The 252,441-nt window shown below is 40.5% G+C and overlaps 4 protein-coding genes, 1 non-coding gene and 2 pseudogenes across 14 annotated transcripts; 4 read left to right on the forward strand and 3 right to left on the reverse strand.

Moving 5' to 3' along the window:
- Window positions 1-43,242: 43,242 nt before the first annotated feature.
- On the forward strand, window positions 43,243-52,391 carry TRO (trophinin). Its single transcript, XM_038586509.1, is given in 11 exon segments — window positions 43,243-43,287; window positions 46,012-46,116; window positions 46,232-46,265; window positions 46,268-46,291; window positions 46,548-46,627; window positions 47,521-47,612; window positions 48,316-48,395; window positions 48,489-48,531; window positions 48,942-49,004; window positions 49,564-49,675; window positions 50,451-52,391. Coding segments are annotated over 11 exon segments (2,514 nt in total). The 3' UTR covers window positions 52,287-52,391.
- Window positions 49,205-49,333, forward strand: LOC119868669. The gene has a single exon (XR_005386644.1). It is a non-coding gene; the product is annotated as a small nucleolar RNA SNORA11 (small nucleolar RNA).
- A 1,718-nt stretch (window positions 52,392-54,109) lies between the features above and the next one.
- Window positions 54,110-127,962, reverse strand: PFKFB1 (6-phosphofructo-2-kinase/fructose-2,6-biphosphatase 1). 7 transcript variants are annotated; one of them, XM_038587528.1, is made up of 15 exons: window positions 127,593-127,962; window positions 126,283-126,358; window positions 98,376-98,501; window positions 94,836-94,929; window positions 93,933-93,999; window positions 92,588-92,662; window positions 92,029-92,085; window positions 89,516-89,637; window positions 84,850-85,057; window positions 81,948-82,094; window positions 78,307-78,411; window positions 58,809-58,938; window positions 56,086-56,148; window positions 54,763-54,827; window positions 54,110-54,407 (listed from the first exon to the last, which is right to left on the reverse strand). In XM_038587528.1, exons 3-15 carry the CDS (start codon window positions 98,467-98,469, stop codon window positions 54,348-54,350), a joined length of 1,287 nt encoding a protein of 428 aa, XP_038443456.1. In that variant the 5' UTR covers window positions 98,470-98,501; window positions 126,283-126,358; window positions 127,593-127,962; the 3' UTR covers window positions 54,110-54,347. The 7 variants fall into 7 exon arrangements, with proteins under 7 accessions (XP_038443456.1, XP_038443457.1, XP_038443455.1 ...); XM_038587529.1 differs by lacking the exon at window positions 126,283-126,358 and having other exon boundaries at window positions 127,674-127,962; XM_038587527.1 differs by lacking the exon at window positions 126,283-126,358.
- Window positions 127,963-129,184: 1,222 nt separating this feature from the next.
- Window positions 129,185-140,075, forward strand: APEX2 (apurinic/apyrimidinic endodeoxyribonuclease 2). 3 transcript variants are annotated; one of them, XM_038587535.1, is made up of 7 exons: window positions 129,185-129,338; window positions 129,555-129,929; window positions 130,907-130,990; window positions 133,845-134,025; window positions 134,575-134,721; window positions 135,462-135,531; window positions 138,053-138,961. In XM_038587535.1, exons 2-7 carry the CDS (start codon window positions 129,773-129,775, stop codon window positions 138,959-138,961), a joined length of 1,548 nt encoding a protein of 515 aa, XP_038443463.1. In that variant the 5' UTR covers window positions 129,185-129,338; window positions 129,555-129,772. The 3 variants fall into 3 exon arrangements, with proteins under 3 accessions (XP_038443463.1, XP_038443464.1, XP_038443465.1); XM_038587536.1 differs by having other exon boundaries at window positions 129,196-129,343; XM_038587537.1 differs by lacking the exon at window positions 129,185-129,338 and having other exon boundaries at window positions 129,773-129,929; window positions 138,053-140,075.
- Window positions 131,362-131,538, reverse strand: LOC119868445 (annotated as a pseudogene).
- A 170-nt stretch (window positions 140,076-140,245) lies between the features above and the next one.
- On the reverse strand, window positions 140,246-166,419 carry ALAS2 (5'-aminolevulinate synthase 2). 2 transcript variants are annotated; one of them, XM_038587534.1, is made up of 12 exons: window positions 166,260-166,299; window positions 163,848-163,911; window positions 160,920-161,115; window positions 160,143-160,265; window positions 159,200-159,310; window positions 156,212-156,434; window positions 155,476-155,660; window positions 149,822-150,001; window positions 146,746-146,910; window positions 145,931-146,199; window positions 144,321-144,483; window positions 140,246-140,531 (listed from the first exon to the last, which is right to left on the reverse strand). In XM_038587534.1, exons 3-12 carry the CDS (start codon window positions 161,098-161,100, stop codon window positions 140,368-140,370), a joined length of 1,764 nt encoding a protein of 587 aa, XP_038443462.1. In that variant the 5' UTR covers window positions 161,101-161,115; window positions 163,848-163,911; window positions 166,260-166,299; the 3' UTR covers window positions 140,246-140,367. The 2 variants fall into 2 exon arrangements, with proteins under 2 accessions (XP_038443462.1, XP_038443461.1); XM_038587533.1 differs by lacking the exon at window positions 163,848-163,911 and having other exon boundaries at window positions 166,260-166,419.
- A 75,541-nt stretch (window positions 166,420-241,960) lies between these two features.
- Window positions 241,961-252,441, forward strand: part of LOC119878110 — a 13,728-nt pseudogene continuing 3,247 nt past the window's right edge.

Here is a 252,441-nt window from a genome sequence, read left to right on the forward strand (position 1 = left end):
TCTTGATCTCAGTTGAGTTCAAGGCCCACATTGGGCTCCATGCTAGGCGGAGAGCCTACTTTAAAAAAAGAAAGAAAAAGAAAAAGAGAGACAGACAAGACAGACTGGAAGGCCTCCAGAGGAAGTACAACTTGGTCTGGACCTTCAAAGATAGATAGACTTCAAAGTGGGAAAGAAGAGAAAAAGAGCATTACATCTAGTCTCTACTCTTAATCCCCTTCTTCTTTTTCACCTGGTCCTTACCTGGTCACTGGCTGTCTGAGTATCTATTCACATGCCTAAAAGATGGTTGAACATCACCATTGCCTCCGGATTTCCAGGGCTAGAGCTAAATGCCACTCTGGAGCCAGCAGCGAACAGACACATGGTCCAAATGGCTGGATGGTAGAGACCAACCGAGGTCCAGCAATGGTCTCCATTGTCACCCAGTAGGGTGGGTGATCACGCACACCATTTCCTTCTTTCCTTTCACATGACCTCAAGTTGGTGATTCTTTCCATCGAAATCTCAGTAAAATTGACAGAATCGGTCATATTTTGCAGGGTATGAGGTTGAGATAAAAAATATGTATGCATGTATATATGTAAGTATGTATTCACATGCATATATATACACTTTAAAGTACCCAGCTCAAGGCCTAACACATAAATGGTACTTGATATTATTATTCCTCATAGAAAGTCAGAGGTAAAAGGAACTTCAAAAATTACCCACTCCAACACTCATTTCTCAGAGTAGCTAAGGCCTAAAGGGAATAAACATTGCCTGGGATCACACAGGTTAGTGCCAGAGAAAGAATTGTTTTTTTTGTTTTGTTTTGTTTTGTTTTGTATATTTTTTTATTGGAGTTTGATTTGCCAACATGTATAACACCCAGTGCTCATCCCGTCAAGTGCCCCCCTCAGTGCCCGTCACCCAGTCACCCCGCCCCCCCCGCCCACCTCCCCTCCTCCACTACCCCTTGTTTGTTTCCCAGAGTTAGGAGTCTCTCATGTTCTGTCACCCTCTCTGATATTTCCCACTCATTTTCTCAGAGAAAGAATTGTAAACCTTTCTTCCCGAAACCTTCTCCAAGAATTTTTTTTAAACCTTGTCTAGCTGAGTCATGTTGATTACAATTCACACTGTGGGGGTAAAGTAAATGGGTCGCCCCTCCAATGGGTGTTGGCCTGTCTTCAAACAGTTGGAGGATTTATTCACCTAAGAATTACAGAAAATTTATCTATGCCAGGTTATTGCTAGATAAGGTAAGAGACTAGAGAGGACTCAGATCTGATCCCTGCCCCTAAGATATTCCAAGACCTGAGAGAAGATGGTTATAAACAGACAACTGCAAACAAACAAACCAAAAAACCAACCAAAGAAAAACTAGAGATTTGTGTGTGTCAGGTAGTGAAGGGACTAAAGGGTGACTTTAAGCGATATTAGCCTTCCCCCCTATAAAATCCATCAACCAGTCCACATCCATCACAAATAACTTAAATGGCAAGGATGTTCTTTCTGTAGATGACTGCAGCTCTTAATCTTTTGTAAAGTATGACTAAAATAATCCTGAGAGACTTCCAGCTATGGCTGAATGAGAATATCAACAAATGCCCCCCTCAAAAGAAACCATAAAGTAGATAAGTTGATTTTAAAAAATAAAACCAGTTGTATTGGAGCCCAAAGGAACACAACAATCTAAGAAGTGTTTATACTTTTGTGTGTGTGTGTGTGTGTGTGTTTCTGTTTCCCCTCCCCTGGTTTATTGAGAAATAATTGGCAAACATCAGTGTATAAGGCATACGGCATGATTGTTTGTATGTATTTTGAAATGATTATCACAATAAGTTCAGCTAATATCCATCTTCCCAGATAGATACAATAAAAAGAAAAGAAAGCAGAAAGAAATAGAGGGGAAAAAAAAAAACTTCTCCTTGTGGTGAGAAGTCTTAAGATTTACTCTCTTGGATTAAGGACCTAAATGTGAGACCTGAAACCATAAAAACAGTAGAAGAGAACACAGGCAATAATTTCTCCAACTTCAGCCATAGCAACATTTTTTATTTTAGATATGTCTCCTGAGGCAAGTGAAACAAAAGCAAAAATAAACTATTCGGACCATATCAAAACAAAAAGCTTCTGCACAGCAAAGGAAACCATCAACAAAACTAAAAGAAAGCAACCTACTGAATGGGAGAAGATATTCGCAAATGACATGCCAATAAAGGGTTAGTATCCAAAATATATAAAGAACTTATATGGCTCAAGACCAAGTAAACAAATAATTCAATAAATATATGAATATATAAAAAGTAAAAATAAATGAAAATAAAATTTAAAAACATGGGCAGAACACATGAACAGGCATTTCTCCAAAGAAAGCATACCAGTGACCAATAGACACATGAAAAGATGCAAAACATCGCTCATCATCAGGTAAATGAAAATCAAAGCTACAATGAGCTATCATGTCACACTTGTCAGAATGGCTAAAATAAAAAAACTCAAGAAACAACAAGTGTTGGCAAGGATGCAGAGAAATGGGAACCCTCGTGCATTGTTGGTGGGAATGCAAACTGGCACAGCCACTGTGGGAAACAGTACAGAGGTTCCTCAAAAAATAAAAATAGAAGTACCATATGATTCAGTCAATGCACTACTGTACATTTCCACGAAGGATACGAAAATGCTAATTTGAAAAGATATAAGCACCCCTGTGTTTACTGCAGCACTATTTACAATAGCCAAATCATGGAAGCAGCCCAAGTGTCCATCGACAGATGAGTGGATAAAGAAGTGATATATAATGGAATATTATTCAGCCATTAAATGATTGAAATCTTGCCATTTGCAATGACATGGATGGAGCTAAAGAGTATGATGTTAAGTGAATTAAGCCCATCAGAGAAAGGCAAATACCATACGGTTTTACTCATATGTGGATTTGAAGAAACAAAACAAATGAAGTATAAAAAGAAAGAGACAAGCCAAAAAACAGACTCTTAACTATAGAGAAGAAACTGGTAGTTGTGAGAGGGGACATGGGTGGGGGGATGGGTGAAATAGAAGGCAGGGATTAAAGAGTACATTTATCACGATGAGCACTGGGCGATATACGGACGTGTTGAATCCCTATATTGTATGCCTGAAGCTAGTATAACACTGTATGCTAACTACACTGGCATTAAATTTTTTAAAAAAAGTTTTCCTCTCTTAACAACTTTCCCACATATCACACAGCACTGTTAGCTATAGTTATCATATATTATATGTTATATATTATATATGCATATATATATATGTATATATATGTATATATGTGTGTGTATATATGTATAATATATGTATATATAGTACTTCTTCATCATAACTGGAAGTTTGCACCTTTTGACCACCTTCCTCCATCCTCCAATTCCCCTTCACTGCATCCTCTGCCTCTGGTAACCACAAGTCTGATCTCCTTTTTTATGAGGTTTTTATTTTTGTAGATCCCACATATAAGTGCAATCACACAGTATCTGTGTTTCTCTGTCTGAATTAGTTCACTTTAAAAATAAAATATTTATTTTTTATGAGAGAACGAGAAAACACAAGCGAGGGGGGCAGAGGGAGAGAGAAGCAGACTCCCCGCTGAGCAGGAAGGCCAAGTGGGGCTCTATCCCAGGACCTTGAGATCACAGGGATCCCAGGACCCTTGGATTATGACCCCAGCTGAAGGCAGAAGCTTAACCAACTGAGCCAGGCAGGTGCCCCTGAGTTATTTCACTTTGCAAAGTCTTTTCAAGATCCATCCATGTTGTCACAATGGTAAGACTTTTTTCTTTTGTATGTCTAAATAATATTCATATATATATATAATATATAATTATATAATATTATATGTCTAAATAATATTCATATTATATAATATATAATGTGTTATACATAATGTGGTATATATATAAATATGTGATATATACATATGTATAATGTACATATGTGCGTATATGTGTGTGTGTGTGTGTGTGTATCACAACTCTTTGTTCATCCATCATGGACACTTTCCATGTCTTTATCTATATAAATAATGCTGTTATGAACATGGGGGTGCAGATATTTCTCAAGTTAATGTTTTTATTACCTTTGGATTTATTCTCAGAAATAAATATCCATGAACTTGTTGGGACCCATATGGTAGTTGATTTTTAATTTTTTTTGAAAATTGTCCATAATGTTTCTCTACAGTGGCTGCACTAATTTACAAACCTACCAACAGTGAACAAGGGTTTTCTCCACATCCATGCCACTTTGTACTATCTCTTGTCTTTTTGATGGTGGCCCTTCTAACAGGTGTGAGGTGGTATCTCATTGTGGTTTCAACTTGCACTTCCCTCATGACTGGTGATGCTAGGCATCTTTTAATGTACCTGTCGGCTTTTCATGTATTTTCTTTGGAGAAATGCCTAATTCAGATACTTTGATCATTTTTTAATTGGGTTATTGGTATTTTGCTATTGAGTTAGTTGTAGAGTTCTTCATATGTTTTGGATATTAACCCATCATTAGATATATGGTTTGCAAATGTTTTTCCCACTCTGCAGATTGTCTTTTCACTTTTTGAAGGCTTCTTTCACTGTGCAGAAGATTTTTGGCTTGATGTATTCTGACTTGTTTATTCTTTGTTTGTTGCTTCTGCCTAGGTGTCCTACCCAAAAAAGTCATTACGAAGACCCATGTCAAGGAGATTTGTTCCCGTTTTCTTCTAGAGGTTTCATGGCTTCAGGTCTAAACATTTGAGGCTTTAATATATTTTGAGTTGATTTTTGTAAGTGGTGTAAGATATGCGTCCAGTTTCATTCTTTACATGTGAATATCCAATTATCCCAGCACCAGTTAGAGACTGTCTTTTTCTTCACTGAGTATCCTTGGCTCTCTTGTCAAATATTAGTTAACTGAGTGTGCTTAGGTTTATTTCTGGGCTCTTGATTCTGCTCCATCGGTCCTATTTCTCCATTGTCGTACCAGTACCAAGCCGTTTTGATGATGACAGATTTAAGTATAACTTGAAATCAGGAAGTGTGATACCTGCTGCTTTGTTCTGCTTTCTCAAGATATTTTTTGGGGGGTGGGGGTGATGCCACGTGGGGTCTTTTGTGGTTCTACATAAACTTTAGAAGGCCTTCTTCTACTTCTGTAAAATGTGTCATTGAAATCTTGATAGGGACTGCATCAAATCTATAGATGATTTATGGGTAGTATTGACATTTTTAACAATATTAACTTTTCCAATCTATGAACACAAGATACCTTTTTTACATTTATTTGGGTCTTCTCCAATCACTTTTATCAATTTCTTCTAGTTTCAGTATGGAGATGTTTCCCCTCCTTAGTTTAATTTATTTCTAAGTATTTCATTGTTTTTGATGTAATTGTCAATGGGAACAATTTATTTTTCCTATGATTAGATGCATATTTTATTTAAAATAGGTTTGGAATTGAGAGAATCATGAAAATCATGAATATAAATATTTATCGCACCGTTATGGTAAATACATGTATTATACATGCATATATATATATACATATACATTGTTTTTACTGTCATCATCTCATTTTGCTTTATGTCATCAATGAAGTTGGTCATTGTATGCCTGTTTTTATAGGATACTTGGCAATGTAATGTAAACTGATCTAAGCATATGCAATTAATAAACCGCTAGAGTCATAAATTTAACCCAGGCGCTTTTGCCTCCACAACTATGCTTTATATTTTATTTTATTTTTTATTTTATTTTATTTTATTATTTCTATTTTATCATTGAGGTATTGACATACAATGTTATATAACCTTCAGGTGAACAACATAATGATCTAACAATTAGCTACATTACTCAGTGCTCACTAAGATAAGTATAGTCACCATTAGTCATTCTACAACATTATTATAATATTGTTGGCTATATTTTCTATGCTGCAGCATTTATCTCCATGACTTATTTGTTTATACCTGGAAGTTTATTGCCTCTTAATCCCCTTTCTATGGTATTTGTGTTTGTCTGACTGGCTTATTTCATTAGCACTATACTTTCTAGCTCCATCCATGTTGCTGTGAATGGCAAGAATTCATTCCTTTTTATGGCTGAATAATAGTCTGTTGTATATGTAATGATACCACTTCATCTTTGTCCATTCACCTATCAATGGATAGTTAGGCTGCTGCCATAATTTTGTTTGTTGTAAATAATGTTGCAATAAACATTAGGGTGCATGTATCCCCTCAACTTAGTGTTTTTGTGTTTTGGAGATAAATACTCAGTAGAGCAATTACTGGATCATAGGTAGTTCTATTTTTAATTTCGTGAGGAACATCCATTTACTGTCTTTCACAGTAGCAGTGAAACTTTCACCAGTTTGCATTCCCAACAAGAGTGCATGAGGGTTCCTATTTCTATGCATCCTTGCCAACGATTGTTTGTTGAGTTTTGACGTTAGCCATTCTGACAGGTGTGAGGTAGTATCTCATTGTGATTTTACTTTGCATGTCCCTGATGATGAGTGATGTTGAGCATCTTTTCATGTGTCTGTCTGTTGGCCATCTGTATGTCTTCTTTGGATAAATGTCTGTTCATGTCTTCTGCCCATTTTTTAACTTGGGTCTTTTTGTGTTGAGTTCTATAAGTTCTTAGATATTGGATACCTACTCTATTGGATATATCATTTGCAAATCTCCTCTCACTCAGTAGGATGCTTTTAATTCTGCTGGTTGTTTCCTTTGCTGTGCAGAAACTTTTCACCATGATGTAGTCCTAATAGTTTACTTTTGGTGGTGTTTCCCTGTGGAAACAGGTTGTATAACAACAGAATTGTTCTCTATAGTAAAGAGTCTGTTGTTGGTTTGCATCTCTCTGTTTTCTTCCCTTTGCTCCTTCGTTTTGTTTCGTAAATTAAATGTGAGAGTGAAGTCATTACGGCATATCTTTCTCTAACTTAGTTCACACAACACAATACTCTTTAGCTCCATCCGTGTCACTGCAAATGGCAAGATTTCATTCTTTTTGAGGGCTGAGTAATATCCCATGTTTTTATATATATCCCACTTCCTTTATCCATTCACCAGTCAATGAACCCTTGTCTCCTTGCATAATTTGGCTATTGTAGATAACACAGCTATAAACATTGGGGTGCACGTATACCTATGAATTAATATTTTCGTATTCTTCAGGTACATACCCAGTAGTGCCAATCGCTGGATCAGAGGGTAGTCCTATTTCTAACCCTTTGAGGAACCTCCATACTGCTTTCCAGAGTGGCTGCACCAGTTTGCATTCCCACCAACAGTTGCAAGAGGGTCCCCCTTTCTCTGCATCTTCACCAACACCTGTTGTTTTCTTGTGTTGTTGATTTTAGCCATTCTGACAGATGTGAGGTGATATCTCATTGTAGTTTTAATTTGCATTTCCCTGATAATCACTGATATTGAAGATCTTCTCATGTGTCTGTTAGCCATCTGGAGGTCTTTTTTGGAAAAACGTCTATTCACGTTTTCTGTCTCTTTCTTAATTGGATTATTTGGTTTCTGGGTGTTGAGGTTTACAAGTTCTGCACATACTGTGGATACTAACCCTTAACTGGGTGTGTCATTTCCAAATATCTTTTCCCATTCTGTAGGTCGCCTTTAGTTTTTGTTGATTGTTTCCTTCACTGGGCAAAAGTTTTGTTTGATGGAGTCTCAATAGTTTATATTTTACTTTTGTTTCCCTCGCTCCAGGAGACAATCTAGTTGCTATGGTTAATGTGAGAGGTTACTGCTTGTGTTCTCCTCGAGGATCTTGATGGTTTCCTGTCTCACCTTTAGGTCTTTATCCATTTTGAATTTATTTTGTGTATGGTATAAGAAAGTGGTCCAGTTTCATTCTTTTGCATGTCGCTGTCGTTTTCCCAACACCATTTGTTGAAGAGACTGTCTTTTTCCCATTGGACATTCTTTTTGCTTTGTCAAAGATTGATTGGCCATACAGTTGTGGGAATGGGTTCTCTATTCTGTTGCATCGATCTATGTGTTTGTTTTTGTGCCAGTACCATACTGTCTTGATCCCTGTAGCTTTGTAATATAACCTCTACTCTGGAATTGTAATGCCTCCAGCTCTGCTTTTCTTCTTTAAGGTTTTTGTGGCTATTTGGGGTCTTCTGTGATTCCATACAAATTTTAAGATTCTTTATTGTAACTCTGAAAATGCTTTCGGTATTTTGATAGGAGTTGCATTAAATGTGTAGTTTGCTTTTGGTAGTGTAGACATTTTAACCAATACTGGAAGACATTTAATAATGTCTTCCAATCCGTGAGCATGGAATGTCTTTTCATTTCATTTTGTCATTTTCAATTTGTTCATTGATGTTTTATCCTTTTGAGAGCAAAGGTCTTTCATCTCTTTGGTTAGGTTTATTGTCGGATATCTTATTTGATTTTGGTGCAATTGTAAATGGTATTTCTTAATTTCCCTTTCTACTCCTTTACTATTATTGTATAGAAATACAACAGGTTTCTGTACATTGACCTTGTGTCCCGCGACTTTACTGAATTTGTTTATCAGTTCTAGCAATTTGTTGGTGGAATCCTTAGGTTTTTTTTTTTATATAGAGTATCATGTCATCAGCAAATAACAAAAGTTTTCCTTCCTCCTTGTTCATTTTGATGTCTTTTATTTGTTTTTGTTGTCTGATTGCTGTGACTGGGACTTCCAGCACTTTGTTAAGCAGAAGTGGTAAGAGTGGACATCTTTGTCTTGTTTCCTGGCATAGAGAAAAGCTCTGTTTTGCCCTTGAGGATGATATTAGCTGTGGGTTTTTCATATATGGCTTTTATTGTGTTGAGTTATGTTCCCTCTACCCTGCTTTGTTGAGGTATTTTTTCCTAAGGAAGACTTTTTATTATGCACCAAAACAGAGATTAGCAGAAGGATATGGCCACTGTACTCGTAGTGCTAAAACGGTGTATAAAGAAATAATTCAGAAGTGAGAATGTTGAGCCCTGAATTTTAGTCATAAGTAATGCTCTTTGTTATTCTACTGAGTTGGTTTTGTGTTCATCTGATCTTTGAAAGTCCACTAATGATTTGTAAAATATACATTGTATATTGTTCTATAGTGTCCAAGGAAAGATCATAATATTATATAGTTGGCAACATTATTAACAAGAACCACGGAGGGTTTTTATAATTAATGGATATCCTACATTGTCAAATGCTTTTCCTGCATCTATTGAAATGATCATTTTAAATTTAAATTTAATTAATTAAAATATAATATATTATTAGTTTCAGAGGTAGAGTTTAGTGAGTCATCAGTTGCATATAATACCCAGTGCTCATTAAATCAAGTGGCCTGCTTAATGCCTATCACCCTATTAGCCCATCCCTCCACCCACCTCCCTTCCCATGATTCTTATCCCTTTTTTCAGTGTGGTGTATCATGTTGATGATCATGTTGCAGATATTGAACCACTCTTGCAGGCCCAGGAGTAAATCCCTCCTGATTGTGGTGAGTGACTCTTTCATTATACTGTTGGGTTGGGTTTGGTAGTATTTTACTGAGTATTTTTGCATCTATATTCATCAGGGATACTGGTAGTATTTTACTGAGTATTTTTTAAAAGATTTTATTTATTTATTCATGAGACACACAAAGAGAGAGAGAGACAGCCAGAGACACAGGCAGAGGGAGAAGCAGGCTCCACGCAGGGAGCCTGACGTGGGACTCAATCCCGGGTCTCCAGGATCACACCATGGGCTGAAAGCGGCGCTACCGCTGAGCTACCCAGGCTGCCCTTAATTAGTATTTTTGCATCTATATTCATTATACTGTTGGGTTGGGTTTGGTAGCATTTTACTGAGATATTTTGCATCTATATTCATCAGGGATACTGGTGGTCTTTTTTCAGTGGTGTTTTTATCTGCTTTTGGTATCAAGGTTGTGCTGGCTCATAGAATGAATTTGGAAGATTTCCTTCCTCTTGTATTTTTTGGAATAGTTAGAGAAGAATAGGTATTAACTCTCTTTTCACGTTTGGTAGAAATCCCCTGTGAAGCCACTGGCCCCGGACTTTTGTTTGTTGGGATTTTTTTGATTGCTGATTCTATTTCTTTGCTGGTTATCAGCCTGCTCAAGTTTTCCATTTCTTTCTGTTTCAGTTTTTGGTCATTTATATGTTTCTATGAATGTATCCATTTGTTCAGGTTGTCCGATTTGCTGGCATAAAGTTTTTCATAATATTCTCTTATAACTGTATTTCCATGATGTCGATTATTATTTCTTCACTCTCATGTGTGACCTTATTCATTTGGGTCCATTCTCTCTTGTTGTTAATAAGTCTGGAGGTTTATGAATTTTATTAATTTTTTCAAAGAACCAGCTCCTGATTTCATTGATCTGCTCTATTGGTTTTTAAGGCCTATATCATCTTTTTTCTGCTCTGATCTTTCTTTTTTTTCCTTCCTTCTGCTGGCTGTAGGCTTTGCTTGTTATTTTTCTAGCTCTTTTAGGTGTAAGGTTAGGTTGTTTTATATTTTTGTATATTTTTTTATTGGAGTTTGATTTGCCAACACATAGTATAACACCCAGTGCTCATCCCGTCAAGTGCCCCCCCTCAGTGCCCCGTCACCCAGTCACCCCATCCCCCCCACCCGCACCCCCCTTCCACTACCCCTTGTTCATTCCCCAGAGTTAGGAGTCTTTCATGTTCTGTCACCCTCTCCGATTTTTTCCCACTCATTTTCTCTCCTTTCCCCTATAACCCCATTCACTATTTTGGTTAGGTTGTTTATTGAGATTTTTTCTTGCTTTTTGAGGTAAGCCTGTATTGCTAACTACTTTCCCAATAGGACCACTTTTGCTTCTTCCCAAAGGTTTTGGACCACTGTGTTTTTACTTTCATCTGATTCATGTATTTTTTAAATCTCTTCTTTGATTTCCTGGTTGGCCCGTTCATTGTTTAGTAGCATGTTGTTTTACCTCCATGTATTTGTGGCCTTCCCGAGGTTTCTTGTGACTGACTTCTAGTTTTATGGCGTTGTTTGTCAGAAAGGTGCATGATGTGAAGTCAAATTTTTTATATTTGCTGAGGCCTGATTTGTAACCTAATATGTGATCTATTTTGTAGAATGTCCCATGTGCACTTGAAAAGAATGTATATTCTGCTGTTTTAGGATGGAATGTTCAGAACATATCTGTTAAATCCATCTGGTCCAGGGTGTCATTTAAAGCCATTGTTTCCTTGTTGATTTTCTGTCTAGATAATCAGTCCACTGATGAAAGTGGGGTGCTAAAGTTTCCTGCTCTTATTGTCCTATTATTAATGGGTTCCTTTATGTTTGATATTTATTCTTTTATATATTTGCGTACTTGCATATTAAGTGCATAAATATTACCATTGTTATATTTCTTGTTGGACTGTCATCTTTATTAAGATATAGTTACCATTTTTGTCTCTTGTTACAATCTTTATTTTAATGTGGAGTTTGTCTGATACAAGTGTTACTACTCCAACTTTCTTTTGACATCAATTTGGATGGTCAATGTTCCTCCGTTCCGCTTACTTTCAATCTGCGGGTGTCTTTAAGTCCAAAATGAGTCTCTTGTAGGCATATAGATGGGTCTTGTTTTTTATACATTCTGACACCCTGTGTCTTTTGTTTGGAGCATTTAGTCCATTTACACTCAGAATAATTACTGATACGTATATATTTTGTGCCCTTTTATTACTGGTTCTTTTTGCTGTTTGTGGAGATTTTCTCTCTTCCTTTCTTTGTTACCTTTGGTCTCTTCTTCCCACTCAAAGAGTCCCCTTTAATATTTCTTCCAGGTCTGGTTTAGTGATCATGAACTCCTTTAGATTTTGTTTGTCTGGGAAACTCTTTATCTCTCCTTCGTTTTTTGTTTTTGTTTTTGTTTTTTTTTTTGTATATTTTTCATTGGAGTTCGATTTGCCAACATATAGCATAACACCCAGTGCTCATCCCGTCAAGTGCCCCCGTCAGTGCCCGTCACCCAGTCACCCCCTTCCCCCCGCCCACCTCCCTTTCCACTACTCTTTGTTCGTTTCCCAGTGTTAGGAGTATTATGCTGAGTGACGTAAGTCAATTGGAGAAAGACAAACATATGGTCTCATTCATTTGGGGAATATAAAGAATAGTGAAAGGGAATAAAGGGGAAAGGAGAGAAAATGAGTGGGAAATATCAGTGAGGGTGACAGAACATGAGAGACTCCTGTCTCTCCTTCTATTTTGAATGATAGCCTTGTTGGATAGAGTATTCCTGGCTGCAGATCTTTTCCATTCAGCCTGTTGAATATATCATGCCATTCTTTTCTGGACTGCATGATTTCTGTTGAGAAATCTCCAGCTTGCCTTATTGGCCTTCCCTTGTAAGTTAAGGGCCTATCTTTTTATGCTGCCTTTAAGATTTTTCTTTCCCTTTTCACTATATTTGCAAATTTAACCATAATATGTCTTGGTATTGGCCTGCTTTTGTTGATTTTGATGGGAGTTCTCTGTGCCTTCTGCATCTGGATGTCTGTTTCCTTCCCCCAGATTAGGGAAGTGTTCAGCTATTATTTCTTCAATTAAATTTTCTGCCCCTGTTTCTGTGTTTTCTTCTGGGACACCTATAATACAAATGTTATTGTATTTGATGGAGTCACTGAGTCCCCTAAATGAATTCTCAAGGTACATAAATCTTCTTTCTCTCTTCTGTTCAGCTTCATTATTTTCCATTGTTTTTGTCTTCTAGGTCACTGATTGGTTCCCTCTGCTTCTTACAGCCTTTTGTTTATTGCATCAAGCCTGTTTCCAATCTTCCTTATTCCATCTTTCATCTCTGATTGATTCTTTTTTAACAATTTCATCTCTAAGGAAAGGATCTCACTGATGTCTTGTAATATTTTCTCAAGCCCAGTGATTATCCTCATGATTGTTGCCTCCATCAGGGCCAGCCTGGGTGGCTCAGTGGCTTAGCGCCACCTTCAGCCCAGTGCCTGATCCTGGAGGCCGAGGATCCAGGCTGGTGTCGGTGTTGGGTCCTCTGCATGGAGCCTGCTTCTACCTCCGCCTGTGTCTCTGCCTCTCTCTCTCTCTGTGTGTGTGTGTGTGTCATGAATAAATAAATGAAATATTTTTTTTTAATTTTAAAAATAAATACTCCATCAGATGTGTTACTTATATCTTTTTTGCTTTAGATTTCTGGCCATGGCCTTACCTTTGTCTTTCATATGGGATCATTTTCTCTATCTTGGCATTTTGTCTAAGTCTGGATCTTCCCTGTATTGTGAAAGCCAGTTTTATATCTTGTTCTCAAAAGAAATGGCTTTTTAAAGAATAGTTCATGTAGTGCCCTGGGACAAAAAGAAGCAAATCTTTTTGTCCTGTTGAAGTCTCAATAGTTCATTTTTCCTTTTGTTTCCTTTGCCTCTAGAGACCTCTCTATCAAAAAGTTGCTGCTGCCAAGGTCAAATAGGTTGCTACCCCCTATTCTCCTCTAGGATTTTGATGGATTCCTGTCTCTAGTTTAGGTATTTCATCCATTTGAGTTCTTTGTGTGTGTGGTGTAAGACAGTGTTTCAGTTTCATTCTTATCTATGTGGCTATCCAATTTTCCCAACATGATTTGTTGAAGATACTTCTTTCCTATGTATATTCTTTCCTGATTTGTCAAAGAGTAGCTGACATATTTTTGAGTATCTATTTCTGTATTTTCTATTCTGTTCCATTGATCTATGCATCTGTTTTTGTGCCAGCACCATAATGCCTTGATGATTACAGCTTTTAATACTGCTTGAATTCTGGAATGGGATGCCTCCACCTTATTTTCTTTTTCAATTTTGCTTGGCTATTCAGAATCTTTTCTATTTCTATATAAATTTTGGGATTAAGTGTTCCAGATCTGTGAAAAATGTCAACGAATTTTGATAGGGATTGCATTGAATGTGTAGATTACCCTGGATAGGGTAGACATTTTGCAATATTTGTTCTTCCAATCCATGCACATGAAGTGTTTTTTTTCTTTGTGTCTTCCTCAATTTCGTTCAGAAGTGTTGTATACTTTTCGGAGCACGGACCATCACCTCATTGGTTAGTTTTATTTTGGGTGTTGGTTCGATTATAATGGGATTGATTCAATGATTTCTCTTTCTTCTGCCTCATTGTTAATGTATAGAAATGCAACTGAGTTCCGTGCTTTGATTTTATATCCTGTGAGTTTGCTGAATTCCTATACCTGTTCTAGCAGTTTTGGGGTCAAATGTTTTGGGTTTTCCACATCGAGTATCATGTTGTCTATGAAGAGTGGAAGTTTGGCTTCTTGCTGATTTGGATGCCTTTTATTTCTTTTCATTGTCTAATTGCTGAAGCTAGGACTTCCAGTACTATGTTGAACAACAGTGGTGAGAATGAACATCTCTGTCATATTTTTGACCTTAGGGGCTGAGCTCTCATTTTTTCCCATTGAGGGTTATTCCTGAGTATTTTTCTCATATGGCTTTTATGATATTGAGGTATATTGCTTCTATCCTTACATTGTGGAGAATTATCAAGAAAGCATGCTGCGTTTTATCAAATGCTTTTTCTACATCCTTGAGGGCATCATATGTTTTTTGTCTTTTCTTTCATTACTGTGGTGTATTAAATTGATTGCTTTGCAGATGTTGAAAGCTTCACCCTTGAAGCCCAGGGATACATAGCATTTGATCGTGGTGAATAAATCTTTTAATATATGGTTGGATGGCATTGGGCAGTATCTTGATGAGAAATTTTGAGTCCATTTTCATCAGGGATACTGTTCTGTATTTCTCCTTTTTGGTTGGGGTCTTTTTCTGGTTTTGAGAACAAGGGAATGCTGGCAATATCTACAAATGAGTTTGGAAGTTTTCCTTCCATTTCTATTTTTTGAAACAGCTTCAGAAGAATAAGTATTAATTCTTCTTTAAATGTCCCATAGAATTCTGCTGGGAGGCCATCTGGCAGTGGACTCTTGTTTTTTGGGAGATTTTGGATTACTTCTTCAATTTCCTTCCTGTTTGTGGGTCTGTTTAGGTTTTCCATTTCTTCCTGGTTCAGTTTTGGTAGCTTATATGTTTCTAGGAATGCATCCATTTCTTCCAGATTGTTTAATTTGTTGCCATTTGGTTGCTCATAATGTTCTTTTATAATTGTTTGTATTTCTTTGATATTGGTTGTGATCTCTCCTTTTTCATTCATGATTTTATTTACTTAGATCCTTTCTCTTTTCTTTTTGATAAGTCTGCCTATGAACTTTTCAATCTTATTCATTCTTTCATTGAACCAGCTCTTAGTTTCTTTGATCTCTTCTACTGGTTTTTAAATTTTTATATAATTGATTTCTTCTCTATCATTTCTCTTCTCCTGCTGTATTTAATGTTTATTTCCTGTTCTTTCTCCAGCCCTTTAGGTGTAAATTTATATTCTGTATTTGAGAGTTTTGTGTTGCTTGAGAAAGACTCATATTTCTATATAATTCCCTCTTAAGACTGTCTTTGCTGTATCGCCAAGGTTTTGAAGTGGTGTGTTTTCATTTCTATTTGCTTCCATGTATTTTTAAAATTCCTCTTTAATTTCTTGGTTGATTCATTTATTCCTTAGTAAGATGCTCTTTAGCCTCCATTTATTTTGTGTTTCTTCTAAATTTTTTCTTGGGATTGACTTCACGTTTCAAAGCATTGTAGTCAGAAAATATGCGCAGTATAATCACAATCTTTTTGTACCAGTTGAGACTGAATTGTGACTTAGTATCTGGCCTTTTCTGGATAATGTTTCATATGTACTGAAGAAGAATGTGTATTCTATTTCTTTATGATGAAATGCTCAGGATATATCAGGGGAAGTTCATAGGGTTCAATATGTCATTGAAAGCCCCGGTTTCCTCGTTCATCTGCTTAGATGATTTGTCCATTGTTTGATTGGGATCTTAAAGTCCCTAGTATTATTGTATTATTTTCAATGAGTTTCTTTAAAATTCTTGTTTTATGTATTTGGCTACTCCCAAGTTAGGGGCATATATACTTATAGTTGTTACATCTCTTTGTTGGACATCCCCCTTTATTATTTTTTTTAAATAAAATAATTTTTTATTGGTGTTCAATTTACCAACATACAGAATAACACCCAGTGCTCATCCGGTCAAGTGTCCCCCTCAGTGCCCGTCACACAACTCACCCCCCCCCCCCCTCCTCCCCTTCCATCACCCCTAGTTCGTTTCCTAGAATTAGGAGTCTTTATGTTCTGTCTCCCTTTCTGATATTTCCCGCACATTTCTTCTCCCTTCCCTTGTATTCCCTTTAACTATTATTTATATTCCCCAAATGAATGAGAACATACACTGTTTGTCCTTCTCCGATTGACTTACTTCACTCAGCATAATACCCTCCAGTTCCATCCACGTTGAAGCAAATGGTGGGTATTTGTCGTTTCTAATGGCTGAGTAATATTCCATTGTATACATGAACCACATCTTCTTTATCCATTCAGCTTTCGATGGACACCGAGGCTCCTTCCACAGTTTGGCTATTGTGGACATTGCTGGTATAAACATCGGGATGCAGGTGTCCCGGCATTTCATTGCATCTGAATCTTTGGGGTAAATCCCCAACAGTGCAATTGCTGGGTCGTAGGGCAGGTCTATTTTTAACTCTTTGAGGAACCTCCACACACTTTTCCTGAGTGACTGCACCAGTTCACATTCCCACCAACACTGTAAGAGGCTTCCCTTTTCTCCACATCCTCTCCAACATTTGTTGTTTCCTGCCTTGTTAATTTTCCCCATTCTCACTGGCATGAGGTGGTATCAAATCGTGGTTTTGATTTGTATTTCCCTGATGGCAAGTGATGCAGAGCATTTTCCCATGTGCATGTTGGCCATGTCTATGTCTTCCTCTGTGAGATTTCTCTTCATGTCTTTTGCCCATTTCATGATTGGATTGTTTGTTTCTTTGGTGTTGAGTTTAAGAAGTACTTTATAGATCTTGGAAACTAGCCCTTTATCTGATACGTCATTTGCAAATATCTTTTCCCATTCTGTAGGTTGTCTTTTAGTTTTGTTGACTGTATCCTTTGCTGTGCAAAAGCTTCTTATCTTGATGAAGTCCCAATAGTTCATTTTTGCTTTTGTTTCTTTTGCCTTCGTGGATGTATCTTGCAAGAAGTTACTGTGGCCAAGTTCAAAAAGGGTGTTGCCTGTGTTCTCCTCTGGGATTTTGATGGAATCTTGTCTCACATTGATCTTTCATCCATTTTCAGTTTATCTTTGTGTATGGTGTAAGAGAATGATCTAGTTTCATTCTTCTGCATGTGGATGTCCAATTTTCCCAGCACCATTTATTGAAGAGACTGTCTTTCTTCCAGTGGATAGTCTTTCCTCCTTTATCGAACATTAGTTGACCATAAAGTTCAGGGTTCACTTCTGGGTTCTCTATTCTGTTCCATTGATCTATGTGTCTGTTTTTGTGCCAGTACCACAATGTCTTGATGACCACAGCTTTGTAGTACAACCTGAAATCTGGCATTGTGATGCCCCCAGAAATGCTTTTCTTTTTTAAAATTCCCCTGGCTATTCGGGGTCTTTTCTGATTCCACACAAATCTTAAAATAATTTGTTCTAACTCTGAAGAAAGTCAGAGTGTTTTGATAGGGATTGCATTAAACGTGAAAATTGCCCTGGGAAACATTGACATTTTCACAATATTAATTCTGCCAATCCATGAGCATGGAATATTTCTCCATCTCTTTGTGTCTTCCTCAATTTCTTTCAGAAGTGTTCTATAGTTTTTAGGGTATAGATCCTTTACCTCTTTGGTTAGGTTTATTCCTAGGTATCTTATGCTTTTGGGTGCAATTGGAAATGGGATTGACTCCTTAATTTCTCTTTCTTCAGTCTCATTGTTAGTGTAGAGAAATGCCACTGACTTCTGGGCATTGATTTTGTATCCTGCCATGCTACCAAATTGCTGTATGAGTTCTAGCAATCTTGGGTGGAGACTTTTTGGTTTTCTATGTAGAGTATCATGTCATCGGTGAAGAGGGAGAGTTTGACTCCTTCTTTGCCAATTTGAATGCCTTTAATGTCTTCTTGTTGTCTGATTGCTGAGGCTAGGACTTCCAGTACTATGTTGAACAGCAGTGGTGAGAGTGGACATCCCTGTCTTGTTCCTGATCTTAGGGGAAAGGCTCCCAGTGCTTCCCCATTGAGAATGATATTTGCTGTGGGCTTTTCGTAGATGGCTCTTAAGATGTCGAGGAAAGTTCCCTCTATCCCTACACTCTGAAGAGTTTTGATCAAGAATGGATGCTGTATTTTGTCAAATGCTTTCTCTGCATCTAATGAGAGGATCATATGGTTCTTGGTTTTTCTCTTGCTGATATGATGAATCACATTGATTGTTTTACGAGTGTTGAACCAGCCTTGTGTCCCGGGATAAATCCTACTTGGTCATGGTGAATAATTTTCTTAATGTACTGTTGGATCCTATTGGCCAGTATCTTGTTGTTTGAATTTTTGCATTCATGTTCATCAGGAATATCGGTCTGTAATTCTCCTTTTTGGTGGGGTCTTTGTCTGGTTTTGGAATTAAGGTGATGCTGGCCTCATAGAACAAGTTTGGAAGTACTCCATCTCTTTCTATCTTTCCAAACAGCTTTAGTAGTATACATATGATTTCTTCTTTAAACGTTTGATAGAATTCCCCTGGGAAGCCCTCTGGCCCTGGACTCTTGTGTCTTGGGAGGTTTTTGATGACTGCTTCAATTTCCTCCCTGGTTATTGGCCTGTTCAGGTTTTCTATTTCTTCCTGTTCCAGTTTTGGTAGTTTCTGGCTTTCCAGGAATGCGTCCATTTCTTCTAGATTGCCTAATTTATTGGCGTATAGCTGTTCATAATATGTTTTTAAAATCGTTTGTATTTCCTTGGTGTTGGTAGTGATCTCTCCTTTCTCATTCATGATTTTATTAATTTGAGTCTTCTCTCTCTTCGTTTTAATAAGGTTGGCTAATGGTTTATCTATCTTATTAATTCTTTCAAAGAACCAACTTCTGGTTCTGTTGATCTGTTCCACAATTATTGTGGACTCGATTTCGTTGAGTTCTGCTCGAATTTTAATTAACTCTCTTCTTCTGCTGGGCGTGGGGTCCATCTGCTGTTTTTTCTCTAGCTCCTTTATGTGTAAGGTTAGCTTTTGTATTTGAGTTCTTTCCAGTTTTTGAATGGATGCTTGTATTGCGATGTATTTCCCCCTTAGGACTGCTTTTGCTGCATCCCAAAGATTTTGAACGGTTGTATCTTCATTCTCATTAGTTTCCATGAATTTTTAATTCTTCCTTAATTTCCTGGTTGACCCTTTCATCTTTTAGCAGGATGGTCCTTAACCTCCACGTGTTTGAGGTCCTTCCAAACTTCTTGTTGTGATTTAGTTCTAATTTCAAGGCATTATGGTCTGAGAATATGCAGGGGACGATCCCAATCTTTTGGTATCGGTTCAGACCCGATTTGTGACCCAGTATGTGGTCTATTCTGGAGAAAGTTCCATGTGCACTTGAGAAGAATGTGTATTCAGTTGAGTTTGGATGTAAAGTTCTGTAGATATCTGTGAAATCCATCTGGTCCAGTGTATCATTTAAAGCTCTCGTTTCTTTGGAGATGTTGTGCTTAGAAGACCTATCGGAGAAAGAGCTAGATTGAAGTCACCAAGATAAGTGTATTATTATCTAAGTATTTCTTCACTTTGGTTATTAATTGTTTAAATATTGGCAGCTCCCACATTCGGGGCATATATATTGAGGATTGTTAAGTCCTCTTGTTGGATAGATCCTTTAAGTATGAGATAGTGTCCCTCTTCATCTCTCACTACAGTCTTCGGGGTAAATTTTAGTTTATCTGATATAAGGATGGCTACCCCTGCTTTCTTTTGAGGACCATTCGAATGGTAAATGGTTCTCCAACCTTTTATTTTCAGGCTGTAGGTGTCCTTCTGTCTAAAATGAGTCTCTTGTAGACAGCAAATAGATGGGTCCTGCTTTTTTATCCAGTCTGAAACCCTGCGCCTTTTGATGGGGTCATTAAGCCCGTTCACATTCAGAGTTACTATTGAAGATATGAGTTTAGTGTCATCATGATATCTATTCAGTCCTTGTTTTTGTGGATTGTTCCACTGAACTTCTTCTTAAAGGGGAATTTTAAGAGTCCCCCTTAAAATTTCTTGCAGAGTGGTTTGGAGGTCACATATTCTTTCAGTTGCTGCCTGTCTTGGAAGCTCTTTATCTCTCCTTCCATTTTGAATGAGAGCCTTGCTGGATAAAGTATTCTTGGTTGCATGTTCTTCTCATTTAGGACCCTGAATATATCCTGCCAGCCCTTTCTGGCCTGCCAGGTCTCTGTGGAGAGGTTCTGTTACCCTAATACTCCTCCCCATAAAAGTCAGGGATTTCTTGTCTCTTGCTGCTTTAAGGATTTCTTTATCTTTGGAATTTGCAAGCTTCACTATTAATGTCGAGGTGTTGAACGGTTTTTATTGATTTTAGGGGGGATCTCTCTATTTCCTGGATCTGAATGCCTGTTTCCCTTCCCAGATTAGGAAAGTTTTCAGCTAGATTTGTTCAAATACATATTCTGGCCCTCTGCCCTTTCGGGCCCTCGGGAACCCCAATTAAACGTAGGTTTTTCTTCCTCAGGCTGTCATTTCCCTTAATCTCTTCATGGTCTTTTAATTGTTGTCTCTTTTTCCTCAGTTTCCCTTTGCCATCAACTTGTCTTCTATGTCACTCACTCGTTCTTCCACTCGTTAACCCTCGTCGTTAGGACTTCTAGTTTGGATTGCATCTCATTCAATTGATTTTTAATTTCTGCCTGATTGGATCTAAATTCTGCAGTCATGAAGTCTCTTGAGTCCTTTATGCTTTTTTCTAGAGCCACCAGTAGCTGTATAATAGTGCTTCTGAATTGGCTTTCTGACATTGAATTGTAATCCAGTTTTGTAACTCTGTGGGAGAGAGGACTGTTTCTGATTCTTTCTTTTGAGGTGAGGTTTTCCTTCTAGTCATTTTGCTCAGTGCAGAGTGGCCAAAACAAGTTGTATTGGGAAAGGAGGAAAAGAGAGAGAGAAAGAGGAAAGAAAAGAGAAAAAGAAAAAGAAAAAAAAAGAAAAAAGAAGAAAAAAAAAAAGAAGAGAAAAGAGAAGAAAAGAGAAAGAAAAAGAAAGAAAGTGAAAAAAAGGGGGGGAAGCAATCAGAAATCAAAAAAAAAAAAAAAGAACACGGGGAGTATCTTCTGATTCTGTATACTTTAAGTCCCTTGACTTCCCCTGGAACTTGTCCGTCTAGTTGGTCTTCTGGGGGGGGGCCTGTTGTGCTGATTTTCAGGTGTTCGCACTTGGGGGAGCTGCTCTGCCCCCTGCCTGGTGCAGGGCTCAGTGGGGGTTGTTTACCCCGTGAGGCCCTAGGAGGAACAACGGCAGTGTCGGCTGCAGCTCTGGAAACCTGGATTCAGCTCCCGCAGGAACTACTCCGTCTGCAGGGCCTGGAGGCTCCGGGGCGGGCCGCTGATCTGCTCAGCTCCGGGCAGGAGTGTCCTTGCGGTCCTGAGCCCTCCCGGCCTCTGCCTGTCCCGGGGGGAGGCCGGATCCTGGGCTGTGTCCCAGCGCCCTGTGTTCCCGGCCTGCGCTGTTGGATTCGTGCTCCTTCCCCGCAGCCCCCTCCGCGGAGCGGCCGCCCGAGCCCCTCCAAGGGGCTCCGGGTCCCGCCATGCGCGCTGCAGCCCTTAGGGAGCTCGCGCACTCTCCCCGGGGCGCAGGTGTCTGTTAGTGTCCCAGGGAGCCCAAGGGCATCCCCGCCCTCCTGGGGTCCTGCTCTAACTCCCTGCGGGCACCTTTCCGCCCGGGAAAGTTGGTGCAGCTCCTGCTTCTCCCCGACGTGGCTCTCCTGTCCTGGGGACACTCGCCCTGGCCTCAGCCCAGCTCCTCGCGGGGCCCCTCCCCCTTGGATGCCTTTTGTTTCTTTATTTCTTTTTCCCCGTCTTCCTCCCTTGATAGAAGCACAAACTGTTCTCATTGTAGCGTGTCAGCTGTTCTCTCTTTAAATCTCAGGCCGAATTCGTAGATTTTCAGGATGATTTGAAGGTTATCTAGGTAATTTGGTGGGGACAGGTTTTTGGGGACCCTACTCTTCTGCCATCTTGCCTCTCCTTCCCCCCTTTATTATGATGTAGTGTCCTTCTTCACCTCTTAATACAGTCTTTGGTTTAAAGTCTAGTTTGTGTGATATGGCCACTTCAGCTTCCTTTTGGTGTCCATTAGCATGATAAATTGATCTCCATCTGTTGACTTTAATCTGAAGGTGTCTTTGGGTTAAAATGAGTCTTCTGTACTCAGCATATTGATTGTTTTTTTTTATCCATTAGATATCCTATGTCTTTTGATTGGAGCTTTTAATCTTTTTATCTTCAAAGTAATTATTGAAAGACATGAATTATTGCCATTGTATTACCTTTACAGTCATTGTTTCTGTAGAATATAGTTGTTCCTTTCTGGCCTTTATTACTTTTGAGCTCTCTCTTTGTGTAGAGGATCCCCTTTAATAGGTCATGCCAGGCTGGTTTAGTGATCACAAATTCTTTTAGTTTCTGTTTGTCCTCAAAGCTCTATATCTCTTTCTCTTCTGAATGATAGCTTTGCTGGATAAGGTATTCTAGGCTGCATATTGTTCTCATCTAGCACCTTGATGTACCATACCAGGCCTTTCTAGCCTGCCAGGTGTTTATGATTAGGTCTGCTGCCAGCCTATGTGTCTACCCTTATAGATTAAGGACCTCCTATCCTGAGGTGCATCCAGGATGTTTTCTTTGTCTCCAGGATTTGCAAATTTCACTATTATATGTTGGGGTGTTGATCTATTTTTATTGATTTTGAGGGGGGTTCTCTGTGCATCCTGGACTTGAATGCCTGTTTCTTTCCACATTCTTGTTATGTCTTCAGCTATAATTTATTCAAGTATACCTTTTGCCCCTCTCTCCCTCTCTTGATCTTCTGGGACACCTATTATCTGGATATTAACTTGCTTTGTAGATTCAATGAGTTTTCAAATTCTCCCTTCATTATCTAGCAGTTGCCTAGTTGTCTTCTTTTCAGGTTGCCTATTTTGCATCATTTTATCTCTATGTCACTGACTGTCTCTCCTGCCTCATTTATCCTCGTTGTTAGAGCCTCCACTTGGAACTCTATCTCAGTAATAGCATTTTTAATTTTGACCTGATTAGATTTTTAGTTCTTTTATTTCTACAGTAGGGGATTCTCTAGGGTCTTCTATGCTTTTTTTCATGCCCAGCTACTATCGTTATAATGATTGTTTTCAACTTTAGTTCAGACATCTTACTTATATCTATATTATTTAATCCATGGCAGTGAGTACTACCTCTGTTCTTACTTTGGTGGTGAATTTCTCCATCTCATCTTTTTCCCCAGAAATTAATACAATAAAAGAGAGAAAAGACAAAACACAACAACAGAGACAACGCAAGATAAACCAGAAAAAAATAACAAAACAAAGTAAGAATAAAAATAAAGCAAGAAAAAAAACAGCAAAAACAAAAAGTAGATCCTGGTGTATTTTGGTTTGTTAAAAGAAACTAGATGCCAAAACAGGAAAGAAAGAAAAAAATTTATACACACACAAATAAATAAAACACAATGAAAGGAAACAAAAAATGAGATGCCTGGGTGGCTGAGCAGTTGGGCTCCTGCCTTCATCTCAGGTCGTGATCCTGGGATCTGGGATTGAGTCCCACATCAGGCTCCCTGCGAGGAGCCTGCTTCTCCCTCTGCCTGTGTCTTTGTCTCTCTCTCTCAGTCTGTGTCGCTCATTTATAAATAAATAAATAAACAAATCCTTTTTTTTTTCTTAAAGAAAGGAAACACAAAATAAAATGCATGTATATATAACATAAAGAGATTAGGCGGGGCATGATGGCAGAAGAGTAGGATCCCCAAGTCACCTGTCCCCACCAACTTACCTAGATAACTTTCAAATCATCCTGAAAACCTACGAATTCGGCCAGAGATTTAAAGAGAGAACAGCTGGAATGCTACAGTGAGAAGAGTTTGCGCTTCTATCAAGGTAGGAAGACAGAAAAAAATAAAAATAAAAAAGCATCCAAGGGGGAGGTGCTGCCACAAGGAGCCCAAAGGCCAGGCGGATAGAGCCTCCGGGACAGGAAAGCCCAGTCCCAGAAAAGCAGGAACTTTACCAATCTTCCCAGAGGGAAAGGTGTTTGCAGGAATCCCGGGCAGGATCCTAGGAAGGGCAGTGGAGCACCCAGGTTCCCAGGTCACTAACAGAGGAAGTGCGCCCAGGGGAGAGTGCGCCACAAACCACTGGCCGGGCTCCCTAATGGTCTGGAGCTCGAGCCTGGTAGGGCCTCAGGAGCAGCTCAGGCAGCTCCTAGGGAGGCGACTCCGGTCGGAGGGGGCTGCGCGGTCCCGGGAGCATGATTTCAGTGGCGCAGGCCCCGGAGCACAAGGTGCCAGGGGACACAGCCCGGGATCCAGTGCTCCCCTTGGGACAGGCGGAGTCCAGGAGGACACAGGACAGCGAGGTCAGGCCCTGAAGTATGCAGATCAGCGGTCCCCTCCCCCGGAGCATCCAGGCCCCTGTGGACTGGGAGACTGTGGTAGTTACTGCTGGAGCTGACTCCAGGACTGGACAGCTTGCCACTGTCACTGTTGTTCCTCCTGGTGTCACCTTGTGCCTGGGACTGAGCGGAGCTGCCAGGGACCAGGGGCCTCACAGGATAAATAGCTCCCACTGAAACGTGCACCTGGCAGGGCACAGCGCAGCTCCCCCAAGTGCACACACCTGAGAATCAGCACAGCAGGCCCTTCCCCCAGAAGACAAGCTGGAAGGACAGGGGAGGAGCAAGTTCTTAACCAAGCAGTGCTGGAAAGCTCCAGGGGAGGCGAGGGACTTACAGTATATAGAATTAGGGGATACCCCTCCTTGTTTTTTGTTTTCTGTTCGTTCTGTGCCCCACTTTTTTCCTTCCCTTTTTCTTCCTTTTTCCAGTACAAGTTGTTTTTAGCCACTCTGCCTGAGCAAAATGACTAGAAGGAAGAACTCACCACAAAAGAAATAATCAGAAACAGTACTCTCTCCCAAAGAATTACAGAATTTGTATTACAATGCGATGTCAGAAAGCCAATTCCATAGCACAATTATAAAGCTAGTGGTGGCACTGGAAAAAAAGCATAAAGCAATCAGGAGACTTTATGACTGCAGAATTAAGATTTAATCAGGCTGAAATTAAAAATCAATTAAGTGAGATGCAATCAAAACTGGAGGTCCTAACGATGAGGGTTCATGAGGCAGAAAAAAGAGTGAGTGTCATAGAAGGCAAGATGATGGCAAGGAGGAAGGAAGGAGAAAAAAGAGAAAAACAATTAAAAGATCATGAGGAAAGGTAAAGGGAAATAAATGACAGCCTCATAAGGAACAATCTACGTTTAATTGGGGTTCCAGAGGGCGCCGAAAGGGACAGAGGACCAGAAAGTGTATTTGAACAAAGCATACCTGAGAACTTCCCTCACTTGGGAAGGGAAACAGGCATTCAGATCCAGGAAATAGAGAGAACCCCTCCTAAAATCATAAAAACCATTCAACACCCCGACATTTAATAGTAAAAATTACAAATTCCAAAGATAGAAGATCCTTAAAGCAGCAAGAGATAAGAGAACCCTAAACTTTATGGGGAGAAGTATTAGGTTAACAGAAGAACTTTCCACAGAGACCTAGCAGGCCAGACAGGGCTGGCAGGATATATTCAGGGTCCAAATGAGAAGAACCTGCAGCCAAGTATACTTTATCCAGCAAGGCTCCATTCAGAATAGAAGGAGAGATAAAGAGCTTCCAGCATAGGCAGAAACTGAAAGAATATGTGGCCACCAAACCAGCTCTTCAAGAAATTATTTTTCTGTAAAAAATTATTAAGGGTGACTCTGTAAAACAAAGAGGAAGTCCAAGGAAAACAATCCTCAAAAACAGGGACTGAATAGGGTATCATGATGACACTAAATTCCTATCTTTCAATAGTAACTCTGAACGTGAATGGGCTTAATGATCCATCAAAAGGCGCAGGGTTCAGACTGGATAAAAAAGCAATACCCATCGATTTTCTGTCTACCAGAGACTCATTGTAGACATAAGGACACCTACAGCCTGAAAAAGAAAGATTGGAGAACCACGAACCATTCAAAAAGTCCTAAAAGAAAGCAGGGGTAAGCCATCCTCATATCAGATAAAGTTTATCTGTTTAAAACTTAAAGATTAAGACTGTAATAAGAGATGAAGAGGGGGACACTATATCATACTTAAGGATCTACCAACAAGAGGACCTAAAATCATGAATATTTATTTCCCTAATGTGGGATCTGCCAAGTATATCAATCAATTACTAACAAATGTTAAGACATACTTAGATGATAATACACTTATACTTGGTGACTTCAATCTAGTGCTTTCTACACTCGACACATCTTCTAAACACAACATCTCCAAAGAAAACAAGAGCTTTAAATGATACACTGGACCAGATGGATTTCACAGATATCTACAGAACTTTACATCCAAACTCAACTGAATACACATTCTTCTCAAGGGCACATGGAACTTTCTCCAGAATAGACCACCTACTGGGTCACAAATCAGGTATGAACCGATACCAAAATATTGGGATTGTCCCTTGAGTATTCTCAGACCATATGCCTTGAAATTAGAACTAAATCACACAAGAAGTTTGGAAGGACGTCAAATACGTGGAGGTTAAGGACCATCCTGCTAAAAGATGAAAGGGTCAACCAGGAAATTAAGGAGGAATTGAAAAGATTAATGGAAACTAATGAGAATGAAGATACAACCATTCAAAATCTTTGGGATGCAGCAAAAGCAGTCCTGAGAGGGAAATACATCGCAATACAAGCATCCATTCAAAAACTGGAAAGGACTCAAATACAAAAGCTCATCTTACACCCAAAGGAGCTAGAGAAAAAACAGCAAATAGATCCTACATCCAGCAGAAGAAGAGAGTTAATAGATTCAAGCAGAACTCAACGAAATCGAGACCAGAAGAACTGTGGAACAGATCAACAAAATCAGGAGTTGGTTCTTTGAAAGAATTAATAAGATAGATAAACCATTAGCCAGCCTTATTAAAAAGAAGAGAGAGAAGACTCAAATTAATAAAATCATGAATGAGAAAGGAGAGATCGCTACCAACACCAAGGAAATACAAACGATTTTAAAAACATATTATGAACAGCTATACGCCAATAAATTAGGCAATCTAGAAGAAATGGACGCATTCCTGGAAAGCCAGAAACTACCAAAACTGGAACAGGAAGAAATAGAAAACCTGAAACAGGCCAATAACCAGGGAGGAAATTGAAGCAGTCCTCAAAAACCTCCCAAGACACAAAAGTCCAGGGCCAGATGGCTTCCCAGGGGAATTCTATCAAACGTTTAAAGAAGAAAACCCTACCTATTCTACTAAAGCTGTTTGGAAAGATAGAAAGAGATGGAGTACTTCCAGATTCGTTCTATGAGGCCAGCCATCACCTTAATTCCAAAACCAGACAAAGACCCCACCAAAAAAGTACAGACCAATATTCCTGATGAACATGGATGCAAAAATTCTCAACAAGATACTGAGCCAATAGGATCCTACAGTACATTTTTTAAAATAAATTTATTTTTTATTGGTGTTCAATTGGCGAACATTCAGAATAACACCCAGTGCTCATCCCCTTCAAGTTCCCCCTTTAATGCCCGTCATCCCATGCACCCCCACCCCCCCGCCCTCCTCCCCTTCCACCAACCCTAGTCGTTTCCCAGAGTTAGGAGTCGTTATGTTCTGTCTCCCTTTCTGATATTTCCCACACATTTCTTCTCCCTTCCCTTATATTCCCTTTCACTATTATTTATATTCCCCAAATGAATGAGAACACATAATGTTTGTCCTTCTCCAATTGACTCATTTCACTCAGCATAATACCCTCCAGTTCCATCCACGTCGAAGAAAATGGTGGGTATTTGTTGTTTATAATGGCTGAGTAATATTCCATTGTATGCATAAACCACATCTTTTTTATCCATTCATCTTTTGATGGACACCGAGGCTCCTTCCACAGTTTGGCTATTGTGGACATTGCTGCTAGAAACATTGGGAAGCAGGTGTCCCGGCATTTCATTGCATCTGTATCTTTGGGGTAAATCCCCAACAGTGCAATTGCTGGGTCATAGGGCAGGTCTATTTTTAACTCTTTGAGGAACCTCCACACAGTTTTCCAGAGTGGCTGCACCAGTTCACATTCCCACCAACAGTGTAAGAGTGTTCCCTTTTCTCCACATCCTCTCCAACATTTATTGTTTCCTGCCTTGTTAATTTTCCCCATTCTCACTGGTGTGAGGTGGTATCTCATTGTGGTTTTGATTTGTATTTCCTTCATGGCAAGTGATGCAGAGCATTGTCTCATGTGCATGTTGGCCATGGCTATGTCTTCCTCTGTGAGATTTCTGTTCATGTCTTTTGCCCATTTCATGATTGGATTGTTGTTTCTTTGCTGTTGAGTTTAATAAGTTCTTTATAGATCTTGGAAACTAACCCTTTATCTGATAGGTAATTTGCAATATCTTCTCCCATTCTGTAGGTTGTCTTTTAGTTTTGTTGACTGTATCCTTTGCTGTGTAAAAGCTTCTTATCTTGATGAAGTCCCAATAGTTCATTTTTGCTTTTGTTTCTTTTGCCTTCGTGGATGTATCTTGCAAGAAGTTATAGGGGGCCGGAATTTAAAAAAGGGTGTTGCCTCTGATCTCCTCTAGGATTTTGATGGAACCTTGTCTCACATTTAGAACTTTCATCCATGTTGAGTTTATCTTTGTGTATGGTGAAAGAGAGTGGTCTAGTTTCATTCTTCTGCATGTGGATGTCCAATTTTCCCCGCACCATTTATTGAAGAGGAAGAGAGGGGAACATTCCTCAACATCTAAAAGCCATCTACAAAAAGCCCACAGGAAATATAATTTTCAGTGTGGAAGCACTGGGAGCCTTTCCCCTAAGATCAGGAACAAGACAGGGATTTCCACTCTCACCACTGGTATTCAACAGAGTACTGGAAGTCCTAGCCTCAGCAATCAGACAACAAAAAGACATTTAAGGCATTCGAATTGGCAAAGAAGAAGTCAAACTCTCCCTTTTCGCTGATGACATATACTCTTCATCGAAAACCTAAAAGCCTCCACCCCAAGATATCTGGAACTCATACAGCAATTTGGCAGTGTGGCAGGATACGAAATCAATGCCCAGAAATCAGTGACATTTCTATGCACTAACAATGAGACTGAAGAAAGAGAAATGAAGGAGTCAATCCCATTTACAATTGCACCCAAAAGCATAAGATACCTAGCAATAAACCTAACCAAAGACGTAAAGGATGTATACGCTAAAAACTATAGAACACTTCTGAAAGAAATTGAGGAAGACACAAAGAGATGGAAAAATATTCCATGCTCATGGATTGGCACAATTAATATTGTGAAAATGTCAATGTTACTCAGGGCAATTTACGCGTTTAATGCAATCCCTATCAAAATACCATGGGCTTTCCTCAGAGAGTTAGAACAAATTATTTTAAGATTGGTGTGGAATCAGAAAAGACCCTGAATAGCCAGGGGGATTTTAAAATAGAAAAGCATAGCTGGGGGCATCACAATGCTAGATTTCAGGTTGTACTACAAAGCTGTGGTCATCAAGACAGTGTGGTACTGGCACAAAAACAGACACATAGATCAATGGAACAGAATAGAGAATCCAGAAGTGGACCCTCAACTTTATGGTCAACTAATATTCGACAAAGGAGGAAAGACTATCCATTGGAAGAAAGACAGTCTCTTCAATAAATGGTGCTGGGAAAATTGGTCAGCCATGTGCAGAAGAATGAAACTAGACCATTCTCTAACACCATACACAAAGATAAACTCAAAATGGATGAAGATCTAAATGTGAGAAAATAATCCATCAAAATCCTTATAGGAGAACACATGCAACAACCTTTTTGAACTTGGCCACAGTAACTTCTTGCAAGGTGCATCTATATGAAGGCAAAGGAAACAGAAGTTAAAATATACTATTGAGACTTAATCAGGATAAGAAACTTCTGCACAGCAAAAGAATCCAGTAACAAAACTAAAAGACAACCTACAGAATGGGAGAAGACCTTTGCAAATGACATATCAGTTAAAGGGCTAGTATCCAAGGTCTATAAAGAACTTATTAAACTCAACACCCAAGCATCAAGCAATCCAATCATGAAATGGGCAACGGAGATGAACAGAAATTTCAGTCAAGGAGACATACACATGGCCAAGAAGCACATGAGAAAATGCTCCACATTACTTGCCATCAGGGAAATGCAGATCAAAACCACTATGAGATACGACTTCACACCAGTGAGAATGGCAAAAATTTACAAGACAGGAAACAACAAATTTTGGAGAGGATGTGGTGAAAGGGGAACCCTCTTGCACTCTAAGTGGTAATGTGAAGTGGTTACAACCACTATGGAAAACAGTGTCGAGGTTCCTCAAAGAGTTAAAAATAGAGCACCCTATGACCTAGCAACTACAATACTGGGTGTTTACCAAAAACATACAGATGCAGTGAAACTCCGGGACACCTGTTCCCCGATGTTTATGGCAGCAATGTCCATAATAGCCAAACTGTGGAAGGAGCCACGATGTTCTTTGACAGATGAATGGATAAAGAAAATTTTATATATACAATATCTATCTATCTATCTATCTATCTATCTATCTATCTATCTATCTATCATCTATCTATCAGCCATTAGAAAGGATGAATACCCACCTTTTGCTTCAACGTGTATGGAACTGGAGGGTATTATGCTGAGTGAATTAAGTCAATCAGAGAAGGACAATGATCATATCATTTCACTCATACAAAGAGCCTAAGAAATAGTGAAAGGGATTATAGGGGGAAAGGGGAGAATCAAGCAGGAAAATTGGAGAGGGTGACAAACATGAGAGACTCCTAACTCTGGGAAACTAACAAAGGGAAGTGGAAGGGGAGGTAGGTGGGGGGATTGGGTAACCAGGTGTCGTGCACTTAGGAGGGCACTTGATGGGAGGAGCACTGGGTGTGATAGTATATGTTTGCAAATTGAATTTCAATTTAAAAAAATAAATAGAATATATAGGAAAGAAGACAGGCAGTAACTACTTTGTCATTGGCCATGGAGACTCCTTACTAGATATATCTCCAGAGGTGAGGGGAAACAAAAGCAAAAATAAACTATTGGGACTACATCAAAATAAGTGGCTTCTACGTAGTAAAGGAAACAATCAACAAAACTAAAAGGCATCCTACAGAATGGGAGAAGATATTTGCAAATGACATCCAATAAAGGGTTAGTATCCAAAACATACAAGGAATGTATCTTTCAGCATTCTGAAAAACCCATCAAATAATCAAATTTTAAAAGTGAGCAGAAAACAGAAATAGACATTTCTCCAAATATGACATATAGATGGCCAACAGACTAAAAAGATGCATATCATCCCATATCATCAATAAATGCAAATCAAAATACAATGAGATATCACATCACATCTGTTAGAAAGGCTAAAACCTACAACAAAGGAACAACAGGTGTTGGTGAGGATGTGGAGAAAAAGGAACACTAGTGCTGGTAGGGGTACAAACTGGTGCAGCCACTCTGGAAAATAGAATAGAGGTTCTTCAAAGAGTTAAACATAGAATTACCTTATGATCCTGCAATTATACTAATGAGCATTTACCCAAAAAACCACAAAAGCACTAATTCAAAGGGATACATGCATCCCTATATATATAGCAGCAATAGTACCAATAGGGAAGATATGGAAGCAGCCTAAGTATCAATGGATTGATGAATGGAAAAAGAAGATGTGGTAGACACATACAATAGAATATGATTCAGCCATAAAAAATGAAATGTCATTTGCAATGACATGGATGGATCTAGAGAATATAATGTTAACCAAAATAAGTCAGAGAAACACAAACCATATGTTTTCAGTCACGTGTGGTATTCAAGAAACAAAAAAAAAAAGGAGAAAAAAGAGGGGGAGAGAGAGAAAGAGGGAGAGAGAGAGAAATCAAGACACAGAATCTTAATGATAGAGAACAAACTTATGATTACCTTAGGGTAGATTGGTGGGGGGATGGGTTGTTTTTTCGTAGTGTAGATTTTTTTTTACTTGAGTTCAATTTGCCAACATATAGCCCAACACCCAGTGATCATCCTATCAAGTGCCCCACTAAGGGCCTGTCAACGAGTCACCCCCACCCCAGGCCCACCTCCCTTTCCACTACCCCTTGTTCCTTTCCCAGAGTTAAGAGTCTCTCATGTTCTGTCTCCCTCTCTGATATTTCACGCTCATTTTTTCTCCTTTCCCATTCATTCCCTTTCACTATTTTTTATATTCCCCAAATGAATGAGACCATATAATGTTTGTCCTTCTCCGATTGACTTATTTCACTCAGCATAATACCCTCCAGTTCCATCCTCGTCGAAGAAAATGTTGGGTATTTGTCATTTCTAATGGCTGAGTAATATTCCATTGTATACATAAACCACATCTTTATCCATTCATCTTTCGATGGACACCGAGGCTCCTTCCACAGTTTGGCTATTGTGGACATTGCTGCTAGAAACATCAGGGTGCAGGTGTCTCGGCATTTCATTGCATCTGAATCTTTGGGGTAAATCCCCAACAGTGCAATTGCTGGGTCGTAGGGAAGGTCTATTTTTAACTCTTTGAGGAACCTCCACACAGTTTTCCAGAGTGGCTGCACCAGTTCACATTCCCACCAACAGTGTAAGAGGGTTCCCATTTCTCCGCATCCTCGCCAATATTTGTTGTTTCCTGCCTTGTTCATTTTCCCCATTCTCACTGGTGTGAAGTGGTATCTCATTGTGGTTTTGATTTGTATTTCCCTGATGGCAAGAGATGCCGACCATTTTCTCATGTGCTTGTTGGCCATGTCTATGTCTTCCTCTGTGAGATTTCTCTTCATGTCTTTTGCCCATTTCATGATTGGATTGTTTGTTTCTTTGCTGTAGAGTTTAATAAGTTCTTTATAGATCTTGGAAACTAGCCCTTTATCTGATACGTCATTTGCAAATACCTTCTCCCATTCTGTAGGTTGTCTTGTAGTTTTGTTGACTGTTTCTTTTGCTGTGCAAAAGCTTCTTATCTTGATGGAAGTCCCAATAGTTCATTTTTGCTTTTGTTTCTCTTGCCTTCATGGATGTATCTTGCAAGAAGTTACTGTGGCCAAGTTCAAAAAGGGTGTTGCCTGTGTTCTCCTCCAGGATTTTGATGGAATCTTGTCTCATATTTAGATCGTTCATCCATTTTGAGTTTATCTTTGTGTATGGTGAAAGAGAATCTTCCAGTTTTATTCTTCTGCATGTGGATGTCCAATTTTCCCAGCACCATTTATTGAAGAGACTGTCTTTCTTCCAGTGGATAGTCTTTCCTCCTTTGTCAAATATTAGTTGACCATAAAATTGAGGGTCCACCTCTGGATTCTCTATTCTGTTCCATTGATTTATGTGTCTGTTTTTGTGCCAGTACCACATTGTCTTGATGACCACAACTTTGTAATACAACTAATATCTGGTATTGTGGGGATCCCTGGGTGGCTCAGTGGTTTGGCGCCTGCCTTTGGCCCAGGGCACGATCCTGGAGACCTGGGATCGAGTCTGCATTGGGGTCCCGGCATGGAGCCTGCTTCTCCCTCTGCCTGTGTCTCTGCCTCTCTCTATCTCTCTCTCTGTGTGTGACTATAATGAATAAATAAATACAATCTTTCAAAAAAATAATAAGGGCAGCGAGGGTGGCTCAGTGGTTTAGCGCCGCCTTCAGTCCAGGGCCTGATCCTGGAGACCCGGGTTCGAGTCCCACGTCAGGCTCCTTGCATGGAGCATGCTTCTCCCTCTGCCTGTGTCTCTGGTTCTCTCTCTCTCTCTCTCTCTCTGCTCTGTGTGTCTCTCATGAATAAATAAAATAAAATCTTAAAAAAAAAGAAATCTGGCATTGTGATGCCCCAAGCTATGGTTTTCTTTTTTAACATTCCCTGCACTATTCAGGGTCCTTTCTGATTCCACACAAATTTTAAGATGATTTGTTCCAACTCTGAAGAAAGTCCATGGTATTTTGATAGGAATTCATTGAAGTTTGTAAATTGCCCTGGGTAGCATGGACATTTTCACAATATTAAGTCTTCCAATCCATAGGCATGGAATAATTTTCCATCTCTTTGCGTCTTCCTCAATTTCTTTCAGAAGTGTTCTATAGTTTTTAGGGTATAGATCCTTTACCTCTTTGGTTAGGTTTATTCCTAGGTATCTTATGCTTTTGGGTGCAATTGTAAATGGGATTGACTCCTTCATTTCTCTTTCTTCAGTCTCATTGTTAGTGTAGAGAAATGCCACTGACTTCTGGGCATTGATTTTGTATCCTGTCACAGTACCAAATTGCTATATGAGTTCTAGCAACCTTGGGGTGGAGTCTTCTGTGTTTTCAATGTACAGTATCATGTCATCTGCGAAAAGGGAGAGTTTGACTTCTTCCTTGCCAATTTGAATGCCTTTTATTTCATTTTGTTGCCTGATTGCTGAGGTTAGGACTTCTAGTACTATGTTGAATAGCAGTGGTGAGAGTGGACATCCCTGTCTTGTTCCTGATCTTAGGGGTAAGGCTCCCAGTGTTTCCCCATTGACTATGATATTTGTTGTGGGCTTTTTGTAGATGGCTTTTAAGAAGCTGAGGAAGGTCCCCTCTATCCCTACACTCTGAAGAGTTTTGATCAGGAATGGATGCTGTATTTTGTCAAATGCTTTCTCTGCATGTATTGAAAGGATCATATGGTTCTTGTTTTTTCTCTTGCTGATATGAGGAATCATATTGATTGCTTTACGAGTGTTGAACCAGCTTTGCATCCCAGGGACAAATCCTACTTGGTCATGGTGAATAATCTTTTAATGTATTGTTAAATCGAATTGGCTACTATCTTGTTGAGAGTTTTTGCATCCATGTTCATCAGGGATATTGGTCTATAATTCTCCTTTTTGCTGGGGTGTTGTCTGGTTTTGGAATTAAGGTGATGCTGGCCTCATAGAACAAGTTTGGAAGTACTCCATCTTTTTCTATCTTTCTGAACAGCTTTGGTAGAATAGGTATGGTTTCCTCTTTAAACATTTGATAGAATTCCCCCTGGAAAGCCATCTGGCCCTGAACTTTTGTGTCTCGGGAGGTTTTTGATGACTGCTTCAATTTCCTCCCTGGTTATTGGCCTGTTCAGGCTTTCTATTTCTTTCAGTTCCAGTTTTGGCAGTTTGTGGTTTTCCAGAAATGCATCCATTTTTTCTAGATTGCCTAATTTATTGGCATATAGCTGCTCATAATAAGTTTTTAAAATCGTTTGTATTTCATTGGTGTTGTTGGTGATCTATCCTTTCTCATTCATGATTTTATTAATTGGAGTCTTTTCTCTCTTCTTCTTAATAAGGCTGGCTAATGGTTTATCTATCTTATTAATTATTTCAAAGAACCAACTCCTGATTTTGTTGATCTGTTCCACAGTTATTTTGGTCTCAATTTCGTTTTATTCTGCTCAAATCTATTAACTCTCTTCTTCTGCTGGGTGTAGAATCTATTTGCTGTTTTTTTTTCTCCAGCACCTTTAGGTGCAAGGTTAGCTTTTGTATTTGAGTTCTTTCTAGTTTTTGGATCGATGTTTGTATTGCGATGTATTTCCACCTCAGGACTGCTTTTGCTGTATCCCAAAGATTTTGAACAGTTGTGTCTTCATCCTCATTAGTTTCCATGAATCTTTTTAATTCTTCCTTAATTTCCTGGTTGACCCTTTCATCTTTTTGCACGATGGTCCTTATCCTCCATGTGTTTGATATCCTTCCAAACTTCTTCTTGTGTTTTAGTTCTAATTTCAAAGCATTATGGTCTGAAAATATGCAGGGAACGATCCCAAACTTTGGTATCAGTTCAGACTAGATTTGTGACCCAGTATGTGGTCTATTCTGGAGAAAGTTCCATGTGCACTTGAGAAAAATGTGTATTGAGTTGCGTTTGCATGTAAAGTTCTGTAGATATCTGTGAAATCCATCTGGTCCAGTGTACCAATTAAAGCTCTTGTTTCTCTGGAGATGTTGTGCTTAGAAGACATGTCAATTGTAGAAAGCGCTACATTCAAGTCACCCAATATAAGTGTATTACTATCTAAGTATGTCTTAACTTTGGTTAGTAATTGATTGATATACTTGGCAGCTCCCACATTCGGGGCTTAAATATTCATGGTTGTTAGGTCCTCTTGTTGGATAGATCCTTTCAGTATGATATAGTATGATATAGTGTCCCTCTTCATCCCTTACTACAGTCTTTGCGATAAACTTTAGTTTATCTGATTTAAGGATGGCTACCCCTGCTTTCTTTTGGGGACCATTTGAATGGTAAATGGTTCTCCAACCTTTCAGTTTCAGGCTGTAGGTGTCCTCATATCTAAAACGAGTCTCTTATAGACAGCAAATAGATGGGTCTTGCTTTTTTATCCAGTCTGAAACCCTGCGCCTTTTGATGGGGTCATTAAGCCCATTCCCGTTCAGAGTTACTATTAAAAGATAGGAATTTAGGGTCATCATGATACCTATTCAGTCCCTGTTTTTGTGGATTGTTCCCTTGGACTTCCTCTATTAAAGAATCCCCCTTAGTATTTCTTGCAGAGCTGGCTTCGTGGTCACATACTCTTTCAGTTTCTGCCTATCTTGGAAGCTCTTTATCTCTCCTTCTATTTTGAATGAGAGCCTTGCTGCATAAAGTATTCTTGGTTGCATGTTCTTCTCATTTAGGACCCTGAATATATCCTGCCAGCCCTTTCTGGCCTGCCAGGTGTCTGTGGAGGTCTGCTGTTAATCTAATATTTCTCCCCATAAAAGTTAGAGATTTCTTGTCTCTTTCTGCTCTAAGGATCTTCTCTTTGTCTTTAGAATTTGCAAGTTTCACTATTAAATGTCGAGGTGTTGAGCGGTTTTTATTGATTTTTTTTGGGGGGGGTGGAAATCTCTCTATTTCCTGGATCTGAATGCCTGTTTCCTTTCCCAGGTTAGGAAAGTTCTCAGCTATGATTTGTTCAAATTCGTATTCCGGACCTCTGTCCCTTTCGGCGCCCTCTGGAACCCCAATTCAACGTAGATTTTTCCTTCTGAGGCTATCATTTATTTCCCTTAACCTATCCTCATGATCTTTTAATTGTTTTTCTCTTTTTTCCTCAGTTTCCCTCCTTGCCATCAACTTGTCTTCTATGTCACTCACTCGTTCTTCTACCTCATTAACCCTCATGTTAGGACCTCTAGTTTGGATTGCTTCTCTTTTAATTGATTTTTAATTTCTGCCTGATTAGATCTAAATTCTGCAGTCATAGGTCTCTTGAATCCTTTATGATTTTTTCTAGAGCCACCAGTAGCTTTGTAATTGTGCTTCTGAATTGGCTTTTGACATTGAATTGTAATCCAGATTTTGTAACTCTGTGGGAGAGAGGACTGTTTCTGATTCTTTCTTTTGAGGTGATTTTTTCCTTCTAGTCATTTTGCTCAGTGCAGAGCATCTAAATCAATTTATACTGCAGAAAGGAGAAAAAGAGAGAAGAGAAAAAAGAAGAAAAAAAAGAAGAAAAGAGAAAAAGGGCGGGGACACAAATAGAAAACAAACAACAAGGGGGAGTATCCTTTGATTCTATATACTGTAAATCCTTCCACTTCCCCTGGAACTTTCCAGTGCTGCTTGGTCAATAACTTGCTTTTCCCCTGTCAATCTAGCTGATCTTCTTGGGGAGGGGCCTGCTGTGCTGATTCTCAGGTGTGAGCACCTGGGGGAGCTGCTCAGCCCCCTGCCTGGTGCACGGCTCAGTGGGAGTTGTTTATCCCGTTTATCCTGTGAGGCCACTGTGAGGCTCAGTGAAGGTTATTTATCCTGTGAGGCGGCCAGCTCTCCAATCCTAGAGTCAGCTCCTGCAGTAACTACCACAGCTCTCAGTCCGCAGGGGCCTGGATGCTCTGAGGGTGGGGGCCGCTGATCTGCACAGCTCGGGGCCACCCAGCGGTAGGAGCGTCCTCGCTGTCCTGTGTCTTCCCAGCCACTGCCTGTCCCGGGGGGGAGATAAGGATCTTGGGCTGTGTCCCCCAGTGCTCTGGGCTCTGGGGATGCACCCATGGAATCACGCTCCCGCAGGAATTGCGCTCCTGGGGCACACAGCCCCCTCCGCTCGGAGCCTCGCCTCTGCCCAAGCCGCCGCCTGCTCCCGGCCCCCGGGCGTGCTGCAGCCCTTTAGGGAGCCCTGCTGCAGTGTGTTGCGGTCTCCCCCTGGGCGCAGTTCCTCTGTTAATGCTCCTGGGAGCCTGAGGGCATCCCCGCCCCTCCAGGGATCCTCCTCAAACTCCCTGCCAGCGCCATTCAGTCCGGGAAGATTGGTGAAGCTCCTGCTTCTCTGGGCCAGGGCTTTCCTGTCCTGGGGGCACTCCCGCATGGTCTTAGCCCGGCTCCTCGTGGGGCCCCTCCCCCTTGGATGCTTTTTTATTTCTTTATTTTTTTTCCATCTTCCTACCTTGATAGAAGTGCGAACTCTTCTCACTGTAGCATTCCAGCTATTCTCTCTTTAAATCTCAGACCGAATTTGTAGGTTTTCAGAATGATTTGAAAGTTATCTAGGTAAGTTTTGGGGGATGGGTGACTTGAGGACCCTACTCTTCCTCCATCTTGCCCCCTCCTGAGTGCACCTGTTGTGATGAGCACAGGGTGATGTATGGATGTGTTGAATCACATATTATATGCCTGAAGCTAACATCACACTGTATGTTAAGTAACTGGAATTAAAATAAAATCTTAAAAAATAACTTATTTTAAACTACATTTAAAAAAGAATATAAAAAAAAGAATATATTTGAGTTCCTTAAGTACAGGTATCCTATCCTACTTGTGTTTGCCCACATCCAGTGAGCACTTTGACACAGCTGTGTGCTTAATGTATAATTAAGGATTGAGTACAATAAATAAATGTCCAAGGAGAACTATTTGCTGCACTGGGGAGCTGTGATCGATTTCCCGAGAGTCTGAGTACTTGCTTAGCACACCAGTAATGGTGGAATGTCGCCCCAATAAAATTTTTCAGATAAGTTGATATTCATTGAAAGCATCAATATAGTCATCAGAGATAAGAAAAAAAACACATTGGTAGACTTTCTTATCTTTACTGTTTTAATTCTGAATGGCATATGGTGTGGGAGCACCCTATCTCTTCCTGTTTAGAGCCTCTAAATGTCTTAATCTGGTCATACTTGAGAGAGGGAAAGGATTATGACATGGTCCTCAGAACAGCTCCTGGGGAGAGAGACCTCATACACAGGACAACACACTCTAATTAGTGTTGGTAGAGGGGCTGCAGGAAGGGATTTGGGAGCTCAGAGAAGCACAGTCCTCTTAGGGTGAATAGAGGAATCAAATAGGAATGGGGGTACAGGGTGGGTGATAGATAAATCAAATGGGGAGCTGCAGAGAGCAATTCCTGAATAAGAGGTAGTAACCAGAAAAGAGACCACACAAAGAAGAGAACGCTGAAAGTGGAGAGTGAAGGAGGAGGTTGACAGGCAGGGAAGGAGGCCCATCTGGAGGTGGAAAAAGGCAGGACCACTTCCGGCTGGGGAGGGAAAGCCAACAAGCTCAAAACTAAGGAGAGGTTTGGAGAGAGCAGATGCCTTCTGGATTCCAGAGGACAGGTGAGCTATGGTGCCCAGCTTCAGTGAAGACCCTGTGGGATCCTCTGGGCAATGGCTTCAATGTGCTTGACTCCACACACCCTAAGTTGAAGAAAACCTGCTACATGTTCAGGAGCTAACTGCATTAATGTGATCGGGTTTAGAGGTGCTTGGACCCTGTTCGTATGGGAGATAGAGGGGGCAGAATCCCCTTTGGGCCTTATAATGGAGAGATCTGGTCTCTGTTCTGGCCGCAGAAAGGAGAGACACAGACCCAGTTTGGACTCTGGGAAGATAAAGCAATAGTTCAGGCAGTAAAAGAAAGGAGCAGGACCCAATTTGGGAGGGAGATAAACTATGGCAGGAATCTGGTAGACTGGTAAAAGGGGACAGGGTCCGCACTGGGTCACAGAAAGTAGGGATCAGGACCTAGAAATGAGCAGCAGAATCCCTTTGAATAGTGAAAGTGACCAGGCTCAGCCAGAAGGAAAGAGGAGCTAGGTGTTAGTTTGAAAAGGGAAGGGAAAGAACCTGGTACTATTTGGGAACAAGGAATACACAAAAGCGTAATACCACTGGGTTTGTGGGTAGGGTATTGTCGCAGAAAGGGCGAGAGCAGTCACTTGCAAACATGAAGTGGGGGAGAGGTTTGGGGAATGGACAGTGCAGGACTGCACAGGAGAGAGGAGGGAACAGGCATCTTAGGGAAAGGGAGGGGCTGAGAAGTACTGCAGAAGGGGGCAGGGTTATTCAACATAGTACTAGAAGTCCTAGCCTCAGCAATCAGACAACAAAAAGACATTAAAGGCAATTAATTTGGCAAAAGAAGAAGTCAAACTCTCCCTCTTCGCCAATGACATGATACTCTATATAGAAAACCCAAAAAACTCCACCCCAAGATTGCTAGAACTCATACAGCAAATTGGCAGTGTGGCAAGATACAAAATCAATGCCCAGAAGTCAGTGGCATTTCTATACACTAACAATGAGACTGAAGAAAGAGAAATTAAGGAGTCAATCCCATTTACAATTGCACCCAAAAGCATAAGATACCTAGGAATAAACCTAACCAAAGACATAAAGGATCTATACCCTAAAAAGTACAGAACACTTCTGAAAGGAATTGAGGAAGACACAAAGAGATGGAAAAATATTCCATGCTCATGGATTGGCAGAATTAATATTGTGAAAATGTCAATGTTACCCAGGGCAATTTTCACATTTAATGCAATCCGTACCAAAATACCAAAGACTTTCTTCAGAGAGTTGGAACAAATTATTTTAAGATTTCTGTGGAATCAGAAAAGACCCCGAATAGCCAGGGGAATTTTAAAAAAGAAAAGCATATCTGGGGGCATCACAATGCCAGATTTGAGGTTGTACTACAAAGCTGTGGTCATCAAGACAGTGTGGTACTGGCACAAAAACAGACACATAGATCAATGGAACAGAATAGAGAATCCAGAAGTGGACCCTCAACTTTATGGTCAACTAATATTCGACAAAGGAGGAAAGACTATCCATTGGAAGAAAGACAGTCTCTTCAATAAATGGTGCTGGGAAAATTGGACATCCACATGCAGAAGAATGAAACTAGACCACTCTCTTTCACCATACACAAAGATAAACTCAAAATGGATGAAAGATCTAAATGTGAGACAAGATTCCATCAAAATCCTAGAGGAGTACAAAGGCAACACCCTTTTTGAACTTGGCCACAGTAACTTCTTGCAAGATATATCCATGAAGGCAAAAGAAACAAAAGCAAAAATGAACTATTGGGACTTCCATCAAGATAAGAAGCTTTTGCACAGCAAAAGAAACAGTCAACAAAACTACAAGACAACCTACAGAGTGGGAGAAGATATTTGCAAATGACCTATCAGATAAAGGGTTAGTTTCCAAGATCTATAAAGAACTTATTCAACTTAACAGCAAAGAAACAAACAATCCAATCATGAAATGGGCAAAAGACATAAACAGAAATCTCACAGAGGAAGACATAGACATGGCCAACAAGCACATGAGAAAATGGTCGGCATCACTTGCCATCAGGGAAATACAAATCAAAACCACAATGAAATACCACCTCACACCAGTGAGAATGGGGAAAATTAACAAGGCAGGAAACCACAAATGTTAGAGGGGATGTGGAGAAAGGGGAACTGGTGGAGCCACTCTGGAAAACTGTGTGGAGGTTCCTCAAAGAGTGAAAAATCGATCTGCCCTATGACCCAGCAATTGCACTGCTGGGGATTTACCTCAAAGATACAGATGCAATGAAACACCGGGACACCTGCACCCCGATGTTTCTAGCAGCAATGTCCACAATAGCCAAACTGTGGAAGGAGCCTCGGTGTCCACCGAAAGATAAATGGATAAAGAAGATGTGGTTTATGTATACGATGGAATATTACTCAGCCATTAGAAACGACAAATATCACCATTTTCTTCGACGTGGATCGAACTGGAGGGTATTATGCTGAGTGAAATAAGTCAATCGGAGAAGGACAAACATTATATGGTCTCATTCATTTGGGGAATATAAAAAATAGTGAAAGGGAATAAAGGGTAAAGGAGAAAAATGAGTGGGAAATATCAGAAAGGGAGACAGAACATGAGAGACTCCTAACTCTTGGAAACGATCTAGGGGTGGTGGAAGGGGAGGTGGGCAGGGGGTGGAGGTGACTGGGCGACAGGCACTGTGGGGTCACTTGATGGGATGAGCACTGGGTGTTATGCTATATGTTGGCAAATTGAACACCAATAAAAAATAAATTTATATAAAAAAATTAAAAGGGGAAAAAAAGAAGGGGGCAGAAGGTCCTATCGGGAAGGGGTGGTGCGTGTCAGTGTGGAAGAGTAGAGATGGGCGGTTTTAGGGAAGGGGCAGTGCAAAGCAGTACTGCAGTGGGAGCCAGCTGGTGTTGGGGGAAGGGCTGGATCGAAATACGTTGCAGTTAGGAAGAGTGGGTCAAGGGCTTGTCCGAGCTGTTCTGCTGCTCTGAGAGCAGAGGCGTCTGTGGGATTGAGATTATCAGCCTTTCCGGACCACCAAAACTCATTCACTCCAGCTGGCACGCATGCGCACTATTAAGCTGCAGTAGGGAGCGTGTCTAAAATGAAGGGGTGAGGTTGTAGAACTGCCTTGTGGTATCTCAGAGGCAAAGGAGCTAGGGTTTGGATAGGTGGTCTGGGTTTCTAGGTATGAGAACCCAACAGTTGAAGCGTTTGGGGGCCAAAGCTGGATAAACTCCCTCTTCCCTCAGGATAAGCGAGAGGTCTGGTGAATCTCCCTCTCCTCATTCTCCCCTAACTCAGGCCCCTTCGCCTCAGGCTTAGCTGTTACTCGGCCTTTCAGAAAAATGGATAGGAGAAATGACCGCAATTATAGGATTCTCCCATTCCAAGTGAGGCATCTCTATTCTCACCAGGCCATCTGCCCAGTCCTGAGTTCATTTACTGGTCTTGAGCCCCTTACTACTCTGTAGTTGAAGAATTTCCTAGCTTATCCTGTATCAGTCTTTCCCTGCAAGATGAAGGAGGAGAGAAAAACCTATCTGACTTTATCTTCTGCTCCCTCCCTTTTTCTTTATCCCCCCCTTCAATCACTGCTCAGAGGAAGAGGAGGCCTTTGTGGAAAGGGTGCACTGTAGGGAGGCCAGATGGTTCAGCAGATCATAATTCTAAGTGTGTAGGGCCCCCTTCTTTCCCCCTGGGAGCCTGGGGCTTCACTTCCCTCCAGATATACAGATTGAGACCACAGAAGAGGACAGTGTCTTGCTGATGCAATACCCTCTTGGCGGCAACCAAGGACTCTCTGGCCATGGACCTACCAGTTGCTGACCCGCCTAAGAAAAGCAAGATCAAGAATGCTCCCGTTAAGGCTGTTACAAAGACCATACGTGTTGCCCATACAGTCTCATCTGCCAATGTGATTGCCACTAACAAGCCTAAAGTAACTTTGCAGTCTTTATTTATTATTTTTTTAGTTTCTTTTTTTTATAAATTTATTTTTTATTGGTGTTCAATTTGCCAACATAGAGAATAACACCCAGTGCTCATCCCGTCAGGTGTCCACCTCAGTGCCCGTCACCCAGTCACCCCCACCTCCCGCCCACCTCCCCTTCCACCACCCCTAGTTCGTTTCCCAGAGTTAGGAGTCTCTCATGTTCTGTCTCCCTTTCTGATATTTCCCACTTATTTTCTCTCCTTTCCCCTTTATTCCCTTTCATTATTATTTATATTCCCCAAATGAATGAGACAATATAATGTTTGTCCTCCGATTGACTTATTTCACTCAGCATAATACCTTCCAGTTCCATTCACGTCGAAGTAAATGGTGGGTGTCTGTCGTTTCTAATGGCTGAGTAATATTCCATTGTATACATAAACCAATGAAACGCCGGGACACCTGCACCCCGATGTTTATAGCAGCAATGTCCACAATAGCCAAACTGTGGAAGGAGCCTCAGTGTCCACTGAAAGATGAATGGATAAACTTTGCAGTCTTTAAATCTGCCTATCATCCCCCAGATCAACCAGGCTTCAGCTACCACTGAAGCAGCCAATACTCAGGCTTCTGTAGTCACTGCTCAGCCTAAGAAAGCCAGTAAGACAAAGAGAATTACTGCTAAGACAACCCAAAGCTCCCAATCTCCAACTGGTAAGTAGAGTGTCACTACACAGATCAAGGCACTCTTGCAGGCTCTATACCAGACATCCTGCAGGCTATCCAGGTTTCAGTTAGCAGTGGGTCAGCCAACTCCCAGGTCTTGACAGCCTTCACTAAGCCTACGGAAGTTTCCAAAGCTAAGAAGGCTGCTGATAAGGCCATAACTAGTACTATTGATATCTCATTGGCTCCAACCACCACCCACTCAGCTACCACCCAAGGCCAACTTACTAATGAGGCAGCCACTACCCATGCCACAGCAGCTGGCATCAGATCTAATAAAACCTCCAAAGCGAAGAAGGCAACTGTTAAATACTGACACTGAACTCCTAAAGGCCCCGAATACTGACACTGAACTCCTAGAGGGCCCAAAATACTGACACTGAACTCCTAGAGGCCCCAAATACCAAGACAGCTACCAGGCAGACTGAGGCCTCAGCAGCAGCTATCTGGCCCCCAAAATTCAGGGGCAAGAAGGCTGCCAATAGAAGCCCAAATTCTGCCTATGAGGTCTCTCAGGCTCCATCTGCTGCTCAAATGGTCACAAACCAAGCCCTAGCAGCCACCTTTCAGGTCAAGAGAGGGTCCAGGGCTCATATGTCTGCCACTAAAGCACAGACAGCCGAAAGTCAGACTAAAATTGTTGACCAACGGGCCCAGGCCAAGATGGCCACTTTTAAGACTAACATAAGTGCTCTTGAGACTCAGGTTGCTGCTGCTGTCCAGGCCCTGGCAGATGACTACCTGGCCCAGTTGAGTCTCCACAACCAGGACCCAGGGCAAGAGGAACCAAAAGGTGAGATCTCTGACATCACCATTCTTAACTCTTCACTTCTTTTCCATTCCTATGCTCCTGGTTTGTTCATTTGTTCTATAAAAGTTTATTGAGACTTTTTGCTTTGAGCCAGTCCCTCTGTTTGGATAGGCTATGAGAGATGCTGAGAAGAACATGATACAGTTCCTGCTCCCTGACAATCCATGGATTGGTGGGGAAATAATACATCCATACACTTAGCTACAACCTGGTTATAATTCAACTTGTATTTACATAATAGTTACCATGTGCTATGTTTTCTCTTACAGGTTGTGTCCTTATTTTTTGAAAGTAACTCCTACTATCTAGGGACCATAGATCCCAGTTTTATAGATGAAAAAACTGAGTCCCAGAGAGATGAAGTGATTTGTCCAAGGTATACAGCTAGCAAAATCAGTGGTGACCAAAATAAGAGGAGGAACCCCGGGTCCTGCCCTTGGGTTGCTTTTGTCCTGAAAGGGAAATGAAACTCCTGGCTAGAAGATAGTGAAGACAAATCTAGGACTTCTGACCGTCCAATCTGGCCAATTGGATGGTCAGAACCCACTATAGGAAGGGTTTGGGAGATTTTCAGGAGACGGTAGGGTAGGGAGACAGAGCCTTTCATCTGGTGACTCTAGACCTTCCTTCTTTTTGATGATGTAGTCAAAGCATCTGAATGGAGATGAGAGAGGTGGTAGTAATTACAGGTTGATCCCATGGGGCTGGAGGCCTCTGCCAGCCTGAAACGTGGCCATTTTGCAAGAAAGGGTAAGAATCCAATTCTGCCCAGTCTCTTTTCTTCTTTACCTTCCCTCTTTTCTGTCATTCTTCCAAGTTTTCTAAAAACATATTGAGTTCTCCCCATGTATTCCTCTTCTCCCAGGCAAATAAGTTGGTGAAATACCTGTTGGTTAAGGACCAAAGATCCCCATCAAGTGCTCAGGTAGAGTCATACCAACTCTCCTCCCTGAAATCTCCTCTCCACTCCCCTCCCTCCTCTGCTCTGGGGTAACCATTTACTTTTATAGCCTTTTTGTTCTCTCATATATCCTCCCTTACTCTTCACATTCTGATATGGCTGGCATCTCCCATTAGCACAGTTCAGGACTCAGACTGCACTGACCCCACAAGCTGGCAAAAGGGCTGCAGTTCTGTGGCCCCCGCACAGCCTGGCTGCTCCCACCTCTCCCTTCCTACAGACATGCTGAAGGATGTCATCCAAGAATATGATGAATATTTCCCAGAGATCATTGAATGAGCAAGCTACGCTCTGGAGAAAGTGAAGGGGCAGCCCTGGGGGATGGGCACAATGGGGAAGCCTTGACTCAACAAAGACATACATGACCCTTCTGGGATAGATCAAAGAGACTTTCTATTTTTTTAATAAATTTATTTTTTTATTGGTGTTCAATTTGTCAACATACAGAATAACACCCAGTGCTCATCCCGTCAAGTGCCCACCTCAGTGCCTGCCATCCAGTCACCCCCACCCCCCCACCCACCTCCCCTTCCACCACCCCTAGTTCGTTTCCCAGAGTTAGGAGTCTTTCATGTTCTGTCTCCCTTTCTGATATTTCCCACTTATTTTTTCTCTTTTCTCCTTTATTCCCTTTCACTATTTTTTCTCCTTTCTCCTTTATTCCCTTTCACTATTTTTTATATTCCCCAAATGAATGAGACTATATAATTTTCAAAGGGACTTTCTATCCCCATTACTATGCAGTTGGGCAAACGGTGGCATAAGTAGGAACATAGACTAGCCCAGGGTCACACTGAAAGCCAGTGGTAAAACACAGCTAGGGCTCAAACCTCCTTTTTTTTTTTTTTTTTTTTTTTTTTTGGGCTCAAACCTCCTAAGTTAGTTCTGTCTGATGCTGTCTGATGCTGGATGTGTCCTGTAATGCATTTTAGATGGTCACCTCTCCATTTCACTCTCCATTCTCTATCTCCCTAGATTCCCACTAATTACAAAGGTGATGCTGATAATAGTACATTTCTTACCTGTTTTCTGTAGTGGTGACCACTTAGCTAAGTGCTTTACCTGCATTATCTCACTGATTTCTCACATACACTCAAAACTCTAGCTACACAGGGAACTGTGGGATGCTCAGGAAGCTCACTGGTGCCTAGGTTGAATTTTGTGATCTCACAGGCTATATTTTTACTTGGCAGATGTTTTGAGTCAATCTGAAAGAAATTGATAAGCAAAGTAACTTGCATATTCTCATCAGCATTCAGGAATTCTCTGCAGGCATACTGGGAATGTAAGTTGGGAAAGGGCTGGGGTGGGAGGGAGGCTTTGCTTCTGTCTATGGCACTACCCCATCCCTGTCATCTCTCCCCATATCTCCTTGGAGAGGCAGAAAGTCAGGGCCTAAAAAGCCCCTGTTTAAGCTTCATCACATAGTTGGAACCCTGCAGATGGTAGTGGTACTTGATTATGATTGACTAAAGAGTATAGAAGCCTGGAGAAGTGCATTCCTACTGTCTTGTTTTCTGTTTATACAGAAGCTTTCAGGAAAAGCAGACCTGTTGTTGCCTGTCTCTTCCTACTGGCTTTGGTAGAGTGGTTCTTCCTGGTATGGGTGAATCATGATGCTTGAAGGATAGGAGCATCTCTGGGGCTGTACCTAGAATTCTCTTGGAGCAGGGGGGTCAGTTTGGGAGAGAAAGAAAGGACTCACATTAGCTGGGTGCCTAGGTTGTTTCAGGTTGATAGGCATTCTTCTATCCTTTTGGCAACCTGGGGCAGAGGAGCATTGGATTTTGCCATTCTACTTAACAGGAGACTGAGACTCAAGAGTCTAAGTGCCTTGCTCAGCGTCACATAGACCTTGAAGTATAGACTGGGAAGAATTCTGTCATGTGTGAGGAATCTGGGAGAGGGCAGCCTAGTGAGCTGGCTGATATGTTTTTTGCAGATGGCTGCTGGACATAAATCTTCTCTCTACCTTGTTATTTCCCTAGGGTTAAGGATTCGCCAAAGCTAGGTCTCCTCATGGTGCTCCTTAGCATCATCTTTATGAATGGAAATTGGTCCAGTGAGGGCGAGTGACTGGGCATGTAGCTGAATGGGTGGCCACAGTTGGAATTCCACATGTTCATTTTCTGTCCCTGTCTCCTCTTGCCTCCCTTTGCAGCTGTCATCTGGGAGGTGCTGCGCAAGCTGGGGCTGCGCCCTGGGTATGATTGGGCTCTCTCAGTGCTTGCTGTCCGTGTTGTTGTTTGGCAAGAGAGGATGGTCCCAGGATTGCATCAGCTTGGTGGTCTGGTGGTGTGGGAATGGGATGCTGGACTGGGTAGAGGGTCCAGGGTTCTGACCTGGGTGGACGGGTAAATGGTCCTGAACTCTCTGCACTTTCCCACCCCTATGTCATTCCAAACTGAGATAAAAGATAGAACTTTAGGGGCATTCCTGACAAAGAACCATCTGGCTTCAACTTACTGTTTCTAGTGACTGTGTGTTCACTACTTTTCTGGCTTCACTGGGACTGCTATATGTGCTAGAGAGGTCTCTTCCATGTTGAGAAACGCCTCTTCCCTCATATGGGAAGTTTTCTTCTCTGTTTATGGGTTATTTTTCCCATCGTCAGGGTGAGGCACTCTCTCTTTGGGGAAATAAGGAAGCTCATCCCAGACGAATTTGTGAAGCAGAAGTAAGTGGCATTTGGAGGCTTTGTCTGGCCCTGAAGTGTTCTGAGTGTGCTGCTCTGGTTCAGAAAGTGCTCAATCAGCTCTTTTATTACACTAGCTTTAGATGCAGTATGGGCATCCTATGCCCTAGAACTGAGTCTTGTCCACAATTCCCATGAGTGGACAGTTCCAGGATTGGGCTAGACTAAAGGCCAATTGCTTTGGGGTGTGCTCAGAGCAGGGTACCTGAAGAATGGCTCCTCTGTTTACAACACACCCAACAGGAACTTGGGCTTACTCCTCACAGGTTTCAAGGTACTTTGGCCTTCCTGTGACATCATGCCCTATACGTGCCTTCTATGAAGCATCAAGTGACAGCCTTGCACAAGTCCAAAAGGAAATGACTCAATATTGGAGACCAATGCCACAAACTGTGTTTGGGAGTGAGTGTAGGGAAGGAGGGTCTTAGAAATCCTTGTTGTAGGAGCTGAGTTTAGTATTTGAAGGGGCTTGCCACCTGGTACCATTGGTTGCACAATAGATTTGTTTGGTTAGAAGCAAGTTTCATTTCCATTCTCCAAGGTACCTGGAGTACAAGAGGGTCCCTAACAGCAGATCACCTGAATATGAATTCTGGGGCTTGCACTCTTACCATGAGACTAGCAAGATGAAAGTCCTCAAGTTTTCATGCAAGGTAATAGGAGAGCTTCCCTGACTTGTAATATTAAGGATACTGGATGTCCCTTGCTGGGGAAGACTATGTGCAAGGGTGGTCAGGTACAGGGCAGCCTGCAGTTAGTATATAAACATATGGAACTTCACTGATGTCTGAGAATGCTGCTGAACATAAAGTTTACATTGTTTCATTCTTTTTTCATACTTTGTGTTAGTCTTCTTGCATTGTCATAACAAAATACTACAGACTGGGTGACTTAAACAACAGAAATTTATTTTCTCACAGTTATGGAGGCTGAAAGCCCCAGATTAAGGTCCAGCAGGATCGGTTTCTGAAGAAACCTCTCCCTCTGGCTTGCAGATGAATATTTTCCTGCTGTGTTCTCACACAGTAGAGAAAGGGCCTTTTATAAAAACACTAATCTTATTTGACCAGGGCCTCACCATTATGACCTCATTTAACTCTACTTCCATTAAGGCCCAATCTCCAAATATAGTCACATTGGGAGCTGGTGCATTAACATATGAACTTGGGGGACACAAACATTCAATCCATAACATACTCTTTTATCATTTCCCATCTTCTCAGTGAGGTTAAGTAACTTGTCCAAAGTCACACAACACCTTAGTTATCAGAGCTGAAACTAGATCTCAGGACTGACCCATGATAGAGCCTCAGAAAACTAAGAATTAAAAAAAAATACTGCTGCTATTGGTTTTATACAAAGCCCATAGTATGTAATTAATACATAGTTACAAATGTTATTGTCCTTATATTATCATTCCCATTTCAGATGCAGAAGAAAGACATCAAAGACTGGGCTGCTTAGTACCAGGCGGTAGAGATGGAAGTGCAAGCTGCAGCTGTGGCTGTGGCTGAGGCTGAGGCAAGGGCTGAGGCAAGGGCTGAGGCAAGATCCCAGATGAGGATTGGAGAAGAAGCTGTGGCTGGGCCCTGGAATTGGGATGACATGGCTATCGACTGCCTAACAAAGGAAGAGTTAGGTGATAATGCTCAGTCCTGGAACAGATTTTAATTTGAAATTGAGACCAGAGCCCAAGAAAATGCCGAAGCCAGCACCAACATCGACTTCAACAGAGGAGCTAGTACCAGGGTTACCTTCAGTGATAATGCTAGCATTAGCTTCAGTGCTACGCCCAGACCCAGTGGTGGCTTTGGTGGCAGAGCTGGCATTAGCTTTGGTGGCACACCCAGGACCAGTTCCAGCTTCAGCAGTACAGCCAGCATTTGCATTAGTGGTATACCCAGCACTAGCACTAGTTTTGGTGGTGCAGCCAGTACCAGCTCTAGTTTCAACAGTGAAGCCTGCATTAGCTTTAGTGGCATACTTTGTACCAGTGCCATCTTTGGTGGTGGGGTCAGCTCTAGTTTCAGTGTCTCACTTAGCACCAGTCCCAGTTTCAGTGGTGGAGCCAGCTCTGGCTTTGGAGGCACACTCAGCACCACCACTGGCTTCAATGGTGCATTTACTACCAGTAGCAGATTTAGCAGTATGCCCAGAACCAGTTCAGTCTTTAGTGGTGCACTTAGCATCAGGACTGGATTTGGTGGCACATTGAGCACTAGTGTCTGCTTTGGTTTCTCTCCCAGCTCTGGTGCCAGCTTTGGTGGCACACTTAATACCAGTTTCTGCTTTGGTGGCTCTCCTAGCACCACCACTGGTTTTGATGGAGTACTCAGCACCAGTGTCCCCTTTGGTGGCTCTTCCAGCACCAGCACTGACTTTGGTGGTACACTAAGCACCAGCATCTGCTTTGGTGGCTCTTCCAGCACTGGTGCCAGCTTTGGTGGTTCATTCAGCACCAGTGCTGGTTTTAGCAGTGCTGTCAGCACTAGTGCTAGCTTTAGCAGTGCACCCAGCACCATCTCTGGCTTTGGCAGTATGTTCAGCACCAATGCTGACTTCAGTGGGGCGCTTAGCACCACTACTGACTCTGGCATTGCTCCCAGTACCAGCATTGGCTTTGGTGGAATTCCCAGCACCAGCCTCTGCTTTGGCAGTATGTCTAACACCAACCTATGCTTTGGTGGCCCTCCTAGCACTAGCACCTGCTTTAGTGGTGCTACCAGTGCTAGTTTTGGTGATGGATCCAGTACCGCTGCTGGTTTCATCTTTGGCAATGGGTTAAGCACCAATGCTGGATTTCGTGGTGGGCTGAGCACCAGTGCTGGCTTTCGTAGTGGACTAGGCACCAGTGCTATCTTCAGTAGTGAACTGAACACCAGTGCTGGCTTTGGTGGTGGACTGATCTCAAATGATGGCTTTGGTGATGGACTGGGCACCAACGCTGGTTTTAGCAGCACACTTGGCACAAGTGCTGGCTTTAGTGGTGGCCTCAGCATCAGTGATGGTTTTGGTGCTGGCCCTAATAACAGCTTCAACAGAGGACCAAGTACCATCATTGGCTTTGGCAGTGGTTCCAACACCAGCACTGGCTTTATTGGCGAACCCTGCACCAGCACCAGCTTCAATTGTGGACCCAGTTCTATCACTGGCTTCAGCAGTGGACCAAGCAGTAGTGCTGGCTTTGGCGGTGGACTGAGAAATGGTGCTGGCTTTAGTGGTGGAGCCACCAGACTTGGTGCCTGTAGCTTCTCTTATGGCTAGTGAGGTTTCAGGTAATTACAACATTTGCTCAGCCATGGCCCATGGGGATGGGCATAAGAACTGGGAAATGTTATAAGAAACCCCAAAGGGGGAGGTTTGGGTAGGGAGATGAGGACAATGAAGGAAGTATGAGGAAACAGTATATTTGGTGCTAAAATGTGTTCCTGTTTGGTGTTGTTTTTAGCTTTATTTCCCAGGTTTGCAGATACAGCTAATGAATTCCAGCAGTTCTTCCCAAGTAGCCAAGGTACATCCTTGGGATCTTTGTCCACACAGCAGTATAAACAGACATTATCAATCAGCTGAGGATGACACACTATGAAAAATCTGTTTGCAGATCCTGCTTTATTGTTTGCTTATTGTGTGTTATCATATTTTGGTATCAGAGTTACATTAAATTTGCAAAATGAATTGGAGTTTTTTATGTTTTTTAATGTGCTTGTTGTGAGTTATATTTCAGGTTCCTAGAAGAACTAGAGATCAGTGTAGCTCTTCAGAGAAGGGGGGGCTGCAGCTTTAGGCTAAAATAAAAATATTATTTCAATGGGATAGAGACCTGGAGAAAGTATAGCAGACAAGGGGATTATAGCTTGAATGAAGATATAGAGGGAAAGCCTGGAATAGAAGGCAGAGGGAGAGGGTTTTGGACAGTAAATATTGATCCATTTTGAGACATTTGTATAAGAATAGAGAGATAGGCTGTATAAGAATAGAGGTAGACACAAGAACAAGGGAGGGTTTTCTTGAGATAGGAAAGAGAGATCTGAACATGTTGCAGAGTGTAGGGGCAAAAGCCAATAAAGGAGATAGATATTCTATAATAGTCAAGAATGGACTGAAGTAGCCCATGCCTGACAAGGTGGGATGGGATAGAGTGCCAGGGAATAGAGGGTGACCCTGACTTTGAATAGGATTTAAGGGTGGCTGTGGAAGCAGATAAATGTAGGTTTGTTTCAAACAGTAGATCTTCCCAAAAAAGGTGATATGAAAAAGGTGATACAAGGTTTGGGGCTTGCTGGTGGCTATGATGGAAGAACAAAGGAATCAAGGCAGTGAGTACATGAGTCTGTCTCTTTATCCCTGCGTTGCTGATACCTCGGTGCATGAAGAGTGGCTAAAGAAATGGAACATAGGATTCAAGCTGTCTAAGGATGGAGGAACAATGAGGAGGAAAAGATGATAGATTGGAAGACAATTGAGGAATCAAAGGATTATACTCTTGATGCAGTACAAGAACAAATCTTGTTCATTCAGGAAATACTATACACATGCCTACTATGTGGGAGGCATGTTTCTAGGGATCCTGCAGATGACACAGAGAGTTGTAAGGACTGGGGGCCAGTGGTCAGATAGTGAGATCCTTGTATTAAAGAAGTCATACTGGGTGTGGGGTGTCTAGATGGTCTATAGAGTAGATGGCTAAGGGGAAAATGATCATTGTTTTGAGGGGTCAGGGGACTTGGAGGGCAGATTATTATTTGGATCATTTGTATGGACAGTGAAATCATTCAGGATGGCAGCAGGAGTTGGAGAAGAGAGGAACACTGTGGTCTAGTTACAAATTCTTCTGAGTGTAGGAATGAAGGTGTCAGGTCCTCAGCTATGCTGCCCACCAAGAAATGAGGCCATAGGTCCTCACAGAGACATATCTCCTCCCTCACTTTTAGAGTTGCTACCCCAGAACCCTTCCCTCCAGTAAGCCCTCATCCATTCCACACCCCACAACACCAGAGGCACTTCACAAGGTTGGGATCTTAAGAAGATCTTGTGGGGGAAACCTCACAATGCCTTCCTCTCCCCTTTTGTAAGCAGCAAGAGAAGTCTTTATTATTAATAAGGATTTATTAACTTAGAAAAAGTTTCATTCAGAGCTAGACACCTCCTTGGTTGTAGCTAGAAATCAAGATGTGTTTCGAAGCTGCTGAGGGCTTCTTCACTGGAAGCAAGGCTCTTTCAGTGAGGCCAAGTCCAGGGTCTTAAGGTAAAGGAAGTACAAGGACAGCAGCTCTTAAAAGGTGTGAGACAATGAGAGCAAAGGCAGTTTCACTTCTTGGAAAGGGCTCAATAGTGGGCAGGGACAGTGTCCAGGGCTTCTTCAGGTTCTCGGGTGATGTCCACATTCTGAGAGGAGAGAGCCCAGGATTAATAGGAAGGAGCCAGCACTGTAGAGCCCCAGCCCCTTCCCCGCCTCTTGTTCTCACTGCCAGGCTCTCCTCCTTCAGCCAGGCCTTGATCGTTACATTTTTCTCAGGCAAGCCTCTGGGGAATCTCAACTTGAGGACTTTCGGGTAGGCATTGCTGTAGCCCTGCATCTCAATGGCACTTCAGGCCTGGGCCACAGTTCCTGCATTTTTTGGTGCTGGTTATTCTACCTGTTGGTACGAGACACTCAAGCTCTGTGGGATTGGGCCAGCCTTTCTGTGCAGGTGGGTGCTTTCACCATGTGCCAACTTAGGCCACAGAGCCCCTCACCTACCTCAGGTTTCTCCCGGTGCGTGTTTACGGCTTCCACGTTCAGGTAGATGGACTCCACTTTGCAGCCTCAGAAAAGAACAGCCAGTCCATCCATAAGCCCCCAAGGTAAGCACAAATCTTCCCCAAGGTGTCATTCACTCCCTCACTTATCACTACCTATACCCCCAGCCCCACACCATGTAGATTGTGACTGCTCTGCAGGACAGGGAATGTAGATCTGCTGAGTGATGTATGGGGAAGACACCAGATCTAAGAGAAGCCAATGAGGTATCTTCTCAGCTGCCCCTAATAGTCTCAGAGTTCTCTGAGCCTCAGTTGCTCAAATGGGAATAGGAAGGAGATGAGAATAGATGATCTCTAAGGATTCCCCCCAAGTCTTGTGCTCTGTGAGACAGCAATCTAATGTATATAATAGTGGTAGAGCCCTATAGATCTTCTAAGCTGTGTTAAGTGCTGAAGTGGTGGAAAAGCCTTAGAGCTACTGCCTTGGGACAATGAGTCCCAGGTAAAATTTATTTAGAGGACAGGGATGCCTGGGTGGCTCAGTGGTTGAGCCTTTGCCTTCGTCTCAGGGCATGATCCTGGGTCTGGGGATGGAGTCCAGCATTGGGCTTCCTGCAAGGAGCCGCCTGCTTCTTCCTCTGACTGTGTCTCTGCCTCTCTCTCTGTCTCTCATGAATAAATAAATAAAATCTTAAAAAAAACTTATTTAGAGGACAAAAATGGTTATGGCATCAACAGAGGTCTGGAAGTTCACAAGGGAGTTCTGGGAGCCTGAAGATAAAGGAGAGTGGTATCACTGGGGCCTGGGGCTGGCAGAGGAAGCCCAATGCCTATGGAAGTCCCTCTTAGCTCCAGCCCTGTGGACCACAACTTACTCTGGGCTTCAGCACACTGTCTTTCATATTCATACCTTAGAAGATATTTGAGTCTGTCTCTTCCCTGCTTATGAATATTTCATAGCAAACTAATGTCTCAAGAAAGAGTCTAAATTGACCAGACCAATCTTTGAGCTCTTTCTTTGATCTGGCCCTGACTTACACTAATTCCTCTGTCCCCTTCATGCACCTTCTCTTTTACAGCTTAGTGTTCCATGCTTGGTGCTTTGATAGAGCCAAAGAGAGTTGAGGGCAGCTTTTGGATTTAGAGGCCATCCTAGTTCTTCCCTGTTTTCATCCTATTATTGCCAATTCTTATTTCACCAGGACTTACAATTATCCACCCCAGAAACTACCCCCATTACTCTCTTGGGCAAATGGTATACACTGGAAGCATGCTCATGCCTTCTATGTGTCTTTCCACAGATGAGGGTGGAGGCACTCACCATAAGCCACAGGTGTGAGTTTAAGCACTGTGTGCAAAGGACACTTGAGATATGGCAGCTCATCTGGAAAGGAGGATAAAGTAGCCATCAGAGAAAGGGTACTGGGGAGGGTACCATTCCTCAGGCCTCCTCTGCCATACCCCTTTCCTTATGGTCAGCTTCATTAGGGTTACACTCCCCCACTCTGTAAGCAGTGCTGAGAGCAGGGTGGGTAGTAAGGAAGAATGCAGAAGGGTGTCCTCTAGAGCAGAAAGGAAGGAGGACCTTGGGGAACGTGGAAAGACTGTGAGTTCCCCAGGAAGGACAGGATGGTCATCTGGGATGTGGCCTATCTCTTCTTCACTCACAGGGCAAACATGAAACCAAGGCAGACCTTCCTCCTGCCCTCCGCCTCAGGCCTTCCACAGGCTCTTTTAGTATGAAGGCCCACAACTTTGTCTTGGCAAGTATTTTCTGAGACCTTGCTATGTACCAGGGCCCTTGAATAGGTGTACATGTACTTTGGCAGCTCCCACAATTTTCTCTCCAGCCCAGGCCTGCATTCTCTGACTCTTCTCACACTTGTCAATAGGCATTTCTCTATTCACTTGTTTCCAGTTGTTGACTGTTTATTATTCATAAAGTTGTTTTGAATATTCACATACCATTTATTAAATGAGCCTAGGTTTTCATTTATTAGACATCTCTGAGAGGAGGAAATGATCAGGCCCATTCCATGGATGAAGAACTAAGGCTCTGAGAGGACACTTGTCCCATGTCACAGTCAGGAAGCAGCAGCACTGGGACTTGAACCTAAGACCCTCTGAGGCTAAATGCATGCTATGCCCCCTGCAGCCAGCTGCCACTGCCTTGGAGGGGCTCATAGGGTTGTGGGAGTGACACTCCCAGCTCTCACTACTCTCCAACATCAGCCCTCTCACCCACCCAGAGTGCCCTTACCACTTCCCATCTTCCTTCAATGAGCCAGAACCAAACCTCACATGGCTTCCCTGCCCTCAAGGTTCATCCTGGGCTTTTAAGGCTGCCACTACATTCCTGGCTTCCTGAGACATCAGGTTTGGCGATATCCTGGGCATCCATCCTGCTCCTCCTCATCATCTTTGTCATCATAATTGTCAGGCCCTGGGGGCCCAGTGCTTTGGGTACAAGATCTCATTCTATCTTTGCCAATACTCTACAGGGGTTACTGATCCACATGGCACACATAACAAAATGGACTCAGAGAAGGCAAGTGACTTGCCTGAGGTCTCTGACTTAGCTCTGCCACCACCTGGACAAGTAACCTTGGCCCAGCCTTTTCTTTCTCTGGCCCTCAGAGTTCCTACCTCTCCCAGCACAAAATTGGGTTAGATGTACTCTGAGGGTGCCCCAGCTCTGAGGTCCTATGGGTCTGCTTTCCCTGTCACATCATCTCTCTGGGATCCAAGTGTTTCCTCACTGACTAATAGGGGTAAAAACATGTACCCAGCACTGCCTGGGCCAGCTCTCAGGGCAACTGGGAGCAGCTGGTGTCACCTGTGCATGAATAATCAGGAAGTGTTTAAAGCGGTGTGAGAATAGCAGGTACATGTGCTCTTCCTTCAATCTACGCATATCTGTGAGGGAAGTCCTCTGGAAAGTACATGAGATTGACACCCCTCCCTTATTCTCTGAGCCCTGTAACCTTGGGCAAGTTCCTTCATCTCTCAGAGCCTCCATTTCCTCATCTGCACAGTCGGGGTTACAGTGCTTGCCTCACAGTCTCAAAGATAGTACTGAGCAATAGAGATGGGAAGTTATCAGAAATTTAGTAGCACAAGAACCCTCACCCCAAACCCATCACCTTTTCCAGTGAGGAGATTGAGGACCAGGCAGAAGAAATAACTTGTCCAATGTCAAGTTCTCAAGTTCCCTGGGTTTCATTTTGGATGACTCCATATCCAAATACTCTTTATTTGGAAACTAGCATAGTACAGAAGATTCAAGTCTGCAGGACATTGCACAATATAACTTTGAAATATAAATTTGCAAGGTCCATACATACCCTCACAGTATCCTGGAGGTGCCAATACTTCAGCATCCACATCAGAAATGAACTATCATGCCAAAGAGTGACATAACAGTCCTTTGCCAGGTTCCCTGCCCTAGGTTGCAGTTCAGTATATGTTGTCAGCCTATAGATACTTTGTAAACTACAATATCTAGATATCTTTTAAGAAAGAAATCATCATTTAAAAAATAAAATTAAAATATCACTATCTTGGGAGAAATCATCCCCACGGCAAAGGCAGAAGCCTATAATCAGGGTCAGGAGGCAACAAAAAGTCCCATTACCACCTGATGACAGCATGTTTCAGAAAAGTACCCTCAGCCTTTTCAGGTTGATACATACTGTTAAGGCTGGCTTTGAAAACATTAACTCAGAATAATACTAATATTAGTAACAGCAACTAACACCTATATAGCCCATACTGTGTGTCATGCACTGTCCTAAGCTCTTTACATATGTTAATTTATTTAAACATCATTATTGTTCTCCCCATTTTACAGATGAGGAAATTGAGGCCAGAGAGGCTTAAGTAATTTGCCAAAGCTAGTATGTGACAGAGCAAGAATTTGAACTCAAGAATTTTTGTTCTAGATGCTGTGCTCTTAGCTACTAAGATATAAACTACAGACAGCTGGTGTCAGGATCCCAAATCTTATCCAGCTTCCTGTGCCAGGAACAGAGAGGAGTGCGGTACCTGAGCTCTTATCCAGGAAGTAGGCAAGGAGGCATCGCATGACAGCCTGGTGGCAGATCACCAGTACATTTTCCTGCCGTTCTAGCTCCATTATAACTGGCTCCAGACGCTGAACCAGATCTTCATAGGACTAAGAATAACAGAAATTTTGGGTAAAAAAAGGTAGATGAGGAGATTTGCTCAGAAAACAACTCAGGACTAGGAATCAGGAAAAGTTGGTTCTGGCACAGCTCAGTTTTTGACCCAGTAGTATAATGTTAAGTCATGCAATTCATTTTTAGTGTCTTAGTTTTTCATCTACTAAATGGGAGCATTCAATACAGTGGACTAAATAACAACAATAATAAAACTTCTCAATATAAAATTCCTGGAAAAGCTAGATAAAATAAATGTTTGGCCTGCCGTACTCTCAAAAAAATAAAAGAAACATGAATGTAGGGTTCCAAAATGGAGAAAAACTTGGAAAAAAATAAAGATAGAGAGAGGTAAGTGGATGTTGCCTTGGGGGGCATTTATCAATTACAGTAAATGAGAGGCTTGAGATTTTAAAACCTTATAGAGACAGAAGGCAATACCTTAGATGTTTGCAAGGTGGAGAATTGGGACTGAACTTTTCACACAAATCTGAGACCCTCAAAGGGCTACATCCTTAGAAGTGTAAACTAGAAGAAATATATATCCACAGGCAAAAGGAAACAATGACATTTATCTGCCTCTGCTTACTCAGTGGAAAAATAGGAAAATCTTCCTATAATAATACATTAACCACAAGCCTACCATCAGGTGGGTTTGTGGTTCAGATTTACAATATTCATGTGTTTTAGAAAATGCTAAGATGAGGGTTTAATAAAAAGCAATTTTAATCATTAGTTACCAGAAGTGTCTGGAAGAAGCAAAGGGAAATTATCTCTGGATCCTCTCAACTTATTCTGTGCAGAATTCTTATATACAAAATTTACCAAACTGTAAATCACATAACATGCAAGGGAAATAAGCTATCACAAGTGAAAATAAACAGAAACAATGAGAGGAGAACCTTAAAAACTTAAGATAAAGGATCCACAATATAAAATAAATATGTTTGAAATTTATAAAGAAATAAAAGATGGAATAATAATCTGAGGAAGAAGTACAATGCTATTAAATATATGATGTAGATTTGAAATAAACATAATAGAATTTGTATAAATGAAAAATACATTTATTAAAATTGAAAACTAAATGGATTGAGTAAACAAAAGTTTAGATACAACTTAGGAAATAGTGATTTGGAAGATAGAGCTGAAGAAATTACTCAGAAGGCAGCAAAGACATAAAAAATAAGAAGTTAGGAAACATGAAAAAAGGATAAAGACAGAATGTCTGAGGGTTTCTAGAATTGAGGAAGAATCCCAATTCTCAAATTTAGGAAGTCTAACTAATCATAAGCAAAATAAATGAAAAAAATGTTCAGATATATCTGAGTGGAACATAAAAGCAATGAAGATAAAAGATCTTAATAGCAGTCTTAGGGAAGGTAAACAACAATTAGATTGACTATAGACTTCTTAGTCACATTAGAAGCCAGACGGCAATGATGGTGGGGGAGGAGTTAAGATGGTGGTGAAGTACAGGGACCATGGGCTTTCCTCATTCCTTGAACACAGATTTATGGAGGTCAGATCCCTTGGGACACCCAAGGAACTGATTTGAGTATTGGAAGAAAGATTTCTACAGTTGGAGGGAGATAGTATGACAGGTTTATTTCAACAAAAACAACAACAACAAAAATCAAAGCATACCTAAAGGTTCAAATGTTCCCCACTGCAAACAAGGAGGAACTCTGCAGAGGACTGACCAGCAGTAAAGGACAGCCAAAACATCAGAGTGCACACAGCATATATCAGAAACACTTTCTGAAGTGCCAAGCCCTGGACATTGTATGACCGCTTTTTAAATATAGCATTACTCTCAGGTGCAGGAAACAAAACAAGCTTTCATAACACACGAAAGACAGAAATGTAACCAAAATGACAAGATGGAGGAGCTCTCCTCAAAACAAAGTTCAAGAAGAAATTACAGCCAGGGACTTACTAAAAACAGATGTAGGCAATATATCTGAACAAGAATTTAGAACGCTCATGCTCATAATATTACTAGCTGGGCTTGAAAAAAAAGCATAGAAGACACAAGAGAAATCCTTGCTACAGAGACAAAGGACCTAAAAACTAGTCAAGCTGAAATGAAAAATGCTATAACTGAGATGCAAAACAGACTGGATATAATCACAAAGAGGATTGAAGAAGCAGAGGAAAGAATAGGTGATATAAAAGATACAATTATGGAAAATAATGAAGCTAAAAAAAAAGGCAAAGAAAACTAGTAGATCATAAAGCTGTGGCTGGGCCCTGGAATTGGGATGACATGGCTATCGACTGCCTAACAAGGGAAGAGTTAGGTGATAATGCTCAGTCCTGGAACAGATTTTCATCATAAAGGTAGACTTAGGGAACTCAGCATTTCCAAATAGCACAAGAATATTTGTATTATAGGAGTCACAGAAGAAGAGTGGGAAAAGGGTGCAAAAGGTTAATTTGAACAAATTATAGCTGAGAACTTCCCTAATCTGGGGAAGGAAACAAGCACTTGAGCACAAGAGGCACAGAGAACTCCCCTCAAAATCAACAAAAACAGGTTGACACCATGACATATTATAGTGAAACTTACAAAATACAAAGACAGATAATTCTGAAAGCAGTAAGGGGCTGAGTTAATAACAAAATTTTAAAAAACCTCATTGATAATAATACAATAATAGTAGGGGATTTTAACACCCCACTCTCAACAATGGAAAGATCATCTGAACAGAGATCAGCAAGGAAACAAGGGATTTGAATGGCACAGTGGACCAGATGGACTTCACAGATACATTGATAGTATTTAACTCTAAAACAGCAGAATACATATTCCGTTCAAGTGCACGTGGAACATTCTTGAGAATAGACCTCATACTGGGAAACAAATCAGGCCTCAACTGGTACAAAAATTTTGAGATAATACCATGTATATTTTCAGACCACAATGCTATGAAGCCTAAAGTCAATAACACAAAAAAAACTTGAAAGGGCCACAAACACAGGGAGGCTAAGAATATCCTACTATAGAATGAACGAGTTACCAGGAAAGTAAAGAGGAATTAAAAAAAATACATGTATACAATGGAATATTACTCAGCCATTAGAAATGACAAATACCCACCATTTGTTTCAACGTGGATGGAACTGGAGGGTATTATGCTGAGTGAAATAAGTCAATAGGAGAAGGACAAACATTATATGGTCTCATTCATTTTGGGAATATAAATAATAGTGAAAGGGAATAGAAGGGAAGAGAGAAGAAATGGGTAGGAAATATCAGAAAGGGAGACAGAACATGAAGACTCCTAACTCTGGGAAACGAACTAGGGGTGGTGGAAAAGGAGGAGGGCGGGGGTGGGGGTGAATGGGTGACAGGCACTGAGGGGGGCACTTGACGGGATGAGCACTGGGTGTTATTCTGTATGTTGGCAAATTGAACACCAATAAAAAATAAATTTATAAAAAATAAAAAATAAAAATAAATAAAAACAAAAAAAATACATGTAAGCAAAAGAAAATGAAAACACCAGGGGAATTCTACCAAACATTTAAAGAAGAAATAATAACAATTCTACTGAAGCTGTTTCAAAGGATAGAATTGAACAAAAACTTCTAAACTCCTTCAATGAGGCCAGTATTACCTTGACCCTAAAACAAGACAAAGACCTGATCAAAAAGAATTACAGATCAATATTCCTGATGAACATGGATATCAAAATACTCACTAAGAATATTTACTACGACCAAGTGGGATGTATTCCTGGGATGCAAGTGTGGCTCAACACTGACAAATCAATCATTGTGATAGATCACATTAAAGAAAGAAAAGACAAGAAACATGTGATCCTCTCAATTGATGCAGGAAAAGTATTTGACAAAATACCGCATCTTTTCTTCATTAAAACTCTTCAAAATGTAGGGATAGAGAAAACATACCTCAATATCATAAAAGCCATCTACAAAAAGCCCATAGCAAAAATAATTCTCAATGGGGAAAAACTGAGAGATTTTTCCCTAAGGTCAGGAACACGACAGGGATGCCCACTCTCACTACTGTCGTCCAACATAGTACTAGAAGTCCTACCGCCAGCAATCAGACAAAAAAAGATATAAAAGGCATTCAAATTGGCAAAGAAGAAGTCAAACTCTCACTCTTTGTAGATGACATGATATTGTATGTGGATAACCCAAAAGACATACCCCAAAGTTGGTAGAACTCAAACAGCAACTCAGCAACATGGCAGGATACAAAATTAATACACAGAAATCAGTGGCATTTCTATACACTAACAATGAGACTGAAGAAAGAGAAATTAAGGAATCAATCCAATTTACAATTGCACCAAAAATCATAAGATACCTTGCAATAAACCTAACCAAAGAGGTAAAGGATCTGTTCTCTAAAAACTACAGAGCACTAATGAAAGACATTGAGGAAGATGCAAAGAGATGGAAAAAACATTTCAAGTTCATGGATTGGAAGAATAAATATTGTTAAAATGTCTATACTCTCCAGAGAAATCCACATTCAATGCAATCTCTATCAAAATATCATGGACTTTTTTTTTTTGCAGAGTTGGAACAAGTAATCTGAAGATTTACATGGAACCAGAAAAGACCCTGAATAGTCACAGCAATGTTGAAAAAGAAAACTGAAACTGGGGGGGTATCACAAAGCTACATTATAAAGCTGTGATCATCATAACCTTTGAGTTGCAGCAAAGACAGTCCTAAGAGAGAAGTATGTAGTTATACAGGCTTTCTCAAGAATCAAGAAAAATCTCAAATACAGAACCTAACCTTACACCTGAAAGAGCTGGAAAAGAACAGCAGATAAAGTCTAAGTCCAGCAGGAAAAGGGAAATAATAAATATGAGCATAAATCAATGATAGAGAAATAAAAACAGTAGAACAGATAAACAAAACTAGGAGCTGGTTCTTTGAAGGAATTTATAAGATTCATAATTGAAAGGACCCAAATAAATAACACAACCAATACTGGAGAAATACAAACAGTTATAAGAGAATATTATGAGCAAATATATGCCAATGAATTAGGCAATCTGGAAGAAATGAATGCATTACAAGAAACATATAAACTACCAAAACTAAACCAGGAAGAAATAGAAAACCTGAACAGACTCATGCATAGCCAGGAAAGAAATCGGAGCAATAATCAGAAATATCCCAAAGCACCAGGGTTCAGGGTTGGATGGCTTCCCAGAGGAATTCTACCAAACTTGAAGAAGAATTAATACCTATTTTTCTGAAGCTGTTTCAAACATAAAAAAAGGAAGGAAAACTTCCAAACTTATTCTATGAGGCCAGCATTACCTTGATCCCCAAACCAGATAAAGGCCCCACCAAAAAGGAGAATTACAGACCAATATCCATGATGAACATGGATGCAAAAATTCTCACCAAGATACTACTCAATAGGATCCAACAGTACATTAAAAGGTTTGTTCATCATGACCAAGTGGATTTATTCCTGGGATGGAAGGGTGGTTCAACATCTGCAAATCAATCAACGTGATACACCACATTGACAAAAGAAAGGACAAGCACCATATGATCCTTTTAATAGATGCAGAAAAAGCATTTGACAAAATGCAACATATTTCTTGTTAAAAATTCTCCACAGTGTAGGGATAGAAGAAATATACTTCAATATCATAAAAGCCTTATAAGAAATACACATAGAGAATATCAACTTCAATGGGGAAAAACAGAGCATTTCCCCTAAGCTCAGGAACCTGACAGGGATGTCCACTCCCACCAGTGTTGTTCAACATAATACTGGAAGTCCTAGCCTTCCAAAAGAAAGAAAAGGCACCCAAAAAGAAAGAAAAGGCATCCAAATTGGCAAAGAAGAAACCAAATATACACTCTTCGCAGATGACATGATACTCTATCTAGATAACCCAAAATACTCCCCTCCCCCCAAATTGCTAGAACTGATACAGGATTTCAGTAAAGTGACAGGATATAAAATCAAAGCACAGAAGTCAGTTGCATTTCTTTACACTAACAATGAATTTATAGAAAAGGGAATCAAAGGAATCAATCTCAATTATAATCACAGCAAAAATATAAGACACCTAGAATAAACCTAACCAAAGAGGTAAAAGATCTGTACTCTGAAAACAATAGAACATTTATGAAAGAAATTGAGTAAGACAAAGAAATGGAAAAACTCCATACTCATTGATTGGAAGAACAAATACTGTTAAAATGTCTATGCTATGCAAAGTCATCTACATGTTCAATGCAATCTCTATCAGAATACCATCAGCATTTTTTACAGAACTGGAACAAACCTGAAATTTTTATGGAATCATAAAAGATCCCAAATAACCAGCGGAATGTTGAAAAAGAAAACCAAAGCTGGTGGTATCACAATCTGGACTTCAAGCTGTATTACAAAGCTGTAATCATCAGGACAGTATGGTACTGGTACAAAAACAGACACATAGATCAATGGAACAGAATAGAGAACCCAGAATTGGTCACCCAACTCTGTGTTCAACTAATCTTTGACAAAGCAGGAAAGAATATCCAATGGAAAAAAGATGGTCTGTTCAACAAATGGTGTTGGGAAAACTGGACAGCAACATGCAGAGGAATGAAACTGGATCACTTTCTTACACCATACACAAAGATAAACTCAAAATGGATGAAAGATCTATATGTGAGACAGGAATCCATCAAAATCCTAGAGGAGAACACAGACAGCATGCTCTTTGATCTTGGCTGTAGCAATTTCTTGCTAGACATGTCTCTAAAGGCAAGGGTAAAAAAAGCAAAAGGGAACTATCAGGACTTCATCAGGATAAAATTCTTTTGCACAGTAAAAGAAACAGTCAACAAAACTAAAAGAAATCTATGGAATGGGAGAGGATAGTCACAAATATTTTATCAGATAAAGGGTTAGTATCCAAAATCTACAAAGAACTTATCAAATTCAACCCTCAAAAACATACAAACAAAAAAATCCAGTCAGGAAATGGGCAGAAGACATGAACAGAAATTTCTCCAAAGATGACATACAAATGACTAACACACACATACGAACAAATGTTCAATGTCTCTTGGCATCTGGGAAATACAAATCAAAATCACAGTGAGATACCACCTCACACCTGTCAGAATAGCTGAAATTAACAACTAAGGAAACAATAGATGTTGGTGAGGATGTGGAGAAAGAGGAACCCTCTTAGGCTTCTGGTGGGAATGCAAACTGATGTAGCCATTCTGGAAAACAATACAGAGTTTCCTCAAAATGTTAAAAAAAAAAAGAGTCATCCTATGACCCAGCAATTGCACTCCTAGGTATTTTATCCAAAGGATACAAAGATAGTGATTTGAAGGGGCTCATGCACCCCAATGTTTATAGCAGCAATGCCCACAATTGCCAGCCTATGGAAAGAGTTCAGACATCCATTGACAGGTAAATGGATAAAGAAGATATATATATATATATATATATATATATATATATATATATATATATCAGCAAATGAAATGAAAATCTTGCCATTTACAATGACATTAATGGAACTAGAGGGTATCTGAGTGAAATAAGTCAGTCAAAAAAGACCAATACCATATGATTTCATTCATAGGTGAAATTTAAGAAAAAAAACAGATGAACATAGGGAAAGGGAAGGAAAAATAAAATACCAGGAAACTGAGATGGAGGCAAACCATAAGAAACTTTTTACTATAGGGAATAAACTGAGGGTTGCTGGAGGGGAGGTGGGTGGGGGATGGAGTAGCTGGGTGATAAGCATTAAGAGGGCACTGGCAATAATGAGCACCAGGTGCTATATGCAACTCATGAATCCCTGAATTCTACCTCTCAAAATAATAATGCAGTATATATTAATTAAAATGTATTTAAATAAAATTTTTTTAAAAGAATGAAACAGATTATATAACTTAAACAAACAAGTAAAATATCAGGATCAGGGAGCAAGATGGTGGAGAGTAGGAGTTCTCAACTCACCTGGTCCCACCAACTTACCTAGATAACTTTTTTTTTGATATTTTTTTAAATTTATTTTTATTGGTGTTCAATTTACTAACATACAGAATAAGCCCCAGTGCCCGTCACCCATTCACTCCCACCCCCTGCCCTCCTCCCCTTCTACCACCCCTAGTTCATTTCCCAGAGTTAGCAGTCTTTACGTTCTGTCTCCCTTTCTGATATTTCCCACACATTTCTTCTCCCTTCCCTTATATTCCCTTTCACTATTATTTATATTCCCCAAATGAATGAGAACATATAATGTTTGTCCTTCTCCGACTGACTTACTTCACTCAGCATAATACCCTCCAGTTCCATCCACGTTGAAGCAAATGGTGGGTATTTGTCATTTCTAATAGCTGAGTAATATTCCATTGTATACATAAACCACATCTTCTTTATCCATTCATCTTTCGTTGGACACCGAGGCTCCTTCCACAATTTGGCTATCGTGGCCATTGCTGCTATAAACATCGGGGTGCAGGTGTCCCAGCGTTTCATTGCATTTGTATCTTTGGGGTAAATCCCCAACAGTGCAATTGCTGGGTCGTAGGGCAGGTCTATTTTTAACTCTTTGAGGAACCTCCACACAGTTTTCCAGAGTGGCTGCACCAGTTCACATTCCCACCAACAATGTAAGAGGGTTCCCTTTTCTCTGCATCCTCTCCAACATTTGTTGTTTCCTGCCTTGTTAATTTGCCCCATTCTCACTGGTGTGAGGTGGTATCTCATTGTGGTTTTGATTTGTATTTCCCTGATGGCAAGTGATGCGGAGCATTTTCTCATATGCATGTTGGCCATGTCTATGTCTTCCTCTGTGAGATTTCTCTTCATGTCTTTTGCCCATTTCATGATTGGATTGTTTGTTTCTTTGGTGTTGAGTTTAATAAGTTCTTGAGGAAGACACAAAGAGATGGAAAAATATTCCATGCTCATGGATTGGCAGAATTAATATTGTGAAAATGTCAATGTTACCCAGGGCAATATACACGTTTAATGCAATCCCTATCAAAATACCACGGACTTTCTTCAGAGAGTTAGAACAAATTATTTTAAGATTTGTGTGGAATCAGAAAAGACCCCGAATAGCCAGGGGAATTTTAAAAAAGAAAACCATATCTGGGGGCATCACAATGCCAGATTTCAGGTTGTACTACAAAGCTGTGGTCATCAAGACAGTGTGGTACTGGCACAAAAACAGACACATAGATCAATGGAACAGAATAGAGAACCCAGAAGTGGACCCTGAACTTTATGGTCAACTAATATTCGATAAAGGAGGAAAGACTATCCATTGGAAGAAAGACAGTCTCTTCAATAAATGGTGCTGGGAAAATTGGACATCCACATGCAGAAGAATGAAACTAGACCACTCTCTTTCACCATACACAAAGATAAACTCAAAATGGATGAAAGATCTAAATGTGAGACAAGATTCCATCAAAATCCTAGAGAAGAACACAGGCAACACCCTTTTTGAACTCGGCCACAGTAACTTCTTGCAAGATACATCCACAAAGGCAAAAGAAACAAAAGCAAAAATGAACTATTGGGACTTCATCAAGATAAGAAGCTTTTGCACAGCAAAGGATACAGTCAACAAAAGTCAAAGACAACCTACAGAATGGGAGAAGATATTTGCAAATGACGTATCAGATAAAGGGCTAGTTTCCAAGATTTACCTAGATAACTTTCAAAACATCCTGAACACCTACAAATTCGACCTCAGATTTAAAGGGAGAACATTTGGAATGCTACAGAGAGAAAAGTTTTCGCTTTTAGCAAGGTAGGAAGGTGGAAATAAATAAATAAATAAATAAATAAATAAATAAATAAATAAACAAACAAACAAATAAACAAACAAATAAATAAAGAATAAAAGAATAAAGTTGGGGAGGGGAATTGCAAGGAGTCAGGCTAAAGTGGAGTAGCAAAAGCCTCCGGGACAGGAAAGCCCAGCCCTGGAGAAGCGGGAACTTTAAAAATCCATGCCATATTATTCCCGAACAGAAAAGTGCTTAGTAGGGAAATCAGGCTGAATCTCAGGAGGGGCAGTGAAGCCTCCAGATTCCCAGAGTCACTATTACAGGAAGTGCGCCCTGGGCAAAGCCCCACCGCAAACTGCAGACAGATTTTTGTAAAGGGCTGGAGCGTGCAGTCCTTGGAGCATTTGGGAGAAGCCAGTGGGTTAGGCAGGCCAGCTCCAGTGGCTGTGTCCCAATGCCTTCGGGAGCCGAGGCCCCTGGGATCACAGTTTCAGCAGCACAGGGCCGAGGATCCCAGGACACCCAGGCAGACAAAGCCAAGAATCCTGCATTCCCCCTGGGACAGGCAGAAGAGGGGAGGGCACAGGACAGCAAGAACTCTCCTGCCGCTGGGCGCCCTGCAAGCTTTGGAGATCAGTATACCCGTGCTGGCCCCAGGAGCATATAGGCCAGTGAGGACTGGGAGACTGAATTAGTTACTTGTGGGGAGCTGACTCCAGAGCTGGAAACCTGGCAGCCGCCATTGTTATTTTTCCTCCTTGTTTCACCTTGTGCCTGGGAAGGGTGGGGCTGGCCCAGAATAAAGGTCTTACAGGAAAAACAGCTCCCACTGTGCCCAGCACCGCGCAGGGGTGGCGCATCTCTGCCCAGGCACAAACACCTGATAATCAGCACAGCCAAACCCTCCCCCAGAAGACCAGCTGGAAGAACAGGGGAAGAGCAAGTTCTTGATCAAGCAGCACTGGAAAGCTCCAGGGCCAAGGGAATATTGAAGGAATATAGTATATAGAACTAGAGGGACCCCCCCACCTCTGTTTTTTTAACTGTTTTTTTTTCCTTTTTCCATTACAACTGATTTTTATACCAGACTAAAATTTTCCAATATTTTTTCTCTTTTCACACCTTAACTACAATATTTTACCAGGTCTTCATTTTTAAGTTTCTCCCTTTTTTACTTTCATATTTCTATAATTACATGTCTTATACATATTTTTCATTTCTGGATTCCCTTCAACATACTCAAATTAATTTTGGGAGATACATGAGATATGAGGTTTTGTTTTGTGTTTTTTGTTTTCTCTGCCTCATTTTGTTCTACAATGGCGGAAGTTAATACCTTCTAAAATATGACCAGCATGCACCCAGAACCAAGTGGAATACCATGCTGGTTCATTCTGTGAGACTATAATCTCTCTTCATTCCCATTCTGCCCACCTCTTTTATCTTGTTTATGTTTTGGTGGTCAATGGTGGGGCTTTCTACAAGTGTTGCTGGTTTATATAAATTTGGATTTGGCATTCTTCTAACATACAGAACTCAATACACTCAGAACCAAGAGGACTATCTTCTAGGACCCCTCAGGTAGACTATATTCTCCCTCCTATACAGCTTCTTCACCACCATCTCCCAGTGCCCCCACCCATTTTTTTTTCTTTTTCCTCTTTTTTATCTTTTTCTTTTTTTTTTCTTCTTTGGGATTTTTAACCTTTTAGTTTTTACTACTTTGTTTTAAAATTTATTTTTTCACTTTAAAGGTCCTTTTGTTTTATTTTGTTCTGATCTTCATTTTCATTTTCTGGTCTCTGACCTTGTCAAAAACATCAAGGGTGGAATTTACTTAGGTCGTGGTTGATATTTTTGACTCAGCCTACTCATGCAGCCACACTGCACGGACAAAATACTAGAAGGAAGAATTCAACACAAAAGAAAGAACTGGAAACAGTACTCTCGGCCACAGAGTTACAGAATTTGGATTTCAATGCGATGTCCGAAAGCCAATTCAGAAGCACAATTATAGCGCTATTGGTGGCTCTGGAATAAAACATAAAGGACTCTAGAGACTTCATTATTGCAGAATTTAGATCTAATCAGGCAAAAATTAAAAGTAAATTAAATGCGATGCAATCCAAACTGGAGGTCCTAACGACAAGGGTTAATGAGGTGGAAGAAAGAGTGAGTGACATAGAAGACAAGTTGATGGTAAGGAAGGAAGCTGAGGGAAAAAGAGAAAAACAAGAGACCATGAGAAAAGGCTAAGGCAAATAAATGATAGCCTGACAAGGAAGATTCTATGTATAATTGAGGTTCCATAAGATGTCGAGAGGGACAGAGTGCCACAAAGTATATTGGAACAAATAATAGCTGAGAACTTCCCTCATTTGGGGAAGGAAACAGGCATTCAGATCCAGGAGATAGAGAGGTCCTCCCCCAAAATCAATAAAACTGTTCATCACCTCGACATTTAATAGTGAAACTTGCAAATTCCAAAGATAAAAAGAAAATCCTTAAAGCAGCAAGAGGCAAGAGATTCTTAACTTATATGGGGAGAAAGATTAGATTAACAGCACACCTCTCCACAGAGACCTGGCAGACTAGAAAGGGCTGGCAGGATATATTCAGGGTACTAAATGAGAATAACATGCAGCCAAGAATACTTTATCCAGCAAGGCTCTCATTCAGAATAGAAGGAGAGATAAAGAGCTTCCAAGATAGGAAGAAACTGAAAGAATATGTGACCACCAAACCAGCTCTGTGAGAAACATTAAGGGGGACCCTGTAAAACAAAGATGAAGCCCAAAGAAATAATCCACAAAAAAAGGGACTGAATAGGTATTATGATGACACTAAATTCATGTCTTTCAATAGTTACTCTGAATGTGAATGGGCTAAATGATCCCATCAAAAGAGAAGGGTATTGGACTGGATAAAAGAGCAAGACCCATCTATTTGCTGTCTACAAGAGACTCATTTTAGACCTAAGGACACCTACAGCCTGAAAATGAAAGGGTGGAGAACCATTTACCATTCAAATGGCTCTCAAAAGAAAGTTGGGGTAGCAATCCTTATATCAGATAAATTATAATTTATCCCAAGGACTAGTAAGAGATGAAGAGGGACACTATATCATACTTAAAGGGTCTAACCAACAAGAGGACCTAACAATCATGAATATTTATGGCCCTAATGTGAGAGCTGGCAAGTATATTAATCTATTAATAACTAAGGTAAAGACATACTTAGATAATAACACGCTAATAGTAGAGACTTCCACATGGCACTTTCTACAAATGACAGTTCTTCTAAGCACAACATCTCCAAAGAAACAAGGGCCTTAAATGATACACTGGACCAGTTGGATTTCACAGATATATACTGAACTTTCAATCTGAACACAACTGAATACACATTCTTCTCAAGTGCACATGGAACTTTCTCCAGAATAGACCACATACTGGGTCACAATTCAGGTCTCAACTGATGCCAAAAGATTGGGATTGTCCCATGCATATTTTTGGACAACAATGCTTTGAAACTAGAACTCAATCACATGAAGAAATTTGGAAGAAACTCAAACAGGTGGAGGTTAAAGAGCATCACATTAAAAGACAAATGGGTCAACCAGGAAATCAGAGAAGAATGAAAAAGATTCATGGAAACTAATGAAAATGAAGATACAACCATTCAAATCTTTAGGATACAGCAGAAGCAGTCCTGAGGGGGAAATACATAACAAAACAAGCATTCCTCAGAAAATTGGAAAAAACTCAAATACACAAGCTAACCTTGCACCTAAAGGAATTGGAGAAAGAAGAGCAAGTAAAACCTACACCAGGCAGAAGACGGGGGCGAATAAAGATTTGAGCAGAACGCAATGAAATAGAGACCAGAAGAACTGTAGAAGAGATGAACAAAACCAGGAGTTGGTTATTTGAAAGAATGAATGAGAGAGATAAACCACTAGCTAGCCTTATTAAAAATAAAAAAGACTTAAATTAACAAAATCATGAATGAAAGAGGAGAGATCACAACTAGTACCAAGGAAATACAAATGATTGTAAAAATGTATTATGAGCAGATATATGCCAACAAATTAGGCAATCTGGAAGAAATGGACCTATTTCTGGAATACCACAAATTACCAAAACTGGAACAGGAAGAAATAGAAAACCAGAACAGGCCAATAACCAGCGAGGAAATTGAAGCAGCCATCAAAAACTTCCCAAGACACAAAAGTCCAGGACTAGATGGTTTTCCAGGGCAATTCTACCAAACGTTTAAGAAGAAATAATACCTATTGTACTAAAGCTGTTCCAAAGGATGGAAAGGGATGGAGTACTTCCAGACTTGTTTTATGAGGCCAGCATCACCTTCCCTCCAAAGCCAGACAAAGACCCCACCAAAAAGGAGAATTATAGACCAATATCCCTGATGAACACGGATGCAAAAATTTTCAACAAGATACTAGCCAATAGGATCCAAACGGTACATTAAGAAGATTATTCAGTACGACCAAGTGGGAATTATCCCCAGGATGCAAGGTTGGTTCAACACTCGTAAAATAATCAACATGATAGAGCAAATCAACAAGAGAAAAAACAAGAACCATATGATCCTCTCAATAGATGCAGAGAAAGCATTTGACAAAATAAAAAATCCATTCCTGATCACAACTCCTCAGAGTGTAGGGATTAGGGATAGGGGAAACATTCCTCAGTATCTTAAAAGCCATCTATGAAAAGCCCACAGCAAATATCATTCTCAATGGGGAAACACTGGGAGCCTTTCCCCTAAGAACAGGAACACGACAGGGATGTCCACTCTCACCAATGCTATTCAACATAGTACTAGAAAGCCTAGCCTCAGCAATCAGGCAACAAAAAGAAATTAAAGGCATTCAAATTGGCAAAGAAAAGGTCAAACTCTCCAGCTTCACAGATGACATGATGCTGTACATAGAAAACCCAAAAGACTCCACCCCAAGATTGCTGGAACTCATACAGCAATTCAGCAATATGACAGGATACAAAATCAATGCCCAGAAGTCAGTGGCATTTCTCTACACTAACAATGAGACTGAAGAAAGAGAAATTAAGGCATCAATCTCATTTAAAATTGTGTCCAAAATCATAGGGTACCTAGGAATAAACCTAACCAAAGACGTAAAGGATCTATACCCTAAAAACTATAAAACACTTCAAAATAAATTGAGGAAGACACAAAGAGATGGAAAAATATTCCATGACCATGGATTGTAAGAATTCATATTATCAAAATGTCTATGCTACTCAAGGCAATTTACACATTCAATAAAATCCCTATCAAAATACCATGAACTTCCTTCACAGAGTTGGAAGAAATAATCTTAAGAATTTTGTGGAATCACCATCAAAATCCTAGAGGAGAACACAGGCAACACCCTTTTTGAACTCAGCCACAGTAACTTCTTGCAAGATACATCCACGAAGGCAAAAGAAACAAAAGCAAAAATGAACTATTGAGAGTTCATCAAGATAAGAAGCTTTTGCACAGCAAAGGATACAGTCAACAAAACTAAAAGACAACCTACAGAATGGGAGAAGATATTTGCAAATGACATGTCAGATAAAGGGCTACTTTCCAGGATCTATAAAAAACTTAAACTCAACAGCCAAGAAACAAACAATCCAATCATGAAATGGGCAAAGACATGAACAGAAATCTCACAGAGGAAGACATAGACATGGCCAACATGCACATGAGAAAATGCTCCGCATCATTTGCCATCCGGGAAATACAAATCAAAACCACAATGAGATACCACCTCACACCAGTGAGAATGGGGAAAATGAACAAGGCAGGAAACAACAAATGTTGGAGAGGATGCGGAGAAAAGGGAACCCTCTTACACTGTTGGTGCGAATGTGAACTGGTGCAGCCACTCTGGAAAACTGTGTGGAGGTTCCTCAAAGAGTTAAAAATAGATCAGCTCTATGACCCAGCAATTGCACTGTTGGGGATTTACCCCAAAGATACAGATGCAATGAAACACCGGGACACCTGCACCCCGATGTTTCTAGCAGCAATGTCCACAATAGCCAAACTGTGGAAGGAGCCTCGGTGTCCATCGAAAGATGAATGGATAAAGAAGCTGTGGTTTATGTATACAATGGAATATTACTCAGCCATTACAAACGACAAATACCAACGATTTTCTTCGATGTGGATGGAACTGGAGGGTATTATGCTGAGTGAAATGAGTCAATCGGAGAAGGACAAACATTATATGGTCTCATTCATCTGGGGAATATAAATAATAGTGAAAGGGAATAAAGGGGAAAGGAGAGAAAATAAGTGGAAAATATCAGAAAGGGAGACAGAACATGGAAGCCTCCTAACTCTGGGAAACGAACTAGGGGTGGTGGAAGGAGAGGAGAGCGGGGGGTGGGGGTGACTGGGTGGCGGGCACTGAGGGGGGCACTTGACGGGATGAGCACTGGGTGTTATGCTATATGTTGGTAATTGAACACCAATAAAAAATAAATTTATTATTAAAAAACAATTTTTGTGGAATCAAAAAAGGCCCTGAATAGCCAGGGGAATATTCAAAAAGAAAACCAGAGCCTGGGGCATCTCAATGCCAGTTTTCAAGCTGTACTACAAAACTGTGATCATCAAGACAGTTTGGTACTGGCACAAAAACAGATACATAGATGAATAGAACAGAATAGAGAATCCAGAAATGGGCCCTCAACTCTATGGTCAACTCATATTCGACAAAGCAGGGAAGACTATCCACTGGAAAACGGACAGTATCCTTGATAAATGGTGCTGGGAATATTGGTCAGCCCCGTGCAGAAGAATGAAACTAGATCATTCTCTTACACCATACACAAACATAAATTCAAAACGGATGAAAGATCTAAATGTGAGACAAGAATCCATCAAAATCCTAGAGGAAAACAGAGGCAACACCCTTTTTGACTTGGCTATAGCAACTTCCTGCAAGATACATCTATGAATGCAAGGGAAACAAAAGCAAAAATGAACTATTGGGACTTCATCAAGATAAAAAGCTTCTGCACAGCGAAAGTCACAATCAATGAAACTAAAAGACAACCTACAGAATGGGAGAAGATATTTGCAAATGACATATCAGATAAAGGGCTAGTATCCAAGATCTATAAAGAGCTTATTAAACTCAACACCCAAGACACAAATAATCCAATCATGAAATGGGCAAAAGACATGAACAGAAATTTCACCAGAGAAGACATAGATATGGGCAGCAAGCACATGAGAAAATGCTCCGTATCACTTGCCATCAGGGAAATACAAATCAAAACCACAATGAGATACTACCTCACACCAGTGAGAATGGTGAAAACTAATGAGACAGGAAACAAGTGTTGGTGAGGATGTGGAGAAAGGGGAACTCTCTTGCACTCTTGGTGGGAATGTGAAGTGATACAGCCACTCTGGACAATTGTGCGGAGGTTCCTCAAAGAGTTAAAAACAGAGCTACCCTACCACCCTGCAATTGCAGTGCTGGGGATTTACCTCAAAGATGCAGATGCAGTGAAACCCCAGAACAACTGTGCCCCAATGTTTATAGCAGCAATGTCCAGAATATCCAAACTTGGAAGGAGCCAAGATGTCCTCCGGCAGATGAATTGATAAAGAAAATGTGATATTATATATATCAGCCATTAGAAAGGGTGAATGCCCACCATTTTTTGAGATGTGGATAGAACTGGGGGGTATTATGGTGAGAGATGTAAGTCATTCAGAGGAGGACCATCATTATATAGCTTCACTCATAAGGTGAGTATCAGAATTAGTGACAGAGATTATAGGGGAAGGGGGGCAAAGTGATTGGGAAAAATTAGAGAGAGTGAGAAAACATGACAGACTTCTAACTATGGGAAATGAACAAGGGGAATTGGGAAGGAGGTGGGCGGGGGGATGGGGTGACTGGGTGGCAGGCACTGAGGAGGGCACTCGACGAGATGAGCACTGGGTGTTCTATATATATATAAATTCAGGACCTGAATTATAAAGAAGGGAGAAAAATAGAAGTAAAAACTAACCATAAAGATCTCAAAATAAAAGATATAAGCTCAATTCAATCAATAAAAGTAAATGTATCAGAATTACCATTCAAAAGACATGTATTTTCAGGTTGTATTAAAAACAACACAAGCAAAACAACATGAACTGCAACAACAACAACAGCTGAGGTGCCTGGGTGGTTTTTTCGGTTTGGCTTATGACTCTTGATTTTGGCTCAGGTCATGGTCTCTGGTTCATGGGATAGAGCCCCATGTTGGTCTCCATGCTCAGTGAGGAGTCTTCTCTCCCTATCTCTTTCTGCCCCTCCCCCTGATCATGCTCTCTATACCTCTAAAATAAAGTAAATAAAGCTTTTTAAAAAGGGACTACATGCTGTTTACATGGGATATAAAGCAAAAATACACAAGGAAGTGGAAAGTAAATGAATAAATAAAAATGAACTAGGTTGGGGGATCCTTGGGTAGCTCAGTGGTTTGGCCCTTGCCTTTGGCCCAGGGCGCAATCCTGGAGTCCAGGGATCAAGTCCCGCGTCGGGCTCCCGGCAGGGAGCCTGCTTCTCCCTCTGCCTGTGTCTCTGCCTCTCTCTCTCTCTCTATCATAAATAAATAAATAAATCTTAAAAAAATGAACTAGGGAAATACTTACTAGAAAAAATATATAGCTATATTAATATTAGGTAAAATACATTTTCAGGCAAAAAACATTATTAGGGGGAAATATTATTATTCATAATAAAATATGCAATTCCCTAATAAGATATAACTTCTTTAAACTTGTGTGCCTCAAAATATATAAGGGAAAATAAAGTCAAACTCTGACTTTATAATGTCATTTCTGAGAATGAGGATAAAAATGTGAAATTGCTTTGTAACACAGGATATCTATTGTTTTACCTTCCCTCTTGTCCTTTTCTGATAATTATACCCAGGAATTTATATTGGAAATGGAGTATGAATGGGATGAGCACTGGGTGTTATTCTATATGTTGGCAAATTGAACACCAATGAAAAATAAATTTATAAAAAAAAAAGGAAATGGAGTATGACTAATAAATGCTTTAAGATGTGGAGCTGGCTAAATGGAGGCTGGATTAAAACAATGAGGATCCACCTGATATGGGAATAGGAAATTGACGGTCTGGTTCATGTGGTGGCAAATAATTTGGTTAGAATATTAGGCATTGTCCCTTGGGACTCCAACCTACTGTCCAGAGAGACTGGATCTTTAGGCAACTTGTCAATAAAATTACAGGAGTATGTTGAGTGAAAGGATACCAGAGACAAAATCTAGGATAAAGCCCTCCTGAAAGCAGATGGGAAATAAGCAGCAATTATTTAGCTTTAATAAAAGAGGAATCTGTTGCCTATTGCCATGAAACAGAGACAGCCAAGAGCCAGGTTATCATGTACCTTATGGGACGGCAACAAAATAAACTTTAGTCCTTTTCTAAAGCTGTCCAAGGAACTATGGAATTCTGGGTATTGGAATGAAGATACTGGGAGAAGTTCTAGGTATCAGGCAATCCCTCCAAACCTTACCTCTCCCTTGGGATAGCGGTACCGATATTTATCTTGGTCCCGTAGCGCAAATTCTTCAGGATAGTGTTCCTGGATTTCTTCATAGGTCATCTCCTCACAGACACCCTGAGAAAAATCATTTGGGGACAAAAGTATTGCCAAAGTGAAATCCACACAGCCTTTACCATAGTTCTGAGGCCAATGATTGTGGAAAAGCAGAACACAAGCACCTGATTTTCTGTGAACAAAGCTCTATGTTTGTGCCTGTTGTCTGAGTATATGTGTGTGTGTGTGCACGCGTGCATGCATGTGCATGAGATGTGTGGATGTGTGAATGTGTTCAGTTTGAGTATATAGTATATGGTGGGTACCTGTGTGTGGTGTTTCTCTATGATTGTCCCTATGATTTGTAGATATACGTTGTACATTTAAGTATGTATTTTATAAATATATGGGCTTAAGGATTTGAGACTGTGTGTGTATGTGTAGCACGCTGGTACATTTAAGGACATATGCCATATATTTATGTATTTGTCTCAGTATTTGTAGTGTGTTTATTTGAGTGTGTGTGTACAGGGTGTCTGAGCATCAGGGATATGCCCACATGAATGTCTCTGCAGTCTTTCTCTCAGTGTGTCTGCGGCATGCATTTCTGTGAATGTTTCTGATTACGTCTCTGGTAATCTGTGTGAGTATCTGTGTGCCTACTATGCCTGAGGTTATGTGAAATTCATGGTACCATTTCTATCATGCCATGGTATGCCTCTCTGTGTCCATGTGATGTAGCTATGTACAAAGACTGCATGTGTGTCTATGGTGAGTGTGTCCATATATATATCTCAAAGTGTGTCTCTGTGAGGTGTATGTATGTGCATGCATGATACAGGTTTAGATTGGTAGAAGTGTCTGAGAAGGATCCTATGTCAGACTAGCAGCAGGTATCTGTGAAGTGCATGTCTGTGAATATAGGCATATTTGTGATGGATACCTATGACTGTGTATGCAAGCACACACTTGTGTGCACATACATAGCAGTGCTCTTCTATTTTATAGCATTTTCCATCCCCTCTGTTCCTACCTCTGCTCCAGGACCTCTGGCAGATAAAGAAACACATATCCACAGACATCTCAGAAGACAAGAGTTAATAAATTCCTAACAGTTTCAGAGTGGGCAAGATAGAGTCTCTTCACCCAAAGAAGGAATCTAGAGCTGGGGAGCTCCTTAGGAGCACATAAGAGATAGAGTCTCCTCACCCAAAGAAGGAATCTAGAGCTCAAGAGTGAGCTCCTTAGGAGCACATAAGAGCTTCCCAAGTTCACTGAAAATTCCCAGAAATGAGGTGGGGGTGGGAAGCAATATTGGGTTTATAAGGTTTCCTTTTGATTGTGTGGATTCCAATTAGACTTTTCTGTAAGGGAGCAACAGTCTCTGGTTATTGTCTTTTGAATCATCTATTAACCTTTCTTTAGGGGTGAAGTTCACCCCTGCCATAGCCCACAATCAGCTCTGCAGTGTCAAATTTCTCTACTGATACTGTCCATGGGAGAAAGTGCACTCTATTGCATACACAAGGTCCTTCCAGATTGACATTGATTTTCTATTTTGAGGCATGCTAGAAGCCTGTTGCCTGTGGAAATGACCATTGACTTCTTACTGACTTAAGGCAAATTACCCAACCTCTTCCAATTTTATTTTTCTCATCTGAAAAATGAGGATTACAACTACCTCACAAAAATGCTTTGAATATTAGAGATGATATATGTAAAAGAGACTAGTACAGAATGTACAAGGCTTTCAAGACTCAATCAGTGGAATTTATTATTAACATATTATTGATCATGGAAAATAAACCAGAAACTTAGGCATCATTCTAAATTATTACTTCTTCCTTATCCTTCCCTTATAACAAATTTCTGTGATCCTATCTGCTAAATTTCTCAGAAAATCTATTCTTTTTTCTTCCCAGTCTTTACTGCTACCATCATAGCAGTTCTACACACACACACACACACACACACACACACACACACACACACAATCTATCTTCTTTGTTTATGCTACTCTCTACCTGACATACCATTCCTGATCCTCTCTACCTGGCTCACTGTTAATTAACTCTCAACTCAGCATCACTTCCTCCTGGCAGATCCTGGCTGAGTTTGATGTCCAGCCCTGACATCTGTGCATCCATGGTCTAACCTACCAGAGCCTATATCACAATGCTGTTTTGTATTTTGCTGTTTTTATTCACCATCTACTCTGTTTTGACTGAAAATTCAGTGAAGACAAGAATCTCTTTGTCTCCACCATCCCAAAGCCTAAAACAAAGTAGCTATCCAATAAATGCTTATACCACATATAGGCCAGAAGCAAGCAGTGAATGATCTCTTATGATGAAGGGCTTATATATTTGCTTGAATGTATTTTATAGCAAATATATGTGACATGTAGAACAATACTGTATATTCCTTTTCTATATATATGTATCTCTGTACATCTATAGCTGAGTACATGTGTATGTATGTAGAAATACACATATTTCTCTGTATTTATAGAAGTATATCTACAGGCAAGCAAGTTAACCTACCTACATGCAAGTTATTTATACTTGTGATAAGGCTTTTACTTTTAGGTCTAACAATCATAACCTGTGGACTGCAACCTGATGTCAGTATACCTATAGTTCAAGTGAGACAATGTGGAGGAAAAAATGCTTTTGCAAAGAGCACATGGGAATACTTGACTCTGAAGTGAGATTGCCCTGTCATGAGGGTCGGACAGTATTTCTTCTTCATTCCATCTCCAATGCCACTACTCTGGTCCATCGTTACCTCTTGCCTGGACTAATGCAGCCGTCCCCATACTGATCTGCATGCTCATCCTGGCCTTCTTCCCACATAGTTTCCATGCATGACCAGAATGATCTTCCATTTTTTAATTAATTAATTAATTAATTATTTTATTTACTTATTTATATCAAGTATAGTTAACATACAGCACCATATTAGTTTCAGGTGTATGATATAGTGATTTAATAATTCTATACATTTCTTAGGGCTCATCAAGATAAGTGTACTCTTAATAAACTGTGTCTATTTCACTCATCCCCTGCCTACCTCCCCTCTGGCAACCACCAGTTTGTTTATTTAAGAGTCTGTCTTTTGTTTATCTCTTCTTTTTCCTTTGTTCATTTGTTTTTTTTTTATTACATTCTACATATGAGTGAAATAATATGGTATTATTTTCTTTTTAAGAATGTGAGACACATTCAGGCCACTTCTCCTTGACTTAGACTACATCATTGGCTTCCCACTTTTAGGGCAGCATCTAAACACCTCAACATGAATTATAAAACTCCATGAACTGCCTTCCTTTCCAACCTCATCTCCCTTATGCTTCTCTTCTTACAACCTTTTGTCATAGGAGATGCAGTCTTATTTATGGCCTGCCTTTGGGCTCCATGAGGACAGGGAACATGTCTGTTCTGGCCTTCACTGGATCCCCAAAACACAGAACAGTATATGGTACATGGCTGGTTGTTGAGAAATATTTATTGAATTAATTTGGTTCTTCATAGGCACCAAAGCAGAGGCAATCCAGAGGATAACCCCAGAGTCAAGTCCCATCAATCACCAAAAAAATCCATCCCCCTCCATCTCACCGCATCAATTTCATTTAGGGCCTTCCACTGCTCATAGGGAACACCGAGGGCCTCCGCTGTTTGGATAGTCCTCTTCATGTGGCTGGTCCACACCTTCAGGGAGTTGATGCCCTGGGACTGAATGAAGTTAGCCAGGGCATAGGCATACTGGGTGGTGGGGTTGCAGGTGATGAGAAGACAGGAGAAAGAGAGAGATGAAAGAAGATAGAGTAGCTGTGAGATCTGCCACAAATGGTGAAATCGTGATGAACAAGAAAGAATAGAGTTTAAATGTTCCCAGTTTATAAACAAGGACATGACAAGGATCAGGGGAATAGAAAAGGATACGTGTGTTTATGTGTGTATATGTGTGTGTGTGTGTGTGTGTGTGTGTGTGTGTTCATTGATGCTTGCTTATTAAACCCCTTAGTTATTCATTTAAATTGCCCACCTCTGGCATTTGTGGAGCCTGGGAGTACAAATGGAGGCATTCTACCCAGTTGACCTCCCTTCTCTTCCCATTTCTGCCTCCATCCTGCACTTATAGGTGCCTTGAGTACATGTTTATAGATAACCCAGTCACATGACCAAGTTCTGTCCACACCCTATTTCCACTGATTCCCATGATCCACAAACAGCGACCCCTTGGCCACTCCTTTGCCTAAGGGTAAACATCACTGTAATGTGGCCTGCTCTCAGGTTGACAGACTCTTGGATAGGCCCACACAGTCATGGAAAGCAGATGCCAGGGCAGAAGGGAAAGGGATTCTGGGTTCTGGGTACTCAGAATATGGTCTAGAAGTAGAGGGTGTGGGATTTGGGAGACATTTCTTTTTGCCCTTGGGGATTCTCATTGCTTGAGTGGGGGTCTTTGGTACCCAGCTTCTAAGGGCATTCAAACATACTGAGTGTGTGGTCATGTGCTGGGTACCAGGGTGTCCTGTTCTCAAGACACAGCCAGTGCAGTAAGGGAAACAATGACAGCACTGAGAGGAAACATGAAGAGCTTTCAGAGCCCAAATGAGCAAGTCATTTGTTCTTCTTTGGCAAAGAGTCATGTTATTAGCCACAGATGGTATGTGAGGAACATTGACACAAATACATAGATGTGTTTATATGAACATATGCATATATACAAATATAAGCATTGTATATATCTATTCTAATTATGGATTATGATTCAGTAGTCCATGTGCTCTGGTGGAAGGAGCCCTTGACTGGGAAATAGGCAATTGGAGTTAAACTTTCCCAGCTTCCTCACATGGTCCCTGTGCTCTGGGACACATCCCTGTTTCTCTCTGGCCTCATATCTTCTGCCTGTAAGATGTGAACAGCATTAATTCAGCCTTTTCTTGTGAGCATCACATTTGATAGTGGACAAGAAGCATTCAGAGTGCTCCCTGACACACAGTAGGTGACAGCCTCTGTGATTATGGGTGATAGTTGATGGGAAAATGCTTTGTAAACTGCATGGTACACTGAGCCCATAAGCATAAATGTTGGTCCCAGGCATTTACATGTATATGCACACATTTGTGTGCAAGGGTAGTATGCGTTGTGGAGTTGGCATGTGTCCAAACTGGGCATTGAGCTGTGTGGGTAGGGCCATAGCTGGGCCCAAGCAAGAGATCCCTGGCTGCAGGTAGTGCCATGGGGCAAAAGCTGATGCCACCAGTACCTTCTATTCTTCTCTGAGGAGTAAAACAGGTGGGAGTCAAAGGTCTGGTTCACCCCAAGGGGAGTCTGTCAGTCTGAAGGTAACAGAAATGGAGCCACGAGGACCGGGCCTTCCAGCGCAGTGCCTTGCCTAGGGACACCACTACCTCTGCAGAGGGGGATGCTGAGGGGTAGGCAGGAAAGCTTGGTTTTCAATTCTGGCTCTCTTTTTTTTACTGGCTGCATGACCTGGGCTGTTTTTTCTCATCTCTGGGCCTCAGCTTCTTCAGGTTTCATAAATTACTAATGATAATGCCCACCCCACAGAACTGTTGTGAAGATTGAATGAGGCCACACACGTAGAAGCAGATGGTGCTGTGACTGTGCACAGGTGCCCAATAAAAGAGAGTGCTCCCTCCCTCATGAACCTCACTTTCCATTTGTTCTGCCCAAGCCATTGTTCCAGCAAGAACACTACCTGTATTAACAAGCTCAGAAACAGAGCCAAACACTAGGGAAAATGTGTGTCTTTAATTTATACTCATAATGTATAAGTTACTATATGCTTGGCTGGAGAGAAGAGACTCATGCCACAGAGTCAGAGATGGGCCAGAACTGAGAGTGTTGGAGCCTAGGGCATGGTGACTTGCCTGGGAGGGCAGAAAAGGTCAGGGGAGAGCTTCTTGGACCAAACCATGGAACAGGAGCTGGGCCCTGGAAGGGAGTCAGGAAGAGAGGGCAGGAAAAGGGCAGTAACTTGTGGGGACAAGTGCTGACAGTGGGATGACCTGAAGGAGGGGTGAGGGACTGTGGCATCAGCCCTGAGTAAGGGAGAAAATAGATTCAAGGATGGGGTACATCAGAGTAGCTTTCAGGGCATGTGATGATGCTCACCAGCTGACAGAGGAAGGCAGCCTAGGTGGAAGAAACTGCACAAGCAAATGCACAGAGTTGTGTGAGAGAAGAGAGGACCAGTCATGCAGGGGTGAAGGGTGCTCACTATAGTGGGGGTAGGAGAGCAGCCAGATCTGGGCAGGCCTGAAGTGCCAAGACCAAGCTGCAGATGCTATTAGTGCATGGGAACCATTCAAGGATGGGTTAAGGCTGAGCGGCTGATTGGGTGGAAGAGCGAGTGTGACCAGAACCTACTTTTACCCTGTCACTGAATTCTCCCATCATCAGGACCCAGGCAGTGGCTGTACCACCCACCCACAGCCCACCTGGGCCAGTTAATCCAATGCCTGGGGGTGTGGGGGATCCTTCCTACCTGCTTGCCTCGAGCTGAGAGGCCAGAGTCACCTCCGATGCGGCCTCTGAGGTTGAGTTCACTCTCACCATGCCGGCATAGGTAGATGGAGCGGGGTGTGACGTGGATGTTCATGAGATAGTAGACTGTGCGGCTCTGGATGTGGTCCTGTACTCGGTTCACCATGTAGCGTGTGCCCACATCGAAGATCTTGATGTAGGATAGGTGGCTGGGCCGGCCCAAGCAGGAGCAAGGGCAGCTCAGGGGATGATGGTGGAGAGGCTGATCCCAAGACAAAGCCCCAACCACATACCCTGCCTTCAAGTCTCTTGTACAGTGCACCCTTCACCCATCTTTCCTCTAACAAAATGCCATGCCTTGCCCTATTCTGGGTACCTGTTCTAGAGACTTCGCTCCTGTCCACCCCGAAGAGCTCACTGCCTGCTACCATATCCCCCTGTCTCCTTTCTTCAGTTTCAGTTTGATCCAGGCTATCTTTTCACATCTACTTTTTACACTCCAGTCATCTGGGCTCTCTTCTTTGTGGTTCACACTCCTGAAAAACTCAGAGAAAAGCTGTAATCCCATGTCCCTGGCTGCCTTCCACATCCTACTGGCAGCTCCTGAATTGCCTACTCATGCTTTTAAATCTCAAGCTGAGCTCTGTACCTCTATTCTTTAAGTCTCTGCTATGATATATTGTATTTGACAGTCTATAGGCAGCTACCAGATTGGGTCTGTATGCACTTGTGTCTGTGTGTGTATGTCTCTCTCCTCACTCAGAACGGGAAAAGTGTTGGTTTTTTTCCCTGTAATGCAGTTAACAAACACACCCTCTTCTGTTTTAAGCCTTGTGCTTGAGGTGGGGACTCAGCATCTGCCCTTTGGGAACTCTTAGGCCAGTCAAGAACATGGAAACACATGGCCAATGCTAAACACCCCTTCCATAAACAGTCATTCACTCTTTGTGAATGTGTGCCAAGTATTGGGATATGGGAATACAGAAGTGGTACACAACATGGAAATCTTGTGGTCCTTGTTTCAAGCCCCCCTTTTATCTCTCTTAATTCTGTGCTTTAGTCATGAACTAATAACTAAACACAGGGTGATAATCAAACTATTCAATAACCTGTCTGAAGAGGAGCTGGGAATGGGCAGCACTGACTAGTCAAAAGATTAGAATAATGATCTTATGAGGCCCCTGCTGTGCCAAGCATGAATCTTTTAGTTGTTGGACTATAAGGGAGTTCAAGGAAATCCCTGGGAAGAGGTAGGGAAGGCTGCAACAATGGGGTGACAGACAGCAACCCTGGGTGCACAGTAGCAAAACAAAGTAAATAGAAATAGCTATACTAACCCAAGTCATGTAAGTCAGTGGCTGATGGGTTTGGCCTCAGAAAGCCTCTCTTCTGATCTTCCTAGAGAAGCCTTTTTTATCTCTGAAGTTTTATTTTTATTTATTTATTTATTTATTTATTATTTATTTATTTATTTATTTTTTATTGGAGTTCAATTTGCCAACATATAGCATAACACCCAGTGCTCATCCCACCAAGTGCCCCCCTCAGTGCCCATCACCCAGTCACCCCAGGCCCCTGCCCACTTTATCTGTACCATACTTAATCATGCCCATCCCTGTCATCTGTGTCAATGGTTCCCACAGGACACTTGCTGAGCACTTTTTTGCGTATGTATATCTGTCAAGGAGTGAGGACTTCAAAATACATAAATCCTCATAATCATCCTAGGAATAAGGGATTATTAGCTTTGTTTTATAGAAGAGGAAAATAAAACACAGAGAAAGGAAATGATTTGTGTAAGGTCAATCTCTCCAACTATCTTATCCAGAACTCTCAGAACCAAGGGGTAGAAAATATCTGATGTAGGCTTGTTGCCTAATGACTGTCTGTTCTTGATGCTAGGTCCTGGATAGCTCTAAGAGAACTTCTGAATTCCTCAGTTAGTCGGACATTCTAGGTGCCTTCACACACTGGCCTTGCTTGGCCTCACTTCATGGTCCCGCACCCACACCTATGCCCACAATTTCTCTGTTTCAATCTAGCCTTCGTTCTTTTGCTAGAATATTCTCTAAACTCCTGTACTCTTATTCAGATTTAACTACACCATTCCAAAATGCTGTTCTATTTCCTTGAAAAGATATTCCTTGCCTGCTTTCCAAAGCTGAGTTGCTATGCATCCATTCCTCAAGAACCAGCACATTCAATCTCTCTAGGAAGTCTTCTTTGAGCCTTGGATCATGTGGAGTCATTTATAGGTGCTTCCCACCAAAAATATTATATTAGCTAGTGCCCACCTCTTACCATGTGTAATATAAAACAAAAGTTATAAGCTATATTACAATATGAAGAGGTCCTATGAATTTTTTTTCATTTTGACCACATTGATGCTGGTTTTGAAGTTAAAATAGCAAAAGCTTTCCAGATTGTTTTATTTTTATTTTTGGTAGCCTAAACCTTTCTGGTATCCCAAATACATATCTAGTCTACCTGGACTTGGTGAACCTGGTCTTCCAGATCTCTTTTTCCCATCTGGGGTAAGTTTTCTCTTTTGTGTTCCTTTAGCCCCCTTGGTTTAACATTTCCACAATTCTGATCAACTGCACATTCATTGTCTTCTCTGACCAAGTGGGCATTCTATCACAGCAGGAACAGCCCTTCCCTCTTTGGATTCCTAGGGCACAGCTTTGGCTGAGCCCTGATACATAGACTGTAAATGTCTGTTGATGTAAAATGATTAAATTAAGCCAACCCTCAGAATATGTCATATTCAGTCTCAAACACTAACTGAGCACCTGTAGAAGTCTAGGCTGAAGGCTAGGGGCTTTCTCAATGTCATTTTTCCACTTTAGCTCCCCTTCTTCAAGCTTCTTTCACTATAAGCTGCTAGCCTATATGGTGGTTTTGTGGAAATATGAAAAAGTTATACTTTCCTGAGGGCAGAAACATCTCCATTCCAGCACACATGTCTCGGTGAGAAAAACAAGTGTGCCCTTGACCTGGTTGTCCTTGCACAATGAACAATCTTTACAATTGTACATAAAGGTCCTGCTCCTTAAGTATCTAAGCCACATGTGACACTTCTTTATGATTTAGGCACGTGGGAGGGGGATAACCAGGCTGGAAGGATGAGATAACAGTTTGAATAAATATTTTACTGACTCATTATGTGGCCTCAGGTAAGCCCTTGCTCTGTTCTGTATCTCAGTTTCTCCATCTAAGGAGCAATGCAGTAGCAATACTTGCCTCTTAGGACTTCAGTTGGACAGAAGGATGCTCTTTACATTTTTTTAATGACAATTTGAGGTTTCCTTATACTTCTCACTTGGGGCCCAAAGGGTCTGAGTGACCACAGTCTCTTCTCATCACAACCCATTTTCAGGATTATGGGAATATACTGTCTAAAATTCACATATTTCGTTGGACACCGAGGCTCCTTCCACAGTTTGGCTATAGTGGCCATTGCTGCTAGCGAAAGATGAATGGATAAAGAAGATGTGGTTTATGTATACAATGGAATATTACTCAGCTATTAGAAATGACAAATACCCACCATTTGCTTCAACGTGGATGGAACTGGAGGGTATTATGCTGAGTGAAGTAAGTCAGTCGGAGAAGGACAAACATTATATGTTCTCATTCATTTGGGGAATATAAATAATAGTGAAAGGGAAAATAAGGGAAGGGAGAAGAAATGTGTGGGAAATATCAGAAAGGGAGACAGAACGTAAAGACTGCTAACTCTGGGAAACGAACTAGGGGTGGTAGAAGGGGAGGAGGGCGGGGGGTGGGAGTGAATGGGTGATGGGCATTGGGTGTTATTCTGTATGTTAGTAAATTGAACACCAATAAAAAAATATCATTATAAAAAAAAAAATAAAAAAAAAATAAAAAATAAAAAAAAAATAAAATTCACATATTCTCTGCACTACCAGCTAACATGTTTCTAATTTTTAGCTGGCAATATGAATGAGAGTTTAATATTTTTCATGTGTTTTTCCATATGTCAAGGCACGATGGAAGCTACCTGCGGATAGAAACCACCTCTTGCTATTATTGATATCCCTACATACACCACAGCTCAAAGAGGCCAAATATCTATTGATTGAAGAGGAACATGGATTTTGTGAAAAGAGACATGAGTAAGAGACAAAATATGATTAAAATCCTAGTTCTACCCCCTGATTTGTATTGGGAACTTGGCAAATGGTTTAAGCTAAGACTCAATTTTCTCTTCTTGAAAAATTATAAGCATAAGATCTATTTTGGCTTCCTTTATAGGGGTGCTGAAGGGATTCAGTAGAAACAAAGAACGTGAACATGTTTGGAAGCTGAAGTGTCATCCATGTGTAAGGAATGCTTTTGAAAAAAATAATAGCAACAACCACAGGTGGGAAGCATTTGTTCCTAGAAATCAGGGTCCTTAGCTGTCCATATTGCTCAGGAAGGCACCACCTTAACCATCTCATAGACATTTTACATCTCAAGGACTACCTCAGATAATTTTGGAGTTTGGAGAGTCCTAGAAGACAAATAATCAAATCTAGCTCCATGATTTTACAGATAGAGAAGTTGAGGCCCAGAGAGGGGGGGGCATTTTCCCAGGTCCTAAAGGACATCAAAATAGGGTTAAAGATCCTGTCTTGGATTTTAAGGTTCTGCGTTCTTACCTATCCAGTTCATCATCCAAGGGTTGGTAGTTGACCTCATAGCACTCAATTCTCTTTAGAAAGTCTTCCAGAACCTTTTCCCGGTCACAGTCTATGTAATCAGGGCTGCCAAGTTTTACTTGCTAGGAAAAGGGAGAAGAGGGAAACTGTAAGAGACAGAGACTCTAACAGTGATCTTTGGAAGTGCTCTTAGAGATCATTGAGTACAACATCCCTCATCATGAAGATTAGGAAATTGAGGCTTAGACAAAGGGTCTTGCCAAGTTTACAAAGTCAGTCAATTGAAGATAATTTGGATTGTGTGACTGCTTATTCCTTATTTCTATGTGATTAAACAAGGTCTGTTATAATATTGTACTCACTTCTAAAGCACACAGTTTCTAAGAAGAACAATTAAAAGAACATGTGGTATTCACATATGGAATATTGCTCAGCCATCAAAAAAATGAAATCTTGCCATTTGCAACCATGTGGATGGAACTAAAGCGTATTATACTAAGCAAAACAAGTCAATCAGAGAAAGACAATTATCATGATTTCACTCATATGAGGAATTTAAGAAACAAAACAGAGGATCATAGGGGAAGGGAAGGAAAAGTAAAATAAGATGAAATCAGAGAGGGAGATAAACCATAAAAGACTATTAATAATAGGAAACAAACTGAGGGTTGCTGGAGGGGAGGTAGATGGGGGATAGGGTAACTGGGTGATGGGCATTAAGTAGGGCACTTGATATAATGAGCCAGTGCTCACCACCCAGTGGTGTTGTATGCAACTGATGAGTCACTAAACTACCTCTGAAACTAATAATACACTATATGTTAATTAATTTAATTTAAATAAAAAAGGTAAAAAATAGTAAAAGTAAAATTGTGATGTGAGAAATGGTTGAAGAAGAATAGGAGATCTTGGCCAGGGGTCATAATGGCTTACATGTATTGAGTGTTTAATGAGAGAATATGGCATGTTGGCTTTAAATTTCTAAAAGGTTGATGGCTCCTAATCCCCCAATGCCTATCTTCTCCATCCACATTTGCCATCTCATGAATGGCACTATCATCCACTCAGTTACCTGAGTCTAAAAAGAATAGAGAAGTCATCCTAGATGTGTCATCATCCCTTACCTCTCAGCAGACACCAGATCCTTTCCACTCTATCTTCTAAATATTCCTCCCATTTATTTCCATTCTCTCTTTCATGGATGCTTACTTTAGCTTTGTGACTAATTTACTCTTGTCTACAGTCTTGTTACTTCCAATGTATTCCTCATACTAGCAGCCAGAAAGATATTTTTAACATGAACATCTGACCATGGCATTCCCCTGCTTAAAACTCTTAATCATTTCCTAATATATTTTAGGGCAAAGTGTGAACTATTTTATTAGGTGACCCATTTGTCATAATTGACTCCAAGATTATTTCTTCATCTCATATCTTATTGTTCTCCTATTCTTCCACACACTGCTCTAGCTAACTTAAACTACTTATAGTTCCCTGGAGATGCCATAATTAGTATATACTATTCCTTTATATCCAATTCTTTGCCTGCCAAGTTCCTATGTATTCTTCAAGGTTCAGGTCAGCTATTGCTTTCATTGAGAAGCCTTCCCTGATACACATCTATCCCTCCCATGTAAGGATAGGTACTCAACAGTGTTTTCCCACAGCCTCTTTTATTTCTTCATCTCAGCACTGACTCATAGTTATGTCTATAAACTTGTCAGTATCTCTCACTTGACTGTGATCTCAAGGGCAGGATTTTTCCCTATGTCTCTAATACACAGAATAGACCAGTTTAGTCATATAGATTAAATTTGTGTTGAATCAGTAAATGGCTGGATAGAAGGGGCGATGAAGAAGAGAGGGATTGGACATGTTCTATGTCTCAAGAGGAAAAAACAGGACAAATCAGTGAAAATTTCAGGAAGGTAGATTTCAGCTTGATTGAACTGCATTTGATAAAAGCAATGAGTCTCTTGTCACCGGAGGTATGAAAAAAAATAGACAAACATTTAGCTGAGATTTCAAGTATTTGATGGAGGCTTAAGGGAGATAACCTATAAGATTTCTTCTGTCCCTGAGCTCCAATAATTTCATGAAATAAGGAACAATAAAATGTGGTGGGTGATCCAGTTCTAGACCACATGCCTAGAATATAAGAGCAGTTATATTTCTGATACAAGCCTGAGGTCTAGTCTCAGTACTACTTCTTTCTGGTTGTATGAATCCTTGAAAACTCTTTTTTTGGAATCTCTGCTCTCTCTCTCCAACAATGAAATGATACCTAACATACAGGTTTATTGTAAACAAATCAGTAAGAGATGCTTGGTGCCCACTGCATATTAAGGACTCTATATTTGGCTACTTTACATTTCATAGGATTATTATAGGACAGGATGGTCAGGAAATACTTCCTAAGGGAGAAGAATACCACCTTTAACCTCATAGAAGTCTTTTTAGGCATTATCCAAACCTGAGGAAAAGTAAGGAGGAAAGGGTAAAGTGCTCCTTACCCTGATGTTTTCTGCAATGATGCCAGGGTCATTACAGATAGACTCAATGAAAAAGACCTATAAGAGAAAAAGAAGAGAAATTTTCAGCAAGGAATTATGTTTGGTAGTGCCAACCATAGCTTCACTTATTCACAGTGGCTGTGAGTTATCCCCAGGGGGCATCTCTGACAACATTTCATACAGTGTTACTTTTAGGATTTTGAGTTTTATGAGGCATATTGACTCTAAACTGAATGGCCTTAAGTTATTCTTTTATGTTTTTAATTGGGTTTTAGTTCTTATATATGCTTTTTGTAGTGGTTCTCTTCCCTCCATCCTCACTTCCACCTCCCACAGTGTCAGCCTGTCAGCAATTATCTTCCATTACTAATATGGCACCTCTTCTTTCCTGTTCTGTTTTGCTGCTTCTAACTGTGATCTAGAAAGCCATATAACAAATTAAAGCCTGACTTAGGCTGATTTGTAGCTGATTTGGCAGATTGAAGTCCTTTGGTTTACCTTTCTTTAGGATTTGTACTAGATAAGTAGGCTCTAGATAAGAGTGGGAGTGTTACTATACCTTGTAACCATGTTCTTTAGCAAACTGCAGAATTAGTGACCGTCGTTCTCTGGTAGTGTTGGTGGCATCAAAAACCTATAGGCCAATGATGACATTGGGTTACTCTGAATGTGGTTTTTGAGAGAACACCTACTCCTTGATTATCCTTGTGCTAAGTGGAAGGCTTCCAGGGTGAGATAGAACTTGACTGAGTTTTGAAGGATAGGAAGGATCTGATACTGATTTATGCCAATATCTCAAGCATTTATTGAGCCCTTGCTGTCAGTCCAGAAATGTAGCAGACTGTAGGCATAAACAAGAGGAAACCTATAAAATTTTATTAGCATCATTTTATAGATAAAATAGCCAAGGCTTTGAGGAAAGATTTGCTTTAACCAAGGCCACCAAGAGTTGCTGACAGAGCAGAGCTACAATGGATTTTCTCAACTCCTAGTTGAGGCTTCTTCCTTCTCTATCACTTTGGAACTCTTTAAGAACAGGTAACAACTCCCTATCCTCAGCACCTTAGGTGGGACTATTTAAAGATCTCTTCTCCTTTTAGAATTCACAAATCCTACCCCAAGGGTTTATAATATTAAATTGACTAGATTTTTGGGTAAATCTCTAGAACTCAAAAATATTTGTACTATAGTCTTTTTTAAAAAATATTTTATATTTATTTATTCATAAGAGACACACAGAGAGAGGCAGAGGGTGAATAAGGCTCCCTGCAGGGAGCCCAATTCAGGACTTGATCTCAGAACCCCAGGATCATGACCTAAGCCAAAGACAGATGCTCAACCACTGAGCCACCCAGGCGCCCCTGTACTGTAGTCTTAAACTGTGTTGTAGTCTTAATTCTTGGGGGTGGAGTGGTAAAGCATAGTGGTTAGGAATGTAAAAAATTTTTTTAAAAAATATTTTATTAATTTATTCATGAGAGACACAGAGAGATGCAGAGACACAGGCAGAGGGAGAAATAGGCTCCATGTAGAGAGCCCAATGTGGGACTTGATCTCAGGACCCCGGGATCAAGCCCTGGGCCAAAGGCAGATGCTCAACTGCTGAGCCACCCAGGCATCCCAGGAGTGTAGATTTTGGAGCTATATAAACTGAATTCTAGTTTTGGCCTTGCTGCATACATGCTGTGCCACCTTGAGGAATTATTTACTCTCTCTGTGCCATTTTTTTTTTTTACTATAAAATGGAGTATTAACAACAACATGCTTGTCTCATGGGAGAGGGTGGAATTAAATTACTATGTGTAAAATACTTATAATAATGTGTGGAACATAGTAAATGTTCAATACATTTGAGGGGTCCTTAATTCCAGCAGAAACTTGAGGGAAAATGCAAATTTCTTTACCGCAACATGACCTTCCTCATGGCTGAGATAGTCATGGACATCCTTCAGGGCTGCCAGGGCACACTGCCTAAAAAATACAGAGAAAGAAATGGAGACAATCCCTATCCCCAAGATGAGTTCCTCTCTATTTTTCTCCATTGTCTTTTGCACCATCTCTCAGATATCTCACATTAAATTATTAATCTATGAAACATATACATAGGGTATCCTATATTCCAGACACTGTGACAAGCACAGAGAGGTCACATAGTTGAAAGTGGCTTTGTGGGCCAGGCATAAAGTGGCATACCCAGGAAAAGTAGACTAATGACAGAGCCATAATATTAAAAACTCCAATCTTTGGGGTGATAGAGCTCAAGTGGAACTGATCCTTAAACCCAGTTAGAGTTTGAGTATATGGTCTGTGAAATAGAGGGCATTCCTGGAATGGGTACCAGTACAAGCACAGGTATAATGGTGGCAATATATTCATGCATTTGGTAAAAATCTATTTAGTGATTATTCTTTGCTAGGTTCTTTTATAAGGGCATGGATCAATAAATGAGATATAGGATCTGTTGTGGAAATGGTCAGTGTCATAGAGGAGAGAGACCTTGAGATTGAATAGATGGGACTGGAGATACTGAAATGAGCCAAGCTATTGAGACTCTTAAATGCTAGGCTGAGAATTTTCCACTTTCTCTTGTAAGGAGTAAGAGACTGAGACCATTAGTTCCTAAGTTCTTAAGTAGGGGATGGTCATGGGTTTTGGGTAGGCTAGAGGAAAGGCTTTCCCAATCAGCCTTTGAGAGTCTAGAAGATCTCCTTGTTAACCCAAGTAACTCTGCCCCATGCCCCCATTATCTTAACAAAGCCCTCCTTCAACAATGGGCAGCACAGTTCTATAAAATAGTAGGCACTTACTTCCTGATAAGTAGGGCCTCCATATTGTCTGGGAGAAAGAATTCGTAGTTCTTGTAGCTCACTGCTTCCCGTCGGTACTGGCCTAAATTAAACACTGAAAGCAGGGAGACCTGGTGAAGAGGTTGGAAAGATTCTAGTAGAAAAATATTTAATTGCTGGGAGAGATTTCAGAGGTAGAAGGAGGTATAATTTGTGCCTATATAATATGCTTATAAAGCTTCAAATTGTGGCTACTAACTCACTTATTCCTTACAACAACCCTGCAACATAGAAATTACAATCCCATTTTATAAATTAAGAAATTTTTTTTCTAGATGCCACTCTTTTTTTATAAATTTATTTTTTATTGGTGTTCAATTTGCCAACATATAGAATAACATCCAGTGCTCATCCCGTCAAGTGCCCACCTAAGTTCAGAGATAAGAAGTAACTTTCATAGTTAATAAGTGGGAAGCTGGGATTCAAAACCAGGTCTGTTTGGCTCCAAAGCTAGTGGACATTTTACTATTCTATTTCATTATAAATTCCAACCCTCTTAATGCCCTATTCTATTGGAAAGATAAGGGAAAAAATCCAGTGAGTAAAATCAATTACTAACGGTCAGTGAGTTAGCAGGTAACAGAATTAGACTGGGCCTCCTGAAACCTAGCTCAATGTTATTACATTCTCCTGTATAATGATAGAGAATCCAAATTTATTGCCCTCTCTAGGCCATACTTTTTCATCAGTAATAGTGAAAAACTGAGAGAAGGTAAGGAAAGGAGGAGAAAGAGGATAAGAGGCTAACACAATATTTCATTCAATAAATACATTCTGATGTACACTCTGTAAAGCAGGACATGAGTTCTGAAGCCTCAAAGATAGACCAGATATGTATGATGGGGACCCAAGGAGCTTACAATCTAGCAAGTAGGACAGACAGTAAACCAGTAAACAGAGTTCCGACAGAGTTTCTTGAGTTCTCTGACAGACGCATTCAAAAGAATAAGGGGAAGGACAGATTAATTATACTTAGGGTAATCTGACATGGTTTCCAGTAGCATTTGAACAAGTCCTTTTAGGAAGGCAGGCCTTTTTATAGGCAGGCATGGGGGATGGGAGTGGGGAACAAAAACATTCCAGGCAGAGGAATACTATAAGCAAAGGTATGACATTGGCAAAAGGCAGAACATGTTTAGGGAGTGATGAGTCATTCACTGTGACTGAAGCCTGAGAGACTGGCAGGGGTGGATCATGGAGGGCCTTGAACAACAGGTTAAAAATCTTGGGCTTAAACCTGCAGGCCAAGAGGACCTGTGGAGGTATGGTAAGCTTTGTGCTTTTTGAAACATGACTCTGAGGCTTTGTGCTCTGTGGGAATGGACTATATTGGAGCAGATGGAAAGCGTGTGCATTAGGGCAGAGACCTATCCACCACAATCCCATATTTCTCTAACATCCAACAGAAACTATGTGGAGCCTGTAGTCCTCCACAAGAACGATACTTTCTCTTCTCTTTTGCCAATGTTCTACTCCTCCCACAGGACCAAGCTCAAATATATCCTACCTGGAAGCTTTCTCTGCCTTCCAGTTGGTGATTTCCTCTGGGAGCCCCCTCATTACCCTGCTCTAGGATTCTTTAAGTGACCATGAGGCATTCTTATGCATCCCAGCCAGATAGAAAACTCTTCAAGGACAGGGTGTGATTCATTAATTTTTGCATCCTCATTGCCAAGCATGGGTTTTAGCACATAAAAAACATTGGGAAATCCTTCATCAGTGAATAAGAGAAAGTGCATGAAGGAAAAGAAATGGGATAAAGAGAGGAGGAGACTTGAAGAGAGGGAAGGAAGGGGGCAGATAGATAGGGTGCTGGGATGGGCAAGAGAAAGAAGAGGAAGAGAATGGAGAAAAGGTGGAGTACATGGCCAACGTGGGATTATTTTTTTTCCCCATCTGTAGAGCCAAATAGCAGACCTGGTACAGTGGGTATCAGGCTTTGGAATAAACCAGATGTGGGCTTATTTCCTGGTTCTTTCACTCAATGGCCATGTGCCTTTAGTGGGACTTCACCTCTTGGGCACTAATTTAATCAATTGTAGAATGATGATAATACTAGTTTCCTCTTCATGGGCATTTTAGAACTTAAGAATAGATGTTCATTCTTTGAGGACAGACATCCTGTCCTATAGAGAAGTTTGCCTAATATCCAACAAGACCTTTGGCACAGCTATGTGCTCAATGAATAATTAAAGATCGAATAAATAAATAAATGCCCAAGGAGAACTGTTTGCTGCACTAGGGAGCAGTGCCCCATTTCGAGAGAGAGAGAGAGAGAGAGAGAGAGATCTAAATACTTGTTTAGTGCATCAGTAAAGGAGGAACATGGTCCAAAAAATTTTTCAGATAAGTTGATATTCTTTGAAAACATCAATATAGTCATTGAGGGTAAATAAAAACATTGGTAGACATTCTAACCTTTACTGTTTTTATTCTGAGTTGCATAAGATATGGGAGCACCCTATCTCTTACTGTTTAGAGCCTCTAAATGTCTTAATTTGATCATACATGAGAGAGGGAAAGCAACATGATCTGGTCCCCTGCTCCCTGAACAGCTCCTGGGGAGAGAACTGATACACACTACAACAACAGACTCTGTAGTTAGCGTTGGCAGAGGGGGCTGTAGGAAGGGATATGGGAACTCAGGGAAGTACAGTCCTCGTAGGGGGAATAGAGGAATCAAATAGGAACAGAACGGGGATACGGAGTGAGGGGGATAGAGAAATCAAATGGAGAATAGGAAAGAGCAATTACTGAATAAGCAATAGTAAGCAGAAAAGAGACCACACTGAAGAGAATGGAAAGTTGGAAATAGGGAGTGAAGGAGGAGGTTGATAGGCAGGGAAGGAGGCCCCTCTGGAGGTGGAAAAAGGCAGGACCACTTCTGCCTGGGGAGGGGAAGCCAACAACAAGCTGAAACCTAAGGAGAGGCTTGGAGAGAGCAGATGTCTTCTGGACTCCAGAGGACAAGGTTAGCTAAGGTGCCCAGCTTTAGCGAAGACCCTGTGGGAACCCCTGGGCTGTGGCTTCAATGTGCTTGACTCCATATACCCTAAGGCTTAAAGAAGATCTTAAGGTTTTGAGTAAATGGTAATGCTAATCAAAATAGTAATATTGGTATGGTAATAATAATAATGGCAATAAACATAAGAATGATAATAAAAATACTATATTACTCATATGGTTGTGTTAAGATCTTGCAAAACTGAAGGTCCCTGAGAATAGACATTTAGTCCTGTTAATTATCCTATACCTAGTACCTAGAATACAGTTAGGCACAGAGTATGTGCTCAAGAAATTGTAAAACTTTTAAGAGTGCAGTGGTGGTGGTGGTAGTAGTAGTAGTACTGGCGTTGGTATTAGTAGTAGTAATTCTAAGATTGGTAATAATGTTTTGAGGCATTCCTGGTACTGAGGGAATGTCCTTTCTGAGGCCTGCTACCTTACTCTTCAGCTAGTGGCCAGTAAGGGGCTGTAGAACAAATGGTTTCAGAAACATACCTTTAGTTGGTGTTCCTATCCAGTTGAGATATCTTGTGAGCTTCGTGGAGATGTAGGTCTTTCCTCGAGCTGGTAAACCCACCATGATCACCATTGTGGGGGAATTGGTAAACTGGGGTATTGACGCTGGAAAATAAACAACATCTCAAAAGCTTATCCCCAGGTTTCCATGACCTTCTGGTATCATATTAGAGGTGTAGAATTAGAAAAACATCCTTCCTACCATTGTAACAGCAACAACAATAACAAAAACCTGGACATTTTCTTTTTTTAAAAAAGATTTTATTTATTTATTTATTCATGAGAGACATAGAGAGAGAGAGAGAGAGAGAGAGAGAGAGAGGCAGAGACACAGGCAGAGGGAGAAGCAGGCTCCATGCAGGAGGCCTGACATGGGACTCGATCCTAGGTCTCCAGGATTCCACCCTGGGCTGAAGGTGGAGCTAAACCACTGAGCCACCGGGACTGCCAAACCTGGACATTTTCTAACTGACTTCTGAATTCATCAGAAAACTGAGATTACAATGTAAACAGCTAACCCCAAATCCGTAGAGATAGGCAGGCATCTGCAGGGAGCAACAGGGCCCAGGTATTTCCTTATCTTTCATAGATACTACTGCATAACATATAAACTCATAAAAAGACTCAGCTAAAAAAATTTTTAATAAATTGATAAAGATTGGTTGTGAGCTAGTATGAGAATGTGAAGCCCCTGGGGGCTGAAGAAATAGATGGTTTTGCATCCTCTAAGAATTCCATCAGGTGTTGACAGAGAAGACAGAAGAATCCTGAGATAGATGTCCTGTAGTTCTGGCTTGGAGAGGAAGACAGAAGAGCAGCCATTGCTGAAATTGTGCCCAGATCTTTCTCCCTTTGTATTCTATGAAACAAAAACCTTAGTCTTCACAGAGAAAGGGAATGCAACTGTAGTTTGGGAGCACTGGTGGAAATTAACTGCAGCTGATAAAGAGGAATGGCCAACACTATTGAAATTCTGCCCAGACCCATCTACTCCATCTCCTCTAAAGAAAATAATCTTTAATCTACAAGGAAGGGCAACAGAAACTGAGGACACTGGGAGAAACTCACCACAGCTGGAGAAGAATAATGGGAAAAAATGCTATAGCCCAGGAGGCATAGGAATATGCACTAAGCCCACCATTATAGTTAGAGAAGAGGCAGGTCACACCTCCAAGACTGAGGATAAGCCTGCCTAAGGCTGAGACTTCATTAGACTAACATAAAATGGCATTGGTCCCCTATTCCCTACTAAAGGTAAGTAAAATAATAGAAGACTGCATCTTCAAAGGATGCAAAAAATAATTGTCTCCCTCCAGAGAGTAACACAAAGGGAAGAATCAAGGCAAGAAAAAAAATAGTCTGAAGAGACAAAGAAATAATCAGGATCAGACTCAGTTATGATACACATGTTGGAATTATCAGGCAGAGAATGTATAATAGCTAAGATTGATAAGTTAAAAAGTTTATTGGAAAAGGTAGACAACATGTAAGATCAGATAGATAATTTCAGTATGGGGATGGAAAGTATAAGAAAGAATCAAATGTAAATGCAAGAGAAAAAACACAGTAATAGATCTTAAGGATGTCTTCAATGTTCTCATAAATGAACTTAACATAGCTAAGGAATCAATGAACTTGAAGATAGGTCAGAAGAAATTACACACCCTGAAATGCAGAGAAAAAATATTAAAAAAAGAAACAAACAAAACAAAACAACCCAGAATAAAACATCCAAGAAATATGGGAAAGTATCAAATAGTGTAATATATATGTAATATATAAATATCATGTACATATATGTATATACATGCAATATATATGTAATTAAAATAACAGAGGAGAAGAAGGAGATGATGGGAAAGAAGAAATACTTGAAGAGAGAATTGCCAAAAATTTTCAAAATTGAGTTATTGATTATAAACCACAGATTCAGGTATCTCAGAGAATACCAATCAGGATAAATAAAATATAAAAATGAACCACACCACACCTAGACATATCAAATTTAAACTGCAGAAAATCAGGCAAAAATAAAATACTGAAGAAGGCCAGGGAAAAGGGGCAGTAGGAACACCTTACCTACAGAAGAACTAGGAGAATTATATTAGACTTCTTGTCAGAAGCCACATAAGCTAAAAGATAGTGAAATAAAAAATTTAAAGCTTTGAAAGTTAACAACAACAACAGTAACAAAAACAACAAAACCCACAGACCCTGCCAATCCAGAATTCTAAAGTAAGCAGAAATATCTTTCAAAAATAAAGGAAAAATAAATACTTTTATTTAAGACAAACAAAAACAGGAAATTCATCACACCAGACCTCTCATATAATAAATATTAAAGAACAATATTTAAGCAGAAAAGATGTGATATAGGTCAGAAAATTGGATCTACATCATTAAAGAAGAGCATTAGAAAAGGAATAAATTAAGGCAAAATACACCTTTTATTTTTCATATTATTAATTGTTCTAAAAGACAACTGACTGGCTAAAGTAATAATAGTAATAATGCATTGAGTGTTCATAGCATATATCAGAATGAAATAAGCAGCTCAAAAAAGACACAAGGAAAGAGAGGAAGAATCTAGGAATATTTGTTATAAAGGTACTTGTTCTATATATAAAGCAATATAGTGTTATTTGAAGGTAAACCCAAATTATTTTCAAAATACATTGTAAACTCCAGGGGAACCACTAAAAAAGTAAACACACACACACACACACACAGATATATAGATGATAAGTAAACACAAGCAATAAAATGGGATCATAGGGGATCCCTGGGTGGCTCAGTGGTTTAGCACCTGCCTTCAGCCCAGGGTGTGATCCTGGAGTCCCCGGATTGAGTCCCACATCGGGCTTCCTGCATGGAGCTTGCTTCTCCCTCTGCCTCTCTCTCTCTCCCTGTGTCTCTCATGAATGAATAAATAAAATTTTAAAAATATAAAAAATAATAATAAATTGCAACTGCCCTTTCTCCAACACATGCTTTAAAAAAATGGGATCATAGAAAATGCTCAAATAAAATAAGAGAAAGCAAAAAAAAAAAAAAAAGATAAGAAACAAAGAGGTCTGGGAAGATGGTGGTGGAGTAGGAAGACTCTAGGCTTGGCTTGTCCCACAAATACAACTAGATAACAATCATATCATCCTAAATAATCACCAAATCAACGTGGAAACTGGCAGAATAAACTCCACAACTAAAGGTAGAGAAGAGACCATATCAAGAAGGTAAAAAAATGTGGAGACACATCTTGGGAGAGAAACAGATTATGGCCACCATGGTGGAAAGGAACTGCAGTTGCAGAAAAAGGCAAGAGACAGGCTGGCACACAGGGGAGCCCACAAGAGGCAGACAAACCCCCATGGAAATTGGCTTGGAAAGTGAAAGGGGCTGAATTTTGTGAGTTCTTGCAACAACTAGGGTTAAAAGTCTGGAGATTTAAAGGCCAGCAGCATTGGCTCAGGGAAAGCACAGAGAGCATTAGGATGCTCTTAGAGAGAAAGCTGGGCAAACAGCCTGTGGACATACAACTTGAAAATAGCAATCTGAAGAGTGCCTGGGGAATACAATGAGGAAATTATTTGCTCCTCTTGGAGCCTGTCAGTGTCTTCGAGTGGTAGCATTCATGGAAAAACCCATCTGGGAACAAAATGAATGGCAGGCACCATTCCCGCCTCCCAACCCTTTAGGAACGGGACCACTTGTGGGACCCAACCAACGCTTACATTTGCTACCCAACTAGCTTTTGCCAAGCCCACCCCGCCTCTGGTGGAACTTCCCTTCCCAGTCATGCTTGCCTAGGTTCCATTGTGGCAGGCTTCTTCTCCTAGAAGACCAGCCCAAATCCCCGCCCACATTTCATCCCTCCAGCCAGGAGTTTTGTGGGGCCTCAGTTTTGGCAGCAATGTTAAAAGCATAAGCAGACCAGAACATACCTAGTTAAAACTTGCCACACTCAGACCAGGTACCAAATATTGCCCACAACAGGGAAAGAGAGCCTCTGTAGATGACTGGCCTGAAGGATAAAGCAGTCAGGACACAATGGCAGAGCACATGCGGCACAAATTGGAGACATGCTCTGAAGCACTAGGCCCTGGGGAATAGGGGACACTACATTAAAGGGTATTACAGGAACTCTTCTTCATCAGGTGATTATCCTCAAGAACAAGAGAAGAAGCTGACATTCCTAACATATAGGAACATGCATAAGGACTTAGACAAAAGACAGAAAAATTTATTCCAAATGAAAGAACCAGAGAAGGTCATGACCAGAAGTCTAAGCAAAAGAGATATAAGTGACATGCCTGACAGAGAATTTAAAGTAATGATTATAAAAATACACACTGGACTTGAGAAAACACTGGAAGTCACTAGTGAGAACCTTAATACACAGATAAGGAATAACATAACAGAGATAAAGGGTTCAATAAGGGAAATGAGAAACACACTTGATAGAATGAACAGCAGACTGGAAAAAACAGAAGAATAAATTAGTGATCTAGAAGACAGAGTAACAGAAAGTAATCAGGTTGAACGAAAGAGAGAAAAAAATAATTATGTAAAATGAGAATAGACTTAGGGAACTGAGAGACTCCATCAAACATAATAACATTCATATTATAGGGATCCTAGAAGAAGAAAGAGAAAAATGGGCAGAAAATTTACTTGAAAAAATAATAGTGAAGTAAGTCAGTCGGAGAAGGACAAACATTATATGTTCTCATTCATTTGGGGAATATAAATAATAGTGAAAGGGAATATAAGGGAAGGGAGAAGAAATGTGTGGGAAATATCAGAAAGGGAGACAGAACGTAAAGACTGCTAACTCTGGGAAACGAACTAGGGGTGGTAGAAGGGGAGGAGGGCGGGGGGTGGGAGTGAATGGGTGACGGGCACTGGGGGTTATTCTGTATGTTAGTAAATTGAACACCAATAAAAAATTAAAAAAAATAATAGCTTAAAAAATCCCTAATCTGAAGAAGGAAATAAATATCCAGATCCAGGAGGCACAGTGATGCTCCAACAAAATCAGTAAAGCATATTCACACCAAAACATATGGTAATTAAAATGACAAAATATAGTGATGCTTACAGGCAGCAAGTCAAAATAAGACAATTACATACAAGGGAAATCCCATAAAGCTATAAGTAGACTTTTCAGCAGAAACCTTGTAAGACAGAGGGAATGAAGTGATATATTCAAATTGCTGAATGGGAAAAATATACAGCTAAATTACTCTAACCAGCAAGGCTATCATCCAGAATAGAAGGAGAGATAAAGTTTCTCAGACAAACAAAAACTAAAGGAGTTTATTATCACTAAACCAGCCTGCAAGAAATATTAAAAGGAACAATTTGAGTAGAAAGGAAGGATTATAAATGAGTATATGAAGGTAGGAAACACAAATGCAGTAAAAATGAACACTTCAGTAAAAAATCAGTTAAGGAACTCAGAAAATAAAAGGTTTTAAAATATGGCACCATATACCTAAAACATGAGAAGGACAGGAATAAAGAATGAGTTCAAACTTAAATGACCATCAACTTAATATAGACTGTTATATACAAGAGATTTTCTATACAAACTTAACTCTAACCATAAACCAAACACACTAATATGTATACAAAGAATGAAGAGAAAGAAACCCAAATGTATTACTAAGGAAAACCAGCAAATCATGAAAGAAAGAATGATCAGAGAAAAACTACAGAAACAACCACAAAACAAGTAATAAAATGACATTAAATACATGTATATATCAATAATTACTTAGAATGTAAATGGACTAAATGTCCCAATAAAAATACAGGTTAATACAATGGATTAAAAAGCAAGACCTATCTAGATGCAGTCCACAGGAGATGCTTTTTAGACTGAGATACCTGCAGATTGAAACTAGGAGAATGGAGAAACATATATCATACAAATGGATGTTAAAATAAAGCTAGAGGAGCAATAATTGTATCAGATAAACTAGATTTTAAAACAAAGACTGTCACAAGAGACAAAGAAGGATACTGTGTAGCTAAATGGAGACAATCCAACAAGAAGATATAACAATTATAAATATTTATGCGTCCAAATGTGAGCACTCAAATACAAAAAAACAGATTAAAACAAATATAAAGAAACTAATTGGTAGTAATGCAATAATAGTAGATAGGGGACCTTAACATTCCGCTTACATCAATGAACAGATAATCTAAACAGAAAATGTACGAGGAAACAAAGGTTTTGAATGACACATTATACAACATGGATTTAACAGATATATTCAGAACATTCCATCTTAAAACACAACACACATTTTTTTCAAGTGCACATGAAACATTATCCAGAATAGATCACATATTAGGCCATAAAACCAGTCTCAACAAATTAAAAAAAAAAACAAAATCATACCATGTATCTTTTCTGACCACAACATTATGAAACCAGAAATCAATCACAAGAAAAAAATTTATAAAGACCACAAATACATGAAGGTTAAATAACATACTACTAAACATGAATGGGTAAAACAAGAAATAAAAAAAGTACATGGAAACAATTGAAAATGAAAACAAATGGTCCAAAACATTTTGGATGCAGCTAAAGCAGTTCTAAGAGTGAAGTTTATCGCAATAGAGACCTACCTCCAGAAGCAAGAAAAATCTCAAATGATCTTACACCTAAAGTTAGAACAAGGTAGAAAAAGAAAAACAAAGAGCACCTAGCTGGCACAGTCAGTAAAGCATTTGACTCTTGATCTCAGGGTCATGAATTTGAGTCCCATGTTGGGGGTAGAGATTAATTAACAGAGTTTTTAAAAAGATTAAAATATTCTTTTTTGAAATATTTTATTTATTTATTCATGAGAGACAGACAGAGAGAGGCAGAGACATAGGCAGAGGGAGCAGCAGGCTCTTCACAGGGAACCTGATGTGGGACTTGATCCCCAGACCCTGGGATCATGCCCTGAGCCCAAGGATGACACTCACCCGCTGAGCCACCCAGGCATGCCCAAAAATATTCTTAAAAAAGAAAAAGAACAACAAAACCCCAGAGCAACAGAAACAAGGGAATAATAAAGATTGGAGCAGAAATAAATGGTATAGAAACTAAATAAATGGTAGAACATACCCTTGAAACCAGGAAATGGTTCCTTAAAAAAAATCAATAAAATTGATAAACCTGTAGCCAGACTTATCAAGCAACAATAGGAAGGGACACAAAGAAAACTACAAATGTAGGGGATAAATAACAACCAACGCTTAAGAAATACAATCATAAGAGAATATTATGTAAAATTATATGCCAACAAATGGGACAACCTAGAAGAAATGGATAAATTATAAGAAATATATAACCTTCCAAAACTGAAAAGGACCAAATAGAAAATTTGAATAGACTAATTACCAGCAATGATATTGAATTAGTAATCAAAAAACTCTCAACAAACAAAAGTCCAGGACCTGACAGTTTCACACGTGTATTCTACCAAACATTAAAGGATTAATACCCATTCTTCTCAAACTATTCCAAAAAATAGAAGAGGAAGGAAAACTTTCAAATTCATTCTATGAGGCCTGAATCAGCCTGATAAAAAATTATATATAGATACCACAAAAAAAGAGAATTACAGGCCAATATCTCTGATGAACATCGGCGCAAAAATCCTTAACTAAATACTAGCAAACTGAATCCAACAATGCATTAAAAAGTCATTCATCACCATCAAGTGGGATTTATTCCCAGTATGCAAGAGTGGATAAGTATTCATAAATCAATCAACATGATATACCACATCAATAAGAAAGGATAAACATCTTATGATCATTTCAATAGATGTAGAAAAAGTATTTGACAAAGTACAACATCTATTCATGATGAAAGCTCTAAACAAAGTAGGTTTAGAGTGAATATATCTTAACATATTAAAGACCATGTATGAAAAACCCATAGTAAACATCATACTGAACGGGGGAAAACTGAGAACTTTTCCCCTAAACTCAGGAGCAAGAGGAGGTACACTCTCACTTTTATTCAACATAGTACTGGAAGTCTGAGCCACAGCAATTAGGCAACAAAAAGAAGTAAAAGGTATCCAGAATGGTAAGGAAAAAGTAAAACTTCCACTATATGCTGATGATATGTTACTATATATAGAATACCCAAAAAACTCCACCAAAAAACCACTAGAACTGATAAATGAATTCAGTAAAGTCCCACAGGATACAAAACTTTAAAAAGATTTTATTTATTTATTCATGAGAGACACAGAGAAAGAGGGAGGCACAGACACAGGCAGAGGGGGAAGCAAGCTCCATGCAGGAAGCCTGAAGTGGGACTCGATCCTGGGACTCCAGGATCATGTCCTGCACCGAAGGCAGGCACTAAGCTGCTGAGCCACCCAGGGATCCCCACAATATACAAAATTAATGTGAAGAAATCTGTTGCATTTCTATACACCAATAATGAAGCAGCAGAAAGGAAATTTGAGAAAACAATCCCATTTAAAACTGCACCAATAATTATTATTTTATATCTAGGAATAAACCTAATCAAAGAGGTGAATGAAGTATACTCTGAAAACTATAAACACTGATGAAAGATATTGAAGATGACACAAAGAAATAAAAAGACATTCCATGCTCATCAATTGGGAGAACAAATATTGTTAAAATTTCCATATCACCGTAAGCAATCTATGCATTTACTGCAATTCCTATCAAAATATGAACAGCATTTTTCACAGATTAGAAGAAAAAAAATCCTAAAATTTATATGGAATCACAAAAGGCCCTAAATAGACAAAGCAATTTGGAAAAAGGAAAACAAAGCTGGAGGCATCATAATTCTGTATATCAAGTTATATTACAAAGCTATGGTCATCAAAACAGTATAGTAGTGGCACAATAATAGAGATCAATGGAACAGAATAGAAAACCCAGAAATATGGTCGATTACTCTCACAAAGCAGGAAAGGATATCCAGTGGGAAAAAGTCATCTCTTCAACAAACAGTGTTGGGGAAACTGGTCAGCTATATGCAAAAGAATGATATTGTACCACTTGCACCACACACAAAGATAAATTGCAAATGGATTAGAGATCTAAATGTGAGACGTGAAACCATAAAAATCATAGAAGAGTGCATCGGCAGTGAGGTTTCTGACATCAGCCATAGCAATATTTTTCTATGATATGTCTTTTGAGGCATGGAAAATAAAAGCAAAAATAAACAACTATTGGGACTACATAAAATTATAAAGCTTCTGCAACAGTGAAGGAAACAATCAACAAAACTAAAAGTCAAACTACTGAGTGGGAGAAGATATTTGCAAATGACATATCTATTAAAGGGTTGGCATCCAAAATATACAAATAACTTATACAAATCAACACCTGAATACCAAATAATCCAATTAAAAAATGGGCAGAGGACATGACCAGATGTTTCTTCAAAGAAGACATCTAGATGGCCAACAGGCAAATAAAAAAAAGATGCTCAACCTCACTCATCATTAGGGAGATGCAAATAAAAACTGCAATGAGTTATCACCTCACCCCTGTCAGATTGATTAAAATTAAGAACAGAGGAAATGGGGTGCCTGCGTGGATCAGTGGTTGAACATCTGCCTTCAGCTCAGGTTGTGATCCCGGGATTCTGGGATCAAGTTCCACATCAGGCTCACAGCAGGAAGTCTGCTTCTCCCTCTGCCTGTGTCTCTGCCTCCCTTTCTGTGTCTCTCATGAATAAATAAATAAAATCTTTTTTTTTCTTAAAGAACAGAGGAAACAACAGGTGTTGGTGAGGATGTGGAGAAAGGGGAACACTCATACACTGTTGATGGGAATGCTAATTTGTGCAGCCACTGTGGAAACCAGAATGGAGGTTACTCAAAAGCTAAAAATAGAACTATTCTTTTATCTGGTAATCACATACTGAGTACTTCCAAAATACAAAAAAAACAAAAAACAAAAAACCCCCACCAATTCAAATGGATACATACACCCCTGCATTTGTAGCAGCATTATTTATGATAGCCAAATTATGGAAGCAGCCCCAGAGTCCATTGACTGATGAATGAATAAAGAAGATGCGGTATGTGTATGTATATGTATACGTGTATCTATATCTATCTGTCTATAACGGAAAATCATTTAGCCATTAAAAAAATGAAATCTTGCCATTTGCAATGACATGAATGGAGCTAGAGCGTATAATCTAAGAAAAAGAAGTCAGAGAAAGACAAATACTATATGATTTCACTCATGTGGAATTTAAGAATCAAAGCAAATGAGCAGAGGAAAAGGGAGAAAGTGAAAGAGAGACCAAGGAACAGACTCTTAACTATTGAGAACAAACCGATGGTTACCAGAAAGGAGATGGGTGGGGGGAATGGGTGAAATAAGTGATGGGGATTAAGGAGGGCACTTATGATGATCACTAGGTGATGTATAGAATTGTTGAATCACTATATTGTACACCTGAAGCTAATATAACACTGTATGTTAACTATTCTGGAATTAAAATAAAATCTTAAATAAAAAGGAAATGATACCAGAAGGGAGCTAGAGTGTGGGAAACTAACTACAACAGAAATGTTAAACATCTGGATAAATGTATTTTCTGAATCTTAGAGTCCTTTGAAACATGCAGGCAAAAAATAACATATTATTATTATATTATATTATATTATATTATATTATATTATATTATATTATATCCCCAATGTCTGTATGTGTAGAATATTAGGTAAATATCGCATGAAGTGAGAAGCATAAATTGGCATGTGAAAGTAAAATTTATACATTCATATTGAAGTGGTAACAAATTGATTCTATTCAGACTGAAAAGTTAAATGTATATTTTCTAATCCTTAGGGAAACCATTAAAAATTCTGCCAGATTAATAGTAAAAATCACTGAATAAAAAAAGAAATACTAAAAACTGTTCAAATCAATTTTGAAAAAGCAGAAAAATAAGGAAGGGTTGAAGTAAAAAAAGGGGGGGACAGAAAAGACATAAGAAAATAGTACATCTAAATCCAAATATAACAATAATTACATGGAAGGTAAATGGCATAAGCACACTAATAAAGAGAGAGCCCAAAATATTTTGGGTTAAAAATCCCATTACATGAATATAAGATGTAAAGGCTAATCTCTTCAGGAAAAAGAAGACAGGGAAAGACTTCTCAGCCTATTTTATGAGGCCAGTATTTTTTTTAAAGATTTTATTTATTTATTCCTGAGAGGCAGATAGAGAGAGAGAGAGAGAGAGAGAGAGAGAGAGGCAGAGACATAGGCAGAGGGAGAAGCAGGCTCCATGCAGGGAGCCTGATATGGGACTCGATCCCAGGACCCCAAGATCACGCCTTGGGCCAAAGGCATGTGCCAAACCACTGAGCCACCCAGGTGTCCCTAGGACACCAGTATTATCTTGAAACCCAAACCAGAGAAACAATGGTACAAAAATGAAAAATATCATTCAATGCCTCCATCATCTTAGGCACAAAAGTCCTCAAAACATTTGGCAAATCAAATTTGGCCATTCATAAAATAAATGGTAGTACAATATAACCAAGCATGGTTTATACCAAAAATGTAAGACTGATTCAATATATAAAAATTAATCAGAGGGGCGTGGCAAGATTGAGGGGCAGGGCAAGTGGCTGAGGAGTAGGCTCCCCAAGTCACCTGTCCCCACCAACTTACCTAGATAACTTTCAAATCATCCTGAAAAACTATGAATTCAACGTGAGATTTATTTATTTATTTTTAATAAATTTATTTTTTATTGGTGTTCAATTTACCAACATACAGAATAACACCCAGTGCTCATCCCGTCAAGTGTCCCCCTCAGTGCCCATCACCCACTCACCCCTACCCCCCGCCCTCCTCCCCTTCCATCACCCCTAGTTTGTTTCCTAGAATTAGGAGTCTTTATGTTCTGTCTCCCATTCGGATATTTCCCACACATTTCTTCACCCTTCCCTTATATTCCCTTTCACTATTATTTATATTCCCCAAATGAATGAGAACATATCAATGTGAGATTTAAAGAGAGAACAACTGGAATGCTACAGAGAGAAGAGTTTGCACTTCTAAAGTACAACTCATTTGTAGCCACTCTGCACTGAGCAAACTAACTTTAGAAAGAAGAACTCAACACAAAAGAATCAGAAACAGTACTCTCTCCCACAGAGTTACAGAATTTGGATTACAATTCAATGTCAGAAAGTCAATTCTGAAGCACAATTATAAAGCTACTGGTGGCTCTGGAAAAAAAGCATAAAGGATTCAAGAGACTTCATGACTACAGAATTTAGATCTAATCAGGCTGAAATTAAAACTCAATTAAATGAGATGCAATCCAAACTGAAGGTCTTAACGACGAGGATTAATGAGGTAGAAGAAAGAGTGAGTGACATAGAAGACAACTTAATGGCAAGGAAGGAAGCTGAGGAAAAAAGAGATAAACAATTAAAAGACCATGATGAAAGGTTAAGGGAAATAAATGATAGCCTAAGAGGGAAAAATCTACATATAATTGGGGATCCAGCGAGCGCCAAAAGGGACAGAGGGCGAGAAAGCATATTTGAACAAATCATAGCTGAGAACTTCCCTCATTTGGGGAGGGAAACAGGCAATCAGACCCAGAAGATAGAGAGGTTCCCCCCCTTAAAATCAATAAAAACCCCTCAACACCTCGACATTTAATAGTGAAACGTAGAAATTCCAAAGAAAAAGAGAAAATCCTTAAAGCAGCAGGAGATGAGAGATCACTAACTTATAGGGAGAGAAATAGTAGATTAACAGCAGACCTCTACACAGAGACCTGGCAGGCCAGAAAGGGCTGGCAGGTTATATTCAGGGTCCAAAATGAGAAGACCATGCAGCCAAGAATACGTTATCCAGCAAGGTTCTCATTCAGAATAGAAGCAGAGATAAAGAGCTTCCAAGATAGGCAGAAACTGAAAGAATATGTGACCACCAAACCAGCTCTGCAAGAAATATTAAGGGGGCACTGTATAAGAAAGAGGAAGTCCAAAGAAATAATCCACAAAACCAAGGACTGAATAGGTATTATGATGACAATAAATTCATATCTTTCAATAGTAACTCTGAACCTGAATGGGCTAAATGATACCATGAAACACACAGGGTTTCAGACTGGATAAAACAGCGAGACCCATCTATTTGCTGTCTACAAGAGACTCATTTGAGACCTAAGGACACTCACATCCTGAAAATGAAAGGGTGGAGAACCATTTACCATTCAAATGGTCCTCAACAAAATGCAGGGGTAACCATCCTCATATCAGATAAATTAAAGTTTATCCCAAAGACGGCAGTAAGAGATAAAGAGGGACACTAAATCATACTTAAAGGATCTATCCAACAAAAGAAACTAACAATAATGAATATTTATGGCCCTAATGTGAGAGCTGCCAAGTATATCAATCAATTACTAACCAAAGTTAAGACATACTTAGATAATAATACACATATACTAGGAGACTTCAACACGGTGCATTTCTTTCAAATGACAGATATTCTAAGCACAACATATCCAAAGAAACAAGAGCTTTAAATGATACACTGGACCAAATGGATTTCACAGATATTTACAGAACTTTACATGCAAACGCAACTGAATACACATTCTTCTCCAGTGTACATGGAACTTTCTCCAGAATAGACCACATACTCAGTCACAAATCAGGTCTTAACCGATGCCAAAAGATTGGGATTGTCCCTTGCATATTTTCAGACCATAATGCTTTGAAACTAGAACTCAATCACAAGAAGAAATTTGGAAGAAATTCAAACACATGGAAGTTAAAGACCATCCTGCTAAAAGATGAATGGTCAACCAGAAAATTAGAGAAGAATTAAAAAGATTCATGGAAACTAATGAGAATGAAGATACAACTGTTCAAAATCTTTGAGATACAGCAAAAGCACTCCTGAGAGGGAAATCCATTGCAATACAAGCATCCCTCAAAAAATTGGAAAAAAACGCAAATACACACCTAACCTAACCTTGCACCTAAAGGAGCTAGAGAAAAACCAGCAAATAGATCCTACACCCAGCAGAAGAGAGTTAATAAAGATTCGAGCAGAACTCAATGAAATTGAGACCAGAAGAACTGTGGAACAGACTAACAAAACCAGGAGTTGGTTCTTGGAAAGAATTAATAAGATAGATAAACCATTAGTCAGCCTGGCATGGGACTCGATCCCGGGTCTCCAGGATCAAGCCCTGGACTGAAGATGGCGCTAAACTGCCGAGCTAAACTGCCGAGCCACCCGGGCTGCCCAACAAATGATTTTAAAAACATCTTATGAGCAGCTATATGCCAGTAAATTAGGCAATCTAGAAGAGATGGACGCATTTCTGGAAAACCACAAACTACCAAAACTGGAACAGGAAGAAACAGAAAATCTGAACAGGCCAATAAATAACCAGGCAGGAAAATGAAGCAGTTATTAAAAACCTCCTAAGACACAAAAGTCCAGGGCCAGATGGCTTCCCAGGGGAATTCTATCAAACGTTTAAAGAAGAAACAAAACCTACTCTACTAAAGCTGTTCTGAAAGATAGAAAGGGATGGAATACTTCCAAACTCATTCTATGAGGCCAACATCACCTTAGTTCCAAAACCAGACAAAGACCCCACTAAAAAGAAGAATTATAGACCAATATAATATCCCTGATGAACACAGATGCAAAAATTCTCAACAAGATACTAGCCAATAGGATCCAACAGTACATTAAAGAGATAATTCACCATGACAATGTGGGATTTATCCCTGTGATGCAACGCTGGTTCAACACTTGTAAAGCAATCAATGTGATAGATCATATCAACAAGAGGAAAAACAAGAACCATATGATCCTCTCAATAGATGCAGAGAAAGCATTTGACAAAATACCGCATCCATTCCTGATCAAAACTCTTCAGAGTGTAGGGATAGAGGGAACATTACTCAGCATCTTAAAAGTCATCTATGAGAAGCCCACAACAAATATCATACTTAATGGGGAAACACTGGGAGCCTTTTTCCTAAGATCAGGAACACTACAGGGCTGTCCACTCTCCCCACTGCTATTCAACACAGTAGTAGAAGTCCTAGCCTCAGCAATCAGGCAACAAAAAGAAATAAAAGGCATTCAAATTGGCAAAGAAGAAGTCAAACTCTCCCTCTTTGCAGACGACATGATGCTGTACTTAGAAAACCCAAAAGTCTCCACCCCAAGATTGCTAGAACTCATACAGCAATTCGGCAGTGTGGCAGGATACAAAATCAATGCCCAGAAGTCAGTCGCAATTCTCTACACCAACAATGAGACTGAAGAAAGGTAAATTAAGGAGTTAATCCCATTTAGAGTTGCACCCAAAAGTATAGGATACCTAGGAATAAACTTTACCAAAGAGGTAAAGGATCTATACCCTAAAAACTACAGAACACTTCTGAAAGAAATGGAGGAAGACACAAAGAGATGGAAAAATATTCCATGCTCATGGATTGGAAGAATTAATATTGTGAAAATGTCAATGCTACCCAGGGAAATTTACACGTTTAATTGAATCCCTATCAAAATAGCATGGACTTTCTTCAGAGAGTTGGAACAAATCATCTTAAGATTTGTGTGTAAACAGAAAAGACCCCAAATAGCCAGAGGAATATTGAAAAAGAAAACTAGAGCCAGGGTCCTCACAATGTCGGATTTCAAGTTGTACTACAAAGCTGTGATCGTCACGACAGTGTGGTACTGGCACAAAAACAGACACATAGATCAATGGAACAGAATAGGGAATCCAGAAATGGCCTCTCAACGCTATGGTCAACTAATATTCAACAAAGCAGGAAAGACTTTCCACTGGAAAAAGGACAGTCTCGTCAATAAATGGTGCTGGGAAAATTGGACATCCATGTGCAGAAGAATGTAACTATACCATTCTCTTACACCATACACAAAGATAAACTCAAAATGGATGAAAGATCTAAACATGAAACAGGAATCCATCAAAATCCTAGAGGAGAACACAGGCAACACCCTTTTTGAACTTGGCCACAGCAACTTCTCGCAAGATACATCCATGAAGTCAAGGGAAACAAAAGCAAAAATGAACTATTGAGACTTATTCAAGGTAAAAAGCTTCTGCACAGCCAAAGAAACAGTCAACAAAACTAAAAGACAACCTACAGAACGGGAGAAGATATTTGCAAATGACCTATCAGATAAAGTGCTAGTATCCAAGATCTATAAAGAACTTGTGAAACTCAACAGCAAAGAAACAAATAATCCAATCATGAAATGGGCAAAAGACATGAACAGAAATTTCAGAGAGGAAGACATAGACATGGGCAACAAGCACATGAGAAAATGCTCCACATCACTGGCCATCAGGGAAATACGAATCAAAACCACAATGAGATACCACCTCACACCATGAGAATGGTGAAAATTAACAAGGCAGGAAACCACAAATGTTGGAGAGCATGTGGAGAAAGGGGAACCCTCTTGCACTGTTGGTGGGAATGTGAACTGGTGCAGCCAATCTGGAAAACTGTGTCGAGGTTCCTCAAAGAGTTAAAATAGAACTGTCCTGTGACCCAGCAGTTGTACTGCTGGGGATTTGCCCCAAAGATGCAAATGCAGTGAAACGCTGGGATACCTTCACCCCAATGTTTATAGCAGCAATGTCCACAATAGCCAAACTGTGGAAGGAGCCTCGGTGTCCATCGAAAGATGAATGGATAAAGAAGATGTGGTTTATGTATACAACGGAATATTACTCAACCATTAGAAATGACAAATACCCAACATTTGCTTCAATGTGGTTAGAACTGGAGGGTATTATGCTGAGTGAAATAAGTCAATTGGAGAAGGACAAACATTTTATGGTCTCATTCATTTGGGGAATGTTAAAATAGTGAAAGGGAATAAAGTGGTAGGGAGAGAAAATGAGTGGGAAATATCAGTGAGGGTGACAGAACATGAGAGACACATAACTCTGGGAAAGGAACAAGGGGTAGTGGAAAGGGAGGTGGGCAGGGGTTTGGGGGGACTGGGTGATGGGCCCTGACAGGATGAGCAGTGGTTGTTATGCTATATGTTGGCAAATTGAACTCCAATAAAACAAAATATACAAAAAAAACCCTCAACCAATGTTTTCGAAAGTATAGGATTAGATACACCAAGCAGATATTAAGGTAAATAAAAGTAATGTCATAATATCAGAAAAAAAATTGTTTTTAGGCAAAATGTCAAAAATACCAAGTTTCCAGAAATATTTTCCTTACACTTTGATAAAATATTAATTTCACCAGGAACATATAGCAGTTGTAAATTTTTTTATAATTACTTATATAGCTTCAAAATTGACAGAGTTACAAGGAGACATCAACACATTTTTCATCTCAACAAGTAGAGAATACCTCAGAAGTATGTTTAGAACATTTGAGCAAGATTAACAAACGTGACTTGACATATATACTATAGTAAACTCAACTGTAAAATGTATATTTTTTTCGGGGATCCCTGGGTGGCTCAGCAGTTTAGTGCCTGCCATTGGCTCAGGACATGATCCTGGAGTCCCGGGATCGAGTCCCACATCGGGCTCCCTGCATGGAGCCTGCTTCTCCCTCTGCCTGTGTCTCTGCTCCTCTCTCTCTCTGTGTCTCTCATGAATAAATAAAATAAATAAAAATAAAAAAAAATCTTAAAAAAATGTATATTTTTTTCAAGTGCTTATGGAATGTTTACCAAAAATGGCCTTTTGTTGGTCCATGAAGCAAATATAAATATGTTTCAAAGAATTGAAATAATAACAAGTACAAGAATGAAAAAAAAAAAGGATGCCTAGGTGGCTTAGTGGTTGAGCGTCTGCCTTTGGCTCAGGACATGATCCTGAAGTCCTGGGATAGAGTCCCACTTTGGGCTCCCTGCATGGAGCCTCCTTCTCCCTCTGCCTGTGTCTCTGCCTCCGTGTGTGTGTGTGTGTGTGTGTGTGTGTGTGTGTGTGTGTGTGTCTCTCATGAATAAATAAGTAAAAGCTTTAAAAAAATTAAAAAGAATTACAAGAATGTAGTCAAGAATGTAATCAAACTGGAAATGGCAGGGGCACTTGATCTGCCAAAAAGGAAGCTGGTGGGTTGACTGGCTCCAAATTCCTGGAGGCCTCCTGCTGTGTTAGGCATTAACCCTTTAGTTGCTAAATGGTGGTTAGTAGGTCCCAGCAGTCCTAGATAAAGGGATGAAGTGCCCAGGGTAATAGGGTACCTGGTGGGGAAACTAAGAAAGCCAGGAACAGTGTTTATTTACCAAATAATCTAGAAATAATTTAAAAGTCATTATGTCCACACAATCATGAATCTGAGGAATATCAGTCCTATTTTTTAATCATTCTTATTTAATAGGTAAATTATAGCACCCGATGCTTATAACTCAAAAAAAACGAAAGTCTGAAAATTAATGAGCTGAGCACTTAACTCCAGAAGGTAAAAAAAAAAATCAAAAGAAAGTGAAAGAAATAGAATAATGATAAGTAAAAAATTGTTAAATGGGAAACAAAGACATAACAGAAAAGTAAAGAGTCAAAAGTTGATTATTTTTAAAAACTTGTAAAAGTGAAAAACTTTTGGCAAGATTGATCAAAACGAAAATGAGAAGATACCAATAAACAATATTAGAACAAAAGAGAGGCTATAACTGCAAATACAACAGAGATTTAAAAAATCCTAAGTTGGACGTCTGGGTGGCTCATTAGTTGAGCTTCTGCCTTTGGCTCGGGAAGTGGTCCAGGGGTTTTGGGTTTTTTTTTTTTTTAATACACTGTAAGTCTTTATTACAAACCAAACCTTCCTCACATTGATGCTAGGCAGCCCTAAATGCATGGATGTTTTATTTTCCAAAATATCATCAGTAAATCAGCTGGTTTGAACTTGCAACACATTTTTCTGTAGAAACAATATTGTAAATCATGGTTTGTTTCAGAAACTTGTCTGAAAAACCCTATTGAAACTATAATGCAGCTCTATATCTGAAGTTAAAACTATACATAGAGAAAACATATTTTTCTTTTCCTATTTTTGTATACACCATAAATATAATTAGGCAAATGGGAAAGACAAAATAACCTTCAGTAGATACAATAATTTTTAAATGTGTTGAATTAGAGATAACTAAACCAAATGGAAAAGATGCCTTCAGTAAAATGGGTTTTTAGATTTGCTTTTGGATGTTAGCAATTGAGAAAAATTAAATTTATTTTGGGAGTGATAAAATAAATGGAGAGATGTGAAGACTAACAGGAATTTGTGGGCAGTCTCAGAGTCTTTGAACATTTGTTGTAATTTTTTGTTCATTTAATTTTATTTTAATACTTTTTACTTTTTCCCTTGGTATTTATAGACTGCCAACACCAACAATTAAGTCAGTTTTATTTATTTGAATTATAATTAAAGCATATGTTTTTATTTGAAAGCACCAAACTTCTCTAACTGCCTCTCCTAATCTTTCATGGTTAAAAGTTCTTCTGAACTCCTTTAGATTAATTTCTCTATTTTACTGCATTATATTTTTCTTATTATTATTAATATTTTCTGCTTACTTCCTTTTTTTGGTACTTCTACAGATATACACCAAATAGAGCTTTATTGAAAATATGTATTCATAGATCAATGGAACAGAATAGAGAATCCAGAAGTGGACCCTCAACTTTATGGTCAACTAATATTCGATAAAGGAGGAAAGACTATCCACTGGAAGAAAGACAGTCTCTTCAATAAATGGTGCGGTGTTTTGGGATTGAGTCCCACATCAGGCTTCCTGCATAGAACCTGCTTCTTCCTCTGCCTGTGCCTCTGCCTCTGTCTCTCTGTGTCTTTCATGAATAAATAAATAAAACCTTTAAAAAATAAAAAATCCGAAGATAAGAACTTCAAGCAAATAAATTTAAAAAGTGAAATGAAAGAGAAAAATTCGTAGAAAACCATAACTTAAAAATATTGACAAGTAGAAATAGCAAACTGGAATGATTCTATAACTATTTTTAAAAATTGCATCAGTTAAATTTTTTCTTATAAAGAAGATAGCAGGCTCAGATGTTTTTATCTGGAAGCTGTGTCAAATATTTAAAGAACACATAGTTTTTTGGATGACCTCTATCAGAAAATAGAATGAAAGGAAATCATTTGTACTTCATTTTATGTCGCCAAAATCAAATAGAGAAACATGAGAACCATGGAAAAATTACAAACCAAGCTCATTCATGAACAAAATGCTAAATTCCTAAATAAAATATTAATGAACTAAATCCAGCAGTTTTTATTTATCCTAGGACTGTGAGATCAGTTCAACACAAGAAAAACCTGTAATGTAATTCACATTAACAAATTAAAATAGAAAATTAACATGTCATCTTAAGAAATATAGAAAAGATTTTTAATAAAGTTCAAAGTCTACTTATTAAAAAAATCCTATTGGCAAACTCAGAATAAACTGGAACTTCCAGTGCACCTGGGTGGATCAGTGGTTGAGCATCTGCCTTTGGCTCAGGTCTTGATCCCGGAGTCCTGGGATTGAGTCCTGCATCAGGCTCCCCATGGGGAGCCTGCTTCTTCCTCTGCCTCTTTCTGTGTTTCTCGTGAACAAATAAAAAATCTTTAAAAAATTAACTGGAACTTCCTTAACCTGTTAAATGGTATCTACAAAAAACGACTGCAAATTTACTCAATGGTGAAACTTTAAAAACATTCTCTTTAGGGATGCTTGGGTGGCTCAGTCATTTAAGCAGTTAAGCTCTGCCTTTGGCTCAGGTCATGATCCCGGGGTCCTGGGATCAAGCCCCAAATATGGTTCCCTGCTCAGTAGAGAGCCTGCTTCTCCATCTCCCTCTGCTGCTCCCCTTGCTTGTGTTCTCTCTCAAGCTCTCTCTTGCTGTCAAATAAATAAATAAAATCTTAAAAAAACCCATTCTCCTTAAAATTATGATCAACATAACAATACACACTATTAACATTTCTATTCAGCATTGTACTTAAAATGGTGTGTTTGAGGTGAGAGGTCCTAGGAGTACAGTAATATAAGAAAAACAGATACAAAAATATAAAGATGAGAGGTGAAAAAGAAAACTGTCATTAACCTATAAGTTATCAAAATTAATAATAAAGTTAATGAGGTTATTTAGTTACAAATGCAATAGACAGTAATTACAATTATATTTGCATACATTAGCAATAAACTGCTATGAAATGCAATTTTCTAAAAAGGTATTGTTTACAATAGCAACAAGAAATAAAGAAATTTCTTATAATGATGTACAAGTCCTTTCAAATCATAAAACTTCACTCAAATTACATGAAAAGATTTTAAATAGATGGAGAGATATACTGTGTTTACAGAAGACCCAATGTCACAAAGTCGTTAACTCCACCTTAAACTGATCTACAGATTGAATGCAATTCCAATCAAAATCCCCAAATTTTGTCTGTGTGTATAACTTGAAAAGCTGATTCCAAAATTTATGTGGGCAAAAATTTTCACTGCAGTATTGTTCATAACCAAAAACTAGAAACTACCTAATTGTGCACCAACAGTAAAATGGATAAACAAACCATGAGATTTCACAAAATGTAGTACTACACAGCAAGGAGAATAAATATAACTACATGCAACAATAATATAGATGGCACACAAAACACAACATTGAATGAGAAAACAAGTCCAGATGAACATACACAGTTTTCCAAGCACTTTATACATATTAATGGACTTAATTCTCAGAACATCATTGATTGTGTTAATCTCCTCACCCATTGTCCCCTTTGGGACCAGGCAGTTCTAAAAAGGATGCTCCAAGCAAAAGGTAATTCAGATCTTTCAGTGGTAAATAGACTCCTCAGCAAGGGAGGTGAGACAGACTTTGCCTAGGGCAAGATATGGCAATCACTAAGTTTATTGTCTCTGTGGTCTGATATAATTCAGTCAATCACTAATGAGAGACCGTCTTAGGCACAGTCCACGCTTGCCTATGGTGAGTAGTAGGGTGAGTGGAAGTACAGCAATAAACATATGCTATGTGCCAGGTTCTGAGCTTGATGCTGAGGATATGATGGGCAAAAAGACCACACATCCATCTTCTAGTTTAAATAATAACTAACATTTATGGAGCACTTACTATGAGCTGGACATTTTAAGCATTTTATATACTTTACTCTCTAATCTTTATAACAACACTATTATTCACTTCTTTTTACAGATGAAGAAATGGATGCACAGGGAGGTAAAGAGACTTGCCCAAAGTCACAGAGGCAGGAGGTGGCAGATCTGGGATTAAAACCTAGGCAGTCTGGATCCAGACATCTGAATCACTGAATTGTCCCAACAACACAGTGTGAGAAGAATTAGTTCTGTTTTGCAGCCGAGGAAAGAGACGCTCAGAACTAAAGTGGGCACATATTTGTTTTGTACCCTCTATGTAACAGAGACTATACTAGGAGACTTACATATATTTTTCTGCAACCTGAAAGAGTTCACAGGAATACAGGGTCCTAACTCTAGAGGACCCAAGTATGCAGAGACTGGTTTGCCTGCTTGCCAACTGAACCCAACAGCCCCTTGGAAAGAATTAAAGTGGTTGGCTGGATGGGGGGTGGGATGTAATTCTCCGTCTCATCCAGGTCCCTAGATCTCTAGATGAGTGAGTGAAATTCCTGGTGGAGAGAAGGAAAGAGAATAGGAGGCTGGGTTTTTCCACCTCTTCCTCTTCTTCCTCTATCTACATCTTGCACACTACACACCATATTTAATATCCTACATCTTCCTGTATTCTCTAAGCAACTACCTCTCTTCCCAATAGTGCTGAGCCTGGACCTCCTCTAGCATTAGCATAGTGCAAGCTTGGTCAGCTGGTCCTCAAGATGTCTGGGTCCCACAGTCCACTGCTATCTTATCTCTGCTCACCTCATGGCTCCTCATGGCTCAGTCCATCCTTGGACTGGAAACACCTTGGTCTACAACCATCCCCTGTTATCTATGGGAAATGGAATACTCCAGTTTTTTTTAAAAAAATATTTACAAGTTTTGTTTGCTTCTCTTTCGCCCTGCTTTTTCTTAAATTTTCAAAGTGAACATTACACAGCAGGCTGTCCCTGAGAGGCTGAATGTTTTCTCTCTCAAATTCCCAGAGCAGCGAAAGTGTCTGTGTGAGCCAAGAAGGAACTGCAGGAGACAGGACATCCAGACTTTCCCAAATCAGACAGGTAAAGACTTATTAGAAGAGGCTTGAGAAAAGGGAGGAGCAAAACTGACCAATGACATGAGACTGGTGTGTATCCAGCACCTGTCTCCTGAGAAATTATGCCAGGAATCATTACCTTATTTCACCCAAGCACTATCAGACAGGACCAATTTCCAAACTCTTCACAGAGTTCATCAAAATGAAACATTCTAGGTTAGCACTGAACAGTTAGTTCCAAACTAGCAATGTCAAATTTCGAACAAGAAGCATTTCAAATAAGCTCTGCATAAGAAAAAAAGTGCCTAGTCAAAAATCCCTCTAAGATGGTCTTTACCTAATCCTCATTCTTTCTCTGTCCTTTATCTCTCTCTTTCTTTAATTCTTTCTCTGTCTTTTCTGACATTATCCTTTTGTTGTTCTACAGCTATTTCATTCAGCTGCTTATCTAGTCCAACTTTCAGGTTCGGATGGGGGTAGAAATGCGGGGGGGGGGGGGGGAACTGTCCTTTGCTCTTCTACACACATTCTACTACCACCACCTTGAAGCCCATGGAAGCAAACCACACTTACAGCCCCTCCTCCGCTGTAGCCCGCTGCTGCCACTGCTGTGTGGAATCCAGATCTTCTGCAACCTGGTTTGGGTGAGCTCTTCCATCTCTTGAGACAGCTTAGGTGTTGCAGCTAATGACACCACTGTCCACAAGGTACTGGGCCTCACTTCCTGTCTTACTATCTCTTCTGTTAATGTGGCCACAGCAGCAGGTGGACAGAGTTGGGACAGGGAGGCGCACTGGGCTTCTGAGCTCTCTGGCAGCCTGTCTCCAGCCCCCTCTCCTCTTTCCTAGTCCTTGCCTGACTTGCCTGCCTCTGCACCTGTACGTACCAGTGGGGGCTTGGGTACAGAGAAAGAGGTTGGGCAGAGGTCAGCAGAGGCCTCTGAACTCCAAGGGCTGTGTACATAGGAGATAAGTTGGAGCCCAGCAAGGAAGGCAGCCAGCAAGACAGCCTAGGTCTGGCCAGTTACTTCCCTCCAATGAAGACAGGACTAGTAGAGTATGCAAATAAAAGACCAAAGATCATGTGCTTATATCCTGTGTGAGGTGGAAACGGTAAAGGTGATGGAGGCAGGTCTCAGTAGCTTTTACAGCTTTGAAATAAAATGATGAGCCTAAGTAGAATGTCAAGTTCTAACTGAGAAACAGAGATCCATATCAGAAATTCAAGGTTTTCAATATAAACAAAATCCCTACTGAAAAATGCAATGTTTTGAGCTAGCAATCAAAAACCAGAACTAGAAGTAGAAGATTCATTGTCTCACTGTTTCCCCCCACCCACAAATGTTATTGCAACTGTTGTCTTCCCCTGAATTCAGCTGTCTTTCCTACCACAGGTCCTTTCCCACTTAAAATGTGCTGCTTGGGGGCACTCTTGGGAGAGATGGACACCATCTAATCATCTTTATGTTCTCCCCAGCCAAGGCTAAATAAATTAGAATAAAACTGACACCTTGGAAAGAGAAGTGAATGCAGCCATTTCTGGGGGGAGAGATGGTAAGCACTGCCCACATGGCTGCCAGCTGCCATTAGGAGTCCTAGAGAGAAAGGCATCATGATCTGATACAGAACCTGACTACAGTTCTTCATGCCAAGTGGAGGCTTAGGGTAAAGGCTGCAGCCGGCTGAGTGTGGGAAGCAGGGAGCAATGACCTCAAAGTAGGACAAGTCCATAGGCCAGAGTCATCTCACCCAGATGTGTCTACTTTACCTTCCCCCCTTCCCCTGGTTGTTTTGAGGCTTTTATGAGTAGAACTCATAACAACATAGCTTACCTGGAAGATGTCCAAGTATACTCTTACTTCATTCTTTTTTTTTTTTTTTCTTACTTCATTCTTTTGCAACCTTCCCACCCCCTGAAGAGCCTCCAGTGATTGGCTACAAGGAAGCTCAACTTTCTTCCACTGAGCTGGGCTACACAGAAAGCTCTTGGGAATAGCAATCTCTAATCCCTTTCCTCCAATGCTCTTGGCTGTACTTTGCCTTTTAAGAAGTTCCCTAAAAGTTTATTTTCAGTATCCTAGTCTATACAAAGGTTAGATTTCCTCCAGTTGTGTATAAATCATTCCAAATCTTCAATACATTTCAGAGCCTGCCTATCTAAATGAATGTACTGATGCAGTGAGTCACAGTAGTTAAAAGCAATGGGCTGTGGAGCCATACCACCTGAGTGGAATCCCACCTCTTCCCTCTGCAATGAGATCCTGAGCAGAAGATTTAACTTTTCAGTGCCTCAGTTTTTTCATCTGATAAGAGTATCTATCTGCTCAGGGTTGTTGAAAACTCAACGTGTTAACACACATAAAGCAACCTGGGAAATATTCAAAATACATTAGTTAACCCCTTTTGTGAAGTAAATGATCAATCACCTCTTCAGCTAATCTGAAACTTCTAATGTAATGCTGAGTACACAAGAAACAATAAAAGGAATTTATAACATATTACAAAGGGTTAACATTTATAATAAAGAACTCCTGCCAATCAATTAGAAAGATAAATTTACTTTTACTTTTTTGGTTTTGTGATACAGAAAACCCTAGAAATCATTACATCCAACCTTCTCTGGTAAGAAAATTGAAGCCTAGAGAGGGGAGGTATTTTCCTAAGTGACCAAGTGACCAAGTCCGGGGTAGAACACTGGGGACCTGATTTTTCCCAGTCCAAGGCTTGGAGCAACTTGGACTTTGTTGTTGTTGTTGTTGTTATTAATTGATCAATTTAGTTTGATTTAAGAATGTGGTCTTTCAGATGATCTCAGAACATTTAGAGTCTCAGAACTAGACCTTGGAAGAGATACAACTCTCTTAATCCTAATAAGTCTTCTAATAAGTATTACTCTGCTAATAATTATTTTTTCCTTGGCATTGGCTTTCCTTGCTACTGAGTTGGTTTTTTCTTTTTCTGACAATGCAATATTGCATATACTGTATTTTGTATTACTTTTTAATTGAAGTATAATTAACATACAGTGTTACATTACTTTACAGAATAATTTAATAATTCTATACATTTCTTAGTGGTCATCTAGATAAGTGTACTACTCTTAATCTCCTCTATCTGTTCTACCCCTCCCATCTACCCAGTTTGTTCTCTGTACTTAAGTGTGTTTTTTTGGTGTTTTTTCTTTGTTTGTTTGCTTCTTAAATTCCACAAATAAGCGAAATCATATGGTATTTGTCTGACTGACTCATTTCACTTATCGTAATACTCGCTAGCTCCATCCATGTCATTGAAAATGGCAAGATCTCATTCTTTTTTATGCCTGAATAGTATTTCATTGTGTGTATATGTATATATATGTATGTGTGCATATATATGTATATGTATATATTTTTGTGTGTGTATATATGTATATCACATCTTCTTTACCATTCATCTATTGATGGACATTTTGGCTGCTTTCATATCTTAGCTATTATAAATAAGGCTACAATAAACATAGGGGTGCATATATCTTTTTGAGTTAGTGTTTCCATTTTCTTTGGGTAAATACTCAGTAGTGGAATTGCTGGATTGTATGGTATTTCTATTTTTAGTTTTTTGAGGAACCTCCATACTGTTTTCCACAGAGGTTCCCTCAATTTGCATTTCCACCAACAGTATATGAAGGTTCCTTTGTTCCCACACCCTTGCCATCACTTGTTATTTCTTCTGTTTTTTATTTTGGCCATTCTGACAGATGTAAAGTAATAACTCTTTTTTATTTGCAATGTTAATAATCCTAATAATAACTTTTTACATGTATGTTTTCCATTGTCCACAAAACAACAACATATTCCATATCCTAGTTGCTCCTTACATTCTCACTAGTTTCATAGGGAAACTAAGGTCTAGGGAGATGGGAAAAAGCTTGTCCAAGGTAATTGAGCTGGTTACATGAACCCCCTTCTATGTTTACAGTTTTGTCCTCATGACTCTGCCAAGAGGCAGAAAGATAATTTTAGCAGCAGGAAATCTGAGATAGGAGGCTAGCAGGCTATTGGCAAGGTCTGAAAGGGTAAACCTAGGGTCCAGGCTTGAAAACCCAAGTTAAAATTGCCTGGAACTGGAACTAGCTAGCTGGTTTTTGTTGTTGTTGTCATATTTTTTTTTATCTTGCTTTTGTGGTGTATGTGTTGTTTGTCTGGGTTTTTTGTTTGTTTACCTGTTATCAATTTTGATCCTAGAAGCAGGAGAACTAAACAAGATTTATGGAAAGGTCTCAGGATGGCTGTTCTAAATCAAGCCCCAACCTACTTCTCTAAGCCATGTCTCTCTTTCTAAGCCCATGCTTAACTTGCGCTTGCTGATTCATGGAGTCCCCAAACATAACATATATATATTTTTTAAACCTTTGGGCTTTTGCTCCACCTGAAATGCCTTCTCTTTCCTTCCATTCTCAGTGAAATCTAACTCAATCTTCAAGAACTGGCTCAATGTTGCCTCCTCTGGGAAGCTTTCCCTGTAATCTGGGATAGGCATTATCTTTGGTTCTCATATTGTCTGTATGTTTCCATTTATCTGAGCAAGTATCCACTAGTTTTTACTGGTGTACTTCCCTACTAGACTATGAATTCCTTGAGGATGGGAACTAGACTTCAGTTACCTGCGATCAGTGTTTCCAGTATTCAGCTCAGGTTCTGGCAAGGAGGAAACACTTGCTCAATGAGTATCTCTCTGCCCTAGATGAGATGAACGTATAGACAATCACTATTCGGAAAAGTAAATGTCATAACTGAGATCTATACAGGGAACTGGGTGGGCAAACTAACTAGGTCTGAAAGTAGAAGGTGGTATCTAGAAAGATTTTTTAACCTTGAATGGGGCAGAATAGAATGAGCAAAAGAATGAAGTCCACCCCACCTGAAAAAGTCCAATCAACTGGTTGCAGAAAAAGAGTTCACTCAGTATCAGTGACTCACTCAAGACCAAGATCTGATTCTAAATTGGGTTAACTCTATGGAGAAAAGCACACAGTGTGACTTCCTGAGATTCACAGGTCCTGATCATCCTCCCAAAGTATAGGGTATGTGGGAGAATCCCACTAAAAGCACTATTAAACCCATACTGATGGGTTACAAAATCACAAATGGAGTATCTCTATTAGTAATTCTTAGGAGTATGTGGGTATAAATGCATTTGTAGGGGGTAAGGGTGTACAGGGGAGATTGGCCACATGCTTATAGTTTAGGTGCGGATGTGTATTAGGCTTTCTGTGGCAACCACCTAGGTACCACTTAATTCTTAGTCACTGTTCTGGCCCACTATCCCCCCACCACATTCAGCCTCACACCTGGAGCCCAAGGATTACTGTATCCCAGTCCCAGGAGTGGCTCTCTACAGACCATAGTCACTCAGAGAGAAGAGCAGCTGGAGGCCTGTGGGTGGTATTGCCTGTGGAGGCTACAGAAAAAAGCAGGATCACTAATCTCAGACAGAGCATGGAAGTTCTGAAACATCTCCAGAAATTTGGTTCTTCTTCTCCTACTCCTCTTCACCTTGAGATAGCCCTCTGAAGGACGTAGGCCAGGGATTTCAATTTCCATTTTAGTAAGAAGGTTATTGAAGCTCTGAGAAGGTTGAAAAGCTTGTTCAAAGTGCCACAGAAAACAAGACCTACTGTATATACTATTGGGGGAGGTAAGATATATAATCCCTACTATCCAGTTCACTCAAAACTGGAATAGACCAAGAGAGACTTCTAAAGGTGCTAGAGAACTGCCCTTTTGGTTAGTGTCCCACAAAGACAGGTGGCGATGGATGACAGAGAGATATAGATATCATCTTTTCCCCAACTCTTTCATACCCTTTAATGCTCACTTCAAGTAACCCCTATACAAAGAAAACTTTCCAGAAACCTAAAGAATGGATTTGGAATTGTGTATCCCTATCTATTTTTCCTTCTGTCTCACCTACCTGTTCTCCTAGAGGTTTTCTCTTCCATCACTAATTATCCGACACACAGCTTTCTTGCATTTAGACCTTCAAAGCAGGTACCTGGGTGGCGTTAAAGAGGGAGTCTCGAGGCGTTGGTTGGTTCCTTGAAAACACTGTGGAAGTACCCTTAATAAGAGGGGCATGTGTGTGCTCTGTTGAAATATCAGCTGTGTTAGTTGTCAAAGAAGTTCCTGAGCCACCGGAGCCTTTTCTCTTCAGGCCAACCATGTGTTCACCTTGCCCCAAAGGTCAGAACTAATATTAACAAGCAACTGCAGAATGGGGAAATTAAAACCAGCAATGTAGACAGGCAAGATCTGGATTTCCTAGGGGCTGAGTTTCAGATTGGTCTTTAGTGTAAATGGGCATGATCTCTTACTGGACAGTGATTTGGCAATATGAAGCAAGAGCAATAAAAATGTTAATTTCCTTTGTCCTAGTTATCCCTCTCCTGGGACTCAATCCTGAGCCAATAACCACCAAAGCATGAAAAAGCTCAAAGCACCAAAATTCTTATTTTAATTGCAGAGCTATTTATCCTGATGGCAACAACTGGAAGGTAACCTTTAAGTCCTCTAGGAGGAAAAGCAGCTATTTGGGCCTTTTCTGCAGACATTGAGGATGATGGTTCTAATAAGGTTATGGTATTCTGGGGGGAAAATTATGCTGCAGCTTAGGGTGAGGAACCTAAGAATGTGAAGTCATGCTTTTCCTTGGACATTGGGCATGTCTATCATTTCTATTTTTGTGTTCTCAAAAACAAGTCACTAATCTGTTGCTTTTGCATTTGCTCCGTGTTTGTTTATTCAATTAGGAAATATTTATTGACTCCTAAATATGCTGTGCCCTAGATTAGAGGATGGGGCTAACAAGATGAATCAGACATGGTCTTTGCTCTCAAGTTGCTGGCAGTTGTGTGACAAAAACAGCAATCAATGGTAGCTCTGCATTGCGATAAGTGCTGTGACAGAATGGACCACAGGGTGCTGTGAGGGCCCAGAGAAAAGACCTAACTGGGGAAGTGTGTGGGTGTTAAGGAAAAACTTATCCAAGAAAGTATTCCTTGAGCTGATTAAGATAGGCTTTGAATCCTGGCTCTACCACTTCTGTGAGACTGGGGTGAACTCACTCATTCTGTCATACTTAGCCTTAATACCCCTTATGGGGTTATCCAGAGAATCAAACAAATAATGCATGTGGAAGAGCCATGGGGTACATTGGGAGACAGTGCTGCTCTGGATCTTGGGTAGCCCACTTCAATTCCCTGGGCTCGACTTTACTTATCTGAGAAATGGAGCCAGGAAAAAGTATGTGTTGGGGACTTAAGAATGTTATAAAGCCCAAGACAAATAATGGCTAGAGGGTGGGCTTGAGACAGGTTCCTCTCTTCCCCTTCCCTTATAAATCTAATTACACTAGCATTTCTTTTTTTTTTAAGATTTTATTTATTTATTCATGAGTGACACACACACACACAGAGGCAGAGACACAGGCAGAGGGAGATGCGGGCTCCATGCAGGGAGCCCAACGTCGGACTCGATCTCGTGTCTCCAGGATCACGCCCTGGGGCTGAAGGCGGCGCTAAACCGCTGAGCCACCCGGACTCCCCATGCTCTAGAGCATTTCTTATTGCTCCCTCTAGCGGCGCGGTTCCCTTCGAGCCTCCCTTCCTCCACCCAAGCACAGTTACAGCAGTAACCCAGGACGACAGAGGCGCACTTGGAGGTAAGGTCAGTCTCACTGGGAGCGGGGCTTCGGTTACCGCGCGGTTTCGTTCTGCTGCTTAAAAGGTGGCGAAATCCCATCTGTAAGTAATTGGAAGCACCAAGGGGACTTTAGAGCTGCTCGGAAACGCAGTCAGACTGCGGTGTGCGGACGGAGTGCTGAAGGAGGAGAAGGAGCCTAACTGGAGGACTTCCTCTTGCCATTCATTCATCCTAGGCATTTGCACCACCCCATCAACTTCCGCTCCTCCCGCCAAATGAGAACTGAGAGGCTCGAAGCCCCGCCTCACTTTCGCCGACATTTTTCGTGGCGCGCAGGAAAACGCTTGGGCCAATGCGCGCGGAAGGCGGGATCTGGTTGGGCCGGGGGCGCCTAGTTGTCCTGTGTCCCCTACATTGGGCGCGTACTGTGAGGCTTTGCAGTTGGCCGTCAAGATGTTGCGTGTGGTGAGCTGGAACATCAATGGGATCAGGAGCCCCCTGCAAGGGATGGTATATGAGGAGCCCAGCAACTGTGCCGCCATGGCCATGGGGCGCATTTTGGACAAGCTGGATGCCGACATCGTCTGCCTTCAGGAGACCAAAGTGACCAGTGAGCGCTCAAAAATCCAAGATCCCTACCATACTTTACCATTTCCACTAAATTTTTCCCCAACTTAATCTCATTTTACTTTACTATTTCTCTATCCGTAGAGTCCTCCTCTTAGACCTAGTTCAGAATCCTGACCCCTTTCTCTTAAACCCCTTTTTCTCACTCCAGTCTGATGTCTTAATTCCTACTTCTCCTGTCCTCAGCACAATCTTAATTCCCTCATCCGTGCAACCTTCCTCCTCGTACAGACCCTCTACATCCCACTCATTCTCCTGCCCCAGCTCAGTACCCCAAATTTCTTCCTCATACATTATCCAGCTCCAGCTCCCAAGTTAAATCCTCCAATTCCCCTCCCCCGCCCCCAGCTCATATCCTTTAATTTCCACCCCATTTTTGTTCCCAGCTCAGACTTCCTAATTTCTTCCCTTTTACCGCTCCCTCTCTCAATCCTCAGTTTTCCCCTCAGATCCCTTAGAGCTCCCCATTTCTCCTTTCCAGCCTCAGAACCTCTTATTTCTATCTCATGTCCTATGCCAAGGTTAGATTCCCTATTTCCCTCTCTCACACCAGAGCTCAACACTCCCCCCCCCATTCCTTCCTGCTCCCTTGCACTGGACCCTGAGACCCACTAACAACTTTTTCCTCCATCCCCAGTTCAGATCCTCTAATTGCTTCTCTCTCCAACCTCATATCCCCAGCTCAGATTCCCAGTTCCCTCTCTCATATTTCCATTTCGCACCTCCAGCTCCCTCCATTCACCTAATCACTAGCTTCCTCCCACCTAATTCTCCTCTCATTCTATAGCTTTCTTATTCTGATATCAATTCCCTCTCTAGTTTCTACCTTTCTAACTCCTCCTCTAATCTTACTCTGGCTCTGATGTGTGCAAGGAATTGCCCTACAATGTTAATTCCAGACCTTTGTTTCCTAGGCTCTACTTTTATCTCTGACACAATCTTACATCTGTTTTTTTGCAGGAGACGTGCTCACAGAGCCACTGGCTATCATTGAGGGCTATAATTCCTATTTCAGCTTCAGCCGCAACCGCAGTGGCTATTCTGGTAAATGGGGCTTTCTGGGAATGTTAAATTAGTGATGGAGGCAGGTCGGGGGGTGAAAAAGTTTCCAATATTTGATGAGAAAATAATAAGAAACTCAGTCTTTTAAAAGCTACTTTTAATACTTTGGAGTGAGCCCCACAGGAATAAAAAACTCTGGGAAGGGGGTAACCCCCTCACCCACAGGATGGCCTAGGGGAAGAGAGGCTAAGGGAAGGAAAAAAAGCACAGGAGGGATCCGCTGCGGAAACAGGACAAAAATGAATGCTAATGGTGCTGGGACCTATGAGCACTACAGGAGAAAATGAGAGCATGGTGGGACTGGCTCCAGGCACACAGGGGAGACCAAGAGGGTTGGACATGTAGCCACAGAGCTACTTGGGTTCCTCCTTCTCATTTGCCTTTTTTTGCTTTTCCTGAATGGTCTCTGAGGCCCTCTGTTTGCAGGTGGCAGCAGAAAGCCCATTATCTCAGTACTTTCCCTTAACCTAGTAGCTCTGCTTTTTCATATTCTTCTGGTGGATGCGCTACCTCTGGTTACCCTGGGTCATGGTGAGGGCAGCAGATCTGGCCTACCTCCCTTGCATCCCCTCATTCTGTCCCATGTTGTAGGCGCCACAGGCTTTTAGTCCACAGAGCTAAAGTCACATAAAGTTACATGAAGGATGGTTTTTTTTTTTTTTTTTTTTAATTTTTTTTTTTTTTAAATTTTTTTTATTTATTTATGATAGTCACAGAGAGAGAGAGAGAGAGAGAGAGAGGCAGAGACATAGGCCGAGGGAGAAGCAGGCTCCATGCACCGGGAGCCTGATGTGGGATTCGATCCCGGGTCTCCAGGATCGCGCCCTGGGCCAAAGGCAGGCGCCAAACCGCTGCGCCACCCAGGGATCCCGAAGGATGGTTTTTATGTGTAAAATTACCCTATTTGACTTTGGAAGCACAGTCATGTGGTGGTTTATTGTATGAACTTAGGACTGCCAGGGTTTGAGTCCTACCTCACTTCCTAGCTGTGTATCCTCTGACAAGTTACTTAACCTCTTTGTGCTTCAGGTTTCTCAGCTGAGAAATGGAAATAATGCCTATGTCCTAGGGCTACTACAGGCATACCTTGTTTTGTATATATACATAATATATATATATGTATATATACATTTATAAATAAACATATATAAGTAAATACAAGATAAGCAACAAATATATGAATTTACATATCTATATATTTTCATATATACATACATATATAAAGCACTTCACTATATTGTGTTTTTTTGAAGTTCGATTTATTTTTTAAAAAATATAATTAACATACAGTAGTATATTAATTTCAAGTGTATAATATAAAGATTCAATAATTCTATATATTTCTCAGTGTGCATCAAGAGAAGTATATTCTTAATCCTCTTTATCTGTTTCACCCATCCCCCCTACCCACCTCCCCTCTATACTTAAGAGTCTAAGTACCACTTTTTTTTCATTTTTTTTAATTGGAGTTCAATTTGCCAACATATAGCATAACACCCAGTGCTCATCCTGCCAAGTGCCCTCCTCAATGCCTGTCACCCAGTCACCCCAACCCCCTGCCCACCTCCCTTTCCACTACCCCTTGTTAGTTTCCCAGAGTTAGGTGTCTCTCATGTTTTGTCACCCTCACTGATATTTTCACTCATTTCCTCACTTTATTGTGTTTTGAAGATACTACATATTTTATAAATTGAAGGTTTTTTAAGATTTTATTTATTTATTCATGACAGACACACAGAGAGAGGCAAAGACACAGGCAGAGGGAGAAGCAGGCTCCATGCAGGGAGCCCGATGTGGGACTCGATCCCGGGTCTCCTGGCTCACACCCCAGGCTGAAGGCGGTGCTAAACCGCTGGGCCACCGGGGCTGCCCTAAATTGAAGGTTTTATGGCAACCCTGTATTGCAAGTCTGGCACCATTTTTCTAGCAACATTTGCTTACTTCATGTCTCTTTTTCACATTTTGGTTAATTCTTAAATATTTCAAACTTTTTTTATTATGTGTAATTTTTTTATTATTTTTTAAAGATACATACTTTATTTTTTTAAAGATTTTCTTTATTTATTTGAGAGAGAGAGAGTGAGTGAGAGAGAGAGAGAGCATGAGCTGGGAGAGGAGCAGAGGGAGTGGGAGAAATAGGCCCCCACTGAGCCGGAGCCCCCTGTGGGGCTGCATGTGGGGCTTGATCCTGGTACTCTGGGATCATGACCTGAGCCGAAAGCAGACACCCAACTGACTAAGCCACCCAGGTGCCCCTTAATAATATTTGTTGTATGGTGATCTGTGATCAGTGCTTGCAACTTGCTAAAAGCTCAGATAGACAGCATTTTTTAGCAGTATTTTTTAATTAAGGAATATACATTGTTTTTTTTTTAGACATAATGTTAGCACACATTTAATAGACTATAATATTGTAACCATATAACTCTTATGTGTACTGGGAAACCAAAAAATTCATTGGACTTTATTGCAATATTTGCTTTATTGTGGTAGTCTGTAACTGAACTTGCAATATATTGTGGTGTTCCTGTACAAAGATTAAACAAATTAGTCTGTGATAATAATAATGGCTAATAATTTTTGAACACTTACCATGTATCCATATAAAACATTTAGACCATTAGCTATTATTGTTCTGTGGCTTTTTTAGATGAAGGAACTGAGACTCTCAAAATTGCCTCAGGCTTTCAGGAGCCATCCATGGCCCTTGAGTTGGGAGAGTTGTCAGTATAACCACATTAGATGAAGTTGACTCAGGTGACCCATTTGGGGGCAACAAGCAATACGATAGGCTGTTGACTTCTAGGACCTCTCAGAGTATCCTGTCTATCTCCAGGTGTAGCTACCTTCTGTAAGGACAGCGCTACTCCCATGGCTGCTGAAGAAGGCCTGAGTGGCCTACTTGCCACTCATAATGGGGACGTGGGTTGCTATGGAAACATGGATGAATTCACCCAAGAGGAGCTTCGGGCTTTGGATAGTGAGGGCCGGGCCCTCCTGACACAGCATAAGATCCGGTAATAGCCCACATCCCTTTGCACTGAGCACTGCTGGTTCTACTCTTAGTGTAGTGACTCTGAGGCTTACCTTGTATACTTATATTCATCATGGAAAACATCCCAGATTTGCCTTTCTTGGACTACAGTTCTGACTGGGCTACTCATTATGTGACCTTGGGCAAATCATATTCGCCTCTGGGCTTTGAGTTTCCTATCTCTAGAGTGGGGAACTGGCTGGGAGGTATAGCTCCCTTATTACCACAGGCACCTCAAAGGCAACTTAGCAACTCATCGCCCCAAGTTGCTCTCTTTCTGAGTATCCTGTCATTGTGAATGGCAGCACCGTCACCTGGTTTACCTGGGTGTTATCCTAGATGCCCCTCTCCCTGTTTTACCTGTAGTCTGTCCCCAAGTCCTGTGCATGCCGGCATGTTCATGTATTTCTGTCCCCTTCACATCCATCCCACAGGCAACCATTAAGTGGAAGCCACACGATGTGGAGAGGGGAGATTTGGAAATGACCTTTTCTTGTGTGTGTGTGTGTGTGGGGGGGTCTCTTCTCCCCAGGACATGGGAAGGGAAGCAGAAGACCTTGACCCTAATCAACGTGTACTGCCCCCATGCGGATGCTGGGAAACCTGAGCGGCTGACCTTTAAAATGCGCTTCTATCGCTTGCTGCAGATCCGAGCAGAAGCCCTCCTGGCAGCTGGCAGGTATTGTAAACCTAAGTGGTACTTGAGGTTCTAGGTTCCCAGCCCATTTAGGTATCAAGCTCCATTGAACGGGATGTGGGATCTTTGTCTTTTGAGTTCCTTTACAGCCTACTTGGAGACACCAGCATACCTCCCAGAATGGGCTCTGCTCTCTATGAGCTGTGAGGATCAGGTAAAGTGGTACAAATATGGGTTTTGTACTTAGATACCTTTAAGCACCTATCCTGGCCCTTTTATTCACTATGAGTCCTGAGGCTAGTTCTGCTTTTATTTTCTCAAGTGAGTATATGAATCCCTACCTCACAGGATAGTTTTAAGGATGAAATGAGATAAAGAAGGTAAAGTGTCTAGGAGCAAATGAAAAGTCTTGTCCCAAGAAAGGACAGGAAAGTGAGGGTGGGTTAGAGTAATCAAGGGATGCTTCCTAAAAGAAGTGGTACCTGAGCTCAACTTTTAAGGACCAGAAAGATGCCATTAGGTAGAGATCAGTGAGATAATCATGTCAGGGAATGATCTCATCTCTGGAGATCAGAATTGGGTTGGTCAGGCATAAAAGGTAGCAAGGTTATGGTAAGATTGGAGAGGTAGCCTGCTATGCATTGCTGTGGACTCCTACCTTGGACTCCCTGTGTGAAAAGGTGCCTTTCTGAGCTCTTGGGCCCAGAAGAAAGTAGATGGGCCAGGACTATTGGTTCCCTGTCTTGAATGTCTAGTTGATAATCTCATGTCATGTTTTTTAGCCACGTGATCATTCTGGGTGACCTGAATACAGCCCACTGCCCCATTGACCACTGGGATGCAGTCAACCTGGTAAGGCTCTTCAAGGCCCCGTTCCTCACTTCTGACCATGGTTCTGTTTAGGCAGCCAGCCAAAGCTGGATTTGGGGCTCAAGAGTAGCTTCCTTCATGGAAAAGGAGAGCTTAGTTTGAAATACAATTCTCAAAGCACTGAGGATTGTTGGATTGTTCATTCATTCAGGAGACATTATTGATCTTGTCCTTGGCATTGTCCTGAGCTATGTCCTGAGGACTCAGTTGCCAGTCAGTTCTGGCTCTTGGCCCCTCAGAGGTTTAAGCATAGTGGGGGATATGACCAGCCATTTACAAAAAGATGTCTTCAGGGCTGAGATGGTAGGCCAGGAGTCTAGAGGAGCCTGGAAAAATGAAATCCCTGGGCTAGTCTGGACATTAGGAGGCATCTGAAAATGGTCAAATATTAAAAACAGTTTTAGGGGTAGGGGAAGCAAAGCATTCTAGCTTGAGCAAAGGCTACAAGGTGAGAATTTGCCTGGTATGCATGGTGAACTGCAAGTCCCATTCTTGTTAGAGGTTGACATGGGAAGGGGGGTTAGAGGCAGGAGATGGGGCTGGAGGGTCCTTTGGGGACCAGATTTCAAGGTCCTTGAACTCCATATTATCTTGATCATTTCCCTCATACAGTGTTTCCTGCTCATGAACTTTCAGTATCTCCCTGTTAGCTCTGCAATGCAAAGAAAACATCTAGGCCTGGCATTGAAGGCTCTTTCTGGTCTGTTCCCAGTCTTCATTTCCATCCTCAGTCCCCACCAGCGAGATCTTCTTCTCTCAGTCCATTGTAAAAGTTATTTTCATTTTGACTTTTCTCACTGTACCCTCTGTCTTTTTTTTATTGTATGAACCTTTCATCTCTGAGTCTCTTTAGGCCAATGGTTCTCATTCCCTGACAGCACATTAGAACAAGGAACTTTTACAAGAATATTAATACTTGGGTGCCACCCCAGACCAATTAAATCAGGATCTCTTGGGTGTGGGGCCAGGGTAGCAGTATGTTTTACAAGGTCCCAGGCTGATTTTGTTGTACAGTCAGGCTTGAGAACCACTGTCCTAGAGTCTACAAGCCAGCTCTCAGCTTGCCTCATGAAGGGAGTGATCAATAACTTATGCTGGCATAGTCCATCTCAGCATTGGACTTGGCTCAAAGAAGGGGCTGTAGGAAGAGTCTTTGATTGGTATGCAGAAGAGCCACATAAACCGATGTGGCTCCCAGCTGGGAAGAAGAACAGAAATGAGATAATGAAAGAATGTTGGTATTGGTGGTGGTATGGTGGGGAAGAGAGTGTACATTACAAAATGTAAACTTCAGTCTCTTCATACCTTATTTCTCATCAGGTATATACTCAGTCTGTTCTTTCTGCTTCCTGCAATAGTGTCATATAACTTTATGCCTTTTTTTTCTTAGTTCAAAACTCTAGATCTCTCAAGTGCACCTTTTACATTCTTCCTTCCAAGAAAAGAGAATAGTACCAGGTCACATGAGAAACACAGTCTTTCCAAAATAGAATATGAGAACTTCCCAAAAGACTGGGTCTTCTAGTTTTCTTCTCCCTAAATGGCACCATCATCTCCTTGGCTACTCCAACCGGAAGCCTGGGAATTGATGTTAGTAGTTTCCTTACTCTCTAACCCCACATCGCACATTTAGCTGATCAGTGAGTGCTGCTGACTTTAGTTTCAAACCATTTCTTAATTTCATTTTTCTTTGTCTCCTCTGGCTCTACCCTGGTCTAAGTGATGATCATCTCTTGCTTGCACTATGATAGTTATCTCCTGCCAGTCTTCTGGTCCCCAGTCTGGTCTCCCTTTATCTTTTGGGTGCACTGCTTCCTTTCTCCACAGGTCCATTACAGAGGCTGCTCTCTCAACTTATAACATCTTCTGTCTGGGTTGTTCCTGCTCAGCCTTCACTTTTCAGCTCTAGATCACTTCCTCAAAGGAAGCCTCATTGGCCACTTGGACAAGCTCAGGTTCCCACCTTGTTTCTAGTATCATGCCTGGCCCATAATCAGTGTTCTTTGAACATTTTTTCATTGAATGAGTGTGTGGGCAGGTGGATTGGATGGATGGATGAATTGGGAATCAGAGCCAAAGGAAATATTTAGTAGGCATGGATTTCTGGAGCTCCTCAGCTGAGGAGTTTGGGGCAGGAGAGGCAATGGTCTGTGAGGCCCTTGATACACATTTAATAAGCCAAACAGTTCCAGAAGGTTTAAATGAAAAAGTAACAGTTTTCTTAACTTCTAACCCCATCCCTACTTCCTAGACGTAACCACTTTTGACTTCATGCTTTCCAGCCTATTGGTGAGCAATTCTGAGAATTGCTTTTATTAAGCAAATGACAAGCTTTCAGATTTGGCATTTAATCCCAGCTGTGCCAGTTCTGGACCCTGAGTAGTAGTCTTTTGGGGACCAATCACATTTTTTTTGTCTGAAAAATGAAGCAGTTAGTCTAAATCTCTTCCAGGTCTAGGCATCTAGTTTTGCCTCTCTGTTCATTCTCCTCCCCCTTCCCCAGGAATGCTTTGAAGAGGACCCAGGGCGCAAGTGGATGGACGGCTTGCTCAGTAACCTGGGATGCCAGGCTGGGTCCCATGTCCGGCCCTTCATTGATAGCTACCGCTGCTTCCAGCCAAAGCAGGAGGGGGCATTCACCTGCTGGTCAGCAGTCAGTGGTGCCCGCCACCTGAATTATGGCTCCCGGCTTGATTATGTGCTGGGGGACAGGACCCTGGTAATTGACACCTTCCAGGACTCCTTCCTGCTGCCTGAGGTGATGGGCTCTGATCATTGCCCTGTGGGTGCAGTCTTGAGTGTGTCCTCTGTGCCAGCAAAACAGTGCCCACCTCTGTGCACTCGCTTCCTCCCTGAGTTTGCAGGCACCCAGCTCAAGATCCTTCGCTTCCTAGTTCATCACAAACAAGATCCTGTGTTCAAGCAATCAGTGCTGCGACTCAGCAAACAAACCCAGGTAAAGATGCACCAAAACAAAGCCCGTGTGCGCTCAACCAGGCTTCGGCCAAATCAAACTGGCTCTAGCAGAGGCCAAAAAAGCCTGACAAGCTACTTCCAGCCATCCTCTAATCGTCCCCAAGCTTCTCCTAACTTGGAGCTTCCTAGTATGGGTGCCCTCATGACCCCAAAGACTCCAGAAGAGGAGGTAATGGCCAAAGTGGTGGAAGGGCAAGTTGGTGCTTCAGAGGCCAAGGATGAGAAGGAGGTACAGACCTCTTTTTGGAAGTCTTTGCTTGGGGGGCCCTTGCCCATGCCCCTCTGTGGGGGCCACAGGGAACCATGTGTGATGCGAACTGTGAAGAAGCCGGGACCCAATCTGGGCCGCCACTTCTATATGTGTGCTAGGCCCCGGGGTCCTCCCACTGACCCTTCCTCCCGCTGTAACTTCTTCCTCTGGAGCAGGCCCAGCTGAACCAACCCAGGCCTAGGGATGTCTGGCATCATCAGCCCTGTATGTAATTTGAGGCCAGCTCCATCCTAAGCTGCCTATTCTTCCTTCCCCAAAGACACCTCTTCCTCTTTACTTCCTGAAGAACCCTTCTCTTTCCTTTCTCTCTTCCTCCTTTAAGGCCTCTCTTTCTCTTCTTCCTGCCTAGTTCCTACTCATTGGTGAGCCTCTTGTTCCTTAATGCTGTGACCCAGCTCTCCACTCCACTTCCCACCTTCCTGTCAGAAGTGCACAGGAACCAATTGTCCCAGGAAGTTGATTTTAAACCCCTTTCTTGTTGAGAAATATATCTGTGCCTAAACAAAGTGTGTTTTTGTTTTAGCACACTATGTCATGTAGACATTTTGGATGTGCTTTATGAAGTTGAATCAGAGACATTATCTCAACACAGGTTGCCAGCTGCCTATAGCCTGATGATACAACTCCTAGGAAGGGGAGAGGAAGGAGTGGTACTCACCATAAAGGTGCTCTGTTGAGTTGTAGGGATTCCTGCACTACTAAGGTTGAATCAGCAAGGGAGGTGAGTGTGGTATGTTAGAAAGCTCAGGTGGTTTGAATAGCTTTCAACCAGTGCTTCCCAACTGGTGTGTCCCACAACTGCCACAAAATGGATTATAGGATGGAAAGAAATGGCCCTAGAATTGCCAGGCAGAGCACGAATGTCAGGAGAGAGTGCCTCCTAGGCAAGTAGTATCATTAGTTCATGCAGGTGTGCTATGCAAATGTTTTCTGTGTGCTATGATCTGGAAAGATTGGGAGTGTTGCCTTGAAAAAGTTGTTTGGTATAGCCAAGTCTCTTTCCCACCTTGGAAAATAGAGCTGGTAGATCCTGTTCTATAAAGTACTGTGGAGAGGAGAGGATAACAGATTGAGGACATCCATTCTGTCTGCTGGAAAATATCTCCGAAGTTTGAGGATCTCTTCTCTTCCAAGCGGTTCATTTAGGGCTGATTCCATCTCCTGGCTTTGGAGGCTACATGGGCCTAGGTTTTCCAGGTCTACCAGTAAAGATTCAATCCCTGGATTTTTGTTGAAACCATTGGGAAAAATCCATTTCAAATAAACCTGCTGAGTGCTACTCACTGTGTGGTTTTTGGCAGCCATTTTCCTCTTTCTGGATCAGTGTCCCTATTAGTAAAATGGATTGGTCAGACCAACAAGTGACCTATGGTTTCCTCATGGCTCTGCTACTTGTCTGAAGGAGTCAGATATAATGCAGTTTCCTGTCTAACAAAAGGCTACAAATGCTGCAGTTTGTTCTTTATTTTCAGGCTGAAGTCAGCTAGAGGCACACAACAAAGCAGAGGACAGGAAGAGGATCAGTCCCACGTGAAGTGCACATGGGTTGGGGCTCTGAGGCAGCTGGCTTCTCAGGCATAGGTGGTGACATACTGGGGCCCCATGTTCCCAAAGTAGGAACGTTCCCATTCACTCATGAGCTCAAAGTGCACAGGCCGGTGACAAAAATTGCAGGCAGCCATAGACACATCCTGGAGGGGCAGCCCCACCTCAGTCCAGGCTACCAGCAGCTTCTCTAAAAGGTGGTAAGGGTGGGGAAGGAAAGAATTGGTTAGATTAGGTCTTCTTAATCCCAGTGTCACAATACAGATGTGCCAAGATAATGATCCCCTCAAGCCTCTATGATACCTTAGAACCAGAAATAACCTTTGCTCCATTGTGTGCTATGAATGTTACCATTTGTGTATGAGTGCTGTAATGTATACAAGATTGGGATGCACTCCTTTGACACAACTTAAAGCTGTACTGGCCTGGCCTGGACTACTGCTTAAGTACGGGACATACTCTGACCTAAGAAGTGAATCCATTTGCTTGAAAACTCAGCCTAATGAAGATAACACAATAATAGCCATACGGTGTCATCATTTGTGACCTGTGAGCCTGGGATGGGGGGTGTTCTGGAGTGGGTGGGAACCCAGAGGAGAGAACCTGACCCCATTATTGGAAATGCTACAGGTGTGTGCCAGGGCTCTGTCCTTGACCTTGTTTTTATGCTTACTCCCTGGGAGATCTTATTTAGTCTCATGGCTATAAATACTATTTATATGTTGATTTTGAGTTTTTCATCTCAGCTCAGACGCCTCTTCTGAATTCTAGACCTGTATATACCAATTGCCTTTCTGTTTCTCCACCTGGATGTTTAATCAACATCTCTAACCACATGAGCACAACTGAGCTACTGATCTCCCTGCCTTCCACCAAGTCTACTTTCAGCCTTCCCCATCTGTCTCAGTTGATGGCAGTTCTAGTTCAGTCCAAAGATTTTAGAGCCATCTTTATTTTTCTCTTTCTCTCTTACCACACTTCCAATCTATCAGAAAATGACTACTGATTTCACCTTCAAAATTTAGACCACTTCTCATTCACCTCTAATGCCATCATCAGGTTTAAATCACTATCCTCTCTTACTTGGATTATTACAGTAGCCCCCAATTGGATCTCTGTTTCCACTCATTCTCTGTTTCAGTCTATTCTCAACATAAAAGTTGGAGCAGTTCTGTTAAAACCTCAGTCAACTATGTTCCTCTTCTGCTCAAATCCTTCAAAAGACTTTCAGAGTTGAAGCCAAAATCCTTCCAATGGGAGGATACCTTACACAGTGTAGCCTCACATTTCCCTTCACTACTCAATTTTCTATCTCTGCCTCTTGCTTATACCACTCTATCCACATCATCTCCTTACTATTCCTCAAGTATAGAAGAAATACTCCTGTGACAGGGTCTTCCTGCCTTAGGTTGATCTCTCTGCCTGGGATGACCTTCCTTTTGATATCTGCCCAGCTAATTCCTTTACCTTTATAGCTTTGCTCAAGTGTCCCCTCAATGATCTCTAGTCTTAACACTATTTAATGCTACAACCCTCTTCCAAACCAACCCCTCCCCACCAGCACTTATTCCCTTATCCTGCTCTATTTTTTCCATAACACTTAAAACTACCATGCTATATGCATTGCTTCTTTTTTAAAGGCTTTTGACTATCTCCTTCCTCTAGAATATACGCTGCAGAAGGATAGTGATTTTGTGTCTGTTTTAGTTAGTACTGGATCCCCAGCACCTAGAACAGTGTCTAGCACACAGTAGATACTCAATATTTGTTGGAAGAATGAATTTAAGGATGACCAATTAAGTCTAGAAGATAAAAAAAGTGCACCAGAGGAAAGAGTGAGGGAGGGCATTCCAATAAAAAGGGAGGAAAGTACCAGAGGTAAGAAAGTAGAGCAAAATAAGGGGTTTACAAGTCACTCAGTGGACCTGGAGAACTAAAATGAATGTAGAAAAGAGGTGAGGGCATAGAGTTCACCATGTTTAAGGCATTGAATGCCATGCCAAGGAGCTTCAACTTCTACAGGCCAGTGGTCTCTAAATTTTGGACTGTACAATCTATCAGTACAAACATTTTAGCACATGCCTCTAATTTACGTATGTTTTTTATATACTGATACATGTATAATTGTCAGTCTATATGTTAAAGATCAGTCCATTATGTCTAATTTCCTATTTTTAAGATTAAAAAAAAGGAAAAATTCTAATGACCTGCCTCGCCCTATGGGTCATCTTGCATACCTCACATAGGAGACCACTGCTCTAGTCTAGGCAAATGGGAAACAGGAAGAGGTTTATGTAAGGGAAGTATATAGTCAGATGTTTAAAAAAAATCCCTCTGATGGTCACTCTGGAGAATAGAAGGGATCAAGGGAGAAGCAGGAAAATTAGGAAGAAATCACATTGACATGTATTCAAAAACAGGCAATAGCAAAAAACAGATTTGAGAGAGACTGTAGAGACCATTTGTAGGATTTCAGGATGGGTTGACTGTGGGCTTAAAGGACTGGTGGACGCATGGTAAATGGCTGTCATATTTCTTTACTGAAAAGCTCAGCATAAGTGGACACTCAGAGAATGGAATACTGAGGGCTCCATAATTAAAGGCCAGAGCAACTTAGAGGACTGAGCAAAAGGTCCAGGAGTCTGGATCATCAGCTCAGGCAGTGGACCTGACTACTGGTTATGACTGTAGAGGTAGAGACAGACTCCCCAGTTCAAATCCAATCGCTGTGTGACCTTGGTTGACCAGTTACTATATATTTTTATGCCTCAATTTCCGCATATATAAAATGGAAATGCTAATAATAGCATCTCGGTCTGATGAGTATTAGATGAGTTAATACATGCAAAAAGTTTAGAACAGTGCTTGGCACATGGTAAGTACTTAATAAATGTTGGCTAGCATTAATTAATGTTTTTGAATGAATAGCACCTACCTATCTTATCTTCCTTGAATTCTCATGCTACCTATGCCCCAAACAGAATGACTATTGCCAATGCATGTCTTCTGTTTTCTCATCTCTAGGTCCTTGCTCACAGAATTTCCTTATTCTGGAATGCCCTTGCACTATACCATATGTACTTCAAGGTGCAGCACAAGAACTTCCTCACCCACAAAACCTTCCTAACTTCACGCTTCCTACTTTCTCTAGCCATGAGTGATTACTCTCTCCAGCTCCCAGAGCACTGTAGCTCATCACCCTGGACCAGTATTGTCTATGTCTATATCTCTCTCCTTTTCTAGACTGTCAGCTGCCTACATGTCTTTTGTCCAACAGACTTGGAATGAACACTTGCTCTATGCCAGGCCCTGTGCTAAAAACTGCATCCAGTGGGAATCCAGTAAACTTTAGGTGAATTGACTAAACTGGCATCATTCAGGATAAAACCCAAGCTACTCTGTAGCTCTACAAACCTCTCAATCCAATCCCTGTCTTGTGTTGTCTTTATAGACTCATAGGTTGGCACTTCCTTCCTCTACTCCATTCCTACTACTCTACATCTCAGTAACACCTGCTTATTGTTCTTGATATATCTCAGGCTAGTTCACGTCATTCTCTTTGCCTTTCTTTATGCTCTTCCTTCTGCAAGGAATACCACTTCCACACTATTCTCTTGATCCAATACCACTCTCCTTATAAAATTCAGCTCAGGTGTCACTTCCACTAAGAAGCCTGTCTTGAATCCTACGTGTTGGGTCAGGCCTATTCTCTCTGTTTCCACAACTCTCTGATGCACTCTTTGTTGAAATTTGATCACCTCTTACAGTCATTGTTTGTGTCTGCTATGGCTCATCTGAATTGGAACTTTATGAATCTAGAAAGTGTTTCTCATCCTTTTATTACCCCAGTTTAGAGTCTGGCACACAATAGATATTCTGGAAATATACTTTTAAACTGAATGGAATTCATTCCCTCAACTTATTCAGATCCTGGGGCTGAAGGGAAAGAGTGCTATAGACACCTATGTTGAGGACTTACGCACAAAGTCTTCCATCATCTGAGGGCTGTGGTGAGGGGAGGGTGCCAGACGCAGCAGCTCTTCACCTCGGGGGACAGTTGGGTAGTTGATGGCCTGCACATAGATACCATGCTTGGAGAGCAGGAGATCACAGATCTTGCTGTTCAGTGCTGCATCACCCACCTGGGCTCAGGAGAAAAGCGTGTCAGTATCTGCTACCCTGGCCCCACTATCAAAGTTCCATTGAACAGGTGGAGGGAGGCGGTTCAACAAACATCACTGAAGTTTGAGACAGATTTTTTTTCAGAAAGGGCTTAGTGGCAGCTCCAGAATTTCTATCAAGGAGTTGCTCAGAGGCAACAATTAAATTTGAAGGGTTTGGGATGGAGGTGGTGCTAGGTACCTGGTCTTGAAAGTATTTGCAGAGCAAGCACGCTGGTTTTACCTAGATAGTATGTTAACTTGAGTTCGTTCTGAGTAAGAAGGTGAACCCTCCCCAAGCTACCTCTGGGGTGATTCATTGGGTTAATTTTAAAAAATTCAAAAATAGTCTCCCCACCATTTGCTTCAATGTGGATGGAACTGGAGGGTATTATGCTGAGTGAAGTAAGTCAGTTGGAGAAGGACAAACATTATATGGTCTCATTCATTTAGGCAATATAAAAAATAGTGAAGGAATAAAGGGGAAAGGAGAGAAAATGAGTGGGAAATATCAGTGAGGGTGACAACATGAGAGACACGTAACTGGGAAATGAACAAGGGGTGGTGGAAAGGGAGGTGGGCAGGGGTTGGGGTGACTGGGTGACGGGCACTGAGGGGGGTACTTGATGGGATGAGCACTGGGTGTTATGCTATATGTTGGCAAATTGAGCCCCAATAAAAATAATAATAAAAACAAAAATAGTCTCCCAATATCCCCAAAAAGGAATATTGAATTAGCCCAAGCAGTGACTATTTGTTTCTCATTCACAAAACCATCACAAAAAAGTGTCTTTACCACACTCTGACATACTGACACACACAAATAGATGTTAAGAAAGAGGTAGCAGTTCATTTTTAAAGGCAGTAAACAAACATGATTGGGAATCCAAAATAGCACCTTGTCCCATGGTTTTTTACTTTCTTTCTGACTTCAATATTTTTTACTTCAACTCTTTTTAAGAAATATGTTTCATATCATGACTGATTATATATCCACATATGTCACATATGTGTGCATATACATATGTATAAAACTGAAACACATTTTTCATAAAATATTACCTTCTCTTTGTGATGTATTACAACATTTTCAATTCTATTTTAATTTTTAATACTAGTCATAACTTGCTAAACTGATTTTGCCACGAGTGGTCTTGACCCACAGTTTCAAAAACACTGAATTATAGGTCACAGGTACCCAATATTGTGAGGGTCAGGACAGTCTAATCATGAGATAATAGCTAATGCAAAAAGAGGTGACTAATCCAGAATGGCTGATGATTTTTCAAAAAGGGTAACATAGCTGGAAATGAGGGTAGTTAACAGGAAAGTAAAGAACAGATCAGAGGAGCAGTTGTTGGTTTGCTGGGTGTGGGAGGGCTCCAGAAAAGATAAGTGGGTAGGGTAATGGTCAGGGTGGGGCTCTCACCCGGATGGGGATGATGTGGCTGGGGCAGGGAATGACAGGAAGGCCCCTGTCCATTAGTAGCTGGCGCATGTGCTTGACATTGCGCTGGTGGGCTCGCCTCAGGGCTTGGCCTTCCTCTCCCTTGAGCAGCCGCACAGATTCTAAAGCCCCAGAGAGCACCATGGGAGGCAGTGAAGTGGTAAAGATGAAGCCAGCAGCATAGGAGCGCACCATGTCCACCAAGTCACGGGTGCTGGCGATGTAGCCACCCACACAGCCAAAGGCCTTACCTGGAGATAATGGGGGGAGGATATGCACAGAGCCCATAATTAGTCTCTAAAGGGACAGGATTATGTCCAGATAAACATGAAGATGTGCACCAGAAGCTGGAGTTCCAGATTCCTTTCCCAGACCTCTGCTTATCTCTCTTGTCCATGACAGGACAGACAGCTGATAGTTCTGCTGCTTTGAGATAGGACTTCCAAGGCCTGCCACATGCAGTGATGAGATAGGTGGTAGCTGGGTGGGGACCTTTAGCTGGTTAGTCCCAAAAGTGGAACTAAAATGAAGGTTGGGGCTGGAGTGGGGGAGGAATTTAGAACTACAACTCTCCGTACTGACTTGAACCTGGCTATTTGGCCCTACTTAGGGTTATTCTCAAAAACCCCTCCCAGACTTTCTCAGCAACTCTGCAGTGGGGTAGGAGTGGGAGGAGGGAATCCAAGAGTTCCATAGCCTGAGGCTATGAGTTCTACCCAAATAACTTCTATAGCTTTGGGGAGGAGGAAGGAAAGGGTCTTACTGGATTATATATAAGGGCATCCCAAGGCACTCACCAAGAGTTCCAGAGACAATGTCAATCTTGTGCATAACTCCATCACGCTCCCCAATCCCAGCACCCTGGGGTCCATATAGCCCTACAGCATGAACCTCATCCACGAAAGTCAGAGCCCCATACTGATGGGCCACATCACACAACTCCTCAAGGGGACAGATGGCACCTGAGAAAAGCCAAGGAAAAAGGTAGGAGATCACAATGCTTCCCCAGCGTCATCTCCAGTGTGGAATTTGTGACCCATAACTATTTTGGGTTGGAAAAGGGCGAGGATGTGCATACTCGGCTGGGACTATTTCAAACTTCCTTAAATTTGTTGACTGCCTCCATCTCATGCCCACTCAAGGTGTGTGTGTGTGTGTGTGTGTGTGTGTGTGTTTTCCCTAGTTTGTAATCAAGGCTTGCCTCTGTGTTTCTATTTTTACTTCTGACAGTATCTTCTTGTTTAAGCCATTTTCCAGCCTCTCTTTGCTTCCTTTCTTCACTCCCACAAGTCTGTGTATTTCCACTTTGCGTTGGCACTGGCCCATTTGGTGCCTTTGTTTTAATAAATTGAAAAAGTAACTTTTGGGGATCCCTGGGTGACTCAGTGGTTTAGCGCCTGCCTTTGGCCCTGGGGCGTGATCCTGGAGTCCCAGGATCGAGTTCCACATCGGGCTCCCTGCATGGAGCCTGCTTCTCCCTCTGCATGTGTCTCTGCCTTTCTCTCTCTCTCTCTCTCTCTCTCTCTCATGAATAAATAAATAACATCTTTAAAAAAAAAAGAAAAAGTAACTTTTTCCTCCAGGTTAATGCAGTCCTGATTTCAGAGCCAACTCATCCCCTCAGGCAGGTGCTTTTGGAAGCCTGTCAATATCTTTATACTGCACTGGTCCTCCCTGTCTCCGTTTTTCTGGATTTCTGTCACTTTTTAAATATTTTATTTATTTATCAATGAGAGACACACAGAGAGAGAGGCTACCTCTCTCTCTGCTTCAGATTTTCTTTCCCTGTACCTCTATGCTTCTGAGTTTCTCTTCTTTTTTTAAAAAAAGATTTTATTTATTCATGAGAGACACAGAGTGAGAGGCAGAGACATAGATAGAGGGAGAAGCAGGCTCCCTGTGAAGAGCCAGATGCAGGACTTGATCTCAGGACCCCAGGATCACCACTTGAGCAGAAGGCAGACGCTCAACCACTGAGCCACCCAGGCGTCCCTCTTTCTGAGTTTCTTTGAGCCTCTGTTTTTTCTGTGTCTCTGTGGGAATGCATTTCTCTCTCATCTCTGTCAATGTTATTACCTGAAGGAGCCCTCCCACAGGCTCAGTCTCAATCTGTTGGATGGAAGAATTAGAAGTAATGTTTGCTCCTCACTATTTTTCATACAGACTTACCATTTTCCTATGTTATTCTGGACATCTTCTATGCTGATAATTGTCTATAATGTCTTCAAATGGCTGTGAATCTCATCTATAGACTTTGTGGCCACTCTGCATATATAAGAACTCATACTTTCTGTCATTCCCCATCTGGAAAATGCTGAGGTGCAGGGAGTTGGAATACAGAAGAAAGTTCTTCAGGTGGAAACTGGGGCTCCAAACCAGGATTAAAAAATGTGAGCAATTCAGAACAACATGAGGGGGAGAAAATCACAATAGGTGGAGCTCAAGACAAATAGGGAAATGGCTCCAGCATAATTTCAATGGAAGAAATTTAGCCCTCAAATTGATAGTTTAAGTAGTGTCCACCAACAAAATAAGGAGCCGTTCATTTGCAAATGTAAGGAAGTAAAATGATCCCAACATGGTTTCCACTAAAGACATAATGAATTACGGTAGTCTCAGAAGTAGAAATATAATCATGGGATAGTTTTACTTTGTTGCTAGTTGTAGAAATGTGGGAGTGGGCACAATAATAAATTTTTCACATATATCAACTAAATTCTCACGGCTACTCTATTATAACCCCCATTTTACAAAAAAAAAAAGAAAGAATGAAAGAAAAATAAAGAAAACCCTGAGACACAGAGCAATTAAGAAAATTGCCCTAGCTAGTAAGCTGTCATGTTGGGATCTGAACATAATAGCCTGGTTCCATAGCCTGTGCATCACAGTTACGTGTTACTGATGACACTTATGTTAGCCAAATCAAGTAATACTATGGACTCTCCTTTATTTCAGTTGGAAAAACAACAAATTGAAATTAAGTGAGAAGTGTTTATTTAATAAATCCACAAGGCGATGTCTAAAACACATGATTTCTGCTCAAGATAGGTAGCAGTAGAATGTTTGGACATTGTTTCAGTTGGGGGAAGAAAAGAGGTAGGAGGGTTAAGGTCATTTATTTCTATTTAGATAATAATAAATGGAATGACTTCCATTGTCTAATTCTTACTATTAGATATTTTATGTTGGGAAAAACTGAGGCTCAGGGAGTTGAGGTGTTACCCAAGATCATAGAACAAGTAAGTGCCAGAGGTGGGATTTGAACCCAGGTCTCTCTCACTTGAAAACATGTTTTGATTCCAATGCTTCATACTGGACCCTGAAAGAACTCCCAGGCAATGGTTCTTAAAATTTTTCATTGCAGAAACCAGACACTAGAATGACTGATTTCATAGCATTTCTAATGGAGGGAGTGTTATGTGAAGGAATTGGAATAATACTTTCTAGGGTACAAATACTTTGGCACCAATTTACTGAGTCAACCAAAACAAGTTGGGTACTGTCTCTGAACATCAGTTCTTAACCTGTAAAATCAGTATAATAGCTGCTTTTATCCTTTGGCATTTACTGGCTTATGGCTTTATGACCTTGGGCAAGTTATTTATTTGTGTCTCAGTTTCCCCATGTAAATAAATAGAAATAATAGAACTTACTCCATAGAATTATTGTGAAGATTAAGCAAATTAATATGTCTAAAATACTAATAATTTCACTGGGTGTTATTCTGTATGTTGGCAAATTGAACATCAATAAAAAATAAATTTATTATTTAAAAAAATAAAATAAAATACTAATAATTTTGCTTGGCATATAAACAAATTCTATACATGTCAGCTATTATCATTGCTACCATGGTTTTTATTATATACATACCATCCATGGAGTGAACAGTCTCAAAGGCCACAATTTTGGGTGTCCTAGTATTGGATTCCTTTAGAAGTTTCTTCAGGTGGTCAGGGTCATTGTGCCTGAAGACAAACTTCGCTGCTCCACTGTTGCGAATACCTTGGATCATTGAAGCATGATTCCCTGCATCTGAGTAAATCTCACAACCTGAAGAACCAGATGCATATTCCTTAAGCTTCTGTTCCAGTATTTCCACTTCAACCTCAGGGCTGACCTGACAGGGGTAGAGAGCCAGCCAGCCATCCCTTTGAAGACCCTGTTCTGCTTCCGTCTCCTCTGGAAGCCTTTGTGACACCTCTTCCTCCCTTGAAAGAAATCCCTTGCCCTGAAATTCTGACCCCTACACCCTTCCCTTCAATCATTTCTAGCCTGATCTGGCACTGACTACCTTGGGGGTAGACGAAATTTTAATTTCCCAAGAAGCTCTAGAGTTTCTTGAGGGCAGGGTCTGGGTTCCTATTCCCAGATACATAAGATCAAGCCTTGGAGAGGAGTTTATCCCAGGGAATGGGACTTGACTTGTTGACTTGGACTGATACTATATTCTTTCTGGCCTAGATGAAATCCGACCTCTTCCAGGTATCATTCTTCTGCTTATAGTTACAGGGTAGATACTTAATAAGATTTTCTATTTGAATCATAAGCTCATGGAATGTCAGAGCAGAACAGAACATTAGTAAACATGGAGTTCAGTTCCTAAACTGTTAAGTGAGGAAGCTAAGGTCTACAAAGGGGAAGACCTTTCCCTAGGACCTGAGGAATATAGAGCTTTTCACTGAACAAATATGGGAGGACAGGTAGAGGTGGGATATTGGTGGAGGGGATTGATTCTTGGCTCCCCCCAAATTGCACTGCCATCAAGGAATTCTGGACTTTCATTAGAGTAAGCTGTCACTTCTAACTGAGAAAATCAGGCATGACTTTCTAGGGGACCTGCCATGAAGGAAAATAGATTTGGAGTTTATTGAGAGCAAGAATCACGCAATTTTGTTGTTGTTAATGCAAGAAGATGGTATTTGAAGGACACATTCATTATACACAGTGTAATTCCAATGAGTTAAGCATATGGCTATTCCCATATGCTTCTACAAATACATTTACAAACACTAATATCTTAGTGAAAGAAGATGCTCCTTGAAAGATACATTATACACAGTATAGCTTCAATGAGTTAAATATACATCTATTCCCATATCCTTCTACACATAAGTTTACAAACACTTGTATGTTAATGACAGATGTTATTTGTAGTTTTGATTTGTATTTCTCTGATGATCAGTGATAGTGAGCACCCTTTCATGTGTCTGTTGGCCATCTGTATATCTTCTTGGAAAAATGTCTATTCATGACTTCTGCCCACTTATTAAATTGGATTAATAGTTTTTTGGATGTTGAGTTTTATAAGCCCCTTATATTTTTGGATACTAACTCTTTATCAGATATATCATTTGCAAATATCCTTTCCATTTCATAGATTGCCTTTTACTTTTTTAAAATTTTATTTATTTGTTCATGAGAGACAGGGAGAGACAGAGAGAGAGGAGAGAGAGAGAGAGAGAGAGAGAGAGAGAGGCGGAGACACAGGCAGAGGGAGAAGCAGGCTCCATGCAGGGAGCCTGATGCGGGACTAGATCCCAGGACTCCAGGATCATGCCCTGGGCGGAAGGCAGGTGCTAAACCACTGAGCCACCCAGGGATCCCCTGCCTTTTACTTTTGTTGATTATAAACTACCAAAACTGAAACAGGAAGAAATAGAAAACTTGAACAGACAAATAACCAGCAAATAAATTGAATTAGTAATAGAAGAACTCCAAATAAACAAGGGTCCAGTGCCAGATGGCTTCACAGGCAAACTCTACCAAACATTTAAAGAAGAGTTAATACCTATTCTTCTCAAACTGTTCCAAAAAATTGAAAAGAAGGGAAAACTTCCAAATTCATTCTATGAGACTAGCCTTACCTTGATACCAAAACCAGATAAAGACTCCACTAAAAAAGAGAACCACAGGCCAATATCCCTGATGAATATAGATGGAAAAATTCTCAATAAAATACAAGCAAACTAAATTCAACAATACATTTTTTAAAAAATTATTCACCATTATCAAGTGGAATTTTTCCTGGTTTTCAAGGTGGTTCAATATTTACAAATCCATGTGATATACCACATTAATAAAAGAAAGGATAAGAACCAACTGATCATTTCAATAGATGTAGAAAAAACATTTGACAAAGCACAACATCCATTTATAATAAAAACCATCAACAAAGTAGGTTTAAAGGGAGCATACCTCAACATAATAAAGGCCTTATATGAATAACCCACAGCCAATATCATCCTCAGTGGGGGAAACCTGAGAGCTTTTCCTGTATGGTCGGGAACAAGACAGGGATGTCTACTCTTGACAGTGTTATTTAACATAGTACTGGAAGTCCTAGCCACAGCAATCAGACAAGAAGAAGAAATAAAAGGAATTCAAATCAATAAGGAAGAAGTGAAACTTCCATGATTTGCACATGACATGATATTTTATATAGAAAACCCAAAGGCTCCACCAAAAAATTGCTAGAACTGATAAATCAATTCAGTAAAGTGACAGGATATAAATAAAGGTACAGATATCTGTTGCATTCCTATACACTAATAATGAAGCAGCAGAAAGAGAAATTAAGGAATTGATCTCATTTACAATTGTACTAGGAACAGTAAGATACCCAGGAATAAACCTAATAAAAGAGTGAAAGACTGCTACTCTGAAAACTATAAAACACTGATGAAAGAAATTGAAGATAACACAAAGAAATGGAAAGACATTCCATGCCCAAGCGTTGGAAGAACAAATATTATTAAGATGTCTATATTACCCAAAGCAACCTACACATTTAATGCAATCTCTATCAATAGCATTTTTTCACAGAGCTAGAACAAACAATCCTAAAATTTGTATAGAACTACAAAAGACCCCCCATAACCAAAGAAACATTGAAAAAGAAAAGCAAAGGCGAAGGTGTCACAATTCCAGACTTCAAGTTGTGTTACAAAGCTGGGTGATGGGCACTGAGGGGGGCACTTGACGGGATGAGCACTGGGTGTTATACTGTATGTTGGCAAATCGAACTCCAATAAAAAAATATACAAAAAACCACAAAGCCGTAGTGATCAAAACAGTATAGTACAGGCACAAACATAGACACATAGATCAATGCTACAGAATAGAAAACCCAGAAATGAACCCACAACTGTAGGGTCAATTAATCTTCAGCAAAGCAGGAAAGAATATTCAATGGGAAAAAAGACTCTTCAACAAATGGTGTTAGGAAAAAAAAAAGGATGGGGGGACGCCTGGGTGGCTCAGCGGTTTAGCGCATGCCTTTGGCCCAGGGCGTGATCCTGGAGTCCCGGGATCGAGTCCCACTTTGGGTTCCCTGCATGGAGCCTGCTATTCCCTCTGCCTGTGTCTCTGTCTCTCATCTCCTCTCATGAATAAATAAATAAAATCTTAAATAAAAATAGTGTTAGGAAGATTGGACAGCAACATACAAAAGAAGAACTGAACTTTCTTATACCATACAAAAAATAAATTCAAAACAAATGAAAGACCTAAATTTGAGAACTGAAGCCATAAAAATCCTAGAGGAGAACATAGGCAGTAACCTCTTTGACATTGGGTATAGCAAATTCTTACTAGATATGTGTCCTGAGGCAAGGGAAAAAAGGGCAAAAATAAAGTATTAGGAATTCATCAAAATTAAAAGCTTCTGCACAGTGAAGGAAATAACCAACAAAACTGAAAGAAATAACATATTTTATCTTTCTGTCTCTGGTACCCAGTATAAATCTAAGTACACAGTAGATGCTAATTAAACATTTTTTGAATTAATTGATGGGTAAACAAATTACTGATTTATAAGTGAGTAAATGAATATATTACTGAACAAAAGAGTGAGAGGAGGATTATCAAAGATGATGCTGAAGAGGTAGGTAGAAGCTAGATTATTGAGGGCCATGATAAAAAGTTTAGGTTTGGTCTGAAGGGCAATGGGAATATATTAAAGAGTTTGGGGCAGGGGGTAACAAAAATAGGTTTGCATTTATAAAGATATTATTCTGACTGTTGTGAAGAATAGAATATAGGAGGGCAAAGGTGAAATCAAGAAAATGATGTTGGTCTTAAGCTAGGATGGTGGTAGAAGAAATGGAAAGAAGTTTAATTCTAATGGTTGAGGAGGATGTTCACTGAAAAAATTCCCAAAGGTATTTTAGTTGGGGTTATGTATGCTCTCAGAAAAAGTTTCTCAGAAACAGTAGAAATGTTTACAGTGTGCTGAAGAATCAACAGAAAGTAAGGAAGTAGATAGCAAGTGTAGAGACTTCTCTCAAGCAGTTGGTCTATTATAGGAAGGGGATAGATAGGGCAGTAGCTAGATAGTGATGAGAGGACTTTTTTCTTTTTTAGATGAAAGAGACTTTAGCATGTTGAAAGAGGAGAGGCTGAAGATGCAAGAAGAGAAGGAAGTGATAGATCAAATTTTCTGAGGAGGTGGAGGGGAATGAGACACAGAGCACCAGCAAAAGGATAAGTCAACAAGAAACAGGGCACCTCTTTCATTGTGACAGGAGAGAAAAAGTGAGGAGAGTACATGTAGGGATGTTTGTGAGTTTGTATAGTTTGTGTTAAAGAGTTGAGGACATTGCTACTTGAGAACTTCTATTTTCAGTGAGGAAGGAGGTGAAGTTAATTGCTGTGGTTGAGGGTGAGGTGGAAGTGTGGGAAGGCTGAGCAGAATGGGGGGAGGGGTGTTGCAAAACTGCCCTGGAGATTTGGAAGGCTGATCTTGGAAACAGGATCACTAGACAGCATAGAGGACCTGGTACAAGTTTGGGACCATGAATTTTTACTGGATTCCACCTGAGTAATTATATGTGCCTAGGATTGGCATGGAGAAGGTGGAGTATTATATTCATCTGTGGTTGGGGATGTGATGGAATGACAATAGGCATATGAATTGAGGACATTATTAGCTAGAGAGTGGGAGATTGAGAAGATTAAGTGCAGATGGGATCTACTACACAGTGAAAGGATTGGCTTTAGGCAGAAGAGATGTGCCTTCAAATTGTAAAAGGAAAGTATGAAAGAAGGGTAGATGAAAAATCAGATAAGTTTGTAGGTTTGATGGCTTTAAGCTAAAAGAGTTTCTCTCTGGTGGCTTCTGTTTTCTTTGCCATGTGAGATGTGAGGTTATTTGCTAAGAATGAAGGAAGAGATAGTCACAGGTTTTAAAATAGAAGAGTGTTTGAAAAAAGCTAGTATGGAGACACCAAAGGAGTATTTATGGGTGTTATGGGCCCAGTTAAGTTTGGAGGGGGTGATAAATTTACGGTGTTACTCTTCTGTGGAGTTGAGCAATGTTCCTTAGTAGTATTCTTCAGCCTAACTAAAGAAGGGGAGAAATGAGAGGGATATAGTCATCCAGTGTTGAGGATACGTAAAGTGGGTAAGAAAGAAGGGCAATGGGAGCAAGTGAACTCAGAATAGAGGGAAAAGGTGATGAAGGCAAGGAGACTGCATGCTATAGTGCAAGATTCCAACCTTGAACAGAACTCAGGCCCTAGGCTTACCTGGCAGGATCTTTGCCAAAGTGAAGAGAGTAGAGTCATTCGCCACAAAGCAGGAAGAAAAAAGCAGGGCTGCATCTTTTTGGTGCAGCTCAGCCAGCTCCTGCTCCAGCTCCACATGAAACTTACTGGTACCTGAAATATTGCGGGTACCACCAGCTCCAGCTCCATGACGCTGCAGGGTCTCCCTGGCCAGGAGAAAACAGAGGGAGGACAAGAGGAGGGAAAAACCCTTGTCAGGTACCAAGGAACTGGGTAGGTTTCTCTTCATTGATGGAGGTCAGTGTTGATTTAGTTATCCTATATGAGCTGTGCCCTATGTAATCAAATAGAGGGCAAGATTGACACAATGAGGAGATATGGGTCCTCCTTCTCAGGATGACGGCACTCAGGGATGGAGGGAGAAGATAGTTGTACAGCTAGGAAGACCTTCTAGAGGATGTCACACACTATCTCTAGCAATATTCATTCTGTAACCAGAGTAAGAGCTCATGGAAAGTGGGCCTTGCTTGGTCTTCCATCTTCTCCATAGAACTGGACAATCAATAATTTGGAAATCATGGTTTGTTGACTGACATGGTTCATATTTGAGGGTTAGGTATGCTGGAAGACCATGGACAAAAGGGGTGGTAGGTGCAACTCAGTTTTCCACTGCCGCTCTGCTTTTCCCTTCCATGTGTGGCTTTGATTCTTTTTTGTATGTGTCCCCACAGCTCATGGCCCAGATCTTACTACTCACTGTGTAGCTTGCAAGACCCGAGGGTGCCGGCTCATGCCTAGATAGTCATTACTGCACCAGACTGACACGTCCTTTGAGGCCATAGATGCCTCAGAGAAGTGTTGGGCAAAAGGGTATGCATCAGCCCAGCGATTTACAGTCTTGAACACACGGTAGGTATGGTCCTGTTTCTTCTCCATGATCTTGTGCCTGAAAAACTGGTCATAACCAAAAACATGGTTTCCTGCCAAAGTAGAAATGGAGATGAAAAGAATTCATTTTTAAATCACTTCCTGATTAGTCCATATTTTATCCACGTAGTTGATTTTGAGTTCTCCAGTTCTCTTTCCATTTATTCATTTATTTGATCAGTCATCAACTTACTGAGCCACAGTAACTCTCCATGACTTCATTCAGTGATTCCTTTGCTTTCTCAATTGCTCAGTCGCTCAGTAAATTATTCATACATTCACTCAGATTTACTGCCCCTGGCAGGGCCATCTCTCTTTTTTTAAGATTATTGTGGTTGCCTTCTTGCTGAAATCACTACTTCTAGTTTTAGTGGAAACAGTATCAACAGATCAGGTTTCTAGTCATTGCTCTCCCACTTCCTAGTTATGTGACCTTGAGCAAGTCATGAATCCGCTCTCTTAATTTCCTCACCTGTAGAATGGGGCTAATAATACCTTCTTGGAGAATTGCGAGCATTTGATGATAAACAGAATGTAATACAGCCAAATTAATGTCTGGTACAATTAGTATTATTACAATTATAGTAATAGTAGTAGTAGTAGTAGTAGTAGTAGTAGTAGCAGCAGCTAATATTTAATTATATTATTATAACCAACATTTAATGAGTGTCTATTATATGTAATGCCTTCTCTTAGGAACTTTATAAATATTATTTCTTGTATTCCTCGTAACAGCCCTATGTGGAGAGTTTTGTTAGTATTTGCATTTTACAGATGAGGAGATGGAAGCATAGACAAGTTAGGTAACTTGACCAAGGTTATGCAGCAAGAAAGTGGCCTACAAATAAGTGACCTAGAGTTTACTTTCAAAACTGCTACTACTATCAAATGGAGCAATACTATTTTCAGGATAAATGGAAACAACGTGTGCCAATAGACTTGTTAAACATGAGACAGAAATCATGATTGTTGCAGATGACAACTGATGTGGTAGGGATGTAAACTGGTAACATCTTTGCTGCAGGGATGTTTAGAAATATGTATCAAGAATTTTTAAAATGCAAATACTGGCATACCTAGAGAAATATTTGCAGTATTTTTAACAGAAAAAAATGATTGATATCCAGAACTTTTTTTTTTTAACTCTGAAAAATTTGGGTTCTGGATGGTTCAGTCAGTTAAGCATCTGACTCTTGATTTTGTCTCAGGTCATGCTCTCAGGATTGTGAGATTGAGCCCTGCTTTGGGTTCTGTGTTGGGCATGGAGCCTGCTTAAGATTCTCCCTCTCCTTCAGAGCCCCCCTTTCTCCCTCTCTAAAAAGAAAAACACCTCTAAAAACTTACTATGAAAACTTTTCAACCCACTAGAAAAATGGGCAAAGAATATAAATAGAAAATTTAATAAATGCAGAAGATTCTTAAGGAAAACCAAACTGCAAAATCAAATTTTCATCCATATTGATAAAGATGTAAAAGTCTGATGATATCAAGTGCTAGAGAGGGTGTGAGAATATGAATACTCTCTTTGATAACTAGTACACCACTTTGGAGGGCTAACTGACAATGTTTATTAATGTTAAAAATGTATACAACCTTACACCCTAAGATTTTTCACCTCTTAATGCTATCCTAGAGGAAAAAAAAACCCTACCTATGTCCATGCTGAGGTACACTCAGAGTTTTTTGTTGCACCACTATTTGTAGTAGGAAAATTTGGAAGCAACTCAATAGAGGAATAGCTAAATAATCTCTAGTATAACCATTATGGGTCTAAGATAATATTATGTATTATATTTGAGTACATTTATATGTACATAAAACAAACATACACTATAAAGCAGAATAAAGCACAAAAAATTGAAAATAATAACCTGCATTATAGATGCTTGATTAACTGAACGATGTTGCATCCATGCTTATAGAACCATTCAACCATTAAATAATGATTATGCATCTCTATGCTTAGGGCCATGAAATGATGCCCATGACATACTGTTAGGTAAACAAAGCAAGATAACAAAACCAATGAGAGAGTCCTAACTCTGGGAAAAGAACAAGGGGTGGTGGAAAGGGTGGGGGGTGGGGTGACTGGGTGATGGGCACTGAGGGGGGCACTTGATGGGATGAGCACTGGGTGTTATGCTATATGTTGGCAAATTGAACTAAAAAAAAAAAAGGATAACAAAACCAGTAGAATAAAATCACATTTCTAATAAAAACATGTATGTAGAAGGAAGTATAGGAGGTATGTCTGTGTGTGTGTGTGTGTGTGTATTATTAGTCATGGAAAAGTATATGGAAAAAATATGAAAAGTTAATAGTGGATGGTGGAAGTCTGAGTGATTTAAATTCCCCTCTATATTTTCCTATATCTGTTGAAAAATACAATTAATCATCTTCCTTTTATATTAGAAAAAGGCAAATTGCATTATGAATAATCAATATAAACACATACAAGAAAGGGGAAAAGGGAAAAAGGCTATCGGTAAAAGATGAATTTTTGAGGGAAGTATGAAGAAGAAATAATAGGAATAAACGTAGTATTTACTGAGGCCTCAAAACAGCTAGAAACACTTCCATAAATCTAATTTTATTTCTTCCTCATGATAACCTGTTGAGGCAAGCATTAAAATTCCACTAAAAGAAACTGACTTACTTGCCAAAGAACATTGATCCAGCAAGTTTTAAATTAAAATTTAAACCCAGACTCCCTTTGGTTTCAAAGTACTTCCTTGAAATTTCTTCTACTGTTTCAGAAGCCCCTTTAGCACTCCTTCCACATTCCTACCCCCCTTTATTTCCATCTGAACAAACTCACCAATCATGTTGTTCTGAACCAGGTGTGTGACCTTCTCTGAAATTAGCTCTAGCTCCTGGGGATTGGAGAATGGCTTTCTCAGGCTGGTTGAGGCCGGGGATCTGGGCAGGTCTGACAGAGAGTGTGAGATTCATTGGCCATGAATAGAGGGGAGAAAAAAAGAAAGCATGTGCTGTCCTCTTTAAACTCAATACAACATGAAAATTCAAGTTTATGAAGTAGAGAAGCCTGTAGAGAGAAGAGATATTCTGCAAAGTGAGCCCCCACTCATCTCACCAAGTGGAAAATTTAGTGTCAGGCACTTTCCATAAGGTATTACATTTTCCCCATTAGAAAATTCCCTTGGGCAAAGTAACTGGGGCAGCCGCCCTGAATCTTGTACGTAAGAGGTATATGCAGGACATTGTACCTTACTCTTCTTTTCCAAATGTCATTAAAATTCAAATTTGAAATTTTTATTTTTAATGATATCCCAAAAGGGCCTATGAAAAATGTCAATAGTGTGGCCATATTTCAAGTGTGATTTTCTTGAATAGTCTGCACCAATTGAGTTGACCTGGGGCTTCATATCCTTTTAAAAGATGTACCTGCTTCCAACACTTACTCTCATGCAAATCCAGATTGTTGTAGAGTGGTATTGTTTAAATGTGGGAGCCCAGACTGTTGCAATCCATTAACCACTTGGGAGAGAGGAGGCAGAGCTCTAGAGGGCTCATTTTAGACTAATGGCTTAAAGTTACAAGAACCTCTGCATTTATGTGTGTTGGGGAGGGCACATTTCAGTGCACTAAGCCATTGCCTACCATGGTCTCCTTGGAAAAGACTGGACTTCCCATCATGGGATGCATACTAGTTGACCTAGAATTAGCCTAGCTCAGGACTGTGATGAAGTGAGTTCAAGCATTAGGAGTAGAGCTTGGATGAGGTAGCACTTGACTCCAACCTGTCTTGAAAGTCTTCACATCCTCCTGGACTTCTGGAGCTGCCTTCTGCACAATCTTGCTCTTCCCATCCTGGAGTTCTGACAGCATAAAGGGACAGGGGCTTTTGGCCCAAGGTGGAGAGTCTGTGCAAAGGTAAGAGAGTAAGTGGCAATGCATTTCTAGCCATAAGTTTAGTTTAATAATGATTACTGAGACCTATTGTATCCCAAAGCTCTATCTCAGGCTATGGTAGGGATACAAAAATGTCCCTTGCTAGGGGAGCTTTTAGGCTGGTAGAGGTGGCATACACTGAAGACACATTGTGAACAGTGCTGAGATAAGAGAGAGGACATGGGCTGTGGTAGTCTAAAAGAGGGAGGAAACATGACCCAGAATTGGAAATGGATAGGCTGGAAGTTTAGACAAGCTTCACAGAGGAGATGATGCCCACGTTAAGTGTCACATGAAAAGTATGAGATACTCTGGTAAAAGGTATGGGTGAGGGTCATGTGACAGGTGCAAAGACATAGAAGCTTGAGACAATAGAATTCATCCAGGCAAATTTAAGTAGTTTCAGCAATACTGGGAGTATATAGAGTATGAGGGGCATGAGAGTGACACTCTTGAGAGATATTGGCAGAAGTCAGAACCCAGATGTGTTTTGGGGTCAGCTCATTTTGTCTTGACACATTTCACATAAGCCTTCCCACTTATTAGGCAATGATGGTCAGTATGACTTGGAACCTTATCTGCAAGATCCAGACATTCTCCATCATTTGCCAGAAACTTCTTCTTACCTCCTCCAGCCTTGGTTGCCTTAAGGTGGATTTGAGAAAAGGTTGGTCTTTGGGTGGCAAGGATAGGACAGCGTCCAATACCAAACAGGAACTGATGAGTCTTAATGATCTTGCCCAGGAGGCCTATATGGTCCCGGGCAAGCACAGGACAGCACTGTAGCAACATAGCTACTACTACCATCTTGAGCCCGAAGTCCTACAGAAGATGTGGAAGACATAAGAATCCATCATGAAAGCCTGACCAAAAGCCAAGGGTCATTCCTGTGTTTGATGATTTGCCTATAGCTTTGCAACCAATGTATGATGCCCCTTTTAAAGATGCCCTCGTTGTCCTTCCATGGTAAGACTTTTCCCAATATCAAAGTGTACCAACAGAGCATCAGGGAGGAAGAAATGAGACAATGACCATTAGACAATGGGGTAAAGCAAAGAGTTTCAACTGAAGGTTAGGAAGCCTAAATTCTGATTCAGACTCTGCCTTCTATGATGGTGAGGATTACTGAAGTATGCTTGTATGTAGCAGGATGAGAACTGATGACCACCAACTCTTTGATAACACTTAAGGTTAAAAGTCTTTCTAGAATATTAGCCTTAGTCAAGTTAATATTCATTCTGCTAATGCAAACAGATGCCATTGGCCAGGACTCCTGAGGCTTGGCTTAGAGTGTTTCCTGAACAGGCCCAACCAGAAAGGAAAAAGGAGCTTGAGGCCACAGGTTCCAGCTTAAGTAGATTCAAGGAATAGGACAAAAGGGAAGGCCTTAGGCCCTACAGGCCATGTGCCACCAGACTGGTATTTTGCTGTCTTTGAACTTGCTCCTGGATTTTAGAAAAGAACAGTTAGAGGAGATGAAAACAAGATCCAAGGGATTAGGGAAACAAGCCTAAGGGCTAATGAAAGAGGCAGAAGATAAGACATAGGACAGAAGGGACAGAGTGCAGGTCAGAAAAAAGATAACAAATACCCATTTGGTATACACATACCTATTTGAATACAAATAGGCATTCAATAAATATTTGTTGAATTTAGGATTAAATTAATGAATGAATAGGGACTGAAGTGAAGGAAAGAAAAGAAGGGTAAGGAAATAGAAGAAAAGAGAAACTGGGGAAGATAAAAGGGGGAAGTGAGAGAAAACAAAGGTACAGTGGTAGTGGTGAAGTTAGAAGAGAATTGTGGGAGAGAAAGAGATCAATAGCATAGGGAAAGGGATAGGCTCATGATATGAACAGGAAGAGGAAGAAAAACAGGAGGTTCAGAAAAACAGAAAAAAAGATTCTGGGAGATACAAAAGGATAAGGAAAGAGACTTAGATGAGAGAGAGAGAGCAGAGGTAGAGGCAGAGATAGACAAGACGCAAAATGGACATGAAGAGAAATAAAGGAACATACAAGAAAATACAAAGACTCAGAAAACTGAGTGCAGGAGAGGTGGGAATCCAGCAGGAGCAGAGAATCAGTCAGGCACAAAGATAAGGGATAAATGCTTCCATAGATATTGGGGGTTAGAGAGAGCAACACAGAAGAGTTAGGGTAAGAAGAGATTGATGCTACTGAGGGAGATGAGAGAGACTGAGCAACAGAGAGAAAGGAATAGAGATAAGATAAAAGGATAGATAAGAAAAGATGGTTAAGGTGTGCTGAAGGTTGGGATGAGGGAGGGCTAGGAAATCTAGAGGAGGACAAAGAACGAATAGGAGAAATAGATTAAAAGTAAAACAGCAGGGCAGCCCGGGTGGCTCAGTGGTTTAGCACCTGTCTTTGGCCCAGTGTGTGATTCTGGAGACCTGGGATTGAGTCCCATGTCAGGCTCTCTGCATGGAGCCTGCTCCTCCCTCTGCCTGTGTCTCTACCTCTCTCTCTCTGTGTATCTATGAATAAATAAATAACATCTAAAAAAAAGTAAAAGGGCAAACTGGAGATCCAACATTAGAAAGTGAGACAAAATAGGGGACAAGACAATAGGGGAGATATGGGGGAATGTGGGAAGCCTAAGACCCGGGCACCACCAGAAGAGCTATGGAGTAGAATCTAAGCACCTCTAGTATACAGGACTTTATATTGTAAGGGAAAAGTGAACAGGATGACCTCATAGCCCTTTCCTTATATGGTAACCTCCTTTATTTCTTATGGAACAATACCCCTCCCCCTAATTCACAAAGCAATCTCTTCCCCTTGTTCATCTAAGAGCATTCTCCCTTCAACATTCACAGGCTGTCATAGGAGCATAGATCAGGGCAGGGTGTATGACACCTGAAATTGGGAAAGGCCAAGGGGTATTGAAAAAACTAGATGAAACTCATGTTAAGCCGTTAGAACAATACTTGACACACAGTAAGTTTTCAATAAATGTTAACTTTGCTTACTTAAATTACAGCTTCCCAGCTACCTGTTAGATGTTTTTGGAAAGCCACTTCCCCTCTCTGGGTCTTAGCTTTCATCAACTGTCAGATGTAGGGTATTTATGCCTACTTCATATGGTAGGTAATGAATTGGATCCAATGCCTACATCATATGTGGAGATATCAGTTTCCCCTCCCCTGCCTGCCTGCAAAGGCCAAAGCACTTAGGGCTGAGTCTGCAGACCACAGATAAAGCTCCCAGTATTTATCATAGTTGGAGTCTCACCACTCCCTAAACTGAGACCAGGGTGTGGGAGGGAAGGAGAGCTCCTTTCTAGAATCATGATTGAGCATCTGGCTGGGACTGCCTCTGGCAATATGTGGTAAAGATGGGTGGATGATCCAGGAAAAGGAAGGCAAAGAAGATGTTCAAGTTCTAGGCTCCTGCAAACTCCCTTCCCCAACATCAACACTGACAACAATAAGACAACAACATTGGGATATGTAATGTGAAGGAAAGCCTCCAAGATTGGAAGCAGAGTCCAGTTCTGCCTTGGGATGATCGTGGATTAAGGCCTTTTCCCACCCCATATATAATTCAGTCCATTCATCATCTCTCAGGAACTTCTGGCCATGATATTTTCAGGGACCTGGGAAAATATAGAATACGTTTTGGAATTTGTTGAATTATCAAGTTCTTTCAAGCTTCAATTGCAATTTCTCTGTTCTGATTCTCCTTTCCTTGAATTTGCCCAGCTCCCCTCTCCCTGCCCACTTTATGATCCATAATTTTACAGTCTAGTTACCTTCAGCTCTGTTTCCATTCCATCTCCCCTACCTATCATGGGATTGGAGTGAGTAAAATTGAATTAAGAAAGTATTTTAGGCAATTTAGTGTATCTAAGAGCACAACCTCTGGAGTCAGACTTTCTTGAATCCTGGCTCCACCACTAACTAGCTCTGGGACCTCAGAAAAGTTTTGTCTCTTCTCTACATCTTATATCTGTAAAGTTTAAATAATAACAAAGACAAGCTACTTCACAGGGATGTTGTGAAGATTCAGTAAAATAATCCTATAAAGTATATAAAACAGTGCTTATCTTAGAATAAATATTGAAAATAATGTTACTATTATTTCTATTTTCTACAGTTCTATGTAGAGAAAGTGAAGGTACATCCAAGGAATGTACCTTTACTAGTCTGTACACCATAATAGTTCTCTAAAATTGATTCTTGTCTCAATCCTGATTTTTATCTTTACCCTATTAAAACTTACTATATGAACTTGGGCTCTTTACTTTCCCTCTCTGGGTCTCAGTTTCCCACTTCATTAATTTCATCTGGTTCTAATAGTCAAACACAGAGTACTCACTGTGTCAAACATTGTTGTAATGCTTCACATACACTGACTCTTTTAATTATCACAACAACCCTATGAGGTAGACACTAATATCAACTTTACTTCAAACCTGAGGAAACTGAGCTCCCCATAGATTAATTAACCCATTCAGGTCACAGAGCTAATAAGTAAGAGAAGTAGGATTCAAACCGAGGCAATCTGACTTCAGGGCTTGCTAACTTAACCACTATGGATCTATGATTCAAAAATTACTACATATTTTCTTGGCTGAGAACCTGACTCCAGACATTAATCCCCTCTGCTGCACTAACAGGCCCCTTTCTGGGACATTTGATTTTGGACTGTGAAAGTGCTTTTAGCAAAGGAACAGATTTCTAACTGAAGTGGAATTTCAGGCACTGGTGAACATTAATTCATTCAATTTAACAAATTATACATCCACTTTAGCAATCTTTGCCAAGGATCTTCTTAAAACAAAGATTCCACCAAAGATGTAATGGTGAAATTTCAGGCCAAGTGACAGATCATTACTTGTAGGTGTTCCTTATACCTTAAAACCCTTTTTTCATGTCAGCAGCCAATATGTAGTCCTAGAGATCAGAGGGGCCAACCACAACTCTACTTCAGCAGAGAACCAGAAACCACTCATTGCCATGTTCCTTGCTCCCTCTCTCCCTTTTGTGGATTGCTTTGCAAGAATCAGTTAGGTCTGTAGGGGATGATCACTTTTCTTCCAGAATTGAATGTATCAAACTTTACTTCCCCTCCTGGCATCCTCTCAGCGTCATGGAAGAGTCATAGAGAATTTTAGATACTTGGAATCACAGAACTGAAATTTTTAGAAACAAAATTTCAGAAGACCACAATATCAAAGTTAGGAGAGATTTTGGAGATCACAGGACAAGCACCCTTTTTTTCAGAGGCTGAATGACTTGCCTAGGGTCTCACAGAAAATTAGAGTGAGAATACAAATCTATTGGCATTCAGCATAGAGCCCTTTTAGTGACAAAACATTCCTCTTCATCCTTCTCCCCTTATTTATGCTAATCAATTCTTAAGTCCTTCAATTATCTCTCTACCCATTTCATCCTTCCCTTCATCCCCACATTCCCTCTATTTTCTCTCCCTACCTCTGGCCCCCTAGGCACAGACCTGCTGAGTTCTGCCATCAGCTGAGCAGAGAAGAGTCAGAGTGAGGGAGAAATGGATAATTACTGGAAGAAATAGCAAGACATATTTCTGACAGACAGAGAGGGAAAAGAATAGAGAGATAGGAAAACGGAGAGTGAGAGATGCCAAGTAGAAGAAAGAGAGACAAAGAATGAGAGAAGAATATACAGACAGAACTCAGACAAAGAAAAATAAGAGAAAGCTAGAGTGTCAGAGACAGATGAAGTGAAGTGAATGATCCTGAAAACTAACAAGGGAGAGAAAAAAGGCAGGACAAAACAAAGGAAAGCCCAAAATAGGGAAAGACAAAAAAGATATAGGAGGAAAAAAGAAAATGTCAGAGAGACAGATTCTAAGGAATAAAGTCAGATCTAGTCAGACCAGAGAGTTAGAATGTGCAGGCTTGAGGTGGGCAGTAGACCAGAAAGACCAGTAGACCAGTAGACCCAGACTGAAAGCAACTCTTACCTGTTGCCCTGCACTGAGGACGAACGAACGACGGGTGGGTGCTGTAGGTAAGAGCCTGGCATTTATCCCTTCCCCCTTGGCTCAACTCCACCCTTCTCTCCTTCTGTTGGCCAGGCTCTGCATTGGCCCCAAAGGTATCACAGGCTCTTGCTAGAGATAAAACCTAGTGTAGTCCCCTGTCACCCAACCCCTTCATTTAGCACTGCCTCTCCTATTCCTTCTCTTCTCCCTCTGGAGTAGTAAAATGAGCTTGCTAGGTTTTAGAATCAGATAATCCATATATACCTAGGGCAGCTTGAGAAAAACCACCTCTCTGATCCTTGATTTCCTTGTATAAAAGAAAGAAAATAAAACTCAGAAGCAACTATAGCACAAGTGGGAATGGCCTCAAACAGACAGCTTCCATAGACTACATTTAGGCCATTGTAAAAATTTAAAACATAATCTGTAGAAAACAATATGAACAGTGCCTGGTTAAAAAAAATAACAGCTAATATTAATTGGATTACCGTGCACCAGACCTTTCATTAAGTGCTTTACAGGAATTAATTTAGCCCACCCCAATAAGGACCTTATGAGATAAAAGCTATTATTCCCATATTACAGATGAAGAAACTGAGGCTCAGAGATGTGAAGTAACTAACTGATAATTACTCAGCTAAGTACAGAGCTCCACTGTGAAACCAAGCAGTCTGGTTCTGGAACTTACACATTTCAGAACTCACACTCTTTTTAAAATTTTTTTTAAATTAAATTCAATTTAGTTAACATAGAATGTACTATTAGTTTCAGGGATAGAGCTCGGTGATTCATCAGTTGCATATAACACCTAGTGCTCATTTCATCAAGTGCCTTCCTTAATGCCAAACATCCAGTAAACCCATACCCCCACCTACCTTCCCTCCAGGAACCCTCAATTTTATCCCTGTAGTAGAGGCTCTTATGGTTTGTCTCCCTATTTTTTAAAAATTTTTCCCTTCCTTTCTCCTATGTTAATCTGTTTTGTTTCTTAAATTCCACATGTGAGTAAAATCATATGGTATTTTTCTTTCTCTGACTGACTTATTTTGCTTAGCATAATATACTCTAGTTCAATCTAGTCATCAGAAATGGCAAGATTTTATTCTTTTTTTGATGGCTGAGTAATATTCCCTTCTCTCTATATATCACCTCTTCTTTATCCATTCATCTGTCAATGGACATCTGGGCTTTTTCCATATTTTGGCTATTGTGGACATTGCTGCTATAAACATTGGGGTGTATGTTCCCCTTCAGAACACTATGTTTGTATCCTTTGGATTGCTACCTAGGAGTGTAATTGCTGAGTCACAGGATAGTTCTATTTTTAACATTTGAGGCACCTCCATACTGTTTTCCAGAATGTCTGCACCAGTTTGCATTCCCATCAACAATGTAAGAGGGTTCCTATTTCTCTGCATCCTTGCCAACATCTGCTGTTTCCTGAGTTGTTCATTTTAGCCATTCTGACCAGTGTGAGGTGGCATCACATTGTGGTTTTGATGTGTGTTTTCCTGATGCTGAGTAGTGTTGAGCATTTTTTTCATGTGTTTGTTAGCAATTTGTATGTCTTCTTTAGGGAAATATCTGTTAACATCTTCTGCTCATTCCTTTTTTAAAACAATATTTAATTTATTTATTCATGAGAGACACACAAAGAGATATAGGCAGAGGGAGACACAGGTGCCCCATGGGGAACGTGATGTGGGACTCAATATCAGGACCCCAGGATCACGACCTGAGATGAAGGCAGATGCTCAACCACTGAGCCACCCAGGTGTCCCTGCATCATATATTTCTGTTCTACTTCTCATTATTTCCTCCTTCTATGGGCTTTAGGCTTCATTTGGTGTTCTTTTTCTGGCTTGTTTAGGTGTAAGTTTGATTGTTTATTTGAAATATACTTGCTTCTTGAGGTAGGAAGACTATTGCTATATATTTCCATTTTCGGACTGCATTTACTGCATCCCGAAGGTTTTGAGGTCATTGTGTTTTCTTTCTTTCTTTTTTCTTTCTTTCTTTCTTTCTTTCTTTCTTTCTTTCTTTCTTTCTTTCTTTCTTTCTTTCTTCTTTCTTTTTTTGGTTTACTTTTTTATTGGAGTTCGATTTGCCAACATATAGAATAAGACCAAGTGCTCTTCCCATCAAGTACCCCCCTCAGTGACAGTCACCCAGCCACTCCACCCATCCACCCACCTCCCTTTCCACTACCCCTTGTTCATTTCCCAGAGTTAGGTGTCTCTCACGTTCTGGCACCCTCACTGATATTTCCCACTCATTTTCTCTCCTTTTCCCTTTATTCCCTTTCACTATTTTTTATATTCCCCAAATGAATGATACCATATAATGTTTGTCCTTCTCTGATTGACTTACCTCAATCAGCATAATACCCTCCAGTTCCACCCACGTTGAAGCAAATGGTGGGTATTTGTCGTTTCTAATAGCTGAGTAATATTCCATTGTATATATAGACCACATCTTTATCCGTTCATCTTTCGATGGACACTGAGGTGCGTTCCACAGTTTGGCTATTGTGGACATTGCTGCTATAAACATTGGGGTGCAGGTGTTCCAGCGTTTCACTCCATTTGTATCTTTGAGGTAAATCTCCAGCAGTGCAATTGCTGGGTCATAGGGCACCTCTACTTTTAACTCTTTGAGGAACCTTGATACAGTTTTCCAGAGTGGCTGCATCAGTTCACATTCCCACCAACAGTGCAAGGGGGTTCCCTTTTCTTGTTAATTTTCCCCATTCTGACTGGTGTGAGGTGGTATCTCACTGTGGTTTTGATTTGTATTTCCCTGAGGGCCAGTGATGCAGAGCATTTTCTCATGTGCTTGTTGGCCATGTCTATGTCTTCTCCTGTGAAATTTCTGTTCATGTCTTTTGCCCATTTCATGATTGAATTGTTTGTTTCCTTGCTGTTGAGTTTAATATATTCTTTATAGATCTTTTTTTTAAATTTTTATTTATTTATGATAGTCACACACACACACACGGAGAGAGAGAGAGAGTCAGAGACATAGGCAGAGGGAGAAGCAGGCTCCATGCACCGGGAGCCCGACGTGGGATTCGATCCCCGGTCTCCAGGATCGCGCCCTGGGCCAAAGGCAGGCTCCAAACCGCTGCGCCACCCAGGGATCCCTATAGATCTTTTTAAAAAGATTTTATTCATTTATTCATGAGAGACACAGAGAAAAAGAGAGAGAGAGAGAGAGAGAGAGAGAGGCAGAGAGGCAGAGGGAAAAGCAGGCTCCATGCTGGGAGCCCTACGTGGGACTCGATCCCGGGTCTCCAGGATGACACCCTGGGCTGCAGGCGGCGCTAAACCGCTGCGCCACCAGGGCTGCCCAGATTTTTTTTTTTTTCCCTTAGTGTGGTTCTTCTTTTTTTTTTTTAATAAAATAATTTTTTATTGGTGTTCAATTTACCAACATACAGAATAACACCCAGTGCTTATCCCGTCAAGTGTCCCCCTCAGTGCCCGTCACCCACTTACCTCCACCCCCCCCCCCCGGTCCTCCTCCCCTTCCACCACCCCTAGTTCGTTTCCCAGAGTTAGGAGTCTTTATCTTCTGTCTCCTTTCTGATATTTCCCACACATTTTTTCTCCCTTCCCTTATATTCCCTTTCACTATTATTTTATTCCCAGATTCTTTATAGATCTTGGATACTAGCCCTCTATCTGATAGTCATTTGCAAATATATTCTCCCATTCTGTAGGTTGTCTTTTAGTTTTGTTGACTGCTTCTTTTGCTGTGCAGAAGCTTTTTATCTTGATGAAGTCCCAATAATTCAATTTGCTTTTGATTCCCTTGCCTTGATAGATGCATCTTGCAAGAAGGTGCTGTGACAACATTCAGAAAAGGGTGTGACTGTGTTCTTCTCTAGGATTTGATGGATTCTTGTCTCACATTTAGATCTTTCATCCATTTTGAGTTTATATTTGTGTATGGTGTAAGAGAATGGTCTAGTTTCATTCTTCTGCACGTTCAGTTTTCCCAGCACCATTTATTGAAGAGACTATCATTTTTCCAGGGGATGGTCTTTCCTGCTTTGTCGAATATTAGTTGACCATAGAGTTGAGGGCCCATTTCTGGGTTCTCTATTCTGTTCATTGATCTATGTGTCTGTTTTTGTGCCAGTACTACACTGTCTTGATGACCACAGCTTTGTAGTACAACCTGAAATTTGGCATTGTGATGCCCCCAGCTATGGTTTCCTTTGTCAATATACGCCTAGCTACTCACGGTCTTTTCTGATTCCACACAAATCTTAAGATGATTTGTTCCAACTCTCTAAAGAAAGTCCATGGTATTTTGATAGGGATTGCACTAAATATGTGAATTGCCCTAGATAGCATTGATATTTTAACAATGTTATTTTTTAAAATCCTTGAGCATGAAATATTTTACCAACTCTTTGTGTCTTCCTACATTTCTTTCAGAAGTGTTCTGTATATTTAGGGTATAGATCCTTTGCCTCTTTGATTACGTTTCTTCCTAGGTATCTTATGCTTTTGCATGCGATTGTAAATGGGATTGACTCCGTAATTTCTCTTTCTTCAGCCTCATTGTTAGTGTAGAGAAATGCCACTGATTTCTGGACATTGATATTGTATCCTGCCACACTGCCAAATTGCTGTCTGAGTTCCAGCAATCTTCGGGTGGAGTTTTTGGGTTTTCTATATACACTATCACATCATCTGCAAAAAGGGAGAGTTTGACTTCTTTGCCAATTTGAATGCCTTTTATTTCTTTCTGTTGCCTGATTGCTGAGGCTAGGACTTCTACTATTATGTTGAATAGCAGTGGTGAGAGTGGACATCCCTGTCGTGTTCCTGATCTTAGGGGAAAGGCTTCCAGTGTTTCCCCATTGAGAATGATATTTGCTGTGGGCTTCTCACAGATAGCTTTTAAGATGCTGAGGAATGTTCCCTCTATCCCTGCACTCTGAAGAGTTTTGATCAGGAATGGATGCTGTCTTTTGTCAAATGTTTTCTCTGCATCTATTGAGAGGATCATATGATTCTTGTCTTTCCTCTTGTTGATATGATCTATCACATTGATTGCTTTATGAGTGTTGTACCAGCCTTGTATTGCGGGGATAAAAACCACTTGGTCATGGTGAATAATCTTCTTAATGTACTCTTGGATCCTACTGACTAGTATCTTGTTGAGAATTTTTGCATCTGTGTTCATATTGGTCTATAATTCTCCATTTTGGTGGAGTCTTTCTCTGCTCTTGGAATTAAGGTGATGCTGGCCTCATAGAACAAGTCTGGAAGTATTATATCCCTTTCTATCTTTCCGAACAGCTTTAGTAGAATAGGTATTGTTTCTTCTTTAAACCCTTGATAGAATTCCCCAGAGAGGCCATCGGGACCTGGACTTTTGAGTCTTGGGAGGTTTTTAGACTGCTTTAATTTCCTCCCTGGTTATTGGCCTGTTCAGGTTTTCTATTTCATTCTGTTCCAGTTTTGGTAGCTTGTGGTTTTACAGAAATGTGTCCATTTCTTCTAGATTGCTTAATTTATTGGCATACAGCTGCCAATAATATGTTTTTAAAATTGTTTGTATTTCCTTGGTACGACTTGTGATCTCTCCTTTTTCATTTGTGATTTTATTAATTTGAGTCTTTTTTCTTTTGTTTTTAATAATGCTGGCTAATGGTTTATATATCTTTTTTCCATTGTTCATTTTTTAAATTTTTTCTGTTTTTTTAATAAATTTATTTTTTATTCATGTTCAATTTGTCAACATATGGAATAACACCCAGTGCTCATCTTCTCAAGTGCCCACCTCAGTGCCCATCACCCAGTCACACCCATCCCCCGCCCACCTCCCCTTCCACCACCTCTAGTTCGTTTCCCAGAGTTAGGAGTTTTACATGTTCTGTCTCTCTTTCTGATATTTCCCACTTATTTTTTCTCCTTTCCCCTTTATTCCCTTTCACTATTTTTTAATTCCCCAAATGAATGAGACCCATATAGTGTTTGTCCTTCTCCAATTGACTTATTTCACTCAGCATAATACGCTCCAGTTCCATCCACATAGAAGCAAATGGTGGGTATTTGTCGTTTCTAATGGCTGAGTAATATCCATTGTATACATATACCACATCTTCTTTATCCATTCATCTTTCGATGGACACCTAGGCTCCTTCCACAGTTTGGCTATTGTGGACATTGCTGCTAGAAACACCGGGGTGCAGGTGTCCCGGCGTTTCACTGCATCTGTATCTTTGGGGTAAATCCCCAGCAGTGCAATGGATGGGTCATAGGGCAGATCGATTTTTAACTCTTTGAGGAACCTCCACACAGTTTTCAGAGGGGCTGACCTGGTTAACATTCCCACCAACAGTGCAAGAGGGTTCCCCGTTCTCCACATCCTCTCCAACATTTGTGGTTTCCTGCCTTAATTTTCCCCATTCTCACTGGTGTGAGATGGTATCTCACTGTGGTTTTAATTTGTATTTCCCTGATTGCAAATGATGCAGAGCATTTTCTCATGTGCTTGTTGGCCATGTCTATGTCTTCCTCTGTGAGATTTCTATTTATGTCTTTTGCCCATTTCATGATTGGATTATTTGTTTGTTTGCTGTTGAGTTTAATAAGTTCTTTATAGATCTTGGAAACTAGCCCTTTACCTGATAGGTCATTTGCAAATATCTTCTCCCATTCTGTAGGTTGTCTTGTAGTTTTGTTGACTGTATCCTTTGCTGTGCAAAAGCTTCTTATCTTGATGAACTCCCAATAGTTCATTTTTGCTTTTCTTTCTTTTGCCTTCGTGGATGTATCTTGCAAGAAGTTACTGTGGCCGAGTTCAAAAAGGGTGTTGCCTGTGTACTCCTCTAGGATTTTAATGGACTCTTGTCTCACATTTAGATCTTTCATCCATTTTGAGTTTATCTTTGTGTATGGTGCAAGAGAGTGGTCTAGTTTCATTCTTCTGCATGTGGATGTCCAATTTTCCCAGCACCATTTATTGAAAAGACTGTCTTTTTTCCAGTGGATAGTCTTTCCTCCTTTGTCGAATATTAGTTGACCATTAAGTTGAGGGTCCACTTCTGGGTTCTCTATTCTGTTCCATTGATCTATGTGTCTGTTTTTGTGCCAGTACCACACTGTCTTGATGACCACAGCTTTGTAGTACAACCTGAAATCTGGCATTGTGATGCCCCCAGCTATGGTTTTCGTCTTTAAAATTCCCCTGGCTATTCGGGGTCTTTTCTGATTCCACACAAATCTTAAACTAATTTGTTCCAACTCTCTGAGGAAAGTCCATGGTATTTTGATAGGGATTGTATTAAACGTGTAAATTGCCCTGGGGAACATTGACATTTTCACAATATTAATTCTGCCAATCCATGAGCATGGAATATTTTTCCATCTCTTTTTGTCTTCCTCAATCTCTTTAAGAAGTGTTCTATAGTTTTTAGGGTATAGATCCTTTACCTCTTTGGTTAGGTTTATTCCTAGGTATCTTATGCTTTTGGGTGCGATTGTAAACGGGATTGACTCCTTAATTTCTCTTTCTTCAGTCTCATTGTTAGTGTATAGAAATGCCACTGACTTCTGGGCATTGATTTTGTATCCTGCCACAATGCCAAATTGCTGTATGAGTTCTAGCAATCTTGGGGTGGAGGCTTTTGGGTTTTCTATGCAGAGTATCATGTCATCTGGGAAGAGGTAGAGTTTGACTTCTTCTTTGCCAATTTGAATGCCTTTTATTTCTTTTTGTTGCCTGATTGCTGAGGCTAGGACTTCTAGTACTATGTTGAATAGCAGTGGTGAGAGTGGACATCCCTGTCTTGTTCCTGATCTTAGGGGAAAGGCTCCCAGTGCTCCCCCATTGAAAATGATATTTGCTGTGGCCTTTTCATAGATGGCTTTTAAGATGTTTAGGAATGTTCCCTCTATCCCTATACTCTGAAGAGTTTTGAACAGGAATGGATGCTGTCTTCTGTCAAATGCTTTCTCTGGATCTATTGAATGGATTATATGGTTCTTTGGTTATATGGTTTTTCTCTTGCTGATATGATGAATCACATTGATTTTTTTTACGTGTGTTGAACCAGCCTTGCATCCTGGGGTTAAATCCTACTCGACCCCTTTTGATGGGGTCATTAAGCCCATTCACGTTCAGAGTTACTATTGAAAGTTATGAGTTTAGTGTCATCATGATACCTATTCAGTCCAGTTTTTGTGGATGTTCCATTGGACTTCTTATTAAAGAGGAATTTTAGGACTCCCCCTTAAAATTTCTTGCAGAGCTGGTTTGGTGGTCACATATTCTTTCAGTTCCTGCCTATCTTGGAAGCTCTTTATCTCTCCTATTCTGAATGAGAACCTTGCTGTATAAAGTATTTTTGGCTGCATGTTCTTCTCGTTTAGGACCCTGAATATATCCTGCCAGCCCCTTCTGGGCTGCCAGGTCTCTGTGGAGATATCTGCTGTTAATCTGCTATTCCTCTCCATTTAAGTTAGGGATCTCTTGCCTCTTGCTGCTTTGCGGATCTTTTCTTTATCTTTGGAATTTGCAAGCTTCACTATTAAATGTCGAGATGCTGAGCGGTTTTTATTGATTTTCCGGGGGGGGGGGATCTCTCTATTTCCTGGATCTGAATGCCTGTTTCCCTTCCCAGATTAGGAAAGTTTTCAGCTATGATTTGTTCAAATACATATTCTGGACCTCTGTCTCTTTCGCCGCCCTCGGGAACCCCAATTAAATGTAGATTTTTCTTCCTCAGGCTGTCACTTATTTTCCTTCATCTATCCTCATGATCTTTTAATTGTTTGTCTCTTTTTTCCTCAGTTTCCCTCTTTGCCATCAACTCTTCTTCTGTGTCACTCACTTGTTCTTCCACCTTGTTAACCCTCGTCATTACGACCTCTAGTTTGGATTGCATCTCATTCAATTGATTTTTAATTTCTGCCTGATTAGCTCTAAATTCTGCAGTCATGAAGTCTCTTGAGTCCTTTATGCTTTTTTCTAGAGCCACCAGTAGCTTTATAATAGTGCTTCTGAATTGGCTTTCTGACATTTAATTGTAATCCAGATTTTGTAACTCTGTGGGAGAGAGGACTGTTTCTGATTCTTTCTTTTGAGGTGAGGTTTTCCTTCTAGTCATTTTGTTCAGTGCAGAGTGGCCAAAAACAAGTTGTTTCGGGAAAAGGAGAAAAAGAGAGAAGAGAAAGAAGTAAAGAAAAAAAAAAAGAGAGAAAAGGAAGAAAAAAAGGAAAAAAAGAGAAGAAAAGGGAAAAAGAAAAAGGGGGGAAGCAAACAAATGAAGAAACAAAAAACGAGGGGGAGTATCCTCTGATTTTGTATATTGTAAATCCCTTGACTTTCCCTGGAACTTTCCAGTGCTGTTGGTCAATAATTTGTTTTTCCCCTGTCCGCCTAGCTGGTCTTCTGGGGGAGGGGCCTGCTGTGCTGATTTTCAGGTGTTAGCATTTGGCGGAGCTGCTCACCCCCCTGCCTAGTGCAGGGCTCAGTGAAAGATTTTTAACCTGTTTATCCTGTGAGGCCACTGTGAGGCTCATTGGGGGTTCTTTATCCTGTGAGTCCCCAGGAGGAACAACAACAGTGGCTGTGGCCAGCTCTGGAGCCCTGGATTCAGCTTCTGCAGTAACTATGGAGCTCTCAGTGTGCAGGGGCCTGGATGCTCCGGGGGCGGGGCTGCTGAACTGCTCAGCTTGGGGCAGGAGCGTCCTTGCTGTCCTGTGCCCTCCTGGCTTCTGCCTGTCCCGGGGGGAGCTCCGGATCTTGGGCTGTGTCCCCGGCGCTGAGCTCCCGGGCCTGCGCTGTTGGATTCACGCTCCCGGCTGTGCAGCCCCCTCTGCACTGAGCCTCTGCTGGAGCCGCCCCCGAGCTGCTCCTGGGGCCGCGCAGCCCCTTCCGCGCGGATCCACCGCCCGAGCCGCCTCTGATCTGCTCCCAGGTCCAGCGGTGCGCACGCTGCAGACCTTTAGGGAGCTCTGCCACGGGGTGTGGCGCTCTCTCCCTGGGGCACAGGTGCTCTGTTGGTGTCCCTGGAGCCCGAGGGCATCCCCGCCCCTCTTGGGGTCCTGCTCCAAATCCCTGCGAGCGCCTTTCCGTCCTGGGAAGATTGGTGAAACTCCTGCTTCTCCAGGCGGGGCTCTCTTGTCCTGTGGGCACTCGCCTCGGCATTAACCTGGCTCCTCACGGGGCCCCTCCCCCTTGGATGCCTTTTCTTTCTTTATTTCTTTTTTCCTCCGTCTTCCTACCTTGATAGAAGCATGAACTCTTCTCACTGTAGCATTCCAGCTGTTCTCTCTTTACATCTCAGGCCGAATTCGTAGATTTTCAGGATTATTTAAGGTTATCTAGGTAATTTGGTGGGGACAGGTGACTTGGGGACCCTACTCTTCTGCCATCTTGCCCCCCAGTCTGGTTTATATATCTTATTAATTCTTTCAAAGAACCAGCTCCTGGTTTTGTAGATCTGTTCCACAGTTATTCTGGTCTCTATGCCACTGAGTTCTGCTCTAATCTTTATTAATTCACTTATGCTGGGTGTAGGTTTTATTGGCTGTTCTTTCTCTAGTTCCTTTAGGTGCAAGGTTAGCTTGTGTATTTGAGTTTTTCCCAAGTTCTTGAGGGATGATTGTATTGCGATGTATTTCCCTCTCAGTACTGCTTTTATTGCATCCCAAAGATTTTGAACGGTTGTATCTTCATTCTCATTAGTTTCCATGAATCTTTTTAATTCCTCTAATTTCCTGGTTGACCCTTTCATCCTATAGCAGGATGCTCTTTAACCTCCACGTGTTTGAATTTCTTCAAAATTTCTTCTTGTGATTGACTTCCAGCTTTAAAGCAGTGTGGTCTGAAAATATGGAAGGGACATACCCAATCTTTTGGTATCCGTTGAGTCCTGTATGTGATCCAGTATGTGGTCTATTCTGGAGATATTTCCATATGCACTTGAGAAGAATGTGTATTCAGTTCCTTTCAGATGCAAAGTTCTGCAAATATCTGTGAAATCCATCGGGTCCAGTGTATCATTTAAAGCCCTTGTTTTGAATAGACCACACACTGGGTCACAAATCTAGTCTAAAAAGTACAGAACACTTCTGAAAGAAATGGAGGAAGACACAAAGAGATGGAAAAATATTCCATCATCATTAATTGGAAGAATTGAGATTGTGAAAATTTTAATTTTACCCAGGGCAATTTACACATTTAATGCATTCCCTATCAAAATAGCATGGACTTTCTTTAGAGAGTTGGAACAAATCATCTTAAGATTTGTGTGGAATCAGAAAACCCTGAATAGCCAGGGGAATATTTAAAAAAGGAAACCATAGATGGGGGCATCACAATGCCAGATTTTAGGTTGTACTACAAAGCTGTGGTCATCAAGACAGTGTGGTACTGGCACAAAAACAGACACATAGATCAATGGAACAGAATGAGAATCCAAAAATGGACCCTTACTTCTATGGTCAACTAATATTTGACAAAGCAGGAAAGACTATCCACTGGAAAAAGGACAGTCTCTTCATTAAATGGTGCTCAGAAATTGGACATCCAAATGCAGAAGAATGAAACTAGACCATTCTCTTACACCATACATACAGATAAAGTCAAAATGGATGAAAGATCTAAATGTGAGACAAGAATCCATCAAATTCTATGGAAGATCACAGGCAACACCCTTTTTGAACTTGGCCACAGCACCTTCTTGCAAGATACATGTATCAAGGCAAGGGAATCAAAAGTAAAAATGAATTTATTGGGACTTCATCAAGATAAAAAGCTTCTACACAGCAAAAGAAGCAATCAACAAAACTTAAAGACAACCTACAGAATGGGAGAATATATTTGAAAATGACATATCAGATAAAGGACTAGTATCCAAGATCTATAAATTACTTATTAAAGTCAACAACAAAGAAACAAACAATTCAATCATGAAATGGGCAAAAGACATGAATAGAAATTTCACAGAGGAAGACATAGACATGGCCAACAAGCACATGAGAAAATGGTCTGCATCACTGGCCATCACGGAAATACAAATCAAAACCACAATGAGATGCCACCTCACACCAGTGAGAATGGTGAACATTAACAAGACAGGAAACCACAAATGTTGGAGAGGATGTGGAGAAAGGGGAACCCTCTTGCACTGTTGGTGGGAATGTGAACTGGTGCAGCCACTCTGGAAAACTGTGTGGAGGCTCCTCAAAGAGTTAAAAATAAATCTGCCTTATGACCCAGCATTGTATTGCTGGGGATTTACCCCAAAGATGCAGATTCAGTGAAATGCTGGAATACCTGCACCCCAATGTTTATAAGAGCAATGTCCACAATAGCCAAACTGTGGAAGGCCCCTCGGTGTCCACCGAAAGATGAATGGATAAAGAATGTGTGGTATATATATATGCAATGGAATATTACTCAGCCATTAGAAACGACAAATACCCACCATTTGCTTTGATGTGAATGGAACTGAAAGGTGTTATGCTGAGTGAAATAAGTCAATCAGAAAAGGACAAACATTATATGGTCTCATTCATTTGGGGAATATAAAAAATAGTGAAAGGGAATAAAGGGGAAAGGAGAAAAAATGAGTGGGAAATATCAGAAAGGGAGACAGAACATGAGAGACTCCTAACTCTGGGAAACGAACTAGGGGTGGTGGAAGGGGAGGTGGGCGGGGGGTGGTGGTGACTGGGTGATGGTCACTGAGGGGGGCACTTGATGGGATAAGCACTGGGTGTTATTCTATATGTTGGCAAATTGAACACCAATAAAACATAAATTTATAAAATTTAGTGAAATGGAATAAAGGGGAAGGAGAGTGAATGAGTGAAAATATCAGTGAGGGTGCCAGAACATGAGAGACACCTAACTCTGGGAAACAAACAAGGGGTAGTGGAAAGGGAAGTGGGTGGGGTGTTGGGGTGATTGGATGATGGGCACTGATGGGGGCACTTGGGATGACCACTGGGTGTTATGCTATGTGTTTGCAAATTGAACTCCAATAAAAAAATTAAAAAAGAATAAAGTCTTGTTTTTTCCCACAGGTTGTGTTTAGAATAGCTGTCTATTACAGAAAGTACCATGTTTAAGTCTGCTTGTATTCATGTATTATTATCTAAGTAATTGTTTACTTTTGTTATTATTTGACTGATATACTTTGCAGCTCCCACATTAGGGGCATAAATATTCATGATTGTTAGGTTTTCTTGTTGGATAGACCCTTTAAGTATGATAGAGTGTTCCTCTTCATTTCTTACTACACTCTTTGTAATAAACTTTAATTTACCTGATATGAAGATTGCTCCCCCAGCTTTCTTTTGAGGATCATTTGAATGGTAAATTGTTCTCCAACCTTTTATTTTTAGGCTGTAGATGTCCTTCGGTCTAAAATGAGTCTCTTTTTTTTATTTAATTTTTTTAAATTTTTTATTGGTGTTCAATTTACTAACATACAGAATAACCCCCAGTGCCCGTCACCCATTCACTCCCACCCCCCGCCCTCCTCCCCTTCTACCACCCCTAGTTCGTTTCCCAGAGTTAGCAGTCTTTACGTTCTGTCTCCCTTTCTGATATTTCCCACACATTTCTTCTCCCTTCCCTTATATTCCCTTTCACTATTATTTATATTCCCCAAATGAATGAGAACATATAATGTTTGTCCTTCTCCGACTGACTTACTTCACTCAGCATAATACCCTCCAGTTCCATCCACGTTGAAGCAAATGGTGGGTATTTGTCATTTCTAATAGCTGAGTAATATTCCATTGTATACATAACCACATCTTCTTTATCCATTCATCTTTCGATGGACACCGAGGCTCCTTCCACAGTTTGGCTATCGTGGCCATTGCTGCTATAAACATCGGGGTGCAGGTGTCCCGGCGTTTCACTGCATTTGTATCTTTGGGGTAAATCCCCAACAGTGCAATGGATGGGTTGTAGGGCAGGTCTATTTTTAACTCTTTGAGGAACCTCCACACAGTTTTCCAGAGTGGCTGCACCAGTTCACATTCCCACCAACAGTGTAAGAGGGTTCCCTTTTCTCCGCATCCCCTCCAACATTTGTTGTTTCCTGCCTTGTTAATTTGCCCCATTCTCACCGGTGTGAGGTGGTATCTCATTGTGGTTTTGATTTGTATTTCCCTGATGGCAAGTGATGCAGAGCATTTTCTCATATGCATGCTGGCCATGTCTACGTCTTCCTCTGTGAGATTTCTCTTCATGTCTTTTGCCCATTTCATGATTGGATTGTTTGTTTCTTTGGTGTTGAGTTTAATAAGTTCTTTATAGATCTTGGAAACTAGCCCTTTATCTGATATGTCATTTGCAAATATCTTCTCCCATTCTGTAGGTTGTCTTGTAGTTTTGTTGACTGTATCCTTTGCTGTGCAAAAGCTTCTTATCTTGATGAACTCCGAATAGTTCATTTTTGCTTTTGTTTCTTTTGCCTTCGTGGATGTATCTTGCAAGAAGTTACTGTGGCCGAGTTCAAAAAGGGTGTTGCCTGTGTTCTTCTCTAAGATTTTGATGGAATCTTGTCTCACATTTAGATCTTTCATCCATTTTGAGTTTATCTTTGTGTATGGTGCAAGAGAGTGGTCTAGTTTCATTCTTCTGCATGTGGATGTCCAATTTTCCCAGGACCATTTATTGAAGAGACTGTCTTTCTTCCAATGGATAGTCTTTCCTCCTTTATCGAATATTAGTTGACCATAAAGTTCAGGGTCCACTTCTGGGTTCTCTATTCTGTTCCACTGATCTATGTGTCTGTTTTTGTGCCAGTACCACACTGTCTTGATGACCACAGCTTTGTAGTACAACCTGAAATCTGGCATTGTGATGCCCCCAGATATGGTTTTCTTTTTTAAAATTCCCCTGGCTATTCGGGGTCTTTTATGATTCCACACAAATCTTAAAATAATTTGTTCTAACTCTCCGAAGAAAGTCCATGGTATTTTGATAGGGATTGCATTAAACGTGTATATTGCCCTGGGGAACATTGACATTTTCACAATATTAATTCTGCCAATCCATGAGCATGGAATATTTTTCCATCTCTTTGTGTCTTCCTCAATTTCTTTCAGAAGTGTTCTATAGTTTTGAGGGTATAGATCCTTTACCTCTTTGGTTAGGTTTATTCCTAGGTATCTTATGCTTTTGGGTGCAATTGTAAATGGGATTGACTCCTTAATTTCTCTTTCTTCAGTCTCATTTTTAGTGTATAGAAATGCCACTGATTTCTGGGCATTGATTTTGTATCCTGCCACACTACCGAATTGCTGTATGAGTTCTAGCAATCTTGGGGTGGAGACTTTTGGGTTTTCTATGTAGAGTATCATGTCATCGGCGAAGAGGGAGAGTTTGACTTCTTCTTTGCCAATTTGAATGCCTTTAATGTCTTTTTGTTGTCTGATTGCTGAGGCTAGGACTTCTAGTACTATGTTGAATAGCAGTGGTGAGAGTGGACATCCCTGTCTTGTTCCTGATCTTAGGGGAAAGGCTCCTAGTGCTTCCCCATTGAGAATGATATTTGCTGTGGGCTTTTCATAGATGGCTTTTAAGATGTCGAGGAATGTTCCCTCTATCCCTACACTCTGAAGACTCTTGTAAACAGCAAATAGATGGGTCTTGCCTTTTTATCCAGTCTGAAACTCTGTGCCTTTTGATGGGATCATTAAGCCCATTCATGTTCAGAGTTAATATTGTAAGATATGATTTTAGTGTCATCGTAATACCTATCCAGTCCGTGTTTTGTGGATTATTTCTTTGGTTTCATCTTTCTTATATAGTGCCCCCCTTAATATTTCTTGCAGAGCTGGTTTGGTGGTCTCATATTATTTCAGTTTCTGCCTATCTTGGAAGCTCTTTTTTCTCCCTCTATTCTGAATGAGAGCCTTCCTGGATAGAGTATTCTTGGCTGCATGTTCTTCTCATTTAGGACCTTGAATATATCCTGCCAGTCCTCTCTGTCCTGCCAGGTCTCTGTGGAGAGGTCTGCTGTTCATCTATTATTTCCCACCATATAATTTAGGGATCTCTTGTCTCCTGCTGCTTTAAGGATTTTCTTTTTATCTTTGGAATTTGCAAGTTTCACTATTAAATGTCGAGATGTTGAACAGTTTTTATTGATTTTGGGGGTGTCCCCTCTCCTGGATCTGAATGCCTGTTTCCCTCCTCAAATGAGGGAAGTTCTCAGCTATGATTTGTTCAAATATGCTTTCTTGTCCTCTGTCCCTTTTGGCACTCTCTGGATCCCCAATTACATGTAGATTTTTCCCTCTTAGGCTATCATTTATTTCCCTCAACCTTTCCTCATGGTCTTTTAATTGTTTTTCTCTTTTTTTCCTCAGCTTCCTTCCTTGCCATTAAGTTGTCTTCTATGTCACTCACTCTTTCTTCTGCCTCATTAACCCTCGTCATTATGACCTTCAGTTTGGATTGAATCTCATTTAATTGATTTTCAGTTTTGGCCTGATTAGATCTAAATCTGCAGTCATAAAGTCTCTTGATTCCTTTTCTTTTTTTTCCAGAGCCACCAGTAGCTTTATAATTGTGCTCTTGAATTGGCTTTCTGACATCAAATTGAATCCAATCTCTGTAACTCTGTGGCAGAGAATAGTGTTTCTGATTCTTTATTTTGTTGTGAGTTCTTCTTTCTGTTCATTTTTCTCAGTGCAGACTGGCTGTATGAGTGAGCTGCATCAAGCATATCAACCAGAACCTAAGTAAATTTCACCCTAGATGAGTCCGCTGAGGTCAGAGACCAGAAATTGAAAACAAAGATCAGAATGAAATAAAACAAAAGGGCCACCTAATTGAAAAACAAATTTTAAAACATAGTAGTAAAAAAATAAGAGGCCAAGAATGCCAAAGAAGTAGAGAAAAAAAAAAAGAAAAGGAAAAAAAGGAGAATTAATAAATAGCGGGGGGTACTGGGAGATGGTGGTGGTGACAATGTTGTAGTGGAGGGAGAATATAGTGTATCTGATGGGTTCTAGAGGGTGATCCTCTTGTTCCTGAGTATATTAAGTTCTGTATATTAGAAGATGCTCATTCCCAAATTTATATAAACCAGAAATACTTGTCGAGGGCCCCAACATTGACCACCAAAACATAAATGAGATAAAAGAGGGGGGCAGAATGGGAATGAAGAGAGAATATAATCACAGACTGAACCAGCATGGTATACCACTTGGTTCTCAGTGAATGCTGGCCATGTTTTAGAAGGTATTAACGTCCATCAAAATGAGGCAGAGAAAACAAAAAACACAAAACAAAAACCTTATTTTTATCTCTCCCAAAATTAAGTTGAGTATTTCGAAGGGAATCTAGACATGGAAAATATATCTAGACCTGTAATTGTAGAAATATGAAAGTCAAAAAGGAAGAACCTTAAAAATGAAGAGTTGGTAAAATATTGCAGTTAAGGTGTGAAAAGAGAAAAAATGGGAAATTTACAGTCTGATATAAAAACAAGCTATACTGGAAAAAGGAAGAAAAAAATAGGAGGGGTATGCTCTAGTTCTATATACTGTAAATCCCTGGACTTCCCTTGGAGCTTTCCAGAGCTGCTTGGTTAAGAACTTGCTCTTTCCGTGTCCTTCCAGCTCGTCTTCTGGGGTAGGGATCTGCTGTGCTGATTTTCAGGTGTTTGTACCTGGTGGAGATGCCCGGCCCCTTGCGGCTGAGAGCAGGGCTCAGTGGGAGATGTTTATCCAGTGAGGCCTTTGTTCCCTGGGGGCTCCGCCCCTCCCAGGCACTTGGTGAAACAAGGAGGAAGAACAACACTGGAGTCAGCCAGCTCTCCAGCCCTGGAGTCAGCTCTGGGCTGTAACTACTGCAGTCTCTTAGTTTACATCTCCTTGGGCTCGGGCGGCGGCTCCGCGGAGGGGGCTGCGCGGCCCGGGAGCGCGAATCCACCAGCGCAGGCTTTCACAGATATCTACAGAACTTTACATCCAAACTCAACCGAATACACATTCTTCTCAAGCGCACATGGAACTTTCTCCAGAATAGACCACATATTGGGTCACAAATCGGGTCTGAACCGATACCAAAAGATTGGGATTGTCCCCTGCATATTCTCGGACCATAATGCCTTGAAATTAGAACTAAATCACAACAAGAAGTTTGGAAGGACCTCAAACACATGGAGGTTAAGGACCATCCTGCTAAAAGATAAAAGGGTCAACCAGGAAATTAAGGAAGAATTAAAAAGATTCATGGAAACTAATGAGAATGAAGATACAACCGTTCAAAATCTTTGGGATGCAGCAAAAGCAGTCCTAAGGGGGAAATACATCGCAATACAAGCATCCATTCAAAAACTGGAAAGAACTCAAATACAAAAGCTAACCTTACACATAAAGGAGCTAGAGAAAAAACAGCAAATAGATCCTACACCCAAGAGAAGAAGGGAGTTAATAAAGATTCGAGCAGAACTCAACGAAATCGAGACCAGAAGAACTGTGGAACAGATCAACAGAACCAGGAGTTGGTTCTTTGAAAGAACTAATAAGATAGATAAACCATTAGCCAGCCTTATTAAAAAGAAGAGAGAGAAGACTCAAATTAATAAAATCATGAATGAGAAAGGAGAGATCACTACCAACACCAAGGAAATACAAACGATTTTAAAAACATATTATGAACAGCTATACGCCAATAAATTAAGCAATCTAGAAGAAATGGACGCATTCCTGGAAAGCCACAAACTACCAAAACTGGAACAGGAAGAAATAGAAAACCTGAACAGGCCAATAACCAGGGAGGAAATTGAAGCAGTCATCAAAAACCTCCCAAGACACAAGAGTCCAGGGCCAGATGGCTTCCCAGGAGAATTTTATCAAACGTTTAAAGAAGAAATCATACCTATTCTCCTAAAGCTGTTTGGAAAGATAGAAAGAGATGGAGTACTTCCAAATTCGTTCTATGAAGCCAGCATTACCTTAATTCCAAAGCCAGACAAAGACCCTGCCAAAAAGGAGAATTACAGACCAATATCCCTGATGAACATGGATGCAAAAATTCTCAACAAGATACTGGCCAATAGGATCCAACAGTACATTAAGAAAATTATTCACCATGACCAAGTAGGATTTATCCCTGGGACACAAGGCTGGTTCAACACCCGTAAAACAATCAATGTGATTCATCATATCAGCAAGAGAAAAACCAAGAACCATATGATCCTCTCATTGGATGCAGAGAAAGCATTTGACAAAATACAGCATCCATTCCTGATCAAAACTCTTCAGAGTGTAGGGATAGAGGGAACATTCCTCGACATCTTAAAAGCCATCTACGAAAAGCCCACAGCAAATATCATTCTCAATGGGGAAGCACTGGGAGCCTTTCCCCTAAGATCAGGAACAAGACAGGGATGTCCACTCTCACCACTGCTATTCAACATAGTACTGGAAGTCCTAGCCTCAGCAATCAGACAACAAAAAGACATTAAAGGCATTCAAATTGGCAAAGAAGAAGTCAAACTCTCCCTCTTCGCCGATGACATGATACTCTACATAGAAAACCCAAAAGTCTCCACCCCAAGATTGCTAGAACTCATACAGCAATTCGGTAGCGTGGCAGGATACAAAATCAATGCCCAGAAGTCGGTGGCATTTCTATACACTAACAATGAGACTGAAGAAAGAGAAATTAAGGAGTCAATCCCATTTACAATTGCACCCAAAAGCATAAGATACCTAGGAATAAACCTCACCAAAGATGTAAAGGATCTATACCCTCAAAACTATAGAACACTTCTTAGTTTACATCTCCTAGATGCTCCCACGCTGGCAGGGGGCACTGATCTGCACAGCTTGGGGGCACCCTGAGGTAGGAGAGTCCTTGCCGTCCTGTGCCTTTCCCGCCTCCACCTGTCCCAGGTGGAGTGCAGGATCCTGGGCTTTGTCCGCTTGGCGCCCTGGGATCCGGGGCCCTGTGCTGGTGGAATCACGCTCCGGGGGCACGGCTCCCAAAGGCAGCAGGACGCAGCCCCTTCTGTCCTGAGCTGCTTGCCTGACTGACCGGCTTCTCCCAGATGCCCCCCAGGGTGCGTGCTCCAGCCTTTTACGAAGATCGGCCCACAGTCCATGGCGAGCTTTACCCCAGGGCGCACTTCTGCTATTAGTGACTCGGGTAACTGGAGGCTTCACTGGTCCTCCTGCTATTGTGCCCTATTGCCCTGCTAAGCACCTTTTCATCAGGGAAGAATCCAGTGCGGATTTTTTTTTAAATAATGAATTTATTTTTTAATTGGTGTTCAATTTGCCAACATACAGAATAACACCCAGTGCTCATCCCGTCAAGTGCCCCCCTCAGTGCCTGTCACCCATTCACCCCCACCCCCCGTCCTCCTCCCCTTCCACCACCCCTAGTTTGTTTCCCAGAGTTAGGAGTCTGGGAATTTCACTCAGCATATTTTTTAAAGTTCCTGCTTCTCTGGGTTTGGGCTTTCCTGTCCTGGAGGCTTTTGCACCCAGGCTTTATCTCCGCTCCTCGTGGGGCCACTCCCCCACTTGATTCTTTTTTATCCCCCCCCCTTCCTACCTTGTTAGAAGCAAAAATCCTTTTCTCCGTAGCGTTCCAGCTGTTCTCTCTTTCTGAGGCCAGTAATTCCTGTAATGCAAATGTTATTACACTTGATGGAGTCTCTGAGTTCCCTAAGACTATTATAATTTTGTATAATCTTTTCTATCACCTGCTCAGCTTGATTACTTTCCCTTACTTTGTACTCCAGATCACTATTTCATTATTCTGCTTCCTCTAGCCTAGTGTTTATTCCATCTTGTGTGATTACATCAATTTTTAATTTCAGTTATTGTATTCTTCATATATGATTGGTTATTTTTTATCTCTTCCATAAGGATCTCAGTGATATCCCCCATTATTTTCTCAAGTCCAGTGAGTATTTTATAATCATTACTTTAAATTCTGTATCAGGCATATTACTTATATCCATTTTGCTTGAATTTATTTCTGTGATTGTGTACTATTCTTTCATTTGGGATATATTCCTTTGTCTCTTCATTTTGTCTAACTCACTGTGTCTGTTTCTGTGTTAGAAAAGTCAGCTATGTCTTCTGCTCTTGAAATTGATGGTCATATGAAGAAGAGGTCCTATAGTGCCCTGCAGTGCAGTATCCATGTTCACCAGAACCTGGTGCTTCAGTGGTATCTCCTATGTGTGTTGTGTGTACTTTGCTGTTATATCAAAAATATGTAAATAACTTATAAAACTCAACACCAAAAGACCACACAGATAATATAATTAAAAATGGGCAGAAGTCACGAACAGACATTTTTTCAAAGAAGACGTACAATAGTTCATTTTTGCTTTTGTTTCTCTTGCTTTTGGAGATGTGTCTAGCAAGAATTTGCTGTGGACAAGGTTAAAGAGGTTGCTGTCTGTGTTCTTCTCTAGGATTTTGATGGATTCCTTTCTCACATTTAGGTTTTTCATCCATTATGACTTTTTCTTTGTGTATGATATAAGAGAATAGTCCAGTTTCATTCTTCTGCATGTGACTGTCTGATTTTCCCAGCCCCATTTATTGAAGAAACTCTCTTTTTTTCCAGTGGATATTCTTTCCTGCTTTGTCAAAAATGAGTTGAGGGTCCATTTCTGGATTCTCTATTCTGTTTCACTGATCTCTGTGTCTCTGTGCCAGTACCATACTGTCTTGATAATTACAGATTTGTAATATAGCCTGAAGTCTGGCATTGTGATGCCAACAGCTTTGGTTTTCTGTTTTAACATTCCTCTGCCTATATAGGGTCTTTTCTGGTTCCATACAATGTTAAGATTATTTATTCCAGCTCTGTGAAAAATGTTCTAGGGATTTTGATATGGATTGCTTGGAATGTGTAGATTGCTCTAAGGAGTATAGATATTTTAACAATATTTATTCTTCCAATCCATGAACATGGAATATTTTCCCATTTCTTTGTGTGTTCCTCAATGTCTTTTATCAGTGTTATAGTGTATTGAGTGTACATATCCTTTACCTTTTTTAATTTATTTTTTATTGGTGTTCAATTTACTAACATACAGAATAACCCCCAGTGCCCGTCACCCATTCACTCCCACCCCCCGCCCTCCTCCCCTTCTACCACCCCTAGTTCGTTTCCCAGAGTTAGCAGTCTTTACGTTCTGTCTCCCTTTCTGATATTTCCCACACATTTCTTCTCCCTTCCCTTATATTCCCTTTCACTATTATTTATATTCCCCAAATGAATGAGAACATATAATGTTTGTCCTTCTCCGACTGACTTACTTCACTCAGCATAATACCCTCCAGTTCCATCCACGTTGAAGCAAATGGTGGGTATTTGTAATTTCTAATAGCTGAGTAACATTCCATTGTATACATAAATCACATCTTCTTTATCCATTCATCTTTCGTTGGACACCGAGGCTCCTTCCACAGTTTGGCTATCGTGTCCATTGCTGCTATAAACATCAGGGTGCAGGTGTCCCGGCGTTTCACTGCATTTGTATCTTTGGGGTAAATCCCCAACAGTGCAATTGCTGGGTCGTAGGGCAGGTCTATTTTTAACTCTTTGAAGAACCTCCACACAGTTTTCCAGAGTGGCTGCACCAGTTCACATTCCCACCAACAGTGTAAGAGGGTTCCTTTTTCTCCGCATCCTCTCCAACATTTATTGTTTCCTGCCTTGTTAATTTGCCCCATTCTCACCGGTGTGAGGTGGTATCTCATTGTGGTTTTGATTGGTATTTCCCTGATGGCCAGTGATGCAGAGCATTTTCTCATGTGCTTGTTGCCCATGTCTATGTCTTCCTCTGTGAGATTTCTCTTCATGTCTTTTGTCCGTTTCATGATTGGACTGTTTGTTTCTTTGGTGTTGAGTTTAATAAGTTCTTTATAGATCTTGGAAACTAGCCCTTTATCTGATAGGTCATTTGCAAATATCTTCTCCCATTCTGTAGGTTGTCTTGTAGTTTTGTTGACTGTATCCTTTGCTGTGCAAAAGCTTCTTATCTTGATGAACTCCCAATAGTTCATTTTTGCTTTTGTTTCTTTTGCCTTCGTGGATGTATCTTGCAAGAAGTTACTGTGGCCGAGTTCAAAAAGGGTGTTGCCTGTGTTCTTCTCTAAGATTTTGATGGAATCTTGTCTCACATTTAGATCTTTCATCCATTTTGAGTTTATCTTTGTGTATGGTGCAAGAGAGTGGTCTAGTTTCATTCTTCTGCATGTGGATGTCCAATTTTCCCAGCACCATTTATTGAAGAGACTGTCTTTCTTCCAATGGATAGTCTTTCCTCCTTTATCGAATATTAGTTGACCATAAAGTTGAGGGTCCACTTCTGGGTTCTCTATTCTGTTCCACTGATCTATGTGTCTGTTTTTGTGCCAGTACCACACTGTCTTGATGACCACAGCTTTGTAGTACAACCTGAAATCTGGCATTGTGATGCCCCCAGATATGGTTTTCTTTTTTAAAATTCCCCTGGCTATTCGGGGTCTTTTATGATTCCACACAAATCTTAAAATAATTTGTTCTAACTCTCTGAAGAAAGTCCATGGTATTTTGATAGGGATTGCATTAAACATGTATATTGCCCTGGGTAACATTGACATTTTCACAATATTAATTCTGCCTTCCATGAGCATGGAATATTTTTCCATCTCTTTGTGTCTTCCTCAATTTCTTTCAGAAGTGTTCTATAGTTTTGAGGGTATAGATCCTTTACATCTTTGGTTAGGTTTATTCCTAAGTACCTTATGCCTTTGGGTGCAATTGTAAATGGGATTGACTCCTTAATTTCTCTTTCTTCAGTCTCATTGTTAGTGTATAGAAATGCCACTGAGGGGATCCCTGGGTGGCGCAGCGGTTTGGCGCCTGCCTTTGGCCCAGGGCGTGATCCTGGAGACCCGGGATCGAGTCCCACATCGGGCTCCCCGTGCATGGAGCCTGCTTCTCCCTCTGCCTGTGTCTCTGCCTCTCTCTCTCGCTCTCTGATGACTATCATAAATAAATAAATTTTAAAAAAATTAAAAAAAAGAAATGCCACTGATTTCTGGGCATTGATTTTGTATCCTGCCACACTACCGAATTGCTGTATGAGTTCTAGCAATCTTGGGGTGGAGACTTTTGGGTTTTCTATGTAGAGTATCATGTCATCGGCGAAGAGGGAGAGTTTGACTCCTTCTTTGCCAATTTGAATGCCTTTAATGTCTTTTTGTTGTCTTATTCCTGAGGCTAGGACTTCCAGTACTATGTTGAATAGCAGTGGTGAGAGTGGACATCCCTGTCTTGTTCCTGATCTTAGGGGAAAGGCTCCCAGAGCTTCCCCATTGAGAATGATATTTGCTGTGGGCTTTTCATAGATGGCTTTTAAGATGTCGAGGAATGTTCCCTCTATCCCTACACTCTGAAGAGTTTTGATCAGAAATGGATGCTTTTTTTTTGTCAAATGCTTTCTCTGCATCTAATGAGAGGATCATATGGTTCTTGGTTTTTCTCTTGCTGATATGATGAATCACATTGATTGTTTTACGGGTGTTGAACCAGCCTTGTGTCCTAGGGATAAATCCTACTTGGTCATGGTGAATAATTTTCTTAATGTACTGTTGGATCCTATTGGCCAGTATCTTGTTGAGAATTTTTGCATCCATGTTCATCAGGGATATTGGTCTGTAATTCTCCTTTTTGGTGGGGTCTTTGTCTGGTTTTAGAATTAAGTTGATGCTGGCCTCATAGAACGAATTTGGAAGTACTCCATCTCTTTCTATCTTTCCAAACAGCTTTAGGAGAATAGGTATGGTTTCTTCTTCTATACGTTTGATAAAATTCTCCTGGGAAGCCATCTGGCCCTGGACTCTTGTGTCTTGGGAGGTTTTTGATGACTGCTTCAATTTCCTCCCTGGTTATTGGCCTGTTCAGGTTTTCTATTTCTTCCTGTTCCAGTTTTGGTAGTTTGTGGCTTTCCAGGAATGCGCCCATTTCTTCTAGATTGCCTAATTTATTGGCGTATAGCTGTTCATAATATGTTTTTAAAATCGTTTGTATTTCCTTGGTGTTGGTAGTGATCTCTCCTTTCTCATTCATTTTATTAATTTGAGTCTTCTCTCTCTTCTTTTTAATAAGGCTGGCTAATGGTTTATCTATCTTATTAGTTCTTTCAAAGAACCAACTCCTGGTTCTGTTGATCTGTTCCACAGTTCTTCTGGTCTCGATTTCGTTGAGTTCTGCTCGAATCTTTATTAACTCCCTTCTTCTCTTGGGTGTAGGATATTTGCTGTTTTTTCTCTAGCTCCTTTATGTGTAAGGTTAGCTTTTGTATTTGAGTTCTTTCCAGTTTTTGAATGGATGCTTGTATTGCGATGTATTTCCCCCTTAGGACTGCTTTTGCTGCATCCCAAAGATTTTGAACGGTTGTATCTTCATTCTCATTAGTTTCCATGAATCTTTTTAATTCTTCCTTAATTTCCTGGTTGACCCTTTCATCTTTTAGTAGGATGGTACTTAACCTCCACGTGTTTGAGGTCCTTCCAAACTTCTTGTTGTGATTTAGTTCTAATTTCATGGCATTATGGTCTGAGAATATGCAGGGGACGATCCCAATCTTTTGGTATCAGTTCAGATCCGATTTGTGACCCAGTATGTGGTGTATTCTGGAGAAAGTTCCATGTGCACTTGAGAAGAACGTGTATTCAGTTGAGTTTCGATGTAAATTTCTGTAGATATCTGTGAAATCCATCTGGTCCAGTGTATCATTTAAAGCTCTCGTTTCTTTGGAGATGTTGTGCTTAGAACACCTATCGAGTATAGAAAGAGCTAGATTGAAGTCACCAAGTATAAGTGTATTATTATCTAAGTATTTCTTCACTTTGGTTATTAATTGATTTAAATATTTGGGAGCTCCCACATTCGGGGCATATATATTGAGGATTCTTAAGTCCTCTTGTTGGATAGATCCTTTAAGTATGAGATAGTGTCCCTCTTCATCTCTCACTACAGTCTTCGGGGTAAATTTTAGTTTATCTGATATAAGGATGGCTACCCCTGCTTTCTTTTGAGGACCATTCGAATGGTAAATGGTTCTCCAACCTTTTATTTTCAGGCTGTAGGTGTCCTTCTGTCTAAAATGAGTCCCTTATAGACAGCAAATAGATGGGTCTTGCTTTTTTATCCAGTCTGAAACCCTGTGCCTTTTGATGGGGTCATTAAGCCCGGTCACCTTCAGAGTTACTATTGAGAGATATGAGTTTAGTGTCACCATGATATCTATTCAGTCCTTGTTTTTGTGGATTGTTCCACTGAACTTCTTCTTAAAGGGGAATTTTAAGAGTCCCCCTTAAAATTTCTTGCAGAGCTGGTTTGGAGGTCATATATTCTTTCAGTTGCTGCCTGTCTTGGAAGCTCTTTATCTCTCCTTCCATTTTGAATGAGAGCCTTGCTGGATAAAGTATTCTTGGTTGCATGTTCTTCTCATTTAGGACCCTGAATATATCCTGCCAGCCCTTTCTGGCCTGCCAGATCTCTGTGGAGAGGTCTGCTGTTACCCTAATACTCCTCCCCATAAAAGTCAGGGATTTCTTGTCTCTTGCTGCTTTAAGGATCTTCTCTTTTATCTTTGGAATTTGCAAGCTTAACTATTAAATGTCGAGGTGTTGAACAGTTTTTATTGATTTTAGGGGGGGAGATCTCTCTATTTCCTGGATCTGAATGCCTGTTTCCCTTCCCAGATTAGGAAAGTTTTCAGCTAGGATTTGTTCAAATACATATTCTGGCCCTCTGGCCCTTTCAGCGCCCTTGGGAACCCTAATTAAACGTAGGTTTTTCTTCCTCAGGCTGTCGTTTATTTCCCTTAATCTATCTTCATGGTCTTTTAATTGTTTGTCTCTTTTTTCCTCAGTTTCCCTCTTTGCCATCAACTTGTCTTCTATGTCACTCACTCGTTCTTCCACCTCGTTAACCCTCGTCGTTAGGACTTCTAGTTTGGATTGCATCTCATTCAATTGATTTTTAATTTCTGCCTGATTGGATCTAAATTCTGCAGTCATGAAGTCTCTTGAGTCCTTTATGCTTTTTTCTAGAGCTACCAGTAGCTGTATAATAGTGCTTCTGAATTGGCTTTCTGACATTGAATTGTAATCCAGGTTTTGTAACTCTGTGGGAGAGAGGACTGTTTCTGATTCTTTCTTTTGAGGTGAGGTTTTCCTTCTAATCATTTTGCTCAGTGCAGAGTGGCCAAAAGCAAGGTGTATTGGGAAAAGGAGAAAAAGAGAGGAGAGAAAGAAGGAAAGAAAAGAGAAAAAGAAAAAACAAAAAAGGGAGAAGAAAAAGAGAAAGAAAAAAAAGGAAAGGGGAAAAAATCATGGGGGAAGGAAACAAATCAAAAAGCAAAAAAAAAAAAAAAAACAAAAAACAAAAACCAACAACAACAACAACAACAAAAACACGGGGGAGTATCTTCTGATTTTGTATACCTTAAGTCCCTTAACTTCCCCTGGAACTTGTCCTTCTAGCTGGTCTTCTGGGGGAGGGGCCTGTTGTGCTGATTTTCAGGTGTTAGCATTTGGGAGAGCTGCTCTGCCCCTTCCTGGTTCAGGGCTCAGTGGGGGTTGTTTATCCCGTGAGGCCCCAGGAGGAACAATCGCTGTGGCGGCGGCCAGCTCTGGAGCCCTGGATTCAGCTCCTGCAGTAACTATGGAGCTCTCCGTCTGCAGGGCCTGGAGGATCCCTGGCGGGGCCGGTGATCTGCTCATCTTGGGGCAGGAGCATCCTTGCGGTGCTGGGCCCTCCCGGCCTCTGCCTGTCCCGGGGGGAGGCCGGATCCTGGGCTGTGTCCCCGGCATCCTGTGCTCCCGGGCCTGAGATGTTGGATTCGCGCTCCGGCCGGGCAGCCCCCTCCGCGGAGCCACCGCCGGAGCCCCTCCGAGCTGCTGCCGGGTCCAGCCGTGCGCGCTGTAGCCCTCTAGGGAGCTCGGCGCACTCTCCTGGGCACACAGGTGTCTGTTAGTTTCCCAGGGAGACTAAGGGCATCCCCGCCCTCCTGGGGTCCTGCTCCAATTCCCTGCGAGGCCTTTCCACCCGGGAAGATTGGTGAAGCTCCTGCTTCTCTGGGACGGGGCTCTCCTGTCCTGTGGGCACTCTCCCCGGCTCCTCGCCGGGCCCCTCCTCCTTGGATGCCTTTTGTTTATTTTTTTTCTTTTTTCCCCCTCTTCCTACCTTGATAGAAGCACGAACCCTTCTCACTGTAGCATTCCAGCTGTTCTCTCTTTAAATCTCAGGCCGAATTCGTAGGTTTTCAGGATAATTTGAGGGTTATCTAGGTAATTTAGTTGGGACAGGTGATTTGGGGACCCTACTCTTCCGCCATCTTGCCCCTCCTCCTACATATCCTTTACCTCTTTGGTGAGGTTTATTCCTAGGTATCTTATGGTTTTTCGTGCAATTGTAAATGGGATCAATTCCTTAATTTCTCTTTCTTCAGTCTCAGTGTATAGAAATGCCATTGATTTCTGGGCATTGATTTTGTATCCTGCCACACTGCTGAATTGCTGTATGAGTTCTAACAATTTTGGGGTGGAGTCTTTTGGATTCTCTACATATAGTATCATGTCATCTTCAAAGAGGGAGAGTTTGACTTCTTCTTTGCCAAATTGAATGCCTTTTATTTCTTTTTGTTTTCTGATTTCTGATGCTAGGACTTCTCGTACTATGTTGAACAGAGGTGAGAGTAGGCATCCCTGTCATGTTCCTGACCTTAGGGAAAAAGCTCTAAGTTTTTCCCCATTGAGAATGATATTCACTGTGGGCTTTTCGTAGATGGCTTTTATGGTACTGAGGTATGTTCTCTCTATCCTTACATTGTGGAGAGATAAAAGGCTTCTACACAGCAAAGGAAACCATCAACAAAACTAAAAGGCAACCTATCAAGTGGGAAAAGGTATTTGGAAATAACATACCAGATAAATGGCTAGCTTCCAAAATCTATAAAGAACGTATCAAGTTCTACACCCAAAAAACAAATAATCCAGTCAAGAAGTGGGCATGTACAGTTATTTCTCCAAAGAAGACAAAGAAATGTCCAACAGACATGTGAAAAAATGCTTCACACCACTTGGCATCAGGGAAATATCAAAACCACAATCAGGTATCATTTCATGCCAGGCAGAATGGCTAAAATTACAAGATGGGAAACAACAAATGTTGGTGAGGATGCAAAGAAAGGGGAATCCTCTTACACTGTTGGTGTGATTGCAAGCTGGTACAGCCACTCTGAAAAATAGTTTGGAGGTTTCTCAGAAGTTAAAAATAGAGCTACACTACAATCCAGCAACCCAGCAATTGCACTACTAGGTATTTATCACAAAGATAAAAATATAGTGATCCAAAGGGGCACCTGCACCCCAATGTTTATAACAACAATGTACATAATAGACAAACTGTGGAAAGTATTGAGATGTCTATTGAGAGATGAATGGATAAAGATATATATATATATATATATATATATATATATATATACACATATACATATATAATATGAATATTACTCACCAATCAGAGAGAATGAATACTTACCATTTACATTGATGTGTATGGAACTGGGGGTGTCATACTGAGCAAAATAACTCAGAGAAAGATAATTATATGGTTTTACTCATATGTGGAATATAAGAAGCAGCACAGAGTATCATAGGGTAAGGGGGGGTACTGAATGGAGAGTCAACAGAGAGGGAGGAAATCCATGAGAGAATCTTAACTATAGGAAACAAACAGGGTTGCTGGAGGGGTGTGGTGGGTGGGGGAATGGGGTAATTGGGTGTCGGATATTAAGGAGGGCATGTGATGTAATGAGTACTGGGTGTTATATACAACTGATAAATTATTATACACTACATCTGTACTGTGTGTTGGCTAACTGAATTTAAATTAAAAAAGAAGACATACAGGTGGCCAAAGCAGATGTGAAAAGATACTCAACATATCTCATTATCAGAGAAATGGAAATCAAAACCACAATGAGATATTACCTCACACCTGTCAGAATGGCTAAAATAAAAAAAAAAACTCAAGAAATGACAAGTGTTGGAGAGGATGTGAAAAAATAGGATCTCTCCTGCATTGTTGGTGGGAAATGCAAACTGGTGCAGCCACTGTACAAGAGTATGGAGATCCCTCAAAACATTGAAAATAGCACTACTCTGATAAATTGTACTACTGAGTATTTACCCTAAAATATAAAAACATTAATTTGAAAGGATATATGCACCCCCATATTTATTGCAGCATTATTTACAATAGCCAAATTATGGAACCAGCCCAAGTGTCTATCAATGGGTAAATGGATAATGATGTGTTAGATGTGACATATATATATGTATGTCACAGACACACATATATATGTAATGAAGTATTATTTAGTCATAAGGAATGAAATATTACCATTTGCATCAACATAGATGGATCTAGAGAGTATAAAATGCTAAATGAAGTAAGTTGGTCAGAGCAAGACAAATACCATATTATTTCCACTCACATGTGGAATTTAAGAAACAAAACAAACAAACAAAGAAAAAAAGGCAAACTAAGATACAGGCTCTTAACTATACAGAAAAAACGATGGTTACCAGAGGGGACATTAAGTAGGAACATGGATTAAATAAGTGAAGAAGGTTAAGAGTATACTTATCTTGATAAGCACAGAGTAATACATAAAGTTGTCAAATCAGTATTATTATACACCTGAAAGAATATAACACTGTTAACTGAGCTGGATTTGGGATCCCTGGGTGGCGCAGCGGTTTGGCCCCTGCCTTTGGCCCAGGGCGCGATCCTGGAGACCCGGGATCGAATCCCACGTCCGGCTCCCGGTGCATGGAGCCTGCTTCTCCCTCTGCCTGTGTCTCTGCCTCATTCTCTCTCTCTCTCGGTGACTATCACAAATAAATGAAAATTAAAAATAATTTAAAAAAAAAACTGAGCTGGATTAAAAAAAAGAAAACCACACACACACACACACAAAACTGAGGGACACCTGGGTGGCTCAGTGATTGAGCAGTTGCCTTTGGCTCAGGTCATGATTTCAGGGCCCCGGAATCTAGACCTGCACTGGGCTCCCCACGGGGAGCCTGCCTCTTTCTGCTTATGTCTCTGCCTCTCTTTCTGCTTATGTCTCTGCCTCTCTTTCTTTTATTCTCTTATGAATAAATTATTTAAATCTTTAAAAAATTTAAAAAACTGAGATGGAATTAAATTTTAAAAAAAGCTTGGAGATCAGATGGTAGTGGGATGATATATTGAAAGTGTTGAAATGAAAATACTATTAGACAGGAATTCAATGTCCAGTGAATTCATTCTTCAAAATAAAGAAGTTTATAGGTTCCAAAATAAATACTGAGACATTTTATCACTAGCAGAACTGCTCTACAAGAAACACTAGAGGGAGTCCTTCAGATTGAAATAAAAGGACACTAGACAGTAACTCAAATCCAGATGAAGAAATATTCTGATAAAGGTAACTACCTTGCAAATATTTAAGTATTCTTATAATGTAGTTTTATAATTCTTTTTTCTCTTATTTGATTAAAAAGGAAATTGCATAAAGCAAAAAATTATATATCTGTACTTATAGCATAAAAGGTATAAATTTTACATAACAATGTTAGCAAAATGGAACAGGCAGCTATGGTGAAAGAGAAGGGCAATTGTTTTTGTATATAATTACAATTAACTTGCTATTAGTTAAACTTAAAAAACAACTTGGTATTAGTTGGAACAAGATTGTTATAAGTTAGGATGTTGATTTTAATCATCATCAGGGAAACCAATAGAAAAAAAATTAAAGAAAGGCAGACTGGTACATGCAGCACCTCATTCGGGTGTGTGTCTTGGAAGTTTAACTACCCTATATTCTCCTACAAATTGACCTTGAGAGCTTGTTTGAAGGTTCTAGCAGGGGATGACCAGCTACTCATATATCCTTGACCAAAGACAATCCTTCTCTATTGGGAAAGGTCATTCTCTTTGACTGAGTGTGCAGCTTTGGGAGGGATGCACATGAAGCAATGAGGGAGAAAGGGTTCATCTACCTACCCAGCCAGGTCAGCTGAATGAACCCTGGCAATCAGTGGGCTGACATATGTCACAGCCAGATTGCCCTCACATCCAGAAAATTTTAAAGTAGAGTAAAATACCCAGTACTAGAGTAAATAGAATAAGGGAATTAAAAATAATACACTAAGAAACAATATCTATTTAACACAAATTTAGAAATGAAGTTTCTGTCTTTAATTAGACAAACAAAAAAGATAAATCATATGAAAAAAACCAAAATGGCAGGTATAAATTTTACCTTATCATAATTACATTAAATGCATTAAACATTTAAAAGGCAGAAAATTTCAGAAAAGATTTAAAGAAAAAAATGATCTCCTATATACTGTCAATGAGAAACATGATTTTAGATTCAAAGACATAAATAGTTTGAAAAAACAATAGAAAAACATATATCATTCAAAAAATAACCATGAGAAATGGAATGACTATAGTAATTCTAAACAAATAGACTTTAATACAAAAATTGTTGCTTGAGAAAAACTAGCACATTTTATAATGTTAAATTCAAACTGATATAAAAGTTATAAACAGGAGTTAAGATGGTGGGGGAGTTCGGGGACTCTAAGTTTGTCTTGTCCCTTGAATACAACTAGACAGTTATTAAATCATCCTGAACACCTGAGAAATCAATTGGATATGTCAGAAAACAAATGTTGCAAGTCTACAAGTTGAAAGGCAACTACCATTTTGGCAGGGGCAAGGCAGCTTGCTTAAGGAGGCCACTGCAAAGTAATATAAGCAGCAGACTGCATAATTGGAAGAAGTCTGCTACAGTAGGGGACGTGCCTGGCTTAAGGGTGACTAATTTTGGTGAAGTGGAGCTGAATCCCAGGTGTGACAGAATGGTCTGAGGATCCCTGAGGTTGTAAGAAGAACAGGTAGGTGGTGCTTAACTACAGCCCAATTCCGAGGCATAGAAGTGTGGAAGCCACCTGAGAACAGCAGCTAGCTTTCTGCTCTGTGTTCCATAAACTGCGAACCACAGCACAGTCATGTAAATGCTTTCTGGGATGGGTCCAGCCAAAGGCCAGGTGAGACCTTCCCCAGGAGGAACACTGTGGGTCTGCACCATGGGAATCCCTAAATTTGGAGTTTTGAAACACAGTAACATGTCTGAGATAAAAACACCCAGATGCAGGCAAGGTGAACACAATTCTGACAGAAACTGGGGAGACAAGAGTGATTGATTGTTCTGTGAGGTCTCAGTGAAGAGTGGGGGGCATAAATTTTTAGCTCACAGCTAGAGAGAAGTGCACTGCTATATTAATCTCCATGATCAGCACTGAAAGACTTCAGAGAACAAAACAGGACCACCTAGTGGAGTCTGGACTATGTACACCAAGCCCAGCTTCCCTGCACTCTGGAGGCACGTTTCCACTAGGGCAAGTCCACCTGAGAATCAGTACAAGAGGCGCCTTACCCAGAAGACCTGCACAAACAACTCACTGTCACCAAGTTCAGTGATCATAGATGGTGGCAAAGCCTCAGTTTTAGGGGATGTATCATAGCATTCTTTGTATTTTTATTCCTTAGTCTTTTATTATGATTTTTTCAGGTATTTTCTTATTTTTTCAATTGGTTTTCGGTCTTTTTTAATTTTTATTTTTGTATATACATTTAAATATATCATTTTTTGTTTCATATATATATATAATTATATATATATATAATTTTGGGATCTACTTTCTTTCAACAAGTAGATGAAAACACCCACGGGACCGAGGTTTATTTTTTGTTGTTGTTTTCTTTCTTCTTTTCTTTTCTGGACAAAATGACAAGATGGAGAAATTCTCCCCAAAAGAAAGAACATGAGTACTACTTATTGCCAAGGATTTAATCAATATGGATATACATACGTAAGATGATTGAAGTAAAATTTATTTATTTATTTTTAAAGATTTACTTATTTATGATAGACATAGAGAGAGAGAGAGAGAGAGAGAGGCAGAGACACAGGAGGAGGGAGAAGCAGGCTCCATGCCGGGAGTCTGATGCGGGACTCGATCCTGGGACTCTAGGATCGCGCCCTGGGCCAAAGGCAGGCGCTAAACCGCTGAGCAGCTCCAGGATTCCCTGAAGTAAAATTTAAACAGTGATGATAAAGATACAAGGTGGGCTTGAAAAAAGCATAGAATACAACTGAGAATCCCTTACTGTAGAGATTAAAGAACTATAATCTACTCAGGCTGAAATTAAAATTGCTGTTACTGAGATATTGTCCCAAGTGGAGGCCATAATAATGAGGATGTATGAAGCAGAAGAGTGGATCAATGATATAGAAGATAAAGTGATGAAAAATAATAAAGCTGAAAAGAGGATATTAAAACTATTAGATCATGAAGGGAAACTTAGGAAACTTATCAATTCCATAAAGCAAATATTATCCATATGAGTCCCAAAAGATGAGAAGTAAGAGAAAGGGGCAGAAAATCTATTTAAACCAATTATAGAAGAGAACTTTTCTAATCTGGGGAAGGAAACAGGCATTCAGGTCCAGGAAGCATAGGGAATTTCCCTCAAAATTAATGAAAATAGGTCAACACCTCGCCATATTATAGTAAAGCTTGGAAATTAAAATGAGAGAGAAAATCTTGAAAGCAGCTCTGGACAAGAAGTCCTTAACCTACAAGGGGAGACACAAGGCTGGCAGAAGACCTGTCCACTGAGACCTGGCAGCAAGAAAGGATTGGCATTATAAAATCAACCTGCTAAATGGGACAAAATACACCTAAGAATACTTTATACAACAAGGCTATCATTCAGATAGAAAGAGAGATAAAAGGTTTCCATGAGGCAAAAAGCATAGAAATCTGTGAACCCTAAACCAGTGCTGCAAGGAATATTAAAGGGTGATCCTTTCAGCAGAAATAGAGAGCCCAAAAGTAACAAAGACCAAAAAGGAACAAAAACAATCTACAGAAACAGCAACTTTACAGGTAATATAGTGGCACTAAATTAATATCTTTCAATAATTACCCTGGCAAAAGAAACAAAAGCAAAAATGAACTATTGGGACTTCATCAAGATAAGAAAGAAGCTTTTGCACAGGAAAGGATACAGTCAACAAAACTAAAAGACAACCTACAGAATGGGAGAAGATACTTGCAAGTGACCTATCAGATAAAGGGCTAGTTTCCAAGATCTATAAAGAACTTCTTAAACTCAACACCAAAGAAACAAACAATCCAATCATGAAATGGGCAAAAGACATGAAGAGAAATCTCACAGAGGAAGACATAGACATGGGCAACAAGCACATGAGAAAATGCTCTGCATCACTGGCCATCAGGGAAATACCAATCAAAACCACAATGAGATACCACCTCACACCAGTGAAAATGGGGAAAATGAACAAGGCAGGAAACCACAAATGTTGGAGAGGATGTGGAGAAAATGGAGCCCTCTTACACTGTTGGTGTGAATGTGAACTGGTGCAGCCACTCTGGAAAACTGTGTGGAGGTTCCTCAAAGAGTTAAAAATAGACCTGCCCTACAACCCATCCATTGCACTGTTGGGGATTTACCCCAAAGATTCAGATGCAATGAAATGCTGGGACACCTGCACCCCGGTGTTTATAGCAGCAATGTCCACAATAGCCAAACTGTGGAAGGAGCCTCGGTGTCCATCGAAAGATGAATGGATAAAGAAGATGTGGTTTATGTATACAATGGAATATTACTCAGCCATTAGAAACGACAAATACCCACCATTTGCTTCAAAGTGGATGGAACTGGAGGGTATTATGCTGAGTGAAGTAAGTCAATCAGAGAAGGACAAACAGTGTATGTTCTCATTCATTTGGGGAATATAAATAATAGTGAAAGGGAATATAAGGGAAGGGAGAAGAAATATGCGGGAAATATCAGAAAGGGAGACAGAACATAAAGACTCCTAACTCTGGGAAACGAACTAGGGGTGATGGAAGGGGAGGAAGGGGGGTGGGGGTGAGTGGGTGACGGGCACTGAGGGGGACACTTGACAGGATGAGCACTGGGTGTTATTCTGTATGTTGGTAAATTGAACACCAATAAAAAATAAATTTATTTTTAAAAAATAATTTTTTGTAGCTTTTAAGAAATAAAAAAATAAAAATAAAAATAAAAATAAAAGGATCTATCCAACAAGAAGACCTCACAATCATGAATATTTATGCTCCTAATGTGGGAGCTGCCAAGAATATCAATCAATTAATAACCAAAATGAAGACATACTTAGAAAATATTACACTAATACTGGGAGACTTCAACATGGTGCTTTCTGTAAATGACAGATCTGCTAAGCACAACATCTCCAAAGAAATAAGAGCCTTAAATGATACACTGCACCAGAATGGATTTTACAGAGATTTACAGAACTTTACATTCAAATGCAACTGAATACACATGCTTCTCAAGTGCACATGGAACTTTCTTCAGAATAGACCACATACTGGGTCACAAATCAGTTCTCAACTGATACCAAAAGATTGCGATTGTCCCTTGCATATTTTCAGAGCATAATGCTTTGAAACTTAAACTCAATCACAAGAAGAATTTTGTAAGAAACTCAAACACGTGGAGGTTAAGAAACATCCTGCTAAAAGCTGAATCGGTCAACCAGGAAATTAGAGAAGAATTAAAAACATTCATGGAAACTAATGAGAATGAAAATACAATCGTTCAAAAACTTTGGGATACAGCAAAAGCAGTCCTGAGAGGGAAATACATCGCAATACAAGCATCCCTCAAAAAATTGGAAAAAACTCAAATACACAAGCTAACCTTGCACCTAAAGGAACTGGAGAAAGAACAGCAAATAAAACCTACACCCAGCAGAAGAAGAGAGTTAATACAGATTTGAGCAGAACTCAATGATTTAGAGACCCGAAGAACTTTCGAAGAGATCAACAAAACCAGGAGTTTGTTCTTTGAAAGAATTAATAAGATAGATAAACTATTAGCCAGCCTTATTAAAAAGATTAAAAAGACTCAAAATAATAAAGTGATGAATGGAAGAGGAGAGATCACTACCAATACCAAGGAAATGCATACGATTTTAAAAATGTATTATGAGTAGCTATATGCCAATAAGTTAGGCAATGTAGAAGAAATGGATGCATTTCTGAAAACCACAAATTATAAGTACATTTTGAAGTCAACTGTTGATCCTTCACTTTTGTCCTTCTTCAATATTTTGTTGGCTATTCTGGGTCTTTTGCCTCTCCATATAAACTTTAGAATCATATTGTCAAAATCCATAAATTATCTTCCTGAGATTTTTTTTTATTTGGATTGCATTGAATCTATATATCAAATTGGGAAGAATGGTCATCCTGAGAATGACTAGTCTTCCTATTCATGATCATTGACTATCTCTTCACTTATCTATTTCTTTATAGTAGTTTTCATCTGAGTATAGTAGTTTTCCTCATGTAGATTTTGTACATTTTAAAAATATTTTTGCATAACTATTCCATTTTGGACTTTCTATTGTAAAATATATTTTGGGTTTTTTTTAAATTTTCAAATTCAACGTTTTAAGTCCTGGTATACAGGAAAGCAGTTGACTTTTGTATATTAACCTTGTATAATGCATCTGTGCTATATTTGCTTTTTGTTACAGGACTTTTTATTATTGTTGATGGCTTTGAATTTTCCACACAAATGAGCATGTCATTTGTGAACAAAGACAGTTGTATTCATTCTTTCTTAAGATGTATAACATTTATATTTTTCCATGTCTTATTATGTTATATAGGACATTCAGCATGACATGGCAAAGTAGTGTAACTAGAGGAAATCATGGTTTTAAAATACTACAGAATTTATAGTAGGTTTTGCGTATATATCAGATTTAAGTGGATTGAAATGATGGAGCCAATTAAAATGTATTGCCTAAGAAGTGCATTTCATGGGCTTCTAAAGATATATCTATATCTATATCTATATCTATATCTATATCTATATATCTATATCTATCTATCTATCTATCTATCTATATATATATATATACACACACACACATATACGTACATACAGTCTTCCAGAGTAAATTTTAAGCAGTAAAAAAACTTTAACTTTGTTGATTTTTCAGAATAATTTTTCTACATATTTTGTGTCTTTTTTTTTCATTTTTTTCCTTTTTTTGGTTTTTTTTTGTATATTTTTATTGGAGTTCGATTGGCAAACATATAGAATAACACCCAGTGCTCATCACATCAACTGCCCCCGTCAGTGCCCACCACCCAGTCACCCCATTCCCCCCACCCACCTCCCCTTCTACTATCCCTTGTTTGTTTCCCAGAGTTAGAGGAGTCTCTCATGTTCTGTCACCCTCTCTGATATTTCCCACTCATTTCTCTCCTTCCCCTATAACACCATCAGGGAAATAAAAATCAAAACCACAATGAGATGCCACCTCACACCAGTGAGAATGGGGAAAATTAACAAGGCAGGAAACAACAAATGTTGGAGAGGATGTGGAGAAAGGGGAACCCTCTTGCACTGTTGGTGGGAATGTGAACTGTTACAACCACTCTGGAAAACTCTGTGGAGGTTCCTCAAAGAGTTAATAATAGAACTGCCATACGACCCAGCAATTTCACTGCTGGTGATTTACCCCAAAGATGCAGATGCAGTGAAACGCCAGGACACCTGCACCTCAATGTTGATAGCAGCAATGTCCACAATAGCCAAACTGTGGAAGGAGCCTCTGTGTCCATCGAAAGATGAATGAATAAAGAAGATGTGGTATATGTATAAAATGGAATATTACTCAGCCATTAGAAACGAGAAATACCCACCATTTGCTTCAACGTGGATGGAACTGGAGGGTATTATGCCGAGTGAAGTAAGTCAATCAGAGAAGGACAAACATTATATGGTCTCATTCATTTGAGCAATATAAAAAATAGTGAAAAGGAATAAAAGGGAAAGGAGAGAAAATGAGTGGGAAATATCAGTGAGGGTTACAGAACATGAGAGACACCTAACTCTGGGAAATGAACAAGGTGTGGTGAAAGGGAGGTGGGTGTGGTGTTGGGGTGACTGGGTGACGGGCACTGAGGGGGGCACTTGATGGGATGAGAACTGGGTGTTATGCTATATGTTGGCAAACTGAACTCCAGTAAAAAAGAAAAAATCAGGAAAACAGCAAGTTTATGGACAACACAGGACTGAAAAACTCCAGTGCTAGGAAAGAAAAGTATGTATAACTTGAGAGTTTTTTCTGATGATTTATCATTCAGTTTAAAATTTTTTAATTATTTTTATTTTTGTGTGATTATATATACATATATATGCATATTTTGCTTTCTTCATAATTTTGGAATTTAATATCCTCTAACACAGACCAAAATACACTCAGGACCAAGCACATCACCTTGTTTAGGCCACTCTGTGAGATTATGTTCTTCTTCCTCTCCTTTGTTCTTTCTCCCTTTCTTTCTATTTTGTTTTTTATATTGTTTTGTTTTTCATTATAAAGATAATGAAAAACTCATTTTAGACTTAAAAACTCATTCTTAAAAACACAAACTAGAAACTCATTCTAAAAACTCAAGCGTTCTAAAAACTCACTTAAAAACTCAAACTCAGTTTAGACTCATTTTAGACTTAAAAACAACTGTCAGACTGAAAATGAGGGGGTGGAGAACCAATTACCCGTGCAAATGGACCTCAAAAGAAAGCTGGGATAGCAATCCTCTTTTTCTTTGCTGACTTCTGAACTCTTTGGATTTGTCTACTGTGTATTTTGCTTGCGTCATGGTTCATATTTTTTATTCTGTTCATGTATTTGTTGATTCTTCTTTGGAAAAAATTACTACAAGAAGGCATTCACCACAAAAGAAAGAAGTAGAGGTAATACTCTGCAAAAGATGTAATGGATATGGGTTTAAGAAAAATGTCAGTGATGGAATTCAGGATAATAATTATAAAGTGACTAGCTGGGCTTGAAAAAAGCATAAAAGACCCTAGAGAATCTCTTAGTGCAGAAATGAGATCTAATCAGGCCAAAAATAATAATACTTTAACTGAGATGCAGTCTGAACTGAATGCTCTAACAGCTAGGTTAAATGCGGCAGAAGAGAGAATAAGGGACATAGAAGACTAGTTCATGGAAAAGAAGGAAGCTGAGGAAGAGAGAGAAAAACAATACCCCATGAGTAGAGGATCCAAGAGAAAAGAGATGCCATGAAAAATAAAAGAACCAACATCAAAATTATCAGAATTCCTGAGGGTGAAGGCGGGGGGGGGGGGGTGTCCAGAAAGTATATTTGAGCAAATCATAGCTGAGAACTTCCCTAATCTGGGGAAGGAAACGGGCATTCATATCCAAGAGATAGAGAGGACCCTCTCAACATCACTAAAAATAGATCAATAGCCTGACATATTAATAGTGAAGCTTGCAAATATCATAGATAAAAAGAAAATCCTGAAAACACCTTGAGACAAGAGATTCTTAACACACAGAGGTAGAAATAGTAGATTGACACGAGACCTATCCAGAGACATGGCAAGTCAGAAAGTCCTGACACGATTTATTCATGGTACTAAATGAGAAAAATATCCAGACAAGAATACTTTATCATTCAGAATGGAAGAAGAGGTAAAGAGCTTCCAAGACAGAAACTGAAAGAATATGTAACCACCAAACCAGCCCTACAAGAAATATTAAAGATGATCCTGTAAGTTAAGAGAGAGCCCAAGAATAACATAGACCAGAAAGAAACAGAAAAAATCTGTAGAAACAGGGACTTTAGAGGTAACACAATGACTCTAAATTCATATATTTCAATAGTTAGTGTGAATGTAAATGGGCTAAATGCTCCAATCAAAGACACAGAGTATCGGATTGGATAAAAAAGCAATACCCATCCATAGGCTATATACAAGAGACTCATTTTAGATTTAAAAACATATGTTCTCATTCATTTGGGGAATATAAATAATAGTGAAAGGGAATATAAGGGAAGGGAGAAGAAATGTGTGGGAAATATCAGAAAGGGAGACAGAACATAAAGACTCCTAACTCTGGGAAACGAACTAGGGGTGGTGGAAGAGGAGGAGGGTGGGGGGTGGGGGTGAATGGGTGACGGGCACTGAGGGGGGCACTTGACGGGATGAGCACTGGGTGTTATTCTGTATGTTGGCAAATTGAACACCAATAAAAGTAAATTTATTATAAAAAAATAAAAACACTTTCAGACTGAAAATGAGGGGGTGGAGAACCAATTACCCATGCAAATGAACCTCAAAAGAAAGCTGGGGTAGCAATCCTAATATTAGATAAATTAGATTTTTTGAAAAAGACTGTAGTAAGAGATGAAGAGTGACACCGTATCATACTTGAACGGTGTATCCAACAAGAAGAGCTAATAATTATAAATACTTATCCTCCTAAAGTGGGAGCAGACAACTATATAAACCAATTAAAAATCAAATAAACTTGGAGGGCCGGGCAAGATGGCAGAAGAGTAGTATCCTCGTCACCTGTCCCCACCAACTTACCTAGATAACTTTCAAATCATCCTGAATACCTAAGAATTCGGCCTGAGATTTAAAGAGAGAACAGCTGGAATGCTACAGTGAGAAGAGTTCACGCTTCTATCAAGTTAGGAAGATGGGAAAAAATAAATAAATGCAAAAGCATGCAGTGGGGGCGGGGCTCCCATGAGGAGCCGGGCTAATGCCAGGCAGAGAGAGCCTCCAGGACGGGAAAGCCCACTCCCGGACAAGCAGGAACTTTACAAATCTTCCCAGATGGAAAGGCGCTCTCAGCGAACTCGGGCAGGATCCAAGGAGGGACAGTGGAGCTCCCAGGTTCCTGGGGTCACTAACAGAGGAAGTGCACCCCGGGTAGAGCACACAACACACTGCGGGCCCAGCTTCATAACGGGCTGGAGCCCATGCCCGGCGGGACCCCGGGAGCAGCTCCAAGCGCGAAGGTTGCTGCGCCACCCCGAGAGCAGCTCAGGCGGTGGCTCAGGTGGCAGCTCCACGTAGAGGGGGCTGCGCGGCCCTGGGAGCATCTCAGATGGCAGCTCAGGAGGCCGCTCGCTAAAAGGGGGCTGCACAGCCCTGGGAGTATGATTCCAACCGCGCAGGGCCCGGAGGCCAAGGCGTGGAAAGACACAGCCCAGGATCCGGCGCTCCCCTTGGGACAGGCGGAGGCTGGGAGGACACAGGACAGCAAGGACGCTCCTGCCGCCAGGCGGCCCCAGCCCCAGGAGCATCCAGGCCCCTGCGGACTGGGAAACTGCGGTAGTTACTGCTAGAGCTGCCTCCAGGACTGGAAAGCTGGCAGCCACCACAGCGGTTGTTCCTCCTGGTGTCACCTGGTTCCTGGGACTGAGCAGGGCCACCAGGGAGCAGAGGCCTCACAGGATAAAGGCTATCACTGAGCCCTGAACCTGGCAGGAGGCGGGGCAGCTCCCCCAGGGGCACACACTTGACAATCAGCACAGCATGCCCATCCCCCAGAAGACCAGCTGGAAGGACAGGGGAAGAGCAAGTACTTGACCAAGCAGCATTGGAAAGCTCCAGGGGAAGTAGAGGGACTTACAGTATATAGAATCAGAGGATACCCGTCCTTGTTTTTTGTTTGTTTTGCCCCTTTTTTTCTCTTTTTCCTTCCTTTTGCCAGTACAACTTGTTTTTAGCCACCATGCACTGAGCAAAATGACTAAAGGGAAGAACACACCACAAAAGAAAGAATCAGAAACAGTACTCTCTCCCACAGAGTTGCAAAATTTGGATTACAATGTGATGTCAGAAAGCCAATTCAGAAGCACAATTACAAAGCTACTTACTGGTGGCTCCGGAAAAAGCATAAAGGAATCAAGAGACTTCATGACTGCAGAATTTAGATCTAATCAGGCCAAAATTAAAAATCAATTAAATGAGATGCAATCCAAACTGGAGGTCCTAACGAAGAGGGTTAATGAGGTGGGGGAACGAGTGAGTGACATAGAAGACAAGTTGATGGCAAAGAAGGAAGCTGAGGAAAAAAGAGAAAAACAATTAAAAGACCATGAGGATAGGTTAAGGGAAATAAATGACAGCCTCAGAAGGAAAAATCTATGTTTAATTGGGGTTCCAGAGGGCGCTGAGAGGGACACAGAACCAGAAAGTGTATTTGAACAAATCATAGCTGAAAACTTCGCTAATGTGGGGAGGGAAACAGGCATTCAGATCCAGGGATTGAGAGATCCCCCCTAAAATCAATAAAAACCATTCAACACCTCGACATGTAATAGTGAAACTTGTAAATTCCAAAGACAAAGAGAAGATCTTTAAAGCAACAAGAGAAAAGAGATTCCTAACCTTTATGGGGAGAAGTATTAGGTTAACAGCAGATATCTCCACAGAGACCTGGCAGGCCAGAAAGGGATGGCTGGATATATTCAGGGTCCTAAATGAGAAGAACCTGCAGCCAAGAATACTTTATTCAGCAAGGCTCTCATTCAGAATAGAAGGCGAGATAAAGAGCTTCCAAGATAGGCAGAAACTGAAAGAATCTGTGACCACCAAACCAGCTCTGCAAGAAATATTAAGGAGGACTCTGTAAAAGAAAGAGGAAGTCCAAGGAAACAATCCACATAAACAGGGACTGAATAGGTATTATGATGACACTAAATTCATATCTTTCAGTAGTAACTCTGAATGTGAATGGGTTTAACAATCCCATCAAAACGTGCAGGGTTTCAGACTGGATAAAAAAGCAAGACCCATCTCTTTCCTGTGTATAAGAGACACATTTGAGACCTAAGGACATCTACAGCCTGAAAATGAAAGGGTGGAGAACAATTTACCATTCAAATGGTCCTCAAAATAAAGCAGAGGTGGCCATCCTCATCTCAGATGAATTAAAGTTTATCCCAAAGACTATAGTGAGAGATGAAGAGGGACACTATATCATACTTACAGGATCTATTTAACAAGAGGACCTAACAATCATGAATATTTATGCCCCAAAAGGGGGAGCTGCCCAGTATATCAATCAATTAATAACCAAAGTTAAGACATACTTAGATAATAATACACTAATACTGGGAGACTTCAACATGCTCTTTCTCTATATGACAGATCTTCTAAGCACAACATCTCCAAAGAAATAAGAGCTTTAACTGATACACTGGACCAGATGCATTTCACAGATATTTACAGAACTTTAGCTGCAAATGCAACTCAATACACATTCTTCTCAAGTGCACATGGAGCTTTCTCCAAAGTAGATCACATACTGGGTCACAAATCAGGTCTGAATCGATACCAAAAGATTGGGATCATCCCCTGCGTATTCTCAGACCATAATGCCTTGAAATTAGAACTAAATCACAACAAGAAGTTTGGAAGGACCTAAAACACGTGGAGGTTAAGGACCATCCTGCTAAAAGATGAAAGGGTCAACCAGGAACTTAAGGAAGAATTAAAAAGATTCATGGAAACTAATGAGAATGAAGACACAACCGTTCAAAATCTTTGGGATACAGCAAAAGCAGACCTGAGGGGGAAATACATCACAATACAAGCATCCGTCCAAAAACTGGAAAGAATTCAAATACACAAGCTAACCTTGCACCCAAAGGAGCTGGATAAAGAACAGCAAATAAAACCTACACCCAGCAGAAGAGAATTAATAAAGATTCAAGCAGAACTCAATGATTTAAAGACCAGAAGAAATGTGGAACAGATCAACAAAACCAGGAGTTGGTTCTTTGAAAGAATTAATAAGATAGATAAACCATTAGCCAGCCTTATTAAAAACAAAGAAGACTCAAATACTAAAATCACAAATGAAAAAGGAGAGATCACCACCAATACCAAGGAAATACAAACGATTTTAAAAACTTTTATGAGCAGCTATATGCCAATAAATTAGGTAATCTAGAAGATATGGATGCCTTTCTGGAAAACAACAAACTACCAAAACTGGAACAGGAAGAAATAGAAACCCTGAACAGGCCAATAACCAGGGAGGAAATTGAAGCAGTCATCAAAAACCTCCCAAGACACAAAAGTCCAGGTCCACGTGGCTTCCCAGGGGAATTGTAACAAAAGTTTATTGAAGAAACTCTACAGATGCTACTAAAGCTGTTCTGAAAGATAGAAAGGGGTGGAATACTTCGAAACTCGTTCTATGAGGCCAGCATCACCTTAATTCCAAAACCGTACAAAGATCCCAGCAAAAAGGAGAATTATAGGCCAATTTCCCTGATGAGATGCAAAAATTCTCAACAAGATTCTAGTCAATAGGATCCAAAGGTACATTAAGAAGATGGTTCACCATGACAAGTGGGATTTATCCCCGGGAATCAAGGCTGGTTCAACACTCAGAAAGCAATCAATGTGATAGATCATAACAACAAGAGAAAAAACAAGAACCATATGATCCTATCAATAGATGCAGAGAAAGCATTTGACAAAATACAGCGTCCATTCCTGATCAAAACTCTTGAGAGTGTAGGGGTAGAGGGAACATTCCTCAGCATCTTAAAAGCCATCTACGGAAAGCCCACAGCAAATATCATTCTCAATGGGGAAACACTGGGATCCTTTCCCATTAGATCAGGAACAGGACAGGGATGGCCACTCTCACCACTGATATTCAACATAATATTAGAAATCCTAGCCTGAGCAATCAGGCAACAACAACAAAAAAATAAAAGGCATTCAAATTGGCAAAGAAGAAGTCAAACTCTACCTCTTCGCAGATGAGATGATACTGTACATAGAAAACCCAAAAGTCTCCACTCCAAGATTGCTAGAACTCATACAGCGACTCGGCAGTGTGGCAGGATATAAAACCAATGCCCAGAAAACAGTGGCATTTCTATACACTAACAATGAGACTGAAGAAAGAGAAATTAAGGAGTCAATCCCATTTACAATTACACCCAAAAGCATAAGATCCCTAAGAAGAAACGTAACCAAGGAGGTAAAGGATCTATACCCTAAGAACTACAGAACACTTCTGAAAGAAATGGGGGAAGACAAAAAGAGATGGAAAAATATTATATGCTCCTGGATTGGAAGAATTAATATTGTGAAAATGTCAATTTTACCCAGGGCAATTTACATATTTAATGCAATCCCTATCAAAATACCATGGACTTTCTTCAGGGAGTTGGAACAAATCATCTTAAGATTTGTGTGGAAAAAAAAAAAAAGATTTGTGTGGAGTCAGAAAAGACCCCAAATAGCCAGGGGAATATTGAAAAAGAAAACCAGAGCCAGGGGCTTCAGAATGCTAGATTTCAGGTTGCACTACAAAGCTGTGATCATCAAGACAGTGTGGTACTCGCACAAAAACAGACACGTAGATCACTGGAACAGAATAGAGAATCCAGAAATGGACCCTCATCTCTGTGGCCAACTAATATTTGACAAAGCAGGAAAGACTATCCACTGGAAAAAGGACAGTCTCTTCAATAAATGGTGCTGGGAAAATTGGACAGCCACATATTGAAGAATGGAACTAGACCATTCTCTTACACCATACACAAAGATAAACTCAAAATGGATGAAAGATCCAATGTGAGACAAGAATCCATCAAAATCCTTGAGGAGAACACAAGCAACACCCTTTATGAACTTTGCCATAGCAACTTCTTGCAAGATATATCTATGAAGGCATGGGAAACAAAAGCAAAAATGAAATATTAGGACTTAATCAAGACTAAAAGCTTTTGCACAGCAAAAGAAACAGTCAACAAAACTAAAAGACAACCTACAGAATTTAGAATATATTTGCAAATGACATATCAGATAAAGGGCTAGTGTCCTAGATCTATAAAAAACTTATGAAACTCAACAGCAAAGAAACAAACAATCCAATTATGAAATGGGCAAAAGATATGAACAGAAATTTCACAGAGGAAGACAGACGTGGCCAACAAGCCCATAAGAAAATGCTGTGCATCACTGGCGATCAAGGAAATACAATATAATATGTTTTTATAATCGTTTGTATTTCCTTGGTGTTGGTAGTGATCTCTCCTTTCTCATTCATGATTTTATTAATTTGAGTCTTCTCTCTCTTCTTTTTAATAAGGCTGGTTAATGGTTTATCTATCTTATTAAATCTTGCAAAGAACCAACTCCTGGTTTTGTTGATCTGTTCCACAGTTCTTCTCGTCTCTATTTCATTGAGTTCTGCTCGAATCTTTATTAACTCTCTTCTTCTGCTGGGTGTAGGATCTATTTGCTGGTTTTTCTCTAGCTGCTTTAGGTGTAAGGTTAGCTTTTGTATTTGAGGTCTTTCCAGTTTTTGGAGGGATGCTTGTATTGCGATGTATTTCTCCCTCAGGACTGCTTTTGCTGTATCCCAAAGATTTTGAATGGTTGTACCTTCATTCTCATTAGTTTCCATGAATCTTTTAAATTCTTCCTTAAGTTCCTGGTTGACCCTTTCATCTTTTAGCAGGATGGTCCTTAACCTCCACATGTTTGAAATCCTTCCAAACTTCTTGTGATTTAGCTCTAATTTCAAGGCATTATGGTTTGAGGATATGCAGGGGACGATCCCAACCTTTTGGTATCGGTTAAGACTTGATTTGTGACACAGTATGTAATCTATTCTGGAGAAAGTTCCATGTGCACTTGAAAAGAATGTGTATTCAGTTGCGTTTTGATGTAAAGTTCTGTAGATATCTGTGAAATCCAAGGGTCCAGTGTATCATTTAAAGCTCTCGTTTCTTTGGATATGTTGTGCTTAGAAGACCTATCGAGTATAGAAACCGCTACATTGAAATCACCAAGTATAAGTGTATTATTATCTAAGTATGTCTTAACTCTGGTTATTAATTAATTGATATATTTGGCAATCCCACTTTGTGCATATATATTGATGATTGTTAAGTCCTCTTGTTGGATAGATCCTTTAAGTATGATATAGTGTCTTTCTTCATCTCTCACTACAGTCTTAGGGTTAAACTTCAGTTTATCTATATAATGATGGCTACATCTGGTTTCTTTTGAGGACCATTTGAATGGTAAATGGTTCTCCAACCTTTTATTTTCAGGCTGTAGGTGTCCTTCTGTCTAAAATGAGTCTCTTTTAGACAGCAAATAGATGGTTTCTGCTTTTTTATCCAGTCTGACACCCTGCGCCTTTTGATGGGGTCATTAAGCCCATTGACGTTCAGAGTTACTATTGAAAGATAGGAATTTAGTATCATCATGATACCTATTCAGTCCATTTTTCTTGTGGATTGTTCCATTTGACTTCCTCTTAAGGAGGAATTTAAAGATTCCCCCCTTAAAATTTCTTGCAGAGCTTGTTTGGTTGTCACATATTCTTTCAGTTCCTGCCTGTCGTGGAAGCTCTTTATCTCTCCTTCCATTCCGAATGAGAGCCTTGCTGGATAAGGTATTCTTAGCTGCATGTTCTTCTCATTTCGGACCCTGAATATATCCTGCCAGCCCTTTCTGGCCTGCCAGGTCTCTGTGGAGAGATCTTCTGTTAATTTGATATTTCTCCCCATATAGTGAGGGATCTCTTGTCTCTTGCTGCTTTAAGGATCTTCTCTTTATCTTTGGAATTTGCAAGCTTCACTATTAGATGTCGAGGTGTTGAACAGTTTTTATTTATTTTAGGGGGGGATCTCTCTATTTCCTGGTTCTGAATGCCTGTTTCCCTTCCCAGATTAGGAAGTTTTCAGCTATGATTTGTTCAAATACATATTCTGGCCCTCTGGCCCTTTCGGCGCCCTCGGGAACCCCAATTAAACGTAGGTTTTTCTTCCTCAGGCTGTCGTTTATTTCCCTTAATCTATCCTCATGGTCTTTTAATTGTTTGTCTCTTTTTTCCTCAGTTTCCCTCTTTGCCATCAACTTGTCTTCTATGTCACTCACTCGTTCTTCCACCTCGTTAACCCTCTATTTGGATTGCATCTCATTCAATTGATTTTTAATTTCTGCCCGATTAGATCCAAATTCTGCAGTCATGAAGTCTCTTGAGTCCTTTGTGCTTTTTTCTAGAGCCACCAGTAGCTGTATAATATTGCTTCTGAATTGGCTTTCTGTCATTGAATTGTAATCCAGATTTTGTAACTGTGGGAGAGAGGACTGTTTCTGATTCTTTCTTTTGAGGTGAGGTTTTCCTTCTAGTCATTTTGCTCATTGCAGAGTGGTCAAAAACAAGTTTTATTGGGAAAAGGAGAAAAAGAGAGGAGAGAAGGAAGGAAAGAAAAGAGAAAAAGAAAAACAGAAAAAGAAAGAAAGGAAAAAAAGGGTGGGGGAAGCAAACCGAAATCAAAAAGAAAGAAAAAAGAAAAAGAAAAACACAGGGATGTATCTTTTGATTCTGTATACTTTAAGTCCCTTGGCTTCCCCTGGAACTTGTCTGTCTAGCTGGTCTTCTGGGGGAGGGGCCTGTTGTGCTGATTTTCAGGTGTTAGCACTTGGGGGAGCTGCTCTGCCCCCTGCCTGGTGCGCTCAGTGGGGGTTGTTCACCCCGTGAGGCCCCAGGAGGAACAACCACAATGGTGGTGGCCAGCTCTGGAGCCCTGGAGTCAGCTCCCGCAGGAACTACGGAGCTCTCCATCTGCAGGGCCTTGATGCTCCGGGGTGGGGCCGCTGATCTGCTCGGCTCGGGGCAGGAGCGTCCTTGCTGTCCTGGGCCCTCCTGGCCTCTGCCTGTCCTGGGGGGAGGCCGGGTCCTGGGCTGTGTCCCCGGCGCCCTGGGCTCCGGGGCCTTGCGCTATTGGATTCGCGCTCCGGCCGGGCAGCCCCGTCTGTGGAGTCGCTGCCCGAGCCCCTCTGAGCTGCTCCCGGAGCCATGCAGCCCCCTCCATCACTGAGCCTCTTCCTCTAACCGAGCCCCTCCGAGCTGCTCCTGGCAGCTCAGCCCCCTCCTCGAGGAGCCTCTTCCTCTGCCCGAGCCCCTCCAAGTTGCTCCCGGCCACGCAGCCCTCTCCGAGGAGCCACCGCCCGAGCCCCTCCGAGCTGCTCAGGGTCCCGCCATCCCCGCGCTGCAGCCCTTTAGGGAGCTCGGCGCACTCTCCTGAGCGTGCAGGTGCTCTGTTAGTGTCCCAAGGAGCCCGAGGGCATCCCCGCCCTCCTGGGGTCCTGCTCCAAATCCCTGCGATGCCTTTCCGCCGGGAAGGTTGGTGAAACTCCTGCTTCTCCGGGACGGGGCTCTCCTGTCCTGGGTACACTCGCCCCGGCCTTAGCCCGGCTCCTCGCGGGGTCCCTCCCCCTTGGATGCCTTTTGTTTCTTTATTTCTTCCCCACCCCCCCACCCCCCGTCTTCCTACCTTGATAGAAGCGGGAACTCTTCTCACTGTAGCATTCCAGCTGTTCTCTCTTTAAATCTCAGGCCGAATTCGTAGATTTTCAGGATGATTCAAGGTTATCTAGGTAAAAAAAAAAAAAAAAAAGGTTATCTAGGTAATTTGGTGGGGACAGGTGACTTGGGGGCCCTACTCTTCCGCCATCTTGCCCCTCCCCTCTGGATAGACCCTTTTAGCATGAAATAGCGTCCCTCTTCATCTCTTACTACAGTCTTTGGGATAAAGTTTAATTTATCTGATATGAGGATTGCTACCCCTGCTTTCTTTTGAGGACCATTTGAGTGGTAAATGGTTCTCCACCCTTTCATTTTCAGGCTGTAGATGTCCTTACATCTAAAATGAGTCTCTTGTAAACAGCAAATAGATGGGTACTGCTTTTTTATCCAGTCTGAAACCCTGCGTCTTTTGATGGGATCATTTAGCCCATTCACGTTCAGAGTTACTCCTAAAGATATGAGTTTAGTGTCATCACAATACCTATTCAGTCCCTATTTTGTGGATGATTTCTTTGGACTTTCTCTTTCTTTTGTGGGTACCCCCTTAATATTTCTTGCAGAGTTGGTTTGGTGGTCACGTATTTTTTCAGTTTCTGCCTATCTTGGAAGCTCTTTATCTCTCCTTCTATTGTGATTGAGAGCCTTGCTGAATAAAGTATTCTTGGCTGCAGGTTCTTCTTATTTAGGAGCCTGACTATATATCCTGCCGGCCCTTTCCGGCCTGCCAGGTCTCTGTGGAGAGATCTCCTCTTTATCTAATATTTCTCCCCATACAAGTTAGGAATTTCTTGTCTCTTGCTGCTTTAAAGATCTTCTCTTTATCTTTGGAATTTGCACGTTTCACTATTAAATCTCGAGGTGTTGAATGGTTTTTATTGATTTTGGGGGGCATCTGTCTATCTCCTGGATCTGAATGCCTGTTTCCCTCCCCAAGTTAGGGAAGTTCTCAGCTATGATTTGTTCAAATACACTTTCTGGACCTCTGTCCCTTGTAGCAGCCTCTGGAACCCCAATTCAACGTAGATTTTTCCTTCTGAGGCTGTCATTTATTTCCCTTAACCTTTCCTCATGGTCTTTTAATTGTTTTTCTCTTTTTTCCTCAGCTTCCTTCTTTGCCATTAACTTGTCTTCTATGTCACTCACCCTTTCTTCTATTTCATTAACCCTCGTCGTTAGGACCTCCAGTTTTGATTGCATCTCCTTTGATTAATTTTTAATTTCAGTCTGATTAGATCTAAATTCTGCAGTCATGAAGTCTCTTGATTGCTTTGCTTTTTCCAGAGCCACCAGTAGGTTTTTGGTTGTGCCCATGATTGCAAATCCGAGAAACCACCAAGGAGCCGACACCGATGCAAGTACATGAGGGTTTATTAACAAGCTGGAGCTTGGGTCCAAGTATACCCGACACAGCAGAGCAGGGACTTGGACCCCGAGGTGGGTTACAGCAGGGTTTTTATGGGCTGGTCTAGGGGATTTCCAGAAGGGGTGGAGGAATTTCTTCATTCCGATATGGGGGAAAGGGTGTGGGAGTTTCTTAAGCTCTGTTTTCATTCTGATATGGGACTTTCTGTCAAGGGTGTTAAACTCTGTTCTCATTCTGATAGGGGCGTTTCTGTCAAGGGCGTTCTGAGCTCTGTTGTCATTCTGATATGGGACTCTCTGTCAAGGGAGACAGTTTTTTCTGCGGTTTTTCCCGTAAAGTTCAGCTCTTATTCACAGGGGACTGAGATGGCTGTACTTGTGCTAATGCTTAACTTGAGGTGGAATGGACTTACTTTTCTCGGCCTCCACATTGTAATTGTGCTTCTGAATTGGCTTTCTGACATTGAATTGTAATCCAAATTCTGTAACTCTGTGGGAGAGAGTACCATTTCTGATTCTTTCTTTTGTGGTGAGTTCTTCTTCTAGTCATTTTGCTCAGTGCAAAGTGGCTAAAAACGAGTTGTACTGGAAAAACGAAGGAAAAAAAGAAAAGAAAGGCAAGAAAAAAAAAAGGAGGGGTATCCTCTGGTTCTATATACTGTAAATACCTCTACTTCCCCTGGAGTTTTCCAGCACTGCTCGGTGAAGAATGTGCTGTTCCCCCATCTTTCTAGTTGGTCTTCTGGGGGAAGGGCATTCTGTGCTGATTGTCAGGTGTGTGCACCTGGGGGAGCTGCCCCGCACCCTGCCAGGTGCAGGGCTCAGTGGGAGCTGTTTATCCTGTGAGGCCCCTGTTCCCTGGCAGCCCTGCTCCATCCCAGGCACAGGGTTACACCAGAAGGAACAACAACACTGGTGGCGGCCAGCTCTCCAGCTCTCGTGTCAGCTCCTGTGGTAACTACCACAGTCTCCCAGTCCACACTGGCCTGGATGCTCTGGGGGTGGGAGTTGCTGATCTGCACAGCTTGGGGGTGCCTGGTGGATCCACGGCCTGCACTGCTGGAATCGCGCTCCCAGGCACAGCTCCTGAAGGCAGCAGGGCGCAGCCCCCTCTGCCCAGAGCCACCGCCTGAGCTTCTCCTGAGGCCCCACCGGGTGTGGCTCCAGCCCTTTACCGAGCTGGGCCGCGGTGTGTGGTGCACTCTCCCCCGGGGTGCACTTCCTCTTTTAGTGACTCCAGGAGACTGGAGGCTCCACTGCCCCTCCTGCAATTCTGCCCAATTTCCATGCTGAGCGCCTTTCTGTCCAGGAATAATCCGGTGTAGATTTTTAAAGTTCCTGCTTCTCTGGGACTGGGCTTTCCTGTCCTGGGAGGCTTTCTCTGCCAGGCCTTAGACCGGCTCCTCGCCGGAGCCCCTCCCCCACTTGATTCTTTTTTATTTCTTTTTTTCCTGCCTTCTAACCTTGTTAGCAGTGCAAACTCTTCTCTCTGTAGTGTTCCAGCTGTTCTCTCTTTAAATCTCAGGTCGAATTCGTAGGTTTTCAGGATGATTTGAAAGGCATCTAGGTAAGTTGGTAGAGACAGGTGACTTGGGGACCCTACTCCTCCACCATCTTGCCCTGCCCCCCCCCCGAAAGAGACGAATTTAAAGTTTATTGAAACCTAAACAATAACAACAAAATAAGTATATTTAAACTTCTAAAAAATGTAGTACAAGTAGACTTAATTACACCAATCAGAGGTTTAAAATATCCCACAGTACTTAAAATTTATCAAAGTTGAAAAATTAGTTATCCAGATATTTCGAGGTGGTAATTTTTGAAACTTTTCCTGTATAGGATTGTATTTCTTTTGAATCTTTCTGCTACTGGGAATGAGTAATTAAGTTTATTATCCTACACAGAGAAGGCTTAGTAAAACAACAGTTTGGAAGCCTACTTTGGCAGGTTAAATTATAGAATTTTTATAAATACATACAGAAAACATCCCTGTCTGCCATTAAACCTTAGTTTTGATATTAAGAAAAAAAGATTAAAGGCTATTAAAATGAAAAAGGCCTCCATTCTGGACTAGGAAAACATGAGAAGAATTAAAAAAAGAGAGAGGAAGAGGTTGATAGAAAGTGACAAAGGCAGAGACAGAAAGATTGAGAGAGAAAGGAAGATATCTGAGGGACCTGAATCTCCTTCTCTTGGGAGATATTTTAATAGTTTTGAATAATTTTAAGCAAAGGGAGCCTTTTGTCCATTGCAATTTTTTACTCTACACCAGGTGGATCAAAACAATCTGGTATATTAACTATATCAGTAATTAAATAAGTATCTAATTAGAAAAAATAAACACTCAAAGATCATCAGAATCGTTTTTTTTTAATTGAACTCAAAACACACTTAGGTTAAAATTAAAAATTGGAAAACTGTTCAATTTGCCTCCAGAGACAAATTTCTTACTAGACATAGTAAGAAGTTGTGACAGCTAAGGTCAAAGGTATTACTATCACTGTTCTCCTCTAGATTTTGATGGTTTCCTTTCTTACATTTAGGTCATTCATCCATTTTGAGTTTATTCTTGTGTATGGTGTAGGAAAGTGGTCCAGTTTCATTCTTGCATACTGCTGTTCAGTTTTCCCAGCACCATTTGTTGAAGAAACTGTCTTGCATTGGATATTCTTTCATGCTTTTTCAAAGATTAGTTGACCATGAGGTTGTGGGTCCATTTCTGTGTTTCCTATACTATTCCAGTGATTTCTGTGTCTGTTTTTTCCAGTACCATACTCTTTTGTGACTACAACTTTGTAATAGAGCTTGAAGTCTGGAATTCTGGCATCTGCAGCTTTGCTTTTCTGTTTCATGGTTGCTTTGGCTATTCAGGGGCCATTGGGGTTCCATACAAATTTTAGGATTGTTTGTGCTAGCTCCATGAAAAGTTCTGGTGGTATTTTGATAGGGATCACATTAAATGTATAGATTGTTTTGGGTAGTATAGACAACTTAACGATATTTGTTCTTCCACTTCATGAACACGGAATGCTTTTTTCCCCCATTTCTTTTTGTTCTCTTCCATTTCTTTCATAAGGATTCTATGGTTTTTCAGAGTACAAATATTTCACCTCTTTGATTAGGTTTATTCCTTTGTAACTTGTGGGGTTTGGTGCAATTGTAAATGGGATCAATTTCTTGATTTCCCTTTCCTGCTGCATCTTTACTGGTGTATAGAAGTGCAACAGATTTCTGTACGTATATTTTATGTCCTACAATCTTGCTGAATTCTGTGTCGGTTCCAGAAAACTTTTGGATGCAGTCTTTTGGGTTTTCTACATAAAGAATCGTGTTATCTGAGAATAGTGAAAGTTTTAATTTTTCTTCCTTACCAATTTGGATGCTTTTGTTTCCTTTCTGTTGTCTGATTGCTGGAGCTAGGGCTTCCAGTACTATGTTAAATAATAGTGTTGAGAAGGGACATTTCTATCTTGTTCATTACCAGAGAGGAAAAGCTCTCAGTTTTTCCCTACCGAGAATGGTATTTGCTGTGTTTTCTTCATGCATGGCCTTTATGATGTTGAGACATGCTCCCTCTGTCATTACTTTATTGCAGATTTTTTATCAAGAATGGATGCTGTATTTTGTCAAATGCTTTTTCTGCAACTGTTGTGAGGATCATACAGTTCTTATCTTTTATTTTATTAGTATGTGTATCAGGTTGATTGATCTGTGAGTATTGAGCCACCCTTGCAGTCCAGGAATAAATCCCACTTGAATGTGCTCAACAATTCTTTTTTTAACATTTTAATTTATTCATGAGAGACACACAGAAAGAGAGGCAGAGACATAGGCAGAGGGAGAAGCAGGCTCCTTGTGGGGACACTGTGTGGGACTCAATCCCAGGACCCTGGGATCATGACCTGAGCCAAAGGAAGATGCTCAACCACTGAGCTATCAAGGTGCCTGGTGAATAATTCTTTTAATGTACTGTTGGATACAGTTGCTAGTATCTTGGTGAGAATTTTTGCATCTATGTTCATCAAGGATATTGGCCTGTAATTATCCTTTATAGTGTGGTCTTTGGTTTGCAATCAAGGTAATGCTGGCATGATAGAATGAGTTTGGATATTTTCCCTCCATTTCTACTTTTTGGAATAGTTTGAGAACTCTTCTTTAAATGTCTGTTAGAACTCCCCCTGGGAAGCCATGTATCTGCCCCTGGACCTTTTTTGCTGGGAGATTTTTTTATTACAGATTCCGTTTCTTTGCTGGTAATGAGTCTGTCTAACTTTTCCCATCCTTCCTGCTTTAGTTTTGGTAGTTTGTATGTTTGTCAGAATTTATCCATTTCTTCCAGATTACCCAATCTATTAGCATATAATTTTTCATAATATTCCTTGGCAATTGTATGTATTTCAGTGGTATTCATGATTTCATTTATTTGGGACCTTTATCTTTTGTTTTTGATAAGTCTGGCTTGGGGTTTATCAATTTTACTAACTCTTTCAGTGAACCAGCTCCTAGCTTCATTGATCTGTCCTAGTGTGTCATTGTTGTTGTTTCTATATCTTTTATTTCTGCTCTAATATTTATTAGCTCCCTTCTTCTGCTGGCTTTAGACTTCACTTGCTGTTCCTGTTCTAACTGCTTTAGGTGTAAAGTTAGGTCGTGTATTTGATACTTTTCTTTCTTCTGGAGGTAAGCTTATATTGCAGATACTTCTCTCTTACAACCTCTTGACAGGTGTGTTCTCATTTTAATTTGTTTCTGCGTATATTTTTATTTCTTCTTTAATTTCCTGGCTATCCCATTCATTCTTTAGTGGGATGTTCTTTAACCTCCACATATGTGTGATCTTTCCAAATTTATTCCTGTGGTTGACTTCAAGTTTCATAGCATTGTGGCCTGAAGATATGCATAGTATGATCTCAGTCTTTTTATATTTGTTAAGGCCTGATTTATAAACCAGTATGTGGTCTATTCTGTAGAATGTCTCATCTGACCTTGAAAAGAATATGTATCCTAGTGCTTAAGAAGAAATGTTCCGAATATATCTGTTAAACCCATCTGATCCAGTATGTCATTCAAAGCAATTGCTTCCTTGTTGATCTTCTGCTTAGATTATCTGTCCATCACTGTAAGTAGGATGTTAATATCCCCTGCTATTACTGTATAGTTATCAATGGGTTTCTTTATGCTTGCTATTAATTGTTTTATATATTGGGTTGATATGAAGTTGAGGGCATAAATATTTACAATTATTAGATCTTCCTGTTGGGTAGACTTCTTTATGATGATATATTGCCCTTCTTCATCTATTGTTACAGTCTTTATTTTGAAATCCAGTTTGTCTGTTTGCATAATAAATCATTCTGCATCACCTCACTTTCAATCTGCAAGTTTATTTAGGACTAAAATGAGTCTTTGGTAGGCAGCATATGGGGTGGGTCTTATTTTTTTAATCCATTCTGACACCCTATATCTTTTGATTGGAAAACATATTGTCCATTTACGTTCAGAGTAATTATTGATAGATATGAGTTTAGTGTCATTGTTTTACAGATAAAGTTGATGCTTCTGGGTACTTCCTCTGTTCCTTTCTAGTCTTTATTTCTTTTGGTCCTTTTTTCTCACTCAAAGAACACCTTTAATATTTCATACGGGGCTGGTTTAGTGGTCATGAACACTTTATTTTGTTGTTGTTGTTTTGTTTTGTTTTTTGGGGAATTTATCTTTCCTATTCTGAATGATAGCCTTGCTGCATAAGGTATTCTTGTCTGTGTATTTTTCTCATTCAGCACGTCGAATATATCATGCTTGCCAAGTTTCTGCAGAGAGGTCTGCTGCTAACTTTATTTGTCTTCATTTATATGTTAAGGATTTATGTCCTTTGCTGTTTTCAGTATTCCTTATCGCTACATTTTGCAAATTTTACTATAATATGTCTAGTGTTGGCCTAGTTTTGTTGATTTTAATGGGAGTGCTCTGTGGCTTCTGAATTTGGATTATTTCCTTCTCCTGATTAGGAAAGTTTACAGCTATAAGTTCCTCAAATGAACCTTGTGCCTCTTTTTCTCTACTTCTTCTCATAATCTTATTATATATGAATATTTTTATGCTTTATGGAATTGATAAGTTCCCTAAATCTACATTCATGCTTCAGTATTTTCTTTCCCTCTTCTTTTCAGCCTCATTATTTTTCTCTAATTTTATCTTCTATACCACATCTTCATTCTTCCGTTTCTTCCATCCTTGTGGTTAGTTTTGCATCTCAGTTATAGCATTTTTTATTTCAGCCTGACTTGTCTTTATCTCTTTTATCTATGTGCTAAGGGATTCCCTGTGTCTTCCATGCTTTTCTCGAGCCCAGCTAGTATCCTTATGATCATTACTAGTATCTGTTTCAGGCCTATCACTTATCTGTTTTTTTTTTTTTTTTTTTTTTTTTTTTTCATTTTTTTTTTATTTTTATTTCACTTATCTGTTTTGATTAGCTCCTTGGCTTTGGCCTCTTCTTGCTCTTTTTTTGTTTTTTTTTTTATTTTATTAATTTTTTTTTTTGCTCTTTTTTTGGAATGAATTTCTCTGTCTTGGCATTTTTTTCTTGGTCTCTGTGTTCTGTACGTTAGGAAAGCCTGTTATGTTTCCAGATCCTGAGAATAATGGCTATATTAAGACAAGGTCATATATTGTCCAGAGACTGACATTTCAGGAAGCTTTCTGGTATAGACTGTGTGTATTCTACTGTTGTGTTTTGTCTGCTCTTTCCCTGAAGTGTTCATGACCCTAAACCAGCCCCGTAAGAAATATTAAAGGTGTTCTTTGAGTGAGAAAAAAAAAGATAAGTCCTCTGCAGAGTCTGCAGTGGGGAATATTTGGACCTTGTCCAATGTGTGGTGAGTTTTAAGTACGTGTGCATTGGTCTGCTTATTAAAGCAGGTTAGATCTATTTCCCCTAGAGCAGAAGCTTTGTAGCACTCTACAGTCAGTAGGCTTGGTGGGTGCAAGGGGTTTGTGCTGTTCTTCAGGGGGAGTGTCCCACTTCTACTCTGTATCTAAGGCACACTTACCCTAGTAAAAATGCAACTGGAGAGCCCAGGGGTCAGGGCTTGTTGTAAGGTGCTTAATCCCCCTCTGTGGGTGTTGTGCTGCTCACTGAAGTCTGTCTGTGCTGATGGGCACGTTAAAAATGGCATAAGCTGAAGGTCTTGTCCCCATGAATGGGAGATCACACTACCACTCTTTAGGAAGCCCTCCCAGAAGAGCTAACAATATCCCTTCTTTTGTCTCAGGCTTTCCTCAGATCCCTGCCTCCGCCCTGTCTACGTTCAAGCAATCTGCACACCCAACAGCACAGTGCTCTTGTGTTTTACCTCAGGAGTGCCAGCTGGGTTCCAAAATTCCAAATGTTAGATCCAATGTTGTATAGATTTATTATGATACCCTGGGGAGGGTCTCATGGCACTGTATTTGGTGCTGGTTTTTCCTAGAAGAGCAGTGGTATGATTGTGCAGGAGCTTGGAGTTTATGGTAAAGTGCAACAAAAGGCCAATGTTCAGGTTAGCTGCCCTCATCAGCTGCCTCTGATCCTATGCTAATGAATGTGTCAGCTCAATGGTGCCTGCTGGCTCTTCTGTCTTCAGAGAGGCAGTGCCACCGCTCCCAAATGCACTCAGAAGGGGAGATGTCTCCCAGTGAAACCCAGGGACTTCTCAGACCACACCGTCCATTCCTGGGCCTCTACCCTCCTCCACCAGAGCACCTCCATACTCACCAGGCTCCACCCTGGTGATGGCACAGGCTTCTAAAACTTCAGACTTTGAGCTCTTCTGCCTGTAAATCTTGTGACTGTCAGCTCCTCTCATTTTCCCCATCAATGGTTTTGGGGAAGAGTTTTTCTTGTGCAATGTCCTCTGCCCTGCATTCTCTGTCTGTCTGTCTGTCTGTCTTACTTTCTGCTCTCCATAATCAGGAGTCCATCTCCTCTGCAGCACTGGTGATTCTTTTCTCCCCCAAATCACATTTCTGCACCTCCTACCTTCATTGATGGTGCCATTTTTCTCCCTCTAGGTGTACAGCTTGTGCTCTCAGCCCTCAGATCAATTTCTTGGGTTCTTATAAGATTTTATATTTATCTAGCATGTTCTAGGGAAGAGGCAAACATAAGGTCCTCCTATGATCCCACCATCTTAAATTGGTTGGTCCTCCATCCCTAGTAATGAACTGAACAAAAGAGGTGAAGGACTTGTACTCTTAAAACTTAAAAACACTAGTGTTTCTGCCCAGGCAAAGACATCTGAGAAGCAGTGCAGCAGACTCCACCCACAGAACTTCTGGAAGAGGGATCCCTGGGTGGCGCAGCGGTTTGGTGCCTGCCTTTGGCCCAGGGCGCGATCCTGGAGACCGAGGATCGAATCCCACGTCGGGCTCCCGGTGCATGGAGCCTGCTTCTCTCTCTGCCTGTGTCTCAGCCTCTCTCCTCTCTCTGTGTGACTATCATAAATAAATAAAAATTGAAAAAAAAAAAAGAACTTCTGGAAGAACAAGGGAAAATCAAGGTTATCGAACAAGCAACACCAGAAAGCCCCAGGACTAAAGGTAAATAGGAAAGAGAACTAGAAGGTCTGGATTTCATATGTTTTTTTTTCATTGCGACTCGTTTTTATATTAGGTTAAAAATTTCCAATATTTTCTCCCCTTTCCCGCCTTAACTAAAATATTTTACCAACTTCGTCCTTAAGCTTTTTTTTTCTTTTTGACTTTCATATTTCTACTATTACATGTCTTTGATATATTTTTCACTTCTCTATTCACTTTAATGTATTCAATTTAATTCTGGTAGATATACGAGATATGGGTATTTTGTATGTTTTTTGTTTTTTCTCTGTCATGTTTTGTTTTAACGTGGTGAAAGTTAATACCTTCTAACACATGACCAAAATACACTAAGAACCAAGTGCAATACCATGTTAGTTCATTCTGTGAGACTATATTCTCTCTTGCTTCCCACTCTGTCCCCCTCTTTTATCTTGTTGATGTTTTTGTGGTCACTGTTGGGTCTTTATATAAGTATTTCTGGTTTATATTAATTTGGAACTTAGCCTCTTCTAGCATACAGAACAAAATACACTCAAAACCAAGAGGATCACCCTCTAGGGCCCATCGGAGAGACTATATTCTCTCTCCACCACCACTTCCTCAACACCATCATTCCCCCCCCATTTTTTCTATTTTTTTCTTTTTTCTCTCCTTTCTTCTGGTTTTTGTTATCTTATTTTTACTATTTTATTTTAAAATTTGTTTTAAATGTTAGTGGTCCTTTTGTTTTATTTTGTTCTGTCCTTTTTCTTTTATTTTCTAGTCTCTGACCTCTTCAGAATCATGTAGGTGGATTTGACTTAGCTTGAGGTTGATATTCTTGACTCAACTCACTCATACAGCCACTCTGCACAGGAAAAAATGACTAGAAGGAAGAATGAACCACAAAAGAAAGAACCAGAAGCAATACTCTGTGCCACAGAGTTACAGAATGTGGATTTAAATATAATGAAATTCAATTCATAAGCACAATTATAACATTGCTAGTGGCTCTGGAAAAAAGCATAAAGGACTCTAGAAGCATTGTTACTGCAGAATTGAGACCTAATCAGGCCAAAATTAAAAATAGGTTAACTGAAATGCAATCCAAACCTGATGCTCTATCTGGTAAGGTTAAGGATGTGGAAAAGACAGTGAGTGACATAAAAGATAAGTTGATGGAAAGCAAGGAAGCAGAGTGGGGAAAAAAAAAGAAAAAACAATTCAGAACCCATGAGGAAAGGCTTAGGGAAATAAATGATAGTTGAGAAGGAAGAATATATGTCTAATTGGGGGATCCCTGGGTGACTCAGTGGTTTAGCGCCTGCCTTCGGCCCAGGGCATGATCCTAGAGTCCGGGGATGAGTCCCATGTCAGGCTCCCTGCATGGACCCTACTTCTCCCTCTGCCTATGTCTCTGCCTCTCTCTCTCTCTCTCTCTCTCTCTGTATCTCTCTGTATCTCTCAGGAATTAATAAATAAAATCTTTTTTTTAAAAAAAAGAATATATGTCTAACTGGGATTCCAGAAGTAGCTGAAAGAGAGAGATAAGACCACAAAGTATATTTGAACAAATTGTAGCAGAGAATATCCCTCTTCTGGGGAAGGCAACAGGCATTCAGATCCAAGAAGTAGAGGGATTCCCCCCCAAAAAAAATCAATAAAAAATTCAACAAATTGACATTTAATACTGAAATTTTCAAATTTCAAAGATAAAGGGAAAATTATTAAAGCAGCTCGAGACAAGAGATTCTTAACTTATATGGGGAGAAATATCAGATTAATGGCAGACCTCTCCACAGAGACCTGACATGCCAGAAAGGGCTGGCATGATATACACATGGTACTAAACAAAAAAACATGCAGCTAAGAATACTTTATCCAGCAAGGCTGTCATTCAGAATAGAAGTAGAGATAAAGAGCTTCAGGATAGGCAGAACCTGAAAGAATATATGACCATCAAATTGGCTATGCAAGAAATATTAAGGGGGGGGGGATCCTAAAAAAAGAAACAAGGATTCGAAAGAAACAATCGACAAAAACAAGGACTCTCTAGGTAATATGATGACACTAAATTCATATCTTTCAATAGTTACTCTGAATGTGAATGGCCTAATGATCCCATCAAAAGATGTGCAGGATATAGGACTGGATTAAAAAGCAAGACCCATCTATATGCTGTCTAAAAGAGACTCATTTGGGACTTAAGGACACCCCCAGCCTGAAAATGAAAGGATGGAGAGCCATTTACGATTTAAATGGTCCTCAGAAGAAAGCTGGGGCAGCAATCCTCATGTCAGATAAGTTAGAGTTTATATCAAAGACTGTAGTAAGATATGAAGAGGGACAGTATATCATTTTAAAGAGGCTATCCAAGAAGACCTAACAATCATGAATATTTATTTGCCTACTGTGGGAGCCACCAAGTATATCAATAATAACCAAAGTAAAGAGATACTTAAATAAAAATACACTAATAGTAGGGGACTTCCACATGGCTGTCTCACCAAATGACACAACTTCTAAGCAGAATATCATCAAAAGAAACAAGGGCTTTGAATGATACACTAGATCAAATGGATTTCACAGACATATATACAGAACATTCCACGTGAATGTAACTGAATACACATTCTTCTCAAGTACACATGAAACTTACTCCAGACTAGACCACATACCTCAGTGTCCATTGAAAGACGAATGGATAAAGATGATGTGGTATATGTATATAATGGAATATTACTCAGCCTTTATTTATTTTTATTTTTTTTATTGGAGTTCAATTTGCCAACATGTAGCATAACACCCAGTGCTCATCCCATCAAGTGCCCCCCTCAGTGCCATCACCCAGTCACCCTCACCCCCCGCCCAACTCCCTTTCCACCACCCCTTGTTCGTTTCCCAGAGTTAGGAGTCTCTCATGTTCTGTCTCCCTTTCCGATATTTCCCACTCATTTTTTTCTCCTTTCCCCTTTATTCCCTTCCACTATCTTTTATATTCCCCAAATGAATGAGACCATATAATGTTTGTCCTTCTCCAATTGACTTATTTCACTCAGCATAATACCCTCCAGTTCCATCCACATTGAAGCAAATGGTGGGTATTTGTCCTTTCTAATGGCTGAGTAATATTCCATTGTATGCATAGACCACATCTTCTTTGTCCATTCACCTTTTGATGGACACCGAGGCTCCTTCCACAGTTTGGCTATTGTGGACACTGCTGCTAGAAACATTGGGATGCAGTGTCCGGGTGTTTCACTGCATCTGTATCTCTGGGCTAAATCCTCAACAGTGCAATTGCTGAGTCATAGGGCAGATCTATTTTTCACTCTTTGAGGAACCTCCACACAGTTTTCCAGAGTGGCTGCACCAGTTCCCATTCCGACCAACAGTGCAAGAGGGTTCCCCTTTCTCCACATCCTCTCCAACATTTGTGGTTTCCTGCCTTGTTAATTTTCCCCATTCTCACTGGGGTGAGGTGGTATCTCATTGTGGTTTTGATTGGTATTTCCCTGATGGCCAGTGATGCAGAGCATTTTCTCATGTGCTTGTTGGCCATGTCTATGTCTTCCTCTGTGAGATTTCTGTTCATGTCTTTTGCCCATTTCATGATTGGATTGTTTGTTTCTTTGCTGTTGAATTGAATAAGTGCTTTATAGATCTTGGATAGTAGTCCTTTATCTGATACGTCATTTGCAAATATCTTCTCCCATTCTGTAGGTTGTCTTTTAGTTTTGTTGACTGTTTCTTTTGCTCTGCAAAAGCTTCTTATCTTGATGAAGTCCCAATAGTTCATTTTTGCTTTTGTTTCTCTCGCCCAGAAGCACAATTATAAAGCTACTGGTGGCTCTGGAAAAAAAGCATAAAGGAATCAAGAGACTTCATGACAGCAGAATTTAGATCTAATCAGGCAAAATGAAAAATGAATTAAATGACATGCAATCCAAAAGGGAGGTCCTAACGACAGTGGTTAATGAGGTAAAAGAGAGAGTGAGTGGTATAGAAGACAAGTTAATGGCACAGAAGGAAGCTGAGGTAAAAAGAGAAAAGCAATTAAAAGACCATGAGGTGGGGATCCCTGGGTAGCTTAGTGCTTTAGCGCCTGCCTTAGGCCCAGGGCATGATCCTGGAGTCCTGGGATCGAGTCCCACATCAGGTTCCCTGCATGGAGCCTGTTTCTCCCTCTGCCTGTGTCTCTGTCTCTCTCTCTCTCGCTCTCTCTCAGTCTGAGTCTCTCATGAACAAACAAATATTTTTTTAAAAAAATGAGGAAAGATTAAGGGGAATTAATGACAGCCTCAGAAGGAAAAATCTACATTTAATTAGGGTTCCAGAGAGCACCGAGAGGAATAGAGGGACAGAAAACATATTTGAACAAATCATAGCTGAGAACTTCCCTAATTTGGGGAGGGAAACAAGCATTCAGATCCAGGAAATAGATGTCGCCCCAAATCAATAAAAACCATTCAACACCTTGACATTTAATAGTGAAACGTGTAAATTCCAAAGATAAAGAGAAAATCCTTAAAGAAGCAAGAAACAAGAGATCCTTAACCTATATGGGGAGAAATATTAGATTAATAGCAGACCTCTCCACAGAGACCTGGCATGCCAGAGAGGGCTGGCAGGATATATTCAGGGTCCTAAATGAGAAAGACACACAGCCAAGAATACTTTATCCAGCAACGCTCTCATTCAGTAGAGAAGGAGACATAAAGAGTTTCCAATATAGGCAGAAACTGAAAGAATATGTGACCACCAGACCAGCTCTGCAAGAAACATTAAGGGGGACCCTGTAAAAGAAAGAGGAAGCCCACGAAATAATCCACAAAAACACAGACTGAATAGGTATTATGATGACACTGAATTCATATCTTTCAATAGTAACTCTGAACCTGAATGGGCTAAATTATCCCTTCAAAAGATGCAGGGTTTAAGACTGGATAAAAAGCAATACCCATCTTTTTGCTGTCTACAAGAGACTCACTTTAGACCTAAGGAAACCTCCAGCCTGAAAATGAAGGGGTGGAGAACCATTTACCATTAAAATGGTCCACAAAAGAAAGCTGAGGTAGCGATCCTCATATCAGATAAATTAAAGTTCATCCCAAAGACTGTAGTACGAAATAAAGAGGGACATTATATCATACTTAAAGGCTCTATCCAACAAGAAGACCTAACAATCATGAATATTTATGCCCATAATGTGGGAGCTGCCAAGTCTGTCAGTCAATTAATAACCAAAGTAAAAACATGCTTCGATAACAATACACTAATAGTAGGAGACTTCAACATGGCACTTTCTGCAAATGACAGATAATCTAAGTACAACATCACCCAAGAAACAGGCGCTTTATTTTTCTTAAAGATTTTATTTATTTATTCATGAAAGACATAGAGAGATAAAGGCAGAGACGTAGGCAGAGGGAGAAGCAGGCTCCAGGCAGGGAGCCTGATGTGGGACGCGATACTGAGACTGCAGGATCTCACCCTGAACCAGGGGCAGGTGCTTAACCGCTGAGCCACCCAGGTGTCCCAAAACAGGAGCTTTGAATGATGCACTGGACCAGATGGATTTTACAGATATAGACAGAACTTTGCATCTGAACACAACTAAATACACATTCTTCTCAGGTGCGCATAGAACTTTCTCCATTATAGACCGCATACTGGGTCACAAATCAGGTCTTAACTGATACCAAAAGATTAGGAATGGCCCTTCATATTTTCAGACCATAATGCTTTGAAACTGGAACTCAATCAGAGGAAGAAATTTGGAAGAAACTCAAACAAGTGGAGGGTAAAGAGCATCCTGCTAAAGGATGAATGGGTCAACCAGGAAAGTAAAGAAGAATTTAAAAATTCATGGAATCTAACGAGAATGAAGATACAACTGTTCAAAATCTTTGGGATACAGCAAAAGCAGTCCTAAGAGGGGAATACGTCACAATACAAGCCTCCCTCAAAAATTTGGAAAAAAAACTCAAATACAAAAACTAATCTCGCACCTAAAGGAACTGGAAAAAGAACAGCAAATAAAACGTACACCAAGCAGAAGAAGAGAGTTAATAAGGATTCGAGCAGAACTCAATGAAATAGTGACCAGAAGAACTGTAGAATAGATCAACAAAATCAGGAGTTGGTTCCTTGAAAGAAGGAATAAGATAGGTAAATCATTAGCCAGCTGTATTAAAAACAAAAGAGAAAAGACTCAAATTAATAAAATCATGATTAAAAAAGGAGAGATCACAACCAATACCAAGGAAATTCAAACGATTTTAAAGACATATTATGAGCAGTTATACACCAATAAATTAGGCAATCTAGAAGAAATGGACGCATTTCTGGAAAAACACAAACTACCAAAACTGGAACAAGAAGAAATACACAACCCGAACAGGCCAATACCCGGGGAAGAAATTGAAGAAATCATCAAAAACATCCTGTCACAAAAGTCCCGGATAGGTGGCTTCCCAGTGGAATTCTATCAAATGTTTAAGGAAACAATACCTATTCTACTAAAGCTGTTCCAAAAGATAGAAAGGGAGAGAATGCTTCCAAACTCGATTTATGAGGCCAGCATCACCTTAATCCCAAAGCCAGAGAACGACCCCACCAAAAAGGAGAATTATAGACTAATATCTCTGATGAAAAGAAATGCAAAAATTCTCAACAACATACTAACCAATTAGATCCAACAGTACATTAAGGAGATGATTCACCATGACCAAGTGGGATTTATCTCTGGGATGCAGGGTTGGTTCATTACTCATAAAACAATCAACATGATAGATCATAACAACAAGAGAAAAAGAGGAAACATATGAGCCTCTCGATACATGCAGAGAAAGCATTTGACAAAAGACAGCATCCTTCCTGATCAAAACTCTTCAAAGTGTAGTTATAGAGGGAACATTCCTCAGCATCTTAAAGCCATCCACGAAAAGCCCACAGCAAATATCATTCTCAAGGGGGAAACACTGGGAACATTTCCCCTAAGATCAGGAAGGCGCCAGAGATGTCCACTCTCACCACTGCTATTCAACATAGTACTAGAAGTCCTAGCCTCAGCAATCAGGCAACAAAAAGAAATAAAAGGCATCCAAATTGGCAAAGAAGAAGTCCAACTCTCCCTCTTTGCAAATGACATGATATTGTACGTAGAAAACCCAAAAGACTCCACCCCAAGATCGCTAGTACTCATACAGCAATTTGGCAGTTTGACAGGATATAAAATCAATGCCCAGAAAACAGTGGCATTTCTATACACGGACAATGAGACTGAAGAAAGAGAGATTGAGGAGTCAATCCCATTTGCAATTGCACCCAGAAACATAAGATAATTAGGAATAAACCTCACCAAAGAGATAAAGGATCTATACCCTAAAAAGTACAGAACACTTCTGAAAGAAATTGAGGAAGACACAAAGAGATGGAAAAATATTCCATGCTGATAGATTGGAAGGATTAATATTGTGAAAATGTCTATGCTACCCAGATCAATTTACACAGTTAATGCAATCCCTATCAAACTACCACGGACTTCAGAGAGTTTGAACAAATCATCTTAATATTTGTGTGGAATCCGAAAAGACCCCGAATAGCCCGGGAAATATTAAAAAAGAAAACCAGAGCCGGGGGCATCGCAATGCTGGATTTCAAGATGTACTACAAAGCTGTGGTCATCAAGCCAGTGTGGTACTGGCACAAAAACAGACACATAGATCAATGGAACAGAATAGAGGACCCAGAAACGGGCCCTCAACATACGGTCAACTATTATTCGACAAAGCAGGAAGTACTATCCACTGGGAAAAGGACAGTCTCTTCAATAAATGGTGCTGGGAAAATTGGACAGCCACGTGCGGAAGAATGAAACTAGACCATTCTCTCATACCATGCACAAAGATAAACTCAAAATGGATGAAAGATCTAAATGTGAGACAAGAATCCACCAAAATCCTAGAGGAGAACACGGGCAACACCCTTTTTAAACTTGGCCACAGCAGCTTCTTGCAACATACATCTATGAAGGCAAGGGAAACAAAAGCAAGAATGAATTATTGGGACTTCATCAAGATCAAAAGCTTCTGCACAGCCAAAGAAACAGTCAACAAAACTAAAAGACAACCTACAGGATGGGAGGAGATATTTGCAAATATATATCATTTGCAGCTTTTAGGGGCTAATATTTCTCCCCATATAAATTAGGGATCTCTTGTCTCTTGCTGCTTTACAGATCTTCTCTTTATCTTTGGAATTTCCAAGTTTCACTATTAAATGTCGAGGTGTTGAATGGCTTTTATTGATTTTAGCGGGGAGCTATCTATCTCCTGGATCTGAATGCCTGTTTCTCTCCCCAAGTTAGGGAAGTTCTCAGCTATGATTTGTTCAAATACACTTTCTGGTCCTCTGTCCCTTTCGGCACCCTCTGGAACCCCAATTCAATGTAGATTTTTCCTTCTGAGGCTGTCATATATTTCCCTTAACCATTCCTCATGGTCTTTGTTTTTGTCTTTTTTTCCTCAGCTTCCTTCCTTGCCATCAACTTGTCTTCTATGTCACTCACTCTTTCTTCTACCTCATTAACCCTTGTCATTGGGGCCTCCTGTTTGGATTGCATCTCATTTAATTGATTTTTATATTTATTTATTTATTCATTTATTTATTTATTTTAATAAATTTATTTTTTATTGGTATTCAATTTGCCAACATATAGAATAACACTCAGTGCTCATCCCGTTAAGTGCCCACCTCAGTGCCTGTCACCCAGTCACCCCCAGCCCCCCCCCCCCGCCCACCTCCCCTTTCACCACCCCTAGTTCCTTTCCCAGAGTTAGGAGTCTCTCATGTTCCTTTAATTGTTTTTTAATTTAGACCGGATTAGGTCTACATTCTGGAGTCATGAAGTCTCTTGATTCCTTTATGCTTTTTTCTAGCGCCACCAGTAGCTTTATAATTGTGCTTCTGAATTGGCTTTCTGATATCAAATTGTAATGCAAATTCTGTAACTCTTTGGCAGAGAGTACTGGTTTTGATTCTTTGTTTTGTGGTGAGTTCTTTTTCAAGTGATTTTGCTCAGGGCAGAGTGGCTAAAAAGGAGTTGTACTGGAAAAAGGAAGGAAAAAAGAGAAAAAAAAAGAAAAAAGAAAGAAAGAAACAACAAACAAACAAAAAAAACCCAACAAGGCGGGATATCCTCTGGTTCTATATACTGTAAATCCCTCGACTTCCCCTGGAGCTTTCCAGCGCTACTTGGTCAAGAACTTGCTCTTCCCTGTCCTTCCTGCTGGTTTTCTTGGGGGTGGGGGTGGGGGTGGGGGCTGCTGTGTTGATCCTCAAGTGTGTGCACCTGGAGGAGCTGCCCCGCCCCCTGCCAGGTGCATGGCTCAGTGGGAGCTGTTTACCCCGTGAGGCCTCTGTTCCCTGGTGGCCCTGCTCTGTCCCAGGCATAGGGTGACACCAGGAGGAACAACCCCACGGTGGCGGCCAGCTCTCCAGCCCTGGATTCAGCTCCTGCTCCTGCAGTAACTACCACAGCTCCCAGTCCGCACTGGCCAGGATGCTCCCGGAGACGGGGGTGGGGGGGGGGGGGGGGGGGGGGGGGTGGTGGTGCTGATCTGCACAGCTCGGGGCACCTAGTGGCAGAAGCGTCCTTGCTGTCCTGGGCCCTTCCGGTCTCTGCCTGTCCTGAGGGTATTGCAGGATTCTGGGCTGTGTCCCCTGGCACCCTGGCATCCGGGGCCTGGGCTGCTGGAATCGTATTCATGGGTCCGCAGGTTGAGTTGCTCCCGAGGCCCCGGGGAGGGGAGGGCATGCTTCCGCCCTTTACTGAGCTTGGCCCGAGGTTTGTGACATGCTCTCCCCGGGGCGCACTTCGTTAGTGACCCCGGGAACCTGGAGGCTCCACTGCTCTTCCTGGGTTTCCTGCCAGAGTCCCTGAGAGCACCTTTCCCTGTGGGAAGAATCCGGTGCGGATTTTAAAGTTCCTGCTTCCCCAGGACTGGGCTTTTCCTGTCCTGAGGCTTTTGCCACCCACCACCCCCTCCCCAGCTCCCTCGGGGCCCCTCCCAACTGGATTCTTTCTTTCTTTCTTCGGGAGTGATTATAAGGTTTAGGGAGGGATTTAAGGAGGAGGAGGGATGGGGGGGGGGATTTAGGGGGAGGAGGGGGAGGGGGAGGGAGGGAGGGAGGGAGGGAGGGGGAGGGAGGGAGGGATGGAGGGAGGGAGGGAGGGAAGGAATGGAAGGAAGGAAGGAAGAGAAAGAGAAGGGGGGGAGGGGGGGAGGGGAGGGAAGGAGGGGGGAGGGAGGGGGAGGGGGGGAGGGGAGGGAGGGAGGGGGGAGGGAGGAGGGAGGGGGAGGAAGGAAAGGAAGGAAAGAAAGAAAGAAGGAGGGGAGGGAGGGAGGGCGGGAGGGAGGAGGGAGGGGGAGGGAGGGAGGAGGGGGGAGGGAGGGAGGGAGGGAGGGAGGAGGAGGGAGGGAGGGAGGGAGGGAGGGAGGGAGGGGAGGGAGGAGGGGGGGGGGAAATCGCCGTCCACTTCCTCCCCTCCTCCCACTCCTCTTCTTTCTTTTTTCTGTTTTCTTTCTTTCTTTCTTTCTTTCTTTATTTCTTTCTTTCCTTTCTCTTTTCTGTCTTCCTACCTTGTTAGAAGCGCAAACTCTTCTCTGTAGCATTCCAGCTGTTCTCTCTTTAAATCTCAGGTCAAGTCCGTTGGTTTTCAGGATGATTTGAATATTATCTAGGTAAGTTGGTGGGGACAGGTGACTTGGGGACCTACTCTTCCACCATCTTGCCCTGCCCGTCTGAGACTTATATTAATTATCTTATAGCAAACTACTTTAACCTGATAACACTAATATTTTTTTACACTTTAACTTTGATCTGATACAAAAATTCTGCACTCTTATTCCTCCTCATATTCATGTTTTTGATGATACAATATATATTGTTTTATTTTCTTATCCATTTTAAAATTATTTTACTGTGCCTAATTTGAATTATTTTCTTTTTTAACGTTTATAATAGAGTTAAAAGTGATTTACATACAGCCATTACAATGTTGAGTATTCTGAGTTTGACTGTATATCTAAATTTACCAATGAGTTTTATACTTTCATATGATTTCATGTTACTAATTAATATCCTTTCATAGTTCCAGCCCACCATTAGAGCATCGAGTTAGCTAACTCTGTTTTCATATAGCTCACTGAGCTTCCTTAAAGCAATTATTTAGAATTTCTGTCAGACAATTTGTAGATCTCCATTTCTCTGGGGATCTACTTGTGTTCCTTTGGTCGTGTCATGTTTCCTTGATATTCTTTGTTCTTTGAAGTCTTGTGTTGCTGTCTATATACTTGAAGATGCAGTCACCTCCTCTAGTCTGTACTGGCTCGGTACGGGAGACATATCTTTACCCGTCAGCCCAGCTAAAGATTCTGAGGTGCATTCAGGTCTTTTCCATGGATGCACTCACTGCATGGAAGTGGGGGGAGATAATTCCTAAAATTGTATAACTTTTCTTGATCCCACGATGCCAGGAAAGGTGCTGAGTGCTCCCTGTTTGTTTTCCATGGATCAGTGTCCTGAAGTTCTCAGGTTTGTATGTCTTCTCCCAATGCTGCATAGTCAAGATGGCTGTCTGCATACTCTCTCAAGCTGTCTGCAGAGACTCCCACTCATCAACTGTAGGGTCACACATGGGAGCTGCCCATGGTGAAAGGAGTGGAGTGCCATCATTTGGAAGCTCCGATGGACCAGTTAGGGGAAGGATCTTCCTGATGGGGTCTGTGAAGCAGCTAGTAAAACCCATGGCTCTTTGTCGAAACGGAACCCTGACTTTTGAGTACCTACCCATTTCTCTTCCCTGCACCCAACTTCTCCCATCCACTAAGACATGATGATCACCTCAGTATTCTTGGAAGGGCGAAAAAGAAGTGGGTTTCTTGGGTAGCAACCTGATTGGATGGGGAAGCTCGCTAAGATTTTACTTCCATCCGTGGGATAAATCATGGGCTGAGAGGAGCTCTCTTGGAACTGAGCTGTGCTTTGGGGGAAGGGTGATGTAAGCAAAGTGAAACTGCACTTCTTACCCTCTTCAGTGTGTCTTTTCATGGACTTTAGGCTCAGATAGTGGGCTGGCTAAAGCGGTCTTTCTCAGGTTGAGAAAGTTCCCCTTGTTCATAATTTGCTAAAACTGTTTATCATAAATGGGTGTTGGATTTTGGATTTTGTCCACTGCTATTGCTGCATCTGTATATGATCATGTGATTTATCTTCCTCAGTCTATTGATATGATAGATTCCATTAACTGATTTTCAAATGTTGAACCAGTCTTAAATACCTGGATAAATCCCAAATAGTCACAGTGTATGGTTGTTTTTATAGATTATTGCATTTGGTTTGCTAATACTTTGTTGAGTATTTTGCATCTGTGTTAGGAGAGAGATTAATCTGTAGTTTTTGTATTTTATAAGGTCTGTATTTGGGCTTGGTATTAAGGTAATGCTGGCCTCTTAGACTGAGTTAGGAAATATTCCACCTGCTCCTATCTTCTGGAGTAGATTGTACAGAATTGGTATAATTTCTTACTTCAATGTATGTTAGAATTCAAAAGCCAACCCATCTTGGCCTGTTGTTTTCTATGTTAGAAGGTTATTAAATATTGAATCGATTCTTAAAATAGATATAGAGCTATTTGGAGTGTCTATTTCCTCTCTATTGTTTCTTGTGTGAGTTTTAGCTGAGTTTGTCTTTCTAGGAATTGCTCATTTCATTGGGTCTGTCAAGGTTATGGGTGTACACTTGTTCATTGTATTACTTTATTATCCTTTCAATACCTATGTAATTGGTAGTGATCTCTCTCTCTCTCATTTTTTAAAAAGATTTTTTAAAGTAAGTTCCACACTCAATGTGGGGCTCAAATTCACAAACCTGAGATCAAGATTCGCATGTTCTACCAACTGAGCCAGCTAGACACTGCTCTCACTTTTGATATTAGCAGTCTGCATCTTTTCTTCCAGAAAGCACGGACAGAGGTTTATCAATTTTGTTTGTCTTTTCTTTTTTTTTTTTAAATTTTATTTATTTATTCATGAGAGCCATACAGAGAGAGAGGCAGAGACATAGGCAGAGGAAGAAGCAGGCCCCCTGTGGGGACCCTGATGTGAGACTTGATTCCAGGTGGGATCACACCCTGAGCCAACGTAGACGCTCAACCACTGAGCCACCCAGGTGCCGCAAGTTCAAACTCCTTACAGGGAAACTAGAAAAAGAAAAGAAAAGTAAACAAAATAACAGCAAAGGAAATAATAAACACCAGGATGGAAGTCATATTGAAAATAGGAAAATAGCAGAGAAAAAAATTAAATGTAGTTTTTTCAAAACTATTACTGAAATGTATAAGCTCTAGCAATACTGATAGAAATACAAAAGAGAGATGGCACAAATCATCAAAACCAATCATTCCAGAGTCTGCAGCCATGATATGGGAATACCATGAACAACTATATGCTCATAAACTCACTAATTTAGAAGAAATGGAGCAATTCCTCAAAACCCAAAAACTATCAAAACTCATAAAAGATTAAACGGACACCTGAATAGCACTAAAACTATTAAAGGAATTGAAATTTTTAATTTAAAAAATCTTCCAAAAAAGAGTCCCAGGCCCAGATGATTTAATTGGAAAATTCTATGAATCAGTTAAAGAAGTAACACCAGTCTACACAATCTCTTTCAAAAGAAACAAGGAAGAAAACCTTCCCAACACATTGGATGAGGCCAATATTAACCTGATATGTAAACCAGCTGCAGACTACCAAAAAAGTCACTACGTTATCAAATCTCTTATGAACATAGGCACAAAAACTGTTAATGAAATATGACCAAATTAAATCCAACACTGTATAAAAACAAATTATACATCTTGACCAGTGGGAGCTTTTCCAGGTATGCAGTGTTGCTGCAACATTCAAAATTCAATTAATGTAATCCAAATAAACTAAATAGTAAAAATAATATGGTTATATCAAGGAACACACAAGGTTACTGACAAAATCCAACATCAAGTCACAGTACAAACTTTCAGAAATTTAGGACAGTGGTGAATTTCCTAAACTTGATAGCATTTAAAAAACAAACAAACAAACAAACAAACAATTCCTACAGCTAAGGCTGTCTACAACTAAGTTTGAAAGAAGGAAATGATGTCTGATCTCTCTACTCTTGCTCAAACAAAACAAAACAAAACAAAACAAAACAAAACAAAACTTAGCCCTTAAAATAAGATAATAAAACTAATTAAAAGCATATTGATGGGAAAAGAAGAAATAAAACTGCCCCTAATTGTAGATAATATTGTCTATATAGAAAATGTATTGAGTGACAGGCATTAAGGAAAGCACGTAATGTGATGAGCACTGGGTGTTATACTAATCGAATTTAAATTAAAAATAAAGGGGATCCCTGGGTGGCGCAGCGGTTTGACGCCTGCCTTTGGCCCAGGGCGCGATCCAGGAGACCCTGGATCGAATCCCACGTCGGGCTCCCGGTGCATGGAGCCTGCTTCTCCCTCTGCCTGTGTCTCTGCCTCTCTCTCTCTCTCTCTCTCTCTCTCTCTGTGTGACTATCATAAATAAATAAAATTAAAAAAAATAAAAAATAAAAATAAAGAAAATGCCAAGAAATCTACAACAGACACACACAGAACCAACCAAACAAACAAACAAAAAGCAAAAGAAATGAGTTTCAGTCAGGTCTGAGGATACAAAATCAGCGCTCAGCTTGGCACCTATGCCCACACCTCCTGGCCACAAGCCCTCAGACACTGCTGGCAGCTCTGCCACCCTGTCCTCTGGCTCCTCCTCCAGGGAGAGCACAGGGCGCTGCAGAGCAGAGCAGCAGACCCACGGGGTTCCTGCCTTCTCCCTGGCAGTCAATCAGGGCCCTTTGCTGCAACTGCCTGGGTGGCAATCTCACAACTTGTCTGGTCAGGAGCCCAGCGACAAGGAAGCTGAGTGCCAGTGTGAGCTGCTATGCTTCAAATGGTCTCTGGTGGCAGGGCCCCACCCTCCGCATTCCAGAAGTGACCACACACAGCTGGCCTGCTGGTGAAGACTCATTTAGATGGAAACGCTCTACATTGGTCCACGGTTGTGCAAATGACTCAGAACTTACCTGGCATTTTGGTATAGCCAAATGACAGACAAGGAGCTAAAAGTAAGATAATTGAAGACAGTAAAAACCTAAATGAAACGTAAGGATTATCAACCAAAAAAGACCCATTGGAGAAAGCAGAGGATGAAAATAAATGAAACTGTTTTATTCTCTGTATTTCATGAGGCTTCATGAAATTTAATAAGAAAATATGGTGACTTTTTCTTCAAAGAACTGTGCTTTTCAGTGCCAGTTACATCAAATCAACCAGCCCCTAAGTGTTAACTCTATACTTGGGAGTATGTTATTAAAGATGCTCACATTAGAATGAGACAGAAAAACACCTATCAAAATGTTATGGTTTATTTTTGCATCTCACTAGCATTCATTGGTCTTTACTTTTGGCAAACATGTCCATTATGTTCTATCTCAGGGAATATTGTACTTTTAGGCATTAAGTTTACTAAATACCACATCTGCCTATTTACTGAAACTATTTCCTTTACTTATGGCTTATTGTATCATCCAGCTTTCTTGATAACATGTGCAAATTATTACCTGAATTTCTCTAAAGCCACCAAACTTTTGACATGTAAAGTTATTTAATTTAATTTAATTTAATTTTTTATTTGTAAAGTTATTTTATTTCTTCACAGTAATTTTCCTTTGGATTTCAGTCTTTGCTTGTGTTTTGGGGGATCCAACTATCCACCAAAGCCTGAAGGCACAGAATGCTTATTCTTACCAATATCCTTTCTACTTGTGTATTCAAAGTCACTGTCTGTCATTTCCCATGGTGATGATTTTATTTATGGCTTTTATAATCTCTTGATCAGAAGGTATGACCTTGGTACAGGCTATTGGGATATCTTCCTATAGGACTGAAACTCTCCTCTATTCTTCTTTTCATCTTTCTAGTTATATTGTGGGCTTTAAAAAAGTACTCCTGACCAAGCTCATTACCTGTTTTCCTGGTAGCTGGTTACCATTTGTCCTCTTTCAAATAATTGTCTTTTTGCTTAAAAAATGTGTGTGTGTGTGTGTGTGTGTGTGTGTGTGTGTGTATTAAGATGAACATTCCCTGGTTATATTTTATCAATAGTTTTCCTATTGCCATTGTTTATTGGCTTAATTGACACATCTTAATTTAAGAGATATCACATTATCTGTGGGTATGTTTATCAACTGGAAATGATGCTTCATTCCACTTACAATTTACAATCTGGAGCAAATTGAAAAGCTTATACTAATCATAATTTGTTATATATCAATTATATCTCAAAAAACCTGGAAAATGTTGTTAGTATGCTGCCATAAAACTAATAACCACTATAAGAATCATAATTTTACAAATGGGAAGGCATGATGACTCATAAATCATATTATTTCATTCGTATGTGGGATTTAAGGAACAAAATACAGGAGCACAGAGGAAGAGAGGGAAAAATTAAACAAGATGAAACTACAGAGGGAGACAAATCATAAAAGACTCTTAATCATAGGAAACAAACTGAGGGTTGCTGTAGGGGAAGGGGGGGTGGGGATGGGATAACTGGTGATGGGCATGAAGGAGGGCACATGATATAATGAGCACTAGGTGTTATATATGGCTGATGAAACACTGAACTCTACCTTTGAAACTAGTAACAAACTATATGTTAATTAATTGAATTTAAATTTAAAAATAAATAATAAAATAAAAAATAAAATTTGAGCACTGTGGAGAAAAAAGAATAAAGTGGGAGGATTGTAGTTCTGGTCATTTGTTCCAGAATAATGAAAACTATTTTTTCACACAGAAATCTGTGCACAAATGTTTATAGCAGCTTTATCTGAAATAGCCAAATCCTGGGAAGGACCCTCTGAAGGATTCAGTGGGTAAATGGCTACACAGATTATGGTGTACCCATGCCATGGAATATTGCTCACCAGTAAGAAATGAACTATTACATATGCAATTCTATTTGCAGATTGCCAGAGAATGATGGTAAGTGAAAAAAAGCCAATATCAGAAGGTTACATACAGGATTATTCATTCTTAAAATTACAAAATAAATGTGACACAGGCTGATGGCTGCCAGGTTGAGGAATGTTAAGAGTGGAAAGAAAGTGGGTCCGGTTGTTAAAAAAAAATTAAAAAGGTAATATGACAGATCCCTGTGATGGAAATGTTTTGTAGCCTGCCTATATCAAGGTTGATATCCTTGTCACTATATTATAGTTTTGTGAGATATTACCATTGGAAGAAATTGAGCAGATGGCAACTGGGCTCTCTGTGTATTATTTCTTTCAACTGCATCTGATTCAACAATGATCCAGAAAAGAATAAACTTAAATGAAAAGATTACCATGTAATAAAATATGCTACAAATATTCAAGACAACAACAACTCCTCAAAAAGAATAAAGTGGAAGGAATTATTCTACCAATACATTCATATATTATTGGTATATTATTATTTAGCTCCAGTAATCAAAACAGTATGGTGTTGGCTGAGGGATAGACACTTGCATAAGTGGACTAGTTCAAGAATCCTCAAATAGATTCACACAAAAATGCTGACTTGAATTTTGACAAGAGTGCAAAAGCAATTCAATGGAAGAAGGATGGCGTTTTCAACAAATGGTACTAGAGCAACTAGCACCAGGACTTCCACAGGTCCAAAAAATAAATCATGACTTAAACTTCACACATTATATAAAAGTTCATTCAAAACAAATTATGATTTGACAAAGCAGGAAAGACTATCCACTGGAAAAAGGACAGTCTCTTCAATAAATGGTGCTGGGAAAATTGGACAGCCACATGCAGAAGAACGAAACTAGACCATTCTCTTACACCATACACAAAGATAAACTCAAAATGGATGAAAGATCTAAATGTGAGATAAGAATCCATCAAAATCCTAGAGGAGAACACAGGCAACACCCTTTTGAACTTGGCCAGAGCAACTTCTTGCAAGATACATCCATGAAGGCAAGAGAAACAAAAGCAGAAATGAATCATTGGGACTTCATCAAGATAAAAAGCTTCTGCAGAGCAAAAGAAACAGTCCACAAAACTAAAAGAAAACCTACAGATTGGGAGAAGATGTTTGCAAATGACCTATCAGATAAAGGGCTAGTATCCGAGATCTATAAAGAACTTATTCAACTCAACAGCAAAGAAACAAACAATCCAATCATGAAATGGGCAAAAGACATGAACAGAAATCTCACAGAGGAAGACATAGGCAGGGCCAACAAGCACATGAGAAAATGCTCGCATCACTGGCCATCAGGGAAATACCAATCAAAACCACAATGAGATACCACCTCACACCAGTGCGAATGGGGAAAATTAACAAGGCAGGAAACCACAAATGTTGGAGAGCATGTGGAGAAAGGGGAACCCTCTTGCACTGTTGGTGGGAATGTGAACTGTTGCAGCCACTCTGGAAGACTGTGTGGAGGTTCCTCAAAGAGTGAAAAATAGATCTGCCCTAGGACCCAGCAATTGCGCTGCTGGGGATTTACCCCAAATATACAGATGCAGTGAAACGCCGGGACACCTGCACCCTGATGTTTTATAGCAGCAATGTCCACAATAGCCAAACTGGAAGGAGCCTCGGTGTCCATCGAAAGATGATTGGATAAAGAAGATGTGGTATATGTATAAAATGGAATATTACTCAGCCATTAGAAACGAGAAATACCCACCATTTGCTTCAACGTGGATGGGACTGGAGGGTATTATGCTGAGTGAAATAAGTCAATCGGAAAAGGACAAACATTTTATGGTCTCATTCATTTGGGGAATATAATAATTCGTGAAAGGGAATAAAGGGAAAGGAGAGAAAATGAGTGAAATATCAGTGAGGGTGACAAAACATGAGAGACCCCTAAACTCTGGGAAATGAACAAGGGGTAGTGGAAGGGGAGGTGGGCGGGGGGGTTTGGGTGACTGGGTGATCGGCACTGAGCGGGGGCACTTGGCGGGATGAGACTGGGTGTTATGCTAAATGTTGGCAAATTGAACTCCAATAAAAAATTTAAAAGATAAATTATGAACATAAAAGGAAAACATAAGGCAATAACAAAAATTTTAAATAGATAGCAAAATCTTTGAAATCTCGGGTTAGGAAATGAGTCCTTAGGCTTGAAACCAAAAGCATGATCCACAAAGAGAAAAATTGATAACTGAACCTCATCAAAATTAAACACTTTTGCTCTGTGAAAGCCCATGTAAAATTGAAAGACAAGCTACCGTCTGGGAGGATGTATTTCAAACCATATATTTGACAAAGGATTAGTATTTAGAATATATAAAGAATTCTCAAGAGACCAAAGTTAAAAAGTATATATGCCAACTAGAAAGTGGACAAAACATGAACAGCCATGTCACTGCAGAGGATATAATGTGGCAAATAATCTCTAAAAAGATAACAAACACCATTAGCCATTAAGAAAGCATATTAAAATGACAATGAACTAGCACTACATATTTGCCACACCGGCCAAAATAATAACAAAATAATACTGACAATACCAAATGCTGGTTGAAGGTGTGGAGAATCTGGAGCACTTATACTCATGTGTATTTCTTGGAAACATAAAATGACATTGCCACTCTGCAATACAGTTTGGTAATTTCTTAAAAACTAAATAGACAGTAACTGTACGTCCTAGACATTTTACTCTTGGGCATTTACACCATATAAATAAAAATTAATATTTGCCAAAATTCCGTATAAAAAATGCTCATAGCAACATTGTTGGTAATAGCCAAAAACTAGAACAGCCCTGATGTCCTTCAAACAGATGAATGGCTAAGCAACCTATGATACATCCATTGCACAGAGTTCTACTCAGCAATAAAAGGAATGAACTATTTTTTGTATATTTTTATTGGAGTTAAATTTGCCAACATATAGCATAACATCCAGTACTCCTCCCATCAAGTGCCCCCCCCTCAGTGCCCGTCAGCCATTCACCCCAAGCCCCGCCCACCTCCCTTTCCACCACCCCTTGTACATTTCCCAGAGTTAGGAGTAACTCAAGCTCTGTCACCCTCACTGATATTTCCCACTCAATTTCTCTCCTTTCCCCTTTAGTCCCTTTCACTATTTTATATTTTCCAAATGAATGAGACCATATAATGTTTGTCCTTCTCCGATTGACTTGCTTCACTCAGCATAATACCCTCAACTTCCATCCACATCGAAGCAAATGGTGGGTATATGTCGTTTCTAATGTCTGAGTAATTAATATTCCACTGTATACATACACCACATCTTCTTTATCCATTCTTTCGATGGACACTGAGGCTCCTTGCACAGTTTGGCTATTGTGGACATTGCTGCTATAACCATTGGGATACAGGTGTCCCGGGGATTCACTGCATCTGTATCTTTGGGGTAAATCCCCAACAGTGCAATTGCTGGGTCGTAGGGCAGATCTATTTTTCACTCTTTGAGGAACCTCCACACAGTTTTCCAGAGTGGTTGTACCAGTTCACATTCCCACCAACAGTGCAAGAGGTTCCCCTTTCTCCACATCCTCTCCAACATTTGTTTCCTGTCTTGTTAATTTTCACGATTCTCACCGGTATGAGGGCACATCTCATTGTGGTTTTGTTTTGTATTTCCCTGATGGCAAGAGATGCCGATCATTTTCTCATGTGCTTGTGGGCCATGTCTATGTCTTCCTCTGTGAGATTTCTGTTCATGTCTTTTGCCCATTTCATGATTGGATTGTTTGTTTCTTTGCTGTTGAGTTGAATAAGTTCTTTATAGATCTTGGATACTAGCCCTTTATCTGATATGTCATTTTGCAAATATCTTCTCCCATTCTGTAGGTTGTCTTTTAGTTTTGTGGACTGTTTCTTTCGCGTTGCAGAAGCTTTATACGTTGAATAAGTCTGAATAGTTCATGTCTACTTTTGTTTCCCTTGCCGTCATAGATGTATCTTCCATTAAGTTGTTGTCGCCAAGTTCAAAAAGGCCTGTGTTCTCCTTGAGGATTTTGATGGATTCTTGTCTCACATTTAGATCATTCATCCATTTTGAGTTTATCTTTGTGTATGGTGAAAGAGAATGGTATAGTTACAATCTTCTGCACATGGCTGTCCAATTTTCCCAGCACCATTTATTGAAGAGACTGTCTTTCTTCCAGTGGATACTCTTTCCTCCTTTGTCGAATATTAGTTGACCATAATGTTGAGTGTCTACTTTTGGATTCTCTATTCTGCTCCATTGATCTATGTGTTGGTTTTTGTGCTAGTACCACACTCTCTTGTTGACCACAGCTTTGTAGTACAACCTGAAATCTGGCATTGTGATGCCCCCAGCTACGCTTTTCTTTTTTAAATTTCCCCTGCCATTTGGGATCTTGTCTGATTCCACACAAATCTTAAAAAAATTGGTTCTAACTCTCTGAAGAAAGTCCCTGGTATTTTGATAGGGATTGCATTAAACGTGTAAATTGCCCTGGGGAACATTGACATTTTCACAATATTAATTCTGCCAATCCAGGAACATGGAATATTTTTCCATCTCTTTGTGTCTTCCTCAATTTCTTTCAGAAATGTTCTATAGTTTTTAGGGTATAGACCCTTTACCTCATTGTTGAGGTTTATTCCTATGTATCTTATGCTTTTGGGTGCAATTGTAAATGGGATTGACTCCTTAATTTCTCTTTCTTCAGCCTCATTGTTAGTGGATAGAAATGCCACTGACTTCTGGGCATTGATTTTTTTTAATATTTTTTTTAATTTTTATTTATTTATGATAGTCACAGAGAGAGAAAGAGAGGCAGAGACACAGGCAGAGAGAAGCAGCCTCCATGCACCGGGAGCCCGACATGGGATTCAATCCTGGGTCTCCAGGTTCGCGCCCTAGGCCAAAGGCAGGCGCCAAACCGCTGGGCCACCGAGGGATCCCTAGGCATTGATTTTGTATCCTGCCACGCTGCCAAATTGCTGAATGAGTTCTAGCAATCTTGGGGTGGAGTCTTTTGGGTTTTCTAGGTAGAGTATCATCTCATCAGCGAAGAGGGAGAGATGATTTCTTCTTTGCCAATTTGAATGCCTTAAATGTCTTTTTGTTGTCTGATTGCTGAGGCTAGGACTTCCAGTACTATGTTGAATAGCAGTGGTGAGAGTGGACATCCCTGTCTTGTTCCTGATCTTAAGGGAAAGACTCCCAGTGCTTCCCCATTGAGAATGATATTTCCTGTGGGCTTTTCATAGATGGCTTTTAAGATTTTGACGATGTTCCCTCTATCCCTACACTCTGAAGAGTTTTGATCACGAATGGATGCTATATTTTGTCAAATGCATTCTCTGCATCTATTGAGAGGGTCATATGGTTCTTGTTTTTTCTCTTGCTAGTATGATGAATCACATTGATTGTTTTATGAGTGTTGAATGAGCATTGTGTTTCGGGAATAAATCCTACTTGGTCATGCTGATTAATCTTCTTAATGTATTTTTGGATCCTACTCGCTAGTATCATCTTGAGAATTTGTGCATCCATGTTCATCAGGGATATTTGTCTATAATTCTCCTTTTGGTGGGGTCGTTGTCTGGTTTTGGAATTAAGGTGATGCTGGCCTCCTAGAATGAATTTGGAAGTACTCCATCTCTTTCTGTCTTTCCAAACAGCTTTAGGAGAATAGGTATGGTTTCTTCTTTAAACATTGGATAGAATTCCCTAGGGAAGCCATCTGGCCTTGGACGTTTGTGTCTTTGGTGGTTTTTGATGACTGCTACGATTTCCTCCCAGGTTATTGGCCCATTCAGGTTTTCTATTTTTCCAGTTCCAGTTTTGGTAGTTTGTGGTTTTCCAGAAATGCATCCATTTCTTCTAGATTGCCTAATTTACTGGCGTATTGCTGTTCATAGTATGTTTTTAAAATAGTTTGTATTTCCTTGGTGTTGGTAGTGATCTCTCCTTTCTCATTCATGATTTTATTAATTTGAGTCTTCTCTCTCTTCTTTTTACTAAGGCTGGCTAATGGTTTATCTATCTTATTAATTCTTTCATGAACCAACTCCTGGTTTTGTTGATCTGTTCCACAGTTCTTCTGGTCTCGATTTCGTTGAGTTCTACTCGAATTTTTATTAACTCTCTTCTTTGGCTAGGTGTAGGATCTTTTTGCTGTTTTTTCTCTAGCTCCTTTCGGTCTAAGGTTAGCTTTTGTATTTGAGTTCTTTCCAGTTTTTGAATGGATGCTTGTATTACGATGTATTTCCCTCTCAGGACTGCTTTTGCTGCATCCCAAAGATTTTGAATGGTTGTATCTTCATTCTCATCAGTTTCCATGAATCTTTTTAATTATCCTTAATTTCTTGATTGACCCTTTCATCTTTTAGCAGGATGGTCCTTAACCTCCACGTGTTTGAAGTCCTTCCAAACTTCTTGTTGTGATTTAGTTCTAATTTCAAGGCATTATGGTCTGAGAATATGCAGGGGACGATCCCAATCTTTTGGTATCGGATCAGACCTGATTTGTGACCTAGTATGTGGTCTATTCTGGAGAAAGTTCCATGTGCACTTGAGAAGAATGTGTATTCAGTTGAGTATGGATGTAAAGTTATGTAGATATCTGTGAAATCCCTCTGGTCTCGTGTATCATTTAAAGCTCTCGTTCCTTTGGAGATGTTGTGTTTTGAATACCTATCGAGTGTAGAAAGTGCTAGATTGAAGTCACCAAGTATAAGTGTATTATTATCTAAGTATGTCTTCACTTTGGTTATTATTTGATTGATATATTTGGCAGCTCCCACATTCGGGCATATAGATTGAGGATTCTTAAGTCCTCTTATTGGATAGATTCTTTAAGTATGATATAGTGTCCCACTTCATCTCTCATTACAGTCTTCAGGGTAAATTTTAGTTTATCTGATATAAGGATGTCTACCCCTGCTTTCTTTTGAGGACCATTTGAATGGTACATGGTTCTCCAACTTTTTATTTTCAGGCTGTAGGTGTCCTTCTGTCTAAAATGAGTCTCTTGTAGACAGCAAGTAGATGGGTCCTGCTTTTTTATCCAGTCTGAAACCCTGCGCCTTTTGATGGGGTCATTAAGCCCGTTCACGTTCAGAGTTACTATTGAGAGATATGAGTTTAGTGTCACCATGATATCTATTCAGTCCTTGTTTTTGTGGATTGTTCCACTGAACTTCTTCTTAAAGGGGAATTTTAAGAGTCCCCCTTAAAATTTCTTGCAGAGCTGGTTTGGAGGTCACATATTCTTTCAGTTCCTGCCTGTCTTGGAAGCTCTTTATCTTTCCTTCCATTCTGAATGAGAGCCTTGCTGGATAAAGTATTCTTGGTTGCATGTTCTTCTCCTTTAGGAGCCTGAATATATCCTGCCAGCCCTTTCTGGCCTGCCAGGTCTCTGTGGAGAAGTCTGCTGTTAATCTGATATTTCTCCCGATATAATTAGGGATGTCTTGTCTCTTGCTGCTTTAATGATCTCTTTATCTTTGGAATTTGCAAGTTTCACTATTAAATGTCGAGGTGTTGAATTTTTTTTATTGATTTTAGGGCGAGATCTCTCTATTTCCTGGATCTGAATGCCTGTCTCCATTCCCAGATTAGGAACATTCTCAGCTATGATTTTTTCAACTACATATTCTGGCCTCTGTCCCTTTCTGCGCCTTTGGGAACCACAATTAAGTGTCGATTTTTCTTCCTCAGGCTGTCACTTATTTCCCTTAATCTATCCTCATGGTCTTTTAATTGTTGTCTCTTTTTTCCTCAGTTTCCCTCTTTGCCATCAACTTGTCTTCTATGTCACTCACTCGTTCTTCCACCTCGTTAACCCTTGTCATTAGGACCTCTAGTTTGGATTGCATCTCATTCAATTGATTTTTAATTTCTGCCTGATTAGATCTAAATTCTGCAGTCATGAAGTCTCTTGAGTCCCTTATGCTTTTTCCTAGAGCCACCAGTAGCTTTATAATAGTGCTTCTGAATTGGCTTTCTGATATTGAATCGTAATCCAAATTTTGTAACTCTGTGGGAGAGAGGACTGTTTCTGATTCTTTCTTTTGAGGTGAGGTTTTCCTTCTAGTCATTTTGCTCAGTGCAGCGTGGCCACAAAGAGGTTGTATTGGGAAAAGGAGAAAAAGAAAGAAGAGAAAGAAGGAAAGAAAAAGAAAAAAGGAAGGAAAAAGAAAAAAGTAAAAAGAAGAGAAGAAATTGGGAAAAAAGGAGAAAAAAAAAGGGAGGGAAGCAAACGGAAATCAAAAAGCAAAAAACAACAACAAAAAAAACCAAAACAAAAAAAATCAAAAAAAAAAAAAAAAAAAGAAGGGGGAGTATCCTCCGATTCTGTATACTGTAAGTCCCTTGACTTCCCCTGGAACTTTCCAGTGCTGCTTGGTCAATAATTTGTTTTTCCACTGTCTGTCCAGCTGGTCTTCTGGGGAGGGGCTGCTGTGCTGATTTTCAGGTGTTAGCATTTGGGGATCTGGTCATCTATAGATACTTAAGCTGTTTATCCTGTGAGGCCACTGTGAGGCTCAGTGAAGGTTGTTACCCGTGGAGGCCCCGCTACATCCCAGGGACAGGGTGACACCAGGAGGGATGACAACACTGGCGTGGCCAGCTCTCTCCCAGCCACTGGTTATTCAGCTCCGACGGAACTAACTGCAGCTCCCCAGATCAGTCCTAGGCCCGTAGGGAGGGGAAAAAGAAAGAAAGGG

The sequence above is a fragment of the Canis lupus genome, chromosome X (assembly GCF_011100685.1).
Source record: "Canis lupus familiaris isolate Mischka breed German Shepherd chromosome X, alternate assembly UU_Cfam_GSD_1.0, whole genome shotgun sequence".
Classification (NCBI taxonomy): Eukaryota; Metazoa; Chordata; class Mammalia; order Carnivora; family Canidae; genus Canis; species Canis lupus.

Coding starts and splice junctions, on each gene's coding strand:
- ALAS2 (XM_038587533.1), bottom strand. CDS start 161,100: ATGGTAGTAGTAGCTATGTTGCTACAGTGCTGTCCTGTGCTTGCCCGG. Junction 150,002..155,475: donor TTTGGCAAAGATCCTGCCAG/GTAAGCCTAGGG, acceptor CTGGTTCTTCAG/GTTGTGAGATTTACTCAGAT. Junction 146,911..149,821: donor GACTGTTCACTCCATGGATG/GTATGTATATAA, acceptor GGCTTTTCTCAG/GTGCCATCTGTCCCCTTGAG.
- PFKFB1 (XM_038587526.1), bottom strand. CDS start 122,299: ATGGAAGAGCTCACCCAAACCAGGTTGCAGAAGATCTGGATTCCACAC. Junction 94,930..98,375: donor GATAGGAACACCAACTAAAG/GTATGTTTCTGA, acceptor CCCTGCTTTCAG/TGTTTAATTTAGGCCAGTAC. Junction 82,095..84,849: donor TCTCAGCTCGAGGCAAGCAG/GTAGGAAGGATC, acceptor CCCACCACCCAG/TATGCCTATGCCCTGGCTAA.
- APEX2 (XM_038587535.1), top strand. CDS start 129,773: ATGTTGCGTGTGGTGAGCTGGAACATCAATGGGATCAGGAGCCCCCTG. Junction 134,722..135,461: donor GCCCTCCTGGCAGCTGGCAG/GTATTGTAAACC, acceptor CATGTTTTTTAG/CCACGTGATCATTCTGGGTG. Junction 135,532..138,052: donor ACTGGGATGCAGTCAACCTG/GTAAGGCTCTTC, acceptor CCCCTTCCCCAG/GAATGCTTTGAAGAGGACCC.